The sequence below is a fragment of the Salmo salar genome, chromosome 17 (genome assembly GCF_965601325.2).
Source record: "Salmo salar chromosome 17, fSalSal1, whole genome shotgun sequence".
Taxonomy (NCBI): domain Eukaryota; kingdom Metazoa; phylum Chordata; class Actinopteri; order Salmoniformes; family Salmonidae; genus Salmo; species Salmo salar.
In genome coordinates this window covers 27,114,032-27,402,389 of record NC_138307.1, presented here as the reverse complement: position 1 = coordinate 27,402,389, position 288,358 = coordinate 27,114,032, and the positions used below count along the sequence as shown (strand labels likewise).

At 45.4% G+C, this 288,358-nt stretch overlaps 5 protein-coding genes, 1 long non-coding RNA gene and 1 pseudogene across 12 annotated transcripts in view; 4 read left to right on the top strand and 3 right to left on the bottom strand.

The window, feature by feature from the left end:
* LOC106575852 (actin remodeling regulator NHS) overlaps positions 1–17,218 on the bottom strand; it is a 147,140-nt gene extending 129,922 nt beyond the window's left edge. For both annotated transcript variants that reach the window (XM_045699501.2, XM_045699503.2), the window contains exon 1: positions 16,612–17,218. In XM_045699501.2, the coding sequence (XP_045555457.2) occupies positions 16,612–16,894 (283 nt within the window). In that variant the 5' untranslated portion in view covers positions 16,895–17,218. The remainder of the gene's footprint in view (positions 1–16,611) is intronic.
* A 13,944-nt stretch (positions 17,219–31,162) lies between these two features.
* LOC106609069 (angiotensin-converting enzyme 2) lies at positions 31,163–51,223 on the top strand. Of its 2 annotated transcripts, XM_045699497.2 has the most exons (18): positions 31,163–31,455; positions 31,763–31,921; positions 33,047–33,140; positions 34,426–34,572; positions 35,038–35,150; positions 41,621–41,726; positions 41,825–41,922; positions 42,108–42,280; positions 43,308–43,534; positions 45,849–45,993; positions 46,217–46,315; positions 47,642–47,764; positions 47,866–48,044; positions 48,294–48,352; positions 48,462–48,562; positions 48,730–48,846; positions 49,139–49,333; positions 50,238–51,223. In XM_045699497.2, exons 1-18 carry the CDS (start codon positions 31,264–31,266, stop codon positions 50,332–50,334), a joined length of 2,424 nt encoding a protein of 807 aa, XP_045555453.1. In that variant the 5' UTR covers positions 31,163–31,263; the 3' UTR covers positions 50,335–51,223. The 2 variants fall into 2 exon arrangements, with proteins under 2 accessions (XP_045555453.1, XP_082819841.1); XM_082963715.1 differs by lacking the exons at positions 31,163–31,455; positions 31,763–31,921; positions 33,047–33,140; ... (3 more) ...; positions 41,825–41,922; positions 42,108–42,280 and adding an exon at positions 42,619–42,638.
* On the bottom strand, positions 50,467–82,930 carry LOC106609070 (uncharacterized). Its single transcript, XR_006760071.2, has 8 exons — positions 82,713–82,930; positions 82,374–82,495; positions 78,282–78,378; positions 64,550–64,707; positions 63,633–63,850; positions 61,520–61,651; positions 61,141–61,280; positions 50,467–51,153 (listed from the first exon to the last, which is right to left on the bottom strand). It is a non-coding gene; the product is annotated as an uncharacterized LOC106609070 (long non-coding RNA).
* An 8,612-nt stretch (positions 82,931–91,542) lies between these two features.
* LOC106563837 (uncharacterized) lies at positions 91,543–105,095 on the top strand (annotated as a pseudogene). Its single transcript, XR_014381058.1, has 11 exons — positions 91,543–92,082; positions 93,042–93,229; positions 93,537–93,574; positions 93,778–93,942; positions 94,140–94,355; positions 96,502–96,838; positions 99,980–100,116; positions 100,699–100,938; positions 101,237–101,407; positions 104,180–104,269; positions 104,733–105,095. The product of XR_014381058.1 is annotated as an uncharacterized LOC106563837 (transcript).
* A 43-nt stretch (positions 105,096–105,138) lies between these two features.
* pir (pirin) lies at positions 105,139–205,552 on the top strand. 4 transcript variants are annotated; one of them, NM_001141576.1, is given in 10 exon segments: positions 105,198–105,386; positions 105,718–105,873; positions 107,572–107,664; positions 185,383–185,463; positions 187,213–187,419; positions 195,967–196,051; positions 202,967–203,011; positions 204,853–204,935; positions 205,018–205,084; positions 205,188–205,551. In NM_001141576.1, coding segments are annotated over 9 exon segments (873 nt in total). In that variant the 5' UTR covers positions 105,198–105,386; positions 105,718–105,780; the 3' UTR covers positions 205,307–205,551.
* A 1,357-nt stretch (positions 205,553–206,909) lies between these two features.
* On the top strand, positions 206,910–216,249 carry vegfd (Vascular endothelial growth factor D). Its single transcript, NM_001140636.2, is given in 7 exon segments — positions 206,910–207,114; positions 212,028–212,277; positions 213,269–213,459; positions 214,245–214,378; positions 214,539–214,657; positions 215,688–215,876; positions 216,112–216,249. Coding segments are annotated over 6 exon segments (933 nt in total). The 5' UTR covers positions 206,910–207,012; the 3' UTR covers positions 215,825–215,876; positions 216,112–216,249.
* A 59,681-nt stretch (positions 216,250–275,930) lies between these two features.
* Positions 275,931–288,358, bottom strand: part of LOC106608245 (gastrin-releasing peptide receptor-like) — a 14,114-nt gene continuing 1,686 nt past the window's right edge. Inside the window, exons 2-3 of the mRNA XM_045698614.2 lie at positions 281,655–282,006; positions 275,931–280,420 (exon numbers count right to left, since the gene is read on the bottom strand). Of these exons, the coding sequence (XP_045554570.1) occupies positions 280,022–280,420; positions 281,655–282,006 (751 nt within the window). The 3' untranslated portion in view covers positions 275,931–280,021. The remainder of the gene's footprint in view (positions 280,421–281,654; positions 282,007–288,358) is intronic.

The window sequence follows — 288,358 nt, the reverse complement described above, 5'->3', positions numbered from 1 at the left end:
ACTTCATTTTGTGGGCAGTGTGCACATGGCCTGTCTTCTCTTGAAAGCCAGGTCTGCCTACGGCGGCCTTTCTCAATAGCAAGGCTATGCTCACTGAGTCTGTACATAGTCAAAGCTTTCCTTAAGTTTGGGTCAATCACAGTGGTCAGGTATTCTGCCACTGTGTACTCTCTGTTTAGGGCCAAATAGCATTCTAGTTTGCCCTCTTTTTTTGTTAATTCTTTCCAATGTGTCAAGTAATGATATTTTTGTTTTCTCATGATTTGGTTGGATCTAACTGTGTCTCTTTCTCTGTCTCTCTCCGTCTAAATAACACAGTAGTCTACTAGACGTACTGCATTTCAATTAAGCCATTAGCCAGTGAAATATGAACAAAACACATTTTGAATGGTCTACGAATGGTTATGAATGGTCTATGAGCGGTTATGAAGGGCCTTTGATAACAGATTAATAAAGCCTAATATAACAGGCTTGTACATGTGTGAACCCAGAACTGTGACATCACCTCATCACTCACCAGGTGACTGGGGAGGAGAGGAGTATAACACGTTGGGAGGTGTGGTAATAGTCCCTCTGTGTGTGTGTGTGTGTGTGTGTCGAATCAGTTGCTGTGTGTGTGTGTGTGTGTGTGTGTGTGTGTGTGTGTGTGTGTGTGTGTGTGTGTGTGTGTGTGTGTGTGTGTGTGTGTGTGTGTGTGTGTATGTGTGTATGTGTGTGTGTGTGTGTGTGTGTGTGTGTGTGTGTGTGTGTGTCGAATCAGTTGCTGTGTGTGTGTGTCGAATCAGTTGCTGTGTGTGTGTCGAATCAGTTGCTGTGTGTGTGTGTGTGTGTGTGTGTGTGTGTCGAATCAGTTGCTGTGTGTGTGTGTCGAATCAGTTGCTGTGTGTGTGTGTGTCGAATCAGTTGCTGTGTGTGTGTGTGTGTGTGTGTGTGTGTGTGTGTGTGTGTGTGTGTGTGTGTGTGTGTGTGTGTGTGTGTGTGTGTGTGTGTGTGTGTGTGTGTGTGTGTGTGTGTGTGTCGAATCAGTTGCTGTGTGTATGTGTGTGTGGTGTGTGTGTGTGTGTGTGTGTGTGTGTGTGTGTGTGTGTGTGTGTGTGTGTGTGTGTGTGTGTGTGTGTGTGTGTCGAATCAGTTGCTGTGTGTGTGTGTCGAATCAGTTGCTGTGTGTGTGTCGAATCAGTTGCTGTGTGTGTGTGTGTGTGTGTGTGTGTGTGTGTGTGTGTGTGTGTGTGTGTGTGTGTGTGTGTGTGTGTGTGTGTGTGTGTGTGTGTGTGTGTGTGTGTGTGTCGAATCAGTTGCTGTGTGTGTGTGTCGAATCAGTTGCTGTGTGTGTGTGTGTCGAATCAGTTGCTGTGTGTGTGTGTGTGTGTGTGTGTGTGTGTGTGTGTGTGTGTGTGTGTGTGTGTGTGTGTGTGTGTGTGTGTGTGTGTGTGTGTGTGTGTGTGTGTGTGTGTGTGTCGAATCAGTTGCTGTGTGTGTGTGTGTGTGTGTGTGTGTGTGTGTGTGTGTGTGTGTGTGTGTGTGTGTCGAATCAGTTGCCGTGTGTGTGTGTGTGTGTGTGTGTGTGTGTGTGTGTGTGTGTGTGTGTGTGTGTGTGTGTGTGTGTCGAATCAGTTGCTGTGTGTGTGTGTGTCGAATCAGTTGCTGTGTGTGTGTGTGTCGAATCAGTTGCTGTGTGTGTGTGTGTGTGTGTGTGTGTGTGTGTGTGTGTGTGTGTGTGTGTGTGTGTGTGTGTGTGTGTGTGTCGAATCAGTTGCTGTGTGTGTGTGTGGGTGTGTGTGTCAAATCAGTTGCTGTGTGTGTGTGTGTGTGTGTGTGTGTGTGTGTGTGTGTGTGTGTGTGTGTGTGTGTGTGTGTGTGTGTGTGTGTGTGTGTGTGTGTGTGTGTGTAAATGCTTCACATTATCACAGTGCTGTGAAAGCCTCCATGTGATGCTGTGACAAGAGTTGTCTGATAATAGAGAAAGCCAGGAGAGCCATGGGGCAGGCTTTCACTACACCACCCCTCCCCACATCTGGCCACCCTAACTGGGGTTGTGGAACCGCAGGTATCCCCCCTGCCCACTTGATTAATGATGGGATTAGTGATGCGCAAGTTGACTCATAACCCGCGATTATATCTACGGGGTGGGTGGGTTTAGGGTCATGAAATATTGTGTGGTTGAATGGCGGGTGGCAGGCAGTTTGAATTAAGAGAAAACGATGCATAAAAAAAATCTGTAAGTGTATAATTCTTGTGCATTTCATACCTATAGGCTATATTTAGGTTTTACTTACATAATTTTTATCTGGCGTAAGTGCCTAAGATTTAGGGACTAATCTTTCCAGTTTAGTTTTTGTTGAGTTATTGCATTTTCTCTCCGGTCCCTAAACGTCTGCTGCACGAGAAAAGCAGAGATGAAAGAGAAAACTTGACGGATGTCATACACCACTATCCATATGAGTGGTATAGCCATCCCACTGACACAGACGTCAATTCAACATCTATTCCACGTTGGTGGAAACAAAGTTGATTCAACCAGTGTGTGCCTAGTGGGATACTGCTATACACTGCCCAGCCAACCAATCAGGACCTGAAGCTACTACTACTACTACTACATTACTATACTACTATTACTACTACTACTACACTACTACTACTACTATTACTACTACTACTACTTCTAATACTACAACTACTACCACTACTACTGCTCCTCCTCTTACTACTACTACTACCACTACTACTACTACTACTACCACTACTACTACCACTACTACTACTACTACTACTACTACTACTACTACTACTACTACTACTACTACTATGATGTTGTAAGTTAAGTTCCAGCCTCAACATAGTAACGTGACACTCCTCTGGGTCTCCCTCCTCTCCTCAGGCCAGACAACTGAGAAGAAACTAAACACAGACGTTCTCCAGACTGACTCCATCAATTACATCTTCCAGGCCCCTTGAAATACAGTATGATTAAAGAGTTGGACAAAATGAAAACAGGTATCAGTTGAAAGTGTAAACCTCCCTCTTATCCCCTCCTCCGTCCCATAGCCATCCAGCCATCCAAAGCAGGCCTAACTAACAGTGCCTTCAGAAAGTATTCATACCCCTTGACTTATTCAACATTTTGTTGTTACAGCCTGTATTCAAAATTTATTAAATAAATGTTTTTCTAACCCACCTACACACAATACCCCATAATGACGTCACAATACCCCATAACGAGAAAGTGAAAAGATGTTTTATAACATCTATTTAAAATTAAATACAGAAATATCGAATTGACATAAGTATTCACACCCCTGAGTCAATACATGTTAGAATCACCTTTGGCAGCGATTACAGCTGTGAGTCTTTGTGGGTAAGTCTCTAAGAGCTTTGCACACCTGGATTGTACAATATTTGCCCATTGTTCTTTTAAAAATCCTTTAAAATTGTTGATCATTGATAGACAGCCATGTTCAAGTCTTACTGTCTTGCCATCAAGCTGATTTAAGTCAAAACTGTAACTAGGCCACTCAGGAACATTTCATTTTCAATACTCCCTAGTCCTTGCCGATGACAAGCATACCAATAACATGATGCAGCCACAACCATGCTTGAAAATATGAAGAGTGGTACTCAGTGTTGTGCTGTGTTGGATTTGCCCCATACATAACACTTTGTATATAAAGTCAATTTCTTTGCCACCTTTATTTGCAGTTTTACTTTAGTGCCTTTATTGAAAACCCGGGTGCCTGTTTTAGAATATGTTTATTCTGTACAGGTTTCCTTCTTTTCACTCTGTCATTTAGGTTAATATTGTAGAGTAACTACAATGTTGTTGATCCATCCTCAGTTTTCTCCTATCACAGCCATTAAACTCTGTAACTGTGTTAAAGTCGCCATTGGCCTCATGGTGAAATCCCTTGAGCGGTAATTGAATAGGATCTATGTGAGCAGTTGTACAGTAGAGTTCTGAGGAAGGGAAGGCAGTCAGGGCATAAGTTCCTGGGTGTTAACATAACAGCGTTGTAATTCACCCTATTCACACAACAACACTGATGACATATTAACACAGCGTTGTAATTCACCCTATTCCCACAACAACACTGATGACATATTAACACTCAGCATTGTAATTCCCCCTATTCACACAACACTGATGACATATTAACACAGCGTTGTAATTCACCCTATTCCCACAACAACACTGATGACATATTAACGCTCAGCGCTGTATTCCACCCTATTCACACAACAACACTGATGACATATTAATACTCAGCATTGTAATTCCCCCTATTCACACAACACTGATGACATATTAACACAGCGTTGTAATTCACCCTATTCACACAACAACACTGATGACATATTAACACTCAGCATTGTAATTCACCCTATTCACACAACAACACTGATGACATATTAACACTCAGTGTTGTAATTCACCCTATTCACACAACAACACTGATGACATATTAACACTCAGTGTTGTAATTCACCCTATTCACACAACAACACTGATGACATATTAACACTCAGCGCTGTAATTCACCCTATTCACACAACAACAGAGATTACATATTAACACTCAGCATTGTAATACCCCCTATTCACACAACACTGATGACATATTAACACGGCGTTGTAATTCACCCTATTCACACAACAACACTGATGACATATTAACACAGCGTTGTAATTCACCCTATTCACACAACACTGATGACATTAACACAGCGTTGTAATTCACCCTATTCACATAACAACACTGATGACATATTAACACTCAGCGCTGTAATTCACCCTATTCACACAACAACACTGATGACATATTAACACTCAGCATTGTAATTCGCCCTATTCACACAACACTGATGACATATTAACACGGCGTTGTAATTCACCCTATTCACACAACAACACTGATGACATATTAACACAGCGTTGTAATTCACCCTATTCACACAACACTGATGACATTAACACAGCGTTGTAATTCACCCTATTCACACAACAACACTGATGACATATTAACACCCAGTGTTGTAATTCACCCTATTCACACAACAACACTGATGACATATTAGCACTCAGTGTTGTAATTCACCCTATTCACACAACAACACTGATGACATATTAACACAGCGTTGTAATTCACCCTATTCACACAACAACACTGATGACATATTAACACACAGCGTTGTAATTCACCCTATTCACACAACACTGATGACATTAACACAGCGTTGTAATTCACCCTATTCACACAACAACACTGATGACATATTAACACAGCGTTGTAATTCACCCTATTCACACAACAACACTGATGACATATTAACACAGCGTTGTAATTCACCCTATTCACACAACACTGATGACATTAACACAGCGTTGTAATTCACCCTATTCACACAACAACACTGATGACATATTAACAGTCGGCTTTATTATCAGACTCTAGGCGTTCTCTAGCCTTATACAGACAGACAGATAGGACAGATAAGAGAGAAAAGAGGGGGGATTCAGACAGTGAGAGAGAGAGAAAGAGAGAATGAAAGAAAGAAAAAAGAGAAACAGAGAAAAGACAACTAGCTACCTATTTAGCCAAGTGTAGAGTGTAAAGAGAAAGGGAGGGAACAAGGGAGAGAGATAGAGAGGAGAGATGCTGCAGTGCATGTCTATACTGTACTGTGCTGTGTGTCTGGTGAGGAGGGAGTGGTGTCATCTCTCTCAACTTGCTCCCTCTCTCCGCTGCTGCTTCCTGTGACCCACTTCCTCATCTCACCAACACCTAGGTAGCTGGCTGGCTTGTCAAGGCTACAACATGCTATTTAGGAGTTGAACAACGTGGCCACTCTGTAACAGACCTATCATCTTAAAGGCACAATCTGCAATTTAAACAGCCTGGCCCTGCTCCACATGATCGTTCTTTAAACCTTGTTTTGAAGCCATACAGATTTGGGGTTTTGTTCGGTTAAGGCAGTTGTAGTAAGTTCGTAATAAGGGATCTATGAGTTCTATTCTTCAAGAAGCAATTTGTTAGTACGTATGTGGCCTTTTTCAGGAAGCTAGGTGTATGACGATCGTCACTACTTCACAGGAGAGACATTTAAAAAAAATCTAAATGCATATTCTTTTTTCAGAAATGCCTTCTTCAACATGTGAACTTTAATGTGCCTTAATAATAAACGGGTATACCATCTGTAAATATGAATACAATTGTTCAATTACAAGCCTAGTTGGTTTAGCCACAGAAAAAGACAGGAACCTTCACGCTACCCATGATTGGTTGAGACAATTGATGGGCTGGACATGCCAAGAGATTAGTTCTGATTGGTCTGCCATGTCACAGGCTTCTGTCTATAACATGAGCTGCTCAGATAATCCTTGCTACCGGGTTTTAAAAACAAGATATAGCCATGGAGAACTGCAAGTGTTGCTACTGCTCTCAATGACATTGCTGCCCTGAATTTAGCAGGCGCAATTGACAAATATCAGTGGGAAAAAGTTGTGATGGACTACTTTCTGGAGAACGATCGTCCCATGTTGACTGTCTCTGACTCTGAAAATGAATCAGACGATGAGGAAATCCCTGACTTAGGTAAAATCATTTTTTTCTGTATTTTATCCCCTTTTCTCACCGATGTCATGATATCCAATTACGATCTTGTCTCATCACTGCAACTCCCCAATGGGCTCAGGAGAGGCGAAGGTCAAATCATGCGTCCTCAGAAACATGACCCGCCAAACCGTGCTTCTTAACCTGTTGGGTCTAGGGGGCAGCATTTGCACGTCTGGATAAAAAAAATGTACCCGATTTAATCTGGTTACTAATCCTACCCAGTAACTAGAATATGCATATACTTATTATATATGGATAGAAAACACTCTAAAGTTTCCAAAAATGTTTGAATGGTGTCTGTGAGTATAACAGAACTCATTTGGCAGGCAAAACCCTGAGACATTTTCTGACAGGAAGTGGATACCTGATGTGTTGTATTGACTTTAAACCTATCCCATTGAAAAACACAGGGGTTTAGGAATATTTTGGCACTTCCTATTGCTTCCACTAGATGTCACCAGCCTTTACAAAGTGTTTTGAGTCTTCTGGAGGGAGATCTGACCGAACAAGAGCCATGGAACGGTGATGTCCCATTAGACACCTGGCGCGCTACTTCATGTTGGGTACCCTCGTTCCAATACGTTATAAAAGAGTATGCATTCGTCCACCTTGAATATTATTCATGTTCTGGTTAAAAAAGGCCCTAATGATTTATGCTATACAACGTTTGACATGTTTGAACGAACGGAAATATATTTTTTCCCCTCGTTCATGACGAGAAGTCCGGCTGGCTTACATCATGTGCTAACGAGACGGAGATTTTTGGACATAAATGATGAGCTTTTTTGAACAAAACTACATTCGTTATGGACCTGTGATACCTGGAAGTGACATCTGATGAAGAGAATCAAAGGTAATGGATTATTTACATAGTATTTTCGATTTTAGATCTCCCCAACATGACGTCTAGTCTGTATCGCAACGCGTATTTTTCTGGGCGCAGTGCTCAGATTATTGCAAAGTGTGATTTCCCAGTAAGGTTATTTTTAAATCTGGCAAGTTGATTGCGTTCAAGAGATGTAAATCTATAATTCTTTAAATGACAATATAATATTTTACCAATGTTTTCTAATTTTAATTATTTAATTTCTGACGCTGACTTGACTGCCGGTTATTGGAGGGAAACGATTTCCTCAACATCAATGCCATAGTAAAACGCTGTTTTTGTATATAAATATGAACTTGATAGAACTAAAAATGCATGCATTGTCTAACATAATGTCCTAGGAGTGTCATCTGATGGAGATTGTAAAAGGTTAGTGCATCATTTTAGCTGGTTTTATGGTTTTGGTGACCCTGTCTTTGACTTGACAAAACATTACACACAACTCTTGTAAATGTACTGTCCTAACATACTCTAAATTTATGCTTTCGCCGTAAAACCTTTTTGAAATCGTAAAACGTGGTTAGATTAAGGAGATGTTTATCTTTCAAATGGTGTAACATAGTTGTATTTTTGAAAAATTTGAATTTTTACATTTATTTGGATTCAAATTTGCCGCTCTTGAAATGCACCTGCTGTTGATGGAGTGCACCACGGGTGGCACGCTAGCGTCCCACCTAGCCCCAAGAGGTTAACACCCGCCCGCTTAACCCGGAACCCGCCCGCTTAACCCGGAGGAAACACCGTCCAACTGACGAACGAAGTCAGCCTGCAGGCGCCCGGCCCGTCACAAGGAGTCACTAGAGTGCAATAAGCCAAGTAAAGCCCCGCCAGTCAAACCCTCCCTTAACCTGGACAACACTGGGCCAATTGTCCTATGGAACTCCCGGTCATGGCCGGTTGTGGCACAGCCTGGGATCAAACCCGGGTCTATAGTGATGCCTCAAGCAGTGCCCTGTAGTGCTTTAAACCGCTGCGCCACTTGGGAGGCCCCGGTAAAACTTTGTTTCTTCCTCATTGAACTAGACATTGTAGAGTCTTCCAATGACGGTGATGGGGAAGAAATGGAGATCAACAGTGTTGTTGTTACAGAAGAAATTGACAGAGTTTTGAAATCAGTGGAATGCCCTGTGGAAACCGAGTTTGATTGTTAATGTAGAAGGAGTCAAAAAGAGAACACAGAAGGCTGTTTTATAAAACACCTGTCTCTAGATTACATCTTCAAACTAAGGGCAACCATGGCCGTGAAGCGTTCATACATGTATACGGGTAAGAGTCTAGCTATATTTTCAGATATTATACATTTCTAAAGTCATTTTCATTGCAAGTTAAAGCGTACTGTTAGCTAGCTAGCTAATGTTAGCTGGCTGGCTCACTAGCTAGCTACGTGTATGATATGTGTAGTAATATTATTCAAATCTCAGAAAGCCGTTTCCATTGCTACACTGAACAAAAATATGAACGCAACATACAACAATTTCAAAGATTTTACTGAGTTACAGTTCATATAAGGAAATCAGTCAATTCGATCCAGTCGATCCTGAGCATCCCAAACAAGCTCAATGGGTGACATGGGTGTATGGGTGACATGGGTGATATGCGTGACATGGGTGACATGGGTGATATGGGTGACATGGGTGTATGCAGGTCATGGAGGTTTCCTTCTTTTCACTCTATCATTTAGGTTAGTATTGTGGAGTAACTACACATTTTGTTGATCCATCCTCAGTTTTCTCCTGTCACAGCCATTGAACTCTGCAAACTATTTTAATGTCACCATTGGCATCCTGAGCGGTTTCCTTCCTCTCCGGCAACTGAGTTAGGACGGACACCTGTATGTATTTAGTGACTGGGTGTATCGATACACCATGCAAACTGTTAAAACCTGTTAGGGCTAGGGGGCAGTATTGACACGGCTGGATAAAAAACATACCCGATTTAATCTGGTTACCACTCCTACCCAGTAACTAGAATATGCATATACTTATTACATATGGATAGAAAACACCCTACATTTTCTAAAACTGTTTGAATGGTGTCTGTGAGTATAACAGAACTCAAATGGCAGGTCAAAACCTGAGAGATTCCTTTACAGGAAGTGGCCTGTCTGACCATTTCTTGAACTTCTTTTCCATCTCTATCATTTACTAAGGATCTCTGCTCTAACGTGACACTTCCCACGTCGTCCATAGGCGCTCAGAGCCCGGGAAAAAACAGAATGTCGTCATTCCAGCCCCAGGCTGAAACACATTATCGCCTTTCTCAAGTGGCCGATCAAGGGACACTGGGCTTATGCGCGTGACCCGACCGCCCCCGCCTTCGGGATTTTTTCCTCTGTTTGCCGAAAAGGAGATTCCCTGTCGGAATATTATCGCTTTTCTACGAGAAAAATGGCGTAAAAATTGATTTTAAACAGCGGTTGACATGCTTCGAAGTACGGTAATGGAATATTTAGAATTTTATTGTCACGAATTGCGCCATGCGCGCGACACTTCTTTACTATTTCGGATAGTGTCTGGAACGCACGAACAAAACGCGCTATTCGGATATAACGATGGATTATTTTGGACCAAACCAACATTTGTTATTGAAGTAGCAGTCCTGGGTGTGCATTCTGACGAAGACAACAAAAGGTAATCAAACTTTTATAATAGTAAATATGATTATGGTGAGTGCTAAACTTGCCGGGTGTCTAAATAGCAAGCCCGTGATGCCTGGGCTATGTACTTAGAATATTGCAAAATGTGCTTTCACCAAAAAGCTATTTTAAAATCGGACATATCGAGTGCATAGAGGAGGTCTTTATCTATAATTCTTAAAATAATTGTTATGCTTTTTGTGAACGTTTATCGTGAGTAATTTAGTTAAATGTTAGCGAATTCCCCGGAAGTTTGCGGGGGGTATGCTAGTTCTGAACGTCACATGCTAATGTAAAAAGCTGGTTTTTGATATAAATATGAACTTGATTGAACAAAACATGCATGTATTGTATAACATAATGTCCTAGGGTTGTCATCTGATGAAGATCATCAAAGGTGAGTGCTGCATTTAGCTGTCTTCTGGGTTTTGGTGACATTATATGCTGGCTTGAAAAATGGGTGTCTGATTATTTCTGGCTTGGTACTCTGCTGACATAATCTAATGTTTTGCTTTCGTTGTAAAGCCTTTTTGAAATCGGACAGTGTGGTTAGATTAACGAGAGTCTTGTCTTTAAATAGCTGTAAAATAGTCATATGTTTGAGAAATTTAAGTAATAGGATTTTTAAGGTTTTGAAAATCGCGCCACAGGCTGCCAGTGGCTGTTACGTAGGTGGGACGCAAGCGTCCCACCTAGCCCATAGAGGTTAATAATATTTCACCATGCTCAAGGGGATATTCAACATCTGATTTGTTTTTTACCCATCTACCAATAGGTGCCCTTCTTTACAAGGCATTGGAAAACCTCCCTGGTCTTTCACTGCTCGACTGAGGGACCTTACAGATAATTGTGTGGGGTACAGTGATGAGGCAGTCATTCTAAAATCATGTTAAACACTGTTATTGCAAACAGAGTGAGTCCATGCAAGTTATTATGAGACCCGTTAAGCCCCCCAAAACTTATTTTGGCTTGCCATAACAAAGAGGTTGAATACTTATTGACTCAAGACATTTCATTTGAATTAATTTGTACAAATAAAAAATAAACATTATTCCACTTGGACATTATGGGTATTGTGTGTAAGCCAGTGACAACAAAACATCTACATTTAACCCACTTGTAAATTCAGGTGTAACACAACAACATGTGGAAAAAGTTAAGGGATGTGAATACTTTCTGAAGGCACTGTAAAGTATAAACAACACATATTTTGTGAACAAGGAAGTGTAAAAAACGGAGCCAAAACTTTTCAAGGGCCATTTCTCAAAAGTGGGGTTACAAGTTTATCAACTTTCAACGTAGCAGTACTTTCCCATTGTTCCTCCAAACTGCAGTGAAGCTCAGAGCCTGTACTTTAATCCAATAACAAAAACACCATTTCAAATTTTGGAACATAAGACTGAAAAGAGATGAGGGGTCACATATTGTTGAAATGACCACTGAACAGCAGGAACTCTTATAGACTGTGTCTTTGAGAAAGCCAATCAGATTCTCTACAGTGTATATCATTTACAGCAGGGCTCCTGAGCTGAGATCACAAGTGCTTGTTGATTATCGCTGTGAAAAACCTAGTCATGTGTCATTCTGATTCACACAGGGTAGCCAATGACATGACGGCCAGAGTAGAGAGGAGAACTCATGGCTCTCCATGCTACAGCATATTGACTCCTGTTGACCAGATCAAATCAGATCCTAATGAAGGTAATCACCACCTCTCCTCAACTGTAGTTCAAATGTTGTACAAAAATATAACACGAGAACAGTAATGTAGTTCAATGTAGCTTATTCATCAACACTCAAACATAGTACTGTAAATGTATACCTTGGTGATTATAAAATGTATGCCACTAACCCATCCTCTGGACTATGTATCAATCACTAGGGTACATATTGGATAGAAAAAACACATACTTTAGTGAATGAAAAAGTCCACACCTCCACCTCAGGGGCTGACTGACCCTTTTAATGCAATGTTGTCAAGAGCACAACGGATCCCTGAACAATCTGTCCTTTCTGTCAACAGCACAACGGATCCCTGAACAATCTGTCCTTTCTGTCAACAGCACAACGGTTCCCTGAACAATCTGTCCTTTCTGTCAACAGCACAACGGATCCCTGAACAATCTGTCCTTTCTGTCAACAGCACAACTGATCCCTGAACAAACTGTCATTTCTGTCAACAGCACAACGGATCCCTGAACAATCTGTCCTTTCTGTCAACAGCACAACTGATCTCTGAACAATCTGTCCTTTCTGTCAACAGCACAACTGATCCCTGAACAATCTGTCCTTTCTGTCAACAGCACAACTGATCCCTGAACAATCTGTCCTTTCTGTCAACAGCACAACGGATCCCTGAACAATCTGTCCTTTCTGTCAACAGTACAACTGATCCCTGAACAATCTGTCCTTTCTGTCAACAGCACAGCTGATTCCTGAACAAGCTCTACTTCCTGTTCTTTAAGATGTATCCCTCAGGCCTCAGGGTGTCTTATTCACCTGGCAAACCTCTCAAACAGCACCAGGAGTTTTTTTTGTGTGTGTGTGTGTGTGTATCCTTGTGTTAGTGTGTGTACCTAGCCCCCCCCTCAGGGTCAGTTGTCTTTAGTTTAGACAGGAGGAAATCATTAAGAAGCCTTTCATTTCAGAGAACTAAGACCTGAGGAACACCAGCCACAGCATGTCTGGTAGTGGATGGAACTAAGAACTGAGGAACACCAGCCACAGCATGTCTGGTAGTGGATGGAACTAAGAACTGAGGAACACCAGCCACAGCATGTCTGGTAGTGGATGGAACTAAGACCTGAGGAACACCAGCCACAGCATGTCTGGTAGTGGATGGAACTAAGAACTGAGGAACACCAGCCACAGCATGTCTGGTAGTGGATGGAACTAAGAACTGAGGAACACCAGCCACAGCATGTCTGGTAGTGGATGGAACTAAGACCTGAGGAACACCAGCCACAGCATGTCTGGTAGTGGATGGAACTAAGAACTGAGGAACACCAGCCACAGCATGTCTGGTAGTGGATGGAACTAAGAACTGAGGAACATCAGACACAGCATGTCTGGTAGTGGATGGAACTAAGAACTGAGGAACACCAGCCACAGCATGTCTGGTAGTGGATGGAACTAAGAACTGAGGAACACCAGCCACAGCATGTCTGGTAGTGGATGGAACTAAGAACTGAGGAACACCAGACACAGCATGTCTGGTAGTGGATGGAACTAAGACCTGAGGAACATCAGACACAGCATGTCTGGTAGTGGATGGAACTAAGACCTGAGGAACATCAGACACAGCATGCCTGGTAGAGGATGGAACTGAGACCTGAGGAACATCAGACACAGCATGCCTGGTAGAGGATGGAACTAAGAACTGAGGAACATCAGACACAGCATGTCTGGTAGAGGATGGAACTAAGAACTGAGGAACATCAGACACAGCATGTCTGGTAGTGGATGGAACTAAGACCTCAGGAACATCAGCAACAGCATGCCTGGTACTGAATGGAACACATGAATGAATGGCACACTGTAAACTACTGAAACAACTCTCTTCTGAGTTCTCCTTGAGTAGAGTTCATAGTGAAACTATTCCCTTCTCAGGGCTAAGAGGCCAGGGGGTCAGGGAGCCAGGGGGGGTCAGGTCAGGCTTTGATGCCTTCACATGGCCCGCCCCTCCCCTGTGGAGAAGCAGAGAGACGGTCTGCTCTGTCTGGGCTGCTTGTGGAGGGGGGTAGAGGATTTGGGGGTTCCCTGGCCATGTGTCTAACTAACCCCAGCCTCATCACTCTCACCAACATCACCATTCAGCCTCAGCCTCCACTCCAGGCTCTTTCACACTAAACTAAGATGACAAGCCAGGTTACCCACCACCTCTGTTGAGATGACATTATAGAAGGCCAGGCCATCACCAATGATAAGGGTAATCATTTTATGAAACTTCAACTGGCTATGACTAACTAAGAGTCAGTGTTAGCAAAGAGGGCCACTTCAGGCCAGAGTAGCTTCATTTGAAAGTTCCCTGTCAGTGTAAGCAAAGATGGACACTCCAGGCCAGAGTAGCTGCATTTGAAAGTTCCCTGTCAGTGTAAGCAAAGATGGACACTCCAGGCCAGAGTAGCTCCATTTGAAAGTTCCCTGTCAGTGTTATTAATGAGGGCCCCTTCAGGCCAGAGTCGCTACATTTGAAAGTAATTTATTTTCTACACATTCAAGTTATTTTTAGCAAAAAGTTTGAGCACCTGCTAATAACCAACAAATGATTCAATTCAAAACGTGGCAGATCAGATCAGTGGGCTGGAAATAGAAATAAATAGTCTCTAGTCTAGATTCCCAGCCCCATTCATTTGCATTGGTCAGTAAAGTCCCACCTACCTACAGTACATGTACAAATGACCTCAACTAACCTGTACCTCCGCACACTGACTCAGTACCGGTAACCCCTGTATATAGCCTCATTATTGTTATTCTATTGTTATTTATTTTAGTTTTTTACTTTAGTTTATTTGGTCAATATTTTCTTAAACTGCACTGTTGGTTAAGGGCTTGTAAGTAAGCATTTCACGGTAAGGTCTACCTACACCTGCTGTATTCGGGCGCATGTGACAAATAAAGTTTGATTTGATTTGATGCATGCTTAACAGCCATAAACATAGAATTAGGCTTACTGGAACAGGAATCCCCATTCAAGCCAATTGCAATGGCCTGAGGCTTTTTCCTGTTCTAGCTATTATATTTCTTTGAACACAGCATCCCAGAGAGCTAGGGATTAGTTTAACATCAACACTGGAGAGGAACGATCCTCATCCTCCTCGTCCCTCAAATCCAGCCATTGACAGTCCTCCCTTTCGCCGTTTCACTGGCTTAGTTTAGCCATGCTGCTGCCCAGTCTCGGCTAGCAGCATGCCTACCTACAGCCAAACCCAGACCACATCATCATCACTGCATCCATCCACACCATAGTTGGCCTCTATCCCCCCCCCCCCCCCTCTCTCTTACTCTCTGTCTCTCTCACACTCTCTCTCTTTCTCAGTACTCCATGATGATTCACAGCAACAGCAGTAGCACTACAATATCCAGGCTACAACATCACCACCACATCTCAGCTAGGTGACTGTTAGAAATAGTGGAATATGTGAATGTCTCTCTTTTCCTTACGTAACTAAACCATGGCTTGCATTACACTGACTGCTGTGGCTCGAGGAAGAGGGAGGGAGGGAGGGAGGGAGGGAGGGAGGGAGGGGAGGGAGGGAGGGAGGGAGGGAGGGGAGGGAGGGAGGGAGGGAGGGGAGGGAGGGAGGGAGGGAGGGAAGAGAGGGAAGAGAGAGGGGAAAAGCCAGGGTGGATGACTGAAATGAATTTTAAAGATGGAGTCTTGTTTTTTTTCCACCCTTCATTTCGCCTGAGGCTTTAGAATGCTGTTTAGTTCAGTGGAAATAGAAGGCTAGGCTACGGGAATGAATCCACATGATGTTGCTGATGCAGGAACCATTTTCAGACAGCCTATGAATGCATAAGGTCAGTGCAAGGTACCTACCATTCCCTATCTACTACACCATATGATGTAAAAAGGACATCAAACAACACATAGAACATCAATAGATCCAAAACAACATCTAGCCTATTCATATCTATGGGCTTGCAGTCCCTCCAATTGAGGCCACTGGGTTTCTTCTCAAATGCATCCATCCATTGAACAATTGTCTGTGTTTAATCATAATTTTATCTGACATAATTACCAGTCATATACTATCTATCCATGACTTCATATTCGGACTGTGTCCATTTCCATATAAAGTCATTATTAATGCTAGGACGAGCTGTGCTGTCAAGGGTGGGTTTGCTCTAGCGGCGGGTGATGAGTGTCAACAATATTACACTGCATTCTGAGAACGATATTCAACATTCCATATTTATTCCTTAACTTCCATGATAGAATGTTGCGTTTTACGCATTCCAGTCACAGTTATATTAGATGCAGGCTAGGCTACTATCAAGAGAGGATGAGGATGTGGAGAATACTGACACTGGTACCACTGCCCATTCCAATGCAGACTACACGCCCCTCTGTGGCATGACTTCTCCAAAGCTCAGAAATTCTACATCAAATGACTTTTAAAAAACTGCCAAGGGAAAAATACGCACGGATGTGAAACTCCAAACAGCGCATAATGGGTTTGTGTGGGCGTATATTCATATTTTCGATTCGTTATAACAAATTCACAATATCAGGGCCAGGTCAGTGCAATGCAGGTGTGCGCATGCATCCGTGTGACACATTTCAATGTGGAGGAGATTCTAGTGTGGGCTCGGGCGCCGCGAAAATCGAGGCGTGTGCGTCCTTACGACTTGAACGCACTGCGATGCCTCGGAATGAATGGAATATAAACAGAAATCCCACACATTGCAGAAGCAGACGCAACTATATAACATAGCGTACAGTTTAGACATTTTAGTCATGGGGGGTAGGCTACTTACGGACTGCCTCCTTTTTGGGATCGAGACCGCTGGCGTTCTGTTGGATCTTCCCTATTTTATTCTGCAGAACCCAGACCCTCTGGTTGGTGGACATGATCTCGTTCTCCAGCTCCTGAAATAGGGAGCAGGCGTGTTTGGCCAGGTCGGAGAGCTGCCGCAAGGTCCGCGAGAGCACCACATTATTGATGGAACACAGATCCTCAATGTTGAGCGAGCCTTCGTCATTTGGAATAGGTAACCTGCACAGTAACTGGGGTTCTACAATCCTTTTGGCAAATGGCATTTTGATCAACCGCAAAAATTATCCAAAATCCCCCCTAGAAAAAGCACACCAAAAATATCCAAGAAAAAAACTGTCGTTCATCGGGCGGTCTTCCGTCCCTCGTCCCCTCCTCTCCTCAATCGAAAGTTCCCCGTGTCTCCTTCAGACCCTCCATCCTTTTCGTTGCTGAGATCTTACTCCGTCCGTTCTCCCGAAGCGTGGCGCAGCCTGCCTGCATATAAGGATCCGCGCTGCCGGAATGATCTTGGGTTTCCTCCGTGGCCTCCCGGGTTCTAGTTTTTCATTGCTCCAGAGTAGCGCGTGAGGGCTTTAAAGGAAGAGAACACAAAATCCCGGAGTGTTGTCCTCATGATCCGGATCAGGATTCAGGAATAGGGGAAGCTATTCAAGCGGCAGTAGTGTTGAGCGCCAAATCAACGGCGAAGCGCGTGCTGCATACTGTCTCTACTATTACAGTCATAACGGGAAGAGCAGCGAATGAAAAATAGAGGGCTGGAATATAGTCAGATCTTTGTCTTTGAGAAAAGATTCAGCTTGATCTAATCTTTAGCTGCATTGCTGAGGTCAAGATCATATAAACTGTATAAACCAAAGAAAAGTCCAAAGGCATTGGGCCGATAACTACAAAAGTCTATTGTTTATAGAACTGACAGACAACACCAATTAATCATTGACATTTATGATAAAAACGCAGGTTCATTGTTCCTATGTAATAAAACAAGATACGCCACACCAGTTGCCAGTTCATAGGTCTTCTTCCAGAACCAGTGTTTAAAGCCATGCAAGGGCTGACCATCCATGATATCAAAATGATAGATTTAACCAGGGCTGTGTTTATTTAAATGAGCTTTGTTTAGAAACACTGGAGTAAAACAAGCTTATATTTTGGGTTCTCATGGAGTGTGACAGTTAAACTAAGCTCATGAGGCATTTATAAGTTATATTCTTCAAGAATCAATGGGTTCATATCATTCATTTCTGAGTCCAAAAGTGGATGTGGCATCTGCTGATTTCCCCTTTAACACAGCCCTGTTGACCCCTGTCAGGCCTGGTTCTGTATAGTGGTCATTTAACACAGCCCTGTTGACCCTGTCAGGCCTGGTTCTGTATAGTGGTCATTTAACACAGCCCTGTTGACCCCTGTCAGGCCTGGTTCTGTATAGTGGTCATTTAACACAGCCCTGTTGACCCCTGTCAGGCCTGGTTCTGTATAGTGGTAATTTAACACAGCCCTGTTGACCCTGTCAGGCCTGGTTCTGTATAGTGGTCATTTAACACAGCCCTGTTGACCCCTGTCAGGCCTGGTTCTGTATAGTGGTCATTTAACACAGCCCTGTTGACCCTGTCAGGCCTGGTTCTGTATAGTGGTCATTTAACACAGCCCTGTTGACCCTGTCAGGCCTGGTTCTGTATAGCGGTCATTTAACACAGCCCTGTTGACCCCTGTCAGGCCTGGTTCTGTATAGTGGTCATTTAACACAGCCCTGTTGACCCCTGTCAGGCCTGGTTCTGTATAGCGGTCATTTAACACAGCCCTGTTGACCCTGTCAGGCCTGGTTCTGTATAGCGGTCATTTAACACAGCCCTGTTGACCCTGTCAGGCCTGGTTCTGTATAGTGGTCATTTAACACAGCCCTGTTGACCCCTGTCAGGCCTGGTTCTGTATAGCGGTCATTTAACACAGCCCTGTTGACCCTGTCAGGCCTGGTTCTGTATAGCGGTCATTTAACACAGCCCTGTTGAGCCCTGTCAGGCCTGGTTCTGTACAGCGGTCATTTAACACAGCCCTGTTGACCCTGTCAGGCCTGGTTCTGTATAGCGGTCATTTAACACAGCCCTGTTGACCCTGTCAGGCCTGGTTCTGTACAGCGGTCATTTAACACAGCCCTGTTGACCCTGTCAGGCCTGGTTCTGTATAGCGGTCATTTAACACAGCCCTGTTGACCCTGTCAGGCCTGTTTCTGTATAGTGGTCATTTAACACAGCCCTGTTGACCCCTGTCAGGCCTGGTTCTGTATAGTGGTCATTTAACACAGCCCTGTTGACCCTGTCAGGCCTGGTTCTGTATAGCGGTCATTTAACACAGCCCTGTTGACCCTGTCAGGCCTGGTTCTGTATAGCGGTCATTTAACACAGCCCTGTTGACCCTGTCAGGCCTGTTTCTGTATAGTGGTCATTTAACACAGCCCTGTTGACCCCTGTCAGGCCTGGTTCTGTATAGCGGTCATTTAACACAGCCCTGTTGACCCTGTCAGGCCTGGTTCTGTATAGTGGTCATTTAACACAGCCCTGTTGACCCTGTCAGGCCTGGTTCTGTATAGTGGTCCTATCTGCAGACACATTCAAGTTGAATGAAAGGATGTTATTCAAGTTCACTCAATAGGAGTTTCCTGGGCGTTCATTCATATTTTTGCTGAACGAGTGTTTCACTTAATCCATACTGTTGTTGTCAGAATCATTCAGTCAAAACTGTTCGCTGCTCTGGCACCCCAATGGTGGAACAAGCTCCCTCGCGACACCAGGACAGCGGAGTCAATCACCACCTTCCGGAGACACCTGAAACCTATACCTCTTTAAGGAATACCTGGGATAGGATTAAGTAATCCTTCTAACCCCCCCCCCCCCCCCCCCCCCACACAAAAAAGATATAGATGTACTATTGTAAAGTGGTTGTTCCACTGGATATCATAAGGTGAATGCACCAATTTGTAAGTTGCTCTGGATAAGAGCGTCTGCTAAATGACGTAAATGTAATGTAAATGTAATTCAGAGGGCCTCAGTCTGAGCTCTGTCTATGGTGAGGGTCCCCACCTCTGTACTAGAACAGAACTGCTAAGTTAGCAAAGCTGAGGGACAGGCTCTAGAGGTGATCACAGTGGTTCAGTGTCCAGTCTCCTACAAAGCTGAGGCACAGGCTCTAGAGGTGATCACAGTGGTTCAGTGTCCAGTCTCTTACAAAGCTGAAGGACAGGCTCTAGAGGTGATCTGCAGTGGTTCAGTGTCCAGTCTCCTACCAAGCTGAGGGACAGGCTCTAGAGGTGATCTGCAGTGGTTCAGTGTCCAGTCTCCTACCAAGCTGAGGGACAGGCTCTAGAGGTGATCACAGTGGTTCAGTGTCCGGTCTCCTACAAAGCTGAAGGACAGGCTCTAGAGGTGATCACAGTTGTTCAGTGTCCAGTCTCCTACAAAGCTGAGGGACAGGCTCTAGAGGTGATCTGCAGTGGTTCAGTGTCCAGTCTCCTACAAAGCTGAGGGACAGGCTCTAGAGGTGATCTGCAGCGGTTCAGTGTCCGGTCTCCTACAAAGCTGGGGGACAGGCTCTAGAGGTGATCTGCAGTGGTTCAGTGTCCGGTCTCCTACAAAGCTGAGGGACAGGCTCTAGAGGTGATCACAGTGGTTCAGTGTCCAGTCTCCTACAAAGCTGAAGGACAGGCTCTAGAGGTGATCACAGTGGTTCAGTGTCCAGTCTCCTACAAAGCTGAAGGACAGGCTCTAGAGGTGATCACAGTGGTTCAGTGTCCAGTCTCCTACAAAGCTGAAGGACAGGCTCTAGAGGTGATCACAGTGGTTCAGTGTCCAGTCTCCTACAAAGCTGAGGGACAGGCTCTAGAGGTGATCTGCAGTGGTTCAGTGTCCAGTCTCCTACAAAGCTGAGGGACAGGCTCTAGAGGTGATCACAGTGGTTCAGTGTCCGGTCTCCTACAAAGCTGAAGGACAGGCTCTAGAGGTGATCACAGTGGTTCAGTGTCCGGTCTCCTACAAAGCTGAAGGACAGGCTCTAGAGGTGATCACAGTGGTTCAGTGTCCAGTCTCCTACAAAGCTGAAGGACAGGCTCTAGAGGTGATCACAGTGGTTCAGTGTCCGGTCTCCTACAAAGCTGAGGGACAGGCTCTAGAGGTGATCTGCAGTGGTTCAGTGTCCAGTCTCCTACAAAGCTGGGTTGAATTCTTTGGGAAACAGAAAGTTGCTTTCAGATATTACAGTCGTTGTTGTTCATGTTGAGATGTGGGATGTGAGCATCTTTCCACCGTCTTTATTAACCTTTTACTGCAGTGGGCTAAATCAGGGTCACACAGAGTGTTTCTTGGTAGTCTTAAACAAATCTACTTTGTAACAAAGTATAAACCTCACACACATGGTTATGGGTTTAACAAAAGAAGACACCTGTATCATGTCAGATATAAAGTTGAAATGTATTGCAAAGTAACAATGTTTATTGTAACCACAGGAGCAGGCAAACGACAGGTCAAGGCAGGCAGGGGTCGATAATCCAGAGCAGAGACCAAGGTACAGGACAACAGGCAGGCTCAGGGTCAGGTCAAGCAGAGGTCAGTAATCCAGAGGTGGAGCAAGGTACAGGACAACAGGCAGGCTCAGGGTCAGGGTCAGGTCAGGCAGTGTTCAGGCGGGCGAGAACAGGGTCAGGACAGGCAAAGGTCAAAAACCAGCAGGACGAGAAAAAGAGAGACTAGGGGCAAACAGGAGCTGAGACAAAACACTGGTAGGCTTGAACAAACAAGACGAACTGGCAACAGACAGACAGAAAACACAGGTATAAATACACAGGGGATAATGGGGAAGATGGGCGACACCTGGAGGGGGGTGGAGATAAGCACAAGGACAGGTGAAACAGATCAGGGTGTGTATATACATCACAGAAGACTGAAATATAACAAAAATGTTTGACATAGAAACCCTGGATTTCAAATCAAATCGTATTTGTCCCAACGCCCCGAATACAACAGGTGTAGACCTTACTGTGAAATGTTTACTTACAAGCCCTTAACCAACAATGCAGTTCAATAAATAGAGTTAAGAATATATTTACTAAATAAACTAAAGTAAAAAATCGAATAAAAAGTAACACAATACAATTAAATAACAATAACGAGGCAATATACAGGGGTTACCGGTACTGAGTCAATGTGCGAGGGTACAGGTTAGTCGAGGTAATTTGTACATGTAAGTAGGGGTGAAGTGAATATGCATAGATAATAAACAGCGAGTAGCTCAATGTAAATAGTTAATGGAAATAGTTAATGGAAATAGTCAATGGAAATAGTCAATGGAAATAATCAATGGAAATAGTCAATGGAAATAGTTAATGGAAATAGTCAATGTAAAAGGTTAATGGAAATAGTCAATGGAAATAGTCAATGGAAATAGTTCATGGAAATAGTCAATGTAAATAGTTAATGGAAATAGTCAATGGAAATAGTCAATGGAAATAGTTAATGGAAATAGTCAATGGAAATAGTCAATGGAAATAGTCAATGGAAATAGTCCGGGTGGCCATTTGATTAAATGTTCAGCGGTCTTATGGCTTGGGGGTAGAAGCTGTTAAGAAGCCTTTTGGACCTAACCTTGGTGCTCCGGTACCGCTTGCCGTGCAGTAGCAGAGGGAACACTCTATGACTTGAGTGACTATGACTTGAGTCTTTGACAATTTGTTGGGCCTTCCTCTGACACTGCCTAGTATATAGGTCCTGGATGGCAGGATTTTCAGCTGGTTTAAAATAATCTGTTTATTAACCCCCCCACCGGTGCGTCAATACAGGTTACATAACAAACACATCCACATCAAAACCAGTCAGTTAAAGCTGTAGAGATATGTGCTTTTGCATGGGCTGCATCTCAATCCACCGCATCCACCACTTCCGCATCTGTGGTGAAAGGTGGCAGAGCTAGAGCGGTGTTTGTCAGACCATGAGACATCTGCAGTGGAAGGTGGCAGAGCTAGAGCTGTGTTTGTCAGACCATGAGACATCTGCAGTGGAAGGTGGCAGAGCTAGAGCGGTGTTTGTCAGACCATGAGACATCTGTGGTGAAAGGTGGCAGAGCTAGAGCTGTGTTTGTCAGACCATGAGACATCTGCAGTGGAAGGTGGCAGAGCTAGAGCTGTGTTTGTCAGACCATGAGACATCTGCGGTGAAAGGTGGCAGAGCTAGAGCGGTGTTTGTTAGACCATGAGACATCTGTGGTGAAAGGTGGCAGAGCTAGAGCTGTGTTTGTCAGACCATGAGACATCTGCGGTGAAAGGTGGCAGAGCTAGAGCGGTGTTTGTCAGACCATGAGACATCTGTGGTGAAAGGTGGCAGAGCTAGAGCTGTGTTTGTCAGACCATGAGACATCTGTGGTGAAAGGTGGCAGAGCTAGAGCTGTGTTTGTTAGACCATGAGACATCTGTGGTGAAAGGTGGCAGAGCTAGAGCTGTGTTTGTCAGACCATGAGACATCTGCGGTGAAAGGTGGCAGAGCTAGAGCGGTGTTTGTTAGACCATGAGACATCTGTGGTGAAAGGTGGCAGAGCTAGAGCTGTGTTTGTCAGACCATGAGACATCTGTGGTGAAAGGTGGCAGAGCTAGAGCTGTGTTTGTCAGACCGTGAGACATCTGTGGTGAAAGGTGGCAGAGCTAGAGCTGTGTTTGTCAGACCATGAGACATCCCGAAAATCGGTCTTCTCACGAAAAACGTCTGGAGCATCCGAGCGGTTTGACCTAAAAAACGAATATGATTACTCTATCTCACAAACACGGTGGTGTTCTCCATTTTACTATACGAACCCAACAAGTGTCAGGACACTCGTCTGAAGTCAGTACCGTTGATGTGCCAGTAGCGTCAGAACCGTTTGGGCTACAAACTAATTTCCCCTAAGTGGAAAATGGATATTTGCACGAACACGATGATGTTCTTCGTTTTGATATATGACCCCCACAAGTGACACGGGATGTGTCTGAAGGTAACCGGTACCGGATTTAAAAAAGGAATGGAAGTCGAAGGTAGTTTTGTGCCTACCCAGGAGAAGGGGTTAAATACTGTATGTGATTTAGGACTGTGTCACGACTTCCACCGAAGTCGGTCCCTCTCCTTGTTCGGGTGGCGTTCGGCGGTCGACGTCACCGGCCTTCTAGCCATCTGTAACGGCTGTCGTAGCAAGGGGACCAAAGCGCAGCGTGTTGAGTGCTCATAATGAGTTTTTATTTTAACACAGAACACTAAAGAAAATAACAAAAGCGAAAACGATCAGCTCACAGTTCTGTCAGGAACATAGACTAAACAGAATACATCTACCCACAACACAGGTGGAAAAAACACCTACTTAAGTATGATCTCCAATTAGAGACAACGAGGACCAGCTGCCTCTAATTGGAGATCATCCCCAAAAAACCAACATAGAAATAGAAAACTAGAACTAAACATAGAAAACATAGAAAAACACAAAACACCCCCTGTCACGCCCTGACCTACTCTACCATAGAAAATAACATCTTACTACGGTCAGGACGTGACAGTACCCCCCCCCCCCCCCCAAAGGTGCAGACTCCGAATGCTCCTAAAAAACAAAAACAAAAAAGGGAGGATAGGGTGGGTAACACCTGTTTATGGCGGCTCTAGTGCAGTCCACATAACCCTAACCTCCAGCAGAGGAGGCGGCTCCGGTTCGGGGCGTAACCCCCGCTCCACCCGCTGATCTACCATACATTTTGCCATGTCTGAATGTGTTTTTCAATTAGTTTCTATAGGCTTTAGTACTAAAGACAAAAATCTATATTTTATCCAATAATTTTTGTATATATATCTTTTAATATGTAAAAGAAGTCCTAAAATTTCAAATCAAATAGCAATTCAAAATCTTAAAACAATTCCATAAGTCAGCTTAAACCCCCCCCCCCCCCCCCCCAACGTTTAGACTCTAAATAATTATTTAATTAATTAATAACCAAATGATGAATAACATTCCGAGGCCACCAGGTCATTTGACTGCAGGAAAGGGCTACAGTGCAGACCGTCGGCTTTCATTTGAGTGTATTTTCATCCATATCAGGTGAACTGTTTAGAAAATAAACTGAGACCATCATCCTTTATAACCAGTTAATATTAATCAAACGTTTGGAATTATTCCATTCTCTCCCCATTAAAGGCTAAGATATGTAGCATTGGACACTAAGTAGCCACACATAGGCTACACACTGTCTGATAAAGGTATTCCTGGAATACCTGTTAGTAATGGCAGAATGGCAGACAGAGAGAGAGGCTGATTCTTCTGTGACACGGCTGTAACTATAGAGCTATAGAGCCCCCTCTTGTGGCAGATCTCATAACTTCATCTTCCTTGAATCAATCACATGCAGCATCACTAACGGAGCTCTCTCTCTCTCTCTCTCTCTCTCTCTCTCTCTCTCTCAGGGTGTTGCCTGAGTTGCAATGATATCAAGCAGCTACATAATGATAACAACTCAAAAATAGTTCCTCATTTCCTGAAAGGACATTAAAAGGGATGGTTTACATTGTTATTGTTCGGCCTGTCAGTCATAAGCCTCTGTCCCAAATGGCTTCTTATTCTCTATAGAGTGCACAAACGTCGACCAGGGTTCGCAGACACTGTCACCTGATCCTGGGGCAGACATGGAGGGAGTGATACGGTTACGCGAGCGATGAACTGAAAGCCAGAACAGGTTGAACAGGTATCCTTCCACCACGGCCTAGGGGCCACACAGGAAGTCACTCTATAATGCTGGAGGTCAGTCAGGTAAACTTGCACACAGATAGAAGAAACACCCCGTGTGACATTTTGGTCACTAAGCAACACCTTTTAGCTGTTTCATCTCTCTGGATACTCATGCAATACATATTCAGTCCAAAATAAACACAACTGCATTCTGAGGTAAATATATATATATATATATATATATATATATATATATATATATATATATAGTGTACTGACACAATACAAAAAGTCCATTAGATGTTTGGTTTCAATGAAGCCCAAACCATATGATGATATAGTGATATACATCTAAAATGAATGAGTCCAACTAGAGGGAACAACCCCCAATCCCTTTCTAGCCGTTCTCCTGCTGATTCATTTACTGAGACATAAATACAATACTGGGGACTGCAGGTACCGGGATCAGATATCTGTTATCATATTGTTGTAATAACAACTTTAATAATCAACTTTGCCTTGATCTGATCGATACTTATCTCCCTTTAGGGCCCAAAGGTGCTTGTCTTGCAGTTTCCATCCTGCCTGTAATAGTCCCCGAGTCTGATAAGGTGTCAGCTACAACCAAGAGGCCAGTTAAGACCTGCCGTTTCTTTTTAAACCATGTTCCCCTGCTGAAGTACAGCTAAGGACACAGGAAACCAAACAGTTGGGAATTGATCTGTTAAAATGAGTTTCCTTCCCTGTGTTAATAAAGTAGTTCCTTATAAATGATCTACTAAAGGCTTATTGACAAACAATAAATATATTGTTATATAAATATCAAGTATTTTTGTTTAGTATTATAAACTATCCATGTTTTGGAAAAGTTTGATAAACATTCGCAGTTGTGCATTTGAGATGACTAACTGTTAAAAATCCAAACATTTGTGCAGTCATTTTACTACATTGAACAGAGCTAATACATTTTAAGTTTGGTTTGAGTTCCTTTTAGCCCTTGTCCCAAATGGCACCCTATTCCCTACATAGTGCACTTATGGGCCATAGGGCCCTGGTCAAAAGTAGTGCACTACATAAGGAATAGGGTAACATTTGGGACAAACCTTAATGGATGTTTTTATGGCCATACAGTATTGATGTACTTTAGTGCAGCTGGACCAGGAGATCAGGGTTATCAGACCTAGCTGCCATCAGCTGTCTCACTGCGGTGCTGGTCAGCGCTCTTCTTCTGCCGTCCACTCGCCTTAGTGAGTGCGTCTTGGACGGCTCTCCAAGTGTCCTTCGAGCGCTGCACCCACTCCTCCTCCGCAGGAGCCTCGGTCTGGCTCTGGTGCCATGGAGCCAGGACTGGCTGGTAGCCCAACACGCACTGAAACGGCGACATATTGGTTGATGAGTGACGGAGGGAGTTTTGGGCTACCTCTGCCCATGGGACGTATCTCGCCCACTCCCTGGGCCGGTCCCGGCAAACGTCCTTAGAAACCTACCCACTTCTTGGTTCACTCTCTCCACCTGCCCATTACTTTCGGGGTGGAAACCTGAGGTCAGGCTGACCGAGACCCCCAACCGTTCCATGAATGCCCTCCAAACTCTGGACGTGAACTGGGGACCCCGATCAGAAACGATGTCCTCGGGCACCTCGTAGTGCCGGAAGACATGGGTAAACAGGGCCTCCGCAGTCTGCAGAGTCGTAGGGAGACCGGGCAATGGAATGAGACGGCAGGACTTCGAGAACCGATCCACAACGACCAGGATTGTGGTGTTCCCCTGAGATAAGGGAAGGTCGGTGAGGAAGTCCATTGACAAGTGCGACCACGGCCGCTGTGGAACGGGGAGGGGCTGTAATTTCCCTCTAGGCAGGTTCCAACCGTAACGCCCGCTGGATCTCTGCGTCCACCTCCCATACCACCGGTGCTACCAAGCACGACGCTGGGAGGATGGGAGTTGGATTGATGGCCCTCTCCTCGGTGTCATATAGGCGGGACAGTGCGTCGGCCTTCGTGTTAAGTGAACCTGGCCGATAGGAGATTGTGAACCGGAAACAGGTAAAGAACATGGCCCACCTAGCCTGACGTGGATTCAGTCTCCTAGCTGGCCGGATGTACTCGAGATTACGGTGGTCAGTCCAGATGAGGAAAGGGTGTTTAGCCCCCTCAAGCCAATGTCTCCACACTTTCAGAGCCTTGACTACAGCTAACAACTCCCGGTCCCCCACGTCATAGTTCTGCTCCGCCGGACAGAGCTTCCTCGAAAAGAAAGCGCACGGGTGGAGTTTGAGTGGCGTGCCCGAGTGCTGTGATAGCACGGCCCCCACCCCAGTCTCGGACGCGTCCACCTCCACTATGAATGCCAAAGAGGGGTCCGGATGAGCCAGCACGGGAGCGTCGGTAAACAGCTCCTTCAGACGACTGAACGCTCTGTTCGCCTCTGCTGACCAGCGCAAGCACGCCGGACCCCCCTTCAGCAGTGAGGTAATGGGAGCAGCCACCTGACCAAAGCCCCGGATAAACCTCTGGTAGTAATTGGCAAACCCTAAGAACCGCTGCACCTCCTTTACCGTGGTCGGAGTCGGCCAATTACGCACAGCTTTAACGTGGTCACACTCCATCAACACCCCCGAGGTGGAAATGCGATACCCCAGGAAGGAAACGTCTCGTTTGGAAAACACACATTTTTCAGCCTTAACGTACAGGTCATGCTCCAGCAGTCGCCCAAGCACCTTGCGCACCAGGGAGACATGCGCGGCGCGTGTGGCGGAATAGATCAGGATGTCATCAATATACACCACCACACCCTGCCCGTGCAGGTCCCTGAGAATCTCGTCGACAAAGGATTGAAACACGGCTGGAGCATTCTTTAACCCATACGGCATGACGAGGTACTCATAGTGGCCCGATGTGGTACTAAACGCGGTTTTCCACTCGTCTCCTCCCCAGATACGCACCAGATTGTACGCGCTCCTGAGATCCAGTTTCGTGAAGAAACGCACTCCGTGAAATGATTCCACCGCCGTAGCGATGAGAGGTAGCGGGTAACTAAACCCTACTGTGATGGAATTTAGACCTCGATAATCAATGCACGGACGCAGACCTCCATCCTTTTTCTTCACGAAAAAGAAACTCGAGGAGACGGGTGACATGGAGGGCCGAATGTACCCCTGTCTCAGAGATTCCGTGACGTATGTCTCCATAGCCAGCATTTCCTCTTGTGACAATGGGTACACGTGACTCCTGGGAAGTGTAGCGTTTACCTGGAGGTTTATCACGCAATCCCCTCATCAATGAGGTGGTAATCGGGTCGCCCTCTTTTTACAGAAGGCGATAGCCAAATCGGCATATTCAGAGGGAATGCGCACAGTGGAAACCTGGTCTGGACTCTCCACCATCGTCGCACCGATGGAAACTCCTTTACACCTGCCTGAACACTCCTCTGACCACCCTCTGAGAGCCCCCTGTTTCCACTAAATATCAGGATTGTGATTGGCCAGCCAGGGAATCCCCAGCACCACCGGAAACGCAGGCGAATCAATGAGGAAGAGACTAATCCGTTCCCCATGATCCCCCTGCGTTACCATGTCCAGTGGCACCGTGGCCTCCCTGACCAGCCCTGACCCTAATGGTCGGCTATCTAAGGAGTGCACGGGGAAAGGTTGGTCCAACGACACCAGGGGAATCCCTAGCCTTAACGCGAGCCCACGATCCATAAAGTTTCCAGCTGCGCCTGAATCGACTAGCGCCTTATGCTGGAAAGAGGGAGAAAACTTAGGGAAAGTTACAAGTACAAACATATGGAGCTCCTTCAGCACCTTCAGCACCGGTCGGCAGTGTGTCCTCTCCGACCACACCGGGTACAGGAGGAGCCTCCTCCTCCGGTTCCCCTCGATGCGGCCCCCCCTAGCTCCATAGGGATGGGAGCTGGAGGGCCTGGAGGTGGAACCAACAGGGCCCGGTCTGGACGCCCGCGGGCAGCCAGCAGGTTGTCGAGACGAATGGACATGTTGATAAGTTCATCCAGGGAGAGGGTAGTGTCCCGACAGGCTAGCTCCCGGCGGACGTCCTCCCGGAGGCTACACCGATAGTGGTCCATCAGGGCCCTGTCGTTCCACCCCGCTCCAGCAGCCAAGGTCCGGAACTCCAGAGCAAAGTCCTGTGCGCTCCTCGTCTCCTGCCGCAGGTGGAACAGCAGTTCACCCGCTGCCCGGCCTTCTGGTGGGTGGTCGAACACGGCCCGGAAACGGCGGGTGAACTCGGGGTAGTGATCCCTTGCCGAGTCTGGGCCATACCACACTGCGTTGGCCCACTCCAGGGCACGACCCGTTAAGCAGGAGACGAGGACGCTCACGCTCTCCTCTCCCGAGGGAGTCGGACGAACGGTAGCCAGGTACAACTCCAGCTGCAGCAGGAACCCCTGGCACCCAGCTGCCGCTCCATCGTACTCCCTGGGGAGAGCCAGGCGTAGGGTCCCGGGTCCAGACGCCGGAGGAGGGGTAGCAGGTGGAGGGGGAAGAGGTGCTGGGGATGCGGTAGGGAGGCCACTCCTCTCCCATCGATCCATCCTCTCCATCATCTGATCCATCGCTGAACCGATCCGGTGGAGAATGCTGGTATGATGGAGGACCCTTTCCTCCATCGATGGGAGAGGAGGTGCGGCTGCTCCTGCTGACTCCATTGGTGGTGCGGGATTCTGTCACGATGCTTGGAGTGGTGGTAGGAGTCAGGCGCAGAGAGCAGAGGTAAAAAAAATTAGATTTATTTTTCTCTGGATTGACAACGGTCGACGCCAACACAACAGGCGTGAGAACTACGTGCCCAACCCATACACAACGGGTCCACAGTATGGAAAGAAAAATAACTCAAGCAGATCACCAGCACATCCAAAAACACACACTGACGAAAATAACCCCGCACAAACCTGGGCGGGCTAAACAGGCTTAAATAACCACAAATCAAGAACACAAATAAGGAACAGGTGCAAACAATAAGACATACCAACCAAAAAGGAAAAAGGGATCAGCGGCTTTAGTAGGCCGGCGACGACGACCGCCGAGCGCCGCCCGAGCAGGCAGGGGAGCCACCTTCGGTGGGATTCGTGACACTCTTTATTATACGTGGGAATAGATTTAAAATTAAAATCACTTGGAGCCGATTTGCTGGTGCTTTGACAGTATTTTATGTAAAATAAAATAAAATAAATAATAATTGGCTGAGAAAACTTGGGGGGACATATAAAATCCCTGTGGGCCAAATTCGGCTCACGGGCCACCAGTTGGGGAACCCTGCGGTATATATTGTTTTTGTATTTATTTATTGTCATGTGTTCAATGTGTTTTCACTATGTGCTGCAAAATGAATTGCCCCCTGTGGATAATAAAGACTCTACTCTACTCTGTTCTACTCTACTCTACTCTACTCTACTCTACTCTACTCTACTCTACTCTACTCTACTCTACTCTACTCTACTCTACTCTACTCTACTGTTCTACTGTATTCTGTTCTACTCTATTATGTTCTACTCTATTATGTTCTACTCTACTATGTTCTACTCTACTATGTTCTACTCTATTCTACTCTACTCTACTGTAGTGAGATGGGTTTGGCACACACACACACACACACACACACACACACACACACACACACACACACACACACACACACACACACACACACACACACACACACGTACATATTCACTGTACAGCAAGGCAGTGTTATGTTTGAGATAGTAGCCCATCTACCGTGCGATAGCTGGCCCACTGACCTACACTGTACCCTTCTATCCACCAATCTGTGTATAAAGGACAAGATACACCCTGGAGTTATGACTCTGACCAAAGGGCGAGGACAGCCCTTAGAGTTAGATATAAGTGAATAAGAAACTGAAGTGGTGTCAGTGTGGCCGTAGGGGATATTCATACAGGATGTCTATGACCAGGCGTCTTCTAGTGGGGCTGATTGCTGTGGCCTGTGTGGCAGCACAGTCAGACTTAGAGAGAAGGGCACAGGAGTTTCTGGACACGTTTGATGGGAACGCTACTCATCTCATGTATCAGTATTCCCTGGCATCATGGGCGTACAACACAGATATTTCCCAGGAGAATTTAGACAAACTGGTGAGTTTTCTGGTAGATTTAAAGTGGCACTAATGAAAGGCAGAGTTTCAGAGCCATCTTCAGAGACCCCTATGGCCTGTAGCTGGGGGTCCACAAGACTGAACTGAGAAACACGGTGGATCTATGTGTCTGGTTCTGAACAATGGCAATAATGGTATATTGCTGTCAATTTTGGATTGGTGGGCTACATCTCAACACATAACTCCAGACAGACAACTAGTTATTTGATATTGTCTATTGTATTGTATTGTATTGTTAATATTATGAATCAAATGTAATTTCTGTCAATGTTTTGTTATGGTTTCAGGGTGTACAGAGCGCAATCTGGGGAGAATACTACAGCAAAGTATCCAAGGAGTCGGAGAACTTTCCAATCGATCAGATCAGTGATCCATTGATCAAACTCCAGCTGACTTCCCTCCAGGACAAGGGCTCTGGGGCCCTGTCCGCAGACAAAGCAGCACATGTAAGACACATTCTTTCACTTCTGTCTCTGACCTTTTTTTTCTTGATTTTAATGATTTAACCTTTTAAAATCACAATTCACCAACATGTGGGTACAATGCATTTAAAATCATTGACTAGAGGACTTCTTTCCATTGTGCTCTTCTTTCAGTCCATATGTAAGATAACTTTTCTTTCTGTCCTCATCTTTTCTATCAGTCTGACTGTCCTCATCTCTTCTATTAGTCTGACTGTCCTCATCTCTTCTGTTAGTCTGACTGTCCTCATCTCTTCTATTAGTCTGACTGTCCTCATCTCTTCTATTAGTCTGACTGTCCTCATCTCTTCTATTAGTCTGACTGTCCTCATCTCTTCTATTAGTCTGACTGTCCTCATCTCTTCTGTTAGTCTGACTGTCCTCATCTCTTCTATTAGTCTGACTGTCCTCATCTCTTCTATTAGTCTGACTGTCCTCATCTCTTCTGTTAGTCTGACTGTCCTCATCTCTTCTATTAGTCTGACTGTCCTCATCTCTTCTATTAGTCTGACTGTCCTCATCTCTTCTATTAGTCTGACTGTCCTCATCTCTTCTGTTAGTCTGACTGTCCTCATCTCTTCTATTAGTCTGACTGTCCTCATCTCTTCTATTAGTCTGACTGTCCTCATCTCTTCTATTAGTCTGACTGTCCTCATCTCTTCTATTAGTCTGACTGTCCTCATCTCTTCTATTAGTCTGACTGTCCTCATCTCTTCTACTAGTCTGACGGTCCTCATCTCTTCTATTAGTCTGACTGTCCTCATCTCTTCTATTAGTCTGACTGTCCTCATCTCTTCTACTAGTCTGACTGTCATCTTCTCTTCTACTCACGGGAACAGGCTAGTCAAATACTCAAGGGAACAGGCTAGTCAAATCATTGTAATACCACAACGTAGCATAACTTGTTTGTGTTGTTGTTGTTAATGTTGTTGTTGTTGTTGTTAATGTTGTTGTTGTTGATGTTGTTGTTGTTGTTGATGTTGTTGATGTTGTTAATGTTGATGTTGTTGTTAATGTTGATGTTGTTGTTAATGTTGTTGTTGATGTTGTTGTTAATGTTGTTGATGTTGTTGTTGTTGTTGATGTTGTTGTTGTTGTATTTCATGTCAGCTGAACAAAGTGATGAATAAGATGAGCTCCATCTACAGTACAGGCACGGTGTGCAAGAGAGAAGACCCCTTCGACTGTCAAACTTTGGAACCAGGTAAAGGCCAGAGTCCCACATCACCCAGTTGCGGCCCACTTTATGGAAGCAAACCACTCAATTTCGTCTCTGCGTTATATTGGCATCGAACATGTCACCCTCCCGAGGAGAGGGGGTGACCTTGATAATTTATTGTTAAAACGAGAGGCTGCCTGGATCTTTAATTTAAAGACCCTTGCTCCCTTCGGTCTCAACATAGACTTTGATCTGAAGCCATTCTTGTGATTATTGTGACTTTGCCATTGTAATTGTTTGTTAGCTTGTGTAGTCTAAAATGAATCTATGATCGTATGCTATCCATTTGTTTTTTGTATACTGTTCTTTGTATTCCATTTTAATATTTGAGAATTAACCAATGATATTAGGCCACACTTGGCCATGATTACAGACACCTGTGTGTCTTTTGACACTATATAAACGAGTCATCCAGCAGTGTTTGTCATTATACCCTGATGAAGACAGCTTGCCTGTCGAAACGTTGGACGTAAAAATGTTGCATCTGAGCTCCTAGAATGTGCTGCTCTCCTTTGTTTTCAAGTTTTCTACTCCGCTGGCCAGCACCTCGCCTAAATAGGTGTGCGTTTCTTTTTCTTCTAGAAAGGCCAGAGTCCCACATGGCTCTGGATGAAAGTAGGACACTAAGTAATGAATTGGCTGCCATTTGGTATGGGTACAAAGTACCAACTGCCAGCTCAGCTGTGGCAACCTGACTTTACGACCGACTGCCCTTTTACGGATGTCCAAGGTCATTGACTGAGTCCCAAATGGCACTATATTCCCTATATAGGGCACTACTTTTGACCATGGCCCTAGTAGTGTCAAACGTAGAGCAAAATATAGGGTCAAAAGTAGTGCACTATTTAGGGTCAAAATTAGTGTACTAAATTGTGTACCAGTGGGATGCAGACCCTAGACTTCTATAAAAACTGTATATCTCAAGACTACTAGTCACCCTGTCAGATATTTCAACAACAAAAAGCCCTGCCGAAAAACTCCCCTAGTTTTGGAGGAATAGTATTTCTTGTAAAAGGTGTCTCCTCACTTCAGGTTTTGGTGCTTGGATGTCTTGGTAAGGGAGATGGCTTCAGAAATCTGAGGTCAGATAGTGGTTTAATGTTGTATAGGAAAAAAGGAACCCCAGCTCAATGATATTCCTGATGCGAGGATACATAAAAGAATAACAAAAATACTAGGGAATGGACAAGAATACTGGTATGCTGGAGTTTCTATTTCAAATATGAACTAGCCTTTTTTCAACTGGTTTACTGCTGTGTCTAATGTCTAGGGCTGGAGAGTGTAATGGCCAACATGGACAGTGACTACTATGAGCGTCTGCATGTATGGGAGGGCTGGAGAGTGGAGGTAGGGAAGAAGATGAGGCCTCTATATGAAGACTATGTGGACCTTAAGAACGAAGCTGCCAAACTCAATGGTAGACCTACTTCTACTACTACTACTGCTAATACTACTACTATACTGCTATTATTACTACGACTACTACTACTACTACACTACCATACTACTACTGCACATATACTATACTACTACTACCACTACTGGTACTATAGTGCTACTACTACTACTACTACTGCTATAAGTACTACTACTAATACTATTACTACTATATTACTGCTACTACTACTACTATATTACTATTACTACTACTACTACTACTAAAACTACTACTACTACTGTACTACTACTACTGCTAGTATATTACTATATTACTATACTACTACTACTACTACTACACTGCTACTATATTACTATACTACTACTATCTTACTATACTACAAATAATATATTACCAATATACTACTACTATACTACTACTATATTACTACTATACTACTACTACAAACCTGTCCAACTACTACTACTATATCTATCGCCACAGGTTATGAGGACTACGGAGATTATTGGCGGTCCAACTATGAAACTATCGATGACAGCCCGTACAACTACGCCAGGGGCCAACTGATGACCGATGTGAGGCACATTTACAAAGAGGTACGTTGTCGACTGTTGTGGTGCTTCAACTACGCTGAGCTTTTCTCACATACAAATGAAATGTATTGTATGTAGCAAAAACACTGTTAATAAAATATTATTGATACTATTTTGTATTATTGGATGTATTTGTTATTGTATATATTTCTGTATTGTACAGTTAGGGTTTTGTAGGTTACTTTCTAAATGTAATCCGTTACAGTTACTAGTTACCTGTCCAAAATTGTAATCAGTAATGCAACCTTTGGATTACCCAAACTCAGTAATGTAATCTACTTTCAGTTACTTTTAGACTTCCCCTTAAGAGGCACAGGTTAGCGTTTTTTCGTCATGAATCTTCTTATGGAGGCAGCGCTGCAAAGTGGTCACTAGCTGGCACAGCCACAAAGTCATCAAATCTGATTTTAAACCTAACCCTAACCTTAACCCTAACCTTAACCACACTGCTAACCCATAATGTCTAACCCTAACCTTAACCACACTGCTAACCCATAATGTCTAACCCTAACCTTAACCACACTGCTAACCCATAATGTCTAACCCTAACCTTAACCACACTGCTAACCCATAATGTCTAACCCTAACCTTAACCACACTGCTAACCCTAACCTTAACCCTAACCTTAACTACATTGCTAACCCATAATGTCTAACCCTAACCTTAACCACACTGCTAACCCATAATGTCTAACCCTAACCTTAACCACTCTGCTAACCCTAACCTTAACCCTAACCTTAACCACACTGCTAACCCATAATGTCTAACCCTAACCTTAACCACACTGCTAACCCATAATGTCTAACCCTAACCTTAACCACTCTGCTAACCCTAACCTTAACCCTAACCTTAACCACACTGCTAACCCATAATGTCTAACCCTAACCTTAACCACACTGCTAACCCATAATGTCTAACCCTAACCTTAACCACACTGCTAACCCTAACCTTAACCACACTGCCAACCCATAATGTCTAACCCTAACCTTAACCACACTGCTAACCCATAATGTCTAACCCTAACCTTAACCACACTGCTAACCCATAATGTCTAACCCTAACCTTAACCACTCTGCTAACCCTAACCTTAACCCTAACCTTAACCACACTGCTAACCCATAATGTCTAACTCTAACCTTAACCACACTGCTAACCCATAATGTCTAACCCTAACCTTAACCACTCTGCTAACCCTAACCTTAACCCTAACCTTAACCACACTGCTAACCCATAATGTCTAACCCTAACCTTAACCACACTGCTAACCCATAATGTCTAACCCTAACCTTAACCACACTGCTAACCCATAATGTCTAACCCTAACCTTAACCACACTGCTAACCCATAATGTCTAACCCTAACCTTAACCACACTGCTAACCCTAACCTTAACCCTAACCTTAACTACATTGCTAACCCATAATGTCTAACCCTAACCTTAACCCCACTGCTAACCCATAATGTCTAACCCTAACCTTAACCACTCTGCTAACCCTAACCTTAACCCTAACCTTAACAACACTGCTAACCCATAATGTCTAACCCTAACCTTAACCACACTGCTAACCCATAATGTCTAACCCTAACCTTAACCACACTGCTAACCCATAATGTCTAACCCTAACCTTAACCACACTGCTAACCCATAATGTCTAACCCTAACCTTAACCACTCTGCTAACCCTAACCTTAACCCTAACCTTAACCACACTGCTAACCCATAATGTCTAACCCTAACCTTAACCACACTGCTTAACCCATAATATCTAACCCTAACCTTAACCACACTGCTAACCCTAACCTTAACCCTAACCTTAACCACACTGCTAACCCATAATGTCTAACCCTAACCTTAACCACACTGCTAACCCCAATGTCTAACCCTAACCTTAACCACACTGCTAACCCATAACGTCTAACCCTAACCTTAACCACACTGCTAACCCATAATGTCTAACCCTAACCTTAACCACTCTGCTAACCCTAACCTTAACCCTAACCTTAACCATACTGCTAACCCTAATGTCTAACCCTAACCTTAACCACACTGCTAACCCATAATGTCTAACCCTAACCTTAACCACACTGCTAACCCTAACCTTAACCCTAACCTTAACCACACTGTTAACCCTAACCTTAACCCTAACCTTAACCACACTGCCAACCCATAATGTCTAACCCTAACCTTAACCACACTGCTAACCCATAATGTCTAACCCTAACCTTAACCACACTGCTAACCCATAATGTCTAACCCTAACCTTAACCACTCTGCTAACCCTAACCTTAACCCTAACCTTAACCACACTGCTAACCCATAATGTCTAACCCTAACCTTAACCACACTGCTAACCCATAAAGTCTAACCCTAACCTTAGACCACTCTGCTAACCCTAACCTTAACCCTAACCTTAACCACACTGCTAACCCATAATGTCTAACCCTAACCTTAACCACACTGCTAACCCATAATGTCTAACCCTAACCTTAACCACACTGCTAACCCATAATGTCTAACCCTAACCTTAAATTAAGAATATAGCCAATTTTGACTCTGCAGCTGGCCCATCTAGCTGAAATCGCTCAGTTCTGCCTCCAGGACAAGACTCATCCCAATAAACGTCAACCTTCTTATTAACGTCAACCTGCTTATTAAGAGGCATTAGAAGAAGACAAAAAATAATATTACCAATTGAACAACATCCATTGCAGGATAAGTTAATGTTAGAGTTTACATAGCTGGCCATATATGGGTGTTACATTTTACTTCATGGGTTGGTTATTTAGGCTTCTTTTAACCCATCGCTTTCTACTACTGTATAGATAATAATAGGATTAGGCTATATTTTTACATTAAACACCAGTGTCTGCCAGATTTCCTGTCATTCCAATTCATTTAATACCCCTTGATCTTAAAGAATAGGACTTGGAAATATGGAAATATAGATTAGTCAAATTGTTTTACCCGAGTATAACCCAATAACTAAGGATTAATTAGCCTACTCTGTTGTTTATGATTTTGTTGTCATCGACGACTGATTGGGCTTTCTCGTGGTCATCTTAAATTATAATTTTTTTTACAGTATGTATAAAAATACCACGGGGGCGTTGAGCAGGGAGAAACTGCCTCAACCTGTTATTCCATAGGCTGGGATCCGCACTATGAAGCGGCTGCAAGAACGCATTTTATACTGGCTGTATACTGGCATATTCATTACGCCGATTCTGTTGCAAAACCTTTCTTAAACGGAAGCAAACTGGACGAAACGGGGAGGGACCTACCTGAATTTGTCCAATAGAAACTATTATTTTGCTCTGTTTGCTTCCGTTTGGTTCTGTCACAAAAACCACGATTGATAGGCAGCTTAAACTTATTATATTCAACCATTATTGGGTTAAAATACACATATACATTTGTGAACAGCCACACACATTCATAACATCCACAATCCGTAAGGCGCAAATAGCTAAATGAGAGCGCAGCAGTGTGATTCACATCCATGCGCTATGCAGCCTAGATATCAGTAATAAGTGATATCCATATCGCCCGTTGGGCTACACCACTACTGTCGTCCTTACCCCCAAGCGTTTATTCAAGTTGGATAATCTTTGGATGCCGACAGCAGTCACTCCATCGGAAGACATAGTTTGGACTGTAGCCTACAAAAGCATATTCCTGTGATCCATCAAACGCATTTGTTGTGTCATCATGGTGGTCTCTAATTTGTGGTCAAACTCGCTCAGGCAGAACAAATAAAAATGACCGAGGTAAAGAGTTTTAGTTGGATATTCGAAGGATATTCGCGCTTTCAAACCTCAATAGCTTTCAAACCACTTCAGCCACAGACTCCAAATAAGTGTCATGATGTTGGAAAAATTGCGCACACCAGATTTGGACATTAATTCGCTTTCCAAAGCTAATAAACATGTGGAAATGTGAGCAGCATTTTGTATTCCTAGTTGAATTAGTTAGGGCGCATAAACAAAGTACAAACTTTTTTTTACATTTGAATTTCAATAGCTCCTTGGTCATGTGACCTACTGACTTCAAACAAGGTTCAGAATGTCCACTCAGTGGGCCTACACATTGGACACCCTTTAGTTTGTTCATTTTCATCTCACACGTTTTTACATTAATTTTTCAAAATTTTAAATGTCAATAGCTCCTTGGTCATGTGACCTAATGACTTCAAACAAGGTCCAGAATGTCCACTGACTACCCTTCTATATTGCACACCCTTTAGTTTGTCCATTTTCATCTCACAAGATTTTACATACATTTTTCTAAATAAAAAATGTATATCTTACAGGCCAACATCTTCTCTCACTTCGTTGGTGTGTCACCTCACCAAATCTGAATACCATGATGTTGACATAGTTGCTATATTTGCTAGGCAGGTGGCCGAGGCACAGAAGTAAGGTGAGGCTTTTTTCCGTCTGTGACTAGCTTTGATATGCTGGTATTTGAATGCCAAGTTGCAGCATGGATTGACCTTATTTAATTCAGAACAAAGCACATCTGTCCATGGCTGTTTGAGGTACCTGGTTTGAGGTACCTGATTTAAGGTACCTGGTTTGAGGTACCTGGTCTAGGTACCTGGTTTGAGGTACCTGGTTTGAGGTACCTGGTAAGGGCTTTATTTTCTACCACCTGTCCATCTTAATAGAAAAGGAAAATGACTTTGCCCCTGGTCTGGTCATTCTTTTAGCATCACTCACTTGTTCTGTCCTTCCGTCTCTGGAGTACTCTTCGTCACTTTGTGTTTGTATGTCATCTTTCCTGTCCTCTAGAGCCCCTGCCTCATCTTCTGTCCCTCTGTCTCTAATGATCTAGTTGGTGTTGACTGAATTTCTGGCCATCATCAATATTTCCCTTTCCGTTGTCATCTTTATTTGCCAGTTTCATGACACGCTCTGTTTGTAATGTGTTGTTAACGCGATCATTTTGTTGTTGTTGTATGTTTTCTGTAATGACATTAAAAGTTAATTAATCACTATGTCGATACCTTTATGTCACTCAGAAATACAAAAAGCTATCAGAATGTAAGTTGATCACTTCACAGGAAAACAACTGTAGTTTTAACGTGTAGTTGTGGTGTGAATGTTAAACATTTTGGTGTTACACAAAAGATGTAGGAATTTATTTTCCCAGTTAGAAATAGTAGGCCATGCATCAAATAATTATTTTCATCAGAAAAACAAACCCTCAAATGCACTATTGCATTTTGTAAGTTGTCTGCAGGTGGCTTGTTGTGAATGCACTCAAATATCAAGTCGTTATCAGGTTATGTAAACTCCGTGCTAATACTCAATGTAGAAGGATTTGTCTTAATGTACTGTATATGAAAGTGATGCTATGAAAAGGATTCTTTCAGGATTTTATCAAGCTCACTCTGACTGACAAATCACTGCCTATTACTGTGATTAAAAAGAGCATATGAAACATTGTTTTTCATGAGGCCTACCTGTGCACCTTCCTTTAAGCACCTCTGTTCGAACACCTCTCCTGTCCTTGATCCATACCACATACAGCCATTTGTGGATCTTTCAGTGTCCATGTGAAAGATAGTTATTGCGAGGCTGGAACATTTGTTTACTTCAATTTTTTTTGTTTTACACCCATGTAAAATGAAGGCCTGCAAAGCTTACAGATTTAAGTCTAATAACATGAGATGAAAGTAGACAAACATCAGAGTGTGCAATATGAAGGCATAGTCAGTGGACATTCTGAACCTTGTTTGAAGTCAGTAGGTCACATGACCAAGGAGCTATTGAAATGTTTAATTTTGAAAATTGAATGTAAAATCATGTGAGGGGAAAATGGACAAACTAAAGGGTGTGCAATATAGAAGTGTATTCAGTGGACATTCTGAACCTTGTTTGAGTCCAGTAGGTCATATGATCAATGAGGTATTGAAATTTAAAAATGTAAATAAATAATTTAAAATAGTGCGAGATGTAAATCGACAAAGAATGTGTGTGCAATGTGTGTCAATGCCATCGGGTTAGCTACAACCAGTTTTGAAAGTTTTAGGAGTAATGGTTAAAGAGCTATTGAAATGTGAAAAATTTGATTTGTCACTATGTTGACGGTCCCTAACTGCTGTTGGTGGACGTAAGGAAAACTATAGGTGAATATCCGTGGAATATCCAACCTGAAACTGTCCTCGGTATAAAAATGTGCCCCTTTTTTCAATGCTGATTTGAATGTCATTGAGAAACAGAAAGGTGTCAAATAATTTGTTTCCTTTCTGAATTTAAAAGTAATACTATAAGTAATCATATCGGTATCTGATCACAATATTTTTGCTGGTAACATAACGAATTACAGTTAGATTTTTGGAATCCGTTATATGTAATCCATTACTCCCAACCAGCATGCTTTTCTTGCATTATGTAAATCAGACTTGCCACATCAAAGATATGGTGTATTTATGTTTTATTGCACACCACCAATTCTATTGTGTCTTTCCAGATCCTCCCCCTGTACAAAGAGCTCCATGCCTATGTGAGGTCTAAGCTGCAGGCCAAACACCCTGAACACATCCACCCAGAGGGGGGCCTGCCTGCACATCTACTGGGTGAGGTCACTGGACAGGGCGCAGCTTTTGCTCCAACACTGCTGGAACATGACTGATTCAGCTTATGAATGTCTTCTCTCTCTAATTACCTTTTTCAGGTGACATGTGGGGAAGGTTTTGGACAGGTCTTTACCCCATCTCAACCCCTTTTCCAGAGAAAACCGATATTGATGTGACGGACGCTATGATCGCACAGGTTGAGTGAAAATAAATCATGATCTGCTATTGTATGTATCCAATATGGACCTTGAAAATTGTAGACTAGGAATTGTGGGTTGGATCTGAAGGAAACAAGTGTGACTTTAATAGTGACTTCTATTACTTTCAGTTCTTACCCCCTAAAATACACTGTGAGTTAAACACCTTTTCTGTAATTCCCAGAAATGGCCTAAGGACAGACTGTTCCAAGAAGCAGAGAAGTTCTTCATGTCGGTGGGTCTATACAAGATGTTCGATAACTTCTGGAAGGACTCTATGCTGGAGAAACCTACTGATGGCAGGAAGGTAGTGTGCCACCCTACAGCCTGGGACATGGGGAACAGAGAGGACTTCAGGTAACAGGAATCGTATTCATCCTGCATTAAACTAGCCTAGCGGTTAACAGCGTTGGGCCAGTAACCAAAAGGCCGCTGGTTCGACTCCCTGAGCAGGCAAGGTGGAAAACTCTGCTGTTCTGCCTTTGAGCAAGGCAGTTAACCCCCAACAACAACTGCTCCCCAGCTATTGATGACGTGGACGGCGATTAAGGAAGCCCCCCACACCTCTCTAATTCAGAGGGGTTGGGTTAAATGCGGAAGACACATTTTGGTTGAATGCATTCAGTTGTACAACAAACTAGGTACCCCCTTTCCCTTTACTTAGCCCAGGACATGCAGAGTGACAAGCCTTAGGGAGGGACAGAGAGGACTTCAGGTAACAGGAATTACATTTACATTTACATTTAAGTCATTTAGCAGACGCTCTTATCCAGAGCGACTTACAAATTGGTATCATGTTGGTACTGTATTTATCCCTGGACACGCAGTAAGTAGAGCCTTAGGGAGGGACAGAGAGATTGCATGCACTAACTACTAATATAGAATTCATATCCTGTTAGTCACAGCAGCATGTCATAAAGATATGAAGGAATTCTGTTGTGAAACATAAATCATCAAGGTAAAATCCACAGTACGTTGAACTTCTTTTCAAAATGCTGTACACACATGTAGAATAAAATCTGAGGGAGTTTATCTGATTTTGTAGGCTATACCTCCTTACACTCGGCATCAATTGTAATGATTAAATATTAATCATAAATATTAACTTATTATACGGTATTGTACTGTATTAAAATGTATTATACTGTATTATATACTGTATTACTGTATTATACTGTATTATGTATTATACTGTATTATATACTGTATTATATACTGTATTATACTGTATTATAAGGTATTATACTGTATTATATACTGTATTATACGTATTATAATGCATTATTCTGTATTATATTGTATTATTCTGTATTATAATGTATTGTACTGTATTATACTGTACTTCCCTGACTTTGTCTACTTCTTAAATTTCCCCCATTTCCAGGATCAAGATGTGTACGGAGGTGAACATGGACCACTTCCTGACAGCGCACCATGAGATGGGACACAACCAGTACCAGATGGCCTACAGGAACCTGTCCTACCTGCTGAGAGACGGGGCTAACGAGGGCTTCCACGAGGCCGTGGGGGAGATCATGTCCCTGTCCGCTGCCACCCCCAAACACCTGAAGGCCCTGGGACTCCTGCCAGACGACTTCGTCGAGGATAAAGGTGACACCTGAGTCAGGGGTAGGGGCAGGGACAGGGACAGGGTCAGGGTCAGGGGTAGGGGCAGCTAGTGGTAGAAGCAGATCTAGATCTGATGATAACAGTTAGACAACAGTTGTTGTTATAGCTGGTCTATGGAATACCTGAGTTACACCTGAACAGAGTCAGGGGTAGGGACAGGGTCAGGGACAGGGTCAGGGTCAGGGGTAGGGGCAGGTAGTGGTAGAAGCAGATCTAGATCTGATGATAACAGTTAGACAACAGTTGTTGTTATAGCTGGTCTATGGAATACCTGAGTTACACCTGAACAGAGTCAGGGACAGGGACAGGGTCAGGGACAGGGACAGGGACAGGGACAGGGTCAGGGTCAGGGACAGGGTCAGAGACAGGGTCAGGGACAGGGACAGGGACAGGGTCAGGGACAGGGACAGGGACAGGGTCAGGGTCAGGGACAGGGTCAGGGACAGGGACAGGGACAGGGACAGGGTCAGGGGTAGGGGCAGGTAGTGGTAGAAGCAGATCTAGATCTGATGATAACAGTTAGAAAACAGTTGTTGTTATAGCTGGTCTATGGAATACCTGAGTTACACCTGAACAGAGTCAGGGACAGGGTCAGGGACAGGGACAGGGACAGGGACAGGGTCAGGGACAGGGTCAGAGACAGGGTCAGGGTCAGGGACAGGGTCAGGGACAGGGACAGGGACAGGGTCAGGGTCAGGGACAGGGACAGGGACAGGGACAGGGACAGGGGTAGGGGCAGGTAGTGGTAGAAGCAGATCTAGATCTGATGATAACAGTTAGACAACAGTTGTTGTTATAGCTGGTCTATGGAATACCTGAGTTACACCTGAACAGAGTCAGGGACAGGGTCAGGGACAGGGTCAGGGTCAGAGACAGGGTCAGGGTCAGGGACAGGGTCAGGGACAGGGTCAGGGACAGGGACAGGGATAGGGATAGGGTCAGGGTCAGGGACAGGGACAGGGTCAGGGACAGGGACAGGGTCAGGGACAGGGACAGGGACAGGGTCAGGGTCAGGGACAGGGACAGGGACAGGGACAGGGTCAGGGACAGGGACAGGGACAGGGTCAGGGACAGGGACAGGGACAGGGTCAGGGTCAGGGTCAGGGACAGGGACAGGGACAGGGACAGGGACAGGGTCAGGGTCAGGGACAGGGACAGGGTCAGGGACAGGGACAGGGACAGGGTCAGGGACAGGGTCAGGGTCAGAGACAGGGTCAGGGACAGGGACAGGGTCAGGGTCAGGGTCAGGGACAGGGTCAGGGTCAGGGACAGGGACAGGGACAGGGTCAGGGACAGGGACAGGGACAGGGTCAGGGTCAGGGACAGGGACAGGGTCAGGGACAGGGACAGGGACAGGGTCAGGGACAGGGACAGGGACAGGGTCAGGGACAGGGTCAGGGACAGGGACAGGGACAGGGACAGGGACAGGGTCAGGGACAGGGTCAGGGTCAGGGGTAGGGGCATGTAGTGGTAGAAACAGATCTAGATCTGATGATAACAGTTAGACAACAGTTGTTGTTATAGCTGGTCTATGGAATACCTGAGTTACACCTGAACAGAGTCAGGGACAGGGACAGGAACAGGGTCAGGGACAGGGTCAGGGACAGGGTCAGGGACAGGGTCAGGGACAGGGACAGGGACAGGGTCAGGGACAGGGTCAGGGACAGGGTCAGGGTCAGGGTCAGGGACAGGGTCAGGGTCAGGGACAGGGTCAGGGTCAGGGTCAGGGACAGGGACAGGGACAGGGTCAGGGACAGGGTCAGGAACAGAGTCAGGGTCAGGGTCAGGGACAGGGACAGGGTCAGGGACAGGAACAGGGACAGGGTCAGGGTCAGGGTCAGGGACAGGGTCAGGGTCATGGTCAGGGTCAGGAACAGGAACAGGGACAGGGTCAGGGTCAGGGTCAGGGACAGGGTCAGGGTCAGGGACAGGGACAGGGTCAGGGACAGGAACAGGGACAGGGTCCGGGTCAGAGTCAGGGACAGGGTCAGGGTCATGGTCAGGGTCAGGAACAGATTCAGGGCCAAGGCCAGGGCAGGTACGAGCAAATCTACATGTATATCTGATGAGGATAATTGACACTGAGTCAGACTATGTTGTTGTAGGTTTTGTTTCACATTGTTTCATCAAAATGGCTCCTCTAGTGACTTCCTGTCTCGGATAACACTCTATTCACTATGAAGTGCCCTACTTTTTTACCAGAGACCATTACACTTTATTTTCTATATAGTGTCCCCATTTTAGATGTACCCTCTCTCAAACAGCACTTCTTTCTCTTCCTCCCGCCCCAATACAGAGACTGAGATCAACTTCCTGATGAAGCAGGCCCTGACCATCGTGGCCACCCTGCCTTTCACCTACATGCTGGAGGAGTGGAGGTGGCAGGTCTTTCTGGGGACCATCCCCAAGGACCAGTGGATGCAGCGCTGGTGGGAGATGAAGTAAGGAAGGACCTCTTCTGGAATTTCTTCAGCTTGTCATAGGTCATAGTTTATTTAGCTTTAGGTGATGGGAGATAAAGAATCATAAACAATATATCAGTGTTGTATATCAATGTAAAGAAGGAGCTCTAGTGGAGGCCTAGTGTTTTTACCTCATAGTTGGTTTAGCAATACACTGTAGGGACATTACAATGCTAACTATTGATGCTAACTCTGTTACCAGGAGGGATATGGTCGGTGTAGTGGAGCCCTTACCCAGAGATGAGACATACTGTGACCCGCCTGCTCTGTTCCACGTGTCCGGAGACTACTCCTTCATCAGGTCTCATCTCAATACCCCTCACACCCAGCCGTTCTCAATACCCCTCACACCCAGCCGTTCTCAATACCCCTCACACCCAGCCGTTCTCAATACCCCTCACACCCAGCCGTTCTCAATACCCCTCACACCCAGCCGTTCTCAATACCCCTCACACCCAGCCATTCTCTATACCCCTCACACCCAGCCGTTCTCAATACCCCTCACACCCAGCCATTCTCAATACCCCTCACATCCAGCCGTTCTCAATACCCCTCACACCCAACCATTCTCAATACCCCTCACACCCAGCCATTCTCAATACCCCTCACATCCAACCATTCTCAATACCCCTCACATCCAGCCATTCTCAATACCCCTCACACCCAACCATTCTCAATACCCCTCACATCCAGCCATTCTCAATACCCCTCACACCCAACCATTCTCAATACCCCTCACACCCAACCATTCTCAATACCCCTCACATCCAGCCATTCTTGTTGTAATGCCGTGTCTGTCTCTGTGTAGATCTGGGTCCAATAGCAATTGAGGTTTCGCTTGATTTAGTTTTTAGATTTTGTATTTTTGGGACAATTAAATTGGTTCCATTGTACCTGGTAAACTAAATCACACTTAGCTCAAGTATTAGAACTATGTACAGTCCATGTATGAGGACGGACCTATCCTGGAGCTTCTTCAGCTTGCCATAGGTCATTTAGCTTTAGGTGGTGGGAGATGATGAAGCATAGACATGTATTTAACCCAGGACTGTCTCTGTCTGTCATAGATACTTCACCAGGACATGTACTGTATTTGACCCAGGACTGTCTCTGTCTGTCATAGATACTTCACCAGGACATGTACTGTATTTGACCCAGGACTGTCTCTGTCTGTCATAGATACTTCACCAGGACATGTACTGTATTTGACCCAGGACTGTCTCTGTCTGTCATAGATACTTCACCAGGACATGTACTGTATTTGACCCAGGACTGTCTCTGTCTGTCATAGATACTTCACCAGGACATGTACTGTATTTGACCCAGGACTGTCTCTGTCTGTCATAGATACTTCACCAGGACATGTACTGTATTTGACCCAGGACTGTCTCTGTCTGTCATAGATACTTCACCAGGACATGTACTGTATTTGACCCAGGACTGTCTCTGTCTGTCATAGATACTTCACCAGGACATGTACTGTATTTGACCCAGAACTGTCTCTGTCTGTCATAGATACTTCACCAGGACATGTACTGTATTTGACCCAGAACTGTCTCTGTCTGTCATAGATACTTCACCAGGACATGTACTGTATTTGACCCAGGACTGTCTCTGTCTGTCATAGATACTTCACCAGGACTATCTATCAGTTCCAGTTCCAGAAGGCCCTCTGTGAGGCAGCTGGCCACTCTGGACCCTTATTCAAGTGTGACATCACCAACTCTACAGCAGCCGGGGACAAGCTCAGGTGCTCATACCAAATCTGTTCGTTGTTGCGTCTGTCATGTCTAAGAATGCTGAATGGCCAATGAACAAGTAAACAAACTAACATCAAATCTCATTTTACAGGACAATGCTGGAGTTTGGGAGGTCAAAGTCGTGGACCAGAGCCCTGGAGACGATTTCAGGACATGCCAAGATGGACTCCGCCCCTCTCCTGGACTACTTCAAGGACCTCCATGTTTGGCTAATAGAAGAAAACAGGAAGAACAACAGGAAGCCAGGATGGAGAGCAGCTGAGGACCCATGTAAGTACCTATAGAGTAGTGTCCCTATCCATACTAGGGCACTATCTAGTGTGCATAGCCAATATATCGCTTCACACGAAGTAGTACAAAAGTACAGAGGACCCATGTGAGACCAGATTCTGTATCTAGCTCACTATCTAGTATGCATAGTCAATACATCGCTCCATACTAAGTTGTATGCAATTTTAGATATAGTTAAAAGTGATATATTCTATATATAATAATGCATATTTTGTATCTGTTCATCAGTCTCAGAGAATGCCTACAAAGTGAGGTTGAGTCTGAAAGCAGCTATGGGTGACAAGGCAGTGAGTACACTAAGCTGAATTTACTGTGGTTGGAAAACAGCTTCACTACCTTCTCCTTTAGACAATCTCTTCATATAATCCAGTTGAACTGACTTTGTTTCTCTTCCAGTACATTTGGAACGCCAACGAGATGTACCTGTTCAAAGCCAACATGGCCTACGCCATGAGACAGTATTACCTTGAGGTCAACAAGACGGAAGCTCTTTTCACGTAAGTGTTTCACAATAAAAGTCCACCTAGACATCACTCTCAGCTTTGCTTCTCTTTATGTCATTCACTCCCATCACATTCCAGAATGAAAATGTATATTTATTGTATCAATATTATTTATTAGACTCTTGTGACATCACATAATTGTATTATTATCTTTGTTCCAGGACAGAGAACATCCACACCTACAAGGAGACAGCCAGAATCTCTTTCTACTTTGTGGTGACTGACCCTGCCAACCCTGCCGTGGTCATTCCCAAAGCTGAGGTAGAGGCTGCTATCAGGTAAAGGAGTCGACCCTTGAACGTGAGCTGATTAAACATGCTAAAACAAACTTTGCCCGATCATATCTGCCAAACTGAGTGAGTGACACCACAAGACTGTCTGAAACAGAGTAATAATACTTTGTGTAGCATTCTTGATGTGGTTTCTGAAACTACAGCCATAAACAAAGTTGCATTTTCCCGCCAGCATTCAGTAAATCCTCTTATGGGTGTTTTATTCCAGTATTTGTACTTGAAACACTCCTAACATTACCCATAACCCCATGACTCAGGCCATCGTCTATTTCACTAGGTTGTCCAGAGGTCGAATCAATGACGCATTCAAACTGGACGATAAAACTCTGGAGTTCGAGGGTCTCCTAGCAACGCTGGCCCCGCCCGTGGAGCAGCCGGTCACCGTCTGGCTGGTGGTGTTTGGGGTGGTCATGGGACTGGTGGTCTGCATGGGCTGTTACCTCATCATCTCTGGCTTCAGAGACAGGAAGAAGTAAGTCTGGGCCGTATTCATAACAGGGTTGATCATCTCTGGTTTCAGAGACAGGAAGAAGTAAGTCTGGGCCATATTCATAACAGGGTTGATCATCTCTGGTTTCAGAGACAGGAAGAAGTGAGTCTGGGCCGTATTCATAACAGGGTTGATCATCTCTGGTTTCAGAGACAGGAAGAAGTAAGTCTGGGCCGTATTCATAACAGGGTTGATCATCTCTGGTTTCAGAGACAGGAAGAAGTGAGTCTGGGCCGTATTCATAACAGGGTTGATCATCTCTGGTTTCAGAGACAGGAAGAAGTAAGTCTGGGCCGTATTCATAACAGGGTTGATCATCTCTGGTTTCAGAGACAGGAAGAAGTGAGTCTGGGCCGTATTCATAACAGGGTTGATCATCTCTGGTTTCAGAGACAGGAAGAAGTAAGTCTGGGCCGTATTCATTATAGGATTGCAAAATTCTTCCAACCAGGATCTCTGGAAAACCAGGGAATTTGGGCAAAATTACCAGGATTTTGCAACCCTATTCATAAAGCATACCAGAGTAAGAGTGCTGATCTAGGATCAGGTCCTCCCTGTCCATGTAATCATTATGATCTAAAAGGCAAACCTGATCCTAGGTCAGCACCAACTGTGAGATGCTATATGTTGTTTTAAGGAATGAAAAGAGTAAAAAGAGAGGTTCAAATAAAGATTGAACCAAACTTAATCCTGAACTTAAATCCTGCTATCTAGTCAACCTAAATCAACAACTTCAAGTATTTGACATGTATTCGACCCAGCTCTGGAAGAGACAAATTAATTGCTACATCACTGCAAATTGTGAGGTTGTTAATAAAATATGGAAAATGTGTCTTAAAATTGCTTAAATGAACATGACACAGTTTTTTCTCTTCTATATCTCCAGAAAATGTGCAGCGAAAGCTGAAGAGAATGCAGAGAACCCCTACGGCGTGACCAACAAAACATTTGAGAGGGAAGAGGATGAACAGACAGGATTCTGAGTCAGTGATTGTCAGTATGAAAGTTTGACAGACGACTTGACAGATCTGAAAACCCCCTACAGCAACAGCTCTTTCAAGACGACCGCATTAGAAGTTGGATCATTTGTTTAAATTATGTATAAATTCAAGACATTTGTAGCATTTTAGAATACATTTTATTCTAAATAAAAATACTTAAAAGTCACAGAAAAATAATATAAAAGCATTACTCATCTGACTAAACTATCAATAACTGAAAAATACAAACAAATGCTAATTATTTGTGTATGATACATAGCTACTTCTCTCTGCAATAGCAGAATAACAGGTCACTGCTGCATTGTTGCATTACACATACGTATTGTAATACCAGTACACCCCCATGCTTTTCCTGGGCTCTGTTTCTCTACATTCAATTCATCTACAGTACATTTATGGTAGCCAGTATAGTCCACTCAGCAATCATCATTGTTTTCCAGGGACTCATGGGATCAATACAAAAATACAAATTACATGGTATAAAATGATGGTATAAAACAGTGGTATAAAATGGTGGTATAAAAATACACTATAGAAACTACATAGAGTAACATAACATGCAGAAACAACAAACCCTCTTCATCATTTATGGATGACAAAGAGGAATGACTGGTCCCCTGTCATCCCCTGGGGTTTCCCCAAATCTACTTTGGTCTCATTAGAAGTGCGGATGAACCAGCCCTGGCAGTAGGCGGACTCAAACCGGCGCTGTTTGCTCATTTCAGCTTTCATGTAGAAGACAAACGCCTGGATCTCCTCATCATCCTTCCTGATGCTTTTCAGTCTGTGTTTGTCACAAGCCTGAAAGAATATGTACAGGTTAAAGCTATAATTATTATTATTCAACTACATTAAATAACAATTCCTTTAAGTCCTTGTGCATATCTACCTAAATCTGTTTTTAAAGCCTGAATGGACCTGTACAGGATAGGTAACACCATTCACTACCCAAATTCAACATGAACATGGAATAACATTAACAACATGGAATAACATTAACATCATGGAATAACAACAACCTGGAATAACATTAACAACAACCTGGAATAACATTAACAATAGTCCTTGGTCTCATTTCCTTTACTGACTACTATGAAGTTATTTGAAAAATATGCAATTAGTGGTGAACTAAAAATACATATAGTAGCAATTATATTGAACACATCTTAAATTCTTAAATCCTTAAGAGTCTATTGATGCACATCTGTGTGTCAATCTAGTGAACGTAATAAAAAAAATCCCCATCAAAATCCGTCAGTTTAAAACCTCTTTGGGCTAGGGGGCAGTATTTTGACGTCCGGATGAAAAGCGTGCCCAAAGTAAACTGCCTGTTACTCAGGCCCAGAAGCTAGGATATGCATAGAAAACTCTAAAGTTCCTAAAACTGTTAAAATAATGTATGTGAGTATAACAGAACTGAAATGGCAGGCGAAAGCCCGAGGACAAACCATCCCCCCAACAAAAGAAATTCTGCCTACCTCTGATTTCAATGGCTAGCACTTTTATTATAAGGCGAAACCCTCCCAAATTGCAGTTCCTAGGGCTTCCACTAGATGTCAAGTCTTTAGAAAGAGTTTCAGGCTGGTTTAAAGAAAAATTAGCCAGAAATTGTAGTTTTTCTAGGTGCTCCCATGTTGGCTGTAGTGTTTCCAAGCGCGTGAATGAGAGCGTGTTCTTTGGTATTTTCCTCCAGTAAAGACAATAACGATTCTCAATCTTAAATTTGATTGATTATTTATGTATTAGGGTACCTAAGGTTTGATTATAAACATTGTTTGACTTGTTTGGATAAGTTTATTAGTAATGTTTGGGATTCATTTTGTATGCATTTTGAGGGAGGGAAATCGGTGGATTATTGACTGAAGCGCACCAGCTAAACTGAGTTATGGATATAAAGAAGGACTTTATCGAACAAAAGGACCATTTGTAATGTAACAGGGACCTTTTGGAGTGCCAACAGAAGAAGATCTTCAAAGGTAAGGCATATATTATATCGCTATTTCTGAGTTTCGTGTCGCAACTGCCTGGTTGAAATATGGGTTTCATGTTTTTGTATGCGGGGCGCTGTCCTCAGGTAATCGCATGGTTTGCTTTTGCTGTAAAGCCTTTTTGAAATCTGACACCGCAGCTGGATTGACAAGAAGTTAAGCTTTATTTTGATGTATTACACTTGTATTTATATGAATGTTAAATATTTATATTTCTGTCGTTTGTATTTGGCGCTTTGCAATTTCACCGGATGTTGTCAAATCGATCCCGCTAAAGAGATTTGATGCATAAGAAGTTAAGCTAGAGATATTTGCATGGGCTGAGTCTCAATCCACACATCCTCCGGTGTCGCCCTTCCGCATCTGCGGTGGAAGGTGGCCGAGCTCCAGCTGTGTTTGTCAGACCATGAGACATCCTGAAAATCAGTTCTCACACGAAAAACGTCTGTAGCATCCGAACGGTTTGGCCTACTAACTCTATGGAAAGATGACTCTCACAAACACAATGGTGTTCTCCGTTTTGCTTTACGACCCACACAAGAGTCTTTGAGAATCGTCTGAAGGTAACCCATACAAATGAATGGAAGTATAGAAGTAGTTTTGTGCCAACAAAAATAAGGGGTTAAATATTTGTCCAAAAAAACAAAAATATTTCTTACATCTCGTAGATATAGAACAGATCACTTCAAAACAACGTTCATAAAATGATGGTATATAAAAAAAACTAGAGTAACATAACACGCAGAAACAACAAACCCTCTTCATCATTTATGGATGACAAAGAAGAATGACTGGTCCCCTGTCATCCCCTGGGGTTTCCCCAAAACTACTTTAGTCTCGTTAGAAGTGCGGATGAACCAGCCCTGGCAGTAGGAGGACTCAAACGGACGCTTTTTGTTCATTTCAGCCTTCATGTAGAAGACAAACGGCTGGATCTCATCATCATCATCCTTCCTGATGCTTTTCAGTCACAACACTGAAAGGACGTGTACACGTTAAAGCTTTCAAAAACGTTATTATGATGTCTTTTTTTTTTTTTTTTTACCATTTATGAATGTTATTCAATGTGTTTCTTTGGGCTATAATAGTAAAGGCCAAATTCAGTATTTTATCAAATATACCTAAAGAAGTCCTAAAATTCTAAATCAAATAGCTAAAATGATACATGGTATGACCATCTTAAAACAATTCCATATGTTAGTTTAGTAGCTCTTGGATTAAATGGTGTGTTAAGGTAAACCCAGGAATGATCCTGGATAAAGTAAGATACATCTGGGTGAGAACTCAAGGTAATAAATGTCAGAGTATGTATTTAAAAATTATTACTATGTATTTTGCGTGCTAGACCCATGGTAAATATCCCTTTATTATACTTTTTAGAAATTATTTTATGACCTGAACCTAAACACATGCAAATGATGTAAATACCAAATGCAAATATACCCGACGCACTCGCCAAAATATAGTGCCATCTGTATGTAGATGCACTATTGTAAAGTGGTTGTTCCACTGGATATCATAAGGTGAATGCACCAATTTGTAAGTCGCTCTGGATATGAGCGTCTGCTAAATGACTTAAATGTAAATGTATGTCTCATTGAACTGAAAAAGTGAAAATACACCTGAAGATCTCACCAAACTTGTAAAGTATATATTTTTTAAATCTGTTAAAAAAAACATGGGAGCCTCTAATTGTAAAGAGCAGGATGTTGAGACTGAAGACAAAATGGTCCCCGGACTACCAAGTAGCTCAGAGTTGTAAGAGTTCTCTCAAGATGAGTAAATGGAGGAGTACTTTCCTAAATCACAAGTTCACGGACACCATCTGGCCAAAGGGTGGTTCCCTGGACCGAGCAAGAATCAAAGCTGCCACAAAAAAGTCATTTGAAATGAAACACGGTCGGGACCGTGACCAATGCCTCCTGACATTAACATTATTTTCCAGTTTGGATCATTTGAAACACCAGACTTCGGTGGTTGAATCTCAAACACAACATGCAAAAACTAGATGAGGAACTGGAGTCACAAAGATCTCAAATTCAAGACATATGCCTACCCCGACAGTACAAACTAACCAGGTGACATCGACAAGGTTCACCGGTTGGGAAGCGAAACTGCTGTCAGGGGACATATAGTAAAATGTGCTAGGCTAAACCCCGCAACTCTCCCACCTATTCCGGACGACACCATCCATCACTGCTGTCTGGACGTGATGGTGACATCGTCACTGACAACCTTGAGTGACTTGCCAACCTTGAGTGACGTGCCTTTGTTAAATGCTGACTTAGTGTCATATACAGATGGGTCATCCTACCTGGACCAAATGGGAAATAGACGGGCGGGTCCTGCTGTAGTCACAGACCACACATGGCTAGAGTCTCTCCGTTACATCCAGGTACCTCAGCACAGTTGGCAGAGGTGACGGCGCTGACGCGTGCGTTGACGCTGACGAAGGGTAATGCCTCGATCACACCGACATTACACAGCATCATCTGGATATGTGTGCAACAAAAGTTCAACATTCACCTTCTGCTACCATTTCTGTCAAGCCATCTAAGCATACAGTTTTACACCAACATATGCACCACACAGAACGCACTGCAACTGTCTCTGTAACGCAATGCTGCAAGGCAAACGCAGCGTTCCATTGGAAATGAATGTAGTTCTGGTGTACTGAAACGTAATGAGGCTGTCGGTGTGATTGAGGCGTAAGGTGACAATCTATACTGATTCAAGGCACGCATGTGGTGTTTGCCACGACTTCAGAAGGTTGTGGAAACAGTGTGGGTTTATGACGTTGATAAATACGTCGCGGCGGTATCTGCATTGTTAGAAGCAGCTGCGTTACCCAACGCTGGTGCTATTATTAAATGTGCTGCCCACACTTCTGGGGCCAATTCTGTTATGAAAGGGGATGCCAGTGCTGACATGGTTCCTCCTCCCCTCACAGGACTCACCCATGGTGACTGTACATACTTATACTGATAATATGTAAAACAATGCTGATACCGTTGAAAAGTGGTGTTTGATGTCTTCAGGCTGAAAACCCGACGACGACGGCGTCTGGCGCCACCCAGACGGCTGTATGGGGGCGCCACTCATACTCCTTCTCTATCTTGCACACATATAGTATCATGGAACGACGCATGTGTCCAAGGAGAGATGTTAGGAATGTGTAGGAAAGAATGGCATTGTCCCAATTTGAAAAAACAATTGTTAAAAACGGTCAGAAACAATATGAAAGCAGCCCCTCCAGTTACTGGGATGAGAAGCAGATCACTACCATGGGAACCCTTTGGAAAGCTTCAAATCAATGTCATCTATTTACCACCAGGTAAAGGGTCAAAATATAGTTTGGTTGTATTAGATACCTTCTCCAAGTGGGTTGAAGTCGCCCCCACTAGGAAGAATGATGCTACCACCGAAGCTAAAACCCTGTTGAGACTATATTCCCAGATGGGGAGTGCCTGAGCACGTGGAAAGCGACCAGGGCCCGGAACTTATGATTGACAACTCCTGTGAGTTTGATGTGTGATTGATAACCAAACATCAGTGGTGGAAAAAGTACCCAACCTTAATAGAAAATGACTTAATAGTAAAAGTGAGTCACCCTGTAAAATACTACTTGAGTAAAAGTATTTGGTTTTAAATATATTTAAGTATGAGAAGGAAACAGAATTGCTAAAATATACTTAAGTATCAAAAGTATGAATAATAAAAAATTCCTTATAGTAAGCAAACCAGATGGCTTTCTCCTGTGAGTTTGATGTGTGATTGATAACCAAACAAAGGACTTGTCTTTTTCCTGTGAGTTTGATGTATGTGATAAAGGGTGGTGGCCAATATACCACGGCTAAAGGCTGTTCTTAGCACGACGATTCGCGGAGTGCCTGGATACAGTCATTAGCCGTGGTATATTACATTTACATTTTAGTCATTTAGCAGACGCTCTTATCCAGAGCGACTTACAGTAGTGAATGCATACATTTCATTACATTTCATAATTAAAAAAAAATATATATCATTCTGTGCTGGCCCCCCGTGGGAATCGAACCCACAACCCTGGCGTTGCAAACACCATGCTCTACCAACTGAGCTACAGGGAAGGCTGTAGCTGTAATAACTGTAGTAGTTGTAATAACTGTAATAACTGAAGTAGTTGTAGCCGTCTGACCTCCAGTTGTTTGAGGTTATCCAGGTCCAGAGAGCTCTCAGAACCAGCTCCCTCCATCATGTTGAGGTTATGAAGGCCCTGTTTACCACCTCTGTGCATCATGCGGTAACCGAAGAAGGCAGCGAAGATGATGACAGCCAGGACAGAGACAACAGCCAAGGAGATGACTACGGTCTCTTCACACTGCAACTGGTGGTATAGCGGCTGGGCTATATCCAACAAACCCTGAGGTGCCTTACTGCTATTATAAACTGGTTACTAAAGTAATTAGAACAGTAAAAATAAATGTTTTGTCAAACCCATGGTATACGGTCTGATATACCACAGCTGTCAGCCAATCAGCATTCCGCGATGCGTCGTGCCTAAGAACAGCCCTTAGCCATGGTATATTGGCCATATACAACACCGCCTTGTGCCTTACTGCTTAATTCTACCACCCCCTTTATCCAGACTCATCCTTGGCTAGTCTGGGACAGTAACTTCTCAGATGATTGTAGTCACTGGAGGACGGCCCATTTGAATGACATTTCTTCCTCAAATTGGAATCTCACTAACCATTTCACAGTCTAGCTAACAATGTGGTGGCGTGGTGTGTGAAATCAAACGCCGGCCCTCACTTCCCCTTCTCACTGCTGGTCGAGAGCAAGACAGGCTTTATTCACTCACTCTTACATAATAAGGATCCCACGAGTGCCAAAGGTCTCCAGGAAGACTACTTGTCCTGCGACACGTGCTCCACCTCCATTCAGTTAAATTCCCATGTCGTTACTGACACCACCCAAAGTTGACGGCTCCTGGCCCCATTTTAATCTAGCAACACAGGAGGTTGGTGGCACCTTAATTGGTGAGGATGGGCTTGTGGTAATGTATGGAGCGGAATTAGTGGAATGGTATGAAATACATCAAACATCCAGGCTATATCACATCCGGCCGTGATTGGGAGTCCCATAGGGCGGCGCACAATTGGCCCAGCGTCGTCTGGGTTTGGCTGTCATTGTAAATAAGAATTTGCTCTTAACTGACTTGCCTAGTTAAATAAAGGTTACATTTTTTTTTTAAGTTTTAAAAAACACATGGTTTCAGGTGTTTGATGCCATTCCATTCGCTCCATTCCAGCCATTGTTATGAGCCGTTCTCCCCTCAGCAGCCTCCACTGTCTTGCAAGTATGGTAGAAGTTCCTATTGGAGATAGACTCCCGGGGAAGACTCCCGGGGAAGCTGTCACCAGTGAGGGCAGCAAGTTGAGGGCTTGACTCTAATCACTCCTGTACCTTTCAGCAACGCTACTCATGACCAGATGCTATACCACACTGTCTAACATCCACTGTTCTATTTCAAACCACCAGCTGTTTCTCATGAAGGAACTCATCTGCATCCTGGACATGGGAGAGCCCCTCAGCTGGTAATGAACACAGTTCAGACATGTAAAGTCCCTATTGATTACTGTGTTGAAGTTCTCTTTTCCCAACGACGCCACATTTCTTTATTTTACCTTTATTTAACTAGGCAAGTCAGTTAAGAACAACTTCTTATTTTCAATGATGGCCTAGGAACAGTGGGTTAATTGCCTTGTTCAGGGGCACAACGACAGATTTTTACCATGGCAGCTCAGGGATTCGATCTAGCAACCTTTTGGTTACTGGCCTAACGCCCTAACCACTAGGCTACCTGCCGCTCCGTTGTTCCCTAGAACAACTTAACATACCCAGTCACTAACAGCAAACATACCTGTTCTGTATATTTCCACTATCCTTAAAATACTCACTGAGTTACACGAATTGACTGAGTCTGTCGTGCCCATATCACCCAGTTGAAGGCTATCTCCATTATACATTCCTCTGTAAATGTCAAGGTGAATGCTGCAATTGGTTCCTTTCGCAGTGAAAGGGTGATTGGTGAACAGATTGTGACCTCTCTGGTAAACAACAATACTGTATGTGAACACAATCTGGTCCTGGAATGACTCACTGTTGGTGAATGCCTGTAAACTGACTGTGGTTGTGCGCCGTACCTTTCATATGGGTTATGACCCTATGTCTGTGCTGCCTAGTGCCTGGCGGAACAGAGGGCAGGTATGATGTCACTACTAACTGTGAAAATGCTGGTAAAAGTGACCCCTTTGACAATGTAGGGAGTGACGTCTCGGTCCCTTATACCACTACAATAAGGAGCCAGAAGACTATAGCTCGCCTGAACCACCTAACCCCAATGTTTATTAGAAGGCCTTGAACCACCTAACCCCAATGTTTATTAGAGGGCCCTGAACCACCTAACCCCAATGTCTATTAGAGGGCCTTGAACCACCTAACCCCAATATTTATTAGAGGGCCCTGAACCACCTAACCCCAATGTCTATTAGAGGGCCTTGAACCACCTAACCCCAATGTTTATTAGAAGGCCTTGAACCACCTAACCCCAATGTTTATTAGAGGGCCCTGAACCACCTAACCCCAATGTCTATTAGAGGGCCCTGAACCACCTAACCCCAATGTTTATTAGAGGGCCCTGAACCACCTAACCCCAATGTCTATTAGAGGGCCTTGAACCACCTAACCCCAATGTTTATTAGAAGGCCTTGAACCACCTAACCCCAATGTTTATTAGAGGGCCCTGAACCACCTAACCCCAATGTCTATTAGAGGGCCTTGAACCACCTAACCCCAATGTTTATTAGAAGGCCTTGAACCACCTAACCCCAATGTTTATTAGAGGGCCCTGAACCACCTAACCCCAATGTCTATTAGAGGGCCTTGAACCACCTAACCCCAATGTCTATTAGAGGGCCTTGAACCACCTAACCCCAATGTTTATTAGAGGGCCCTGAACCACCTAACCCCAATGTCTATTAGAGGGCCTTGAACCACCTAACCCCAATATCTATTAGAAGGCCTTGAACCACCTAACCCCAATGTTTATTAGAGGGCCTTGAACCACCTAACCCCAATGTCTATTAGAGGGCCCTGAACCACCTAACCCCAATGTCTATTAGAGGGCCTTGAACCACCTAACCCCAATGTCTATTAGAGGGCCTTGAACCACCTAACCCCAATGTTTATTAGAGGGCCTTGAACCACCTAACCCCAATGTTTATTAGAAGGCCTTGAACCACCTAACCCCAATGTCTATTAGAGGGCCCTGAACCACCTAACCCCAATGTCTATTAGAGGGCCTTGAACCACCTAACCCCAATGTCTATTAGAGGGCCTTGAACCACCTAACCCCAATGTTTATTAGAAGGCCTTGAACCACCTAACCCCAATGTTTATTAGAAGGCCTTGAACCACCTAACCCCAATGTCTATTAGAGGGCCCTGAACCACCTAACCCCAATGTCTATTAGAGGGCCTTGAACCACCTAACCCCAATGTCTATTAGAAGGCCTTGAACCACCTAACCCCAATGTTTATTAGAGGGCCTTGAACCACCTAACCCCAATATCTATTAGAGGGCCTTGAACCACCTAACCCTAATATCTATTAGAGGGCCTTGAACCACCTAACCCCAATGTCTATTAGAGGGCCCTGAACCACCTAACCCCAATGTTTATTAGAGGGCCCTGAACCACCTAACCCCAATGTTTATTAGAGGGCCTTGAACCACCTAACCCCAATATCTATTAGAGGGCCTTGAACCACCTAACCCCAATGTCTATTAGAGGGCCTTGAACCACCTAACCCCAATGTTTATTAGAGGGCCCTGAACCACCTAACCCCAATGTCTATTAGAGGGCCTTGAACCACCTAACCCCAATGTCTATTAGAGGGCCCTGAACCACCTAACCCCAATGTCTATTAGAGGGCCTTGAACCACCTAACCCCAATGTTTATTAGAGGGCCCTGAACCACCTAACCCCAATGTTTATTAGAGGGCCTTGAACCACCTAACCCCAATGTCTATTAGAGGGCCTTGAACCACCTAACCCCAATGTTTATTAGAGGGCCCTGAACCACCTAACCCCAATGTTTATTAGAGGGCCTTGAACCACCTAACCCCAATGTCTATTAGAGGGCCTTGAACCACCTAACCCCAATGTCTATTAGAGGGCCTTGAACCACCTAACCCCAATGTTTATTAGAGGGCCCTGAACCACCTAACCCCAATGTCTATTAGAGGGCCTTGAACCACCTAACCCCAATGTTTATTAGAGGGCCTTGAACCACCTAACCCCAATGTTTATTAGAGGGCCTTGAACCACCTAACCCCAATGTCTATTAGAGGGCCTTGAACCACCTAACCCCAATGTCTATTAGAGGGCCTTGAACCACCTAACCCCAATGTTTATTAGAGGGCCTTGAACCACCTAACCCCAATGTTTATTAGAGGGCCTTGAACCACCTAACCCCAATGTCTATTAGAGGGCCTTGAACCACCTAACCCCAATGTTTATTAGAAGGCCCTGAACCTTGTGAGGAGTTATTTGTGTATCTGTAGAAATATCCTCTCTTTAGGGAAGTACTATTGAGAGACTATTGTACTGTTTTGGCGCACACGCTCTCTCCTTGCTGCGCTGCAATAAATATATATATCATTTGAGAACCCAACTTGATACTATAATTTTGTCGTTTCGTTTTTCAGGACCTTACTAACATTAGTCTTAGCAGCAGAAAGCAGAAGAGTATGTGCTCACCTCAACACAGAGAGAGACTCTCTCTCCGTCCTTAACACACTTGAGGAAACAGTTAGAGCTGGTGAAGTTGAGGACCACAGGGACCCCCCGAAACTCTCCGTCCACACAGTCAGACTTGTAGTGATAGATGGTGATCTTCTCTGGAATAAATCAATCAACAAATCAGTAATCAGTTATTACCATAGTAACAAAAAAACATTGGGATAAAGTTAGCATTCACAGTCTGTAGTCTATACAGTTTAGACTGTCCATCATCAAGTTAATATTTACACATAATTGCCATTGCAATGTTTAATAAACACAGTTCTATATTTTTTATCATGATAAAAGAATAAGAAATCGACGGCATAATACAAAAACACATTATTCTATAACAAACCTGGAGTTGGTGACAAACTAGGAATACTCCACATCCAACCTGTATGCCGAAGGTACGTGCGGTATAAATAGTTTTCAATAAAGATGTTGTCCAACTGTTGTACTTTTTCCAAGTTGCCCATTCCTCGAGACACTGAACACAAAGAGAGAAACAAACAGACAAAATGGCCATCAGAAAATACAATGAAGATGAGGAAACATACCTCAACAAGCTCGTCGTTTGGATGATGTCATTGTTTGGGACCCTCGGCAGAGCATTGGTGAAGCTACACAAGTGAAATAAACCCATGGTGCTAAGAGTGGAGGAGATGTGGAAAGTACCCAGTCTAGTTTATAACTATGTAGAGGAGATGTGGAAAGTACCCAGTCTAGTTTATAACTATGTAGAGGAGATGTGGAAAGGACCCAGTCTAGTTTATAACTATGTAGAGGAGATGTGGAAAGGATCCAGTCTAGTTTATAACTATGTAGAGGAGATGTGGAAAGGACCCAGTCTAGTTTATAACTATGTAGAGGAGATGTGGAAAGGACCCAGTCTAGTTTATAACTATGTAGAGGAGATGTGGAAAGGACCCAGTCTAGTTTATAACTATGTAGAGGAGATGTGGAAAGGACCCAGTCTAGTTTATAACTATGTAGAGGAGATGTGGAAAGGACCCAGTCTAGTTTATAACTATGTAGAGGAGATGTGGAAAGGATCCAGTCTAGTTTATAACTATGTAGAGGAGATGTGGAAAGGACCCAGTCTAGTTTATAACTATGTAGAGGAGATGTGGAAAGGACCCAGTCTAGTTTATAACTATGTAGAGGAGATGTGGAAAGGACCCAGTCTAGTTTATAACTATGTAGAGGAGATGTGGAAAGGACCCAGTCTAGTTTATAACTATGTAGAGGAGATGTGGAAAGGATCCAGTCTAGTTTATAACTATGTAGAGGAGAGGTGGAAAGGATCCAGTCTAGTTTATAACTATGTAGAGGAGAGGTGGAAAGGATGCAGTCTAGTTTATAACTATGTAGAGGAGATGTGGAAAGGACACAGTCTAGTTTATAACTATGTAGAGGAGATGTGGAAAGGATCCAGTCTAGTTTATAACTATGTAGAGGAGATGTGGAAAGGACCCAGTCTAGTTTATAACTATGTAGAGGAGATGTGGAAAGGATCCAGTCTAGTTTATAACTATGTAGAGGAGATGTGGAAAGGATCCAGTTTAGTTTATAACTATGTAGAGGAGATGTGGAAAGGACACAGTCTAGTTTATAACTATGTAGAGGAGATGTGGAAAGGATCCAGTCTAGTTTATAACTATGTAGAGGAGATGTGGAAAGGATCCAGTCTAGTTTATAAATACGTGGACATGGTGATTGTGATACAGTATTCATGACCAGGGTTTCACTTCTCTGTTGGAATGGTCATGGGAGATAGTGGGGGTAATGAAGGAAGTGTATTTTACATTACACAAACGAACCTGTATTTACTCAAATTATGTGATGAAATGGTTAATTCACAGTAATAAATATGAAAATATGATAGTTTCTATAAGCACCACTAGCCACGATTTGGAACCAGTTAGAGTTAAATAAATTGTAATTATACTGTAATAAAATATGATTGTTTCTACAAGCACCGCAATTGCCCACGATTTGGAAACAGGTAGAGCTGAGTAAGTAATAACAGAAAGTATCTGTTGTCACCATACAATGTCTTCTTAAATGCCAGGCAAAAACCAGTAGGAACAGTAGAATAAAATGCTACAGAAGCGCTGCTCGGGTGGCAGTACTGATACTATTAATAAAAGGAATAGCCAACTTACCAACCAGACGTGTTGAATCTGTTGAAGTAAGCACCAGAACATACCCAGGGTACACCCTGGTTAAATGAAAATAAAGGGTGGCCTGCTGTAGTCTAGCTTGTGGTTATATGCTGCCACTCCCCAGTGATCATGTATCGTGTCTGCCTAGGTACGAAACCATCCCACTATCTATTGAACACAATCTTCTCCTGTCTTTCCTGTCCCCTCTACTCACTGTCCTATCAATTAAAAGCAAGTCAAAAATACAAGTGGGCTAGGAACTTCCCCCACTGCTTAAAAATATAGAATAATAATCAGTCTTACCCAGTGTGATTTTGCTGGACTCTGCGACCATGACAACCTCGTTGAAGTTACAATCCGACTTGCCACAGTTGTGACAAGAGCTCCCGTCACCGCAGCCACGCCCCCTCACCACGGAGATTCTGGTGTTCGTCATGGCAACCACGAACAGACCGTCAACCTCACCATCGGCTTTGTTGACTTCCTCTTCCGTGAGGTCTTCCAAAGGGCGATAGGAGTCACTTTATTCAGGGACGATACATGACGTTATTATACATTGTTATGGAGATTTGTGTGAGGCCAGTGGTCCATTAAAACAGGGTTTCCCAAACTCGGTCCTGGGGGCCCCCCTGGGTGAACGTTTTGGCTTTTACCATATCACTACAAAGCTGATTCAAATAATCAAAGCTTGATGATGAGTTGGTTATTTGAATCAGCTGTGTAGTGCTGGGGTGGGGGGGCAGGACCGAGTTTGGGAAACATTAAAATACATTATACACAAAATATAATATGCGTGGAATATACAGTGAGCTCCAAAAATATTGGACTGTGACATATTTTTGGGCGGGTTTGACTCTGTTCTCAAGCACTTTGGATTTGAAATGATACAATGACTGAGGTTAAATTGCAGACTGTCAGATTTAATACAGCTAATGTATTATTTACTATTGGGCACAAAATTATCTAAAACAACCAAAACAAACAGCAAATGCATCCAACAAATTTGTAGAGTCACAAGCTTCATGTAATCATTACGTGCTAGGAAACCAAATACTTGAATATGTATTAAAGTAGTAAAAAGTTAAGTAAATTTGTCCCAATACCTTTGGTCCCCTAAAATGTGGGGACTATGTACAAAAACGGTTCATGGATGACTGACTGATTGGTTAACTGACTGAGTGATTGATTGACTAGTTGGTTGGTTGACTGATTCAGCCCACCTCTCCAGGTCATCCAGGTCATCGAGGTCGTCCTCTCGTCTCATCTCCAGGCTGAAGCTGAGCATGGTGCTCTCCTTGGAGACTGGGTGGAGAGCTCTGGCCTCAGCCCCCTCTGGGCATCTCTCTGGTGGAGGAGCCCTGCTGGCTTGGTGGACAGTCTAGAGAGATGGGAAGATAACAGACAAGACTATCTGAATAACAACACTGATGTCCTTCCTCTTTCTACCTGGGGAGGTGAAGAAAACTGTACCATAAACAATGACATCATCGCTGTCAATTTAAGGGGCTTCATTAGCATGGGAAACATATGTTAACATTGCCAAAGCAAGTGAAATAGATAAACAAAAAAAATGAACAGTAAACACTCACAAAAGTTCCAAAAGGATAAAGACATTTCAAAAGTCATATGTCTATATACAGTGTTATAATGACGTGCAAATAGTTAAAGTACAAAATGGAAAATAAATAAACATAAATATGGGTTGTATTTACAATGGTGTTTGTTCTTCACTGGTTGCCCTTTTCTTGTGGCAACAGGTCACAAATCTTGCTGATGTGATGTCACACTGTGGTATTTCACCCAGTAGATATGGGAGTTTATCAAAATCGGTTTGTTTTCTAATTCTTTGTAGATCTGTGTAATCTGAGGGAAATATGTGTCTCTAATATGGTCATACATTTGGCAGGAGGTTAGGAAGTGCAGCTCAGTTTCCACCTCATTTTGTGGGCAGTGTGCACATAGCCCGTCTTCTCTTGAGAGCCAGGTCTGCCTACGGCGACCTTTCTCAATAGCAAGGCTATGCTCACTGAGTCTGTACATAGTAAAAGCTTTCCTTAAGTTTGGGTCAGTCACAGTGGTCAGGTATTCTGCCACTATGTACTCTCTGTTTTGGGCCAAATAGCATTCTAGTTTACTCAGTTTTTTTGTAAATTCTTTCCAATGTATCAAGTAATTATCTTTTTGTTTTCTCATTATTTGGTTGGGTCTAATTGTGTTGCTGTCCTGGGGCTCTGTTTGTTTGTGAACAGAGCCCCAAGACCAGCTTACTTAGGGGACTCATCTCCAGGTTAATCTCTTTATAGTTGATTGATTTGTTTCCTTGTAACTGCTCTTTTCTGGATTTTGATCATCAGCGGGTATGGGACAAATTCTGCTCTGCATGCATTATATGGTGATAGGTTTGCAGGATTTTGTGTTTATCACATTTTGTGAATTCTTGGTTGGTGAGCGGACCTCACAACCATCAAGGGCAATGGGTTCTATAACTGATTCAAGTATTTTTAGCCAGATCCTAATTGGTATGCCAAATTTTATGTTCCTTTTGATGGCACATGTTCCTTGCCTGTCTCTCAGATTGTTCACAGCTTTGTGGAAGTTTCCTGTGGTCCTGATGTTTAGGCCAGGGTATGTATAGTTTCCTGTGGTCCTGATGTTTAGGCCAGGGTGTGTATAGTTTCCTGTGGTCCTGATGTTTAGGCCAGGGTATGTATAGTTTCCTGTGGTCCTGATGTTTAGGCCAGGGTATGTATAGTTTCCTGTGGTCCTGATGTTTAGGCCAGGGTATGTATAGTTTCCTGTGGTCCTGATGTTTAGGCCAGGGTATGTATAGTTTCCTGTGGTCCTGATGTTTAGGCCAGGGTATGTATAGTTTCCTGTGGTCCTGATGTTTAGGCCAGGGTATGTATAGTTTCCTGTGGTCCTGATGTTTAGGCCAGGGTGTGTATAGTTTCCTGTGGTCCTGATGTTTAGGCCAGGGTGTGTATAGTTTCCTGTGGTCCTGATGTTTAGGCCAGGGTATGTATAGTTTCCTGTGGTCCTGATGTTTAGGCCAGGGTATGTATAGTTTCCTGTGGTCCTGATGTTTAGGCCAGGGTATGTATAGTTTCCTGTGGTCCTGATGTTTAGGCCAGGGTATGTATAGTTTCCTGTGGTCCTGATGTTTAGGCCAGGGTGTGTATAGTTTCCTGTGGTCCTGATGTTTAGGCCAGGGTATGTATAGTTTCCTGTGGTCCTGATGTTTAGGCCAGGGTGTGTATAGTTTCCTGTGGTCCTGATGTTTAGGCCAGGGTGTGTATAGTTTCCTGTGGTCCTGATGTTTAGGCCAGGGTATGTATAGTTTCCTGTGGTCCTGATGTTTAGGCCAGGGTATGTATAGTTTCCTGTGTGCTCTAGGGAAACGGTGTCTAGATGGAATTTGTTTGTTGTCCTGGCAAATGAATTTTTTTTGGAACACCATTATTTTTGTCTTACTGAGATCTACTGTCAGGGCCCAGGTCTGACAAAATTCCCCTGTTTCTATCTCGCTCTCTCTCTGACTAATATTCAGATTAATGGGTTCAAACAGAAACACAAAACATCAAACAATGTTGGTCACTTCTGGTAAATATCTTATTCATACGTTGCACATCAGTCACATCAAGCCATTGTTCTGAAAATAATCAAGCCGCCCTCTACCAGCAGCATGGTTGCTACGTGGTTTTCCTTCTAAATTGGGCTGTAGAAAACGATGTCGCGGGTAAAATGTATTGGTCGCAGGTTGAGCTACTTTAACATTTCTTTAAAATATATTTCACTGTGACCTGCTGCTGCTGACTATCAGGCAGTGAGGCAGCCTGTTGCTGAGTGAACGAGAGAGACTATTTTAACATCACTGTATATAGACATGACATTTGCAATGTCTTTATTCTTTTGGAACTTCTGTGAGTGTAATGTTTACTGTTAATTTGTTATTGTTTATTATCTACTTCACTTGCTTTAGCAATGTTAGCAATATGTATCCTATACCAATAAAGCCCTTAACAATGAAATTGAGTGAGTGGTGGGGGAGTGAGTGGGGGAGTGAGTCATGTGAGTGAGAGGAGCCGGAGTAGTACACACGCACGTCGTGACACCTTTTTTCCAGTTAGGCTATTTAGTGTCATTATGGAGACACCTACAGTATTTCTAACACTTTTTCCATAAAACATATTAACACGCTAGAACTGATGCACATAAAGAAATATGGCGACAAAGCACAGGAAAACGACTTGGTCGTTTAAACTGCATTTTAATGTCGACTTTGCTTATGGAAAACCATACTGTATGAAGCGAAGGGTGGACATTTGAAATGGAAGTTATGGAACTCCCTCGCCTGCTTCTGTTATGGGGAAAAGTTAAATGAAAATGACATTAAAATGTGGAGAATGATACATTTGTATCTGTTGGCCAACAATTAGTATATTGATTTCTATGCCTATGTAGGCTACTGTAGCCTTGTCACGTTCGCTATCTTCAAACTCCCGATCATAAATAAACCAAGGCGCAGCGTGCATGGAATTCAACATCTTTTAATGAAGATGAAACTCTCCAAACAACAAAACAGGAGAAAAACTAAACATGACGTTCTGGGCTGCTCACAGGCAGCTACACAAAAACAAGATCCCACAATCACAGGTGGAAAAAGGGCTGCCTAAGTATGATTCCCAATCAGAGACAACGATAGACAGCTAGCTGCCTCTGATTAGGAACCATACTCGGCCAAAAACAAAGAAATAAACAACAGAATGCCCACCCCACATCACACCCTGACCTAACAAATAGAGGAATAAAACGGCTCTCTAAGGTCAGGGTGTGACAGTACCCCCCCCCCCCCCCAGATGTGCGGACTCCCGGCCGCAAACCTGAACCTATAGGGGAGGGTACGGGTGGGCATCTACCCTTGGTGGCGGCTCCGGTTCGGGGCGTAGCCCCCGCTCCGCCCGCTGATCCCTCCGCTTTTGTGTAACCGGACCATGGATCATCGCCGGAAGCACTGAACTGGGAACCCCCGCTGGAGGCTCCAAACTGCGGGCCGTCTCAGGAGGCCGCGGGCCGTCTCAGGAGGTACCGGGCCGCTGGCCGTCTCAGGAGGCTCCGGGCCATCATGGATCATCACTGGAGGCTCCGGGCCATCATGGATCATCACTGGAGGCTTCGTACATGGAGCCGGAACAGGTCTCACCGGACTGGGGAGACGCACTGGAGACCAGGTGCGTGGGGCTGGCACAGGATATACTGGGCCGTGGAGGCGCACTGGAGGTCTGGAGCGTAGGGCTGGCACAACCCGACCTGGCTGGATGCTCACTTTAGCCCGACAAGTGCGGGGCGCTGGCACAGGACGAACTGGGCTGTGAAGGCGCACTGGCGACACAGTGCGTAGAGCTAGCGCAGGATATACTGGGCCATGGAGGCGCATTGGAGGTCTGGAACGTAGGGCTGGCACAACCCGTCCTGGCTGGATGCTCACTTTAGCCCGGCAAATGCAGGGCGAAGGCAACGAGCGCACCGGGCTGTGAATGCGCACCGGAGATACGGTGCGCATCACCGCATAACACGGTGCCTGACTGGTCACACGCTCCCTACGGTAAGCACGGGGAGTTGGCTCAGGTCTCAACCCTGACTCCGCCTATCTCCCCGTGTGCCCCCCCAAACATTTTGGGGGGAGCTGCCTCTCGGGCTTCCATCGTTGCCGTGACTCCCGATCTTGTCGCTGTTCCTCCCTCGCTGCTTCCACTTGTTCCCATGGGAGGCGATCCTTTCTGGCCTGGATCTCCTCCCACGTCCAGGATCCTTTGCCGTCCAGGATGTCCAACTCGTCTTCCCAGTAGGCGCACGCTACTTGGTCTTTTTGTGGTGGGATCTTCTGTCACGTTCGCCATCTTCAAACTCCCGATCATAAATAAACCAAGGCGCAGCGTGCATGGAATTCCACATCTTTTAATGAAACTCACCAAAACAACAAAACAGAAGAAAAATGAAATGTGACGTTCTGGGCTGCTCACAGGCAGCTACACAAATACAAGATCCCACAATCACAGGTGGAAAAAGGGATGCTTAAGTATGATTCCCAATCAGAGACAACGATAGACAGCTGACTCTGATTAGGAACCATACTCGGCCAAAAACAAAGAAATAAACAACCCCACATCGCACCCTGACCTAACAAATAGAGGAATAAAACGGCTCTCTAAGGTCAGGGCGTATAAAATGGTAGGCTTGTCACAATAAATATGTTGAAATGACAATATCACTGGAGCCATTGCAAATCAATTCGTTTTTTATTTCTGGATAGCCAGGGGCTATCTCCAACACTCAGACATCATTCAGAAATTAAGCATGTGTGTTTAGTGAGTCTGACAGATCAGAGGCATTAGGGATGACCAGGGACGTTCTCTTAATACAGTTGAAGTCGGAAGTTTACATTCACCTTAGCCAAGTACATTTAAACTCCGTTTTTCACAATTGCTGACATTAAAATCCCAGTAAAAATCCCTGTCTTAGGTCAGTTAGGATCACCACTTTATTTTTAGAATGTGAAATGTCAGAATAGTAGAGAGAATGATTTATTTCAGCTTTTATTTCTTTCATCACATTCCCAGTGGGTCAGAAGTTTACATACACTCAATTAGTATTTGGTAGCATTGCCTTTAAATTGTTTAACTTGGGTCAAACGTTTCGGGCAGCCTTCCACAAACTTCCCACAATAAGTTGGGTTCATTTTGGCCCATTCCTCCTGACAGAGCTGGTGTAACTGAGTCAGGTTTGTAGGCATCCTTGCTCACACACGCTTTTTCAGTTCTGCCTACACATTTTCTATGGGATTGAGGTCAAAACTATAGTTTGTTAACTTGCCAAAACTATAGTTTGTTAACAAGAAATTTGCGGAGTGGTTGAAAAACAAGTTTTAATGACTCCAACCTAAGTGTATGTAAACTTCTGACTTCAACTGTAAGTGCTGAATTGGACAATTTTTCAAAATGTAACGAGTATTTTTGTCAGGGAAAATATGGTGTAAAAGTACCTACTTTTTTAAAGGAATGTAGTGAAGTAAAAGTTGTCAAAAATATAAATAGTAAAGTACAGATACCCTAAAAAACTACTTAATACTGTACATTATTTTTACACCACTGGATTTAATAAATAGGCTATATTATAACTTCAGTTAATTATTGTTATAGCCTTATGTTATTGTACAATTATGACTGGCCATGGTAAGTTAATGAAATTGGATGTTATCAATTGTGATCATGATCACAGTGCTAACGCAATTGCCAATCAGCTGTTTGTTGGAATTGATTAGATTGAAGGTAACAGTCAGTCAGACTACAGGTAAATAAATAAAAACACTGGCTGTTGTTGACAAGCATATTGTTCACATTTGGTTCAGTGATTGAAATTACGACCCCATCCTCAGTAGCCTATTCGGCAACGGAAGTACTTATTACCTTGAAATCGCCTCGATATTCATGTTGAATGAATTAGTCTGTAAATTTGAACTAAGCAAGCTGCTAAATCGTTTATGTTACATCTTGTCGAGGCTACTGTAGGCTATCTGAAATGAGATGTAGGCCTATCAGGGGCTATAGGCTACCTGCATCTAGCTAACCAAAACATGCCAAAGTTGAATTACAATCATAAACCTGGATTTTAGTCAGTAGGCCTAGCCTACGCTGATTGAAATGACAAGTCATTCTTGCAAATAAGCCATTTATAATGGTTTGTAGTCTTAACATCTGGCACATTTTCCAGAAGATAGCCTAACCTTCGTTTTTTAAAGTTTAATAAGGGCAAATGATCTTTTCTCTTGCAACATATAAGATGGCGCAGAAGAGGATGGCGAACGTTTCACATGCTCCTAACCAACTGTGCTATTTTGTTCGTTTTTTTGCGTTGTTTGTAACTTTTTTTATACTTATTTTGTACATAATGTTGCTGCTACCATCTCTTATGACCAAAAATAACTTCCAGACATCAGAACAGCGATTACTCACCACGAACTGGAAGAAGCTTTTTCTTTTAACGAGTCCGATGAGAAGGATATACTGCTTTCCCGGGAACAGGCCCAAATCCCCGTTATTTGCGTTTAGAAAAGACAGAGGAAAAGAGGGTGCAGATCGGCCTGCCTTCTGAGAATCCGTAGGCCGAGCGAGTAAACTCTCACTGTTATCCGTTCTACTTGCTAACATGTAATCATCAGAAAATAAAATTAATGACCTACGATTACGTTTATCCTTCCAACAGGACATTAAAAACTGTAATAGGTCCCGTGTGGCTCAGTTGGTAGAGCATGGTGTTTGCAATGCCAGGGCTGTGGGTTCGTTTCCCACAGGGGACCAGTACGGGAAAAAAAATAATGTATGAAATGTATGCATTCACTACTACTGTAAGTCGCTCTGGATAAGAGCGTCTGCTAAATGACTAAAATGTAAATGTAATATCTTATGTTTCACCGAGTCGTGGCTAAATGACGACACGGAAAATATAGAGCTGGCGGGATTTTCCATGTACCGGCAGAACAGAGAAGCTACGTCTGGTAAGACGAGGGGTGGGGGTGTGCGTCTTCTTGTCAATAACAGCTGGTGCGCGATATCTAATATTCAAGAAGTCTCGAGGTATTGCTCGCCTGGGGTAGAGTACCTTATGATAAGCTGTAGACCACACTATCTACCAAGAGAGTTCTCATCTATATTATTCGTAGCCATCTATTTCTCACCACAGACCGATGCTGGCACTAAGACCGCACTCAACCAAATCTATAAAGCCATAAGCAAACACGGAAATGCTCATCCAGGAGCGGCGCTCCTAGTGGCCGGGAACTTTAATGCAGGCAAACTTATCAGTTTTACCAAATTTTTACCAGCATGTCACATGTGCAACCAGAGGGAGAAAATATAAATAAAAATAAACTCTAGCCCAACTTTACTCCACACAGATGCATACATAGCTCTCCCCCACCCTCCATTTGGCAAATCTGACCATAATTCTATCCTCCTGATTCCTGCTTTACAAGCAAAAACTAAAGCAGGAAGTACCAGTGACTCGCTCAATACGGAAGTGGTCTGATGACACGGAAGTGGTCAGATGACGCGGATGCTACAGGACTGTTTTGCTAGCACAGACTGGAATATGTTCCGGGATTCATCCATTGGCGTTGAGGAGTATACCACCTCAGTCATCGGCTTCATCAATAAGTACATCGACGACGTCGTCCCCACAGTGACTGTACATACATACCCCAACCAGAAGCCATGGATTACAGGCAACATCCGCATCGAGCTAAAGACTAGAGCTGCCGCTTTCAAGGAGCGGGACACTAATAAGAAATTCCACTATGCCCTCAGACGAACCATCAAACAAGCAAAGCGTCAATACAGGATTAAGATTGAATCCTACTACACCGGCTCTGACGCTCGTCGGATGTGGCAGGGCTTGAAAACTATTACGGACTACAAAGGGAAACCCAGACACGGGCTGCCCAGTGACGGAGAGCCTACCAGACGAGCTAAATGCCTTTTATGCTCGCTTTGAGGTAAGCAACACTGAAGCATGCACGAGAGCACCAGCTGTTCTGGATAACTGTGTGATAACGCTCTCGGTAGCCGATGTGAGCTAGACCTTTAAACAGGTCAACATTCACAAAGCCGCAGGTCAGACGGATTACCAGGACGTGTACTCAAAGCATGCTGGCAAGTGTCTTCACTGATATTTTCAACCTCTCCCTGACCAGTCTGCCATACCTACATGTTTCAAGCAGACCACCATAGTCACTGTGCCCAAGGAAGCGAAGATAACCTGCCTAAATGATTACCGCCCCGTAGCAATGAAGTGCTTTGAAAGGCTGGTCATGGCTCACATCAACAGCATCCTCCCAGATACCCTAGACCCACTCCAATTCACATACCGCCCCAACAGATCCAGATGACGCAATCTCAATCAACACTGCCCTTTCCCACCTGGACAAAAGGAACACCAATGTGAGAATGCTGTTCATTGATTACAGCTCAGCATTCAAAAACATAGTGCCCACGAAGCTCATCACTAAGCTAAGGACTAAACACCTCCCTCTGTTACTGGATCCTGGACTTCCTGATGGGCTGCCCCCAGGTGGTAAGGGTAGGCAACAACATCTGCCACACTGATCCTCAACACTGGGCCCCTCAGGGGTGTGTACTTAGTCCCCTCCTGTACTCCATGTTCACCCACGACTGTGTGGCCAAACACAACTTCAACACCATCATTAAGTTTACTGAAGACAACAGTGGTAGGCCTGATCACCGACGACGATGAGGGAGCCTATAGGGAGGAGGTCAGAACTGGCAGTGTGGTGCCAGGACAACAACCTCTCCCTCAATGTGAGAAAGACAAAGGAGCTGATCGTGGAATACAGGAAAAGGAGGGTCGAACAGGCCCCCAATAACATTGAAGGGGCTGTAGTGGAGAAGGTCGAGAGTTCATGTTCCTTGGTGTCCATATCACCAATGAACTATCACGGTCCAAACACACCAAAACAGTCATGAAGAGGGCACGACAAAACCTTTTCCCACTCAGGAGACTGAAAAGATTTGGCATGGGTCCCGAGATCCTCAAAAAGTTCTACAGCCGCACCATCGAGAGCATCCTGACCGGTTGCATCACCGCCTGGTATGGCAACTGCTCGGCATCTGACCGTAAGGCGCTACAGGTTCACTAACTACTTCTCTAATAGAGTTTAGTGTGTCAAATCGGAGGGCCTGTTGTCTGGACCTCTGGCAGTCTATGGGGGTGCCACAGGGTTCAATTCTCGGGCTGACTCTTTTCTCTGTATGTATCAATGATGTCGCTCTTGGTGCGGGTGATTCTCTGATCCACCTCTACGCAGACGACACCATTCTGTATACATCTGACCCTTCTTTGGACACTGTGTTAAAACCTCTTGGGGCTAGGTGGGACGCTAGCGTGCCACCTGTGGTGCACTCCATCAACAGCAGGTGCATTTCAAGAGCGGCAAATTTGAATCCAAATAAATGTCAAAATTCAAATTTTTCAAAAATACAACTATGTTACACCATTTGAAAGATAAACATCTCCTTAATCTAACCACGTTTTACGATTTCAAAAAGGTTTTACGGCGAAAGCATAAATTTAGAGTATGTTAGGACAGTACATTTACAAGAGTTGTGTGTAATGTTTTGTCAAGTCAAAGACAGGGTCACCAAAACCATAAAACCAGCTAAAATGATACACTAACCTTTTACAATCTCCATCAGATGACACTCCTAGGACATTATGTTAGACAATGCATGCATTTTTAGTTCTATCAAGTTCATATTTATATACAAAAACAGCGTTTTACTATGGCATTGATGTTGAGGAAATCGTTTCCCTCCAATAACCGGCAGTCAAGTCAGCGTCACAAATTAAATAATTAAAATTAGAAAACATTGGTAAAATATTATATTGTCATTTAAAGAATTATAGATTTACATCTTTTGAACGCAATCAACTTGCCAGATTTAAAAATAACCTTACTGGGAAATCACACTTTGCAATAATCTGAGCACTGTGCCCAGAAAAATACGCGTTGCGATACAGACTAGACGTCATGTTGGGGAGATCTAAAATCGAAAATACTATGTAAATAATCCATTACCTTTGATTCTCTTCATCAGATGTCACTTCCAGGTATCACAGGTCCATAACGAATGTAGTTTTGTTCAAAAAAGCTCATCATTTATGTCCAAAAATCTCCGTCTCGTTAGCACATGATGTAAGCCAGCCGGACTTCTCGTCATGAACGAGGGGAAAAAATATATTTCCGTTCGTTCAAACATGTCAAACGTTGTATAGCATAAATCATTAGGGCCTTTTTTAACCAGAACATGAATAATATTCAAGGTGGACGAATGCATAGCCTTTTATAACGTATTGGAACGAGGGTACCCAACATGAAGTAGCGCGCCAGGTGTCTAATGGGACATCACCGTTCCATGGCTCTTGTTCGGTCAGATCTCCCTCCAGAAGACTCAAAACACTTTGTAAAGGCTGGTGACATCTAGTGGAAGCAATAGGAAGTGCCAAAATATTCCTAAACCCCTGTGTTTTTCAATGGGATAGGTTTAAAGTCAATACAACACATCAGGTATCCACTTCCTGTCAGAAAATGTCTCAGGGTTTTGCCTGCCAAATGAGTTCTGTTATACTCACAGACACCATTCAAACAGTTTTGGAAACTTTAGAGTGTTTTCTATCCATATATAATAAGTATATGCATATTCTAGTTACTGGGTAGGATTAGTAACCAGATTAAATCGGGTACATTTTTTTTATCCAGACGTGCAAATGCTGCCCCCTAGACCCAACAGGATAACTAACCTCGAGACGAGTTTCAATGCCATACAACTCTCCTTCCGTGGCCTCCAACTGCTCTTCAACCGATCGCGGCCCGCACCCCCGACTAGCATCACTCCTCTGGACGGTTCTGACTTAGAATATGTGGACAACTATAAATACCTAGGTGTCTGGCTAGACTGTAAACTCTCCTTCCAGACTCACATTAAGCATCTCCAATCCAAAGTTAAATCTAGAATCGGCTTCCTATTTCGCAACAAAGCCTCCTTCACTCACGCTGCCAAACATACCCTCGTAAAACTGACTATCCTACCGATCCTCGACTTCGTCGATGTCATTTACAAAATAGCCTCCAACACGCTACTCAGCAAATTGGATGCAGTCTATCACAGTGCCATCCGTTTTGTCACCAAAGCCCCATATACTACCCACCCCTGCGACCTGTATGCTCTCGTTGGCTGGTCCTAGCTACATATTCGTCGCCAAACCCACTGGCACCAGGTCATCTATAAATCTTTCTAGGTAAATGCCCGTCCTATCTCAGCTCACCATAGCAACACCCACCCGTCACACGTGCTCCAGCAGGTGTATTTCACTGGTCATCCCCAAAGCCAACACCTCCTTTGGCCACCTTCCCTTCCTATTCTCGGCTGCCAATGACTGGAACTAATTACAAAAATAAATATATATAGATTTTTTTAATCACTGAAGTTGGAGACATATCTTCCTCACTAACTTTAAGCGTCAGCTGTCAGAGCAGCTTACCGATCGCTGCAGGTGTACACAGCCCATCTGTAAATAGCCCATCCAACCAACTACCTACCTCATCCCCATATTTGTTTTTCTGCTCTTTTGCACACCAGTATTTCTACTTGCACATATCACTCCAGTGTAAGTTGCTAAATTGTAATTACTTCGCCACTATTGGCCTATTTATTGCCTTACCTCATTTGCACACAGTGTACACAGATTTTTCTTTTGTGTTATTGTCTGTACGTTTGTTTATCCCCTGTGCAACTGTGTTGTTTTTGTCGCACTGCTTTGCTTTATCTTGGCCAGGTCGCAGTTGTAAATGAGAACTTGTTCTCAACTGGCCTACCTGGTTAAATAAAGGTGAAATAAAAAAAATAAAAAAAATACAGAGTGTAGTGCGTACGGCCCAGTACATCATTGGGGCCAAGCTTGCTGCCATCCAGGACCTATAGACCAGGCAGTGTCAGATGAAAGCCCATACAATTGTAGGAGACTCCAGTCACCCAAGTTATAGACTTTTCTCTGCTACCGCACAGCAAGCGGTACCGGAGCACCAAGTCTAGGACCAAAAGGCTCCGGAACAGCTTCTACCCACCAAGCCATAAGACTGCTGAGATATTTTCTTCTTGAACTGCACTGTTGGTTAAGGGCATGTAAGTAAGCATTTCACGGTAAAGTCTACACTTGTTGTATTCGGGCGTTAGAGACAAATAAAATTAGATTTCATTTGATTTTGTACACTGCTGCTACTCGCTGTTTATTATCTATCTATCTATCTATCTATCTATCTATCTATCTATCTATCTATCTATCTATCTATCTATCTATCTATAGTCACTTCACCCCTACCTACATGTACAAATTACCTCAACTACCAGTACCCCCTGTATATAGCCTCGTTGATAAAATGTTATTGTTATGTTGTTATTGTGTTACTTTTTATTCTTTTTTTACTTTAGTGTATTTGGTAAATATTTTCTTAACTCTTCTTGAACTGCACTGTTGGTTAAGGGATTGTAAGTAACCATTTCACGGTAAGGTCTACACTTGTTGTACTCGGCGCATGTAACAAATAAAGTTTGATTTGATATTCAAATTCCTTAGCTAGTCATTAGTTCACAATAATTATTATTTTGATGGAAAACTGAATTTTGCTTCTTAAGTCTTTAGAAGTTAAGTCGATATTCACTCGATAACGTTATTGAAAAATGTTTTTTTGGCTAAATGTGCCAACTCCTTTCTTGCTGCGAAAAAACTAACAATTTGGCTAGTTTTTAGGCCTTGTGGGTTGGTTTTGAGTAATCCATTTGAACCAGACCTGGCAACCCTGACCGGCTGCGTAATAGTGGTGCCCTAAAGTCGTGATAAGCCCCGTCATTCTGGGTGAGGGTACGGCTGTTTAGTCTAAATTCTACAATAGTGCCTGGAAATAAGATGACATTGCTAAACGAGTCAAATATTTAGTAGGAAACAACTTTGTCAGCATTATCATGTCGTCAAATGTACTTTAGACAGATGGCAATGTCATCAAGCAAAGTTCGTCAAAAATAGTTAGCAATGCTAACGGCAGCTACCTCAATTTTAGCTAACGTTATACTGCATCTAAAGTCAATCTGGCGACATCAAAATGAGGACAAAAGGTTTTGCTACTAAATATTTGCATCCTTTTGAATGGCATTGTATTTCTAAGCCACTGTAACGCACTTTTGATGAAATCTTAATCAGTGCTCATTGACGATACATTTTAGTAGAATGCTCAGTTGGGCATTAGTTCAAAACAATATTGTGATGAAACATGCAACCCATTAAGAGAGTGAAGTAATATAAGAACTCTCCTCCAGCTATATCACTCACCAACATGGGGTTTCCTTCCGTCAGAATCTTGGCGAAGGCCTCTGGGGATAGATCCTGTAGGTCCACTCCATTGATCGTCAGGAGCTTGTCTCCTTCTCTGAGGAACAACAACACCACATACCTGTATATATTATATGTATATATTATATGTATATATACACTGCTCAAAAAAATAAAGGGAACACTAAAATAACACATCCTAGATCTGAATGAATGAAATAATCTTATTAAATACTTTTTTCTTTACATAGTTGAATGTGCTGACAACAAAATCACACAAAAATAATCAATGGAAATCCAATTTATCAACCCATGGAGGTCTGGATTTGGAGTCACACTCAAAATTAAAGTGGAAAACCACACTACAGGCTGATCCAACTTTGATGTAATGTCCTTAAAACAAGTCAAAATGAGGCTCAGTAGTGTGTGTGGCCTCCACGTGCCTGTATGACCTCCCTACAACGCCTGGGCATGCTCCTGATGAGGTGGCGGATGGTCTCCTGAGGGATCTCCTCCCAGACCTGGACTAAAGCATCTACCAACTCCTGGACAGTCTGTGGTGCAACGTGGCTTTGGTGGATGGAGCGAGACATGATGTCCCAGATGTGCTCAATTGGATTCAGGTCTGGGGAACGGGCGGGCCAGTCCACAGCATCAATGCCTTCCTCTTGCAGGAACTGCTGACACACTCCAGCCACATGAGGTCTAGCATTGTCTTTTGCATTAGGAGGAACCCAGAGCCAACCGCACCAACATATGGTCTCACAAGGGGTCTGAGGATCTCATCTCGGTACCTAATGGCAGTCAGGCTACCTCTGGCGAGCACATGGAGGGCTGTGCGGCCCCCCAAAGAAATGCCACCCCACACCATGACTGACCCACCGCCAAACCGGTCATGCTGGAGGATGTTGCAGGCGGCAGAACGTTCTCCACGGCGTCTCCAGACTCTGTCACGTCTGTCTCATGTGCTCAGTGTGAACCTGCTTTCATCTGTGAAGAGCACAGGGCGCCAGTGGCGAATTTGCCAATCTTGGTGTTCTCTGGCAATTGCCAAACGTCCTGCACGGTGTTGGGCTGTAAGCAAAACCCCCACCTGTGGACGTCGGGCCCTCATACCACCCTCATGGAGTCTGTTTCTGACCGTTTGAGCAGACACATGCACATTTGTGGCCTGCTTGAGGTCATTTTGCAGGGCTCTGGCAGTGCTCCTCCTGCTCCTCCTTGCACAAAGGTGGAGGTAGCGGTCCTGCTGCTGGTTTGTTGCCCTCCTATGGCCTCCTCCACGTCTCCTGATGTACTGGCCTGTCTCCTGGTAGCGCCTCCATGCTCTGGACACTACGCTGACAGACACAGCAAACCTTCTTGCCACAGCTCGCATTGATGTGCCATCCTGGATGAGCTGCACTACCTGAGCCACTTGTGTGGGTTGTAGACTCCGTCTCATGCTACCACTAGAGTGAAAGCACCGCCAGCATTCAAAAGTGACCAAAACATCAGACAGGAAGCATAGGAACTGAGAAGTGGTCTGTGGTCACCACCTGCAGAACCACTCCTTTATTGGGGGTGTCTTGCTAATTGCCTATAATTTCCACCTGTTGTCTATTCCATTTGCACAACAGCATGTTGTGCAAATGGACAGTTTGATTTCACAGAAGTGTGATTGACTTGGAGTTACATTGTGTTGTTTAAGTGTTCCCTTTATTTTTTTGAGCAGTGTATATTATGTTTTTTCATCGCAACCGCCAACCACAGGAGGAATCTCAATGAGTGTAGACTGCCTGCTGCCGCTCTGCTAATCATCAGATGGGGGGAAGGAGAGGAGGCAGCGGGCCCACGTGGGTAACTGTGGGTGCCCTGCCTTGATTGGGTAACTGATCAATGAAACAATTACAATAAACTGCATAATCAATAAATGTGACTGGTCAATATGTCGGTATGACATTTTTGTATTATTATCATTTTAAAAATATTTTTTTATCCAACCACCAGAGCCCGATCTCAATGTTCAAAATACACCAGAGATTTAGCGACCGAAAATCAAAAGTTTATAAAAACATAACTGTGAATTAAGTTTTATCACAAGCACATACAGGTGTCTGCCAAAATAAAGGAAACACCAACATAAAATGTCTTGAAGGGTGTTGTGTCACCACGAGCTGCCAGAACAGCTTCAATGCGCCTTGGCATAGATTCTACAAGTGGACCTAAACCATGTCAGGAAATTGCACCTGACACCATAACATGTAATTTGTAGCCAACTATAGGCTACAGATTGTTGCCATAGGCATACTATCCATAGAAGGATTTTGTAACCTCTTACCCTGGCAATTTGACTGTTAAACTCATGGGTACACTAGCAATGGATGCCAGTCCTGACTTGAATGGGAACTGCCATGTTTGGTTCCAGCTGTCGGTTTGCCTTTTGCAGATTTCAAAATATAATATTGCGGGAAAAACGTACAGTTTGGAAAGCAAATGAAAAGAGAAGTGCTGAAAAGAGAAGACTCATCTCTCTGTAGAACCAATAGAACAATATTTACTCAACAACACCCAATGTGTAGCTCATCTTGAGATAGGCTTTTGCTACGACAGGCGCATCGGTCATCACCGTGAGTAGCCTATGGCTTCATCTTCATCATTAGGAAAGTCAGTGTGCCACTGGAAATTGTATTTAGCAGCCTACAATATATATAAATATATATATATATATATATATATATACACACTGTACATTGCCTCCAAATATTGTACAATCTGTGTATGTAACAGGGTTGATTATGTTTCCTCTTGCCTCTAAAGAAAGGTGTATTTAATGTTCAAGCATTCTTATTGGTTGGTTCAACTCTGATGACAATAAGGCGTGTTGTGATTGGCCCCGCTTGCAGATAGGGGAGATCGCGAACGTCAGGTCTTCCCTGTATGAAAATGTGATGCAAGGGGTAGATCACATTCTGAATACTGTTTTCTATTTTCTATTTTTTACAATGTGTAAAAGTTTGCTGTACGTTACTGATTTATACATGTGTGGGTATATGGTACCTGTTAGGGATTGAGGGGCTTTCTGGGATGTGCTTTGGCATATGATTGCTGTAAATAAGTGTGTTAGCTAGCAAACACCGATGTAATGGTCACATAAGCCCACTGCTAACAGTTGTCTTCATGCTACAGATTTTGCCATCGACAGCCATCAATATCGTTAAGCCCTGCACAACTAACGTGATGTTTCCTATTTAATAACAGCAACAGAAATAAATTATGCTCAACTGGGACCACTGGCTGATGTGATTTATTTGGACAAAACACAACGCAAGGAGAGTACGATTTACATCTGTTACATGTGTTGCTTCATTGGCCGGGGCTATTGTTTGCTTGAATTCACGACCAGATTGATCTCAGTTTGTCAGAGCAGCCAGTCATTTCGGTCATTTGTGTGGTATTAAAAAAGATTCAGCTAATGTCTTCTGGCATGTAAATTATGTAGAATTGCATTAAATGCATTTTTAAAAGGCAGATTTTTTAAAAGGGGATCTCTAAAAAATAAAAAATAAAAAGCCCTGGGGCCTATGATTTCTTAATTTGGCCCTGCACAGACCCCGTGGTTCAATCTACACAGACCCCGTGGTTCAATCTACACAGACCCCGTGGTTCAATCTACACAGACCCCCGTGGTTCAATCTACACAGACCCCCGTGGTTCAATCTCCACAGACCCCCGTGGTTCAATCTCCACAGACCCCCGTGGTTCAATCTCCACAGACCCCCGTGGTTCAATCTCCACAGACCCCGTGGTTCAATCTCCACAGACCCTGTGGTTCAATCTCCACAGACCCCGTGGTTCAATCTACACGGACCTGGAGAAAAACAATACAGCTTTTTATGACATTCAGGGGTGGAATTACCAAATTAAATAACTCTGTGACCTCACCCCTGACATTAGATCAAAAACTATTTCTTTACATCATAAAGGAGTTTTACTATGGGAAGTCCCTATGGTTTCCCCCTAAAATGTCTCAACTCCTCTATCCTTAAAAGGTTTCAACCTACAGTATATTCAAATTCTTCACAGATAAACAGAGAGGTTATCAGAGGTTACCTGGCGAAGGCTCCTCCTCCTTGTCCTCCTTTCTTGAACTTGAGGACCTTCTCCACTTCATAGTGGTGTTTCCCATCCTCCTCTGTGTGAAGAATAGAGATACCTCCCTTCACAGGTGAATCCTATGGACCGGAATGGAAAACATAGCAACTCACATTACCATACATGGTTGAAAACAAAGCCTTAACCTCCACATGACGACTACTACTGTATACATTGTTGAAAAGACCAAAGATCATATCCCTGATCCCTCACATTTCTACTACCCTACATTGTTACAATTCAAAGAGAAAACTACAACATAAACTGGAAGGGAAGTGATGCAGTCATATCACTTACTTTGATATCCATATCCTTCTCTAGGTCTTCCTACTGGTAGTATGTAGGCAGTCTCCCCACTGGTAGTGAGTGTTAGCAGTCTTCCTACTGGTAGTATGTAGGCAGTCTCCCCACTGGTAGTGAGTGTTAGCAGTCTTCCTACTGGTAGTATGTAGGCAGTCTTCCCACTGGTAGTGTGTGGGCAGTGCCACAAGTCCTGACTTAAATAGCTTTGTATAGGAGGGTTGACCAGGCACTTCTGCATCATGTGACCCGAGCAGCCAGAGAGGAAGTAGGTACACTCACACAAGAGGGACTATTATTTTGCCAAAAGAGGATCTTCTGCAGAACGAGGAACTGGTCATGAGTTGTAAAATGTAAAAACAATAGATTACAAGAACACAGCTGTTTGAGTTTTAAATGGACCATTCACAGTCTGCTTGTGTACTAGCTATCCACTCATTAAACTCCTGCCTTGTCCTGTGTAGAAAATGTTGGCTTTCCAGGTATTACATTTACATTTAAGTCATTTAGCAGACGCTCTTAACCAGAGCGACTTACAAATTGGTGCATTCACCTTATGATATCCAGTGGAACAACCACTTTACAATAGGTATGACATGGCATCAACATCATCACCACACATAGATCTGTGGCTTCGGTAGTTCCTTGTTATCCTGGTCCCTGATCACTTTGTGCCGTCAGGCCAACTCATATGGTCATTGTTTGGCAAGACAGCACACACAGACCTGGAATCAGCTCTCTGTTGCAACAGGAAGAAATTACTCACTACATACAGCTGAAGTCGGAAGTTTACATACACTTAAGTTGGAGTCATTAAAACTCGTTTTTCAACCACTCCACAAATTTCTTGTTAACAAACTATAGTTTTGGCAAATCGGTTAGGACATCTACTTTGTGCATAACACAAGTCATTTTTCCAACAATTGTTAACAGACAGATGACGTCATGGCTTTAGAAGCTTCTGATAGGCTAATTGACATCATTTGAGTGAATTAGAGGTGTACGTGTGGATGTATTTCAAGGCCTACCTTCAAACTCAGTGCCTCTTTGCTTGACATCATGGGAAAATCAAAATAAATCAACCAAGACCTCAGAAAAAGAATTGTAGACCTCCACAAGTCTGGTTCATCCTTGGGAGCAATTTCCAAATGCCTGAAGGTACCACGTTCATCTGTACAAACAATAGTATGCAAGTATAAACACCACGGGACCACGTAGTCATCATACCACTCAGGAAGGAGATGCGTTCTGTCTCCTAGAGATGAACATACCTTGGTGTGAAAAGTACAAATCAATCCCAGAACAACAGCAAAGGACCTTGTGAAGATGCTGGAGGAAACAGGTACAAAAGTATCTATATCCACAGTAAAATGAGTCCTATATCGACATAACCTGAAAGGCCGCTCAGCAAGGAAGAAGCCACAGCTCCAAAACCACCATTAAAAAAAGCCAGACTACGGTTTACAACTGTACATGGGGACAAAGATCGTACTTTTTGGAGAAATGTCCTCTGGTCTGATGAAACAGAAATAGAACTGTTTGGCCATAATGACTATCGTTATGTTTGAAGGAAAAAGGGGGGAGGCTTGCAAGCCGAAGAACACCATCCCAAATGTGAAGCACGGGGGTGGCAGCATCATGTTGTGGGGGTGCTTTGCTGCAGGAGGGACTGGTGCACTTCACAAAATAGATGGCATCATGAGGGGAAATTATGTGGATATATTGAAGCAACATCAAGACATCAGTCAGGAAGTTAAAGCTTGGTCGCAAATGGGTCTTCCAAATGGACAATGACCCCAAGCATACTTCCAAAGTTGTGGCAAAATGGCTTAATGACAACAAAGTCAAGGTATTAGAGTGGCCATCACAAAGCCCTGAACTCAATCCCATAGAAAATTTGTGGGCAGAACTGAAAAAGCGTGTGTGAGCAAGGATGCCTACAAACCCGACTCAGTTACACCTGCTCTGTCAGGAGGAATGGGCCAAAATGAACCCAACTTATTGTGGGAAGCTCGTGGAAGACTACCCAAAACATTTGACCCAAGTTAAACAATTTAAAGGCAACGCTACCAAATACTAATTGAGTGTATGTAAACTTCTGACCCACTGGGAATGTGATGAAATAAATAATTCTCTCTATTATTCTGACATTTCACATTCTTAAAATAAAGTGGTGATCCTAACTGACCTAAGACAGGGAATTTTTACTAGATTTAATATCACGAATTGTGAAAAACTGAGTTTAAATGTATTTGGCTAAGGTGTATGTAAACTTCCGACTTCAACTGTACATCACAATAGAGATGGCTGTTGAAGTGAACCCATGAAAGACAACATGTTTTTGGTTGACCGAGCTTTCTCAAAACATCTATTGACATGATGCTCGATTAGAGTTGTTTACACATTGAAATGCATCCCTTTAGTAACTAGACGTTGGCTGTTTGAAAGTAGAGTGCATTGTTATTTCCAGAAGTGGGATGTTAAAATAGCAGAAGCATTTGAAGTTCTAGATCATTAAAGGTACAGGTGGTTGCTGAATTAATGTACAGATTTGAAGATTAGGGATGTTGATTTAAACAATAAAAGGTTTATGCATACAGGTGAGTGAACACACATGTGCACATACACTAACACATACAAACACAATAACACACTGCCTCACTAACACAATACAGAGACATGATCCTTCACCTCCATGGGAAAGCCTAGAAAGGGGAACAGAGAGGGGAACTGAGATGATGACCCTGTAGAGGAAATCACATCACAATCACAGCTTCCTCTGTGAAGTCAACTGAAAATATGAGGTTCTCCCAGATTAACTTGATCATGTTGACCATTCACGGTGTGTGTGTCTGTGTGTGTCTGTGTAAGATACTTACACTACTGTTCAACAGTTTGGGATCACTTAGAAATGTCCTTATTTTTTAAAGAAAAGCAAATGTTTTGTTCATTAAAATAACATCAAATTGATCCGAAATACAGTGTAGACATTGTTAACGTTGTAAATAACTATTGTAGCTGGAAATGGCAGATTTGTTATGGAATATCTACATAGGCGTACAGAGGCCCATTATCAGCAGCCATCATTCCTGTGTTCCAATGGCACGTTGTGTTAGCTAATCCAAGTTTATAATTTTAAAAGGCTAATTGATCATTAGAAAACCCGTTTGCAATTATGTTAGCACAGCTGGAAACTGTTGTGCTGATTTAAAGAAGGAATATCAAATCAAATCAAATGTATTTATATAGCCCTTCTTACATCAGCTGATATCTCAAAGTGCTGTAAAGAAACCCAGCCTAAAACCCCAAACAGCAAGCAATGCAGGTGTAGAAGCACGGTGGCTAGGAAAAACTCCCTAGAAAGGCCAAAACCTAGGAAGAAACCTAGAGAGGAACCAGGCTATGAGGGGTGGCCAGTCCTCTTCTGGCTGTGCCGGGTGGAGATTATAACAGAACATGGCCAAGATGTTCAAATGTTCATAAATGACCAGCATGGTCAAATAATAATAATCACAGTAGTTGTCGAGGGTGCAACAAGTCAGCACCTCAAGAGTAAATGTCAGTTGGCTTTTCATAGCCGATCATTGAGAGTATCTCTACCGCTCCTGCTGTCTCTAGAGAGTTGAAAACAGCAGGTCTGGGACAGGTAGCCCGTCCGGTGAACAGGTCAGGGTTCCATAGCCGCAGGCAGAACAGTTGAAACTGGAACAGCAGCACGGCCAGGTGGACTGGGGACAGCAAGGAGTCATCATGTCAGGTAGTCCTGAGGCATGGTCCTAGGGCTCAGGTCCTCCGAGAGAGAGAAAGAAAGAAAGAGAGAATTAGAGAGAGCATACTTAAATTCACACAGGACACCGGATAAGACAGGAGAAATACTCCAGATATAACAGACTGACCCTAGCCCCCCGACACATAAACTACTGCAGCATAAATACTGGAGGCTGAGACAGGAGGGGTCAGGAGACACTGTGGCCCCATCCGACGATACCCCCGGACAGGGCCAAACAGGAAGGATATAACCCCACCCACTTTGCCAAAGCACAGCCCCGACACCACTAGAGGGATATCTTCAACCACCAACTTACCATCCTGAGACAAGGCCGAGTATAGCCCACAAAGATCTCCGCCACGGCACAACCCAAGGGGGGGCGCCAACCCAGACAGGAAGACCATGTCAGTGACTCAACCCACTCAAGTGACGCACCCCTCCTAGGGATGGCATGGAAGAACACCAATAAGCCAGTGACTCAGCCCCTGTAATAGGGTTAGAGGCAGAGAATCCCAGTGGAGAGAGGGGAACCGGCCAGGCAGAGACAGCAAGGGCGGTTCGTTGCTCCAGAGCCTTTCCGTTCACCTTACATTTACATTTACATTTAAGGCATTTAGCAGACGCTCTTATCCAGAGCGACTTACAAATTGGTGCATTCACCTTATAATATCCAGTGGAACAACCACTTTACAATAGTGCATCTAAATCTTTTAAGGGGGGGGGGGGGGTTAGAAGGATTACTTTATCCTATCCCAGGTATTCCTTAAAGAGGTGGGGTTTCAGGTGTCTCCGGAAGGTGGTGATTGACTCCGCTGTCCTGGCGTCGTGAGGGAGCTTGTTCCACCATTGGGGTGCCAGAGCAGCGAACAGTTTTGACTGGGCTGAGCGGGAACTGTGCTTCCTCAGAGGTAGGGAGGCGAGCAGGCCAGAGGTGGATGAACGCAGTGCCCTTGTTTGGGTGTAGGGCCTGATCAGAGCCTGAAGGTACGGAGGTGCCGTTCCCCTCACAGCTCCGTAGGCAAGCACCATGGTCTTGTAGCGGATGCGAGCTTCAACTGGAAGCCAGTGGAGAGAGCGAAGGAGCGGAGTGACGTGAGAGGACTTGGGAAGGTTGAACACCAGACGGGCAGCGGCGTTCTGGATGAGTTGTAGGGGTTTAGTGGCACAGGCAGGGAGCCCAGCCAACAGCGAGTTGCAGTAATCCAGGCGGGAGATGACAAGTGCCTGGATTAGGACCTGCGCCGCTTCCTGTGTGAGGCAGGGTCGTACTCTGCGAATGTTGTAGAGCATGAACCTACAGGATCGGGTCACCGCCTTGATGTTAGTGGAGAACGACAGGGTGTTGTCCAGGGTCACGCCGAGGCTCTTAGCACTCTGGGAGGAGGACACAAGGGCCAGACTACACTCAATCATAGGACCCACTGAAGAGATGAGTCTTCAGTAAAGACTTAAAGGTTGAGACCGAGTCTGCATCTCTCACATGGGTAGGCAGACTATTCCATAAAAATGGAGCTCTATAGGAAAAAGCCCTGCCTCCAGCTGTTTACTTAGAAATTCAAGGGACAATTAGGAGGCCTGCGTCTTGTGACCGTAGCATACGTGTAGGTATGTACGGCAGGACCAAATCGGAAAGATAGGTAGGAGCAAGCCCATGTAATGCTTTGTAGGTTAGCAGTAAAACCTTGAAATCAGCCCTTGCCTTAACAGGAAGCCAGCGTAGGGAGGCTAACACTGGAGTAATATGATCAAATTTTTGGGTTCTAGTCAGGATTCTAGCAACCGTATTTAGCACTAACTGAAGTTTATTTAGTGCTTTATCCGGGTAGCCGGAAAGTAGAGCATTGCAGTAGTCCAACCTAGAAGTAACAAAAGCATGGATTAATTTTTCTGCATCATTTGTGGACAGAAAGTTTCAGATTTTTGCAATGTTACGTAGATGGAAAAAAGCTGCCCTTGAAACAGTCTTGATATGTTCTTCAAAAGAGAGATCAGGGTCCAGAGTAACGCCGATGTCCTTCACAGTTTTATTTGAGACGACTGTACAACCATCAAGATTAATTGTCAGATTTAACAGAAGATCTCTTTGTTTCTTGGGACCTAGAACAAGCATCTCTGTTTTGTCCGAGTTTAAAAGTAGAACGTTTGCAGCCATCCACTTCTTTATGTCTGAAACACAGGCTTCTAGCGAGGGCAATTTTGGGGCTTGTCACACCCTGACCTGAGAGAGCCTTTTTATGTCTCTATTTAGGTTTGATCAGGGTGTGATTTGGGTGGGCATTCTATGTCCTTTTTTCTATGTTTTTGTATTTCTTTGTTTTGGCCTGGTATGGCTCTCAATCAGGGACAGCTGTACATCGTTGTCGCTGATTGGGAGCCATACTTAGGCAGTCTGTTTTCCTTTGGGGTTTTGTGGGTAGTTGTTTTCTGTCTTGTGTTTTTCACCTGACAGAACTGTTGGCTTTCGTTTTTGTTTCGTCATTTATAATAAATTATGACTACTTACCACGCTGCATCTTGGTCCCCTCTTTCAGACGATCGTTACAAGGCTTCACCATGTTTCATTGAAATGTACAGCTGTGTGTCATCCGCATAGCAGTGAAATGAATCATTATGTTTTCGAATGACATCCCCAAGAGGTAAAATATATAGTGAAAACAATAGTGGTCCTAAAACGGAACCTTGCGGAACACCAAAATGTACAGTTGATTTGTCAGAGGACAAACCATTCACAGAGACAAACTGATATCTTTCCGACAGATAAGATGTAAACCAGGCCAGAACTTGTCCGTGTAGACCAATTTGGGTTTCCAATCTCTCCAAAAGAATGTGGTGATCGATGGTATCAAAAACAGCACTAAGATCTAGGAGCACGAGGACAGATGCAGAGCCTCGATCTGACATCATTAAAAGGTCATTTACCACCTTCACAAGTGCAGTCTCAGTGCTATGATGGGGTCTAAAACCAGACTGAAGCGTTTCGTATAGATTGTTTGTCTTCAGGAAGGCAGTGAGTTGCTACGCAACAGCTTTTTCAAAATTTTTGGAGAGGAATGGAAGATTCGATATAGGCCGATAGTTTTTTATATTTTCTGGGTCAAGGTTTGGCTTTTTCAAGAGGCTTTTTTAGTGAGTTTGGTACACATCCGGTGCATAGAGAGCCGTTTATTATGTTCAACATAGGAGGGCCAAGCACAGGAAGCAGCTCTTTCAGTAGTTTAGTTGGAATAGGGTCCAGTATGCAGCTGGCCTTTAGACTAGTTGAGTATCTGGAACATCAGCATTTGTGGGTTCGATTACAGGCTCAAAATGGCCAGTAACAAAGAACTTTCTTCTGAAATTGTCACGTCCTGACCAGCAGAGGGCGTTTTGCTTAGTCTTGGTCAGGATGTGGCAGGGGGTTTGTGTTTGTTAAATGTTGGGTTGATGATTGGGACTTCCAATTGAAAGCAGGTGTGTATAGTTGCCTTTGATTGGAAGTCCTATATAGGTGTGTGTGTTTGTCTTTGGGGTTATGGGGAATTGTTTTTGCACTGCGTTTCATACACTGCAGAGCTGTTGTAAATCGTGAGTACCGGTCATTGTTTTGTTTTCCCTGTGGATGCTTTTTTTCATTTACCAATTAAAAGAATGAGTGTCCACACTTCCGATGCGCCTTGGTCCTTCTCTCTCCTGTCTGACATTTTCGCCGAAGAGTACGACTTATTTTGTGACAGATTCGTCAGTCTATTCCTGTTCTTAGAAATGACGGCTATTCTATGCGATCAATTGCCAAGAAATTGAAGATCTCGTACATCATTGTGTACTACTCCCTTCACAAAACAGCTCAAACTGGCTCTAACCAGAATAGAAAGAGGATTGGGAGGTCCCGGTGCACAACTGAGCAAGAGGACAAGTACATTAGAGTGTCTAATTTGAGAAACAGACCCCTCACAAGTCCTCAACTGGCAGCTTCATTAAATAGGGGCCGCAAAACACCAGTCTCAACAGTGAAGAGGTGACTCTGGGATGCTGGCCTTCTAGGCAGAGTTCCTCTGTCCAGTGTCTGTGTTATTTTGCCCATCTTAATCTTTTATTTTTATTGGCCAGTCTGATATATGGCTTTTTCTTTTTCTAAATCTGAGACACTCAAATGAGTATGGTATGTTACGCTTAGTATAGTTATTTAAGACAGAAGGTTACTTAAGGCCAAAACAAAAGGAGGGTGGTTGGTCGGGGTGGATGGGCAGTTTTTTATAACGAGAATGTCGAGCAACCCAAGGGTTGCGTATTTGAATATAATTACGGACAACTTCAGCATTTTAGCTAAGGAATTTTTCAAGTACTTACGACTTTTTTGCTATTTTTCAACTGCTTAGCATTCTAGCTAACCCTTACCCTAACCATAATGCCTTTAGCTATCCTTTCCCCTAACCTTAACCCTAACCCCTAGCCTAGCTAACGTTAGCATTAGCCACCTAGCTAACATTAGTCACAACAAATTGGAATTTGTAACATATCGTACGCTTAGCAAATTCGTAACATATTATACTTTTAGCAAATTCATAACATGTCATACAAATTGTAATTCGTAACATATCATACAAAATGGGTGCTGGACATCCACAAAATAATACATACCATACGAAACGTAAAATATCATGCTAAATGGGATGTCTCGGACTTACGTAAAGAATAATGAAATGCTCTGAGACCAGGTTGTGTGTTTACACATTTATCATATTTATAGGACGTCTCTATAGTGCAATTGGTAGGTAGCCTATAGGTTAGAGTGAATGACTAATAGCCAGAAGGTTGCTGGTTCAAGTCTAGTGGTCTAAAAAACAACTAAAGTGCTGTTATATTTTTTTAATATCAATCCTATGATGTTATAGGTTCAGGGAGCACCATTGGTGGACAGTATCACGTCAGTTTAGATAACAGTGGTAATAAGCTGTGAGAGTGTGAGAGAGTTCAGAGCACCCCACCCTGCTTTACAAGGCTATTTTGAGAGCCCTCCCGGTAGCCAATGACACTCAACTGTGTCTATAGATTCCTGGGGTAGATAGGGTTACAGCCCTGACCAGCTGTGGGCTGGCTACCACCATTTTCATCTTTAGTTGTTTTCAGCCTTAGTTGTTTTCAGCCTTTAGTATATGTTGTTTTCAGCCGTAGTATATGTTTTCAGCCGTAGTATATGTTTTCAGCCATAGTATATGTTGTTTTCAGCCGTAGTATATGTTTTCAGCCGTAGTATATGTTTTCAGCCGTAGTATATGTTTTCAGCCGTAGTATATGTTGTTTTCAGCCGTAGTATATGTTGTTTTCAGCCGTAGTATATGTTGTTTTCAGCCGTAGTATATGTTGTTTTCAGCCGTAGTATATGTTGTTTTCAGCCGTAGTATATGTTGTTTTCAGCCGTAGTATATGTTGTTTTCAGCCGTAGTATACGTTGTTTTCAGCCGTAGTATATGTTGTTTTCAGCCGTAGTATACGTTGTTTTCAGGCATAGTTGTTTTTAGCCTTAGTATATGTTGACTGTTTTATGTTGACACACTGTGACTGTTGGAGGCTTTACGTATTTTGACAAACTGAGTTGACAGATACTGAAAGTTCAATGAGGTACTGTTATGTGTTTACTTTGTCTTGGTACTTTTTAGGTAGCTAAATGACTAACTAGCCTATGGTAAGTGAAAATATATCTGAAGCAGTAGGCTTGAAGTGTTGGCATGAAATCTTAAACTGCCACACATTCCTGTAGGGTAGAGATCCCTCTGGAAGGCTTAGTGGTTTCAAAATCACTCACTGTTTTGCTCGGTTGTACTTTGCGATGGAGAGTTAGAGATTGACAGTGTGTGTTTGTGTGTGAGTGTGATTGGGTGTGTGTGCATGCCTGCATATGTGTGTGGTTGTGTGTGTGTGTGTGTGTGTGTTATATGAACAGTTTCTACTCCCAAGCCATAAGACTGTTAAATAGTTAACCAAATAGCTACCTGACTATCTGCAATGACTATTTTTACACTGACTCTTTTCACTCATCACTGCTGTTACTGTTTACTATCTATCCTGTTGACTGGTCACTTTATCCCTACCTATATGTACATATCTACCTCAATTACCTCGTACCTGTGCACATGGACTCGTACTGGTACTCTGTGTATACAGCCAATTTATCATTGACTTGGTACTGGTACTCTGTGTATATAGCCAAGTTATCATTGCCCTGGTACTGGTACTCTGTGTATACAGCCAAGTTATCATTGACTCGATACTGGTACTCTGTGTATACAGCCAAGTTATCATTGACTCAGTACTGGTACTCTGTGTATACAGCCAAGTTATCATTGACTCTGTACTGGTACTCTGTGTATACAGCCAAGTTATTGTTACTCATTGTGGATTTATTCCTTGTGTTATTATCTTTCTATTATTTCTCTTTTTGTCTCTCTATATTGTTGGGAAGGACCGTCAGGAAGCATTTCACTGTTAGTCTACACCTGTTTACCAAGGAGTAGAATGTTTTTTTAATTTGATTTCGATTTTGTAACTTTTTTTCTGTGCGTGTGTGTGTCTCATGCCAGCCGTGTGATGTTGGACGTCCTAATAATAGGTGGAGGACCCCATGCCCTGACCCTGGCCACCCTGCTCTCCTGTCCAGACCAGGCCCTGTCCCCACCTCCCCCCAACACAGACATCCTCCAGGGGATCCAGCTCAGCCAGGGCAGGGCCAAGACCAGCCGCTCTAAGAACAAGAGAGGAGGAGCTACCAGTGAGGCTAACTACACTAGAGCTCAATGTTTTTACATGAGCTTTTCATAAAGGGCCCAGATGAAGCCTGTTCCCAGACTAAAGAGTGAATGTTTATTAAAGGGACGTTTTAGTCAGAGGTTAGACTCAGGCATGATCTGGGTCCAGGAAAACAGACCATCAAGTAGACCGATGTTTTTACTCACATTTTGGCCTTTCTTTATTTCAGTTAGGAGAGACATTCCTCTCTAATCTCTCTACACATATACTGTAAAGCCTGCTGTTAGTGCTCTCTGTTTGACAGGTCTCTAATGTCTCCCCATCCTCAGGACAACAGCCAGCTGAGGAGCAGGCCGCTCCAGGCCTGGCCCAGACCCAGTCTCTAGACTAAAAAGCAAATCTCCATTGAAAGTGCGTTTTAGTCGAGGTTGAAGGTGTAGGCTTAATTTGAAGTAGACACAGTATTGACTGTATTTTAGTCTCTCCAGTTCACACCATTCTGCTGGTGATGCTGTCTGGTTGACAGGTCTGTAATATCTCCTAGGACCGCAGACAGCCGAGCCCGAGTAGCAGGCCGCTCCAGACCCAGAGTCAGTTTCATCCTGCCCTCCGCTGGCCTTCAGAGTGGTGGACTCATACGGAGCATGGACCTCACTGTGGGAGAGCCAGTTCAGAGCACTCAACATCCCTCACCTTCGCTCACACACCCTGGTGCACACAGACCCACTCAATAAGGTACATCCATCACCTCTGCTCACACACCCTGGTGCACACAGACACACACACTCAACAAGGTGATGGTCCCAGCTGTAGGGTTGAATGAATGGTTCCTTCTGGACAATGCGAGTTGAGGTCTCTTCAGTTTTCAATCCAGTCAATTCAGGCAGTGTACTTGTTTTTGCCGATAATCCCTTTGTGTTGGTTCCCCCCAGAGGGCTTTGCAGGAGTTTGTTCTGGAGAAAGATCGGACAGCGGAGCTACACTGCCTCCCTGACCACACCTTCATTCTGGATGAGAACGCCTAATTCAATGACATGCGCCTGGGCAAGAAGGACAGGAGGAGACTGAGCAGCAGCAGAGGCCTGCAGAAGAGCCTGTACTTTAGCCTGCCAGGCACCAGGCTCAGTGTGGACTTCTTCAGGCAGCAGGTCGGAGATGCACGGTGACCGTGGCTTGAGTTGAGTTGAAGTGAAAAGGCATCATACCATGGTTGGGGTGAATTCCATTTCAATTCAGTCAATTCAGGAAGTTAACTGAACTTCCAATTGGAATTGAAATGGAATTGACCCTAACACTGCACCATACTAAACATACTATGTGAGTCCCTCCACTACACCAAATTGTGCAATAACAATGATGCTTCTCTGTGTGACACAAGTAGGACTTGGGCCTTAACTGGTAGTGACCAACTAACCCTCCTCCTGGAGAGATACTGGGGTTACAGGTTTTTGTTCCAGACCTGCACTAATACACTTGAAGACTACTAATGATAGTGAATGTGAGTTTAACAGTGAATGCTTGCTATATTGTAGGGTTCATGAACAGCAAGAAAAAGTCAGTGAACCCTTTGGAAATACCTGGATTTCTGCATAAATTGGTCATAAAATTTGATCTGATCTTCATCTAGGTCACAACAATAGACAAACACAGTCTGCTTAAACTAATAACACACAAACAATTATAAGATTTCATGTCTTTTTTTTTAACACACTCTGTAAACATTCACAGTGCAGGGTGGAACAAGTATGTAAACCCTTGGATTTATTAACTGGTTAACCCTCCTTTGGCAGCAATAACCTCAAACAAACGTTTTCTGTAGTTGCGGATCAGACCTGCACAATGAGACATTTTGGACCATTCCTCTTTACAAAACTGTTTCAGTTCAGCAATATTCTTGGGATGTCTGGTGTGAACCGCTCTCTCAAGGTCATGCCACAGCATCTCAATTGGGTTGAGATCAGGACTCTGACTGGGCCACTCCAGAAGGCGTATTTTCTTCTGTTGAAGCCATTCTGTTGTTGATTTACTTCTGTGTTTTGGGTCACTGTCCTGTTGCATCAACCACCTTCTTTTGAGCTTCACTTGTCAGACAGAGTCTTACATTCTCCTGCAAAATGTCTTGATAAACTTGGGAATTCATTTTTCCGTCGAAGATAGCAAGCTGTCCAGGCCCTGTGGCAGCAAAGCAGCCCCAAACCATGATGCTCCCTCCACCATACTTTACAGTTGGGTTGAGGTTTTGATGTTGGTGTGCTGTGTCTTTTTTTCTCCACATATAGTGTTGTGTGTTCCTTCCAAACAACTCAGTTTTAGTTTAATCTGTCCACAGAATATTTTTGCAAGAAGTGCAGTGGAACATCCAGGTACCACTTTTGCAAACTTCAGACTTGCAGCAATGTTTTTTTTTGGACAGCAGTGGCTTCTTCCGTGGTGTCCTTCCATGAACACCATTCTTGTTTAGTGTTTGACGTATAGTAGACTCGTCAACAGAGATGTTAGCATGTTCCAGAGATTTCTGTAAGTCTTTAGCTGACACTCTAGGATTCTTCTTAACCTCATTGAGCATTCTGCGCTGTGCTCTTGCAGTCATCTTTGCAGGACGGCCAGTCCTAGGGAGAGTAGCAACAGTGCTGAACTTTCTCCATTTATAGACAATTTGTCTTACCGTGGACTGATGAACATCAAGGCTTTTAGAGATACTTTTGTAACCCTTTCCAGCTTCATGCAGGTCAACAACTATTAATCTTAGGTCTTCTGAGATCTCTTTTGTTCGAGGCATGGTTCACATCAGGCAATGCCTCTTGTGAATAGCAAACTCAAATTTTGTGAGTGTTTTTTATAGGACAGGGAAGCTCTAACCAACATCTCCAATCTCGTCTCATTGATTGGACTCCAGGTTAGCTGACTCCAATTAGCTTTTGGAGAAGTCATTAGCCTAGGGGTTCACATACTTTTTACAACCTACACTGTGAATGTTTAAATTATGTATTCAATATAGACAAGAAAAATACAATAATTTGTGTTATTAGATGAAGATCAGATTAAATTGATGACCAGTTTATGTATAAATCCAGGTAATTCCAGAGGGTTCACTGACTTTTTCTTGCCACTGTAGTTGTTCATTAAAATCTAAGAACTTGTGATATATAATGTAATATGTGTATGCATGTAATCTATTATTAAAATCTATGAACTTGTGATATATAATGTAATATGTGTACGCATGTAATCTATTAGCCATCAACTCAAATCACCCTGAACAAAATAACTATACAACAACATTACTCTATCCAGGTGGACAAATATGGCCTGGACAGTGTCCTGACAAAGGGCACAGTGGACAGACTGACCCCTGTCATGTCAGAAGGAATTGTGACATCATTCAGGGTGTTCCTTCAGAATGGGGATGTCCTCGAGGCAAGGAGGGTCGTCATGGCGACCGGGCCGACCCGTGCCCAGATGGCCAACATTCCTTTCTGGGTGTCGTCCATAGCAGAGAGCTACCCTGAGGAACGCCTGCAGCACACCGTGCAGCTCATGCACCACCACCCCGCCTCACGGTCAGCACGGCAACAGGAACCAAGAAGCCAGAACCAGGAACAGGAAGAGAGTTCTTCTTCTTTCTCATCAGGTGTGTTGAGATGAGAATCCTCTGGTATTGAAAGCTATAGAAGTCACACATCTATATAGATGGACCATATGTCTCCACATGATACTGTACTATAATGCCCTCTCCTGGTGTAGAGGTGACATGCCACTGTACAATAATGGCCTCTCCTGGTTTAGAGGTGACATGACATGATACTGTACTATAATGCCCTCTCCTGGTTTAGAGGTGACATGACATGATACTGTACTATAATGCCCTCTCCTGGTTTAGAGGTGACATGACATGATACTGTACAATTATGCCCTCTCCTGGTTTAGAGGTGACATGACATGACACTGTACTATAATGCCCTCTCCTGGTTTAGAGGTGACATGACATGATACTGTACTATAATGCCCTCTCCTGGTTTAGAGGTGACATGACATGATACTGTACTATAATGCCATGACATGATACTGTACTATAATGGCCTCTCCTGGTGTAGAGGTGACATGACATGATACTGTGCTATAATGCCCTCTCCTGGTGTAGAGGTGACATGACATGATACTGTACTATAATGGCCTCTCCTGGTGTAGAGGTGACATGACATGATACTGTACAATAATGCCCTCTCTTGGTTTAGAGGTGACATGACATGATACTGTACTATAATGGCCTCTCCCGGTGTAGAGGTGACATGACATGATACTGTGCTATAATGCCCTCTCCTGGTTTAGAGGTGACATGACATGATACTGTACTATAATGGCCTCTCCTGGTTTAGAGGTGACATGACACTGTACAATAATGCCCTCTCCTGGTGTGGAGGTGACATGACATGACACTGTACAATTATGCCCTCTCCTGGTTTAGAGGTGACATGACATGACACTGTGCTATAATGCCCTCTCCTGGTTTTGAGATGACATGACACTGTGCTATAATGTCCTCTGCTGGTGTAGAGGTGACATGACATGACACTGTACAATAATGCCCGCTCCTGATGTTGAGGTGACATGACATGACACTGTGCCTTCAATGGCCTCTCCTGGTGTTGAGGTGACATGAAATGCTGTCAAGCCAAAGGCTGCAATACTGTAATATCACACTGACAGGGCATCTGTTTGAGTTATCATATGTAGAAATTCACTTATTTACTTAGTACTTAGTCCTCACCATCTTAAATAAACATGCCCCATTAAAAAAAAATTAGAACCAGGAACCGATATAGCCCTTGGTTCTCTCCAGACCTGACTGCCCTTGACGAGCACAAAAACATCCTGTGGCGTTCTGAATTAGCATCAAACAGCCCCCGTGATGTACAACTTTTCAGGGAAGTTAGGAACAAATATACACAGGCAGTTAGGAAAGCTAAGGCTAGCTTTTTCAAACAGAAATTTGCATCCTGTAGCACTAACTGAAAAAGGTTCTGGGACACTGTAAAGTCCTTGGAGAATAAGAGCACCTCCTCCCAGCTGCCCACTGCACTGAGGCTAGGAAACAGTGTTACCACTGATAAATCCACTATAATTGAGAATTTCAATAAGAATTTTTCTACGGCTGGCCATGCTTTCCACCTGGCCACGCTCAAGGTCCTAAACGATATCATAACCGCCATCGATAAGAGACATTACCTGGCTAAGGCTTTCGACTCTGTCAATCACAACATTCTTATTGGCAGACTCAACTGCCTTGGTTTCTCAAATGATTGCCTCGCCTGGATCACCAACTACTTCTCTAATAGAGGTCAGTATTTCAAATCGGAGGACCTGTTGTCCGGACCTCTGGTGGTCTCTATTGGGGTGCCACAGGGTTCAATTCTTGGGCCGACTCTCTTCTCTGTATACATCAATGATGTCGCTCTTGCTGCTGGTGATTCTTTGATCCACCTCTACGCAGACGACACCATTCTGTATACCTCTGGCCCTTCTTTGGACACTGTATTAACTAACCTCCAGATGAGCTTCAATGCCATACAACTCTCCTTCCGTGGCCTCCAACTGCTCTTAAATGCAAGTAAAACTAAATGCATTCTCTTCAACCGATCGCTGCCCGCATCTGCCCACCCGCCCAGCATCACTACTCTGGACAGTTCTGACTTAGAATATGTGGACAACTACAAATACCTAGGAGTCTGGTTAGACTGTAAACTCTCCTTCCAGACTCACAATAAACATCCAAAGTTAAATCTAGAATCGGCTTCCTATTTCGCAACAAAGCATCCTTCACTCATGCTGCCAAACATACCCTCGTAAAACTGACCATCATACCGATCCTCGACTTAGCCTCCTCGACTTAGCCTCCAACACTCTACTCAACCAATTGGATGCAGTCTATCACATTGTCATCCGTTTTGTCACCAAAGCCCCATATACTACCCACCACTGCGACCTGTACGCTCTTGTTGGCTGGCCCTCGCTTCATACTCGTCGCCAAACCCACTGGCTCCAGGTCATCTACAAGTCTCTGCTAGGTAAAACCCCGCCTTATCTCAGCTCACTGGTCACCATAGCAGCACCCACCCGTAGCACACGCTCCAGCAGGTATATCTCACTGGTCACCCCCAAAGCCAATTCTTCCTTTGGCTGCCTTTCCTTCCAGTTCTCTGCTGCCAATGACTGGAACGAACTGCAAAAATCACTTAAGCTGGAGACTCTAACCTCACAGATCACTGCACCTGTACATAGCTGATCTGTAAATAGCCCATCCAATCTACCTCATCCCCATACTGTATTTATGTATTTATCTTGCTCCTTGCACCCCAGTATCTCTACTTGCATATTCATCTTCTGCACATTCTACCATTCCAGTGTTTAATTGCTATATTGTAATTACTTCACCACCATGGCCTATTTATTGCCTTACCTCTCTTATCCTACCTCATTTGCACATGTTGTATATAGATTTTTCTACTGTATTATTGATTGTATGTTTGTTTTACTCCATGTGTAACTCTGTGTTGTATGTGTCGAACTGCTTTGTTTTATCTTGGCCAGGTTGCAGTTGCAAATGAGAACTTGTTCTCAACTAGTCTACCTGGTTAAATAAAGGTGAAATAAACAAATAAAAAAAATATTTGTGTTGGACAATCTGTTCCTGTTAAGAGTCAGTGTAGTGTCAATATCTCTGTCTCCATCCAGCAGGTCCCTGCATGGTGTCACTAACTCTGTCTCCATCCAGCAGGCCCCTATGTGGTGTGTGAGCCTGGCCAGAGGGTGGTGGTGGTTGGTGGAGGCCTGACCAGCGCTCACATCATCTCCATCGCTCTGCAGCAAGGAGCCAGTCATGTGACCTGGGTGATGCGTAAACACTTACAGGTCTGTTTCTGTTTAGATCTATGGCCATGTCCCAGTTATCTTTCCTTCCTCCTGAAGTGGAAACTTGTTAGTTCTGGGAATTATCACATAGAAACTTCATTTGGAAGATCAAGGAGGTTTTAATGTACTTTTAAATTTGTAGCACAAACCATTGTTTTGAAAATCATGGTGAAGGTGGCAATTTTAGACGTATACATGCCTCCTGTAAGACCCTATGATCTGTGAACCGTACATGATACAGACAACATCTTGGTGTCATTACACTCTTCATAGAGTACTCTAAAATATGGAGTATTTATATATGTATTTAATATAGTATGTCTATATTGTTTAATACAATTTTACACATGAATTTATTCAACATTAAAACTAATAATATGAATATCTCAAAAGTACCCTTTTTGATTTTGTTCACTTTTAGACATATTGTTTTAAACAATATACTCTAGAAGTTCATCGCATTTCCAGAGTGCCCCCCCCCCCCCCCCCCCCCGCTGAAGCAGTTTGATGTTAAGAGACTGTTATAGTCAGACCACCATGATCTCCAACCCCAAACCCCTCTGCCTCGGTCCTCTCCCCCAGCTGAAGCAGTTTGACGTGGGTGACGTGGAAAGCCTGGTGGGGCGGTACTCCCATGTGGAGCATGGCATCAAGATGGACGGCCTGGCCTACTTGCGCCAGTTCTACAACGAGAGCAGCGTCCATAAGAGACTGGCCATGATCAGACAGGCCAGGAAGGGAGGGGCAGTTACGCCTGAGGCCTACGCAGCTCTGCAGCCCTACATCCAGAATGGACAGCTGGCTGTCCGAGCATACTGCCAGGTACAGAAATAACAATAATATTGTAATACTACTAGTCAGAATAATACTGCTAGGTAAATAGATATCAATAATATTAATTCTACTGCGACCCCCAGGCACACACAACCTCTGTGCCTGGGGGTCGCAGTAGAGAGGGTGGACAGAGGTTGTGTGTGCCTGGGGGTCACAGTAGAGAACTAACATTTGGAACTAACATTTTGAAACATAAAACAATACAATCTGGTGAAAGAGAGAAAGTAGAGCCACGGTATTCATGGTGAACAGTGGTTATGGATTCATGACCTGTTGTGTTCTACAGGTGACTGAAGCTAAGTGGTGCTATGAAAGCCAGGTGTGGAGACTGTCACTGTGTGGACAGAATGGCTGTGAGACTTGGACTGGGGACAGGATATGGCTGCCTACAGGATGCAAACTGGACATCAACCAAGATCCTATGCTCTCTTCTGTCTTCAAGGAATTCCCTATTCAGGTGTGCTGCTATCATATCATATCTCAATTTTTTTTTACATTTTACATTTTAGTCATTTAGCAGACGCTCTTATCCAGAGTGACTTACAGTAGAGCGCATACGTTTTATTACACTTTAAATACTGGTCCCCCGTGGGAATCGAACCCACAACCCTGGCGTTGCAAGTGCCATGCTCTACCAACCGAGCTACCTCTGTACAAAATGACTATGCTACTATACTATACTACAGTGGTGTAAAGTACTTAAGTAAAAATACTTTAAAGTACTACTTAAGTCATTTTTTGGTGTATCGGTACTTTACTTTACTATTTATATTTTTTTACTACTTTTACCTTTACTTCACTACATTCCTTAAGAAAATATTGTACTTTTTACCCCATACATTTTCCTTGACACCCAAAAGTACTTGTTACATTTTTAATTCTTAGTAGGACAGGAAAATAGTCCAATTCACACACTTATCAACATAACATCCCTGGTCATCCCTACTGTCTCTGATCTGGTGGACTCACTAAACAGATAACATCCCTGGTCATCCCTACTGTCTCTGATCTGGAGGACTCACTAAACGGAGAACATCCATGGTCATCCCTTCTGCAGAGAACATCCCTTCTGCCTCTGATCTGGCAGACTCGCTAAACACATGCTTTGTTTGTAAATTATGACTGAATGTTGGACAAGAAAATGGTGCCATCTGGTTTGCTTAATATAAGGAATTTAAAATGGTTTATACTTTTACTCTTGATACTTTAGTACATTTTAAAACAAATATTTTTATACTTTTACTCAAGTTTATTTTACTGGGTGTCTTTTACTTTTACTTGAGTCATTTTCTATTAAGGTATCTTTACTTTTACTTAAGTATGATAGTTGGGTACTTTTTCCACCACTGCTATCTACTACTATACTACACCACAATACCACTATACTACTACACTACAGGCGTCTAGTATACTACTATACTATAGGATACTACTATACTACATGATAATACTATACCATGCTACTATACTATAGGATACTACTATACTATACGGTGCTACCATACTATACTACTATACTATCGGCTGCTAAGATGCTAGGTTAATACACTATAGGCTACTACTATACTATACTACTACGGCTAATACTACACTACTATACTATAGGCTACTACAATACTATACTACTATACTACAGGCAACTACTATACTGCTATATGCAACCGCTATACCATAGGCTACTACTCTACTCTACTACTATACTATAGGCTACTGCTATGCTATGATTCTCTACTATACTACTATAGGCCGCTACTATACTATAGGCTACTACTACATGACAATACTACCATACTACTATACTGCAGGCTAATACTATACTATAATTTAGGCAACTACTATACTATGCTACTATACTATACTACACTACTATAGGCTACTGCTATACTATAGGCTACTACTATACTACACTGCAATACTATTATACTACTATACTGTTGTTTACTACTATACTGCTATATGCTACTACTATACTATACTACAACGCTATAGGTTATTACTATACTACTACAGGCTACTACTATACTATACTACCATAGGCTACTACTATACTACTATACTACACTACTATACCTTAATAGGCTACACTACTATACCTTAATACTATACCTTAATAGTATACCTTAATAGGCTACTACTATACCATACCACTATAATATAGGCTACTACTATACTACACTACTATACTAATATCGGCTACTACTATAATATAGGCTACTACTGTACTATACTACTATACTATACTAATATAGGCTACTACTTTACTATACTGCTATACTATACTAATAAAGGCTACTACTATATTCTACCACTATAGGCTACTACTATACTATACCACAATACTATACTACTATAGGCTACTACTATACTATACTACTATGGGCTACTACTATACTATACTACTATGGGCTACTACTATACTATACTACTATAGGCTACTACTATACTATAATTTAGGCAACTACTATACTATGCTACTATACTATACTACTATAGCCCACTACTATACTATATCCTACTATACCATACTATACTACTATAGGCTACTACTATACTATGCTACTATACTATACCATACCATACTATTATACTATACTATAGGCTACAACTGTACTATACCATACTATACTACTGTACTATACAATTATACTAGTTGAATATACTACTATAGGATACTACTATACTACTATACTATGGGCTAAAACTATACTAGTATACTATACTACTATACTATTAACAGGCTACTACTATATTACTATAGGCTGCTAATTTAATATTAAACTATAGGCTACTACAATACTACTATACTATAGGCTGCCACTATACTATACTACTATGCTATACTACTATACTGCTATACACCTATACTATACTACTATACTGTAGGCTCCTACTATACTATAATACTATAGGCTACTACTATACTACTATACTATAGGCTCCTACTATACAATAGGCTCCTACTATACTATAATACTGTAGGCTACTACTATACTATACTACTATAGGCTACTACTATACTATACTACTATACTATAGGCTGCTACTATACTACTATGGACTACTGCTATACTACACTACTATAGGCTACTACTATACTACTACTATACTATAGGCTGCTACTATACTACTATAGACTACTACTATACTATACTACTATACTATGTTATACTACTATATTACAGTTACCTGCATTTGATCCAAGTCTAATTACAACGTGTCTCAACTTAAGGTCCTGGATGGCTGGCCTTGTATATCTGAAAGCTTGCAGTGGGCTCCAGGATGTCCTCTGTACCTGATGGGACAGTACACAGCACTTCAGGTATATTGATATTTTTTGCTAATCACACAATGAAAACATTTTGTAGAAAATAATAGAATGGAATGTCAGAGGGAAAATATTTCATTCATATTGCTGGGAATTTGTCAAAGCATTGACAGACACATGTAATGAAAAAATGCCCATATGGATTAAAATAAAAGTAGCTTTTCTGGGTTTTGTAGTGGTGGAATTATAACCCAATTGAGTGTTGGCAAAAACGCAGCAGAGGAGGGATAGCCTTTTGATATATTTATAAACTTGTATTTTCTTTAGTCTTTCAAGGCCGCAATATAGGCTCTGAAATATAGGCAGCAAAAACCTACTAAATATGGCTTGGAAAGTAGACCTATGTGAGAATCTCTTTTGTAGGGTACTTGTCGATAGAGAGTTAGAGAGAGAGTTGGTTATGTAACACTGTACAGTCAGTGTGACTCAGCTGGATTCCCTTTGTTGTCACAAACAGGTTGGTCCACACGCGCTGAATCTGGCAGGAGGACAGGCTTCAAGTGCGCGCATCGCGAAGGACATAATATTCCAGCACAGCCAGAGTGGTGACGAAGGGACAGGGACACAAACCACCGTGGAGAGAGCACACACCGAAGAATACATTCAACAGATGCACGGGCTGATGTGGTTATGATTAAAGACCTTAGCGCAAATAATGTTTTGATGTCAAAGGGAGATTTACGCAGCGATAGATCATGGATTCAGCTGCCTTCCTAGCTGAGAATTAACTACACCTCACCCCTTCCTAGCTCAGAATAAACGACCCCCCTTCCTAATAAACTACACCTCACCCCTTCCTATCTGAGAATAAACTAACCCCCCCCCCCCCCCCCCCCCTCTTTTTTAATTCAAACTAATCCCTTGCGGTTAAGCCACGCCCTTCATGTCCGTACATGCGCAACAGATGCAGTGTTGGCCACCGCGACAACAACATGACTGCGCTTGGAAGATGATAGGCTCCTAATGATAGGCTTCTAATGATGATAGGCTTCTAATTTTGTTGTTGCCAACACACTGGGAGGATTTGATAGCCTACATTACGTGCTTGCGTGATTGTAGTTGATATTCGGAGTAAATTAGTCTTGTTGAGTCCACATCCAACTTCTGCCAGGTTAGTGACATTGAGTTTCATGTATTAAAGTAAACTCCACTCCACGGAGAAGGAAGTTTTTCTTCACCATGGAGTGGAGTTTAGTCCGCTAAACTTAATTTATCCTAGCTAGAGACCGATGCTGTTATTGATCTGTCATGTTGTCTTTTTACTCCATATTATCCCAATAAAAGTCTTAGCAAAATAAGAAATATTGTAACATCTAATAACAAACACTCATTATGGTGTTTGGTATTGACGTGATGTTTTGTATTGACGTTGAACATCAACGGTGGGTATTTGAAGGCTTAGGCTATATATTCAATGCAGTTATTTTTCCTTTTCTCTTCAGTATTTTTGTTCAAGTGTACCATAATAAATAAGGTACTACTAGTAAATAACCCTATCCTCTACAATGAGGATAAGAAGAGTTGTGAAGACAGTTTTGAGTGTGGAGCAGGTAGAAGGTGTGGGAGCCCATGTCCGCAGAAGCATAGGAAGAAAGGAGGTGAGTTACTGTCATACTGTCTGTCTTACATCTGCCTAGTTTATCATGTTTAATAATATCCTTTTAAAACCTGTTGGGGCTCGGGGGCAGTATTGAGAAATTTTGAAAAAAATATGTGCCCATTTTTAACTGCCTCCTACACCAACTCAGAAGCTAGGATATGCATATTATTAACACATTCGGATAGAAAACACTCTGAATTTTCTAAAACAGTTTGAATGGTGTCTGTAAGTATAACAAAACTCATATTGCAGGCAAAAACCTGTGAAAAATAGATACAAAAAAAATGTGAATTTTGTGACTGTACTATTTAGTGTCATTGTTTTATAGATACCATAGTGAGAAAGGATTCATTTCGCAACACCTACGGCTTCCACTAGATGTCAACGATCTTTATAAAGTTGTTTGAAGCGTCTATGATAAACAGAGAGCAAATTAGAATGCAAGGAAGTTGACATGTCGTCACTTCATTTCTTTGCGCCTGCGCATAAATCTGAGAAGCGTGAGTTTGTCATTAATTGTTTATCAAGACATAGGATAGGTTGTGTGAAAATATTACTGATGTTTAACGTTAAAAATGGACCAAAAGATTAATGCTAAACAACGTTTGACATGTTTGAACGAACGTAAATAGATTATTTACTAGTTTTTTTTTAGCTTTTCGGCGTGATTTTACAACCCCCCCCACCACGTTTTGTGGGAGCATAATGAACGCTAACTACTTGGTGTTATTTGGACATAAATTATGAACTTTGTCAAAAGAAACCACATTTGTTCCGGACCTGGGATTCCTGGCAGTGCCTTCTGATGGAGATAATCAAAGGTAAGGGGATATTTACAATGTTATTATCGATATTAGATGATGCTAACTGTATAGCATAGCTTATTGTTCTTAGCATAGCACCCCGTTTATTGCTAAATGTGATTTCCCAGTAAAGTTATTTTGAGATCTGGCCATTCGGTAGCAATTACGAGATGATAATATATTATTCTTTGAATGACAATATTATAATTTACCAATGTTTTCGAATAGTAATTTTGTTATGTTCACCGGAAGCATTTCAGAGAAGAAAAAAATCTGAATTTCACGCTACTGTAAAATGCTGTTTTTGGATATAAATATGAACTTGATGGAACAAAAAATGCATGTATTGTATAACATAATGTCCTAGGAGTGTCATCTGATGGAGATTGACAAAGGTTAGTGCATAATTCTAGCTGGTTTCTGCTTTTGGTGACGCCTGACCTTGAATTGAAAATGGATGTTTGTACTTTTGTGGCTATGTACTGTCCTAACATAATCTAACTTTATGCTTTTGCTGTAAAGCCTCTTTGAAAATCGAACAATGTGGTTAGATTAAGGAGATGTTTATCTTTTAAATTGTGTAAAATAGTTGATTGTTTGAGAAATTGAAATTATTAGATTTTTGATGTTTTGAATTTCCAGCCTTGTTAGCAATCCCGACTCGGGGTTCATTGCTAACCTGTAGCCCCAACAGGTTATTAAAATACCAAACTGAAGCACATATTATGACATGGTAGGCTGATATCTTGTCCATCCATTTATTAAAATACCAAACTAAAGCACATATTATGACATGGTTTGCTGATATCTTGTCCATCCATTTATTAAAATACCAAACTAAAGCACATATTATGACATGGTAGGCTGATATCTTGTCCATCCATTTATTTCAGCTGATTAACCTGGATCCTTTCTTGATGTTGGATGAGTTCAAAGTCAAAAAGCCATCTGGCTTCCCTGATCACCCCCACAGAGGCTTTGAGACCGTGAGTAGGCTATCTATTCTCTCTCTCTCTCTCTCTATTCTGTCTCTCTGCCTCTGTCTGTCAAGCTACCGCGATGCAGCATCTATACTGTCTCAATCTGGAGTGATACAATGTTGTGTTCTGACTGAACCCCTGGCAGATCGGACCGTCATGTGGAATAACAGGTTCATATGAGGCCGTTGAGGGAGGGTGAGGCACGTACACCATTAATGATGAGGGAGGGTGAGGTACATACACCATTAATGAGGCACATACACCATTAACGATGAGGGAGGGTGAGGCACGTACACCATTAATGATAAGGGAGGAGGAGGCACGTACACCATTAATGATGAGAGAGGATGAGGCACACCATTAATGATGAGGGAGGATGAGGCACATACACCATTAATGATGAGGGAGGGTGAGGCACGTACACCATTAATGATGAGGGAGGGTGAGGCACGTACACCATTAATGATGAGGGAAGGAGGGTGTGGCACATACACCATTCATGAAGAGGGAGGGTGAGGCACATACACCATGATGAGGGAGGGTGAGGCACATACACCATTCATGATGTGGGAGGGTGAGGCACATACACCATTCATGATGTGGGAGGGTGAGGCACATACACCATTAATGATGCGGGAGGGTGAGGCACATACACCATTAATGTGGCACATACACCATTAACGATGAGGGAGGGTGAGGCACGTACACCATTAATGATAAGGGAGGAGGAGGCACGTACACCATTAATGATGAGAGAGGATGAGGCACGTACACCATTAATGATGAGGGAGAATGAGGCACATACACCATTAATGATGAGGGAGAATGAGGCACATACACCATTAATGATGAGGGAGGATGAGGCACGTACGCCATTAATGATGAGGGAGGGTGAGGCACGTACACCATTAATGATGAGGGAGGCTGAGGCACGTACACCATTAATGATGAGGGAGGGTGAGGCACGTACACCATTAATGATGGAGGGTGTGGCACATACACCATTAATGATGCGGGAGGATGAGGCACGTACACCGTTAATGATGAGGGAGGGAGGGTGAGGCACATACACCATTAATGATGAGGGAGGGTGAGGCACATACACCATTAATGATGAGGGAAGGAGGGTGTGGCACATACACCATTCATGATGAGGGAGGGTAAGGCACATACACCATTCATGATGAGGGAGGGTAAGGCACATACACCATTCATGATGAGGGAGAATGAGGCACATACACCATTAATGATGAGGGAGAATGAGGCACATACACCATTAATGATGAGGGAGGATGAGGCACGTACGCCATTAATGAAGAGGGAGGGTGAGGCACGTACACCATTAATGATGAGGGAGGCTGAGGCACGTACACCATTAATGATGAGGGAGGGTGAGGCACGTACACCATTAATGATGGAGGGTGTGGCACATACACCATTAATGATGCGGGAGGATGAGGCACGTACACCGTTAATGATGAGGGAGGGAGGGTGAGGCACATACACCATTAATGATGAGGGAGGGTGAGGCACATACACCATTAATGATGAGGGAAGGAGGGTGTGGCACATACACCATTCATGATGAGGGAGGGTAAGGCACATACACCATTCATGATGAGGGAGGGTAAGGCACATACACCATTCATGATGAGGGAGGGTAAGGCACATACACCATTCATGATGCGGGAGGGTGAGGCACATACACCATTAATGATGCGGGAGGGTGAGGCACGTACACCATTAATGATGCGGGAGGGTGAGGCACGTACACCATTAATGATGTGGGAGGGTGTTGCACACATACACCATTAATGATGAGGAAGGGTGAGGCACATACACCATTAATGATGAGGGATGGTGAGGCTCATACACCATTAATGATGGAGGGTGTGGCACATACACCATTAATGATGGAGGGTGTGGCACATACACCATTAATGATGGAGGGTGTGGCACATACACCATTAATGATGGAGGGTGTGGCACATACACCATTAATGATGGAGGGTGTGGCACATACACCATTAATGATGGAGGGTGTGGCACATACACCATTAATGATGGAGGGTGTGGCACATACACCATTAATGATGGAGGGTGTGGCACATACACCATTAATGATGGAGGGTGTGGCACATACACCATTAATGATGGAGGGTGTGGCACATACACCATTAATGATGGAGGGTGTGGCACATACACCATTAATGATGGAGGGTGTGGCACATACACCATTAATGATGGAGGGTGTGGCACATACACCATTAATGACGGAGGGTGTGGCACATACACCATTAATGACGAGGGAGGGAGAGTGTGGCACGTACACCATTAATGACGAGGGAGGGAGGGTGTGGCACGTACACCATTAATGATGAGGGAGGGAGGGACGGTGTGGCACATACACCATTAATGATAAGGGAGGGTGAGGCACATACACCATTCAAAAGGAGGGAGGGTGTGGCACATACACCATTAATGATGAAGGAGGGTGAGGCACATACACCATTAATGATCAAGGGTGTGGCACATACACCGTTAATGATCGAGGGAAGGAGGGTGAGGCACATACACCATTCATGATGAGGGAAGGAGGGTGTGGCACATACACCATTCATGATGAGGGAAGGAGGGTGTGGCACATACACCATTCATGATGAGGGAAGGAGGGTGTGGCACATACACCATTCATGATGAGGGAAGGAGGGTGTGGCACATACACCATTCATGATGAGGGAGGGTGAGGCACATACACCATTAACGATGCGGGAGGGTGAGGCACGTACACCATTAACGATGAGGGAGGGTGAGGCACGTACACCATTAACGATGAGGGAGGGTGAGGCACGTACACCATTAACGATGAGGGAGGGTGAGGCACGTACACCATTAATGATGAGGGAGGGTGAGGCACGTACACCATTAATGATGAGGGAGGGTGAGGCACGTACACCATTAATGATGAGGGAGAATGAGGCACGTACACCATTAATGATGAGGGAGAATGAGGCACGTACACCATTAATGATGAGGGAGGGTGAGGCACGTACACCATTAATGATGAGGGAGGGTGAGGCACGTACACCATTAATGATGAGGGAGGGTGAGGCACGTACACCATTAATGATGAGGGAGGGTGAGGCACGTACACCATTAATGATGAGGGAGGGTGAGGCACGTACACCATTAATGATGAGGGAGGGTGAGGCACGTACACCATTAATGATGAGGGAGGGTGAGGCACGTACACCATTAATGATGAGGGAGGGTGAGGCACGTACACCATTAATGATGCGGGAGTATGAGGCACGTACACCATTAATGATGAGGGAGGGAGGGTGAGGCACGTACACCATTCATGATGAGGGAGGGAGGGGTGGCACGTACACCATTCATGATGAGGGAGGGTGAGGCACATACACCATGAGGGAGGGTGAGGCACGTACACCATTAATGATGTGGGAGGGTGAGGCACGTACACCATTAATGATGAGGGAGGGTGTGGCACACATACACCATTAATGATGTGGAAGGGTGAGGCACATACACCATTAATGATGAGGGAGGGTGAGGCACATACACAATTCATGATGTGGGAGGGTGTGGCACATACAGCATTAATGATGGAGGGTGAGGCACATACACCATTAATGATGGAGGGAGGGAGGGTGTGGCACTTACACCATTAATGATGAGGGAGGGTGAGGCACATACACCATTAATGATGGAGGGTGAGGCACATACACCATTAATGATGAGGGAGGGTGAGGCACATACACCATTAATGATGAGGGAAGGAGGGTGTGGCACATACACCATTCATGATGAGGGAGGGTGAGGCACATACACCATTAATGATGCGGGAGTGTGAGGCACATACACCATTAATGATGCGGGAGGGTGAGGCACGTACACCATTAATGATGTGGGAGGGTGTGGCACACATACACCATTAATGATGAGGGAGGGTGTGGCACACATACAGCATTAATGATGAGGAAGGGTGAGGCACATACACCATTAATGATGAGGGATGGTGAGGCTCATACACCATTAATGATGGAGGGTGTGGCACATACACCATTAATGATGGAGGGTGTGGCACATACACCATTAATGACGAAGGAGGGTGTGGCACATACACCACTAATGACGAGGAAGGGTGTGGCACGTACACCATTAATGACGAGGGAGGGAGGGTGTGGCACATACACCATTAATGATAAGGGAGGGTGAGGCACATACACCGTTAATGATGAGGGAGGGAGGGAGGGAGGGTGTGGCACATACACCATTAATGATAAGGGAGGGTGAGGCACATACACCATTCAAAAGGAGGGAGGGTGTGGCACATACACCATTAATGATGGAGGGTGAGGCACATACACCATTCATGATGAGGGAAGGAGGGTGTGGCACATACACCATTCATGATGAGGGAGGGTGAGGCACGTACACCATTAATGATGAGGGAGAATGAGGCACATACACCATTAATGATGAGGGAGAATGAGGCACATACACCATTAATGATGAGGGAGGATGAGGCACGTACGCCATTAATGATAAGGGAGGGTGAGGCACGTACACCATTAATGATGAGGGAGGGTGAGGCACGTACACCATTAATGATGAGGGAGGGTGAGGCACGTACACCATTAATGATGAGGGAGTGTGAGGCACGTACACCATTAATGATGAGGGAGGGTGAGGCACGTACACCATTAATGATGCGGGAGGATGAGGCACGTACACCATTAATGATGAGGGAGGGAGGGTGAGGCACATACACCATTAATGATGAGGGAAGGAGGGGTGGCACATACACCATTCATGATGAGGGAGGGTGAGGCACATACACCATGAGGGAGGGTGAGGCACATACACCATTAATGATGAGGGAGGGTGAGGCACATACACCATTAATGATGCGGGAGGGTGAGGCACGTACACCATTAATGATGCGGGAGGGTGAGGCACGTACACCATTAATGATGTGGGAGGGTGAGGCACGTACACCATTAATGATGTGGGAGGGTGAGGCACGTACACCATTAATGATGAGGGAGGGTGTGGCACACATACATCATTAATGATGTGGAAGGGTGAGGCACATACACCATTAATGATGAGGGAGGGTGAGGCACATACACAATTCATGATGTGGGAGGGTGTGGCACATACAGCATTAATGATGGAGGGTGAGGCACATACACCATTAATGATGGAGGGAAGGAGGGTGTGGCACATACACCGTTAATGACGAGGGAGGGAGGGTGTGGCACTTACACCATTAATGATAAGGGAGGGTGAGGCACATACACCATTAATGATGAGGGAGGGTGAGGCACATACACCATTAATGATGGAGGGTGAGGCACATACACCATTAATGATGGAGGGTGAGGCACATACACCATTAATGATGGAGGGTGTAGCACATACACCGTTAATGATCGAGGGAAGGAGGATGTGGCACATACACCATTAATGATGAGGGAGGGTGAGGCACATACACCATTAATGATGCAGGAGGGTGAGGCACCTACACCATTAATGATGTGGGAGGGTGAGGCATGTACACCATTAATGATGTGGGAGGGTGAGGCACGTACACCATTAATGATGTGGGAGGGTGAGGCACGTACACCATTAATGATGTGGGAGGGTGTGGCACACATACACCACTAATTATGAGGAGGGTGTGGCACACATACACCACTAATGATGAGGAGGGTGTGGCACACATACACCATTAATGATGAGGGAGGGTGAGGCACATGCACCATTAATGATGGAGCGTGTGGCACATACACCATTAATGACGCGGGAGGATGAGGCACGTACACCATTAATGCTGAGGGAGGGAGGGAGGGTGAGGCACATACACCATTCATGATGAGGGAAGGAGGGTGTGGCACATACACCATTCATGATGAGGGAGTGTGAGGCACATACACCATGATGAGGAAGGGTGACGCACATACACCATTAATGATGAGGGAGGGTGAGGCACATACACCATTAATGATGAGGGAAGGAGGGTGTTGCACATACACCATTCATGATGAGGGAGGGTAAGGCACATACACCATTCATGATGCGGGAGGGTGAGGCACATACACCATTAATGATGAGGGAGGGTGAGGCACGTACACCATTAATGATGAGGGAGGGTGAGGCACGTACACCATTAATGATGATGGAGGGTGAGGCACGTAGACCATTAATGATGAGGGAGGGTGAGGCACGTACACCATTAATGATGCGGGAGGGTGAGGCACGTACACCATTAATGATGCGGGAGGGTGAGGCACGTACACCATTAATGATGCGGGAGGATGAGGCACGTACACCATTAATGATGAGGGAGGGAGGGTGAGGCACGTACACCATTCATGATGAGGGAGAGAGGGGTGGCACGTACACCATTCATGATGAGGGAGGGTGAGGCACATACACCATGAGGGAGGGTGAGGCACGTACACCATTAATGATGTGGGAGGGTGAGGCACGTACACCATTAATGATGAGGGAGGGTGTGGCACACATACACCATTAATGATGAGGGAGGGTGAGGCACATACACAATTCATGATGTGGGAGGGTGTGGCACATACAGCATTAATGATGGAGGGTGAGGCACATACACCATTAATGATGGAGGGAGGGAGGGTGTGGCACTTACACCATTAATGATAAGGGAGGGTGAGGCACATACACCATTAATGATGAGGGAGGGTGAGGCACATACACCATTAATGATGGAGGGTGAGGCACATACACCATTAATGATGAGGGAGGGTGAGGCACATACACCATTAATGATGAGGGAAGGAGGGTGTGGCACATACACCATTCATGATGAGGGAGGGTGAGGCACATACACCATTAATGATGCGGGAGTGTGAGGCACATACACCATTAATGATGCGGGAGGGTGAGGCACGTACACCATTAATGATGTGGGAGGGTGTGGCACACATACACCATTAATGATGAGGGAGGGTGTGGCACACATACAGCATTAATGATGAGGAAGGGTGAGGCACATACACCATTAATGATGAGGGATGGTGAGGCTCATACACCATTAATGATGGAGGGTGTGGCACATACACCATTAATGATGGAGGGTGTGGCACATACACCATTAATGACGAAGGAGGGTGTGGCACATACACCACTAATGACGAGGAAGGGTGTGGCACGTACACCATTAATGACGAGGGAGGGAGGGTGTGGCACATACACCATTAATGATAAGGGAGGGTGTGGCACATACACCATTAATGATAAGGGAGGGTGAGGCACATACACCATTCAAAAGGAGGGAGGGTGTGGCACATACACCATTAATGATGGAGGGTGAGGCACATACACCATTCATGATGAGGGAAGGAGGGTGTGGCACATACACCATTCATGATGAGGGAGGGTGAGGTACATACACCATTAATGATGCGGGAGGGTGAGGCACATACACCATTAACGATGAGGGAGGGTGAGGCACGTACACCATTAACGATGAGGGAGGGTGAGGCACGTACACCATTAATGATGAGAGAGGATGAGGCACGTACACCATTAATGATGAGGGAGAATGAGGCACGTACACCATTAATGATGAGGGAGAATGAGGCACATACACCATTAATGATGAGGGAGAATGAGGCACATACACCATTAATGATGAGGGAGGATGAGGCACGTACGCCATTAATGATAAGGGAGGGTGAGGCACGTACACCATTAATGATGAGGGAGGGTGAGGCACGTACACCATTAATGATGAGGGAGGGTGAGGCACGTACACCATTAATGATGAGGGAGGGTGAGGCACGTACACCATTAATGATGAGGGAGGGTGAGGCACGTACACCATTAATGATGAGGGAGGGTGAGGCACGTACACCATTAATGATGAGGGAGGGTGAGGCACGTACACCATTAATGATGCGGGAGGATGAGGCACGTACACCATTAATGATGAGGGAGGGAGGGTGAGGCACATACACCATTAATGATGAGGGAAGGAGGGGTGGCACATACACCATTCATGATGAGGGAGGGTGAGGCACATACACCATGAGGGAGGGTGAGGCACATACACCATTAATGATGAGGGAGGGTGAGGCACATACACCATTAATGATGCGGGAGGGTGAGGCACGTACACCATTAATGATGCGGGAGGGTGAGGCACGTACACCATTAATGATGTGGGAGGGTGAGGCACGTACACCATTAATGATGTGGGAGGGTGAGGCACGTACACCATTAATGATGAGGGAGGGTGTGGCACACATACATCATTAATGATGTGGAAGGGTGAGGCACATACACCATTAATGATGAGGGAGGGTGAGGCACATACACAATTCATGATGTGGGAGGGTGTGGCACATACAGCATTAATGATGGAGGGTGAGGCACATACACCATTAATGATGGAGGGAAGGAGGGTGTGGCACATACACCGTTAATGACGAGGGAGGGAGGGTGTGGCACTTACACCATTAATGATAAGGGAGGGTGAGGCACATACACCATTAATGATGAGGGAGGGTGAGGCACATACACCATTAATGATGGAGGGTGAGGCACATACACCATTAATGATGGAGGGTGAGGCACATACACCATTAATGATGGAGGGTGTAGCACATACACCGTTAATGATCGAGGGAAGGAGGATGTGGCACATACACCATTAATGATGAGGGAGGGTGAGGCACATACACCATTAATGATGCAGGAGGGTGAGGCACCTACACCATTAATGATGTGGGAGGGTGAGGCATGTACACCATTAATGATGTGGGAGGGTGAGGCACGTACACCATTAATGATGTGGGAGGGTGAGGCACGTACACCATTAATGATGTGGGAGGGTGTGGCACACATACACCACTAATTATGAGGAGGGTGTGGCACACATACACCACTAATGATGAGGAGGGTGTGGCACACATACACCATTAATGATGAGGGAGGGTGAGGCACATGCACCATTAATGATGGAGCGTGTGGCACATACACCATTAATGACGCGGGAGGATGAGGCACGTACACCATTAATGCTGAGGGAGGGAGGGAGGGTGAGGCACATACACCATTCATGATGAGGGAAGGAGGGTGTGGCACATACACCATTCATGATGAGGGAGTGTGAGGCACATACACCATGATGAGGAAGGGTGACGCACATACACCATTAATGATGAGGGAGGGTGAGGCACATACACCATTAATGATGAGGGAAGGAGGGTGTTGCACATACACCATTCATGATGAGGGAGGGTAAGGCACATACACCATTCATGATGCGGGAGGGTGAGGCACATACACCATTAATGATGAGGGAGGGTGAGGCACGTACACCATTAATGATGAGGGAGGGTGAGGCACGTACACCATTAATGATGAGGGAGGGTGAGGCACGTACACCATTAATGATGAGGGAGGGTGAGGCACGTACACCATTAATGATGCGGGAGGGTGAGGCACGTACACCATTAATGATGCGGGAGGGTGAGGCACGTACACCATTAATGATGGGGTAGGGTGTGGCACACATACACCATTAATGATGAGGGAGGGTGTGGCACACATACAGCATTAATGATTAGGAAGGGTGAGGCACATACACCATTAATGATGAGGGAGGGTGAGGCACATACACCATTAATGATGAGGGAAGGTGTGGCACATACACCATTAATGATGAGGGAGGGTGTGGCACACATACATCATTAATGATGTGGAAGGGTGAGGCACATACACCATTAATGATGAGGGATGGTGAGGCTCATACACCATTAATGATGGAGGGTGTGGCACATACACCATTAATGATGGAGGGTGTGGCACATACACCATTAATGACGAAGGAGGGTGTGGCACATACACCACTAATGACGAGGAAGGGTGTGGCACGTACACCATTAATGACGAGGGAGGGAGGGTGTGGCACATACACCATTAATGATAAGGGAGGGTGTGGCACATACACCATTAATGATAAGGGAGGGTGAGGCACATACACCATTCAAAAGGAGGGAGGGTGTGGCACATACACCATTAATGATGGAGGGTGAGGCACATACACCATTCATGATGAGGGAAGGAGGGTGTGGCACATACACCATTCATGATGAGGGAGGGTGAGGTACATACACCATTAATGATGCGGGAGGGTGAGGCACATACACCATTAACGATGAGGGAGGGTGAGGCACGTACACCATTAACGATGAGGGAGGGTGAGGCACGTACACCATTAATGATGAGAGAGGATGAGGCACGTACACCATTAATGATGAGGGAGAATGAGGCACGTACACCATTAATGATGAGGGAGAATGAGGCACATACACCATTAATGATGAGGGAGAATGAGGCACATACACCATTAATGATGAGGGAGGATGAGGCACGTACGCCATTAATGATAAGGGAGGGTGAGGCACGTACACCATTAATGATGAGGGAGGGTGAGGCACGTACACCATTAATGATGAGGGAGGGTGAGGCACGTACACCATTAATGATGAGGGAGGGTGAGGCACGTACACCATTAATGATGAGGGAGGGTGAGGCACGTACACCATTAATGATGAGGGAGGGTGAGGCACGTACACCATTAATGATGAGGGAGGGTGAGGCACGTACACCATTAATGATGCGGGAGGATGAGGCACGTACACCATTAATGATGAGGGAGGGAGGGTGAGGCACATACACCATTAATGATGAGGGAAGGAGGGGTGGCACATACACCATTCATGATGAGGGAGGGTGAGGCACATACACCATGAGGGAGGGTGAGGCACATACACCATTAATGATGAGGGAGGGTGAGGCACATACACCATTAATGATGCGGGAGGGTGAGGCACGTACACCATTAATGATGCGGGAGGGTGAGGCACGTACACCATTAATGATGTGGGAGGGTGAGGCACGTACACCATTAATGATGTGGGAGGGTGAGGCACGTACACCATTAATGATGAGGGAGGGTGTGGCACACATACATCATTAATGATGTGGAAGGGTGAGGCACATACACCATTAATGATGAGGGAGGGTGAGGCACATACACAATTCATGATGTGGGAGGGTGTGGCACATACAGCATTAATGATGGAGGGTGAGGCACATACACCATTAATGATGGAGGGAAGGAGGGTGTGGCACATACACCGTTAATGACGAGGGAGGGAGGGTGTGGCACTTACACCATTAATGATAAGGGAGGGTGAGGCACATACACCATTAATGATGAGGGAGGGTGAGGCACATACACCATTAATGATGGAGGGTGAGGCACATACACCATTAATGATGGAGGGTGAGGCACATACACCATTAATGATGGAGGGTGTAGCACATACACCGTTAATGATCGAGGGAAGGAGGATGTGGCACATACACCATTAATGATGAGGGAGGGTGAGGCACATACACCATTAATGATGCAGGAGGGTGAGGCACCTACACCATTAATGATGTGGGAGGGTGAGGCATGTACACCATTAATGATGTGGGAGGGTGAGGCACGTACACCATTAATGATGTGGGAGGGTGAGGCACGTACACCATTAATGATGTGGGAGGGTGTGGCACACATACACCACTAATTATGAGGAGGGTGTGGCACACATACACCACTAATGATGAGGAGGGTGTGGCACACATACACCATTAATGATGAGGGAGGGTGAGGCACATGCACCATTAATGATGGAGCGTGTGGCACATACACCATTAATGACGCGGGAGGATGAGGCACGTACACCATTAATGCTGAGGGAGGGAGGGAGGGTGAGGCACATACACCATTCATGATGAGGGAAGGAGGGTGTGGCACATACACCATTCATGATGAGGGAGTGTGAGGCACATACACCATGATGAGGAAGGGTGACGCACATACACCATTAATGATGAGGGAGGGTGAGGCACATACACCATTAATGATGAGGGAAGGAGGGTGTTGCACATACACCATTCATGATGAGGGAGGGTAAGGCACATACACCATTCATGATGCGGGAGGGTGAGGCACATACACCATTAATGATGAGGGAGGGTGAGGCACGTACACCATTAATGATGAGGGAGGGTGAGGCACGTACACCATTAATGATGAGGGAGGGTGAGGCACGTACACCATTAATGATGAGGGAGGGTGAGGCACGTACACCATTAATGATGCGGGAGGGTGAGGCACGTACACCATTAATGATGCGGGAGGGTGAGGCACGTACACCATTAATGATGGGGTAGGGTGTGGCACACATACACCATTAATGATGAGGGAGGGTGTGGCACACATACAGCATTAATGATTAGGAAGGGTGAGGCACATACACCATTAATGATGAGGGAGGGTGAGGCACATACACCATTAATGATGAGGGAAGGTGTGGCACATACACCATTAATGATGAGGGAGGGTGTGGCACACATACATCATTAATGATGTGGAAGGGTGAGGCACATACACCATTAATGATGAGGGAGGGTGAGGCACATACACAATTCATGATGTGGGAGGGTGTGGCACATACAGCATTAATGATGGAGGGTGAGGCACATACACCATTAATGATGGAGGGAAGGAGGGTGTGGCACATACACCGTTAATGACGAGGGAGGGAGGGTGTGGCACTTACACCATTAATGATAAGGGAGGGTGAGGCACATACACCATTAATGATGAGGGAGGGTGAGGCACATACACCATTAATGATGGAGGGTGAGGCACATACACCATTAATGATGGAGGGTGTAGCACATACACCGTTAATGATCGAGGGAAGGAGGATGTGGCACATACACCATTAATGATGAGGGAAGGTGAGGCACATACACCATTAATGATGCAGGAGGGTGAGGCACCTACACCATTAATGATGTGGGAGGGTGAGGCATGTACACCATTAATGATGTGGGAGGGTGAGGCACGTACACCATTAATGATGTGGGAGGGTGAGGCACGTACACCATTAATGATGTGGGAGGGTGAGGCACGTACACCATTAATGATGTGGGAGGGTGAGGCACGTACACCATTAATGATGTGGGAGAGTGTGGCACACATACACCACTAATGATGAGGAGGGTGTGGCACACATACACCACTAATGATGAGGAGGGTGTGGCACACATACACCATTAATGATGAGGGAGGGTGAGGCACATGCACCATTAATGATGGAGCGTGTGGCACATACACCATTAATGACGCTGGAGGATGAGGCACGTACACCATTAATGCTGAGGGAGGGAGGGAGGGTGAGGCACATACACCATTCATGATGAGGGAAGGAGGGTGTGGCACATACACCATTCATGATGAGGGAGGGTGAGGCACATACACCATGATGAGGAAGGGTGACGCACATACACCATTAATGATGAGGGAGGGTGAGGCACATACACCATTAATGATGAGGGAAGGAGGGTGTTGCACATACACCATTCATGATGAGGGAGGGTAAGGCACATACACCATTCATGATGCGGGAGGGTGAGGCACATACACCATTAATGATGAGGGAGGGTGAGGCACGTACACCATTAATGATGAGGGAGGGTGAGGCACGTACACCATTAATGATGCGGGAGGGTGAGGCACGTACACCATTAATGATGGGGTAGGGTGTGGCACACATACACCATTAATGATGAGGGAGGGTGTGGCACACATACAGCATTAATGATTAGGAAGGGTGAGGCACATACACCATTAATGATGAGGGAGGGTGAGGCACATACACCATTAATTATGAGGGAAGGTGTGGCACATACACCATTAATGACGAGGGAGGGTGTGGCACATACACCACTAATGACGAGGGAGGGTGTGGCACGTACACCATTAATGACGAGGGAGGGAGGGTGTGGCACATACACCATTAATGATAAGGGAGGGTGAGGCACATACACCGTTAATGATGAGGGAGGGAGGGAGGGAGGGTGTGGCACATACACCATTAATGATGAGGGAGGGTGAGGCACATACACCATTCATGATGACGGAGGGTGTGGCACATACACCATTAATGATGAAGGAGGGTGAGGCAAATACACCATTAATGATCAAGGCTGTGGCACATACACCGTTAATGACGAGTGAGGGAGGGTGTGGCACATACACCATTAATGATGGGGGAGGCTGAGACACATACACCATTAATGATGAGGGAGCGTGAGGCACATACTCCATTAATGATGAGGGAGGGTGTGGCACATACACCATTAATGATGAGGGAGGGTGTGGCACACATACACCATTAATGATGAGGGAGGGTGTGGCACACATACACCATTAATGATGAGGGAGGGTGTGGCACACATACACCATTAATGATGAGGAAGGATGAGGCACATACACCATTAATGATGAGGGAGGGTGAGGCACATACACCATGAATGATGTGGGAGGGTGAGGCACCTACACCATGAATGATGTGGGAGGGTGAGGCACCTACACCATTAATGATGTGGGAGGGTGAGGCACGTACACCATTAATGATGTGGGAGGGTGAGGCACGTACACCATTAATGATGAGGGAGGGTGAGGCACAGATACACAATTAATGATGAGGAAGGATGAGGCACATACACCATTAATGATGGAGGGTGAGGCACATGCACCATTAATGATGGAGGGTGTGGCACATACACCACTAATGACGAGGGAGGAAGGGTATGGCACATACACCATTAATGATAAGGGAGGGTGAGGCACATACACCGTTAATGACGAGGGAGGGAGGGAGGGAGGGAGGGAGGGTGTGGCACATACACCATTAATGATGAGGGAGGGAGTGTGTGGCACATACACCATTAATGATGAGGGAGGGAGTGTGTGGCACATACACCATTAATGATGAGGGAGGGTGAGGCACGTACACCATTAACGATGAGGGAGGGTGAGGCACGTACACCATTAATGATGAGAGAGGATGAGGCACGTACACCATTAATGATGAGGGAGAATGAGGCACGTACACCATTAATGATGAGGGAGAATGAGGCACATACACCATTAATGATGAGGGAGAATGAGGCACATACACCATTAATGATGAGGGAGGGTGAGGCACGTACACCATTAATGATGAGGGAGGGTGAGGCACGTACACCATTAATGATGAGGGAGGGTGAGGCACGTACACCATTAATGATGAGGGAGGGTGAGGCACGTACACCATTAATGATGAGGTAGGGTGAGGCACGTACACCATTAATGATGCGGGAGGATGAGGCACGTACACCATTAATGATGAGGGAGGGAGGGTGAGGCACATACACCATTAATGATGAGGGAAGGAGGGGTGGCACATACACCATTCATGATGAGGGAGGGTGAGGCACATACACCATGAGGGAGGGTGAGGCACATACACCATTAATGATGAGGGAGGGTGAGGCACATACACCATTAATGATGCGGGAGGGTGAGGCACGTACACCATTAATGATGCGGGAGGGTGAGGCACGTACACCATTAATGATGTGGGAGGGTGAGGCACGTACACCATTAATGATGTGGGAGGGTGAGGCACGTACACCATTAATGATGAGGGAGGGTGTGGCACACATACATCATTAATGATGTGGAAGGGTGAGGCACATACACCATTAATGATGAGGGAGGGTGAGGCACATACACAATTCATGATGTGGGAGGGTGTGGCACATACAGCATTAATGATGGAGGGTGAGGCACATACACCATTAATGATGGAGGGAAGGAGGGTGTGGCACATACACCGTTAATGACGAGGGAGGGAGGGTGTGGCACTTACACCATTAATGATAAGGGAGGGTGAGGCACATACACCATTAATGATGAGGGAGGGTGAGGCACATACACCATTAATGATGGAGGGTGAGGCACATACACCATTAATGATGGAGGGTGAGGCACATACACCATTAATGATGGAGGGTGTAGCACATACACCGTTAATGATCGAGGGAAGGAGGATGTGGCACATACACCATTAATGATGAGGGAGGGTGAGGCACATACACCATTAATGATGCAGGAGGGTGAGGCACCTACACCATTAATGATGTGGGAGGGTGAGGCATGTACACCATTAATGATGTGGGAGGGTGAGGCACGTACACCATTAATGATGTGGGAGGGTGAGGCACGTACACCATTAATGATGTGGGAGGGTGTGGCACACATACACCACTAATTATGAGGAGGGTGTGGCACACATACACCACTAATGATGAGGAGGGTGTGGCACACATACACCATTAATGATGAGGGAGGGTGAGGCACATGCACCATTAATGATGGAGCGTGTGGCACATACACCATTAATGACGCGGGAGGATGAGGCACGTACACCATTAATGCTGAGGGAGGGAGGGAGGGTGAGGCACATACACCATTCATGATGAGGGAAGGAGGGTGTGGCACATACACCATTCATGATGAGGGAGTGTGAGGCACATACACCATGATGAGGAAGGGTGACGCACATACACCATTAATGATGAGGGAGGGTGAGGCACATACACCATTAATGATGAGGGAAGGAGGGTGTTGCACATACACCATTCATGATGAGGGAGGGTAAGGCACATACACCATTCATGATGCGGGAGGGTGAGGCACATACACCATTAATGATGAGGGAGGGTGAGGCACGTACACCATTAATGATGAGGGAGGGTGAGGCACGTACACCATTAATGATGCGGGAGGGTGTGGCACGTACACCATTAATGATGCGGGAGGGTGAGGCACGTACACCATTAATGATGGGGTAGGGTGTGGCACACATACACCATTAATGATGAGGGAGGGTATGGCACACATACAGCATTAATGATTAGGAAGGGTGAGGCACATACACCATTAATGATGAGGGAGGGTGAGGCACATACACCATTAATGATGAGGGAAGGTGTGGCACATACACCATTAATGATGAGGGAGGGTGTGGCACACATACATCATTAATGATGTGGAAGGGTGAGGCACATACACCATTAATGATGAGGGAGGGTGAGGCACATACACAATTCATGATGTGGGAGGGTGTGGCACATACAGCATTAATGATGGAGGGTGAGGCACATACACCATTAATGATGGAGGGAAGGAGGGTGTGGCACACATACACCATTAATGATGAGGGAGGGTGAGGCACATGCACCATTAATGATGGAGCGTGTGGCACATACACCATTAATGACGCTGGAGGATGAGGCACGTACACCATTAATGCTGAGGGAGGGAGGGAGGGTGAGGCACATACACCATTCATGATGAGGGAAGGAGGGTGTGGCACATACACCATTCATGATGAGGGAGGGTGAGGCACATACACCATGATGAGGAAGGGTGACGCACATACACCATTAATGATGAGGGAGGGTGAGGCACATACACCATTAATGATGAGGGAAGGAGGGTGTTGCACATACACCATTCATGATGAGGGAGGGTAAGGCACATACACCATTCATGATGCGGGAGGGTGAGGCACATACACCATTAATGATGAGGGAGGGTGAGGCACGTACACCATTAATGATGAGGGAGGGTGAGGCACGTACACCATTAATGATGCGGGAGGGTGAGGCACGTACACCATTAATGATGGGGTAGGGTGTGGCACACATACACCATTAATGATGAGGGAGGGTGTGGCACACATACAGCATTAATGATTAGGAAGGGTGAGGCACATACACCATTAATGATGAGGGAGGGTGAGGCACATACACCATTAATTATGAGGGAAGGTGTGGCACATACACCATTAATGACGAGGGAGGGTGTGGCACATACACCACTAATGACGAGGGAGGGTATGGCACGTACACCATTAATGACGAGGGAGGGAGGGTGTGGCACATACACCATTAATGATAAGGGAGGGTGAGGCACATACACCGTTAATGATGAGGGAGGGAGGGAGGGAGGGTGTGGCACATACACCATTAATGATGAGGGAGGGTGAGGCACATACACCATTCATGATGACGGAGGGTGTGGCACATACACCATTAATGATGAAGGAGGGTGAGGCAAATACACCATTAATGATCAAGGCTGTGGCACATACACCGTTAATGACGAGTGAGGGAGGGTGTGGCACATACACCATTAATGATGGGGGAGGCTGAGACACATACACCATTAATGATGAGGGAGCGTGAGGCACATACTCCATTAATGATGAGGGAGGGTGTGGCACATACACCATTAATGATGAGGGAGGGTGTGGCACACATACACCATTAATGATGAGGGAGGGTGTGGCACACATACACCATTAATGATGAGGGAGGGTGTGGCACACATACACCATTAATGATGAGGAAGGATGAGGCACATACACCATTAATGATGAGGGAGGGTGAGGCACATACACCATGAATGATGTGGGAGGGTGAGGCACCTACACCATGAATGATGTGGGAGGGTGAGGCACCTACACCATTAATGATGTGGGAGGGTGAGGCACGTACACCATTAATGATGTGGGAGGGTGAGGCACGTACACCATTAATGATGAGGGAGGGTGAGGCACAGATACACAATTAATGATGAGGAAGGATGAGGCACATACACCATTAATGATGGAGGGTGAGGCACATGCACCATTAATGATGGAGGGTGTGGCACATACACCACTAATGACGAGGGAGGAAGGGTATGGCACATACACCATTAATGATAAGGGAGGGTGAGGCACATACACCGTTAATGACGAGGGAGGGAGGGAGGGAGGGAGGGTGTGGCACATACACCATTAATGATGAGGGAGGGAGTGTGTGGCACATACACCATTAATGATGAGGGAGGGTGAGGCACGTACACCATTAACGATGAGGGAGGGTGAGGCACGTACACCATTAATGATGAGAGAGGATGAGGCATGTACACCATTAATGATGAGGGAGAATGAGGCACGTACACCATTAATGATGAGGGAGAATGAGGCACATACACCATTAATGATGAGGGAGAATGAGGCACATACACCATTAATGATGAGGGAGGATGAGGCACGTACGCCATTAATGATAAGGGAGGGTGAGGCACGTACACCATTAATGATGAGGGAGGGTGAGGCACGTACACCATTAATGATGAGGGAGGGTGAGGCACGTACACCATTAATGATGAGGGAGGGTGAGGCACGTACACCATTAATGATGAGGTAGGGTGAGGCACGTACACCATTAATGATGCGGGAGGATGAGGCACGTACACCATTAATGATGAGGGAGGGAGGGTGAGGCACATACACCATTAATGATGAGGGAAGGAGGGGTGGCACATACACCATTCATGATGAGGGAGGGTGAGGCACATACACCATGAGGGAGGGTGAGGCACATACACCATTAATGATGAGGGAGGGTGAGGCACATACACCATTAATGATGCGGGAGGGTGAGGCACGTACACCATTAATGATGCGGGAGGGTGAGGCACGTACACCATTAATGATGTGGGAGGGTGAGGCACGTACACCATTAATGATGTGGGAGGGTGAGGCACGTACACCATTAATGATGAGGGAGGGTGTGGCACACATACATCATTAATGATGTGGAAGGGTGAGGCACATACACCATTAATGATGAGGGAGGGTGAGGCACATACACAATTCATGATGTGGGAGGGTGTGGCACATACAGCATTAATGATGGAGGGTGAGGCACATACACCATTAATGATGGAGGGAAGGAGGGTGTGGCACATACACCGTTAATGACGAGGGAGGGAGGGTGTGGCACTTACACCATTAATGATAAGGGAGGGTGAGGCACATACACCATTAATGATGAGGGAGGGTGAGGCACATACACCATTAATGATGGAGGGTGAGGCACATACACCATTAATGATGGAGGGTGAGGCACATACACCATTAATGATGGAGGGTGTAGCACATACACCGTTAATGATCGAGGGAAGGAGGATGTGGCACATACACCATTAATGATGAGGGAGGGTGAGGCACATACACCATTAATGATGCAGGAGGGTGAGGCACCTACACCATTAATGATGTGGGAGGGTGAGGCATGTACACCATTAATGATGTGGGAGGGTGAGGCACGTACACCATTAATGATGTGGGAGGGTGAGGCACGTACACCATTAATGATGTGGGAGGGTGTGGCACACATACACCACTAATTATGAGGAGGGTGTGGCACACATACACCACTAATGATGAGGAGGGTGTGGCACACATACACCATTAATGATGAGGGAGGGTGAGGCACATGCACCATTAATGATGGAGCGTGTGGCACATACACCATTAATGACGCGGGAGGATGAGGCACGTACACCATTAATGCTGAGGGAGGGAGGGAGGGTGAGGCACATACACCATTCATGATGAGGGAAGGAGGGTGTGGCACATACACCATTCATGATGAGGGAGTGTGAGGCACATACACCATGATGAGGAAGGGTGACGCACATACACCATTAATGATGAGGGAGGGTGAGGCACATACACCATTAATGATGAGGGAAGGAGGGTGTTGCACATACACCATTCATGATGAGGGAGGGTAAGGCACATACACCATTCATGATGCGGGAGGGTGAGGCACATACACCATTAATGATGAGGGAGGGTGAGGCACGTACACCATTAATGATGAGGGAGGGTGAGGCACGTACACCATTAATGATGAGGGAGGGTGAGGCACGTACACCATTAATGATGAGGGAGGGTGAGGCACGTACACCATTAATGATGCGGGAGGGTGTGGCACGTACACCATTAATGATGCGGGAGGGTGAGGCACGTACACCATTAATGATGGGGTAGGGTGTGGCACACATACACCATTAATGATGAGGGAGGGTGTGGCACACATACAGCATTAATGATTAGGAAGGGTGAGGCACATACACCATTAATGATGAGGGAGGGTGAGGCACATACACCATTAATGATGAGGGAAGGTGTGGCACATACACCATTAATGATGAGGGAGGGTGTGGCACACATACATCATTAATGATGTGGAAGGGTGAGGCACATACACCATTAATGATGAGGGAGGGTGAGGCACATACACAATTCATGATGTGGGAGGGTGTGGCACATACAGCATTAATGATGGAGGGTGAGGCACATACACCATTAATGATGGAGGGAAGGAGGGTGTGGCACATACACCGTTAATGACGAGGGAGGGAGGGTGTGGCACTTACACCATTAATGATAAGGGAGGGTGAGGCACATACACCATTAATGATGAGGGAGGGTGAGGCACATACACCATTAATGATGGAGGGTGAGGCACATACACCATTAATGATGGAGGGTGTAGCACATACACCGTTAATGATCGAGGGAAGGAGGATGTGGCACATACACCATTAATGATGAGGGAAGGTGAGGCACATACACCATTAATGATGCAGGAGGGTGAGGCACCTACACCATTAATGATGTGGGAGGGTGAGGCACGTACACCATTAATGATGTGGGAGGGTGAGGCACGTACACCATTAATGATGTGGGAGGGTGAGGCACGTACACCATTAATGATGTGGGAGGGTGAGGCACGTACACCATTAATGATGTGGGAGAGTGTGGCACACATACACCACTAATGATGAGGAGGGTGTGGCACACATACACCACTAATGATGAGGAGGGTGTGGCACACATACACCATTAATGATGAGGGAGGGTGAGGCACATGCACCATTAATGATGGAGCGTGTGGCACATACACCATTAATGACGCTGGAGGATGAGGCACGTACACCATTAATGCTGAGGGAGGGAGGGAGGGTGAGGCACATACACCATTCATGATGAGGGAAGGAGGGTGTGGCACATACACCATTCATGATGAGGGAGGGTGAGGCACATACACCATGATGAGGAAGGGTGACGCACATACACCATTAATGATGAGGGAGGGTGAGGCACATACACCATTAATGATGAGGGAAGGAGGGTGTTGCACATACACCATTCATGATGAGGGAGGGTAAGGCACATACACCATTGATGATGCGGGAGGGTGAGGCACATACACCATTAATGATGAGGGAGGGTGAGGCACGTACACCATTAATGATGAGGGAGGGTGAGGCACGTACACCATTAATGATGCGGGAGGGTGAGGCACGTACACCATTAATGATGGGGTAGGGTGTGGCACACATACACCATTAATGATGAGGGAGGGTGTGGCACACATACAGCATTAATGATTAGGAAGGGTGAGGCACATACACCATTAATGATGAGGGAGGGTGAGGCACATACACCATTAATTATGAGGGAAGGTGTGGCACATACACCATTAATGACGAGGGAGGGTGTGGCACATACACCACTAATGACGAGGGAGGGTGTGGCACGTACACCATTAATGACGAGGGAGGGAGGGTGTGGCACATACACCATTAATGATAAGGGAGGGTGAGGCACATACACCGTTAATGATGAGGGAGGGAGGGAGGGAGGGTGTGGCACATACACCATTAATGATGAGGGAGGGTGAGGCACATACACCATTCATGATGACGGAGGGTGTGGCACATACACCATTAATGATGAAGGAGGGTGAGGCAAATACACCATTAATGATCAAGGCTGTGGCACATACACCGTTAATGACGAGTGAGGGAGGGTGTGGCACATACACCATTAATGATGGGGGAGGCTGAGACACATACACCATTAATGATGAGGGAGCGTGAGGCACATACTCCATTAATGATGAGGGAGGGTGTGGCACATACACCATTAATGATGAGGGAGGGTGTGGCACACATACACCATTAATGATGAGGGAGGGTGTGGCACACATACACCATTAATGATGAGGGAGGGTGTGGCACACATACACCATTAATGATGAGGAAGGATGAGGCACATACACCATTAATGATGTGGGAGGGTGAGGCACGTACACCATTAATGATGTGGGAGGGTGAGGCACGTACACCATTAATGATGAGGGAGGGTGAGGCACAGATACACAATTAATGATGAGGAAGGATGAGGCACATACACCATTAATGATGGAGGGTGAGGCACATGCACCATTAATGATGGAGGGTGTGGCACATACACCACTAATGACGAGGGAGGAAGGGTATGGCACATACACCATTAATGATAAGGGAGGGTGAGGCACATACACCGTTAATGACGAGGGAGGGAGGGAGGGAGGGAGGGTGTGGCACATACACCATTAATGATGAGGGAGGGAGTGTGTGGCACATACACCATTAATGATAAGGGAGGGTGTGGCACATACACCATTAATGATGGAGGGTGAGGCACATACACCATTAATGATCAAGGGTGTGGCACATACACCGTTAAGGATCGAGGGAAGGAGGGTGTGGCACATACACCGTTAATGACGAGTGAGGGAGGGTGTGGCACATACACCATTAATGATAACGGAGGGTGAGACACATACACCATTAATGATGAGGGAGGGTGAGGCACATACACCATTAATGATGAGGGAGGGTGAGGCACATACTCCATTCATGATGAGGGAGGGTGTGGCACATACTCCATTAATGATGAGGGAGGGTGTGGCACATACTCCATTAATGATGAGGGAGGGTGTGGCACATACACCATTAATGATGAGGGAGGGTGAGGCACATACACCATGAATTATGTGGGAGGGTGAGGCACGTACACCATTAATGATGAGGGAGGGTGAGGCACATACACCATTAATGATGAGGGAAGGAGGGTGTTGCACATACACCATTCATGATGAGGGAGGGTAAGGCACATACACCATTCATGATGCGGGAGGGTGAGGCACATACACCATTAATGATGAGGGAGGGTGAGGCACGTACACCATTAATGATGAGGGAGGGTGAGGCACGTACACCATTAATGATGCGGGAGGGTGAGGCACGTACACCATTAATGATGGGGTAGGGTGTGGCACACATACACCATTAATGATGAGGGAGGGTGTGGCACACATACAGCATTAATGATTAGGAAGGGTGAGGCACATACACCATTAATGATGAGGGAGGGTGAGGCACATACACCATTAATTATGAGGGAAGGTGTGGCACATACACCATTAATGACGAGGGAGGGTGTGGCACATACACCACTAATGACGAGGGAGGGTGTGGCACGTACACCATTAATGACGAGGGAGGGAGGGTGTGGCACATACACCATTAATGATAAGGGAGGGTGAGGCACATACACCGTTAATGATGAGGGAGGGAGGGAGGGAGGGTGTGGCACATACACCATTAATGATGAGGGAGGGTGAGGCACATACACCATTCATGATGACGGAGGGTGTGGCACATACACCATTAATGATGAAGGAGGGTGAGGCAAATACACCATTAATGATCAAGGCTGTGGCACATACACCGTTAATGACGAGTGAGGGAGGGTGTGGCACATACACCATTAATGATGGGGGAGGCTGAGACACATACACCATTAATGATGAGGGAGCGTGAGGCACATACTCCATTAATGATGAGGGAGGGTGTGGCACATACACCATTAATGATGAGGGAGGGTGTGGCACACATACACCATTAATGATGAGGGAGGGTGTGGCACACATACACCATTAATGATGAGGGAGGGTGTGGCACACATACACCATTAATGATGAGGAAGGATGAGGCACATACACCATTAATGATGAGGGAGGGTGAGGCACATACACCATGAATGATGTGGGAGGGTGAGGCACCTACACCATGAATGATGTGGGAGGGTGAGGCACCTACACCATTAATGATGTGGGAGGGTGAGGCACGTACACCATTAATGATGTGGGAGGGTGAGGCACGTACACCATTAATGATGAGGGAGGGTGAGGCACAGATACACAATTAATGATGAGGAAGGATGAGGCACATACACCATTAATGATGGAGGGTGAGGCACATGCACCATTAATGATGGAGGGTGTGGCACATACACCACTAATGACGAGGGAGGAAGGGTATGGCACATACACCATTAATGATAAGGGAGGGTGAGGCACATACACCGTTAATGACGAGGGAGGGAGGGAGGGAGGGAGGGTGTGGCACATACACCATTAATGATGAGGGAGGGAGTGTGTGGCACATACACCATTAATGATGAGGGAGGGTGAGGCACGTACACCATTAACGATGAGGGAGGGTGAGGCACGTACACCATTAATGATGAGAGAGGATGAGGCATGTACACCATTAATGATGAGGGAGAATGAGGCACGTACACCATTAATGATGAGGGAGAATGAGGCACATACACCATTAATGATGAGGGAGAATGAGGCACATACACCATTAATGATGAGGGAGGATGAGGCACGTACGCCATTAATGATAAGGGAGGGTGAGGCACGTACACCATTAATGATGAGGGAGGGTGAGGCACGTACACCATTAATGATGAGGGAGGGTGAGGCACGTACACCATTAATGATGAGGGAGGGTGAGGCACGTACACCATTAATGATGAGGTAGGGTGAGGCACGTACACCATTAATGATGCGGGAGGATGAGGCACGTACACCATTAATGATGAGGGAGGGAGGGTGAGGCACATACACCATTAATGATGAGGGAAGGAGGGGTGGCACATACACCATTCATGATGAGGGAGGGTGAGGCACATACACCATGAGGGAGGGTGAGGCACATACACCATTAATGATGAGGGAGGGTGAGGCACATACACCATTAATGATGCGGGAGGGTGAGGCACGTACACCATTAATGATGCGGGAGGGTGAGGCACGTACACCATTAATGATGTGGGAGGGTGAGGCACGTACACCATTAATGATGTGGGAGGGTGAGGCACGTACACCATTAATGATGAGGGAGGGTGTGGCACACATACATCATTAATGATGTGGAAGGGTGAGGCACATACACCATTAATGATGAGGGAGGGTGAGGCACATACACAATTCATGATGTGGGAGGGTGTGGCACATACAGCATTAATGATGGAGGGTGAGGCACATACACCATTAATGATGGAGGGAAGGAGGGTGTGGCACATACACCGTTAATGACGAGGGAGGGAGGGTGTGGCACTTACACCATTAATGATAAGGGAGGGTGAGGCACATACACCATTAATGATGAGGGAGGGTGAGGCACATACACCATTAATGATGGAGGGTGAGGCACATACACCATTAATGATGGAGGGTGAGGCACATACACCATTAATGATGGAGGGTGTAGCACATACACCGTTAATGATCGAGGGAAGGAGGATGTGGCACATACACCATTAATGATGAGGGAGGGTGAGGCACATACACCATTAATGATGCAGGAGGGTGAGGCACCTACACCATTAATGATGTGGGAGGGTGAGGCATGTACACCATTAATGATGTGGGAGGGTGAGGCACGTACACCATTAATGATGTGGGAGGGTGAGGCACGTACACCATTAATTATGTGGGAGGGTGTGGCACACATACACCACTAATTATGAGGAGGGTGTGGCACACATACACCACTAATGATGAGGAGGGTGTGGCACACATACACCATTAATGATGAGGGAGGGTGAGGCACATGCACCATTAATGATGGAGCGTGTGGCACATACACCATTAATGACGCGGGAGGATGAGGCACGTACACCATTAATGCTGAGGGAGGGAGGGAGGGTGAGGCACATACACCATTCATGATGAGGGAAGGAGGGTGTGGCACATACACCATTCATGATGAGGGAGTGTGAGGCACATACACCATGATGAGGAAGGGTGACGCACATACACCATTAATGATGAGGGAGGGTGAGGCACATACACCATTAATGATGAGGGAAGGAGGGTGTTGCACATACACCATTCATGATGAGGGAGGGTAAGGCACATACACCATTCATGATGCGGGAGGGTGAGGCACATACACCATTAATGATGAGGGAGGGTGAGGCACGTACACCATTAATGATGAGGGAGGGTGAGGCACGTACACCATTAATGATGAGGGAGGGTGAGGCACGTACACCATTAATGATGAGGGAGGGTGAGGCACGTACACCATTAATGATGCGGGAGGGTGTGGCACTTACACCATTAATGATGCGGGAGGGTGAGGCACGTACACCATTAATGATGGGGTAGGGTGTGGCACACATACACCATTAATGATGAGGGAGGGTGTGGCACACATACAGCATTAATGATTAGGAAGGGTGAGGCACATACACCATTAATGATGAGGGAGGGTGAGGCACATACACCATTAATGATGAGGGAAGGTGTGGCACATACACCATTAATGATGAGGGAGGGTGTGGCACACATACATCATTAATGATGTGGAAGGGTGAGGCACATACACCATTAATGATGAGGGAGGGTGAGGCACATACACAATTCATGATGTGGGAGGGTGTGGCACATACAGCATTAATGATGGAGGGTGAGGCACATACACCATTAATGATGGAGGGAAGGAGGGTGTGGCACATACACCGTTAATGACGAGGGAGGGAGGGTGTGGCACTTACACCATTAATGATAAGGGAGGGTGAGGCACATACACCATTAATGATGAGGGAGGGTGAGGCACATACACCATTAATGATGGAGGGTGAGGCACATACACCATTAATGATGGAGGGTGTAGCACATACACCGTTAATGATCGAGGGAAGGAGGATGTGGCACATACACCATTAATGATGAGGGAAGGTGAGGCACATACACCATTAATGATGCAGGAGGGTGAGGCACCTACACCATTAATGATGTGGGAGGGTGAGGCACGTACACCATTAATGATGTGGGAGGGTGAGGCACGTACACCATTAATGATGTGGGAGGGTGAGGCACGTACACCATTAATGATGTGGGAGGGTGAGGCACGTACACCATTAATGATGTGGGAGAGTGTGGCACACATACACCACTAATGATGAGGAGGGTGTGGCACACATACACCACTAATGATGAGGAGGGTGTGGCACACATACACCATTAATGATGAGGGAGGGTGAGGCACATGCACCATTAATGATGGAGCGTGTGGCACATACACCATTAATGACGCTGGAGGATGAGGCACGTACACCATTAATGCTGAGGGAGGGAGGGAGGGTGAGGCACATACACCATTCATGATGAGGGAAGGAGGGTGTGGCACATACACCATTCATGATGAGGGAGGGTGAGGCACATACACCATGATGAGGAAGGGTGACACACATACACCATTAATGATGAGGGAGGGTGAGGCACATACACCATTAATGATGAGGGAAGGAGGGTGTTGCACATACACCATTCATGATGAGGGAGGGTAAGGCACATACACCATTGATGATGCGGGAGGGTGAGGCACATACACCATTAATGATGAGGGAGGGTGAGGCACGTACACTATTAATGATGAGGGAGGGTGAGGCACGTACACCATTAATGATGCGGGAGGGTGAGTCACGTACACCATTAATGATGGGGTAGGGTGTGGCACACATACACCATTAATGATGAGGGAGGGTGTGGCACACATACAGCATTAATGATTAGGAAGGGTGAGGCACATACACCATTAATGATGAGGGAGGGTGAGGCACATACACCATTAATTATGAGGGAAGGTGTGGCACATACACCATTAATGACGAGGGAGGGTGTGGCACATACACCACTAATGACGAGGGAGGGTGTGGCACGTACACCATTAATGACGAGGGAGGGAGGGTGTGGCACATACACCATTAATGATAAGGGAGGGTGAGGCACATACACCGTTAATGATGAGGGAGGGAGGGAGGGAGGGTGTGGCACATACACCATTAATGATGAGGGAGGGTGAGGCACATACACCATTCATGATGACGGAGGGTGTGGCACATACACCATTAATGATGAAGGAGGGTGAGGCAAATACACCATTAATGATCAAGGCTGTGGCACATACACCGTTAATGACGAGTGAGGGAGGGTGTGGCACATACACCATTAATGATGGGGGAGGCTGAGACACATACACCATTAATGATGAGGGAGCGTGAGGCACATACTCCATTAATGATGAGGGAGGGTGTGGCACATACACCATTAATGATGAGGGAGGGTGTGGCACACATACACCATTAATGATGAGGGAGGGTGTGGCACACATACACCATTAATGATGAGGGAGGGTGTGGCACACATACACCATTAATGATGAGGAAGGATGAGGCACATACACCATTAATGATGTGGGAGGGTGAGGCACGTACACCATTAATGATGTGGGAGGGTGAGGCACGTACACCATTAATGATGAGGGAGGGTGAGGCACAGATACACAATTAATGATGAGGAAGGATGAGGCACATACACCATTAATGATGGAGGGTGAGGCACATGCACCATTAATGATGGAGGGTGTGGCACATACACCACTAATGACGAGGGAGGAAGGGTATGGCACATACACCATTAATGATAAGGGAGGGTGAGGCACATACACCGTTAATGACGAGGGAGGGAGGGAGGGAGGGAGGGTGTGGCACATACACCATTAATGATGAGGGAGGGAGTGTGTGGCACATACACCATTAATGATAAGGGAGGGTGTGGCACATACACCATTAATGATGGAGGGTGAGGCACATACACCATTAATGATCAAGGGTGTGGCACATACACCGTTAAGGATCGAGGGAAGGAGGGTGTGGCACATACACCGTTAATGACGAGTGAGGGAGGGTGTGGCACATACACCATTAATGATAACGGAGGGTGAGACACATACACCATTAATGATGAGGGAGGGTGAGGCACATACACCATTAATGATGAGGGAGGGTGAGGCACATACTCCATTCATGATGAGGGAGGGTGTGGCACATACTCCATTAATGATGAGGGAGGGTGTGGCACATACTCCATTAATGATGAGGGAGGGTGTGGCACATACACCATTAATGATGAGGGAGGGTGAGGCACATACACCATGAATTATGTGGGAGGGTGAGGCACGTACACCATTAATGATGAGGGAGGGTGAGGCACATACACCATTAATGATGGAGGGTGTGGCACATACACCATTAATGATGAAGGAGGGTGTTGCACATACACCACTAATGACGAGGGAGGGAGGGTATGGCACATACACCATTAATGATAAGGGAGGGTGAGGCACATGCACCGTTAATGACGAGGGAGGGAGGGAGGGAGGGTGTGGCACATACACCATTAATGATGGAGGGAAGGAGGGTGTGGCACATACACCGTTAATGACGAGGGAGGGAGGGTGTGGCACATACACCATTAATGATAAGGGAGGGTGTGGCACACATACACCATTAATGATGAGGAAGGATGAGGCACATACACCATTAATGATGAGGGAGGGTGAGGCACATGCACCATTAATGATGGAAGGTGTGGCACATACACCATTAATGATGGAGGGTGTGGTACATACACCACTAATGACGAGGGAGGGAGGGTGTGGCACATACACCATTAATGATAAGGGAGGGTGAGGCACATACACCGTTAATGATGAGGGAGGGAGGGAGGGTGTGGCCCATACACCATTAATGATGAGGGAGGGAGGGAGGGAGTGTGTGGCCCATACACCATTAATGATAAGGGAGGGTGAGGCACATACACCATTCATGATGAGGGAGGGTGTGGCACATACACCATTAATGATGGAAGGTGAGGCACATACACCATTAATGATCAAGGGTGTGGCACATACACCGTTAATGATCGAGGGAAGGAGGGTGTGGCACATACACCGTTAATGACGAGTGAGGGAGGGTGTGGCACATACACCATTAATGATTAGGGAGGGTGAGACAAATACACCATTAATGATGAGGGAGGGTGAGGCACATACACCATTCATGATGGAGGGTGTGGCACATACACCATTAATGATGAAGGAGGGTGTGGCACATACACCACTAATGATGAGGTAGGGAGGGTATGGCACAAACACCATTAATGATAAGGGAGGGTGCGTCACATGCACTGTTAATGACGAGGGAGGGTGTGGCACATACACCATTAATGATGGAGGGAAGGAGGGTGTGGCACATACACCGTTAATGACGAGGGAGGGAGGGTGTGGCACATACACCATTAATGATAAGGGAGGGTGATGCACATACACCATTAATGATGAGGGAGGGTGAGGCACATACACCATTAATGATGAGGGAAGGAGGGTGAGGCACATACACCATTAATGATGAGGGAAGGAGTGTGTGGCACATACACCATTAATGATGCAGGAGGGTGAGGCACCTACACCATTAATGATGTGGGAGGGTGAGGCACGTACACCATTAATGATGTGGGAGGGTGAGGCACATGCACCATTAATGATGTGGGAGGGTGAGGCACATGCACCATTAATGATGAGGGAGGGTGTGGCACACATACACCATTAATGATGAGGGAGGGTGTGGCACACATACACCATTAATGATGAGGGAGGGTGAGGCACATACACCATTAATGATGAGGGAGGGTGAGGCACATACACCATGAGGGAGGGTGAGGCACATACACCATTAATGATGGAGGGTGAGGCACATACACCATTAATGATGGAGGGTGTGGCACATACACCATTAATGATGAAGGAGGGTGTGGCACATACACCACTAATGATGAGGTAGGGAGGGTATGGCACAAACACCATTAATGATAAGGGAGGGTGCGTCACATGCACTATTAATGACGAGGGAGGGTGTGGCACATACACCATTAATGATGGAGGGAAGGAGGGTGTGGCACATACACCGTTAATGACGAGGGAGGGAGGGTGTGGCACATACACCATTAATGATAAGGGAGGGTGAGGCACATACACCATTAATGATGAGGGAGGGTGAGGCACATACACCATTAATGATGAGGGAAGGAGGGTGAGGCACATACACCATTAATGATGAGGGAAGGAGTGTGTGGCACATACACCATTAATGATGCAGGAGGGTGAGGCACCTACACCATTAATGATGTGGGAGGGTGAGGCACGTACACCATTAATGATGTGGGAGGGTGAGGCACATGCACCATTAATGATGTGGGAGGGTGAGGCACATGCACCATTAATGATGAGGGAGGGTGTGGCACACATACACCATTAATGATGAGGGAGGGTGTGGCACACATACACCATTAATGATGAGGGAGGGTGTGGCACATACTCCATTAATGATGAGGGAGGGTGTGGCACATACTCCATTAATGATGAGGGAGGGTGTGGCACATACACCATTAATGATGAGGGAGGGTGTGGCAGACATACACCATTAATGATGAGGGAGGGTGTGGCACACATACACCATTAATGATGAGGAAGGATGAGGCACATACACCATTAATGATGAGGGAGGGTGAGGCACATACACCATGAATGATGTGGGAGGGTGAGGCACCTACACCATGAATGATGTGGGAGGGTGAGGCACCTACACCATTAATGATGTGGGAGGGTGAGGCACGTACACCATTAATGATGTGGGAGGGTGAGGCACGTACACCATTAATGATGAGGGAGGGTGAGGCACAGATACACAATTAATGATGAGGAAGGATGAGGCACATACACCATTAATGATGGAGGGTGAGGCACATGCACCATTAATGATGGAGGGTGTGGCACATACACCACTAATGACGAGGGAGGAAGGGTATGGCACATACACCATTAATGATAAGGGAGGGTGAGGCACATACACCGTTAATGACGAGGGAGGGAGGGAGGGAGGGTGTGGCACATACACCATTAATGATGAGGGAGGGAGTGTGTGGCACATACACCATTAATGATAAGGGAGGGTGTGGCACATACACCATTAATGATGGAGGGTGAGGCACATACACCATTAATGATCAAGGGTGTGGCACATACACCGTTAAGGATCGAGGGAAGGAGGGTGTGGCACATACACCGTTAATGACGAGTGAGGGAGGGTGTGGCACATACACCATTAATGATAACGGAGGGTGAGACACATACACCATTAATGATGAGGGAGGGTGAGGCACATACACCATTAATGATGAGGGAGGGTGAGGCACATACACCATTCATGATGAGGGAGGGTGTGGCACATACTCCATTCATGATGAGGGAGGGTGTGGCACATACTCCATTAATGATGAGGGAGGGTGTGGCACATACTCCATTAATGATGAGGGAGGGTGTGGCACATACACCATTAATGATGAGGGAGGGTGAGGCACATACACCATGAATTATGTGGGAGGGTGAGGCACGTACACCATTAATGATGAGGGAGGGTGAGGCACATACACCATTAATGATGGAGGGTGTGGCACATACACCATTAATGATGAAGGAGGGTGTTGCACATACACCACTAATGACGAGGGAGGGAGGGTATGGCACATACACCATTAATGATAAGGGAGGGTGAGGCACATGCACCGTTAATGACGAGGGAGGGAGGGAGGGAGGGTGTGGCACATACACCATTAATGATGGAGGGAAGGAGGGTGTGGCACATACACCGTTAATGACGAGGGAGGGAGGGTGTGGCACATACACCATTAATGATAAGGGAGGGTGTGGCACACATACACCATTAATGATGAGGAAGGATGAGGCACATACACCATTAATGATGAGGGAGGGTGAGGCACATGCACCATTAATGATGGAAGGTGTGGCACATACACCATTAATGATGGAGGGTGTGGTACATACACCACTAATGACGAGGGAGGGAGGGTGTGGCACATACACCATTAATGATAAGGGAGGGTGAGGCACATACACCGTTAATGATGAGGGAGGGAGGGAGGGTGTGGCCCATACACCATTAATGATGAGGGAGGGAGGGAGGGTGTGGCCCATACACCATTAATGATAAGGGAGGGTGAGGCACATACACCATTCATGATGAGGGAGGGTGTGGCACATACACCATTAATGATGGAAGGTGAGGCACATACACCATTAATGATCAAGGGTGTGGCACATACACCGTTAATGATCGAGGGAAGGAGGGTGTGGCACATACACCGTTAATGACGAGTGAGGGAGGGTGTGGCACATACACCATTAATGATTAGGGAGGGTGAGACACATACACCATTAATGATGAGGGAGGGTGAGGCACATACACCATTCATGATGAGGGAGGGTGTGGGACATACTCCATGAATTATGTGGGAGGGTGAGGCACGTACACCCTTATTGATGAGGGAGGGTGAGGCACATACACCATTAATGATGGAGGGTGAGGCACATACACCATTAATGATGGAGGGTGTGGCACATACACCATTAATGATGAAGGAGGGTGTGGCACATACACCACTAATGATGAGGTAGGGAGGGTATGGCACAAACACCATTAATGATAAGGGAGGGTGCGTCACATGCACTGTTAATGACGAGGGAGGGTGTGGCACATACACCATTAATGATGGAGGGAAGGAGGGTGTGGCACATACACCGTTAATGACGAGGGAGGGAGGGTGTGGCACATACACCATTAATGATAAGGGAGGGTGAGGCACATACACCATTAATGATGAGGGAGGGTGAGGCACATACACCATTAATGATGAGGGAGGGTGAGGCACATACACCATTAATGATGAGGGAAGGAGTGTGTGGCATATACACCATTAATGATGCAGGAGGGTGAGGCACCTACACCATTAATGATGTGGGAGGGTGAGGCACGTACACCATTAATGATGTGGGAGGGTGAGGCACATGCACCATTAATGATGTTGGAGGGTGAGGCACATGCACCATTAATGATGAGGGAGGGTGTGGCACACATACACCATTAATGATGAGGGAGGGTGTGGCACACATACACCATTAATGATGAGGGAGGGTGAGGCACATACACCATTAATGATGAGGGAGGGTGAGGCACATACACCATGAGGGAGGGTGAGGCACATACACCATTAATGATGAGGGAAGGAGGGTGTGGCACATACACCATTCATGATGAGGGAGGGTGAGGCACATACACCATTAATGATGGAGGGTGAGGCACATACACCATTAATGATGGAGGGTGTGGCACATACACCATTAATGATGAAGGAGGGTGTGGCACATACACCACTAATGATGAGGTAGGGAGGGTATGGCACAAACACCATTAATGATAAGGGAGGGTGCGTCACATGCACTGTTAATGACGAGGGAGGGTGTGGCACATACACCATTAATGATGGAGGGAAGGAGGGTGTGGCACATACACCGTTAATGACGAGGGAGGGAGGGTGTGGCACATACACCATTAATGATAAGGGAGGGTGAGGCACATACACCATTAATGATGAGGGAGGGTGAGGCACATACACCATTAATGATGAGGGAAGGAGGGTGAGGCACATACACCATTAATGATGAGGGAAGGAGTGTGTGGCACATACACCATTAATGATGCAGGAGGGTGAGGCACCTACACCATTAATGATGTGGGAGGGTGAGGCACGTACACCATTAATGATGTGGGAGGGTGAGGCACATGCACCATTAATGATGTGGGAGGGTGAGGCACATGCACCATTAATGATGAGGGAGGGTGTGGCACACATACACCATTAATGATGAGGGAGGGTGTGGCACACATACACCATTAATGATGAGGGAGGGTGAGGCACATACACCATTAATGATGAGGGAGGGTGAGGCACATACACCATGAGGGAGGGTGAGGCACATACACCATTAATGATGAGGGAAGGAGGGTGTGGCACATACACCATTCATGATGAGGGAGGGAGAGGCACATACACCATTCATGATGAGGGAGGGAGAGGCACATACACCATTAATGATGAGGGAAGGAGGGTGAGGCACATACACCATTAATGATGAGGGAAGGAGTGTGTGGCACATACACCATTAATGATGCAGGAGGGTGAGGCACCTACACCATTAATGATGTGGGAGGGTGAGGCACGTACACCATTAATGATGTGGGAGGGTGAGGCACATGCACCATTAATGATGTGGGAGGGTGAGGCACATGCACCATTAATGATGAGGGAGGGTGTGGCACACATACACCATTAATGATGAGGGAGGGTGTGGCACACATACACCATTAATGATGAGGGAGGGTGAGGCACATACACCATTAATGATGAGGGAGGGTGAGGCACATACACCATGAGGGAGGGTGAGGCACATACACCATTAATGATGAGGGAAGGAGGGTGTGGCACATACACCATTCATGATGAGGGAGGGAGAGGCACGTACACCATTCATGATGAGGGAGGGAGAGGCACATACACCATTCATGATGAGGGAGGGAGAGGCACATACACCATTCATGATGTGGGAGGGTGAGGCACATACACCATTAATGATGAGGGAGGGTGAGGCACATACACCATTAATGATGAGGGAGGGAGAGGCACATACACCATTCATGATGAGGGAGGGAGAGGCACATACACCATTCATGATGTGGGAGGGTGAGGCACATACACCATTAATGATGAGGGAGGGTGAGGCACATACACCATTAATGATGCCGGAGGGTGAGGCACGTACACCATTAATGATGCGGGAGGGTGAGGCACGTACACCATTAATGATGATGGAGGGTGAGGCACGTACACCATTAATGATGATGGAGGGTGAGGCACGTACACCATTAATGATGTGGGAGGGTGAGGCACGTACACCATTAATGATGTGGGAGGGTGAGGCACGTACACCATTAATGATGAGGGAGGGTGTGGCACACATACACCATTAATGATGTGGAAGGGTGAGGCACATACACCATTAATGATGAGGGAGGGTGAGGCACATACACAATTCATGATGTGGGAGGGTGTGGCACATACAGCATTAATGATGGAGGGTGAGGCACATACACCATTAATGATGGAGGGAAGGAGGGTGTGGCACATACACCGTTAATGACGAGGGAGGGAGGGTGTGGCACTTACACCATTAATGATAAGGGAGGGTGAGGCACATACACCATTAATGATGAGGGAGGGTGAGGCACATACACCATTAATGATGGAGGGTGAGGCACATACACCATTAATGATGGAGGGTGTAGCACATACACCGTTAATGTTCGAGGGAAGGAGGATGTGGCACATACACCATTAATGATGAGGGAGGGTGAGGCACATACACCATTAATGATGCAGGAGGGTGAGGCACCTACACCATTAATGATGTGGGAGGGTGAGGCATGTACACCATTAATGATGTGGGAGGGTGAGGCACCTACACCATTAATGATGTGGGAGGGTGAGGCATGTACACCATTAATGATGTGGGAGGGTGAGGCACGTACACCATTAATGATGTGGGAGGGTGAGGCACGTACACCATTAATGATGTGGGAGGGTGAGGCACGTACACCATTAATGATGTGGGAGAGTGTGGCACACATACACCACTAATGATGAGGAGGGTGTGGCACACATACACCACTAATGATGAGGAGGGTGTGGCACACATACACCATTAATGATGAGGGAGGGTGAGGCACATGCACCATTAATGATGGAGCGTGTGGCACATACACCATTAATGACGCGGGAGGATGAGGCACGTACACCATTAATGCTGAGGGAGGGAGGGAGGGTGAGGCACATACACCATTCATGATGAGGGAAGGAGGGTGTGGCACATACACCATTCATGATGAGGGAGGGTGAGGCACATACACCATGATGAGGAAGGGTGACGCACATACACCATTAATGATGAGGGAGGGTGAGGCACATACACCATTAATGATGAGGGAAGGAGGGTGTTGCACATACACCATTCATGATGAGGGAGGGTAAGGCACATAGAACCATTCATGATGCGGGAGGGTGAGGCACATACACCATTAATGATGAGGGAGGGTGAGGCACGTACACCATTAATGATGAGGGAGGGTGAGGCACGTACACCATTAATGATGAGGGAGGGTGAGGCACATACACCATTCATGATGAGGGAGGGTGTGGGACATACTCCATGAATTATGTGGGAGGGTGAGGCACGTACACCCTTATTGATGAGGGAGGGTGAGGCACATACACCATTAATGATGGAGGGTGAGGCACATACACCATTAATGATGGAGGGTGTGGCACATACACCATTAATGATGAAGGAGGGTGTGGCACATACACCACTAATGATGAGGTAGGGAGGGTATGGCACAAACACCATTAATGATAAGGGAGGGTGCGTCACATGCACTGTTAATGACGAGGGAGGGTGTGGCACATACACCATTAATGATGGAGGGAAGGAGGGTGTGGCACATACACCGTTAATGACGAGGGAGGGAGGGTGTGGCACATACACCATTAATGATAAGGGAGGGTGAGGCACATACACCATTAATGATGAGGGAGGGTGAGGCACATACACCATTAATGATGAGGGAAGGAGGGTGAGGCACATACACCATTAATGATGAGGGAAGGAGTGTGTGGCATATACACCATTAATGATGCAGGAGGGTGAGGGACCTACACCATTAATGATGTGGGAGGGTGAGGCACGTACACCATTAATGATGTGGGAGGGTGAGGCACATGCACCATTAATGATGTTGGAGGGTGAGGCACATGCACCATTAATGATGAGGGAGGGTGTGGCACACATACACCATTAATGATGAGGGAGGGTGTGGCACACATACACCATTAATGATGAGGGAGGGTGAGGCACATACACCATTAATGATGAGGGAGGGTGAGGCACATACACCATGAGGGAGGGTGAGGCACATACACCATTAATGATGAGGGAAGGAGGGTGTGGCACATACACCATTCATGATGAGGGAGGGTGAGGCACATACACCATTAATGATGGAGGGTGAGGCACATACACCATTAATGATGGAGGGTGTGGCACATACACCATTAATGATGAAGGAGGGTGTGGCACATACACCACTAATGATGAGGTAGGGAGGGTATGGCACAAACACCATTAATGATAAGGGAGGGTGCGTCACATGCACTGTTAATGACGAGGGAGGGTGTGGCACATACACCATTAATGATGGAGGGAAGGAGGGTGTGGCACATACACCGTTAATGACGAGGGAGGGAGGGTGTGGCACATACACCATTAATGATGAGGGAGGGTGAGGCACATACACCATTAATGATGAGGGAGGGTGAGGCACATACACCATTAATGATGAGGGAAGGAGGGTGAGGCACATACACCATTAATGATGAGGGAAGGAGTGTGTGGCACATACACCATTAATGATGCAGGAGGGTGAGGCACCTACACCATTAATGATGAGGGAGGGTGTGGGACATACTCCATGAATTATGTGGGAGGGTGAGGCACGTACACCCTTATTGATGAGGGAGGGTGAGGCACATACACCATTAATGATGGAGGGTGAGGCACATACACCATTAATGATGGAGGGTGTGGCACATACACCATTAATGATGGAGGGTGTGGCACATACACCACTAATGATGAGGTAGGGAGGGTATGGCACAAACACCATTAATGATAAGGGAGGGTGCGTCACATGCACTGTTAATGACGAGGGAGGGTGAGGCACATACACCATTAATGATGAGGGAGGGTGAGGCACATACACCATGAGGGAGGGTGAGGCACATACACCATTAATGATGAGGGAAGGAGGGTGTGGCACATACACCATTCATGATGAGGGAGGGAGAGGCACATACACCATTAATGATGAGGGAGGGTGAGGCACATACACCATTAATGATGAGGGAGGGAGAGGCACATACACCATGAGGGAGGGTGAGGCACATACACCATTAATGATGAGGGAAGGAGGGTGTGGCACATACACCATTCATGATGAGGGAGGGAGAGGCACATACACCATTAATGATGAGGGAGGGTGAGGCACATACACCATTAATGATGAGGGAGGGAGAGGCACATACACCATTCATGATGAGGGAGGGAGAGGCACATACACCATTCATGATGTGGGAGGGTGAGGCACATACACCATTAATGATGAGGGAGGGTGAGGCACATACACCATTAATGATGCCGGAGGGTGAGGCACGTACACCATTAATGATGCGGGAGGGTGAGGCACGTACACCATTAATGATGATGGAGGGTGAGGCACGTACACCATTAATGATGATGGAGGGTGAGGCACGTACACCATTAATGATGTGGGAGGGTGAGGCACGTACACCATTAATGATGTGGGAGGGTGAGGCACGTACACCATTAATGATGAGGGAGGGTGTGGCACACATACACCATTAATGATGTGGAAGGGTGAGGCACATACACCATTAATGATGAGGGAGGGTGAGGCACATACACAATTCATGATGTGGGAGGGTGTGGCACATACAGCATTAATGATGGAGGGTGAGGCACATACACCATTAATGATGGAGGGAAGGAGGGTGTGGCACATACACCGTTAATGACGAGGGAGGGAGGGTGTGGCACTTACACCATTAATGATAAGGGAGGGTGAGGCACATACACCATTAATGATGAGGGAGGGTGAGGCACATACACCATTAATGATGGAGGGTGAGGCACATACACCATTAATGATGGAGGGTGTAGCACATACACCGTTAATGTTCGAGGGAAGGAGGATGTGGCACATACACCATTAATGATGAGGGAGGGTGAGGCACATACACCATTAATGATGCAGGAGGGTGAGGCACCTACACCATTAATGATGTGGGAGGGTGAGGCATGTACACCATTAATGATGTGGGAGGGTGAGGCACATACACCATTAATGATGTGGGAGGGTGAGGCACGTACACCATTAATGATGTGGGAGGGTGAGGCACGTACACCATTAATGATGTGGGAGAGTGTGGCACACATACACCACTAATGATGAGGAGGGTGTGGCACACATACACCACTAATGATGAGGAGGGTGTGGCACACATACACCATTAATGATGAGGGAGGGTGAGGCACATGCACCATTAATGATGGAGCGTGTGGCACATACACCATTAATGACGCGGGAGGATGAGGCACGTACACCATTAATGCTGAGGGAGGGAGGGAGGGTGAGGCACATACACCATTCATGATGAGGGAAGGAGGGTGTGGCACATACACCATTCATGATGAGGGAGGGTGAGGCACATACACCATGATGAGGAAGGGTGACGCACATACACCATTAATGATGAGGGAGGGTGAGGCACATACACCATTAATGATGAGGGAAGGAGGGTGTTGCACATACACCATTCATGATGAGGGAGGGTAAGGCACATACACCATTCATGATGCGGGAGGGTGAGGCACATACACCATTAATGATGAGGGAGGGTGAGGCACGTACACCATTAATGATGAGGGAGGGTGAGGCACGTACACCATTAATGATGAGGGAGGGTGAGGCACGTACACCATTAATGATGCGGGAGGGTGAGGCACGTACACCATTAATGATGCGGGAGGGTGAGGCACGTACACCATTAATGATGGGGTAGGGTGTGGCACACATACACCATTAATGATGAGGGAGGGTGTGGCACACATACAGCATTAATGATTATGAAGGGTGAGGCACATACACCATTAATGATGAGGGAGGGTGAGGCACATACACCATTAATGATGAGGGAAGGTGTGGCACATACACCATTAATGATGAGGGATGGTGTGGCACATACACCATTCATGATGACGGAGGGTGTGGCACATACACCATTAATGATGAAGGAGGGTGAGGCAAATACACCATTAATGATCAAGGGTGTGGCACATACACCGTTAATGACGAGTGAGGGAGGGTGTGGCACATACACCATTAATGATGAGGGAGGGTGAGACACATACACCATTAATGATGAGGGAGCGTGAGGCACATACTCCATTAATGATGAGGGAGGGTGTGGCACATACTCCATTAATGATGAGGGAGGGTGTGGCACATACTCCATTAATGATGAGGGAGGGTGTGGCACATACACCATTAATGATGAGGGAGGGTGAGGCACATACACCATGAATTATGTGGGAGGGTGAGGCACATACACCATTAATGATGGAGGGAAGGACGGTGTGGCACATACACCATTAATGATGAGGGAAGGAGGGTGTGGCACATACACCATTAATGATGAGGGAGGGTGAGGCACATACACCTTTCATGATGAGGGAGGGTGTGGCACACATACACCATTAATGATGAGGGAGGGTGTGGCACACATACACCATTAATGATGAGGAAGGATGAGGCACATACACCATTAATGATGAGGGAGGGTGAGGCACATACACCATTAATGATGCAGGAGGGTGAGGCACCTACACCATTAATGATGTGGGAGGGTGAGGCATGTACACCATTAATGATGTGGGAGGGTGAGGCACCTACACCATTAATGATGTGGGAGGGTGAGGCATGTACACCATTAATGATGTGGGAGGGTGAGGCACGTACACCATTAATGATGTGGGAGGGTGAGGCACGTACACCATTAATGATGTGGGAGGGTGAGGCACGTACACCATTAATGATGTGGGAGAGTGTGGCACACATACACCACTAATGATGAGGAGGGTGTGGCACACATACACCACTAATGATGAGGAGGGTGTGGCACACATACACCATTAATGATGAGGGAGGGTGAGGCACATGCACCATTAATGATGGAGCGTGTGGCACATACACCATTAATGACGCGGGAGGATGAGGCACGTACACCATTAATGCTGAGGGAGGGAGGGAGGGTGAGGCACATACACCATTCATGATGAGGGAAGGAGGGTGTGGCACATACACCATTCATGATGAGGGAGGGTGAGGCACATACACCATGATGAGGAAGGGTGACGCACATACACCATTAATGATGAGGGAGGGTGAGGCACATACACCATTAATGATGAGGGAAGGAGGGTGTTGCACATACACCATTCATGATGAGGGAGGGTAAGGCACATAGAACCATTCATGATGCGGGAGGGTGAGGCACATACACCATTAATGATGAGGGAGGGTGAGGCACGTACACCATTAATGATGAGGGAGGGTGAGGCACGTACACCATTAATGATGAGGGAGGGTGAGGCACATACACCATTCATGATGAGGGAGGGTGTGGGACATACTCCATGAATTATGTGGGAGGGTGAGGCACGTACACCCTTATTGATGAGGGAGGGTGAGGCACATACACCATTAATGATGGAGGGTGAGGCACATACACCATTAATGATGGAGGGTGTGGCACATACACCATTAATGATGAAGGAGGGTGTGGCACATACACCACTAATGATGAGGTAGGGAGGGTATGGCACAAACACCATTAATGATAAGGGAGGGTGCGTCACATGCACTGTTAATGACGAGGGAGGGTGTGGCACATACACCATTAATGATGGAGGGAAGGAGGGTGTGGCACATACACCGTTAATGACGAGGGAGGGAGGGTGTGGCACATACACCATTAATGATAAGGGAGGGTGAGGCACATACACCATTAATGATGAGGGAGGGTGAGGCACATACACCATTAATGATGAGGGAAGGAGGGTGAGGCACATACACCATTAATGATGAGGGAAGGAGTGTGTGGCATATACACCATTAATGATGCAGGAGGGTGAGGGACCTACACCATTAATGATGTGGGAGGGTGAGGCACGTACACCATTAATGATGTGGGAGGGTGAGGCACATGCACCATTAATGATGTTGGAGGGTGAGGCACATGCACCATTAATGATGAGGGAGGGTGTGGCACACATACACCATTAATGATGAGGGAGGGTGTGGCACACATACACCATTAATGATGAGGGAGGGTGAGGCACATACACCATTAATGATGAGGGAGGGTGAGGCACATACACCATGAGGGAGGGTGAGGCACATACACCATTAATGATGAGGGAAGGAGGGTGTGGCACATACACCATTCATGATGAGGGAGGGTGAGGCACATACACCATTAATGATGGAGGGTGAGGCACATACACCATTAATGATGGAGGGTGTGGCACATACACCATTAATGATGAAGGAGGGTGTGGCACATACACCACTAATGATGAGGTAGGGAGGGTATGGCACAAACACCATTAATGATAAGGGAGGGTGCGTCACATGCACTGTTAATGACGAGGGAGGGTGTGGCACATACACCATTAATGATGGAGGGAAGGAGGGTGTGGCACATACACCGTTAATGACGAGGGAGGGAGGGTGTGGCACATACACCATTAATGATGAGGGAGGGTGAGGCACATACACCATTAATGATGAGGGAGGGTGAGGCACATACACCATTAATGATGAGGGAAGGAGGGTGAGGCACATACACCATTAATGATGAGGGAAGGAGTGTGTGGCACATACACCATTAATGATGCAGGAGGGTGAGGCACCTACACCATTAATGATGAGGGAGGGTGTGGGACATACTCCATGAATTATGTGGGAGGGTGAGGCACGTACACCCTTATTGATGAGGGAGGGTGAGGCACATACACCATTAATGATGGAGGGTGAGGCACATACACCATTAATGATGGAGGGTGTGGCACATACACCATTAATGATGGAGGGTGTGGCACATACACCACTAATGATGAGGTAGGGAGGGTATGGCACAAACACCATTAATGATAAGGGAGGGTGCGTCACATGCACTGTTAATGACGAGGGAGGGTGAGGCACATACACCATTAATGATGAGGGAGGGTGAGGCACATACACCATGAGGGAGGGTGAGGCACATACACCATTAATGATGAGGGAAGGAGGGTGTGGCACATACACCATTCATGATGAGGGAGGGAGAGGCACATACACCATTAATGATGAGGGAGGGTGAGGCACATACACCATTAATGATGAGGGAGGGAGAGGCACATACACCATGAGGGAGGGTGAGGCACATACACCATTAATGATGAGGGAAGGAGGGTGTGGCACATACACCATTCATGATGAGGGAGGGAGAGGCACATACACCATTAATGATGAGGGAGGGTGAGGCACATACACCATTAATGATGAGGGAGGGAGAGGCACATACACCATTCATGATGAGGGAGGGAGAGGCACATACACCATTCATGATGTGGGAGGGTGAGGCACATACACCATTAATGATGAGGGAGGGTGAGGCACATACACCATTAATGATGCCGGAGGGTGAGGCACGTACACCATTAATGATGCGGGAGGGTGAGGCACGTACACCATTAATGATGATGGAGGGTGAGGCACGTACACCATTAATGATGATGGAGGGTGAGGCACGTACACCATTAATGATGTGGGAGGGTGAGGCACGTACACCATTAATGATGTGGGAGGGTGAGGCACGTACACCATTAATGATGAGGGAGGGTGTGGCACACATACACCATTAATGATGTGGAAGGGTGAGGCACATACACCATTAATGATGAGGGAGGGTGAGGCACATACACAATTCATGATGTGGGAGGGTGTGGCACATACAGCATTAATGATGGAGGGTGAGGCACATACACCATTAATGATGGAGGGAAGGAGGGTGTGGCACATACACCGTTAATGACGAGGGAGGGAGGGTGTGGCACTTACACCATTAATGATAAGGGAGGGTGAGGCACATACACCATTAATGATGAGGGAGGGTGAGGCACATACACCATTAATGATGGAGGGTGAGGCACATACACCATTAATGATGGAGGGTGTAGCACATACACCGTTAATGTTCGAGGGAAGGAGGATGTGGCACACACACCATTAATGATGAGGGAGGGTGAGGCACATACACCATTAATGATGCAGGAGGGTGAGGCACCTACACCATTAATGATGTGGGAGGGTGAGGCATGTACACCATTAATGATGTGGGAGGGTGAGGCACATACACCATTAATGATGTGGGAGGGTGAGGCACGTACACCATTAATGATGTGGGAGGGTGAGGCACGTACACCATTAATGATGTGGGAGAGTGTGGCACACATACACCACTAATGATGAGGAGGGTGTGGCACACATACACCACTAATGATGAGGAGGGTGTGGCACACATACACCATTAATGATGAGGGAGGGTGAGGCACATGCACCATTAATGATGGAGCGTGTGGCACATACACCATTAATGACGCGGGAGGATGAGGCACGTACACCATTAATGCTGAGGGAGGGAGGGAGGGTGAGGCACATACACCATTCATGATGAGGGAAGGAGGGTGTGGCACATACACCATTCATGATGAGGGAGGGTGAGGCACATACACCATGATGAGGAAGGGTGACGCACATACACCATTAATGATGAGGGAGGGTGAGGCACATACACCATTAATGATGAGGGAAGGAGGGTGTTGCACATACACCATTCATGATGAGGGAGGGTAAGGCACATACACCATTCATGATGCGGGAGGGTGAGGCACATACACCATTAATGATGAGGGAGGGTGAGGCACGTACACCATTAATGATGAGGGAGGGTGAGGCACGTACACCATTAATGATGAGGGAGGGTGAGGCACGTACACCATTAATGATGCGGGAGGGTGAGGCACGTACACCATTAATGATGCGGGAGGGTGAGGCACGTACACCATTAATGATGGGGTAGGTGTGGCACACATACACCATTAATGATGAGGGAGGGTGTGGCACACATACAGCATTAATGATTATGAAGGGTGAGGCACATACACCATTAATGATGAGGGAGGGTGAGGCACATACACCATTAATGATGAGGGAAGGTGTGGCACATACACCATTAATGATGAGGGATGGTGTGGCACATACACCATTCATGATGACGGAGGGTGTGGCACATACACCATTAATGATGAAGGAGGGTGAGGCAAATACACCATTAATGATCAAGGGTGTGGCACATACACCGTTAATGACGAGTGAGGGAGGGTGTGGCACATACACCATTAATGATGAGGGAGGGTGAGACACATACACCATTAATGATGAGGGAGCGTGAGGCACATACTCCATTAATGATGAGGGAGGGTGTGGCACATACTCCATTAATGATGAGGGAGGGTGTGGCACATACTCCATTAATGATGAGGGAGGGTGTGGCACATACACCATTAATGATGAGGGAGGGTGAGGCACATACACCATGAATTATGTGGGAGGGTGAGGCACATACACCATTAATGATGGAGGGAAGGACGGTGTGGCACATACACCATTAATGATGAGGGAAGGAGGGTGTGGCACATACACCATTAATGATGAGGGAGGGTGAGGCACATACACCTTTCATGATGAGGGAGGGTGTGGCACACATACACCATTAATGATGAGGGAGGGTGTGGCACACATACACCATTAATGATGAGGAAGGATGAGGCACATACACCATTAATGATGAGGGAGGGTGAGGCACATACACCATTAATGATGAGGGAGGGTGAGGCACATACACCATGAATGATGTTGGAGGGTGATGCACCTACACCATTAATGATGTGGGAGGGTGAGGCATGTACACCATTAATGATGTGGGAGGGTGAGGCACGTACACCATTAATGATGAGGGAGGGTGTGGCACAGATACACAATTAATGATGAGGAAGGATGAGGCACATACACCATTAATGATGGAGGGTGAGGCACATGCACCATTAATGATGGAGGGTGTGGCACATACACCACTAATGACGAAGGAGGAAGGGTATGGCACATACACCATTAATGATAAGGGAGGGTGAGGCACATACACCGTTAATGACGAGGGAGGGAGGGAGGGAGGGTGTGGCACATACACCATTAATGATGAGGGAGGGAGTGTGTGGCACATACACCATTAATGATAAGGGAGGGTGTGGCACATACACCATTAATGATGGAGGGTGAGGCACATACACCATTAATGATCAAGGGTGTGGCACATACACCGTTAATGATCGAGGGACGGAGGGTGTGGCACATACACCGTTAATGACGAGTGAGGGAGGGTGTGGCACATACACCATTAATGATAACGGAGGGTGAGACACATACACCATTAATGATGAGGGAGGGTGAGGCACATACACCATTGATGATGAGGGAGGGTGAGGCACATACACCATTCATGATGAGGGAGGGTGAGGCACATACACCATTAATGATGAGGGAGGGTGAGGCACATACTCCATTCATGATGAGGGAGGGTGTGGCACATACTCCATTAATGATGAGGGAGGGTGTGGCACATACTCCATTAATGATGAGGGAGGGTGTGGCACATACACCATTAATGATGAGGGAGGGTGAGGCACATACACCATGAATTATGTGGGAGGTTGAGGCACGTACACCATTAATGATGAGGGAGGGTGAGGCACATACACCATTAATGATGGAGGGTGTGGCACATACACCATTAATGATGAAGGAGGGTGTTGCACATACACCACTAATGACGAGGGAGGGAGGGTATGGCACATACACCATTAATGATAAGGGAGGGTGAGGCACATGCACCGTTAATGACGAGGGAGGGAGGGAGGGAGGGTGTGGCACATACACCATTAATGATGGAGGGAAGGAGGGTGTGGCACATACACCGTTAATGACGAGGGAGGGAGGGTGTGGCACATACACCATTAATGATAAAGGAGGGTGTGGCACACATACACCATTAATGATGAGGAAGGATGAGGCACATACACCATTAATGATGAGGGAGAGTGAGGCACATGCACCATTAATGATGGAAGGTGTGGCACATACACCATTAATGATGGAGGGTGTGGTACATACACCACTAATGACGAGGGAGGGAGGGTGTGGCACATACACCATTAATGATAAGGGAGGGTGCGTCACATGCACTATTAATGACGAGGGAGGGTGTGGCACATACACCATTAATGATGGAGGGAAGGAGGGTGTGGCACATACACCGTTAATGACGAGGGAGGGAGGGTGTGGCACATACACCATTAATGATAAGGGAGGGTGAGGCACATACACCATTAATGATGAGGGAGGGTGAGGCACATACACCACTAATGATGAGGTACGGAGGGTATGGCACAAACACCATTAATGATAAGGGAGGGTGCGTCACATGCACTATTAATGACGAGGGAGGGTGTGGCACATACACCATTAATGATGGAGGGAAGGAGGGTGTGGCACATACACCGTTAATGACGAGGGAGGGAGGGTGTGGCACATACACCATTAATGATAAGGGAGGGTGAGGCACATACACCATTAATGATGAGGGAGGGTGAGGCACATACACCATTAATGATGAGGGAAGGAGGGTGAGGCACATACACCATTAATGATGAGGGAAGGAGTGTGTGGCACATACACCATTAATGATGCAGGAGGGTGAGGCACCTACACCATTAATGATGTGGGAGGGTGAGGCACGTACACCATTAATGATGTGGGAGGGTGAGGCACATGCACCATTAATGATGTGGGAGGGTGAGGCACATGCACCATTAATGATGAGGGAGGGTGTGGCACACATACACCATTAATGATGAGGGAGGGTGTGGCACACATACACCATTAATGATGAGGGAGGGTGTGGCACATACTCCATTAATGATGAGGGAGGGTGTGGCACATACTCCATTAATGATGAGGGAGGGTGTGGCACATACACCATTAATGATGAGGGAGGGTGTGGCAGACATACACCATTAATGATGAGGGAGGGTGTGGCACACATACACCATTAATGATGAGGAAGGATGAGGCACATACACCATTAATGATGAGGGAGGGTGAGGCACATACACCATGAATGATGTGGGAGGGTGAGGCACCTACACCATGAATGATGTGGGAGGGTGAGGCACCTACACCATTAATGATGTGGGAGGGTGAGGCACGTACACCATTAATGATGTGGGAGGGTGAGGCACGTACACCATTAATGATGAGGGAGGGTGAGGCACAGATACACAATTAATGATGAGGAAGGATGAGGCACATACACCATTAATGATGGAGGGTGAGGCACATGCACCATTAATGATGGAGGGTGTGGCACATACACCACTAATGACGAGGGAGGAAGGGTATGGCACATACACCATTAATGATAAGGGAGGGTGAGGCACATACACCGTTAATGACGAGGGAGGGAGGGAGGGAGGGTGTGGCACATACACCATTAATGATGAGGGAGGGAGTGTGTGGCACATACACCATTAATGATAAGGGAGGGTGTGGCACATACACCATTAATGATGGAGGGTGAGGCACATACACCATTAATGATCAAGGGTGTGGCACATACACCGTTAAGGATCGAGGGAAGGAGGGTGTGGCACATACACCGTTAATGACGAGTGAGGGAGGGTGTGGCACATACACCATTAATGATAACGGAGGGTGAGACACATACACCATTAATGATGAGGGAGGGTGAGGCACATACACCATTAATGATGAGGGAGGGTGAGGCACATACACCATTCATGATGAGGGAGGGTGTGGCACATACTCCATTCATGATGAGGGAGGGTGTGGCACATACTCCATTAATGATGAGGGAGGGTGTGGCACATACTCCATTAATGATGAGGGAGGGTGTGGCACATACACCATTAATGATGAGGGAGGGTGAGGCACATACACCATGAATTATGTGGGAGGGTGAGGCACGTACACCATTAATGATGAGGGAGGGTGAGGCACATACACCATTAATGATGGAGGGTGTGGCACATACACCATTAATGATGAAGGAGGGTGTTGCACATACACCACTAATGACGAGGGAGGGAGGGTATGGCACATACACCATTAATGATAAGGGAGGGTGAGGCACATGCACCGTTAATGACGAGGGAGGGAGGGAGGGAGGGTGTGGCACATACACCATTAATGATGGAGGGAAGGAGGGTGTGGCACATACACCGTTAATGACGAGGGAGGGAGGGTGTGGCACATACACCATTAATGATAAGGGAGGGTGTGGCACACATACACCATTAATGATGAGGAAGGATGAGGCACATACACCATTAATGATGAGGGAGGGTGAGGCACATGCACCATTAATGATGGAAGGTGTGGCACATACACCATTAATGATGGAGGGTGTGGTACATACACCACTAATGACGAGGGAGGGAGGGTGTGGCACATACACCATTAATGATAAGGGAGGGTGAGGCACATACACCGTTAATGATGAGGGAGGGAGGGAGGGTGTGGCCCATACACCATTAATGATGAGGGAGGGAGGGAGGGTGTGGCCCATACACCATTAATGATAAGGGAGGGTGAGGCACATACACCATTCATGATGAGGGAGGGTGTGGCACATACACCATTAATGATGGAAGGTGAGGCACATACACCATTAATGATCAAGGGTGTGGCACATACACCGTTAATGATCGAGGGAAGGAGGGTGTGGCACATACACCGTTAATGACGAGTGAGGGAGGGTGTGGCACATACACCATTAATGATTAGGGAGGGTGAGACACATACACCATTAATGATGAGGGAGGGTGAGGCACATACACCATTCATGATGAGGGAGGGTGTGGGACATACTCCATGAATTATGTGGGAGGGTGAGGCACGTACACCCTTATTGATGAGGGAGGGTGAGGCACATACACCATTAATGATGGAGGGTGAGGCACATACACCATTAATGATGGAGGGTGTGGCACATACACCATTAATGATGAAGGAGGGTGTGGCACATACACCACTAATGATGAGGTAGGGAGGGTATGGCACAAACACCATTAATGATAAGGGAGGGTGCGTCACATGCACTGTTAATGACGAGGGAGGGTGTGGCACATACACCATTAATGATGGAGGGAAGGAGGGTGTGGCACATACACCGTTAATGACGAGGGAGGGAGGGTGTGGCACATACACCATTAATGATAAGGGAGGGTGAGGCACATACACCATTAATGATGAGGGAGGGTGAGGCACATACACCATTAATGATGAGGGAGGGTGAGGCACATACACCATTAATGATGAGGGAAGGAGTGTGTGGCATATACACCATTAATGATGCAGGAGGGTGAGGCACCTACACCATTAATGATGTGGGAGGGTGAGGCACGTACACCATTAATGATGTGGGAGGGTGAGGCACATGCACCATTAATGATGTGGGAGGGTGAGGCACATGCACCATTAATGATGAGGGAGGGTGTGGCACACATACACCATTAATGATGAGGGAGGGTGTGGCACACATACACCATTAATGATGAGGGAGGGTGAGGCACATACACCATTAATGATGAGGGAGGGTGAGGCACATACACCATGAGGGAGGGTGAGGCACATACACCATTAATGATGAGGGAAGGAGGGTGTGGCACATACACCATTCATGATGAGGGAGGGTGAGGCACATACACCATTAATGATGGAGGGTGAGGCACATACACCATTAATGATGGAGGGTGTGGCACATACACCATTAATGATGAAGGAGGGTGTGGCACATACACCACTAATGATGAGGTAGGGAGGGTATGGCACAAACACCATTAATGATAAGGGAGGGTGCGTCACATGCACTGTTAATGACGAGGGAGGGTGTGGCACATACACCATTAATGATGGAGGGAAGGAGGGTGTGGCACATACACCGTTAATGACGAGGGAGGGAGGGTGTGGCACATACACCATTAATGATAAGGGAGGGTGAGGCACATACACCATTAATGATGAGGGAGGGTGAGGCACATACACCATTAATGATGAGGGAAGGAGGGTGAGGCACATACACCATTAATGATGAGGGAAGGAGTGTGTGGCACATACACCATTAATGATGCAGGAGGGTGAGGCACCTACACCATTAATGATGTGGGAGGGTGAGGCACGTACACCATTAATGATGTGGGAGGGTGAGGCACATGCACCATTAATGATGTGGGAGGGTGAGGCACATGCACCATTAATGATGAGGGAGGGTGTGGCACACATACACCATTAATGATGAGGGAGGGTGTGGCACACATACACCATTAATGATGAGGGAGGGTGAGGCACATACACCATTAATGATGAGGGAGGGTGAGGCACATACACCATGAGGGAGGGTGAGGCACATACACCATTAATGATGAGGGAAGGAGGGTGTGGCACATACACCATTCATGATGAGGGAGGGAGAGGCACATACACCATTCATGATGAGGGAGGGAGAGGCACATACACCATTAATGATGAGGGAAGGAGGGTGAGGCACATACACCATTAATGATGAGGGAAGGAGTGTGTGGCACATACACCATTAATGATGCAGGAGGGTGAGGCACCTACACCATTAATGATGTGGGAGGGTGAGGCACGTACACCATTAATGATGTGGGAGGGTGAGGCACATGCACCATTAATGATGTGGGAGGGTGAGGCACATGCACCATTAATGATGAGGGAGGGTGTGGCACACATACACCATTAATGATGAGGGAGGGTGTGGCACACATACACCATTAATGATGAGGGAGGGTGAGGCACATACACCATTAATGATGAGGGAGGGTGAGGCACATACACCATGAGGGAGGGTGAGGCACATACACCATTAATGATGAGGGAAGGAGGGTGTGGCACATACACCATTCATGATGAGGGAGGGAGAGGCACGTACACCATTCATGATGAGGGAGGGAGAGGCACATACACCATTCATGATGAGGGAGGGAGAGGCACATACACCATTCATGATGTGGGAGGGTGAGGCACATACACCATTAATGATGAGGGAGGGTGAGGCACATACACCATTAATGATGAGGGAGGGAGAGGCACATACACCATTCATGATGAGGGAGGGAGAGGCACATACACCATTCATGATGTGGGAGGGTGAGGCACATACACCATTAATGATGAGGGAGGGTGAGGCACATACACCATTAATGATGCCGGAGGGTGAGGCACGTACACCATTAATGATGCGGGAGGGTGAGGCACGTACACCATTAATGATGATGGAGGGTGAGGCACGTACACCATTAATGATGATGGAGGGTGAGGCACGTACACCATTAATGATGTGGGAGGGTGAGGCACGTACACCATTAATGATGTGGGAGGGTGAGGCACGTACACCATTAATGATGAGGGAGGGTGTGGCACACATACACCATTAATGATGTGGAAGGGTGAGGCACATACACCATTAATGATGAGGGAGGGTGAGGCACATACACAATTCATGATGTGGGAGGGTGTGGCACATACAGCATTAATGATGGAGGGTGAGGCACATACACCATTAATGATGGAGGGAAGGAGGGTGTGGCACATACACCGTTAATGACGAGGGAGGGAGGGTGTGGCACTTACACCATTAATGATAAGGGAGGGTGAGGCACATACACCATTAATGATGAGGGAGGGTGAGGCACATACACCATTAATGATGGAGGGTGAGGCACATACACCATTAATGATGGAGGGTGTAGCACATACACCGTTAATGTTCGAGGGAAGGAGGATGTGGCACATACACCATTAATGATGAGGGAGGGTGAGGCACATACACCATTAATGATGCAGGAGGGTGAGGCACCTACACCATTAATGATGTGGGAGGGTGAGGCATGTACACCATTAATGATGTGGGAGGGTGAGGCACCTACACCATTAATGATGTGGGAGGGTGAGGCATGTACACCATTAATGATGTGGGAGGGTGAGGCACGTACACCATTAATGATGTGGGAGGGTGAGGCACGTACACCATTAATGATGTGGGAGGGTGAGGCACGTACACCATTAATGATGTGGGAGAGTGTGGCACACATACACCACTAATGATGAGGAGGGTGTGGCACACATACACCACTAATGATGAGGAGGGTGTGGCACACATACACCATTAATGATGAGGGAGGGTGAGGCACATGCACCATTAATGATGGAGCGTGTGGCACATACACCATTAATGACGCGGGAGGATGAGGCACGTACACCATTAATGCTGAGGGAGGGAGGGAGGGTGAGGCACATACACCATTCATGATGAGGGAAGGAGGGTGTGGCACATACACCATTCATGATGAGGGAGGGTGAGGCACATACACCATGATGAGGAAGGGTGACGCACATACACCATTAATGATGAGGGAGGGTGAGGCACATACACCATTAATGATGAGGGAAGGAGGGTGTTGCACATACACCATTCATGATGAGGGAGGGTAAGGCACATAGAACCATTCATGATGCGGGAGGGTGAGGCACATACACCATTAATGATGAGGGAGGGTGAGGCACGTACACCATTAATGATGAGGGAGGGTGAGGCACGTACACCATTAATGATGAGGGAGGGTGAGGCACATACACCATTCATGATGAGGGAGGGTGTGGGACATACTCCATGAATTATGTGGGAGGGTGAGGCACGTACACCCTTATTGATGAGGGAGGGTGAGGCACATACACCATTAATGATGGAGGGTGAGGCACATACACCATTAATGATGGAGGGTGTGGCACATACACCATTAATGATGAAGGAGGGTGTGGCACATACACCACTAATGATGAGGTAGGGAGGGTATGGCACAAACACCATTAATGATAAGGGAGGGTGCGTCACATGCACTGTTAATGACGAGGGAGGGTGTGGCACATACACCATTAATGATGGAGGGAAGGAGGGTGTGGCACATACACCGTTAATGACGAGGGAGGGAGGGTGTGGCACATACACCATTAATGATAAGGGAGGGTGAGGCACATACACCATTAATGATGAGGGAGGGTGAGGCACATACACCATTAATGATGAGGGAAGGAGGGTGAGGCACATACACCATTAATGATGAGGGAAGGAGTGTGTGGCATATACACCATTAATGATGCAGGAGGGTGAGGGACCTACACCATTAATGATGTGGGAGGGTGAGGCACGTACACCATTAATGATGTGGGAGGGTGAGGCACATGCACCATTAATGATGTTGGAGGGTGAGGCACATGCACCATTAATGATGAGGGAGGGTGTGGCACACATACACCATTAATGATGAGGGAGGGTGTGGCACACATACACCATTAATGATGAGGGAGGGTGAGGCACATACACCATTAATGATGAGGGAGGGTGAGGCACATACACCATGAGGGAGGGTGAGGCACATACACCATTAATGATGAGGGAAGGAGGGTGTGGCACATACACCATTCATGATGAGGGAGGGTGAGGCACATACACCATTAATGATGGAGGGTGAGGCACATACACCATTAATGATGGAGGGTGTGGCACATACACCATTAATGATGAAGGAGGGTGTGGCACATACACCACTAATGATGAGGTAGGGAGGGTATGGCACAAACACCATTAATGATAAGGGAGGGTGCGTCACATGCACTGTTAATGACGAGGGAGGGTGTGGCACATACACCATTAATGATGGAGGGAAGGAGGGTGTGGCACATACACCGTTAATGACGAGGGAGGGAGGGTGTGGCACATACACCATTAATGATAAGGGAGGGTGAGGCACATACACCATTAATGATGAGGGAGGGTGAGGCACATACACCATTAATGATGAGGGAAGGAGGGTGAGGCACATACACCATTAATGATGAGGGAAGGAGTGTGTGGCACATACACCATTAATGATGCAGGAGGGTGAGGCACCTACACCATTAATGATGTGGGAGGGTGAGGCACGTACACCATTAATGATGTGGGAGGGTGAGGCACATGCACCATTAATGATGTGGGAGGGTGAGGCACATGCACCATTAATGATGAGGGAGGGTGTGGCACACATACACCATTAATGATGAGGGAGGGTGTGGCACACATACACCATTAATGATGAGGGAGGGTGAGGCACATACACCTTTAATGATGAGGGAGGGTGAGGCACATACACCATGAGGGAGGGTGAGGCACATACACCATTAATGATGAGGGAAGGAGGGTGTGGCACATACACCATTCATGATGAGGGAGGGAGAGGCACATACACCATTAATGATGAGGGAGGGTGAGGCACATACACCATTAATGATGAGGGAGGGAGAGGCACATACACCATTCATGATGAGGGAGGGAGAGGCACATACACCATTCATGATGTGGGAGGGTGAGGCACATACACCATTAATGATGAGGGAGGGTGAGGCACATACACCATTAATGATGCCGGAGGGTGAGGCACGTACACCATTAATGATGCGGGAGGGTGAGGCACGTACACCATTAATGATGATGGAGGGTGAGGCACGTACACCATTAATGATGATGGAGGGTGAGGCACGTACACCATTAATGATGTGGGAGGGTGAGGCACGTACACCATTAATGATGTGGGAGGGTGAGGCACGTACACCATTAATGATGAGGGAGGGTGTGGCACACATACACCATTAATGATGTGGAAGGGTGAGGCACATACACCATTAATGATGAGGGAGGGTGAGGCACATACACAATTCATGATGTGGGAGGGTGTGGCACATACAGCATTAATGATGGAGGGTGAGGCACATACACCATTAATGATGGAGGGAAGGAGGGTGTGGCACATACACCGTTAATGACGAGGGAGGGAGGGTGTGGCACTTACACCATTAATGATAAGGGAGGGTGAGGCACATACACCATTAATGATGAGGGAGGGTGAGGCACATACACCATTAATGATGGAGGGTGAGGCACATACACCATTAATGATGGAGGGTGTAGCACATACACCGTTAATGTTCGAGGGAAGGAGGATGTGGCACATACACCATTAATGATGAGGGAGGGTGAGGCACATACACCATTAATGATGCAGGAGGGTGAGGCACCTACACCATTAATGATGTGGGAGGGTGAGGCATGTACACCATTAATGATGTGGGAGGGTGAGGCACGTACACCATTAATGATGTGGGAGGGTGAGGCACGTACACCATTAATGATGTGGGAGGGTGAGGCACGTACACCATTAATGATGTGGGAGAGTGTGGCACACATACACCACTAATGATGAGGAGGGTGTGGCACACATACACCACTAATGATGAGGAGGGTGTGGCACACATACACCATTAATGATGAGGGAGGGTGAGGCACATGCACCATTAATGATGGAGCGTGTGGCACATACACCATTAATGACGCGGGAGGATGAGGCACGTACACCATTAATGCTGAGGGAGGGAGGGAGGGTGAGGCACATACACCATTCATGATGAGGGAAGGAGGGTGTGGCACATACACCATTCATGATGAGGGAGGGTGAGGCACATACACCATGATGAGGAAGGGTGACGCACATACACCATTAATGATGAGGGAGGGTGAGGCACATACACCATTAATGATGAGGGAAGGAGGGTGTTGCACATACACCATTCATGATGAGGGAGGGTAAGGCACATACACCATTCATGATGCGGGAGGGTGAGGCACATACACCATTAATGATGAGGGAGGGTGAGGCACGTACACCATTAATGATGAGGGAGGGTGAGGCACGTACACCATTAATGATGAGGGAGGGTGAGGCACGTACACCATTAATGATGCGGGAGGGTGAGGCACGTACACCATTAATGATGCGGGAGGGTGAGGCACGTACACCATTAATGATGGGGTAGGGTGTGGCACACATACACCATTAATGATGAGGGAGGGTGTGGCACACATACAGCATTAATGATTAGGAAGGGTGAGGCACATACACCATTAATGATGAGGGAGGGTGAGGCACATACACCATTAATGATGAGGGAAGGTGTGGCACATACACCATTAATGATGAGGGATGGTGTGGCACATACACCATTCATGATGACGGAGGGTGTGGCACATACACCATTAATGATGAAGGAGGGTGAGGCAAATACACCATTAATGATCAAGGGTGTGGCACATACACCGTTAATGACGAGTGAGGGAGGGTGTGGCACATACACCATTAATGATGAGGGAGGGTGAGACACATACACCATTAATGATGAGGGAGCGTGAGGCACATACTCCATTAATGATGAGGGAGGGTGTGGCACATACTCCATTAATGATGAGGGAGGGTGTGGCACATACTCCATTAATGATGAGGGAGGGTGTGGCACATACACCATTAATGATGAGGGAGGGTGAGGCACATACACCATGAATTATGTGGGAGGGTGAGGCACATACACCATTAATGATGGAGGGAAGGACGGTGTGGCACATACACCATTAATGATGAGGGAAGGAGGGTGTGGCACATACACCATTAATGATGAGGGAGGGTGAGGCACATACACCTTTCATGATGAGGGAGGGTGTGGCACACATACACCATTAATGATGAGGGAGGGTGTGGCACACATACACCATTAATGATGAGGAAGGATGAGGCACATACACCATTAATGATGAGGGAGGGTGAGGCACATACACCATTAATGATGAGGGAGGGTGAGGCACATACACCATGAATGATGTTGGAGGGTGATGCACCTACACCATTAATGATGTGGGAGGGTGAGGCATGTACACCATTAATGATGTGGGAGGGTGAGGCACGTACACCATTAATGATGAGGGAGGGTGTGGCACAGATACACAATTAATGATGAGGAAGGATGAGGCACATACACCATTAATGATGGAGGGTGAGGCACATGCACCATTAATGATGGAGGGTGTGGCACATACACCACTAATGACGAAGGAGGAAGGGTATGGCACATACACCATTAATGATAAGGGAGGGTGAGGCACATACACCGTTAATGACGAGGGAGGGAGGGAGGGAGGGTGTGGCACATACACCATTAATGATGAGGGAGGGAGTGTGTGGCACATACACCATTAATGATAAGGGAGGGTGTGGCACATACACCATTAATGATGGAGGGTGAGGCACATACACCATTAATGATCAAGGGTGTGGCACATACACCGTTAATGATCGAGGGACGGAGGGTGTGGCACATACACCGTTAATGACGAGTGAGGGAGGGTGTGGCACATACACCATTAATGATAACGGAGGGTGAGACACATACACCATTAATGATGAGGGAGGGTGAGGCACATACACCATTGATGATGAGGGAGGGTGAGGAACATACACCATTCATGATGAGGGAGGGTGAGGCACATACACCATTAATGATGAGGGAGGGTGAGGCACATACTCCATTCATGATGAGGGAGGGTGTGGCACATACTCCATTAATGATGAGGGAGGGTGTGGCACATACTCCATTAATGATGAGGGAGGGTGTGGCACATACACCATTAATGATGAGGGAGGGTGAGGCACATACACCATGAATTATGTGGGAGGTTGAGGCACGTACACCATTAATGATGAGGGAGGGTGAGGCACATACACCATTAATGATGGAGGGTGTGGCACATACACCATTAATGATGAAGGAGGGTGTTGCACATACACCACTAATGACGAGGGAGGGAGGGTATGGCACATACACCATTAATGATAAGGGAGGGTGAGGCACATGCACCGTTAATGACGAGGGAGGGAGGGAGGGAGGGTGTGGCACATACACCATTAATGATGGAGGGAAGGAGGGTGTGGCACATACACCGTTAATGACGAGGGAGGGAGGGTGTGGCACATACACCATTAATGATAAAGGAGGGTGTGGCACACATACACCATTAATGATGAGGAAGGATGAGGCACATACACCATTAATGATGAGGGAGAGTGAGGCACATGCACCATTAATGATGGAAGGTGTGGCACATACACCATTAATGATGGAGGGTGTGGTACATACACCACTAATGACGAGGGAGGGAGGGTGTGGCACATACACCATTAATGATAAGGGAGGGTGAGGCACATACACCGTTAATGATGAGGGAGGGAGGGAGGGTGTGGCCCATACACCATTAATGATGAGGGAGGGAGGGTGTGGCACATACACCATTAATGATAAGGGAGGGTGAGGCACATACACCATTCATGATGAGAGAGGGTGTGGCACATACACCATTAATGATGGAAGGTGAGGCACATACACCATTAATGATCAAGGGTGTGGCACATACACCGTTAATGATCGAGGGAAGGAGGGTGTGGCACATACACCGTTAATGACGATTGAGGGAGGGTGTGGCACATACACCATTAATGATTAGGGAGGGTGAGACACATACACCATTAATTATGAGGGAGGGTGAGGCACATACACCATTCATGATGAGGGAGGGTGTGGCACATACTCCATGAATTATGTGGGAGGGTGAGGCACGTACACCCTTATTGATGAGGGAGGGTGAGGCACATACACCATTAATGATGGAGGGTGAGGCACATACACCATTAATGATGGAGGGTGTGGCACATACACCATTAATGATGAAGGAGGGTGTGGCACATACACCACTAATGATGAGGTAGGGAGGGTATGGCACAAACACCATTAATGACGAGGGAGGGAGGGTGTGGCACATACACCATTAATGATAAGGGAGGGTGAGGCACATACACCATTAATGATGAGGGAAGGAGTGTGTGGCACATACACCATTAATGATGAGGGAGGGTGAGTCACATACACCATTAATGATGCAGGAGGGTGAGGCACCTACACCATTAATGATGTGGGAGGGTGAGGCACGTACACCATTAATGATGTGGGAGGGTGAGGCACATGCACCATTAATGATGTGGGAGGGTGAGGCACATGCACCATTAATGATGAAGGAGGGTGTGGCACACATACACCATTAATGATGACGGAGGGTGTGGCACACATACACCATTAATGATGAGGAAGGGTGAGGCACATACACCATTAATGATGTGGGAGGGTGTGGCACATACACCATTAATGATGAGGGAGGGTGAGGCACATACACCATGAATTATGTGGGAGGGTGAGGCACGTACACCATTAATGATGGAGGGAAGGACGGTGTGGCACATACACCATTAATGATGAGGGAAGGAGGGTGTGGCACATACACCATTAATGATGAGGGAGGGTGAGGCACATACACCTTTCATGATGAGGGAGGGTGTGGCACACATACACCATTAATGATGAGGGAGGGTGTGGCACACATACACCATTAATGATGAGGAAGGATGAGGCACATACACCATTAATGATGAGGGAGGGTGAGGCACATACACCATTAATGATGAGGGAGGGTGAGGCACATACACCATGAATGATGTGGGAGGGTGAGGCACCTACACCATTAATGATGTGGGAGGGTGAGGCATGTACACCATTAATGATGTGGGAGGGTGAGGCACGTACACCATTAATGATGAGGGAGGGTGTGGCACAGATACACAATTAATGATGAGGAAGGATGAGGCACATACACCATTAATGATGGAGGGTGAGGCACATGCACCATTAATGATGGAGGGTGAGGCACCTACACCATTAATGATGTGGGAGGGTGAGGCACGTACACCATTAATGATGTGGGAGGGTGAGGCACATGCACCATTAATGATGTGGGAGGGTGAGGCACATGCACCATTAATGATGAGGGAGGGTGTGGCACACATACACCATTAATGATGAGGGAGGGTGTGGCACACATACACCATTAATGATGAGGGAGGGTGAGGCACATACACCATTAATGATGAGGGAGGGTGAGGCACATACACCATGAGGGAGGGTGAGGCACATACACCATTAATGATGAGGGAAGGAGGGTGTGGCACATACACCATTCATGATGAGGGAGGGAGAGGCACATACACCATTAATGATGAGGGAGGGTGAGGCACATACACCATTAATGATGAGGGAGGGAGAGGCACATACACCATTCATGATGAGGGAGGGAGAGGCACATACACCATTCATGATGTGGGAGGGTGAGGCACATACACCATTAATGATGAGGGAGGGTGAGGCACATACACCATTAATGATGCCGGAGGGTGAGGCACGTACACCATTAATGATGCGGGAGGGTGAGGCACGTACACCATTAATGATGATGGAGGGTGAGGCACGTACACCATTAATGATGATGGAGGGTGAGGCACGTACACCATTAATGATGTGGGAGGGTGAGGCACGTACACCATTAATGATGTGGGAGGGTGAGGCACGTACACCATTAATGATGAGGGAGGGTGTGGCACACATACACCATTAATGATGTGGAAGGGTGAGGCACATACACCATTAATGATGAGGGAGGGTGAGGCACATACACAATTCATGATGTGGGAGGGTGTGGCACATACAGCATTAATGATGGAGGGTGAGGCACATACACCATTAATGATGGAGGGAAGGAGGGTGTGGCACATACACCGTTAATGACGAGGGAGGGAGGGTGTGGCACTTACACCATTAATGATAAGGGAGGGTGAGGCACATACACCATTAATGATGAGGGAGGGTGAGGCACATACACCATTAATGATGGAGGGTGAGGCACATACACCATTAATGATGGAGGGTGTAGCACATACACCGTTAATGTTCGAGGGAAGGAGGATGTGGCACATACACCATTAATGATGAGGGAGGGTGAGGCACATACACCATTAATGATGCAGGAGGGTGAGGCACCTACACCATTAATGATGTGGGAGGGTGAGGCATGTACACCATTAATGATGTGGGAGGGTGAGGCACGTACACCATTAATGATGTGGGAGGGTGAGGCACGTACACCATTAATGATGTGGGAGGGTGAGGCACGTACACCATTAATGATGTGGGAGAGTGTGGCACACATACACCACTAATGATGAGGAGGGTGTGGCACACATACACCACTAATGATGAGGAGGGTGTGGCACACATACACCATTAATGATGAGGGAGGGTGAGGCACATGCACCATTAATGATGGAGCGTGTGGCACATACACCATTAATGACGCGGGAGGATGAGGCACGTACACCATTAATGCTGAGGGAGGGAGGGAGGGTGAGGCACATACACCATTCATGATGAGGGAAGGAGGGTGTGGCACATACACCATTCATGATGAGGGAGGGTGAGGCACATACACCATGATGAGGAAGGGTGACGCACATACACCATTAATGATGAGGGAGGGTGAGGCACATACACCATTAATGATGAGGGAAGGAGGGTGTTGCACATACACCATTCATGATGAGGGAGGGTAAGGCACATACACCATTCATGATGCGGGAGGGTGAGGCACATACACCATTAATGATGAGGGAGGGTGAGGCACGTACACCATTAATGATGAGGGAGGGTGAGGCACGTACACCATTAATGATGAGGGAGGGTGAGGCACGTACACCATTAATGATGCGGGAGGGTGAGGCACGTACACCATTAATGATGCGGGAGGGTGAGGCACGTACACCATTAATGATGGGGTAGGGTGTGGCACACATACACCATTAATGATGAGGGAGGGTGTGGCACACATACAGCATTAATGATTAGGAAGGGTGAGGCACATACACCATTAATGATGAGGGAGGGTGAGGCACATACACCATTAATGATGAGGGAAGGTGTGGCACATACACCATTAATGATGAGGGATGGTGTGGCACATACACCATTCATGATGACGGAGGGTGTGGCACATACACCATTAATGATGAAGGAGGGTGAGGCAAATACACCATTAATGATCAAGGGTGTGGCACATACACCGTTAATGACGAGTGAGGGAGGGTGTGGCACATACACCATTAATGATGAGGGAGGGTGAGACACATACACCATTAATGATGAGGGAGCGTGAGGCACATACTCCATTAATGATGAGGGAGGGTGTGGCACATACTCCATTAATGATGAGGGAGGGTGTGGCACATACTCCATTAATGATGAGGGAGGGTGTGGCACATACACCATTAATGATGAGGGAGGGTGAGGCACATACACCATGAATTATGTGGGAGGGTGAGGCACATACACCATTAATGATGGAGGGAAGGACGGTGTGGCACATACACCATTAATGATGAGGGAAGGAGGGTGTGGCACATACACCATTAATGATGAGGGAGGGTGAGGCACATACACCTTTCATGATGAGGGAGGGTGTGGCACACATACACCATTAATGATGAGGGAGGGTGTGGCACACATACACCATTAATGATGAGGAAGGATGAGGCACATACACCATTAATGATGAGGGAGGGTGAGGCACATACACCATTAATGATGAGGGAGGGTGAGGCACATACACCATGAATGATGTTGGAGGGTGATGCACCTACACCATTAATGATGTGGGAGGGTGAGGCATGTACACCATTAATGATGTGGGAGGGTGAGGCACGTACACCATTAATGATGAGGGAGGGTGTGGCACAGATACACAATTAATGATGAGGAAGGATGAGGCACATACACCATTAATGATGGAGGGTGAGGCACATGCACCATTAATGATGGAGGGTGTGGCACATACACCACTAATGACGAAGGAGGAAGGGTATGGCACATACACCATTAATGATAAGGGAGGGTGAGGCACATACACCGTTAATGACGAGGGAGGGAGGGAGGGAGGGTGTGGCACATACACCATTAATGATGAGGGAGGGAGTGTGTGGCACATACACCATTAATGATAAGGGAGGGTGTGGCACATACACCATTAATGATGGAGGGTGAGGCACATACACCATTAATGATCAAGGGTGTGGCACATACACCGTTAATGATCGAGGGACGGAGGCTGTGGCACATACACCGTTAATGACGAGTGAGGGAGGGTGTGGCACATACACCATTAATGATAACGGAGGGTGAGACACATACACCATTAATGATGAGGGAGGGTGAGGCACATACACCATTGATGATGAGGGAGGGTGAGGCACATACACCATTCATGATGAGGGAGGGTGAGGCACATACACCATTAATGATGAGGGAGGGTGAGGCACATACTCCATTCATGATGAGGGAGGGTGTGGCACATACTCCATTAATGATGAGGGAGGGTGTGGCACATACTCCATTAATGATGAGGGAGGGTGTGGCACATACACCATTAATGATGAGGGAGGGTGAGGCACATACACCATGAATTATGTGGGAGGGTGAGGCACGTACACCATTAATGATGGAGGGAAGGACGGTGTGGCACATACACCATTAATGATGAGGGAAGGAGGGTGTGGCACATACACCATTAATGATGAGGGAGGGTGAGGCACATACACCTTTCATGATGAGGGAGGGTGTGGCACACATACACCATTAATGATGAGGGAGGGTGTGGCACACATACACCATTAATGATGAGGAAGGATGAGGCACATACACCATTAATGATGAGGGAGGGTGAGGCACATACACCATTAATGATGAGGGAGGGTGAGGCACATACACCATGAATGATGTGGGAGGGTGAGGCACCTACACCATTAATGATGTGGGAGGGTGAGGCATGTACACCATTAATGATGTGGGAGGGTGAGGCACGTACACCATTAATGATGAGGGAGGGTGTGGCACAGATACACAATTAATGATGAGGAAGGATGAGGCACATACACCATTAATGATGGAGGGTGAGGCACATGCACCATTAATGATGGAGGGTGTGGCACATACACCACTAATGACGAAGGAGGAAGGGTATGGCACATACACCATTAATGATAAGGGAGGGTGAGGCACATACACCGTTAATGACGAGGGAGGGAGGGAGGGAGGGTGTGGCACATACACCATTAATGATGAGGGAGGGAGTGTGTGGCACATACACCATTAATGATAAGGGAGGGTGTGGCACATACACCATTAATGATGGAGGGTGAGGCACATACACCATTAATGATCAAGGGTGTGGCACATACACCGTTAATGATCGAGGGACGGAGGGTGTGGCACATACACCGTTAATGACGAGTGAGGGAGGGTGTGGCACATACACCATTAATGATAACGGAGGGTGAGACACATACACCATTAATGATGAGGGAGGGTGAGGCACATACACCATTGATGATGAGGGAGGGTGAGGCACATACACCATTCATGATGAGGGAGGGTGAGGCACATACACCATTAATGATGAGGGAGGGTGAGGCACATACTCCATTCATGATGAGGGAGGGTGTGGCACATACTCCATTAATGATGAGGGAGGGTGTGGCACATACTCCATTAATGATGAGGGAGGGTGTGGCACATACACCATTAATGATGAGGGAGGGTGAGGCACATACACCATGAATTATGTGGGAGGGTGAGGCACGTACACCATTAATGATGGAGGGAAGGACGGTGTGGCACATACACCATTAATGATGAGGGAAGGAGGGTGTGGCACATACACCATTAATGATGAGGGAGGGTGAGGCACATACACCTTTCATGATGAGGGAGGGTGTGGCACACATACACCATTAATGATGAGGGAGGGTGTGGCACACATACACCATTAATGATGAGGAAGGATGAGGCACATACACCATTAATGATGAGGGAGGGTGAGGCACATACACCATTAATGATGAGGGAGGGTGAGGCACATACACCATGAATGATGTGGGAGGGTGAGGCACCTACACCATTAATGATGTGGGAGGGTGAGGCATGTACACCATTAATGATGTGGGAGGGTGAGGCACGTACACCATTAATGATGAGGGAGGGTGTGGCACAGATACACAATTAATGATGAGGAAGGATGAGGCACATACACCATTAATGATGGAGGGTGAGGCACATGCACCATTAATGATGGAGGGTGTGGCACATACACCACTAATGACGAAGGAGGAAGGGTATGGCACATACACCATTAATGATAAGGGAGGGTGAGGCACATACACCGTTAATGATGAGGGAGGGAGTGTGTGGCACATACACCATTAATGATAAGGGAGGGTGTGGCACATACACCATTAATGATGAGGGAGGGTGAGGCACATACACCATTCATGATGAGGGAGGGTGAGGCACATACACCATTAATGATGAGGGAGGGTGAGGCACATACTCCATTCATGATGAGGGAGGGTGTGGCACATACTCCATTAATGATGAGGGAGGGTGTGGCACATACTCCATTAATGATGAGGGAGGGTGTGGCACATACACCATTAATGATGAGGGAGGGTGAGGCACATACACCATGAATTATGTGGGAGGTTGAGGCACGTACACCATTAATGATGAGGGAGGGTGAGGCACATACACCATTAATGATGGAGGGTGTGGCATATACACCATTAATGATGAAGGAGGGTGTTGCACATACACCACTAATGACGAGGGAGGGAGGGTATGGCACATACACCATTAATGATAAGGGAGGGTGAGGCACATGCACCGTTAATGACGAGGGAGGGAGGGAGGGAGGGTGTGGCACATACACCATTAATGATGGAGGGAAGGAGGGTGTGGCACATACACCGTTAATGACGAGGGAGGGAGGGTGTGGCACATACACCATTAATGATAAAGGAGGGTGTGGCACACATACACCATTAATGATGAGGTAGGATGAGGCACATACACCATTAATGATGAGGGAGAGTGAGGCACATGCACCATTAATGATGGAAGGTGTGGCACATACACCATTAATGATGGAGGGTGTGGTACATACACCACTAATAACGAGGGAGGGAGGGTGTGGCACATACACCATTAATGATAAGGGAGGGTGAGGCACATACACCGTTAATGATGAGGGAGGGAGGGAGGGTGTGGCCCATACACCATTAATGATGAGGGAGGGAGGGTGTGGCACATACACCATTAATGATAAGGGAGGGTGAGGCACATACACCATTCATGATGAGAGAGGGTGTGGCACATACACCATTAATGATGGAAGGTGAGGCACATACACCATTAATGATCAAGGGTGTGGCACATACACCGTTAATGATCGAGGGAAGGAGGGTGTGGCACATACACCGTTAATGACGAGTGAGGGAGGGTGTGGCACATACACCATTAATGATTAGGGAGGGTGAGACACATACACCATTAATTATGAGGGAGGGTGAGGCACATACACCATTCATGATGAGGGAGGGTGTGGCACATACTCCATGAATTATGTGGGAGGGTGAGGCACGTACACCCTTATTGATGAGGGAGGGTGAGGCACATACACCATTAATGATGGAGGGTGAGGCACATACACCATTAATGATGGAGGGTGTGGCACATACACCATTAATGATGAAGGAGGGTGTGGCACATACACCACTAATGATGAGGTAGGGAGGGTATGGCACAAACACCATTAATGACGAGGGAGGGAGGGTGTGGCACATACACCATTAATGATAAGGGAGGGTGAGGCACATACACCATTAATGATGAGGGAAGGAGTGTGTGGCACATACACCATTAATGATGAGGGAGGGTGAGTCACATACACCATTAATGATGCAGGAGGGTGAGGCACCTACACCATTAATGATGTGGGAGGGTGAGGCACGTACACCATTAATGATGTGGGAGGGTGAGGCACATGCACCATTAATGATGTGGGAGGGTGAGGCACATGCACCATTAATGATGAGGGAGGGTGTGGCACACATACACCATTAATGATGAGGGAGGGTGTGGCACACATACACCATTAATGATGAGGGAGGGTGTGGCACACATACACCATTAATGATGAGGAAGGGTGAGGCACATACACCATTAATGATGTGGGAGGGTGTGGCACATACACCATTAATGATGAGGGAGGGTGAGGCACATACACCATGAATTATGTGGGAGGGTGAGGCACGTACACCATTAATGATGGAGGGAAGGACGGTGTGGCACATACACCATTAATGATGAGGGAAGGAGGGTGTGGCACATACACCATTAATGATGAGGGAGGGTGAGGCACATACACCTTTCATGATGAGGGAGGGTGTGGCACACATACACCATTAATGATGAGGGAGGGTGTGGCACACATACACCATTAATGATGAGGAAGGATGAGGCACATACACCATTAATGATGAGGGAGGGTGAGGCACATACACCATTAATGATGAGGGAGGGTGAGGCACATACACCATGAATGATGTGGGAGGGTGAGGCACCTACACCATTAATGATGTGGGAGGGTGAGGCATGTACACCATTAATGATGTGGGAGGGTGAGGCACGTACAACATTAATGATGAGGGAGGGTGTGGCACAGATACACAATTAATGATGAGGAAGGATGAGGCACATACACCATTAATGATGGAGGGTGAGGCACATGCACCATTAATGATGGAGGGTGTGGCACATACACCACTAATGACGAAGGAGGAAGGGTATGGCACATACACCATTAATGATAAGGGAGGGTGAGGCACATACACCGTTAATGATGAGGGAGGGAGTGTGTGGCACATACACCATTAATGATAAGGGAGGGTGTGGCACATACACCATTAATGATGGAGGGTGAGGCACATACACCATTAATGATCAAGGGTGTGGCACATACACCGTTAATGATCGAGGGAAGGAGGGTGTGGCACATACACCGTTAATGACGAGTGAGGGAGGGTGTGGCACATACACCATTAATGATAACGGAGGGTGAGACACATACACCATTAATGATGAGGGAGGGTGAGGCACATACACCATTAATGATGAGGGAGGGTGAGGCACATACACCATTCATGATGAGGGAGGGTGAGGCACATACACCATTAATGATGAGGGAGGGTGAGGCACATACACCATTCATGATGAGGGAGGGTGTGGCACATACTCCATTAATGATGAGGGAGGGTGTGGCACATACACCATTAATGATGAGGGAGGGTGAGGCACATACACCATGAATTATGTGGGAGGTTGAGGCACGTACACCATTAATGATGAGGGAGGGTGAGGCACATACACCATTAATGATGGAGGGTGTGGCACATACACCATTAATGATGAAGGAGGGTGTTGCACATACACCACTAATGACGAGGGAGGGAGGGTATGGCACATACACCATTAATGATAAGGGAGGGTGAGGCACATGCACCGTTAATGACGAGGGAGGGAGGGAGGGAGGGTGTGGCACATACACCATTAATGATGGAGGGAAGGAGGGTGTGGCACATACACCGTTAATGACAAGGGAGGGAGGGTGTGGCACATACACCATTAATGATAAAGGAGGGTGTGGCACACATACACCATTAATGATGAGGAAGGATGAGGCACATACACCATTAATGATGAGGGAGAGTGAGGCACATGCACCATTAATGATGGAAGGTGTGGCACATACACCATTAATGATGGAGGGTGTGGTACATACACCACTAATGACGAGGGAGGGAGGGTGTGGCACATACACCATTAATGATAAGGGAGGGTGAGGCACATACACCGTTAATGATGAGGGAGGGAGGGAGGGTGTGGCCCATACACCATTAATGATGAGGGAGGGAGGGAGGGTGTGGCCCATACACCATTAATGATAAGGGAGGGTGAGGCACATACACCATTCATGATGAGGGAGGGTGTGGCACATACACCATTAATGATGGAAGGTGAGGCACATACACCATTAATGATCAAGGGTGTGGCATATACACCGTTAATGATCGAGGGAAGAAGGGTGTGGCACATACACCGTTAATGACGAGTGAGGGAGGGTGTGGCACATACACCATTAATGATTAGGGAGGGTGAGACACATACACCATTAATGATGAGGGAGGGTGAGGCACATACACCATTCATGATGAGGGAGGGTGTGGCACATACTCCATGAATTATGTGGGAGGGTGAGGCACGTACACCCTTATTGATGAGGGAGGGTGAGGCACATACACCATTAATGATGGAGGGTGAGGCACATACACCATTAATGATGGAGGGTGTGGCACATACACCATTAATGATGGAGGGTGTGGCACATACACCACTAATGATGAGGTAGGGAGGGTATGGCACAAACACCATTAATGATAAGGGAGGGTGCGTCACATGCACTGTTAATGACGAGGGAGTGTGTGGCACATACACCATTAATGATGGAGGGAAGGAGGGTGTGGCACATACACCGTTAATGACGAGTGAGGGAGGGTGTGGCACATACACCATTAATGATTAGGGAGGGTGAGACACATACACCATTAATGATGAGGGAGGGTGAGGCACATACACCATTCATGATGAGGGAGGGTGTGGCACATACTCCATGAATTATGTGGGAGGGTGAGGCACGTACACCCTTATTGATGAGGGAGGGTGAGGCACATACACCATTAATGATGGAGGGTGAGGCACATACACCATTAATGATGGAGGGTGTGGCACATACACCATTAATGATGAAGGAGGGTGTGGCACATACACCACTAATGATGAGGTAGGGAGGGTATGGCACAAACACCATTAATGATAAGGGAGGGTGCGTCACATGCACTGTTAATGACGAGGGAGTGTGTGGCACATACACCATTAATGATGGAGGGAAGGAGGGTGTGGCACATACACCGTTAATGACGAGGGAGGGAGGGTGTGGCACATACACCATTAATGATAAGGGAGGGTGAGGCACATACACCATTAATGATGAGGGAGGGTGAGGCACATACACCATTAATGATGAGGGAAGGAGTGTGTGGCACATACACCATTAATGATGAGGGAGGGTGAGTCACATACACCATTAATGATGCAGGAGGGTGAGGCACGTACACCATTAATGATGCAGGAGGGTGAGGCACGTACACCATTAATGATGTGGGAGGGTGAGGCACATGCACCATTAATGATGTGGGAGGGTGAGGCACATGCACCATTAATGATGAGGGAGGGTGTGGCACACATACACCATTAATGATGAGGGAGGGTGTGGCACACATACACCATTAATGATGAGGTAGGGTGTGGCACACATACACCATTAATGATGAGGGAGGGTGTGGCACACATACACCATTAATGATGAGGGAGGGTGTGGCACACATACACCATTAATGATGAGGGAGGGTGAGGCACATACACCATTAATGATGTGGGAGGGTGAGGCACCTACACCATTAATGATGTGGGAGGGTGAGGCATGTACACCATTAATGATGCGGGAGGGTGAGGCATGTACACCATTAATGATGCAGGAGGGTGAGGCACGTACACCATTAATGATGAGGAAGGGTGAGGCACATACACCATTAATGATGAGGGAGGGTGAGGCACGTACACCATTAATGATGAAGGAGGGTGAGGCACGTACACCATTAATGATGAGGGAGGGTGTGGCACAGATACACAATTAATGATGAGGAAGGATGAGGCACATACACCATTAATGATGAGGGAGGGTGAGGCACGTACACCATTAATGATGGAGGGTGAGGCACATGCACCATTAATGATGGAGGGTGTGGCACATACACCACTAATGACGAGGGAGGAAGGGTATGGCACATACACCATTAATGATAAGGGAGGGTGAGGCACATACACCGTTAATGACGAGGGAGGGAGGGAGGGAGGGTGTGGCACATACACCATTAATGATGAGGGAGGGAGTGTGTGGCACATACACCATTAATGATAAGGGAGGGTGTGGCACATACACCATTAATGATGGAGGGTGAGGCACATACACCATTAATGATCAAGGGTGTGGCACATACACCGTTAATGATCGAGGGAAGGAGGGTGTGGCACATACACCGTTAATGACGAGTGAGGGAGGGTGTGGCGCATACACCATTAATGATAACGGAGGGTGAGACACATACACCATTAATGATGAGGGAGGGTGAGGCACATACACCATTAATGATGAGGGAGGGTGAGGCACATACACCATTCATGATGAGGGAGGGTGTGGCACATACTCCATTCATGATGAGGGAGGGTGTGGCACATACTCCATTAATGATGAGGGAGGGTGTGGCACATACACCATTAATGATGAGGGAGGGTGAGGCACATACACCATGAATTATGTGGGAGGGTGAGGCACGTACACCATTAATGATGAGGGAGGGTGAGGCACATACACCATTAATGATGGAGGGTGTGGCACATACACCATTAATGATGAAGGAGGGTGTTGCACATACACCACTAATGACGAGGGAGGGAGGGTATGGCACATACACCATTAATGATAAGGGAGGGTGAGGCACATGCACCGTTAATGATGAGGGAGGGAGGGAGGGAGGGAGGGTGTGGAACATACACCATTAATGATGGAGGGAAGGAGGGTGTGGCACATACACCGTTAATGACGAGGGAGGGAGGGTGTGGCACATACACCATTAATGATAAGGGAGGGTGTGGCACACATACACCATTAATGATGAGGAAGGATGAGGCACATACACCATTAATGATGAGGGAGGGTGAGGCACATGCACCATTAATGATGGAAGGTGTGGCACATACACCATTAATGATGGAGGGTGTGGTACATACACCACTAATGACGAGGGAGGGAGGGTGTGGCACATACACCATTAATGATAAGGGAGGGTGAGGCACATACACCGTTAATGATGAGGGAGGGAGGGAGGGTGTGGCCCATACACCATTAATGATGAGGGAGGGAGGGTGTGGCACATACACCATTAATGATAAGGGAGGGTGAGGCACATACACCATTCATGATGAGAGAGGGTGTGGCACATACACCATTAATGATGGAAGGTGAGGCACATACACCATTAATGATCAAGGGTGTGGCACATACACCGTTAATGATCGAGGGAAGGAGGGTGTGGCACATACACCGTTAATGACGAGTGAGGGAGGGTGTGGCACATACACCATTAATGATTAGGGAGGGTGAGACACATACACCATTAATTATGAGGGAGGGTGAGGCACATACACCATTCATGATGAGGGAGGGTGTGGCACATACTCCATGAATTATGTGGGAGGGTGAGGCACGTACACCCTTATTGATGAGGGAGGGTGAGGCACATACACCATTAATGATGGAGGGTGAGGCACATACACCATTAATGATGGAGGGTGTGGCACATACACCATTAATGATGAAGGAGGGTGTGGCACATACACCACTAATGATGAGGTAGGGAGGGTATGGCACAAACACCATTAATGACGAGGGAGGGAGGGTGTGGCACATACACCATTAATGATAAGGGAGGGTGAGGCACATACACCATTAATGATGAGGGAAGGAGTGTGTGGCACATACACCATTAATGATGAGGGAGGGTGAGTCACATACACCATTAATGATGCAGGAGGGTGAGGCACCTACACCATTAATGATGTGGGAGGGTGAGGCACGTACACCATTAATGATGTGGGAGGGTGAGGCACATGCACCATTAATGATGTGGGAGGGTGAGGCACATGCACCATTAATGATGAGGGAGGGTGTGGCACACATACACCATTAATGATGAGGGAGGGTGTGGCACACATACACCATTAATGATGAGGGAGGGTGTGGCACACATACACCATTAATGATGAGGAAGGGTGAGGCACATACACCATTAATGATGTGGGAGGGTGAGGCACCTACACCATTAATGATGTGGGAGGGTGAGGCATGTACACCATTAATGATGCGGGAGGGTGAGGCATGTACACCATTAATGATGCAGGAGGGTGAGGCACGTACACCATTAATGATGAGGAAGGGTGAGGCACATACACCATTAATGATGAGGGAGGGTGAGGCACATACACCATTAATGATGAAGGAGGGTGTGGCACATACACCATTAGTGATTGCGGGTGTGGCACATACACCACTAATGACGAGGGAGGGTATGGCACATACACCATTAATGATAAGGGAGGGTGAGGCACATACACCGTTAATAACGAGGGAGGGAGGGTGTGGCACCTACACCATTAATGATGAGGGAGGGAGGGTGTGGCACATTCACCATTAATGACGAGGGAGGGAGGGTGTGGCACACACCATTAATGATAAGGGAGGGTGAGGCACATACAACATTCATGATGAGGGAGGGTATGGCACATTCACCATTAATGATGGAGGGTGAGGCACATACATCATTAATGATGGAGGGTGTGGCACATACACTGTTAATGACGAGGGAGGGAGGGTGTGGCACATACACCATTAATGATGAGGGAGGGTCAGGCACATACACCATTAATTATGGAGAGTGTGGCACATACACCATTAATGATGCGGGAGGGTGAGGCACATACACCATTAATGAGGTACATACACCATTAACGATGAGGGAGGGTTAGGCACATACACCATTAATTATGGAGAGTGTGGCACATACACCATTAATGATGCGGGAGGGTGAGGCACATACACCATTCATGATGAGGGAGGGTGAGGCACATACACCATTAATGATGAGGGAGGGTGAGGCACATACACCATTAATGATGAGGGAGGGTGAGGCACATACACCATTAATGCTGAGGGAGGGTGAGGCACATACACCATTAATGATGAGGGAGGGTGAGGCATACACACCATTCATGATGAGGGAGGGTGAGGCACATACACCATTCATGATGAGGGAGGGTGAGGGACATACACCATTCATGATGAGGGAGGGTGAAGCACATACACCAATATTGAGGAGGTAGGGTGAGGCACATACCCCATTAATGATGAGGGAGGGTGAGGCTCATACACCCTTAGGGATGAGGGAGGGTAAGGCACATACACCATTAATGCACTTCCTGCTAACGCCAGCAGATGGCACTAACAGGCCTACTGTCATTTAAGCCTCGTCCAGAGAAAGCTTCTCAATAGGTTTGTTATACATAGCATTAGCTTGCTTTTGGATACTGGGGTTTGAATGAAAACCCACCAATATCACATATTTAGGCAGAGGGGAGGAGAGAAATTAAACTTCTGCTTTGGAAGTGGTGTTGGTGAATCACGGTTTCCTCAACCATAAAGGCGTTGGTCCACAGTGGGAATTTATAGAGTCAAAACAAGTGTTTTTAATAGAAAAGTCTTGGCCTGTGTTTGATACTGTAGATACATGTGTAACCTAACATAGCGTCTATCATGGCCCAGACCAGATGAGGCCATAGGCCCAGCTGATACTGTAGATACATGTGTAACCTAGCCTAGTGTCCACCATGGCCCAGACCAGATGAGGCCATAGGCCCAGCTGATACTGTATATGTGTAGCTTAGTGTCCAACTGGCTGCCGACTGGACCAGACCTGACGGGGGCGGGGCTGAAGCGCCCACGGCCCAGCATGCCATGCAGCAGGTGTGTTTGCTCACGGTTACATCTCAGAGCTCATAGCCACGTGCACTGCCAGATCAGAGAGAGGCTCTCGGCCCCCTGGCTGGAGGTTTGGAAGCCTCTCTGAGAGACAGATGTTTACCTCTAACCTCTATAGCTTTCTACTTCCTGTCCGTTTTGACCTCAGTCCATGTGGCAGTGGAATGGACACGGAGTGAACACGTGCTCTTGTCTGTCCTGGTCAACGGACACTGCATTACGCACACACACACTGTACATATTTAATCTGTTAGACTTGCGTGAGGAAAATATGAAGTAAATTATTTACCATACTATGTTTTCCAGTCGTACAAGCTTTATGATGAGATTTCCTTCCGAAACCATTCATGTTTACAACTGAGATTCATTCATCTCTTTCCTAACCTCAACCTCAATTGGCAAAGACTTAGAGAAAGTTGTTTTCCACTTCTCTAGACATGGTTGGTATTCGGGAGAGGGACAACTTCAGAGCACAGTTAATGTTTTGTTTTGCCTCTCAGCTGTTATATAAAATCAGCAATGGCTCATCTATGGGTTTGAGAATATATTTGGATCTATTTTGTCTTTGTTTAGGTGACCTACGTTTTGAAAGGCGTTTCAGCCCATGAGGATTTCTGTGGCCACTCTGGACTACTGAAACCAGGGGATTTACAGGTAGAGAAACATCTTGTGACAGTACTGTATGTAGGTTCCTACTCTTCACCATACTCCCACCAGAACCAATGAAGCATCGTGCCTTCAGGGCATTTCCTGTGTTTTTCCCATGCAGCAGTCGTAAAGCTGTTGTCCCTGGTCAGTCAGTCAGCATCAACCAGGGAGTGGTTTAAAAGGCACTAATGCCACTGGCATTTAACAAAGCATGTTTGTCCATGTATGCTAATGATTCAACCATATCCGCATCAGAAACCACAGCTAGTGAAGTCACTGAAACCCTTAAAGAGTTGCAGTCTGTTGTGGAATGGGTGGCCAGTAATAAACTGGTCCTGAACATCTCTAAAACTAAGAGCATTGTATTTGGTACAAATCATTCACTAAGTTCTAGACCTCAGCTGAATCTGGTAATGAATGGTGTGGCTGTTGAACAAGTTGAGGAGACTAAATTATGTCATGTTTTGTGTGGACCCAGGAAGAGTAGCTGCTTCTTTCGCAACAGCTAATGGGGATCCTAATAAAATACCAAAATACTACTACAAGAGAATTGGTGTGTGTGCGTGCGACAGCGAGAGAGAGCCAAACACTATTTGGGGGGGGGGCTGGAGCTACTAACCCAGGGCAGACGGGTTTCCTCACAGTGGAACAGGAGGGGAAAGCTGCTGACAAAACTTGAAGTGTTATTGCTCAATTAGCTTCCCACAGCAACGCTGCATCACCCTTAGGGCACTGAAAAGTTGCATCAGAAATGGCTCCCTATTCCCTATGTAGTGCACTACTTTTGGCTAAAACCCCTATTCCCTGAGCCCTTATTCTCTAGACCAGGGGTACTCAACTCTTACCCTACGAGGTCCGGAGCCTGCTGGTTTTCTGTTTTACCTGATAATGAATTGCACACTCCTGGTTTCCCAGGACTAAACCAGTCCCTGATTAGAGGGGACAATGAGAACATGCAGTGGAACTGGCTTCGAGGTCCAACGTTGAGTTGGAGGGCTCTAGACCCTATTTAGTGCACAGCTTAGCCCCTAGACCAAAAGTAGTAGCAGTCATTTTGAACACAACCTTCCAGTGTGTTATTTTGATGTTAGCGGAGCTTTGAGAAGAACAATGGACATCCACTAGGTACATATCACAGCAGTGGGGAAGATGGACATCCACTAGGTACATATCACAGCAGTGGGGAAGATGGACATCCACTAGGTACATATCACAGCAGTGGGGAAGATGGACATCCACTAGGTACATATCACAGCAGTGGGGAAGATGGACATCCACTAGGTACATATCACAGCAGTGGGGAAGATGGACATCCACTAGGTACATATCACAGCAGTGGGGAAGATGGACATCCACTAGGTACATATCACAGCAGTGGGGAAGATGGACATCCACTAGGTACATATCACAGCAGTGGGGAAGATGGACATCCACTAGGTACATATCACAGCAGTGGGGAAGATGGACATCCACTAGGTACATATCACAGCAGTGGGGAAGGAAAGGTGTAAATGTGAAGTTAATTTCCTCCTGGAAACCAGTTAGTTCCAGTATTAAGTCCACATGGGTGATTTATTATGGAAATCATATCAGACAACACTTATTTAATGTATATTATACTGTACAATTCTCCTTTATGTGGTTAGTAATTGTGTTTTGTGTGTGTGTGTCTATGCCTCTCTGTATCTGTGTGTGTGTGTGTGTGTGTGTTTCTGTGTCCGTCTCTGTGTGTCTATGTCCATGTCTCTTCATAAGTGGATGACGGCAGGCCGAGGGGTGGTCCATGCAGAGATGCCTGTGTCTGAGGAGCCGGTCCAGGGCCTGCAGCTGTGGGTCAACCTGAGGAGGGAGGACAAGATGGTGGAGCCCCAGTACCAGGAGCTGAAGGACAGCCAGGTCCCCAAGCCCAGCAGGGAGGGGGTCACTGTGGCCGTCATCTCTGGACAGGCCCTTGGGGTACAGGTGAGGAGCACCATACTAACCATAACCATAACCCTGGGTGTACAGGTCAGGAGCACCATACTAACCATAACCCTGGGTGTACAGGTCAGGGGTTTAATGGGGGGTTTAATGGCACAGGCAGGGAGCCCAGCGAGCACCATACTAACCATAACCCTGGGTGTACAGGTCAGGAGCACCATACTAACCATAACCCTGGGTGTACAGGTCAGGAGCACCATACTAACAATAACAATGGGTGTACAGGTCAGGAGCACCATACTAACCATAACCCTGGGTGTACAGGTCAGGAGCACCATATTAACCATAACCCTGGGTGTACAGGTCAGGAGCACCATACTAACCATAACAATGGGTGTACAGGTCAGGAGCACCATACTAACCATAACCATAACCCTGGGTGTACAGGTCAGGAGCACCATACTAACCATAACCCTGGGTGTACAGGTCAGGAGCACCATACTGACCATAACCATAACCCTGGGTGTACAGGTCAAGAACACCATACTAACCATAACCATAACCCTGGGTGTACAGGTCAGGAGCACCATACTAACCATAACCCTGGGTGTACAGGTCAGGAGCACCATACTAACCATAACCCTGGGTGTACAGGTCAGGAGCACCATACTAACCATAACCCTGGGTGTACAGGTCAGGAGCACCATACTAACCATAACCCTGGGTGTACAGGTCAGGAGCACCATACTAACCATAACCCTGGGTGTACAGGTCAGGAGCACCATACTAACCATAACAATGGGTGTACAGGTCAGGAGCACCATACTAACCATAACCCTGGGTGTACAGGTCAGGAGCACCATACTAACCATAACCCTGGGTGTACAGGTCAGGAGCACCATACTAACCATAACCCTGGGTGTACAGGTCAGGAGCACCATACTAACCATAACCCTGGGTGTACAGGTCAGGAGCACCATATTAACCATAACCCTGGGTGTACAGGTCAGGAGCACCATACTAACCATAACAATGGGTGTACAGGTCAGGAGCACCATACTAACCATAACCCCGGGTGTACAGGTCAGGAGCACCATACTAACCATAACCCTGGGTGTACAGGTCAGGAGCACCATACTAACCATAACCCTGGGTGTACAGGTCAGGAGCACCATACTAACCATAACCATAACCCTGGGTGTACAGGTCAGGAGCACCATACTAACCATAACCCTGGGTGTACAGGTCAGGAGCACCATACTGACCATAACCATAACCCTGGGTGTACAGGTCAAGAACACCATACTAACCATAACCATAACCCTGGGTGTACAGGTCAGGAGCACCATACTAACCATAACCCTGGGTGTACAGGTCAGGAGCACCATACTAACCATAACCCTGGGTGTACAGGTCAGGAGCACCATACTAACCATAACCCTGGGTGTACAGGTCAGGAGCACCATACTAACAATAACAATGGGTGTACAGGTCAGGAGCACCATACTAACCATAACCCTGGGTGTACAGGTCAGGAGCACCATACTAACCATAACCCTGGGTGTACAGGTCAGGAGCACCATACTAACCATAACAATGGGTGTACAGGTCAGGAGCACCATACTAACCATAACCCTGGGTGTACAGGTCAGGAGCACCATACTAACCATAACCCTGGGTGTACAGGTCAGGAGCACCATACTAACCATAACCCTGGGTGTACAGGTCAGGAGCACCATACTAACCATAACCCTGGGTGTACAGGTCAGGAGCACCATACTAACCATAACCCTGGGTGTACAGGTCAGGAGCACCATACTAACCATAACAATGGGTGTACAGGTCAGGAGCACCATACTAACCATAACCCTGGGTGTACAGGTCAGGAGCACCAATAACCCTGGGTGTACAGGTCAGGAGCACCATACTTACCATAACCCTGGGTGTACAGGTCAGGAGCACCATACTAACCATAACAATGGGTGTACAGGTCAGGAGCACCATACTAACCATAACCATAACCCTGGGTGTACAGGTCAGGAGCACCATACTAACCATAACCCTGGGTGTACAGGTCAGGAGCACCATACTGACCATAACCATAACCCTGGGTGTACAGGTCAAGAACACCATACTAACCATAACCATAACCCTGGGTGTACAGGTCAGGAGCACCATACTAACCATAACCCTGGGTGTACAGGTCAGGAGCACCATACTAACCATAACCCTGGGTGTACAGGTCAGGAGCACCATACTAACCATAACCCTGGGTGTACAGGTCAGGAGCACCATACTAACAATAACAATGGGTGTACAGGTCAGGAGCACCATACTAACCATAACCCTGGGTGTACAGGTCAGGAGCACCATATTAACCATAACCCTGGGTGTACAGGTCAGGAGCACCATACTAACCATAACAATGGGTGTACAGGTCAGGAGCACCATACTAACCATAACCCCGGGTGTACAGGTCAGGAGCACCATACTAACCATAACCCTGGGTGTACAGGTCAGGAGCACCATACTAACCATAACCCTGGGTGTACAGGTCAGGAGCACCATACTAACCATAACCCTGGGTGTACAGGTCAGGAGCACCATACTAACCATAACCCTGGGTGTACAGGTCAGGAGCACCATACTAACCATAACAATGGGTGTACAGGTCAGGAGCACCATACTAACCATAACCCTGGGTGTACAGGTCAGGAGCACCATACTAACCATAACCCTGGGTGTACAGGTCAGGAGCACCATACTAACCATAACCCTGGGTGTACAGGTCAGGAGCACCATATTAACCATAACCCTGGGTGTACAGGTCAGGAGCACCATACTAACCATAACCCTGGGTGTACAGGTCAGGAGCACCATACTAACCATAACCCTGGGTGTACAGGTCAGGAGCACCATACTAACCATAACCCTGGGTGTACAGGTCAGGAGCACCATACTAACCATAACCCTGGGGGGACAGGTCAGGAGCACCATACTAACCATAACCCAGGGGGGACAGGTCAGGAGCACCATACTAACCATAACCCTGGGTGTACAGGTCAGGAGCACCATACTAACCATAACCCTGGATGTACAGGTCAGGAGCACCATACTAACCATAACCCTGGGTGTACAGGTCAGGAGCACCATATTAACCATAACCCTGGGTGTACAGGTCAGGAGCACCATACTAACCATAACCCTGGGTGTACAGGTCAGGAGCACCATACTAACCATAACCCTGGGTGTACAGGTCAGGAGCACCATACTAACCATAACCCTGGGTGTACAGGTCAGGAGCACCATACTAACCATAACCCTGGGTGTACAGGTCAAGAGCACCATACTAACCATAACCATGGGTGGTGGTAGTGGGTGCCAGTTTGTCTCTGGCCGCAGAGACAAACTGCTGCTGTTTTAAAGCAAATTTCCTGCAATTTTATACATTTTGCTGTGGGGCAGAGAGAACATTGTACTGTTTTTTAAAGCTAATTTCATGCCATTCAAAAAAATGTGCCATAAGGCTGAGAGAAGATTTTAAAGCAAAATTCCTTAAATTCTACACATTTTGCCGTGGCTTATGCCTTGTTCTTATGCTATCTGAATGACTCAAACATTATAACAAAATCAATGTGGTGCCCCATGCCATGACATTTTTTTTATTTTAGATTCTCCCTGACGGTTTAATTTTTCTTTTGGGGATTGTTAGTTCTCAAAGGTAATCTTTAAAAAAATATATATTGCTCTATTATATTTTCTACATATTTTATCTGGGTTTTAATTATTTAAGTTTATACAAGTTCTGGATGTTTGTTCTGACTTCCACATGACATCAACCAGTGTTTCCCATATATGCGCTTAGCAGCGGTGCACCACGGGATGGTCAAATTATTTATTATTTTGATATATTTTTTTGGTGGCATCCACGAATTAGCAACCGCAGTGTGCCGCTGCTAAACGCATATAGGGGAAACACTGGTTGATGTCATGTGGAAGTCAGAACAAACAGCCATAAGAACATGTATAAACTTAAACGACTAAAAATAGATTTATATATTTCTCACCCTACAAAGTAACGCATTTGTAATCACAGGTCCAAAACCACAGTGGATGAAGAAGGGGGGGAGTTTATTATCGCCATCATTGTCATCATCATTGTTCTGTTGTCACTGTATTATACAGAATGAATACTTAGTGTCGGCTGTTGATATGACGTGCTGGGGTCTTGCCCATATCAAGCCAGAAAACTTTATACAAAGCAATGACTGAGATGTTGAAAGCCTCAGGCCTAGATATGCCTCGCCAGAAATCCCAACCAACCACAAGACATTCAGCTTCATCATGTGACGTTTGCAGGCAATTACATCCTCTTTCTCACCCCCCCCCCCCTCCCCCCTCCTTATTTTTTCTGTGTCTGTCTGCTGAGTTAGATGAGACAGGAAATGAGTAAGTGGGTTTGTCATGTTTCAGATGTAAATTTGACCGGGCCGGTTGGGTTTGGGGTTACTCTAGGGCAGGAGAGGAGACTGACAGACAGAGTTTCTAATGACGTCTATAAGGTTTGTCATTTTACAGACGAAAATGTGTTGAAGCTGGGAAATGGGCCCAACTTGGGATTGGGTTGCCTCTGGTTACTATAGGGCAGGGGGAGACACTACAGACAGGCAGAGAGGCTAACGATGTCCAACAGGGTAATAGACAAGTAACTGTCAAAATAAATGAAATACCAACATAAAGTGTTTTGTCATTGGGCCACCATGAGCTGCCAGAACAGCTTCAATGCACCTTGACGTAGATTCTACAAGTGGAGGGATGCGACACCATTTTTACTCTAGAAATTCCATCATTTTGTGTTTTGTTGATGGTGGTAGAAAACGCTGTCTCAGGCGTTGGTCCAGAGTCTCCCGTAAGTGTTCAACTGGGTTGAGATCTGGTGACTGAGACACACACACACATTATACATGAACCTAAGCATGATGGGATGTTCATTCCTTAATTAACTCAGGAAACACACCTGTGTGGAAGCACCTGCTTTCAATATACTTTGTATTCCTCATTTGTGTTTCCTTCATTTTGGCAGTTATCTGTATGTAAATGTATTGGGGCTGGCACTGGGCTGGGGGTGGGACTGAGCTGGGACTGGGTGGGATAGCTGCACAGCCAAATTTGATTGGTAAAACACACTGTGGTTGTTCAATTTCACACTTTGTAAGTGTTTATATGAGAACCAGCCAGAAAGTGTTGAATTAACGCATTTCGAAGTGTTGCCCTTTTAACACTGATACTTACCAACACCAGTGGCATTAAAATGTTACACTAACTCAGTGTTAAAGTTACACGGTTATGGTGTTCACTGATACCTTCACAGCATATTCTTCAATATTAAATAAACACTAAGAGTGTTAAATGTAACACTTGTCCAGTGTCTATACTGGTCCACACTTTCAGTGTTAAATGAACACACTGCTTTGTGTAAAGCCTATTTTCCAGAGTGCCTTGCCTTTTGAGTGAATTGTTGAGTTACGACCCATGACTGTATTTGTTAGTGACAGAGACATGAGCAGCCGAAGTTTGATGAGAACGGATAGAAATTCATTGCTTTAACTAATTATGACAAATGTTAAAGAAATGTTGAGCAATGTAATAAAGTAATGACTTTTCAAATAAGTTACGTTACACGTTATGCTGGCTTACAATTTGTTAGCTACGCTAGCCTTACGAACCGCATAGCATATCATTACAACAATTGCTTGTATGTACTGACTCGTATGTTAGCTAGCTACCTAATGTTAGTTGGCTACTAATACATTGAACTTTCCAGTATATTAACTATATGCTATCTAATTACCTACCCAACATTTATTAACTTGATTATTCACTTCATTCTTAGCTTAGCTAAGTGGTATAGTCTTGGTGCGTTCTCAATGGACATTGTTAATAAAGTCATAAGATGTCTAGCTATTAATTTGTTATCTATGCTAACAAACTAGCAAGAAGTTACATAGCAACAGCATCAACTTCCAGTAGACAGGCAAAGCGCTACTACACTCAACTGAAAGGATATCGTTTGTTTACAGTATATTAAAATGAACTAATATTATGTAGTATATATACTCATTAAGTATGTCATTTACAGTATGTTAGTATGGGTATTCAAACACAGCTATGGTTGTTGCATTCATCCATTTTCTGTCCTGTGGCCTTCACCAAGTGAGATCCTAAGAAATTATGTTATCATTACAATTGTATTATTTAACACAATACAACACATAATTCATAAGGCCTTATTTTTGAGGGCTTAGTTTTACCATAATACAGTGGCCTGAAACTCATGGTTTACAGGAAAAATGTAGGTCTGCAAATCACATTATGCTGGCTTGCAAAGTGATGTGTAATTCCTATTGGAAGCTAGCCAGAGTGGGGATATCCAACATTTAGAATTTTTATTCACCTGCAACCTGATTCAGAATGACTGCCGGGATGGAAAGATTAAGGTATGAGAATACCTTAAGCATCTAAACTGGATCAACCATTTCAGTAATGGGTGCAGTGAATTTAATACAGCTGGGTTTGGGCTGCCGCTGACTGACAGGGTTACAGAGTAATGACTTCCAACAGGGGTTAATACAGCTGGGTTTGGGCTGCCGCTGACTGACAGGGTTACAGAGTAATGACTTCCAACAGGGGTTAATACAGCTGGGTTTGGGCTGCCGCTGACTGACAGGGTAACAGAGTAATGACTTCCAACAGGGGTTAATACAGCTGGGTTTGGGCTGCCGCTGACTGACAGGGTAACAGAGTAATGACTTCCAACAGGGGTTAATACAGCTGGGTTTGGGCTGCCGCTGACTGACAGGGTAACAGAGTAATGACTTCCAACAGGGGTTAATACAGCTGGGTTTGAGCTGCCGCTGACTGACACGGTAACAGAGTAATGACTTCCAACAGGGGTTAATACAGCTGGGTTTGGCCTGCCGCTGACTGACAGGGTTACAGAGTAATGACTTCCAACAGGGGTTAATACAGCTGGGTTTGGGCTGCCGCTGACTGACAGGGTTACAGAGTAATGACTTCCAACAGGGGTTAATACAGCTGGGTTTGGGCTGCCGCTGACTGACAGGGTTACAGAGTAATGACTTCCATCAGGGGTTAATACAGCTGGGTTTGGGCTGCCGCTGACTGACAGGGTAACAGAGTAATGACTTCCAACAGGGGTTAATACAGGTCAGACAGATAGACTGCCCATTGAGTTTGACTGGAACCTGGACTAGTCTAGAGGATGAAACATTCACGTATGTACAGCTGATCTGGTCTTCCCTCACAGTAGGGCTGGTCTGGTCTTCCCTCACAGTAGGGCTGGTCTGGTCTTCCCTCACAGTATAGCTGGTGTGCCGTGGCCTCTTCACAGTCTATCCTTATGACTTCCTATGACTCTTCCTATTTTGCGGGTGATAAAGGGCAACTCCTCCACTTTCAACCTCATGTTTATTATCTCCAGCACCATACCAGTGTCTACATATGTGAAAACATCACGTGAATATGAGGTTGAAAAGTTGTGGAATTGCCCTTTAAAAGAGGAAGTGGGAAAGGTAACACCAACGGATCAGGGTGCTAGGTGTTAAAAGAGGAAGTGGGAAAGGTAACCAACAGATCAGGGTGCTAGGTGTTAAAAGAGGAAGTGGGAAAGGTAACACCAACAGATCAGGGTGCTAGGTGTTAAAAGAGGAAGTGGGAAAGGTAACCAACAGATCAGGGTGCTAGGTGTTAAAAGAGGAAGTGGGAAGGGTAACACCAACAGATCAGGGTGCTAGGTGTTAAAAGAGGAAGTGGGAAAGGTAACACCAACGGATCAGGGTGCTAGGTGTTAAAAGCGGAAGTGGGAAAAGTAACACCAACGGATCAGGGTGCTAGGTGTTAAGAGGAAGTGGGAAAGGTAACACTAACGGATCAGGGTGCTAGGTGTTAAAAGAGGAAGTGGGAAAGGTAACACCAACGGATCAGGGTGCTAGGTGTTAAAAGAGAAAGTGGGAAAGGTAACCAACAGATCAGGGTGCTAGGTGTTAAAAGAGAAAGTGGGAAAGGTAACCAACAGATCAGGGTGCTAGGTGTTAAAAGAGAAAGTGGGAAAGGTAACACCAACAGATCAGGGTGCTAGGTGTTAAAAGAAGAAGTGGGAAAGGTAACCAACAGATCAGGGTGCTAGGTGTTAAAAGAGAAAGTGGGAAAGGTAACACCAACAGATCAGGGTGCTAGGTGTTAAAAGAAGAAGTGGGAAAGGTAACACCAACAGATCAGGGTGCTAGGTGTTAAAAGAGGAAGTGGGAAAGGTAACACCAACAGATCAGGGTGCTAGGTGTTAAAAGAGGAAGTGGGAAAGGTAACACCAACAGATCAGGGTGCTAGGTGTCTGTCTCACAATTTGCAGACAGAGTATATAGACAAAGAATTTACACAAATAACATACAGCAATAACGCTATTCTTTGTAACACTCCATGTCCATGAGAGGACTCAGTGAGTGGGGTGCTGCCTGGGGGTCAATGAAACTCAGAAATACTATAAATGTCTTGTCCTTTTTTTCTGTCCAGTCAAAGATTTTCACCAGGACTCCAACACTGTATCTGGACTTCAAGCTGGATGGAGGATCCAAGCATGTACAACCAGTTCCTTCAGGTAAAAACCATCTTTACTCAGTAGATCTTTTGTGGCTCTGGTCCAGGGCGTTACGTGCTCCTTGAAGAAGGCTCAATCTGCATGTAACACCATTACATTTACATTTACATTTAAGTCATTTAGCAGACGCTCTTATCCAGAGCGACTAACAAATTGGTGCATTCACCTTATGATATCCAGTGGAACAACCACTTTACAATAGTGCATCTAAATCTTTTTAGGGGGGGTTAGAAGGATTACTTTATCCTATCCCAGGTATTCCTTAAAGAGGTGGGGTTTCAGGTGTCTCCGGAAGGTGGTGATTGACTCCGCTGTCCTGGCATCGTGAGGGAGCTTGTTCCACCATAGGGGTGCCAGAGCAGCGAACAGTTTTGACTGGGCTGAGCGGGAACTGTGCTTCCTCAGAGGTACGGGGGCCAGCAGGCCAGAGGTGGATGAGCGCAGTGCCCTTGTTTGGGTGTAGGGACTGATCAGAGCCTGAAGGTACGGAGGTGCCGTTCCCCTCACAGCTCCGTAGGCAAGCACCATGGTCTTGTAGCGGATGCGAGCTTCAACTGGAAGCCAGTGGAGAGAGCAGAGGAGCGGGGTGACGTGAGAGAACTTGGGAAGGTTGAACACCAGACGGGCTGCGGCGTTCTGGATGAGTTGTAGGGGTTTAATGGCACAGGCAGGGAGCCCAGCCAACAGCGAGTTGCAGTAATCCAGACGGGAGATGACAAGTGCCTGGATTAGGACCTGCGCCGCTTCCTGTGTGAGGCAGGGTCGTACTCTGCGAATGTTGTAGAGCATGAACCTACAGGATCGGGTCATCGCCTTGATGTTAGTGGAGAACGACAGGGTGTTGTCCAGGGTCACGCCAAGTTTTCTTAGCACTCTGGGAGGAGGACACAATGGAGTTGTCAACCGTGATGGCGAGATCATGGAACGGGCAGTCCTTCCCCGGGAGGAAAAGCAGCTCCGTCTTGCCGAGGTTCAGCTTGAGGTGGTGATCCGTCATCCACACTGATATGTCTGCCAGACATGCAGAGATGCGATTCGCCACCTGGTTATCAGAAGGGGGAAAGGAGAAGATTAATTGAGTGTCGTCTGCATAGCAATGATAGGAGAGACCATGTGAGGATAAGACAGAGCCAAGTGACTTGGTGTATAGCGAGAATAGGAGGGCCTAGAACAGAGCCCTGGGGGACACCAGTGGTGAGAGCACGTGGTGCGGAGACAGATTCTCGCCACGCCACCTGGTAGGAGCGACCTGTCAGGTAGGCCGCAATCCAAGCGTGGGCCGCGCCGGAGATGCCGAACTCGGAGAGGGTGGAGAGGAGGATCTGGTGGTTCACAGTATCAAAGGCAGCAGATAGGTCTAGAAGGATGAGAGCAGAGGAGAGAGAGTTAGCTTTAGCAGTGCGGAGATCCTCCGTGACACAGAGAAGAGCAGTCTCAGTTGAATGGCCAGTCTTGAAACCTGACAGATTTGGATCAAGAAGGTCATTCTGAGAGAGATGGCAAGAGAGCTGGCCAAGGACGGCACGTTCAAGAGTTTTGGAGAGAAAAGAAAGAAGGGATACTGGTCTGTAGTTGTTGACATCGGAGGGATCGAGTGTAGGTTTTTTCAGAAGGGGTGCAACTCTCGCTCTCTTGAAGACGGAAGGGAGGTAGCCAGCGGTCAAGGATGTGTTGATGAGCGAGGTGAGGTAAGGGAGAAGGTCTCCGGAAATGGTCTGGAGAAGAGAGGAGGGGATAGGGTCAAGCGGGCAGGTTGTTGGGCGGCCGGCCGTCACAAGACGCGAGATTTCATCTGGAGAGAGGGGGGAGAAAGAGGTCAAAGCACAGGGTAGGGCAGTGTGAGCAGGACCAGCGGTGTCGTTTGACTTAACAAACGAGGATCGGATGTCGACGACCTTCTTTTCAAAATGGTTGACGAAGTCATCCGCAGAGAGGGAGGAGGATTCAGGAGGGAGGAGAAGGTGGCAAAGAGCTTCCTAGGGTTAGAGGCAGATGCTTGTAATTTAGAGTGGTAGAAAGTGGCTTTAGCAGCAGAAACAGAAGAGGAAAATGTAGAGAGGAGGGAGTGAAAGGATGCCAGGTCCACAGGGAGGCGAGTTTTCCTCCATTTCCGCTCGGCTGCCCGGAGCCCTGTTCTGTGAGCTCGCAATGAGTCGTCGAGCCATGGAGCAGGAGGGGAGGACCGAGCCGGCCTGGAGGATAGGGGGCATAGAGAGTCAAAGGATGCAGAAAGGGAGGAGAGGAGGGTTGAGGAGGCAGAATCAGGAGATAGGTTGGAGAAGGTTTGAGCAGAGGGAAGAGATGATAGGATGGAAGAGGAGAGAGTAGCGGGAGAGAGAGAGCGAAGGTTGCGACGGCGCAATACCATCCGAGTAGGGGCAGAGTGAGAAGTGTTGGAGGAGAGCGAGAGGGAAAAGGATACAAGGTTGTGGTCGGAGACTTGGAGGGGAGTTGCAATGAGATTAGTGGAAGAACAGCATCTAGTAAAGATGAGGTCAAGCGTATTGCCTGCCTTGTGAGAAGGGGGGGAAGGTGAGAGGGTGAGGTCAAAAGAGGAGAGGAGTGGAAAGAAGGAGGAAGAGAGGAATGAGTCAAAGGTAGACGTGGGGAGGTTAAAGTCACCCAGAACTGTGAGAGGTGAGCCATCCTCAGGAAAGGAACTTATCAAGGCGTCAAGCTCATTGATGAACTCTCCAAGGGAACCTGGAGGGCGATATATGATAAGGATGTTAACCTCTATGGCGTCCCACCTACTCAACAGCCAGTTGAATCCTGTGGCGCGTTATTCAAATACCTTAGATATGATATTACTTCAATTTCTCAAACATATGACTATTTTACACCATTTTAAAGATAAGACTCTCGTTAATCTAACCACACTGTCCGATTTCAAAAAGGCTTTACAACGAAAGCAAAACATTCGATTATGTCAGCAGAGTACCGAGCCAGAAATAATCAGACACCCATTTTTCAAGCTAGCATATAATGTCACATAAACCCAAACCACAGCTAAATGTAGCACTAACCTTTGATGATCTTCATCAGATGACAACCCTAGGACATTGTTATACAATACATGCATGTTTTGTTCAATCAAGTTCATATTTATATCAAAAACCAGCTTTTTACATTAGCATGTGACTAGCATGTGACTAGCATGTGACTAGCATTCCCACCGAACACTGCCGGTGAATTTACTAAATTACTCACGATAAACGTTCACAAAAAGCATAACAATTATTTTAAGAATTATAGATACAGAACTCCTCTATGCACTCGATATGTCCGATTTTAAAATAGCTTTTCGGTGAAAGCACATTTTGCAATATTCTCAGTAGATAGCCCGGCATCACAGGGCTAGCTATTTAGACACCCAGCAGATTTAGCACTCATCAAAGTCAGATTTACTATAAGAAAAATGTTATTACCTTTGTTGTCTTCGTCAGAATGCACTCCCAGGACTTCTACTTCAATAACAAATGTTGGTTTGGTCCAAAATAATCCATCGTTATATCCAAACAGCGGCGTTTTGTTCGTGCGTTCTAGACACTATCCGAAAGGGTAAATAAGGGTGACGAGCATGGCGCAATTCGTGACAAGAGAATTCTAAATATTCCATTACCGTACTTCGAAGCATGTCAACCGCTGTTTAAAATAAATTTTTATGCCATTTTTCTCATAAAAAAGCGATAATATTCCGACCGGGAATCTGCGTTTAGATAAACAGACAAAGGAAAAGAAAGCATTCGGTCGAAGCGGGCACGGGCCTAAGCCCATAGTACTCTGAGTGGCCACTTGCCAAAAGCGATAAAGTGTTTCAGCCAGAGCCTGCCTCGATATCGTTCAATGTTTTCCCGGGCTCTGAGACCCTATGGAAGACGTAGGAAGTGTCACGTTATTGCACAGATCCTGAGTCTTCAATAAAAAGAGCCAAGATGAAACACTACTTCTCAGACAGGCCACTTCCTGCTTGAAATCTTCTCAGGTTTTGGCCTGCCATAGGAGTTCTGTTATACTCACAGACACCATTCAAACAGTTTTAGAAACTTTAGGGTGTTTTCTATCCAAAGCCAATAATTATATGCATATTCTAGTTACTGGGCAGGAGTAGTAACCAGATTAAATCGGGTACGTTTTTTATCCAGCCGTGTCAATACTGCCCCCTAGCCCTAACAGGTTAAGCTTGAAAGGGCTGGTAACTGTGACAGCATGGAATTCAAAGGAGGCGATAGACAGATGGGTCAGGGGAGAAAGAGAGAATGTCCACTTGGGAGAGATGAGGATTCCAGTGCCACCACCCCGCTGGCCAGATGCTCTCGGGGTATGCGAGAACACGTGGGCAGACCAGGACAGAGCAGTAGGAGTAGCAGTGTTATCTGTGGTAATCCATGTTTCCGTCAGCGCCAAGAAGTCGAGGGACTGGAGGGTAGCATAGGCTGAGATGAACTCTGCCTTGTTGGCCGCAGACCGGCAGTTCCAGAGGCTGCCGGAGACCTGGAACTCCACGTGGGTCGTGCGCGCTGGGACCACCAGGTTAGAGTGGCAGCGGCCACGCGGTGTGAAGCGTTTGTATGGCCTGTGCAGAGGGGAGAGAACAGGGATAGACAGACACATAGTTGACAGGCTACAGAAGAGGCTACGCTAATGCAAAGGAGATTGGAATGACAAGTGGACTACACGTCTCGAATGTTCAGAAAGTTAAGCTTACATTGCAAAAATCTTATTGACTAAAATGACTAAAATGATACAGTACTGCTGGCTGGTGAAGTAGGCTAGCTAGCAGGGGCTGCGTTGTTGACTTTGTTTGAAAGTATAGCTGGCTCAGTAACCTCGATAGTTTCAGTACTACACCTTATCATGATACAAAGGCAACTATGTAGCTAGCTAACATAGCACTCATCAAGACGTTCCTTTGTAAAGTATTTAGTTTCTACAATGCTGCTCGTCGGTAATAGTTGGCTAGGTTTGGAAAAATGGCGTCGCGGGGGACAAAAATAGCTGGCTAGCTAACCTCGATAATTACTCTAAACTACACAATTATCAAACTGTGACAAAGACAACTATGTAGCTAGCTAACACTGCACCAGTCAAATTGTTCCGTTGTAATGTATTAGTTTCTACAGTGCTGCTAGTCGGTAAAGGTTGGCTAGCTAGCAGTGGGTTTGATGATGACTAGGTGTGTTGACTAAGTCTGGAGTCTGGAGAACGGCGTCACGGCGCGGCTGGCTAGCTAACCTCGATAATTACTCTAAACTACACAATTATCTTTGATACAAAGACAGCAAAGACAACTATGTAGCTAGCTAACACTACACTAATCAAGTCGTTCCATTGTAATGTAATAGTTTCTACAGTGCTGCTAGTCGGTAGAAGTTGGCTAGCTAGCAGTGTTGAATAAGTTAGGAGAACGCGTCGCGGAGGACGAAAATAGCTGGCTAGCTAACCTCGATAATTACTCTAAACTACACAATTATCTTTGATACAAAGACGGCTATGTAGCTAGCTAAATTGCTCAGATCAAACAAATCAAACCGTTTTAATGTAATGAAATGTAATATTACCTGCGGAGCGAAGTGCAACTACTCGCTCCAAACAGAGCTTGGCCTTCTGTAGCTATAGTGTTCTGTGTGCTCCATTCATCCACAATCTGGCACTAAATCTGTTAACCTTTTCAGTAAAGTTAGCAGAACCTTTCAACTCAAACCCTAGCTAAGTGCTGTGTGGTTTGTATGACACAAGCTTTCTAATTCTGGGAACTGTACTGTACCTGACGTTGGTTTGTAGTGGGAGAGAGTTGCTATCTACTGTCTGTGACAAACAGAAGTCCTCCAGGGGTTGGGAGTCTTCTAAAGTTTATACAACTGGCTTGGTTTCCATTGTCACCCTGCCTGTTCTCTATGGAGTCTGGTTCTGTGTGGTTGCTATGGAGTCAGTGTGGTTGCTATGGAGTCAGTGGTGCTGTGTGGTTGCTATGGAATCAGAGGTGCTGTGTGGTTGCTATGGAATCAGAGGTGCTGTGTGGTTGCTATGGAGTCAGTGGTGCTGTGTGGTTGCTATGGAGCCAGTGGTGCTGTGTGGTTGCTATGGAATCAGTGGTGCTGTGTGGTTGCTATGGAGTCAGTGGTGCTGTGTGGTTGCTATGGAGCCAGTGGTGCTGTGTTGAATGGTTACCATACCTGTTGTCTATGGAGCCAGTGGTGCTGTGTTGAATGGTTACCATACCTGTTGTCTATGGAGCCAGTGGTGCTGTGTTGAATGGTTACCATACCTGTTGTCTATGGAGTCAGTGGTGCTGTGTTGAATGGTTACCATACCTGTTGTCTATGGAGCCAGTGGTGCTGTGTTGAATGGTTACCATACCTGTTGTCTATGGAGCCAGTGGTGCTGTGTTGAATGGTTACCATACCTGTTGTCTATGGAGCCAGTGGTGCTGTGTTGAATGGTTACCATACCTGTTGTCTATGGAGTCAGTGGTGCTGTGTTGAATGGTTACCATACCTGTTGTCTATGGAGTCAGTGGTGCTGTGTTGAATGATCACATATAGTACGTAAGACGTTAAGTAGTCCATTACTCTACTCTGTGTGTGTGTGTGTGTGTGTGTGTGTGTGTGTGTGTGTGTGTGGACACGCAGTCAGTGTTGGTGTGTTGAATGGATGGCTCCCACGTCATCATACTACAGGGCCCTATGGTGGATTAGATGTTAGACCATCTCAGTGTTATGGCCCACAGCTCACATGGCAAGACGTTGGTATACCAAGTGGTCAGACTCCCCCACCAAGTCACATCATTTAGATATGACACTTTATAAATGTCATGATTGTTGTGTATACTGTGGCAGTTAACTTGTTAATGAGGTGACAAAATGCATTATCAATGCCAGCCCAAAACAACAGTTTTTCTATCGTCTCTGCTAGGATGGACTTCGTTTATCTACACACTGGCAGGATCTGTTTGTGTTGGTGAGTTTCCTCTATTTAGTTTCTCTTGAACAGTTTTCCATTAGGTCCTAACTGCCCTGCAGCCTGTTGATGGTCATCCAGAACAGTGTTATGTTTGGTGGTGGTTCAGAAACACTCTGCATCTTGTTGCTGTCCCTCGTCCAGAGAGAGGGACAATCAAACAGAGCAGGTGCATTTATTTATTTATTTATTTTCCCTTCCTCGTCTCCTCCGTCCTCTCTGGGATGTTCCCTTCCTCTTCTCCTCTCCTCCGTCCTCTCTGGGATGTTCCCTTCCTCTTCTCCTCTCCTCCGTCCTCTCTGGGATGTTCCCTTCCTCTCCTCTGTCCTCTCTGGGATGTTCCCATCCTCTTCTCTCCTCCGTCCTCTCTGGGATGTTCCCTTCCTCTTCTCCGTCCTCTCTGGGATGTTCCCTTCCTCTTCTCCTCTCCTCCGTCCTCTCTGGGATGTTCCCTTCCTCTCTACCGTCCTCTCTGGGATGTTCCCTTCCTCTCCTCCGTCCTCTCTGGGATGTTCCCTTCCTCCTCTCCACCATCCTCTCTGGGATGTTCCCTTCCTCCTCTCCTCTGTCCTCTCTGGGATGTTCCCTTCCTCCTCTCCTCCGTCCTCTCTGGGATGTTCCCTTCCTCTCCTCCGTCCTCTCTGGGATGTTCCCTTCCTCTCCACCGTCCTCTCTGTGATGTCATGTCAACATTGGGATGTAGCCTTGTGATCTGAAGCCAATAGCAACTCTAGGAATGGTTTAGGAATGGTTTAGGAATGGTTTAGGAATGAGACACAATCACACTGGAACCCTTCATGTTGTGGTTCATGTTCTAGGGCAACCTTTTCCCTATATAGTGCCCTATGTGGCCTGGCCAAAAGTAGTGCACTATGTAGGGAATAGGGTGCCATATGGGACGCAAGCCATAGATGTATGTCTTATGGTACTATACCTGTAACAAATGGTTTCACCTGCAGTCCTGTGACACCCTGCTATACAGAGTTGAACTGTTGCCTACAGTCCTGTGACGTCCTGCTATACAGAGTTGAACTGTTCCCTACAGTCCTGCGACGTCCTGCTATACAGAGTTGAACTGTTCCCTACAGTCCTGTGACGTCCTGCTATACAGAGTTGAACTGTTCCCTACAGTGTTTGTCTATACAGGACACATTAGGCCTGTCCTTTTTCACGTGTAAAAATGTCATGCTGAAGTTTTTTGACGTTTCTTTTGTTTGTCTATGGGAAGCACATATTTGAGTAGGAGGAATTGTATTTTCATTATGATAGATGTTAGCTAGCGTGAGAAGGAGTTATTTAACGCTCTTCACTCATTTAGAAAGGGGTTTTGTTACATTTCATACATAGTTGATATTTGTTTCTACAGGAAGTTGCATTATGATCTGATTAAATGGAATCGTTGTTTGGTAGGATCTCACGGAAAGCTCCTTTTTAATTGTAGACAGATGTTTTGAAACCAGAATAAAGTTAAGCCGTTCGCTGTAACTAAGATGAAGGTGGGTTTGAACGGAGATGCCACTGAATCGACAGAGTGTAGTCTGTAAGGCAAATCCAGCACAGCTGTGTCTGATAAATATATCCACCACAACTTGAAGCGTTTGGCGTTTCAGCATTTCTTTTGACCGTAGTATTCAGACGACGGAAGCAGACTTAACCATGTCAGATGAAGAGGAAATGCACATTTTCTTTGGTTCTTGATTCCAGTGTTTGTCTCGGGTTCAAATCTGACAGAAATCCTCAAATGAAAGCTGTTTTGTTGCCATTTGTTTTGAGGTAATAATCTTGTTTTCATCCCAGGGACCATCTGTAGACTTCTATTCTGTTTTCCATTGCTCTTTCAGGCCCAGAGGCAGAGCAGCAGAAAGTGGAGCCACATCACACCATAGTGTTTGATGATGGAGACTGCATAGCAGTAGAAAATAAGGTAGGCTGTCTGAGCTTCTTACAGACTCTAACACAGTTTTCAGGAATTGTAAATTCACTACAACTCAAATTCCTTACTCCAGACATCAGAGGTCTCCCATTTTGTCTTGGTTGCTGGACAGCCGATCAATGAACCGGTGGTCCAACATGGTAAGACCTTCATTTCTTTACATTACTGAACTCCAGTCAGTTACCACAATATTGCATTGTTCTTGTGTAATGCGACACACTACACTTTCCTCTTTCTCTCCAGGTCCATTTGTGATGAACACGGAAGAGGAGATCAACCAGGCAGTCAGAGACTACAGGACAGGGACCAATGGGTTCGAGAGGGCTAAGGCTTGGAGGTCTAAGATCAGGGATTCCTTCTAAGAATCAGCAGACATCTTCTAATCATGTTATAGGTCTTGTTATGATCATGTGACCAAAGTGTATTTTAATAATGAACCAGCTTGATGTGTGTTTGTCTCTTTTTAAATCATTAAGATCTCATTTTATACTGATTTCTTTTTTTCTCAAATAGATGTTTTGTCACTGTGCCTCCAAGCCATTAAACTGAAATGTAAATGATGAAAAAGGCACTTTTAATTCAACCTCAATAAAACTATCCTGCCGTGATGTCTCCAGAAGCTATCTAATGGAACCACTGATTAGTTCCAGTCATTATGTCTTTAGACAGACCTCAGAGGAGATGCAAGTATCCATTACGGGAAGGAGGGAAACCAACCACGTCTCACATTTCAAGGCCATTTGCATCTGGCAGAATGATGTCTCATGCTGCGAAACAGCGGGTCTTCCCTCCCTCCTCTCTATCTCATCTCCTGTTTCTCCCTCCCTCCCTCCCTCCCTATCACATCTCCTCTTTCTCCTCTCCCTCCATCCCTCCCCCCGCAGACAATCAAACCCCTGGGCACACACTGGTTGAATCAATGTTGTTTCCTCGTAATTAGATGTTGAAATGAAGTCTCTGCCCAGTGGGAAGTGAGTTTTGGCTGGGCTGGGATAGGGGTGGGGTGGAGGGTGGGAGCGTCCCTCTCTGGCCCATGTATCCATGCTGCGTAGCTGAGGTCTGGATCACATTTAAAACACATGTTCATGCTGCTCCAGATAAGCTGAACTCTGTGGAAATACAGTGGCATTGGATTTAACAGCCAAGGCAGGGGCAGACAGAACAGACTTACAGAGACAGAGCAAGGCAACATCAGACAGACAAACAGAACCAGGCAGCAAGCTAGGGACAGAGAGACAGACAGAGCCAGGCAGCAAGGCAGGGATAGAGAGACAGACAGAGCCAGGGAGACAAGGTAGGGACAGAGAGACAGACAGAGCCAGGGAGACAGACAGCCCTCTCAACCCTGAAGAAGGGGAACTAAGTGTGGGGCCGTGCTCGCTCGCTGTGACAAGCAGGCCCTTTAACGCAGAGGCTGAGACACAGTAGATAATGAGTTCTGAAGAGGTCTGGACTAACTGGGGAGAAGAGAAGAGAGGGGATAGTCAAGACAGGCAAAAGATAGAGAGACAGTCTTAAGAGTCCTTGCTTGTAGTTGGACCAATAGAGAGACAGTCTTAAGAGTCCTTGAGGCTGTCTCAAGTGACTAAGTGAAACTTTAAGTGTCCTTGCTGTGTGTAGTTTGGGGGGAGTGAGAATGACAGAGGTAGAGGTGTTTTAAATCCTCTTTAGCTGCTCCATTTGCTCTGGGGTGTCTGTGACCAGACGGAGAAAGAGAGAGGGATAGGTGTCTGTGACCAGGGAGAGAGAGAGAGGTGTCTGTGACCAGGGAGAGAGAGAGAGGTGTCTGTAACCACGGGAAACGTGACAGGAGCTTGTGTGTGGTCTGAGGAGTCAGCGCCGGTCTGAGAGGGGCTGGTCTGTAGTGAGGAGACTCCTTCCTCTGGCTCTGCTCTCTATTATAGAGGATTACCCAATACAGAAACGTCTCTCTGTTATAGAGGATTACCCATTAGAGAAACGTCTCTCTGTTATAGAACTTCTGTCCAGAGACTGAAAATTGACCGTACAGAGACAGAAGGAGAACTTTGAACACAGAAGAGATTGAGATACAGCATCGAACCAGAGGATGCAGAGTATGCTTGCTGCAAGTGTTGGAATGATGCTGGTGTTGGTGAAGTTGAACTTGGGAATGCCAAAAAAGGTTCAAGATGATCCCAGCTCTCTCAGGGTAAGTGTCCAGTGTCTATGCACTTCATTCCTGTATGGTTTCAATGTCCAGACCAGGCACTGTTTCATCTGCAACTCATGTTCTGCTCAGGCTCTTATTCTGTGGATTCAATGCACGATCAGCATCATCATCAAGAGGCTATTTATTAATGACCAGTATGTCATGAAATGCGGACATGTGTCTCCCACTGGAGACACCAGGTTTGAGTCCATCTTTGTGTTCTTATGAACTGAATCAACTCTCCTTACAACTCACCATGTGAGCTAATAAAGTTAGCGCTGACCAGTTGGCAGGGGGCGTAGAGAAACCACACACACGCACCACCTGTGAGCTGTCCATGAAGATCAGAGCTGACATGGTCTAATGAGCAGTGTGTGTGTGCCTCTTATGTAAATGGTGCAAATGTATTGGAAGTGCAAATGCAGCGTCACCGGTAACAAGATCTCACTGACCTGGAGAGGAGCGTTTGAACTTCCTAAATTATCAATCACTTCTCTCTCTTTCTCTTGCTCTTCTTCGCTCTCTCCTCTCACTTGTTCGCTGTCTGTCTCCCCCCCCTTTCTCAATCTCCGATATCTCCCCTTGGGCCATGCTTTCCCCTGGGTCTAAATTGCAGAAGAGGGAAAAGAAAACTCCTTGTCTGTCTGGTTTAAGAGCAAGCAGCCAGCTACACCCTAACATCACAATACTCACATAGAGGAAGCAGCCAGCTACACCCTAACATCACAATCCTCACATAGAGGAAGCAGCCAGCTACACCCTAACATCACAATCCTCACATAGAGCAAGCAGCCAGCTACACCCTAACATCACAATCCTCACATAGAGGAAGCAGCCAGCTACACCCTAACATCACAATCCTCACATAGAGGAAGCAGCCAGCTACACCCTAACATCACAATCCTCACATAGAGGAAGCAGCCAGCTACACCCTAACATCACAATCCTCACATAGAGGAAGCAGCCAGCTACACCCTAACATCACAATCCTCACATAGAGGAAGCAGCCAGCTACACCCTAACATCACAATCCTCACATAGAGGAAGCAGCCAGCTACACCCTAACATCACAATCCTCACATAGAGGAAGCAGCCAGCTACACCCTAACATCACAATCCTCACATAGAGGAAGCAGCCAGCTACACCCTAACATCACAATCCTCACATAGAGGAAGCAGCCAGCTACACCCTAACATCACAATCCTCACATAGAGGAAGCAGCCAGCTACACCCTAACATCACAATCCTCACATAGAGGAAGCAGCCAGCTACACCCTAACATCACAATCCTCACATAGAGGAAGCAGCCAGCTACACCCTAACATCACAATCCTCACATAGAGGAAGCAGCCAGCTACACCCTAACATCACAATCCTCACATAGAGGAAGCAGCCAGCTACACCCTAACATCACAATCCTCACATAGAGGAAGCAGCCAGCTACACCCTAACGCCACAATCCTCACATAGAGGAAGCAGCCAGCTACACCCTAACGCCACAATCCTCACATAGAGGAAGCAGCCAGCTACACCCTAACATCACAATCCTCACATAGAGGAAGCAGCCAGCTACACCCTAACATCACAATCCTCACATAGAGGAAGCAGCCAGCTACACCCTAACATCACAATCCTCACATAGAGGAAGCAGCCAGCTACACCCTAACATCACAATCCTCACATAGAGGAAGCAGCCAGCTACACCCTAACGCCACAATCCTCACATAGAGGAAGCAGCCAGCTACACCCTAACATCACAATCCTCACATAGAGGAAGCAGCCAGCTACACCCTAACATCACAATCCTCACATAGAGGAAGCAGCCAGCTACACCCTAACATCACAATCCTCACATAGAGGAAGCAGCCAGCTACACCCTAACATCACAATCCTCACATAGAGGAAGCAGCCAGCTACACCCTAACATCACAATCCTCACATAGAGGAAGCAGCCAGCTACACCCTAACATCACAATCCTCACATAGAGGAAGCAGCCAGCTACACCCTAACATCACAATCCTCACATAGAGGAAGCAGCCAGCTACACCCTAACGCCACAATCCTCACATAGAGGAAGCAGCCAGCTACACCCTAACATCACAATCCTCACATAGAGGAAGCAGCCAGCTACACCCTAACGCCACAATCCTCACATAGAGGAAGCAGCCAGCTACACCCTAACGCCACAATCCTCACATAGAGGAAGCAGCCAGCTACACCCTAACATCACAATCCTCACATAGAGGAAGCAGCCAGCTACACCCTAACATCACAATCCTCACATAGAGGAAGCAGCCACCTACACCCTAACGTCACAATCCTCACATATTGAACAGATCAGTGGCAGCTCATGTCGTTACAACGACTGGAAGAAATGAAAGCAAACCGTTTCTGTTTGACAAGTTTTATATTGCATGACAGTCCTTTTCTCTGCCTCGCCTCTGACCCGGCCTCTCTCCTCTCCTCTCCGTCGTTTATTAAACTTTCCATCTGTTCTGTGGGTTTCCCTTTCCGTCTCATAAATGAATGGAAGTCCCTTATTCCCTCGCTATTTGTCTTTCTCAACAAATCTGACCGCACCCTTTTTATATTGTAAATGTTTAAAAGGTTATTATGATTTTTACAACTTTTACAATTGGCAACAATAGACAATTTAAATTGCAACATTTCGTTGTTATATTTACATTACACCAACACAGTCATAATGTAATGTCTTAGTTTTTTGGGTAATAGTGTGCAGAGTGAATTTAGTGTAAATATTATTTGAACACTATAAGTGGAGGCAGGGAAGAAGCCACAGCTCCATAGGACTGGTCAGCTGTAATACCAGACTCAGAGGGGTTTCCTCCAATGTGTTTGGAGTTGTACACGTGACTGTTCCCATTCTCCATGTTGGCCTGTAGGGCACTGAGAGAGATCACACAACACAAGTTTCTGAATTATTGTGGTCTGATTTTCCTACCTGCTTGTTATCTGCAGTAACACAGTATATTAGTTAGTGATCTACCTGCTTGTTATCTGCAGTAGCATGTGCAGCAGCAGTTGTAAGCTTGTCTCTGTGGGAAACAGTAGCTAGGTCTCCTAATATTCTGTGTCTCTCCTCCATCCTCTGCTCCATGGGAAGGAGGAAGCTTGTCTTCTCAGAGCTCCTAGAGCTCCTCAACAGGTGGACCCTGGGAACTCCTGCCCCCCACTACCCCTTAATGCCACCCCAGCCAACTCCACATTTCCAGCTGTTATGTTGTCTATGGGCTGATGCCAGGGGATCTACTGTGCATTTGGGGTACAATGAGTCTCCTCTCATCCCAGTTATAAACAGTCATGGGAATGAGAAGAAGTAATGATTACAAACATAGTACTATAATACTGTAGAACTACAATACTACAATACTGTAGTACTATAATACTACAATACTGCAGTACTATAATACTGTAGTACTATAATACTATTATATTGTAGTACTATAATACTGGGGTACTATAATACTGTAGTAATACAATATTGTAGTACTATAATACTACAATGCTGTAGTACTATAATACTGTAGTGCTATAATACTGTAGTGCTATATTACTATAATACTGTAGTACTATAATACTACAATACTGTGGTACTATAATACTGTAGTACTATAATACTGTAGTACTATAATACTGTAGTACTATGATACTACAATACTGTAGTTCTATAATAATATAATACTGTAGTACTATAATACTACAATACTGTAGTTCTATAATAATATAATACTGTAGTACTATAATACTGTAGTACTATAATACTGGGGTACTATAATACTGTAGTACTACAATATTGTAGTACTATACTACTACAATGCTGTAGTACTATAATACTGTAGTGCTATAATACTGTAGTGCTATATTACTATAATACTGTAGTACTATAATACTACAATACTGTGGTACTATAATACTGTAGTGCTATAATACTACATTACCGTAGTACTATAATACTGTAGTACAATAATACTACAATACAATACTGTAGTGCTATAATACTACATTACCGCAGTACTATAACACTGTAGTACTATGATACTACAATACTGTAGTACTACAATACTGTAGTGCTATAATACTACAATACCGTAGTACTATAATATTGTGGTACTATACTACTATTGTGCTATAATACTACAATACTGTAGTACTATAAAACTGTAGTACTATTCTACTGTAGTGCTATACTACTATAGTACTATAATACTACAATACTGTAGTACTATAATACTACAATACCATAGTACTATAATACTGTAGTACTATAATAATACAATGTTGTAGTTCTATAATACTTTTGTACTATAATACTACAATACTTTTGTACTATAATGCTGTAGTACTATAATACTACAATACTGTGGTACTATAATACTGTAGTACTATACTACTGTAGTGCTATAATACTATAATACTACAATACTGTAGTACTATAATACTGTAGTGCTATAATACTGTGGTACTATAATACTACAATACTGTAGTACTATAATACTGTAGTACTATAATACACAGAAGCATCTGTGTATCTGTTGTAATCTAAATGATGATAGTCTTAAATCTTAAATCCCAGGACAGCTGTTAATGGTCTGTGGGACCTGGCTTTGGGCAATAATTGCACAGTCAGAGGTGGATATGTGTGTGAGGAATCAGACTGACTTGCATGTATCATCAGCTCAGTCCTTATAAGCCAGCCTCAATGGCATCTAAAGTTTATCCTGACTTGGATGTTAGAGTGCTGCCCTCTTGTGGTGAGACGGTTGACTCTCACAAACCAACTGACAATGTTAACCAACACTTTACCAGCGTGTTGGAGCTTATTTTCTATCCTGTCTTTAAAACAACATATATCATTAAATGATTTGTGTCCTCCTCCTCTCCTCCCTGCAGGTGATCAACCAGGAGAAGTGGGAGAGGGATGTGCGTTCGGCCTCCAGTCTGGATGAGCTGCTCATGCTGACAGACTTCCCTGACTGGAAGCTGTGGAAGTGTCGTCTAAAATTCAAACACCTGGAAACGTCTCCCTCATCCTCTTCCTCTCAGCAGCCCAACCACCGTTCCTCCTCCTCCTCTGCTGGATCTGGGTCACACCGCTCCACGCGCTACGCTGTGGCATCCTACAGCCTGGAGATACTCAAAGGTATGTGGGTTCGAAACCTGGGTCTTCTCAAAACTGTGTTGGCTCTCTAAGCTAAAGCTTTGGTATTGTTTGTTGAGATATGCTACTGGCTCCTACAGCCTCGGGATACTCAAAGGTATGTGGGTTCAATATCTGTGTCTACTGTGTACTTGTCAGGAGAATTTTCAATCCCAATGACAATAACTAACAATCAATAAGCTTTGACCAATCCCCGAGGTTTGTAAGACCCTGGGTTTAATAATAATTAGGCAAGGACTCATCTTATGCAAAAGGTTCGTACAGTTTTTTCACGAAAGCGCTCTGAAGTCCATAATACAAAGACATCCATTTTATAACTCATATGCACATACACACACACAAACAGTAGATGAGTTTCCCCATAGTTCTCACCACTGTTTATCACAACCAAGCCGACAGTTCCATTTCCCCGAGATTAGAGGAACCTTGAAAGGTCTCCCTGTCCTATCGTAAGTTTCTCAGAGTTATAGCCAGGTCAAGTCATACACAGTTGAATTGTTCTCGGTATCTCCTTAGTCACACACACACACATTTCTCTCCCTCACATGTCTCTACCGAACCTTATTGGACTTACGTTTAGTACTTTAATTATTCATTATACATGCTACATAAACTAGTAATCACTAATAGTTACGTTTCAGGGTGGAATCCTTTAATCATTACCTTTAAGCATATAAATACCCTTATCAGCACTGCAAGAATGTGTTAGACCTCTGAGCTAAAGGCTGGGCATTATTCAATGTTCTCCCTGGAGTTATTCATAAAGTATGTGACAGACTGGTTTGAACCCTGGCTCTTCTCGAGACTGTGTTAACCCTCCAAGCAAAAGCCAAGACATTCATTCCAGGTTGCTAATGCATGTTTTGATGTTAGAATGTGAGTGTACCTAGACGGTACCCAAAGCAAGTCTCTATAGTGGCTATTAGTTTTGTTCTGTGTGTAACTGTTGGTGTTGTGTGTATGTGATCATCAGCTATAGACGATGAGTGGCAGAAGACCCAGTGCATGCCCAGAGAGACGTGTGTAGACGTGGCAAAGGAACTGGGCACCACGACCTCCATGTTCTTCAAGCCCCCCTGCGTGTCAGTCTTCAGGTGTAACGGATGCTGCAACAAAGAGGGTGTCTCGTGCAGAAACACAAGTACTGCCTATGTTAATAAAACAGTGAGCATTTCCTCTTTAAATATCTGTTAGAAAGTGTATTACAAATAAAACGCATTATTAATATTATTCTTAATAAATGGCAATGATTTCTGGCAGGGGTCGGCAACGGGCAACAGGCAGCCCGTGGGCCTAAAGTTTTTAGTAAATAAATCTCATTTTTTTAAATATGATTTTAGTTTTTGGTCTAAAAAATACCTTTTAAATTCACCAGGAATTCAGCTAAAAATGTGTTTAATTTAGGAAAACTGTTCCCAAGTATTGCTACTAATAAAATAGATATTTAATCGTGTCTCAATGTAATCAAGGTATGAAATAATGTTTATTTTCAAATACAACCTCTTTTGGGATGTTTGCGGTGTACAAATGATTGTAATTATGTTCCGGCCCCCTGACCATCCGCTCTAAATCATCCCGGGGCTGTAGTTGTGGACCCCTGTCCATCCGCTCTAAATCATCCCGGGGCTATAGTTGTGGACCCCTGACCATCCGCTCTAAATCATCCCGGGGCTATAGTTGTGGACCCCTGACCATCCGCTCTAAATCATCCCGGGGCTATAGTTGTGGACCCCTGATTTAGATTTTAACACAATTGTGATCATGATAAGTGCTCCTAAATTACAAGGATTTTGGAGAATGTGAATATATACAGTACGTATAGACTACGTAATGTACACTCTGCACATCATTGGGCCATCAATGAGTCAAATAAAATACAGCTCTCTCTACAAAATGGATCGCTGACTCCAGAAACGGACTAATGTGTTCTGACACTTTTCGTCCTGCAGCTGCTGAGTGTGATACCATTCAAATACGGACCTGAGCCGGTGTTGATAAAGGTAGCCAATCACACAGAGTGTAAGTGTATGGAACCACCCCTGATCCGACGGCAAGCCCATATACGCTCTCACAGGAGGAACGGGTGAGTCCAGATGTACAGATACACACACACACACACACACACACACACACACACACACACACACACACACACACACACACACACACACACACACACACACACACACCCTCTCTCTCTAGTCGTACCCTTAGCACTAACCAGGCTGTGTGTTTGGTTGCAGGTGCTCTCCGATGCGTCAGCTCTCTAAATCGGAGGACTCCAGGCGCCTGTGTGCCAGTGGGTTGATCTGGGACTGCATGGCCGACCGTTGTGTGTCCTACCCCTCCACTGAACAACCAGGTTAGTCTACCACTGTATCCTACCCCTCCACTGAACAACCAGGTTAGTCTACCACTGTATCCTACCCCTCCACTGAACAACCAGGTTAGTCTACCACTGTATCCTACCCCTCCACTGAACAACCAGGTTAGTCTACCACTCCATCCTACCCCTCCACTGAACAACCAGGTTAGTCTACCACTGTATCCTACCCCTCCACTGAACAACCAGGTTAGTCTACCACTGTATCCTACCCCTCCACTGAACAACCAGGTTAGTCTACCACTGTATCCTACCCCTCCACTGAACAACCAGGTTAGTCTACCACTCTGTCCTACCCCTCCACTGAACAACCAGGTTAGTCTACCACTGTATCCTACCCCTCCACTGAAGAACCAGGTTAGTCTACCACTGTATCCTACCCCTCCACTGAACAACCAGGTTAGTCTACCACTCTGTCCTACCCCTCCACTGAACAACCAGGTTAGTCTACCACTGTATCCTACCCCTCCACTGAACAACCAGGTTAGTCTACCACTGTATCCTACCCCTCCACTGAACAACCAGGTTAGTCTACCACTCCATCCTACCCCTCCACTGAACAACCAGGTTAGTCTACCACTGTGTCCTACCCCTCCACTGAACAACCAGGTTATTCTACCACTGTATCCTACCCCTCCACTGAACAACCAGGTTAGTCTACCACTGTATCCTACCCCTCCACTGAACAACCAGGTTAGTCTACCACTGTATCCTACCCCTCCACTAAACAACCAGGTTAGTACCACTGGTAGATATATCAACTATTAGCCCAGTTGATGCACTAGATTTAGCTGGTATGCAGCACCGGGTTTGGGCAGTGTTTGCACTTTGGGGACCATTCCATTGTAATGTGCTGGGGATGCTAAATCAGGGTGTATTCAGGATATTATTTAGCCTCTGTAGGAAGTCGTTATTCTGATGTTTTGTTTTGTTCTCGCTCCATTTTCCCTGGTCTGGTCTCTGTACTAATATTAAGTCATTCCTATGTTTTTCTCTCTGTTTGTTCCAGACTTCTCTCCCAATATGAGAACGGTGGACTGTGACATAGATGTTGACAGGTGTGACTGTGTCCCAGACCGCACTACCCTGTCCCCACAGCCCACCCTAACCCAGGACCCAGACCATCCTACCCTGCATGTCACCTGAACCATACTGCCTGTGCTAACAACAAACAACACTTCAACCATGCCTCTTGCAGGTAGAGTGCAACTTGAGACACACCCCTTTTGACTAGTTAGTTTGATCGTTTTCATTGTAGTTAAATTGATAAATGTATGCCATTACTTTGCCAGAGAGTCCACTCAGCTGATGTTCAAGGTCTGAATGAATCAGTACCTGATGTACATCAGAAATGTTTGGGTCCTCAGAGACCGTGGTTGAACAGCCATATCACAACACATGTAATATCACCTTTCCATTCCTTTGATCCACAGATGCCAGTGATACTAAGAAGAATATAACCTTTGACATCTGCTTGGCTTTGAAGTTTGGATGCAGAGAAAAAGTTCATAATTTATTTATGTCGCTATTTATATATCTAACTTCAAATAAAATAGTTTCTCTTTCTAACCTACATACATGACCCTGTTAATTTTTTTTTTAAAGCTTTACATGTTTTCTTTACATATGTAAATTATTTGTATTTCTATGCACTGAACATGTATTTTACGCTAAAGAACGATATTTTTGTAATAATTGCTTCCAACATTTTGTAAATATAATCGCAGTTTGTCCTTTTGGTGTCTATCCTTCATATTTACAATTACAGTTTTAACAGTTATGTTCAAAGTTCTCTCACCTTGTTTAGTATGGGTCGCGACCGGACCTGTTAATGGTGGGTCGCGACGTGTTAGAGAAAATGTATAATTATTTCATTAATTACTGGAATTGATTTGGCCAAGTACAAATGGTCTGTGTTCACTGCGCTCTCTGCTCAGCAGCGGTGTCAGTTCGGCAGCTGCGCGAGGGAGAGGGAGAAGCCGTTGTGTTCGCGGTTTACCGGATCTTGTTTCTGCGGTTTTCTTGAAGATCACTCCGCGACCCACACGACGCAGCGCTGTGGTTCAGCAGCAGATGATGCGCTGTCAGCCAGTGACTTGTTGTTCCCACTCACCGCTGTCATTAAATGGAGTCAAGCTAGCCATACATTTTGACAGCTCAATCGTCATTAAACGCAAATACAGCGATGAGTTTCTCTCTCTTGGTTTCATACAAACTTTGAGAAATAACGAGGAGCGCCCACAATGTGTTTTGTGCGGGGAAGTGTTTAGTAATGAGTCTCTCAAAACGAACACGTTAAAACAACACATCCTGACCAAACATCCACAGCATGATGGTAAACCCAGGGAGTTCTTTCAGAACAGGGCAGAATGCTTCAGGAAACAGCGCTTCGACAGTGGAAAAGTAAGTCAACTAGAAAATCATTGTTGTCATTTTATAACAGGTAAGCAGAAATAAGGGAGTAATATCTCTCAAAGTAGGAACTTAGATGTGAGTTTCCCAGTCAAACAATTCCATTGTACACAGCTATTAACGTTAGTTAGATTGCTAATATTAGCCAAAGCAAGCAAGCTAGCTAGCTACTGTGCAACCCTAAGTTACAGTACTGTACATTTTCAAGATAAAATGATCGGGCCTACTGTACAACTTACTGTAGAAAGGATTGGTGAAAACAACAAGTCTAGGCTGGAACTGTTGCTGTTAAAATACAAGTAATCATTTTTATTCTGAACTGGAATAAACTGATTGAAGCAAGATGCTTTTTTAGGCAAAAACACAGTTCTGGGTTGCTCATCTACAGCAGGAGGCGGTCTCCTGCCTGACTGAGAAAGCAGTAGATGTTCTGGTCCAGTTTGGCACCACATACCGATGCGAGTCATGGTTCCCAACTCTGGCATACTTAAAAAAACAAGTACAGAAACAGACTCCATGCTGAGCATGACCTCAGGGTTGCACTGTTAAAAACTGATCCCAGAATAGAAATGCTTGTTGAAAGCTTCAACCAGCCACACACCTCTCATTAGGACTGTGTGTGTTTTCTAGTCTACATCTGTGTGATGTGTTCAGTCAGTGTATTCCAATTCATAATGCAAATAATTTATTGTATTTTAACAACAACAGTTCCAACCTAGATTTTCTTTCAACAATACTTTCTACAGTGAGATGTACAGTAGGCCTGATCATGTTTCTTCTGTACTGTTACTTCGGGTTGCACTATCAAAAACTCAGCCTGTGTGTGTTCTGGTCTACATCTGTGTGATGTGATCAATCAGCTTATTCCAGTTCAGAATGAAAATGATTTCTTATATTATAACAGCAACAGTTCCAACCTAGACAGATGAGTACAGTGCATTCGGAAAGTATTCAGACCCCTTCCCTTTTCCCACATTTTGTTAAGTTACAGCCTTATTCTAAAATGGATTAAATAACAAAAAATCCTCATCAATCTACACCCAATACCCCATAATGACAAAGCGAAAACCGTTTTTTAGAAATGTTTGCAAATGTATTTAAAAAACGGAAATACCTTATTTGCATAAGTATTCAGACCATTTGCTATGAGACTCGAAATTGAGCTCAGGTGCATCCTGTTTCCATTGATCATCCTTGAGATGTTTCTACAACTTGATTGGGGTCCACCTGTGGTAAATTCAATTAATTGGACAATTGTCTATATAAGTACCCACAGTTCATGTCAGAGCAAAAACCAAACCATGAGGTCAAAGGAATTGTCCGTAGAACTCCAAGATAGGATTGTGTCGCAGCACAGATCTGAGGAAGGGTACCAAAAAATGTCTGCAGCATTGAAGGTCCCCAAGAACACATTGGCCTCCATCATTCTTAAATGTAGGAAGTTTGGAACCACCGAGACTCATCCTAGAGCTGGCCACCTGGCCAAACTGAGAAATCGGGAAAGGGGGATACCTAGTCAGTTGTATAATTGAATGCATTCAACTGAAATGTGTCTTTTGCATTTAACCCAATCCCTCTGAATCAGAGAGGTGTGGGGGGCTGCCTTAATCGACATCCACATCATCGGTGCCTGGGGAATATCATCAGCTCGGGGATTCAATCCAGCAACCTTTCGATTACTGGCCCAAACGCTCCTACCCGCCATGCTACCTGCCGCCCCAGGGGAGAAGGGTTTTGACCAAGAACCCGATGGTCACTCTGACAGAGCTTCAGAGTTGCTCTGTGGAGATGGGAGAACCTTCCAGAAGGGTAACCATATCTGCAGCACTCTACCAATCAGGCCTTTATGGTAGAGTGGCCAGACGAAAGCCACTCCTCAGTAAAATGCACATGACAGCTCGCTTGAAGTTTGCCAAAAAGCACCTAAAGGATTCTCAGACCATGAGAAACAAGATTCTCTGTTCTGATGAAACCAAGATTGAACTCTTTGGCCTGAATGACAAGCGTCACGTCTGGAGTAAACCTGGCACCATCCCTACGTTGAAGCATGGTGGTGGAAGCATCATGCTGTGGGGATGTTTTTCAGCAGCAGAGACTGGGAGACTAGTCAGGATCGAGTCAAAGATAAAGATAGCAAAGTGCAGAGAGATCCTTGATGAAAACCTGCTCCACATCGCTCAGGACCTCAGACTGAGGCGAAGGTTCACCTTCCAACAAGACAACAACCCTAACCACACAGCCAAGACAATGCAGGAGTGGCTTCGCGACAAGTCTCTTCGGGACAATGTCCTTGAGTGGCCCAGCCAGAGCTCTGACTTAAACCTGATTGAACATCTCTGGAGAGACCTGGAAATACAGTTGAAGTCGGATGTTTACATACACCTTAGCCAAAAACATTTAAACTCAGTTTTTCACAATTCCTGACATTTAATCCTAGTAAATATTCCCCGTCTTAGGTCAGTTAGGATCACCACTTTATTTTAAGAATGTGTGATGTCAGAATAATAGCTGATAGAATTATTTATTTCAGCTTTTTTTTCTTTCATCACATTCCCAGTGGGTCAGAAGGCTACATACACTCAATTAGTATTTGGTAGCATTGCCTTTAAATTGCTTAACTTGGGTCAAACGTTTCGAGTAGCCTTCCACAAGCTTCCCACAATAAGTTGGGTGAATTTTGTCCCATTCCTCCTGACAGAGCTAGTGTAACTGAGTCAGGTTTGTAAGCCTCCTTGCTCGCACACGCTTTTTCAGTTCTGGCCACACATTTTCTATAGGATTGAGGTCAGGGCTTTGTGATGGACACTCCAATACCTTGACTTTGTTGTCCTTAAGCCATTTTGCCACAACTTTGGAAGTATGCTTGGGGTCATTGTCCATTTGGAAGACCCATTTGCGACCAAGCTGTAACTTCCTGACTGATGTCTTGAGATGTTGCTTCAATATATCCACATACATTTCCTGCCTCATGATGCCATCTATTTTGTGAAGTGCACCAGTCCCTCCTGCAGCAAAGCACCCCCACAACATGATGCTGCCACCCCCGTGCTTCACGGTTGGGATGGTATTCTTCGGCTTGCAAGGCTCCCCCTTCTTCCCTCAAACATAACGATGGCCAAACAGTTCTATTTTTGTTTCATCAGATGAGAGGACATTTCTCAAAAAAGTACGATCTTTGTCCCCATGTGCAGTTGCAAAGCGTAGTCTGGCTTTTTTATGGCGGTTTTGGAGCAGTGGCTTCTTCCTTGCTGAGCGGCCTTTCAGGTTATATTGATATAGGATTCATTTTACTGTGGATATAGATACAATTGTACCTGTTTCCTCCAGCATCTTCACAAGGTCCTTTGCTGTTATTCTGGGATTGATTTACACTTTTCGCACCGAAGTGCGTTCATCTCTAGGAGACAGAATGCGTCTTCTTCCTGAGTGGAATGGCAGCTGCGTGGTCCCATGGTGTTTATACTTGTATACTATTGTTTGTACAGATGAAGTGTGGCATTTGGAAATTTCTCCCAAGGATGAATCAGACTTGTGGAGGTCTAATAAAAATTCTGAGGTCTTGGTTGATTTCTTTTGATTTTCCCATGATGTCAAGCAAAGAGGCACTGAGTTTGAAGGTAGGCCTTGAAATACATCCACAGGAACACCTCCAATTGACTGAAATGATGTCAATTAGCCTAGCAGAAGCTTCTAACGCCATGACATAATTTTCTGGAATTTTCCAAGCTGTTTAAAGGCACAGTCAACTTAGTGTATGTAAATGTCTGACCCACTGGAATTGTGATACAGTGAATTAATTATAAGTGAAATAATCTGTCTGTAAACAATTTTTGGAAAAATTACTTGTCATGCACATGCACTAACCGACTTGCCAAAACTATAGTTTGTTAACAAGAAATTTGTGGAGTGGTTAAACTTCCGACTTCAACTGTAGCTGTGCAGCGACGCTCCCCATCCAACCTGACAGAGCTTGAGAGGATCTGCAGAGAAGAATGGGAGAAACTCCCCAAATACAGGTGTGCCAAGCTTGTAGCGTCATACCCAAGAAGACTTGAGGCTGTAATCGCTGCCAAAGGTGCTTCAACAAAGTACTGAGAAAGGGTCTGAATGCTTATGTAATTTTTTAAAACATTTGCTAACATTTCTAAAAACCTTTTTTTGCTTTGTCATTATGGGGTATTGTGTGTAGAATGATGAGGGGAAAAAACTATTTAATCAATTTTGGAATAAGGCTGTAACTTAACAAATGTGGAAAAAGTCAAGGGGTCTGAATTCTTTCCAAATGCACTGTAAGAGTGTTTTTAATGGGGAAAAATAAACATGAATAGCTATTTATATTATTACATTTCGTTGTTATTTGCTATTTGTCTATCCGTCTGGATGACGGATCACCAGCTCAAGCTGAACCTCGGCAAGACGGAGCTGCTCTTCCTCCCGGGGAAGGACTGCCCGTTCCATGATCTCGCCATCACGGTTGACAACTCCCTTGTGTCCTCCTCCCAGAGTGCTAAGAACCTTGGCGTGATCCTGGACAACACCCTGTCGTTCTCCACTAACATCAAGGCGGTGACCCGATCCTGTAGGTTCATGCTCTACAACATTCGCAGAGTACGACCCTGCCTCACACAGGAAGCGGCGCAGGTCCTAATCCAGGCACTTGTCATCTCCCGTCTGGATTACTGCAACTCGCTGTTGGCTGGGCTCCCTGCCTGTGCCATTAAACCCCTACAACTCATCCAGAACGCCGCAGCCCGTCTGGTGTTCAACCTTCCCAAGTTCTCTCACGTCACCCCGCTCCTCCGCTCTCTCCACTGGCTTCCAGTTGAAGCTCGCATCCGCTACAAGACCATGGTGATTGCCTACGGAGCTGTGAAGGGAACGGCACCTCCATACCTTCAGGCTCTGATCAGGCCCTACACCCAAACAAGGGCACTGCGTTCATCCACCACTGGCCTGCTGGCCCCCCTACCTCTGAGGAAGCACAGTTCCCGCTCAGCCCAGTCAAAACTGTTCGCTGCTCTGGCACCCCAATGGTGGAACAAGCTCCCTCACGACGCCAGGACAGCGGAGTCAATCACCACCTTCCGGAGACACCTGAAACCCCACCTCTTTAAGGAATACCTAGGCTAGGATAAAGTAATCCTTCTAACCCCCCCCCTTAAAATATTTAGATGCACTATTGTAAAGTGGTTGTTCCACTGGATATCATAAGGTGAATGCACCATTTTGTAAGTCGCTCTGGATAAGAGCGTCTGCTAAATGACTTAAATGTAAATGTGTTGTTCATGCCTCCGTGATACAGCGGTTTTGTTTTTTTTAAATAGAAGAAACATTTTGATGTTGCTACGGCAACCAATTATTTAACAGAGAGGATTTCAGAGCACTCTCGTCTGTGTGCCACTCTGGCACTCCATATTGAATTTACCAACACACCTCTTCTCTGAACAAATTTGTGGAATGTTGCTCCAGGTATCTAGAAACTAGCCTGGGTACCAGTCTGTTTGTGCTAACATTCCACTCGTTGTCCTCTATATCCTATGCCAAACATGACTAGCTAGAAACCGAGGATGGAGACACTTTGTTCTGCTCCTAGTCATCTCATCTGTTCAAATATAGTTAGAATGTCCTAGTCTGGGTACCAGTCTCTTTAGCTAATTCACTCCTCCTACTCCATGTCATTGTGCCAAAGTGAATGGCTTTACTGCCATCTTGAAATATGAGCATTTTATCATTAATGAGCTTGAGGAGAACAGAGGATTTTATCCTGATTTGATCACCCTCACAGTTATCCTCCAACCACAACTCAATCCTTTTTTTTCTCCCCAGAACACCTTGGTATCCGGTTGCTCAGCAAAAAACCCAAATTTTCCAGAGGAAACCAGTGCATCAAAAGTTACTAGCTCATATCTAAAATTCTCTAACAAAATACATACTGCTATTCCAAACACAAAACACATTTTTAAGCCTCAAAATACAACAACTTGCCTAGCTAAAAGCTAAATGTTTGTTTTTTTGAATTTGTTATAAATTCTAATTCTATTTTCGAGGCTCCACATGTTGTCCTGAAAATATGAATGTTATTGCAAACAACCAATGAGCAACTCCGAGGTAAATCCAGCGCATATTGAACGTTGAGATTGCCGAAAGGCCAGTCTCATTGGCAATGGCAAGGAGTGAAATGTTAGCTAAAGAGACTGGTACAGACTTCTAATGTCCCCCCCGTTGAAATATATAGGTATAAAGACCCCCTCTGTTCAGATATAGCTAGATCAAATCAAATTGTATGTGTCACATGCTTCGTAAACAACAGGTGTAGACTAACAGTGAAATGCTTACTTACGGCTCCAGTCTGTGCTAGCGAAACAGTCCTGTAGCTTAGCATCCGCTTCACCGGACCACTTCTGTATTGAGCGTGTCACTGTTCTTCCTATTAGAATCTTTTTCTTGTAAGCTGGAGTTATGGTCTAATTTGCCAAAGGGAGGGTGAGGAAGTGCCTTGTATACATTTCTGTCTGTGGAGTAAAGGTGATCTAGAGTTTGTGTTTCTGTGTGTGGAGTAAAGTGATCTAGAGTTTTTGTGTTTCTGTCTGTGGAGTAAAGTGATCTAGAGTTTTTGTGTTTCTGTCTGTGGAGTAAAGTGATCTAGAGTTTTTCGCCTCTAGTTGCACAGGTGACATGCTGGTCAAAATGAGGTAAAACGGATTTCAGTTTCCCTGCATTAAAATCACTGGCCACGTGTGTTTTCTGAATGTGTCTGTGATAGCTTAGAGAAACTACTGACCTTCCAGCATCCATAGCTGGTTATGGTGTTTGAGGTTACAACAGGGGGGTAGTAGACATACATGTATGTACTGTATAGATTGTAGATATGTTCCTCTATATTACTGATATGTTCAGCTGTCTATACCAGATAACACATGGATTTCTACTGTATAGATTGTAGATATGTTCCTCTATATTACTGATATGTTCAGCTGTCTACACCAGATAACACATGGATTTCTACTGTATAGATTGTAGATATGTTCCTATATATTACTGATATGTCCAGCTGTCTACACCAGATAACACATGGATTTCTACTGTATAGATTGTAGATATGTTCCTATATATTACTGATATGTTCAGCTGTCTACACCAGATAACACATGGATTTCTACTGTATAGATTGTAGATATGTTCCTATATATTACTGATATGTTCAGCTGTCTACACCAGATAACACATGGATTTCTACTGTATAGATTGTAGATATGTTCCTATATATTACTGATATGTTCAGCTGTCTACACCAGATAACACATGGATTTCTACTGTATAGATTGTAGATATGTTCCTATATATTACTGATGTGTTTTAGTTGTCTACACCAGATAACACATGGATTTCTACTGTATAGATTGTAGATATGTTCCTATATATTACTGATGTGTTTTAGTTGTCTGAACCAGATGAGACTTTGATGTTTATGGTAGCCTGGACATTCTCTCTTTTCCTTAGATTCCTGGTGAGGAGATTCTTGTGTAAGTCATAATCATGTCTTAATTACAGTATGTCATAAATTAACATCATTTGAGAAGCTAATTTCTTGGTTTTCAGTGTGCATTGTTTTCACCAGTCTTGGAAAATTAAAGCTTTGTCCAGACTAGTCATTCTTATAAGTCAAGCCTTTAACCCCCTGGTATCGTGTAAACACACAAGACATGGAAGAATGTGTAGAATTGCAGGAAATGTGCTTTAAAACAAAACAAAAAAATAATTGCCCCATGCAAAAATGTGTAGAATTGTGGGAACTTAGCTTTAAAACTGCAACAAGTTCTCTCCGCCAACAAGAGGTGTGTGAACAGTTTGGGGTCGCATGGAACATGCCTTAGCATCCAGAACATCCTCTCAAACACTCACTGTGTGAACTTATGTGACTTTATAAGCTCCTCACAGATAGATTGAGCAATATTAACAGCTGCTCTGTTCTGCTTTAAGACCAGCCACGCACTGCGGTTTAGTGATATCAGAGCTGTTGTTCTGTCGTCTCGTCCTCCAGCCATTTCTCCCTCCCTCTCCATCTCCCTCCTTTCCCCCTGGTTATTGTTCTGTTCTGAGACCAGCTGTCATCCAATGAGCAGTGAGTCAGTGACCTTCTAACAAGCCCCTGCATCTCTGCCCGGAGACCCCTGCTGGCCATGGGAGGGTGCTTTGAGGTCCAATCAGACTGAAGGACAGACAGCAATAATGTGCTGGGCGCTGAGGGCAGTGGAGATGGTGTGAGGGAGGTGAGCCTTCACACCACTACCACCAACACTGTCAAATCCTTCACGTCAAACCCTCCCTCCATGCATCTGAGTCACCCCAAAAGCAATCGGCTAGGTTTGAGGTGTGGGCCATGTTACATTCAGCTAGGTGTGGGCTATGTTACATTCGGCTAGGTGTGGGCTGTGTTACATTCGGCTAGGTGTGGGCCGTGTTACATTCGGCTAGGTGTGGGCCGTGTTACATTCGGCTAGGTGTGGGCCGTGTTACATTCGGCTAGGTGTGGGCCGTGTTACATTCGGCTAGGTGTGGGCCGTGTTACATTCGGCTAGGTGTGGGCCGTGTTACATTCGGCTAGGTGTGGGCCGTGTTACATTCGGCTAGGTGTGGGCCGTGTTACATTCGGCTAGGTGTATTTGGACTGCAGGGGGCCAGTGTCGGGAGGGAAGGAAGGAAGGAAGGAAGGAAGGAAGGAAGGAAGGAAGGAAGGAAGGAAGGAAGGAAGGAAGGAAGGAAGGAAGGAAGGAAGGAAGGGAGGGAGGAAGGAAGGAAGGAAGGAAGGAAGGGAGGAAAGGAAAGAAAGATTTGGCTGCTGTTGCTAAAGGAGTGTGAGGTATGATGAGATGCATGCCACCTTCCTCTGTTGGTTCCTGACCAGAGATGATACGATGTGGGCTGTAGCAGAGGTCACTTTGGATGGATGGATGGAGGGAGGGAGGGAGGGCTCTGACAAGGGACTGTGTGATCTTTATTCTCTGTCACGCTGTGACAAGAGACTGGGTCTTTAGCCCCCACTCCTCCAGTTGTCAAAGAGAAAGTGAAAAGGTTGTGGTCTAGTCCAGTCTCTCTACATTCTGGTGCTGAGGTAGCTGAGCACCATGGACAACATATGGAATACTGTTGAAATTGTCCTTTTTATTTGCTCTTCCAGTGCATTTAATCAGCTAATAATAGAATTCAAGTTAAAATTCAAAGGACAAGAATAGTAATTTGTTTGCTGAGATGATTCTGTACTCTAGGTTGGTTAAATGTAGTCCGTCTGCTGAGGTGTTTCTATACTCTAGGTTGGTTAAATGTAGTCCATCTGCTGAGGTGATTCTGTACTCTAGGTTGGTTAAATGTAGTCCATCTGCTGAGATGATTCTGTACTCTAGGTTGGTTAAATGTAGTCCATCTGCTGAGATGATTCTGTACTCTAGGTTGGTTAAATGTAGTCCATCTGCTGAGATGATTCTGTACTCTAGGTTGGTTAAATGTAGTCCATCTGCTGAGATGTTTCTATACTCTAGGTTGGTTAAATGTAGTCCATCTGCTGAGGTGATTCTGTACTCTAGGTTGGTTAAATGTAGTCCATCTGCTGAGATGATTCTGTACTCTAGGTTGGTTAAATGTAGTCCATCTGCTGAGATGATTCTGTACTCTAGGTTGGTTAAATGTAGTCCATCTGCTGAGGTGTTTCTGTACTCTAGGTTGGTTAAATGTAGTCCATCTGCTGAGATGATTCTGTACTCTAGGTTGGTTAAATGTAGTCCATCTGCTGAGATGATTCTGTACTCTAGGTTGGTTAAATGTAGTCCATCTGCTGAGATGATTCTGTACTCTAGGTTGGTTAAATGTAGTCCATCTGCTGAGGTGTTTCTGTACTCTAGGTTGGTTAAATGTAGTCCATCTGCTGAGGTGATTCTGTACTCTAGGTTGGTTAAATGTAGTCCATCTGCTGAGGTGTTTCTATACTCTAGGTTGGTTAAATGTAGTCCATCTGCTGAGGTGATTCTGTACTCTAGGTTGGTTAAATGTAGTCCATCTGCTGAGATGATTCTGTACTCTAGGTTGGTTAAATGTAGTCCATCTGCTGAGATGATTCTGTACTCTAGGTTGGTTAAATGTAGTCCATCTGCTGAGATGATTCTGTACTCTAGGTTGGTTAAATGTAGTCCCGCGAGGTGCTGCTCGGGGAGAGTCCCGCGAGTGTTCTGTACTCTAGGTTGGTTAAATGTAGTCCATCTGCTGAGATGATTCTGTACTCTAGGTTGGTTAAATGTAGTCCATCTGCTGAGATGATTCTGTACTCTAGGTTGGTTAAATGTAGTCCATCTGCTGAGGTGATTCTGTACTCTAGGTTGGTTAAATGTAGTCCATCTGCTGAGGTGTTTCTATACTCTAGGTTGGTTAAATGTAGTCCGTCTGCTGAGGTGTTTCTGTACTCTAGGTTGGTTAAATGTAGTCCATCTGCTGGTTAAAGGATGTTCAGACATGAAAATGATTCATCCTTGTGAAATAAAATGGCATTCAATTCATATTTAGTTTCCATTTCTTTTTGTAGGTTTTTCTGTGCTTGAAAACCACTAGACCCTGACCTATTCCCATTAAAAGCCCAGCAGTGCGTTCCATTTGAAGTTATTATTGACTGCATAGGTTCATTCATGGGAGACCTGTAGCTATAGCAACAGACCATTCTTTTTACAAATGGTACTGAATCAAAGAGAAGACATTCCATTAGTCATTCTCTTTGAGGGAAACTGGGTGGCCAAAGGTCTACCATGACGACAAATCCTCAATGGATGTAATCCCCATAGGTGTAGGTTCTGTGAAATGTTCTACTCTGTCAAATTACCCACAGCAAGGTTTATTTTAACAGCAATGAGAACAATAACCCTAATTAAAACACTGGTGGTTAGTCTGAGCAGATACAGGATGGTTTTTAATGTGACAAATGTGTTACCTCTTCAATATGTGTTACATAATGAACACTGTATATTAATGTGTTACCTCTTCAATATGTGTTACATTAATATACAGTGTTCATTATGTAACACATATTGAAGAGGTAACACATTAATATACAGTGTTCATTATGTGTTACCTCTTCAATATGTGTTACATAATGAACACTGTATATTAATGTGTTACCTCTTTAATGTCTTACATAATGAACACTGTATATTGTTACCTCTTCAATATGTGTTACATAATGAACACTGTATATTGTTACCTCTTCAATATGTGTTACATAATGAACACTGTATATTGTTACCTCTTCAATATGTGTTACATAATGAACACTGTATATTAATGTGTTACCTCTTCAATATGTGTTACATAATGAACACTATCACAGAATGGTTTTAATAATGGTTAAATAAGGTGTAAGATGTTTTATTTGTATAATATTGAACAGGGAGAGAAGACGGGCACCATAATCACATCAATGTATTGAAGCTCCTAGACACAGGTGGAGCAGGACAATAGTCGGTTGTTATGGTTACTGAATATCATTCATGATATTACATTCAGCTCAGCATCAAATTGTATTTGTCACATGCGCCAAATACAACAACCGTGAAATGCTTACTTACAGTACCAACAACGTAGTTTTAAGAAAATATTTAATGAATTAACTAAAGTAAAAAAAATAAAAATAAGAATACCGAGGCTATATACAGGCGGTAGCAGTACCGAGTCAATGTGCGGGGGTACAGGTTAGTCCGGGTAATTGTGGTAATATTTACATGTAGGTAGTGGTAAAGTGACTGCATGGATAATAAACAGCTACTTGCTGCAGCGTAAAAAAGGGTGTCAATGCAAACAGTCCGGGTGGCCATTTGATTAGCTGTTCAGCAGTTTTATGGCTTGGGGGTAGAAGCTGGACCTAGAATTGGCACTCCGGTACCGCTTGCCGTGCTGTAGCAGAGAGAACAGTCTATTTTTTTTATTTTATAATTTTTTTATTTCACCTTTATTTAACCAGGTAGGCAAGTTGAGAACAAGTTGTCATTTACAATTGCGACCTGGCCAAGATAAAGCAAAGCAGTTTGACAACATACAACAACACAAGAGTTACACATGGAGTAAAACAAACATACAGTCAATAATACAGTAGCAAAATAAGTCTATATACAATTTGAGCAAATGAGGTGAGATAAGGGAGGTAAAGGCAAAAAGGCCATGGTGGCAAAGTAAATACAATATAGCAAGTAAAACACTGGAATGGTAGATTTGTAGTAGAAGAAAGTGCAAAGTAGAAATAGAAATAATGGGGTGCAAAGGAGCAAAATAAATAAATACAGCAGGGGAAGAGGGTAGTTGTTTGGGCTAAATTATAGATGGGCTATGTACAGGTGCAGTGATCTGTGAGCTGTTCTGACAGCTGGTGCTTAAAGCTAGTCAGGGAGATGAGTGTTTCGAGTTTCAGAGATTTTTGTAGTTCGTTCCAGTCATTGGCAGCAGAGAACTGGAAGGAGAGATGGCCAAAGGAGGAATTGGCTTTGGGGGTGACCAGAGAGATATACCTGCTGGAGCGCGTGCTACAGGTGTGTGCTGCTATCCAGTGAGCGGAGATAAGAAGGGACTTTACCTAGCAGGGTCTTGTAGATGACCTGGAGCCAGTGGGTTTGGCGATGAGTATGAAGCGAGGGCCAGTCAACGAGAGCTTACAGGTCGCAGTGGTGGGTAGTATATGGGGCTTTGGTGACAAAACGGATGGCACTGTGATAGACCAGGGTGGCTGGAGTCTTTGGCAATTTTTAGGGCCTTCCTCTGACACCGCCTGGTATAGAGGTCCTGGATGGCAGGAAGCTTGGCCCCCAGTGATATATGGGCCGTATGCGCTACCCTCTGTAGCGCCTTGCGGTCTGATGCCGAGCAGTTGCCATACCAGGCGTTGATGCAACCAGTCAAGATGCTCTCGATGGTGCAGCTGTAGAACATTTTGAGGACCCATGCCAAATCTTTTCAGTTTCCTGAGGGGGAATAAGCGTTGTTGTGCCCTCTTCATGGCTGTGTTGGTGTGTTTGGTCCACATCGCCAACAAACTATCATGGTCAAGTTTCAAACAGCGACCCACCCACAGAGAGAGAACTGAGGCAAACCTTCATGATTTCAGTTAGATACAGTGAGCTCCAAAAGTATTGGGACTGTGACAATATTTTGTTGTTGTTTTGGCTCTGTACTACTTTTAAATTATACACTTACAGACTGTTAGCTTTAATTTGAGGGTATTTTCATCCATATCGGGTGAACCGTTTAGAAATTACAGCATTTTTTGTACATAGTCCCTCCATTTTAGGGGACCAAAAGAATTGGGACAAATTCACTTATGTGTAGTAAAAAGTGAAGTATTTGGTCCCTGATTCCTAGCACATAATGACTACATCAAGCTTGTGACTCTACACATTTGTTGGATGCACTTGCTGTTAGTTTTGGTTGTGTTTCAGATTATTTTGTGCCCAATAGAAATTAATGGTAAATAATGTATTGTGTCATTTTGGAGTCAATTGTATTGTAAATAGGAATAGAAAATGTTTCTAAAGACTTCTACATTAACGAGGATGCTACCATGATTACGGATAATCCTGAATGAATCGTGAAAAATGATGAGTGAGAAAGATACAGATGCACAAATATCATACCCCCCACAAAAAATGCTAACCTCCCCTGTTATTGTGGTGCGAGGTTAGCATGTCTTTGGGTATGATATTTGTGCGTCTGTAACTTTCTCACTAATCATTATTCACGGTTCATTCAGGACTATCCGCAGTGCACAAAAACCAGTGTGGTCAGATGAAGGATTTTAGCTTTTCAGGCTACGACCGTCTGAAAGAAAACCGAGGTAAACCTCTGTATTTCATTGAGATATTACTGGACCCAAATTGTCTAGCTATCAGCTCGTGTCTGTGTTTTAAAGAGAGGTTTTTGTGTTTGACATAGGAATGCTGTGATATCTGTGTGGTTTCCTGTTTAGCATATTTCACATAAAATACCACCTTCCTCTCCGACTGCTTTTCTCTGAAGTCTATCCATGTTTTTCTCACTTTCTCTTTTTTTGACTGGGAACACAGTAACAATTTGGTTCATTTTCTGGCAAAAAGATCGTCAGGACATTGCTCTGTAACTTTTACGTTGTTCATGCAGGCTCCATTCTTTCGGAACACACAGGGTATGGAGAGTTTAAGAAGACAGAGAAGGGGGGAGAGGGGGGGAAGGTGAAGAGCGAGGGGTAGAGTGGGGCGATGAGAGCGAAGAGAGAGGGGGGGCGATGAGAAGAGACAAAAAAGATGACATAAGAGGAAAGGAAAGGACGGTTCCCCTGTACCTACATTAAAATATTCCAGATTAGATATGTACAGCAGTAGATATATAGCAGGCCTGGAGTGCCAGATTAAAAATCAACAAAATACAAGATTTGGAAGAAATGTCTTCTCCTGAGAATAATTCTTCAGAATTCTTAAAACGTAATAAATTATTGAAGATTAAAGCGGTGTCTCTTTAAATCCAACAGTAAATGACGGTCTGATTACCTACACCTAACAGCCCTGGTATAGTCTATTTTGGGTAGTGAAATAAAAAAAATAAAAAGTATTATTCCTGTGCCTGTCTCCAATCATTATACAACGTGACTCAGGCATTAATGGGATTTGTATCAGATCATGTGACTCAGGCATTAATGGGGTCAGTATCAGATCCTGTGACTCAGGTATTAATGGGGTTTGTATTAATGGGGTCTGTATCAGATCCTGTGACTCAGGTATTAATGGGGTCTGTATCAGATCCTGTGACTCAGGTATTAATGGGGTCTGTATCAGATCATGTGACTCAGGTATTAATGGGGTCAGTATCAGATCATGTGACTCAGGTATTAATGGGGTCAGTATCAGATCCTGTGACTCAGGTATTAATGGGGTTTGTATTAATGGGGTCTGTATCAGATCCTGTGACTCAGGTATTAATGGGGTCTGTATCAGATCCTGTGACTCAGGTATTAATGGGGTCTGTATCAGATCATATGACTCAGGTATTAATGGGGTCAGTATCAGATCATGTGACTCAGGTATTAATGGGGTCAGTATCAGATCCTGTGACTCAGGAATTAATGGGGTCAGTATCAGATCCTGTGACTCAGGAATTAATGGGGTCAGTATCAGATCCTGTGACTCAGGAATTAATGGGGTCAGTATCAGATCCTGTGACTCAGGTATTAATGGGGTCAGTATCAGATCATGTGACTCAGGTATTAATGGGGTCAGTATCAGATCCTGTGACTCAGGTATTAATGGGGTCTGTATCAGATCCTGTGACTCAGGTATTAATGGGGTCAGTATCAGATCATGTGACTCAGGTATTAATGGGGTCTGTATCAGATCATATGACTCGGGTATTAATGGGGTCTGTATATAAAAGGGAAATGGAGATACCTGGTCATTTGTACAACAATGTATTCAACTGAAATGTGTCTTCAGCATTTAACCCAACCCCTCTGAATCAGAGAGGTGTGGGGGGCTGCTTTAATTGACGTCAACGGCGCCCAGAGAGCAGTTATTTGGGGTTGCCTTGCTCAAGGGCAGAATGGCAGATTTCTACAGCAGTAGATATATTCCAGATTAGATGGTACGTACAGCAATAGATATATTCCAGATTAGATGATACGTACAGCAGTAGATATATTCCAGATTAGATGTCCACAATGTGTTAATGCTTGATGTAGCTATATTTTTATTCCTGTTTATGACAGCTATGTATAAATAAGACTCATCACCTCTAATCTGCCACTACCATATGCTAAAAGGAGTGTCATATTAAGGTGCATTAGAGTAAAAGTAGGCCTGGAGTGTCACGCTCTGACCAATGAGAGCTGCTTTTTCTCTGTGTAGTTAGGTCAGAGTGTGATATAGGTGGGTAGTCTGTTTGTTTCTATGTTTAGTTCTTGTTTTTCTATGTCTATGTTGAATTTTGGGATGATCTCCAATTAGAGGCAGCTGGTTCGTGTTGTCTCTAATTGAAGATCATATTTAAATTGGGGGTTTTCTATGGTGTTTTGTGGGTAGTTGTTTTCCGTTTTGTGGTTGTTGCCTGACGGAACTGTTTGCTGTCGTTTTTGTTCCTTTGTAAAGTGTTTAATTTTTTTCATTAAATAATAATCCTGAGCACTCAACACGCCGCGCCTTGGTCCCCTCTATACGACTGCCGTTACAGAACTACCCACCACAATTGGATCAAGCGGCGTGCCCAGGCAGAGATGGATACCTGGTCTAATGAGGATTGGATTGAAACGAGAAACTGGATTTGGGGCCAGGTAATAGACAGGTATCGTAGCCTACCGGGGAGTAACGAGAGGCAGCCCCCACATTTTTTTTTGGGGGGGGGCACACGGGTAGTTTGGCGGGGCCAGGGGTGAGACCTGAGCCAACTCCCCGTGCTTATTGTGGTGAGCATGTGCCTGCCTCTCGCACTCTCTCTCCAGTGCGCCTCCATAGCCCAGTACGTCCTGTGCATGCTTCTCGCACTCTCCCTCCAGTGCGCCTCCATAGCCCAGTACGTCCAGTGCCTGCTCCTCGCACTCTCCGTCCAGTGCGCCTCCATAGCCCAGTACGTCCGGTGCCTGCTCTGCGCACCCGGTCCTCAGTGCGTCTCTCCAGTCCGGTGAGACCTGTTCCAGCTCCACGAGAAAAGCCTCCAGTGATAATCTATGGTCCGAAGCCTGTAGAGATGATCCATGGCACGCAGCCTGTAGAGATGATCCATGGCACGCAGCCTGTAGAGATGATCCATGGCACGCAGCCTGTAGAGATGATCCATGGCACGCAGCCTGTAGAGATGATCCATGGCACGAAGCCTGTAGAGATGATCCATGGCACGAAGCCTGTAGAGATGATCCATGGCACGAAGCCTGTAGTGACGATCCATGGCCCGGAGCCTGTAGGGATAATCCATGGCAAGAAGCCTGTAGGGATTATCCATGGTCCGGAGCCTGTAGGGATAATCCATGGCAAGAAGCCTGTAGGAATGATCCATGGAACGAAGCCTCCAGTGATGATCCATGGCACAAAGCCTGTAGAGATGATCCATGGCACGCAGCCTGTAGAGATGATCCATGGCACGCAGCCTGTAGAGATGATCCATGGCACGCAGCCTGTAGAGATGATCCATGGCACGCAGCCTGTAGAGATGATCCATGGCACGAAGCCTGTAGTGACGATCCATGGCCCGGAGCCTGTAGGGATGATCCATGGCAAGAAGCCTGTAGGGATTATCCATGGTCCGGAGCCTGTAGGGATAATCCATGGCAAGAAGCCTGTAGGAATGATCCATGGTACGAAGCCTCCAGTGATGATCCATGGCGCAGAACCTGTAGAGACTATCCATGGCATGGAGCCTCTGGCGACGCTCACCAGTCCGGAGCCTCCGGCGACGCTCACCAGTCCGGAGCCTCCGGCGACGCTCCGCAGCGACTCCGTAGCCCGGAGTCTTTGGCGGCGGTTCGCAGCCCGGAGTCTTTGGCGGCGGTTCGCAGCCCGGAGTCTTTGGCGGCGGTTCGCAGCACAAAGCTTCCTGCGATGATCCACGGTCTGGTTCCTCCTGACATACAGAAGCGGGGGGATCAGCGGGCGGTGGGGGTGCTACGCCCCGAACCAGAGCCGCCGCCAAGTACAGATGCCCACCCAGACCCTCCCCTATAGGTTCAGGTTTGCGGCCGGAAGTCCGCACCTTTGGGGGGGGTACTGTCACGCTCTGACCTATGAGAGCTGTCTTTTCTCTGTGTAGTTAGGTCAGGGTGTGATATGGGTGGGCAGTCTGTTTGTTGTTTCTATGTTTAGTTCTTGTTTTTCTATGTCTGTTGAGTTTTGGGATGATCTCCAATTAGAGGCAGCTGGTTCGTGTTGTCTCTAACTGGAGACCACATTTAAGTTGGGGTTTTTCTATGGTGTTTTGTGGGTAGTTGTTTTCCGTTTTGTGGTTGTTGCCTGACGGAACGGTTTGCTGTCATTTTTGTTCCTTTGTAAAGTGTTTCATTTTTTCATTAAATAATAATCATGAGCACTCAACACGCCATGCCTTGGTCCCCTCTATACGACTGCCGTTACATGGAGTGGCAGATTACAAATCAATGTCCAATGCTGCCGTTTTTATCTCAATATCAAATCATTTCTGGATTACAATTAATTATCTTACTGTGTTTTCAATTAAAATGGTTAAAAATGAGCAAAGAGCAATTTCTCAAGGAAAAATGTTGCTTGGACTGCCTGGCAGTGGTCTGAGTTGGAAGGGGAAAACTGAAAATTAGCTGATATTGGCAGAGAGGTTTGGAACTCTCTTTCCTATTGATCTATTAACTAATTTTCTGCCAGGTGATGTCATCAGGCAGGCCAATGCTCGATCCCACCAGAACAGGCTGAAATTTCAGGCTGTCTTTTTAAACAGCTCTTACACTAAAAGGGCATTATCATAATTTTCACAATTTAAGAGTATTATTCCGACCACATAGTGTGGATATATATATATATATATATATATATATATATATATATATATATATATATATATATATATATATATATAGCAGGAAAATCAAGTTTGACTGCACTGGGCTTTTAAGAAGTAATTGAAGATTAAAGTGGTTTCTCTGCGTGTGGTTTGAAGGACGTTGCTAACTAGCGCAATAGCAGATACCCATAGACTTCCAGTCAATGCGCTAACGCTAGTTAGCATTGGCTTGTGAAACTACCTCTAACTTTCATCATATTGGACACAGAGACATACAAATGGTATCCACAAGTTCATCTGACTCTGGGTAAGTAGATAAAGGGCCTTGTTGCCAAAATCCTGATGTATCCCTTTAAGTCCAACAGTAAACGATGGTCTGATTACCTACACCTATCAGCTAACAACACAGCCCTGTTATAGTCTGATTACCTATCAGCCCTGTTATAGTCTGATTACCTACAGTGGGGGGGGGAAAGTATTTGATCCTCTGCTGATTTTGTACGTTTGCCCACTGACAAAGAAAGGATCAGTCTATAATTTTAATGGTAGGTTTATTTGAACAGTGAGAGACAGAATAACAACAAAAATATCCAGAAAAAAACATGTCAAAAATGTTATAAATTGATTTGCATTTTAATGAGGGAAATAAGTATTTGACCCCTCTGCAAAACATGACTTAGTACTTGGTGGCAAAACCCTTGTTGGCAATCACAGAGGTCAGACGTTTCTTGTAGTTGGCCACCATGTTTGCACACATCTCAGGAGGGATTTTGTCCCACTCCTCTTTGCAGATCTTCTCCAAGTCATTAAGGTTTCGAGGCTGACGTTTGGCAACTCGAACCTTCAGCTCCCTCCACAGATGTTCTATGGGATTAAGGTCTGGAGACTGGCCTACTACTAACCTGACCTACTATTAAAATTATAGACTGATCATTTCTTTGTAAGTAGGCAAACGTACAAAATCAGCAGAGGATCAAATACTTTTCCCCCCCACTGTATCAGCTAACAGCCCTGTTATAGTCTGATTACCTACACCTATCAGCCCTGTTATAGTCTTACCTACACCTATCAGCTAACACAGCCCTGTTATAATCTGATTACCTATCAGCTAAAACAGCCCTGTTATAGTCTGATTACCTACACCTAGCTGCTACCCGAGTGACTATTGGCTAACGTCGGTCCCGGAGCTAACAGCAATTATTCTGGAGCTAGCCAGCTGAAGAGTTCCATCAGCCACTCCTGGGCTACAGTCACCTATCCGGACCCGTTTTACTGCCGATGCGGAGCCCCATCTGGCCTTCACGACTGGACTACCGATGTTATCTGCCCGAGGGAGTTATCCAACTGGCCCCTCCGTCGCGACGTAACCTTAACGCCCATCAGCGGCCCGCTAATCATTAGCTGTCTTATTGGCTGCTATCTGAATAGGTCTATCGGACAATTTTCTTGGGCCACTATAACTATTTTGGCAATTGGACTGGTCCCCCCTTCCACACGGAACCCCACTAATCTACTGACGGAAACGCACGAGGTGGCTAAAAACAGACTTCCCTCCATCTTCTGTGGATGGCCCGGCTAGCTGTCTGAATCTCACGGGACCCTTATGACCACTCGGCTAAACATGCCTCTCCTTAATGTCAATATGCCTTGTCCATTGCTGTTCTGGTTAGTGTTTATTGGCTTATTTCACTGTAGAGCCTCTAGCCCTGCGCATTATACCTTATCCAACCTTTCAGTTCCACCACCCACACATGCTATGACATCTTCTGGTTTCAATTATGTTTCTAGAGACAATATCTCTCTCATCATCACTAAATGCCTAGGTTTACCTCCACTGTATTCACATCCTACCATACCTTTGTCTGTACATTATACCTTGAAGCTATTTTATCGCCCCCAGAAACCTGCTCCTTTTACTCTCTATTCTGGACGTCATAGACGACCAATTCTCATAGCTTTTAGCCGTACCCTTATCCTACTCCTCCTCTATTCTTCTGGTGATGTAGAGGTGAATCCAGGCCCTGCGGTACCTAGCTCCACTCCTATTCCCCAGGCGCTCTCTTTTGATGACTTCTGTAACCGTAATAGCCTTGGTTTTATGCATGTTAATATTAGAAGCCTTCTCCCTAAGTTTGTTTTATTCACTGCTTTAGCACACTCTGCCAACCCGGATGTCCTAGCCGTGTCTGAATCCTGGCATAGGAAGTCTACCAAAAACTCTGAAATCTTCATCCCTAACTACAACATTTTCAGACAAGATAGAACGTCCAAAGGGGGCGGTGTTGCAATCTACTGCAGAGATAGCCTGCAGAGTTCTGTCCAACTATCAAGGTCTGTACCCAAACAATTTGAACTTCTACTTTTAAAAATCCATTTCTCTAAAAACAAGTCTCTCACCGTTGCCGCCTGCTATAGACCACCCTCTGCCCCCAGCTGTGCTCTGGACACCATATGTGAACTGATTGCCCCCAATCTATCTTCAGAGCTCATGCTGCTAGGTGACCTAAACTGGGACATGCTTAACACCCCAGCCATCCTACAATCTAAGCTTGATGCCCTCAATCTCACACAAATTATCAATGAACCTACCAGGTACCACCCCAAAGCCGTAAACACGGGCACCCTCATAGATATCATCCTAACCAACTTGCTCTCTAAATACACCTCTGCTGTTTTCAACCAAGATCTCAGCGATCACTGCCTCATTGCCTGCATCCGTAATGGGTCAGCGGTCAAACGACCTCCACTCATCACTGTCAAACGCTCCCTGAAACATTTCAGCGAGCAAGCCTTTCTAATCGACCTGGCCCGGGTATCCTGGAAGGATATTGACCTCATCCCATCAGTAGAGGATGCCTGGTTATTTATTTAAAATGCCTTCCTCACCATCTTAAATAAGCATGCCCCATTCAAGATATTTAGAACCAGGAACAGATATAGCCCTTGGTTCTCACCAGACCTGACTGGCTTTAACCAACACAAAAACATCCTGTGGTGTTCTGCATTAGCATCGAACAGCCCCCGTGATATGCAACTTTTCAGGGAAGTTAGAAACCAATATACACAGGCAGTTAGAAAAGCCAAGTCCTAGCTTTTTCAAGCAGACATTTGCTTCCTGCAACACAAACTCAAAAAAGTTCTGGGACACTGTAAAGTCTATGGAGAATAAGAACACCTCCTCCCAGCTGCCCACTGCACTGAGGATAGGAAACTCTGTCACCGCCGATAAATCCACTGTAATTGAGAATTTCAATAAGCATTTTTCTACGGCTGGCCATGCTTTCCACCTGGCTACCCCTACCGCGGTCAACAGCACTGCACCCCCCACAGCTACTTGCCCAAGCCTTCCCCATTTCTCCTTCTCCCAAATCCAGTCAGCTGATGTTCTGAAAGAGCTGCAAGATCTGGACCCCTACAAATCAGCTGAGCTAGACAATCTGGACCCTTTCTTTCTAAAATTATCTGCCGAAATTGTTGCAACCCCTATTACTAGCCTGTTCAACCTCTCTTTCGTGTCGTCTGAGATTCCAAAAGATTGGAAAGCAGCTGCTGTCATCCCCCTCTTCAAAGGAGGGGACACTCTTGACGCAAACTGCTACAGATCTATATCTATCCTACCCTGCCTTTCTAAGGTCTTCGAAAGCCAAGTCAACAAACATATTACCGACCATTTTGAATCCCACCGCACCTTCTCCGCTATGCAATCTGGTTTCAGAGCTGGTCATGGGAGCACCTCAGCCACGCTCAAGGTGCTAAACGATATCGTAACCGCCATCGATAAGAAACAATACTGTGCTGCCGTATTCATTGACCTGGCCAAGGCTTTCGACTCTGTCAATCACCACATCCTCATCAGCAGACTCAATAGCCTTGGTTTCTCAAATGATTGCCTCCCCTGGTTCACCAACTACTTCTCTGATAGAGTTCAATGTGTCAAATCGGATGGCCTGTTGTCCGGGCCTCTGGTGGTCTCTATGGGGGTGCCACAGGGTTCAATTCTTGGGCCAACTCTTTTCTCTGTATACATCAATGATGTCGCTCTTGCTGCTGGTGAGTCTCTGATCCACCTCTATGCAGACGACACCATTCTGTATACTTCTGGCCCTTCTTTTGGACACTGTGTTAACAACCCTCCAGACGAGCTTCAATGCCATACAACTCTCCTTACGTGGCCTCCAACTGCTCTTAAATACAAGTAAAACTAAATGCATGCTCTTCAACCGATCGCTGCCCACACCTGCCCGCCCGTCCAGCATCACTACTCTGGACGGTTCTGACGTAGAATATGTGGACAACTACAAATACCTAGGTGTCTGGTTAGACTGTAAGCTCTCCTTCCAGACTCACATTGAACATCTCCAATCCAAAGTTAAATCTAGAATTGGCTTCCTATTTCGTAACAAAGCATCCTTCACTCATGCTGCCAAACATACCCTCGTAAAACTGACCATCCTACCGATCCTCGACTTCAGCGATGTCATTTACAAAATAGCCTCCAAAACCCTATTCAATAAACTGGATGCAGTCTATCACAGTGCCATCCGTTTTGTCACCAAAGCCCAATATACTACCCACCACTGCGACCTGTACGCTCTCGTTGGCTGGCCCTTGCTTCACACTTGTTGCCAAACCCACTGGCTCCAGGTCATCTACAAGACCCTGCTAGGTAAACTCCCCCCTTATCTCAGCTCACTGGTCACCATAGCAGCACCCACCTGTAGCACGCGCTCCAGCAGGTATATCTCTCTGGTCACCCCCAAAGCCAATTCCTCCTTTGGCCGTCTCTCCTTCCATTTCTCTGCTGCCAATGACTGGAACGAACTACAAAAATCTCTGAAACTCGAAACACTTATCTCCCTCACTAGCTTTAAGCACCAGCTGTCAGAGCAGCTCACAGATCACTGCACCTGTACATAGCCCATCTATAATTTAGCCCAAACAACTACCCCTTCCCCTACTGTATTTATTTATTTTGCTCCCTTGCACCCCATTTATTTCTACTTTGCACTTTCTTCCACTACAAATCTACCATTCCAGTGTTTTACTTGCTATATTGTATTTACTTTGCCACCATGGCCTTTTTTGCCTTTACCTCCCTTATCGCACCTCATTTGCTCACATTGTATATAGACTTATTTTTCTACTGTATTATTGACTAAGTTTGTTTTACTCCATGTGTAACTCTGTGTTGTTGTATGTGTCGAACTGCTTTGCTTTATCTTGGCCAGGTCGCAATTGTAAATGAGAACTTGTTCTCAACTTGCCCACCTGGTTAAATAAAGTTGAAATACAAATAAAAACCTAACAGCCCTGTTATAGTCTGATTACCTACACCTATCAGCTAAAAGCCCTGTTATAGTCTGATTACCTACACCTATCAGCTAACAGCCCTGTTGTAGGTACCCTATTCCCTATGTAGTGCATAACCTTTGATTGAGGCCCATAGTGCTCTGGTCAAAAGTAGTGCACTATAAAGGGAAAAGGGTGCCATTTGGGGAAACAGCTATAATTTTAAGCTGTGGATATGGTCTCTTTACGTTGTTCTATGGGCTTCAGTTTGAAACATCAGTGATGTTATTTTCTGGATGTGATGTGAGCATCCCCGTTAGTTACTGTAAAGTAGAACAGTGACTGATGATCATTTAAAACATTCTCCTTTATTTCTCCACATTATCAAAACGATGAATGGCTCTTTTCATTTGGAACGCAATTAAAACTTTCTTGATTAAACTTGTCTGACAGTGACCCTCAGTTGAATGTACTTGCTGCTACTTCACTATTTCTATGGCCTATTATTAAAATGTCATTATTGTTAATCAGCCAACTTCTAGGTTTTACAGGTTTTGTTCGGGCTCCATGCTTTCAGAACAGACAGGGTATGGAGAGTTTAAGAGGAGATAAGAAGAAAAAAGTGGAGAGGGGAGCAGAGGAAAGGAAAATAGAGGAGACAAGACGAGAGGAAAATAGAGGAGCCAGGAGGAGAGGAGAGGAAAATAGAGGAGCAGAGGAGAGAGATAGGAAAATAGAGGAGCAGAGGAGAGAGAGAGAGAAAGGAGAGGAGAGGAAAATAGAGGAGAGGAGAGGAAAATAGAGGAGAGGAGCAGATGAGAGGAGGAGAGGAGACGAGGGAAGGAGAGCTTTATATTTCCTACTTGTGTCTGAGCTTGAAATGCTGTGCTATCTGTTTCCTATTGTCTCATATTCCATATAACACACCTTCCTCTCCCAACTGCTTTCCCTGTAGCCTCTTTCCTGATTGGGAACACATTTACAACTTGGTTCCTTTTCTGGCACTAACATCCTGAGGTACCTCTACTGCTTCACGGAGAGAGACAGACCATTTATAGAACCTTGTCAGGTGACAACCTCTTATCTCCACTTTTCAGGGAATGGGAAAAAATCTGCCATATTTTCCCATTAACGAACATACAATTACGCAACTTCAGAAACCATTTTGAATACATTTTCTTGGTCCTAGAGTCATGACATCAGTATATTGAGGGGAGTTACTTTATATAACCCCCGTTTTCTCCTAACTCTACCTCTGTGTTTACATGAAGGCATTCCAGATATGATGTACACAATGTGCTAATGCTTGATGTAGCCACATGTGTATTTATCTTTATGACAAGCTATACATATACAACATGAATACTATTTAATCTGAGCTAACAAAACAGCCCTGATATAATTAAGCAATAAGGCTTGAGGAGGTGTGGTATATGGCCAAAATACCATGGCTACGGTCTGTATCCAGGCACTCCGCGTTGCGTCGTACAAAGAACAGACCATGGCATTGGTATTTTGGCTATTTTGCACATGTGCAGTATTGCCATCTGTATAGCTGATTGTGTTTTCTGCATGTTATTGTCCAAGTATAAGAGAGTCCCTGCTGATGAGAAACACTTTCCTCATTGCATCAGGTTCTTATTTTTGATTGGGAACACAATTATAATTTGGTTCATTTTCTGGCACAAACAAAGACTTCTGCTGCTGCTCCTTCACTGACTTAATTTATTCTATATTTTCCTTCTTCGAAAGCGTTACCTGAATTACTCCCTGTATAGTTATAGTACATTTGGCCCTTAAGTATGAGGGGTTCGTTCAGGCTTCTTGCTTTCAGAACAGACAGGGTATGAAGAGTTTAAGAGGAGAGAGGGTAGAGGAGAAGAGAATAGAGGAGAGGAGGGTTCCCCTGTACTTATATTAAGGCATTCTAGATAACATGATATGTACAGCAGTAGATATATTATAGATTATATTATATGTACAGCCGTAGATATATTCCAGATTAGATGATATGTACAGCAGTAGATATATTCCAGATTAGATATGTACAGCAGTAGCTATATTCCAGATTAGATGTCCACAATGTGTTAATGCTTGATGTAGCTATATGTTTATTCCTATTTATGACAGCTATGTATAAATAAGACGCATCACCTCTAATCTGCCACTACCATATGCTAAAAGGAGTGTCATATCAAGGTGCGTTAGATTCATAGCAGGCCTGGAGTGCCAGATGAAAAATCAACAAAATACAAGATTTGGAAAAAATGTCTTCTCCTGAGAATAATTCTTCAGAATTCTTAAAACGTAATAAATTATTGAAGATTAAAGCGGTGTCTCTTTAAATCCAACAGTAAATGACGGTCTGATTACCTACACTTAACATCTAACAGCCCTGTTATAGTCCGTTTACCTACACCTATCATCTAACAGCCCTGTTATAGTCTGATTACCTACACCTAACATCTAACAGCCCTGTTATAGTCTGATTACCTACACCTATCATCTAACAGCCCTGTTATAGTCTGATTACCTATCATCTAACAGCCCTGTTATAGTCTGATTACCTACACCTATCATCTAACAGCCCTGTTATAGTCTGATTACCTACACCTATCATCTAACAGCCCTGTTATAGTCTGATTACCTATCATCTAACAGCCCTGTTATAGTCTGATTACCTACACCTATCAGCTAACAGCCCTGTTATAGTCTGATTACCTACACCTATCATCTAACAGCCCTGTTATAGTCTGATTACCTACACCTATCATCTAACAGCCCTGTTATAGTCTGATTACCTATCATCTAACAGCCCTGTTATAGTCTGATTACCTACACCTATCAGCTAACAGCCCTGTTATAGTCTGATTACCTACACCTATCATCTAACAGCCCTGTTATAGTCTGATTACCTACACCTATCATCTAACAGCCCTGTTATAGTCTGATTACCTACACCTATCAGCTAACAGCCCTGTTATAGTCTGATTACCTACACCTATCAGCTAACAGCCCTGTTATAGTCTGATTACCTATCATCTAACAGCCCTGTTATAGTCTGATTACCTACACCTATCAGCTAACAGCCCTGTTATAGTCTGATTACCTACACCTATCATCTAACAGCCCTGTTATAGTCTGATTACCTACACCTATCATCTAACAGCCCTGTTATAGTCTGATTACCTATCATCTAACAGCCCTGTTATAGTCTGATTACCTATCATCTAACAGCCCTGTTATAGTCTGATTACCTACACCTATCATCTAACAGCCCTGTTATAGTCTGATTACCTACACCTATCATCTAACAGCCCTGTTATAGTCTGATTACCTACACCTATCAGCTAACAGCCCTGTTATAGTCTGATTACCTACACCTATCATCTAACAGCCCTGTTATAGTCTGATTACCTACACCTATCATCTAACAGCCCTGTTATAGTCTGATTACCTACACCTATCAGCTAACAGCCCTGTTATAGTCTGATTACCTACACCTATCAGCTAACAGCCCTGTTATAGTCTGATTACCTATCATCTAACAGCCCTGTTATAGTCTGATTACCTACACCTATCAGCTAACAGCCCTGTTATAGTCTGATTACCTACACCTATCATCTAACAGCCCTGTTATAGTCTGATTACCTACACCTATCATCTAACAGCCCTGTTATAGTCTGATTACCTATCATCTAACAGCCCTGTTATAGTCTGATTACCTACACCTATCATCTAACAGCCCTGTTATAGTCTGATTACCTACACCTATCATCTAACAGCCCTGTTATAGTCTGATTACCTACACCTATCAGCTAACAGCCCTGTTATAGTCTGATTACCTACACCTATCAGCTAACAGCCCTGTTATAGTCTGATTACCTACACCTAACAGCCCTGTTATAGTCTATTTTGGGTAGTGAAATAAATAAATATATTATTCCTGTGCCTGTCTCCAATCATTATACAACGTGACTCGGGCATTAATGGGGTTTGTATCAGATCATGTGACTCAGGCATTAATGGGGTCAGTATCAGATCCTGTGACTCAGGTATTAATGGGGTCAGTATCAGATCCTGTGACTCAGGTATTAATGGGGTCTGTATCAGATCATGTGACTCAGGTATTAATGGGGTCTGTATCAGATCATGTGACTCAGGTATTAATGGGGTCTGTATCAGATCATGTGACTCAGGTATTAATGGGGTCTGTATCAGATCATATGACTCGGGTAATAATGGGGTCTGTATATAAAAGGGAAATGGAGATACCTGGTCATTTGTACAACAATGTATTCAACTGAAATGTGTCTTCAGCATTTAACCCAACCCCTCTGAATCAGAGAGGTGTGGGGGGCTGCTTTAATTGACGTCAACGGCGCCCAGGGAGCAGTTATTTGGGGTTGCCTTGCTCAAGAGCAGAATGGCAGATTTTTCCACCTTACCAGCTCGGGGATTCAAACAAGCGACCTTTTGGCTACTGGCTCATTGCTCTTAACTGTTAGGCTACCTGCTACCTGAGGTACCCAGAGGGCTCCAGGACCCTCTAATGGAGCCCTAAGTGCCCAGAGAAGAGGTGCCGAGAGCAGGCAGCCCTCACAGAGATACAGCCAAGAGGTCAACAGCAGGCCACAGTGATTCAGAAATCTCAATTTATTCTGCATAGGGAGAAAAACCCACCAGTTCATATACATATGTACTACTCTGTGGATGTTCTGTGCCCAGTCACGTGTTTGATCCCTGTTCCTGTGTTTGTTTTGGTTTGTTTACTTGTGGATTGTGACAAAAATGGGATTTACAGTGTATAGTTTTAGCCTAGCGTGTTTACAGTGTAGTGTGACGTTTTTATCAGTGTTTACAGTGTCGTTTTAGCCTAAAGTGTTAACAGTGTAGTGTGTAGTTTTAGCCTGTAGTGTTTACAGTTTAGTGTGTAGTTTTTAGCCTAGAGTGTTTATAGTGTACATATTGCATGTGGATCGGTGTAAATTCCTGGTTTCTATATTCTGTCTGTATATTGTGCTTCTTGTCTGGCTGTATACTCTGTTTGTTGTGGCAGCACCATTTCACCAAGTCAAATTCCTCCTGTACAGTAAGTAAATCCACTGGTGGAATAAAGGTGATTGTGATTCTATGTGCCTCACTCTGAGAACACTGAATTCATATGTATACGTGACAGATTAACCAAAATCCACCACCCTCCCATACCTTGTAAACATGTAATGGTTATTCTGATGTACTTTCTGTATAGCAATAACTGCTAACACACCATGTAACACCCTATAATATGAAACCTCCAGGCATTGAGCCTCTTTCTATGCATTTAAAACAGACCTGCCACCCGCAGCAAGTACCAGCCAGCAGCAGTAGAACTGCACGAAAATAAGAACTCATCCAACACAGTACCAAATGGCCCCTATTCCCTATATAGTGCACTACCTTTAACCACAGCCCAGTGGACCCTGGTCAAAAGTAGGGCACTACATAGGGAATAGGGTGCCATTTGGGACTCCAAACCATGGTCGTAAAAAACACTACCGTCTTCATCGTCTTCACCGGATCTCAGAAGCACTTAGCAGGAACAGAACCGGCTGACACACAGACAGCATATTGCTGCTGACTCCTCAGTAGCATCCTGCTCTGACAAGGACAAGCTGTGCTGATGTACGTCCCAAATGGCACCCTATTCTCTATATGCCGTAGTGCGCTACTTTTGACCAGAGCCCTATGGGGCAGTGTACTACATAGGGAATAGGGTGCCAGTTAGGTCGCATCAAATAGAGTTCACACTGCAACCCCCGCATGGCTCCAAGGTCTTTGGTTCCAAATGTGTGATCGCACCTTTTTAACGTCGTCATCGCTGTGTAAGGTGAAAGTACGATGAAATGCCTCTAAAAAAGGGATTTTGTGACATTTTATGTCCTGCTAACAACTCTGCCTTGGCCCGTTCTGACAAGAACAAGCTGGCTACCTGTCCCAAAAGGCACCCTATTCTCTATTTTCTGCCCATAGGGCCCATAGGTAGCGCACAATAAAACATAAACTATATGACCATCATGTGAAATGCATCTGAAAGGGATTTAGAGGTTAGCATAACTGTATACTTGTATGTCACGTAATTCTAGTGCTCATTTTTCAAAGAGCCATTGGTCTCAGCATGACTCCCTGTCAAAAGAAAAGGCCAACCTCCTAATAACAGAAACGGGGCCAATTGAGAGGTGATTTTACTGTGACACATCCAGGCACATCCTATAGGCAATCATTACACTGTTCTATCCCAATGCCATTAGATTGAGTTGGGCCCACCTTGGCCCAATCATTACACTGTTCTATCCCAATGCCATTAGGTTGAGTTGGGCCCACCGTGGCCCAATCATTACACTGTTCTATCCCAATGCCATTAGGTTGAGTTGGGCCCACCTTGGCCCAATCATTACACTGTTCTATCCCAATGCCATTAGGTTGAGTTGGGCCCACCGTGGCCCAATCATTACACTGTTCTATCCCAATGCCATTAGGTTGAGTTGGGCCCACCGTGGCCCAATCATTACACTGTTCTATCCCAATGCCATTAGGTTGAGTTGGGCCCACCGTGGCCCAATCATTACGCTGTTCTATCCCAATGCCATTAGGTTGAGTTGGGCCCACCGTGGCCCAATCATTACACTGTTCTATCCCAATGCCATTAGGTTGAGTTGGGCCCACCGTGGCCCAATCATTACACTGTTCTATCCCAATGCCATTAGGTTGAGTTGGGCCCACCGTGGCCCAATCATTACACTGTTCTATCCCAATGCCATTAGGTTGAGTTGGGCCCACCGTGGCCCAATCATGACGCTGTTCTATCCCAATGCCATTAGGTTGAGTTGGGCCCACCGTGGCCCAATCATTACACTGTTCTATCCCAATGCCATTAGGTTGAGTTGGGCCCACCGTGGCCCAATCATTACACTGTTCTATCCCAATGCCATTAGGTTGAGTTGGGCCCACCGTGGCCCAATCATGACGCTGTTCTATCCCAATGCCATTAGATTGAGTTGGGCCCACCGTGGCCCAATCATTACACTGTTCTATCCCAATGCCATTAGGTTGAGTTGGGCCCACCGTGGCCCAATCATGACGCTGTTCTATCCCAATGCCATTAGATTGAGTTGGGCCCATCGTGGCCCAATCATGACGCTGTTCTAACCATAGAATTTGTAAAGGATATGGGTTTAATGGAAAATATTAAACGACGCGCTAGAGGAGTGGAACTGACCTTCCACAGAGTTGCATTATTTTCCATAGAACGCATATCCTTTACTAATTGTGTGGTTAGAACAGCGTAATGATTGGGCCACGATGGGCCCAACTCAATCTAATGGCATTGGGATAGAACAGTGTAATGATTGGGCCACGGTGGGCCCAACTCAACCTAATGGCATTGGGATAGAACAGTGTAATGATTGGGCCACGGTGGGCCCAACTCAATCTAATGGTATTGGGTTTGACGACAACTGATCTTTTCTTATCACACTGTCCAGCAGGGATCAAGTAACCGTGGGGGATTAGTAACCAGGCCAGCTCAGTACAGGTACAACCATGGAGGATTAGTAACCAGGCCAGATCAGTACAGGTACAACCATGAAGGATTAGTAACCAGGCCAGCTCAGTACAGGTACAACCATGGAGGATTAGTAACCAGGCCAGATCAGTACAGGTACAACCATGGAGGATTAGTAACCAGGCCAGATCAGTACAGGTACAACCATGGAGGATTAGTAACCAGGCCAGCTCAGTACAGATACAACCATGGAGGATTAGTAACCAGGCCAGATCAGTACAGATACAACCGTGGAGGATTAGTAACCAGGCCAGCCCAGTACAGGTACAACCGTGGGGGATTAGTAACCAGGCCAGCTCAGTACAGGCACAACCATGGAGGATTAGTAACCAGGCCAGATCAGTACAGGTACAACCATGGAGGATTAGTAACCAGGCCAGATCAGTACAGGTACAACCATGGAGGATTAGTAACCAGGCCAGCTCAGTACAGGTACAACCGTGGAGGATTAGTAACCAGGCCAGCTCAGTACAACCATGGAGGATTAGTAACCAGGCCAGATCAGTACAACCATGGAGGATTAGTAACCAGGCCAGATCAGTACAACCATGGAGGATTAGTAACCAGGCCACATCAGTACAACCATGGAGGATTAGTAACCAGGCCACATCAGTACAACCATGGAGGATTAGTAACCAGGCCACATCAGTACAACCATGGAGGATTAGTAACCAGGCCAGATCAGTACAACCATGGAGGATTAGTAACCAGGCCAGATCAGTACAACCATGGAGGATTAGTAACCAGGCCAGATCAGTACAACCATGGAGGATTAGTAACCAGGCCAGATCAGTACAACCATGGAGGATTAGTAACCAGGCCAGATCAGTACAACCATGGAGGATTAGTAACCAGGCCAGATCAGTACAACCATGGAGGATTAGTAACCAGGCCAGATCAGTACAACCATGGAGGATTAGTAACCAGGCCAGATCAGTACAACCATGGAGGATTAGTAACCAGGCCAGATCAGTACAACCATGGAGGATTAGTAACCAGGCCACATCAGTACAACCATGGAGGATTAGTAACCAGGCCACATCAGTACAATCATGGAGGATTAGTAACCAGGCCAGATCAGTACAATCATGGAGGATTAGTAACCAGGCCAGATCAGTACAACCATGGAGGATTAGTAACCAGGCCAGATCAGTACAACCATGGAGGATTAGTAACCAGGCCAGATCAGTACAAGCATGGAGGATTAGTAACCAGGCCAGATCAGTACAACCATGGAGGATTAGTAACCAGGCCAGCTCAGTACAGGTACAACCATGGAGGATTAGTAACCAGGCCAGATCAGTACAGGTACAACCATGGAGGATTAGTAACCAGGCCAGATCAGTACAGATACAACCATGGAGGATTAGTAACCAGGCCAGATCAGTACAGATACAACCATGGAGGATTAGTAACCAGGCCAGATCATTACAGGTACAACCATGGAGGATTAGTAACCAGGCCAGATCAGTACAGATACAGCTTGGCATGGCTCAGTTTCTCTGGCTCAGTAGTGTGAAATGGGTTCAGTTGTTGGCACAGAGGCTTTTATTTTCATTGTGTTCATTGCTTATTAGTAATAGAGCCTAATAAATAACTTTGTTAGTGTGTTGTGGACAGACATAGGGACCATCTGGATCTTGTCATTCAGATCACTGCTGGCAGAGGGGATAGATGGCTAACTAATTATCTGTCAACCTGTGGAAAGAACTTGAAAGGATGATGAACAAGGAAGTGTGAAGAGATCAATATAGAAGTCTTTTAAATTGAAGATTCAAGCCATTAAAATCAGGAGTACTTACAGAGTGCTACTGGACCGTTGTTATAGTTCCATCCATCACATTATCTCTGCGAGACATTGATCTTGTTTGTATCCCAAATGGCAATTCATTCGCTACACAGTGCACTACTTTAGACCAGGGCACATAGGGCTCTGGTCAACAGTATTGGATAGGGTGTCATTTGGAACGCACGCCTTTGTGTGTCACATTAGAATCATCTGCTGAGGTGAAGCGCTGTCGGTGTCCAGACGATGTTTACGCTTTCTGTCAAGCAGAGATAAAACAGATGATCTTGTTGATGCACTCTCTCGCTCTCTCTCCTTCTGTGGTTCGATGCCTGGTGTGCTCTTTGACTGCCATGTTTTTGCAAAGCAACTTCTGCTGTGTATTCAGCATAAATGCACCAACTCATTGGACCCAGCGTGCATTACATCTCTCAAGGGAATGGAAAAGTGAACGCTCATTTAAATGCTTGACCAACTTTAATTATAACACAAAGACATCGACAGAGACTTTTGCTCAGGGATAACATGGCATTTTAGTGGATTCACTTACCCACTTAACAAAATGACCTTTGACTGTTTGAGTGGGTGGAGTTGGGAAAAAAGTCACCTTGGGAACTGTCAATATGTGCCAAAAAAAATACATTTTTGGAACTTTGTTCTTGCGTCCCCTAATTCTACCCCTGTGTTTAAACGCATGCCTTGGAAACTCTAGTCTGGAGGAGGTAGTCAGAGAGCTAGCTTCTGTAGACACAGATCAATACAATGCTGAGGCAGCATTTAACAGTTTGACACTAAAACGTTTTCATTTAGAACAACTTTGGTGACCTTCCCATCCTTCAGCGGACCTGAAAATGAGTTTCAGAAGTGTGGAAGCAAATGTTATGTTTCTGGTTGTCTGCATCCCAAATGACACCCTATTCCCTATGTAGTGTACTATTTAGGCAATAGGACTCTGGTCAAAAGTAGTGCATTGTGGAGGGAATAGGGTGGAGTTTGGGACTGATCTGTAGTGACAACTCCCCCTGATCCTAAATATCGACGTGTTTAAGAGACAGCTGAGTCAAGCCAAGCCAGGGTCTGGCAAAAGTTAAACAAATATTGTTCCGACATAATTATACCAACATGTCACCCATCGGAGGTAGTGCCTTCTATGAGATACCAAATTTGGCGTCATAAGTTTGGTACGTGATGACGGTAAATCCCGTGAATGGCGTTGGCAGAGTGTCATTGTCCAATAAATTAAGTAGAACATAAACAGTTTGCCATAATATATAAATATGGACGTGTGTACATTTTATTTAACCTGGCAAGTCAGTTAAGAACAAATTCTTCTTTACAATAACGGCCTACCCCAGACGACACTGGGCCAATTGTGCACCGCCCTATGGGACTCCCAATCACAGCCAGATGTGATTCAGCCTGGATTCGAACCAGGAACTGTAGTGATGCCTCTTTCACAGAGATTCAGTGCCTTAGACAGCTGCGCCACTTGGGAGCCCCCGTGTGTGTTGTTTAATGTGAAAAACCAAAGTTCTTTCAATCCCAATACCACAGACACAGGCAGGAGGTAGATAGTCAGTGTTTACGGTTGTCTAATATCTAAGTATTAAAAGAGGGTTACAGGATAAATGCAACACATAACACAAAAACAGGCCCGGGCACACACCACAACACACTCTAGAGTCTGTTGTTGCTTGGCATGGAGCGTTCGTCGCCTCTGTGTTGGCATCAATGGGTTCCGATGCGGTAGTCATGGCCTCTGTGTTGGCATCAATGGGTTTCGATGCGGTAGTCACGGCCTCTGTGTTGGCATCATGGGGTTTCGATGCAGTAGTCACGGCCTCTGTGTTGGCATCATGGGGTTTCGATGCGGTAGTCATGGCCTCTGTGTTGGCATCAATGGGTTCCGATGCGGTAGTCACGGCCTCTGTTGGCATCAATGGGTTCCGATGCGGTAGTCACGGCCTCTGTGTTGGCATCAATGGGTTCCGATGCGGTAGTCATGGCCTCTGTGTTGGCATCAATGGGTTCCGATGCGGTAGTCACGGCCTCTGTGTTGGCATCATGGGGTTTCGATGCGGTAGTCACGGCCTCTGTGTTGGCATCAATGGGTTCCGATGCGGTAGTCACGGCCTCTGTGTTGGCATCATGGGGTTCCGATGCGGTAGTCACGGCCTCTGTGTTGGCATCATGGGGTTCCGATGCGGTAGTCACGGCCTCTGTGTTGGCATCATGGGGTTCCGATGCGGTAGTCACGGCCTCTGTGTTGGCATCATGGGGTTCCGATGCGGTAGTCACGGCCTCTGCGTTGACATCATGGGGTTTCGATGCGGTAGTCACGGCCTCTGTTGGCATCATGGGGTTCCGATGCGGTAGTCACGGCCTCTGTGTTGGCATCATGGGGTTCCGATGCGGTAGTCACGGCCTCTGTGTTGGCATCATGGGGTTCCGATGCGGTAGTCACGGCCTCTGTGTTGGCATCATGGGGTTCCGATGCGGTAGTCACGGCCTCTGTGTTGGCATCATGGGGTTCCGATGCGGTAGTCACGGCCTCTGCGTTGACATCATGGGGTTTCGATGCGGTAGTCACGGCCTCTGTTGGCATCATGGGGTTCCGATGCGGTAGTCACGGCCTCTGCGAAGCAGGCCACGTCTGGCGAAGGTGGAGAAAGCTTCATCAGTAACGTCATCATACTGGAAACCATTGGTACACACTCTCACCTCGTTCGGCTCTTCGACCCGAGCAGGGTTGTTACGGTCAGCTCTTTCCGAGCAGGGTCACACTCATCCAGTCCCCTCTCCCCGGACGTGGCGGTAGTGGTGTGGCTGAACACAGCCTGTTGCACCTGTCCTCTCCAGTGCTTGCTTGACATCTGATGAACATTGTCTGAGAGCTGTCTTTGTACAGGGGCAGCTCATTAACCCCAAAACTCCTTATGGTGTGGGTGGCGTGGCTCAGGTCCCTGGTTAACACACTCATTCCCACAACGAGACAAACACTCAAAAAGAGGTAAGCCAATTCACAGGAAAGGAAGTCACTAAATTTAGTAAATAAGAATTAAATCACAACACATGCTAGGAATACATCCATATTAAACCACTAAGTAAATCCTGAAGGAGAAGGTACTGCTCTGTTTCAGCTGTTATGGTCAGCCTAGTTGTGTGGAGGAGAAGGTACTGCTCTGTTTCAGTTGTTATGGTCAGCCTAGTTGTGTGAAGGAGAAGGTACTGCTCTGTTTCAGCTGTTATGGTCAGCCTAGTTGTGTGGAGGAGAAGGTACTGCTCTGTTTCAGTTGTTATGGTCAGCCTAGTTGTGTGAAGGAGAAGGTACTGCTCTGTTTCAGCTGTTATGGTCAGCCTAGTTGTGTGGAGGAGAAGGTACTGCTCTGTTTCAGCTGTTATGGTCAGCCTAGTTGTGTGGAGGAGAAGGTACTACTCTGTTTCAGCTGTTATGGTCAGCCTAGTTGTGTGGAGAAGGTACTGCTCTGTTTCAGCTGTTATGGTCAGCCTAGTTGTGTGAAGGAGAAGGTACTGCTCTGTTTCAGCTGTTATGGTCAGCCTAGTTGTGTGAAGGAGAAGGTACTGCTCTGTTTCAGCTGTTATGGTCAGCCTAGTTGTGTGGTGGAGAAGGTACTACTCTGTTTCAGCTGTTATGGTCAGCCTAGTTGTGTGAAGGAGAAGGTACTGCTCTGTTTCAGCTGTTATGGTCAGCCTAGTTGTGTGGTGGAGAAGGTACTGCTCTGTTTCAGCTGTTATGGTCAGCCTAGTTGTGTGAAGGAGAAGGTACTGCTCTGTTTCAGCTGTTATGGTCAGCCTAGTTGTGTGAAGGAGAAGGTACTGCTCTGTTTCAGCTGTTATGGTCAGCCTAGTTGTGTGGATGAGAAGATACTGCTCTGTTTCAGCTGTTATGGTCAGCCTAGTTGTGTGGAGGAGAAGGTACTGCTCTGTTTCAGCTGTTATGGTCAGCCTAGTTGTGTGGAGAAGGTACTGCTCTGTTTCAGCTGTTATGGTCAGCCTAGTTGTGTGGTGGAGAAGGTACTACTCTGTTTCAGCTGTTATGGTCAGCCTAGTTGTGTGAAGGAGAAGGTACTGCTCTGTTTCAGCTGTTATGGTCAGCCTAGTTGTGTGGTGGAGAAGGTACTGCTCTGTTTCAGCTGTTATGGTCAGCCTAGTTGTGTGGTGGAGAAGGTACTGCTCTGTTTCAGCTGTTATGGTCAGCCTAGTTGTGTGGATGAGAAGGTACTGCTCTGTTTCAGCTGTTATGGTCAGCCTAGTTGTGTGGATGAGAAGGTACTGCTCTGTTTCAGCTGTTATGGTCAGCCTAGTTGTGTGGATGAGAAGGTACTGCTCTGTTTCAGCTGTTATGGTAAACCTAGTTGTGTGAAGGAGAAGGTACTGCTCTGTTTCAGCTGTTATGGTCAGCCTAGTTGTGTGGAGGAGAAGGTACTACTCTGTTTCAGCTGTTATGGTAAGCCTAGCTGTATGAAGGAGAAGGTACTTTGAAATGTTTGAATCCTCTATGATGTAATGAGATTTGTGGATTCAAGTAAAGTCTTTAAAATGTGTGTGTGTGTGTGTGTGTGTGTGTGTGTGTGTGTGTGTGTGTGTGTGTGTGTGTGTGTGTGTGTGTGTGTGTGTGTGTGTGTCATACAGAGCCAACCGTCTACCGACTCAGGCTGAATAATGAAGAGGTGTGCAACCGTCTACAATCTACCCACTTACACCTTACAAAACAGCCCAAAAGTCAGTGCCTCTTAAATAATGGGAGAATCACACTAGGGCTTCCAACAGATTTCAGTTGTATAACAGCACTCATTTCAACTTAACTTCACAGACATCTTAGGAAACAGCACAAAACACCAATGCCTCATAATAGAGTGGGGGAATTGCTTTCGAATTTAAGTGCTACCAGCAAATAATAGTCTACCAACACCAAACAGCCCTCCTTTTAACAGAACTGTGTCTGGTAATTCCTGAAGCTAGTAAGAGTTCTGCTTTGGTTACATGATGACTGTCTTTGAGTTTAGTGTTTTTCTACAGTTAGATTTATTTTCCTGAACACAAGACACTACTTGTGAAACAGAAAACATATTTTAGAAAACACATTCTTCTCTCAGGCTCAACAGCATTCTTTACATACTGCAATCATTCCATCAAGGTTGCAAATGGCATCCTATTCCCTATATAGTGCACTACTTTTACACCATGTAGTGCATTATGTAGGGAATAGCGTACCATTTGGAATGCAAAGTCTTTATTAGCTCTCTGGGAGCTGAGTTGGATATTTTCTTTCCCCAGGGATGGCTAGAACCATGATGGCGTCGGAGGGGAGGGCTGCCGTCTTATCGGCTCTTAACCAACCATGCTATTGTGTTCGTTTTTTTTGCCTTGTTCGTAACTTGTTTAGTACACAATGTTGCTGCTACCGTCTCTTATGACTGAAAAGAGCTTCTGGAGATTAGAACTGTGATTACTCACCTCAAATCGGACGAAGAGTTTTTCTTCAGTGAGTCAGACGGGAGAGATAGACACCCGACCAGGCCCAGATCCCCGTCATTCGCTGGAGAAGAAAACTGAGATTTTGTGGGAAAAGATCAGGGTGCCTTGTGAGGATCAGACGACGAGTGGCTAATCTGCCTTTGCCTTCCGTCCTGCTAGCTAACGTTTGATCGCTGGAAAATAAATGGGACGAACTGAAAGCACGTATATCCTACCAACAGGACATTAAAAACTGTAATATCTTATGTTTCACCGAGTCGTGGCTGAACGACGACATGAAGAACATACAGCTGGCGGGTTATACACTATCGGCAGGATAGAACAGCAGCCTCTGGTAAGACACGGGGCGGGGGCCTATGCATATATCTAAACAACAGCTGATGCACCATATCTAAGGAAGTCTCGAGGTTTTGCTCGCCTGATGTAGAGTATCTCATGATAAGCTGTAGACCACACTATCTACCTAGAGAGTTTATCTGTGTGTTTCGCAGCTGTCTACATACCACCACAGACTGATGCTGGCACTAAAACCGCACTCAATGAGCTGTATACCGCCATAAGCAAATGCTCATCCATAGGTGTCGCTCATAGTGGCCGGGGAATTTAATGCAGGGAAACTGAAATCAGTTTTACCTCATTTCTATAAGCATGTTAAATGTGCAACCAGAGGGGGAAAAAATTCGAGACCATCTTTACTCCACACACAGAGACACGTACAAAGCTCTCCCTCGCCCTCCATTTGGCAAATCTGACCACAACTCTATCCTCCTGATTCCTGCTTACAAGCAAAAATTAAAGCAGGAAACACCAGTGACTCGGTCTGTAAAAAAGTGGTCAGATGAAACAGATGCTAAACTACAGGACTGTTTTTCTAGCACAAACTGGAATATGTTCCTGGATTCTTCCGATGGCATTGAGGAGTACACTACATCAGTCACTGGCTTTATCAATAAGTGCATCAAGGACATTGTCCCCACAGTGACTGTACGTACATAGCCCAACCAGAAGCCATGGATTACAGGCAACATTCACACTGAGCTAAAGGGTGGAGCTGCCGCTTTCAAGGAGCAGGACTCTAACCCGGAAGCTTATAATAAATCCCGCTATGTCCTCTGACGAACCGTCAAACAGGCAAAGCGTCAATACAGGAACTAAGGTCGAATTGTACTACACCGGCTCCGACGCTCGTTGGATGTGGCAGGGCTTGCCAACTATTACAGACTACAAAGGGAAGCACAGCCGAGAGCTGCCCAGTGACACGAGCCTACCAGATGAGCTAAATAACTTCTATGCTCGCTTCGAGGCAAGTTACACTGAAACATGCATGAGAGCATCAGCTGTTCGGAACGACTGTGTGATCACGCTCTCCGCAGCTGATGTGAGTAAGACCTTTAAACGTGTCAACATTCACAGGGCCGCAGAGCCAGACTGATTACCAGGACATGTACTCCGAGCATGCGCTGACCAACTGGCAAGTGTCTTCACTGACATTTTCAACCTCTCTTTGTCCGAGTCTGTAATACCAACATGCTTCAAGCAGACCACCATAGACCCTGTGCCCAAGAACACTAAGGTAACCTGCCTACATGACTACCGACCCGCAGCACTCCCGCCTTTAGCCATGAAATGCTTTGAAAGGCTGGTCATGGCTCACATCAACACTATTATCCCACAGAGATGCAATCTCTATTGCACTCCACACTGGCCTTTCACACCTGGACAAAAGGAACACCTATGTGAGAATTCTATTAATTGACTACAGCTCAGCGTTCAACACCATAGTGCCCTCAAAGCTCATCACTAAGCTAAGGACCCTGGGACTAAACACCTCCCTCTGCAACTGGATCCTGGACTTCCTGACGGACCATGCTCAGGTTGTAAGGGTAGGTAACAACACATCCGCCATGCTGATCCTCAACACGGGGGCCCCTCAGGGGTGCGTGCTCAGTCCCCTCCTGTACTCCCTGTTCACTCGTGACTGCACGGCCAGGCACGACTCCAACACCATCATTAAGTTTGCTGATGACACAACAGTGGTAGGCCTGATCACCGACAACGATGAGACAGCCTATCATTTTTTTTTTTTTTTACTTTTATTTAACCAGGAAGGGCTCATTGAGATTTGAAATCTCTTTTTCAAGAGCGTCCTGGCCAAGATAGGCAGCACCAAGTCATTACACAATTACAGACAGACAACATGAAAAACTACAAGTAATCTAGTAAAAACCATAGTATTCACAAGAGTATAACAAAATCAAAACAGCAAATTAAAAACATTGACAGGTCAGGGAATGTTACGTCCTGACCAGTAATAGGGGTTATTTGTTATTGTAGTTTGGTCAGGATGTGGCAGGGGGTATTTGTTTTATGTGGTTCGGGATGGTTGTGTGTTTAGTGGGGTGTTTGATTTATTATTCTGGGTTTTGGTCAATGTTCATGTATTTCTGTTTAATCTAGTCATTTGTATTTCTATGTTTAGGTAATTGGGGGTTGGACTCTCAATTGGAGGCAGGTGTTTTCTTGTTGCCTCTGATTGAGGGTCCTATAAATAGGTACGTGTTTGTGTTGGTATTTTGTGGGAGATTGTGCTGGGTATAGCTTTGTTGCCTTACCGGCCTGTTATTAGTCATTGTGTTTTTTTTGTGTACGTGTTGTTTTGGTTCACCTTCTTGTCCATTTAATAAAGAAGATGAGTGCACATATTCCTGCTGCGTTTTGGTCCACTTTACCCTACGACAACCATGACGGGATCAGTCTCAAAATCCTTCATCAGTGATTTAAAAACATCAATCGGGACAAGTTCTTCCAATTTACAAGTATTTTGTAAGGCGTTTCATGCCGATGGTGAAGAGTACATAAAAGCCCTTTTACCAAATTCAGTTCAGACATTTGGAACAGTTAGCAGGATAAAGTCCTGCGAACTAAGAGTACCCACCACATTCCTGAACAATAAAAATGCCCTAATAAAATGGTAGTGAACCCAAAATGGCTTTGTAAATAAAAGTATAGCAGTGACTGAGCCTACGAGTGACTAGAGAAGGCCAGCCAACCCTGGTATATAAAGTGCAGTGGTGCGTACGGGTTTTGCAGTTCAAAATAAATCTCAATAAGGAGGTCAGAGACCTCACCGTGTGGTGCAAGGACAACAACCTCTCCCTCAACGTGATCAAGACCAAGGAGCTGATTGTGGACTATAGGAGAAAGTGGGGCGAACACGCCCCCATTCACATCGACAGGGCTGTAGTGGAGCGGGTGGAGAACTACAGGTTCCTTGGGATCACTAACGACTTAACATGGTCCACACACATGCACCTCTTCCCCCTCAGGAGGCTAAAAAGACTTATATCAAATGCACGTGAAATTGTGCACGAAGATGAAAAAGTAGCTCTAGTAATATGAGTCATATTTTTTAAACCATTAAACTTTGCTGTAATGGATGAAATTATATAAAATAAATCAACTTTGCTTGTTCTGCGTGTGCTACAATGTATCAACTGTTGTAACGTGACTATCATTAAATGTGAAGACTGTTATATTATCAAATCAATTCTCTATGTGTAATTATTCCTTAGGTGATTAAACTAAACTTTGATTAACCTCTCTGGGCTAGGCGGGACGAAATCGTCCCACCTACGCAACAGCCAGTGTAATCCCGTGGCGCGATTTTCAAATACCTTAGAAATGCTATTACGTCAATTTCTCAAACATATGACTATTTTACACCATTTTAAAGACAAGACTCTCGTTAATCTAACCACACTGTCCGATTTCAAAAAGGCTTTACAACGAAAGCAAAACATTAGATTATGTCAGCAGAGTACCCAGCCAGAAATAATCAGACACCCATTTTTCAAGCGAGCATATAATGTCACAAAAACACAGAAGACAGCTAAATGCAGCACTAACCTTTGATGATCTTCATCAGATGACACACCTAGGACATTATGTTATACAATACATGCATGTTTTGTTCAACCAAGTTCATATTTATATCAAAAACCAGCTTTTTACATTAGCATGTGACGTTCAGAACTAGCATACCTCCGGTGAATTTACTACATTACTCACGATAAACGTTCACAAAAAACATAACAATTATTTTAAGAATTATAGATACAGAACTCCTCTATGCACTCGATATGTCCGATTTTAAAATAGCTTTTCGGTGAAAGCACATTTTGCAATATTCTGAGTAGATAGCCCAGCCATCACGGCTAGCCATTTAGACACCCACCAAGTTTAGCCCTGACCAAACTCCGATTTACTATTACAAAAGTTTGATTACCTTTGATGTTCTTCGTCAGAATGCACTCCCAGGACTGCTACTTCAATAACAAATGTTGGTTTGGTCCTAAATAATCCATCGTTATATCCAAATAGCGTCGTTTTGTTCGTGCGTTCAAGACACTATCCCAAGGGTAAATAAGGGTCACGAGCATGGCGCAATTCGTGACAAAAAATTCTAAATATTCCATTACCGTACTTCGAAGCATGTCAACCGCTGTTTAAAATCCATTTTTATGCAATTTTTCTCGTAAAAAAGCGATAATATTCCGACCGGGAATCTGCGTTTAGGTAAACAGAGGAAAGAAAACAAAGCATTCGGTCGACGCAGGCACGCGCCTGAGTCTCACAGTACTGTAACCAGCCACTATCCAAACGCGCTACTTTTTTTCAACCAGAGCCTGCAAAGCCACGATTCAGCTTTTTCCCGGGCTCTGAGAGCCTATGGGAGCCGTAGGAAGTGTCACGTTACAGCTAAGATCCTCACTCTTCAATAAACAGAGACAAGAAGAACGACACCTTGTCAGACAGGCCACTTCCTGCATGAAATCTTCTCAGGTTTTTGCCTGCCATATGAGTTCTGCTATACTCACAGACACCATTCAAACAGTTTTAGAAACTTTAGGGTGTTTTCTATCCAAAGCCAATAATTATATGCATATTCTAGTTACTGGGCAGGAGTGGTAACCAGATTAAATCAGGTACGTTTTTTATCCAGCCGTGTCAATACTGCCCCCTAGCCCTAACAGGTTAACTAGGAAGTCGGGGCACCACGGGAAAATGTTTAAAGTCTATTTCCCAAATTAACTCTTCAGATATTTTCATATCTTATCGATTGGTCTTCTATTAATGTATTATTACCCCATCAGTCTCATTACTGAACGTCGCAAACTCTTGGATATCTGCACAAACCCTAACATAAATCATGAATCAGCTATATACAAATTGGCTTAATTATTTATTAACTAACTAATCAATCACAGAATTACAAACACACACACACAGTAGGTCATACATTGGTTACTAACATGACACAAAGAAAAGTCTCTAGTGGACAAAACCGATATGACGGCTTGGTAGACAAAGGAAAGTGGTGGGGACAGCTCAAGAGCGGGAAACTCAGAGTGGACCCACGGACATACAGTTGACTACTCTCATGGAAATGCTAATACTTTGAACATGCACAGCCACTCATTCGAAAAGAAATTGCAATTTACATATTTACGAGTGTATGCCTTTGTCTCTCTCTCTCTGTGGTCGCCGGTCCATCTTCTGGATAGATTGGTCGATAGAAATTCTCTGGTTTGTCCACCAAAGATCAAAGTCTTTCGTAGTTATAGCTTGTTATAGTGGATACGTCAGATCGATCGTTCAATAGTGAATGGATCTTTCAGAGTACCATTGTTCTTAGATCGGATGCGTTTACCAGACTAAAGTATTTAAACAGCTGCAGACTGAATAATTGGTCTTTAGTTTGTAGATTTGTTAACCATTGGGGATGGTCTCCACGTTCTCTGGTCTTGTCCTTTGGTAGTGTTTTAGTTTAAACCATTTTGCAACATCCGGCTCACGCCTTAGTCTGCTTGGTCTATAGAGTGGTAGCCATTCCAACGTGGGGACCTCATCCCTGTGTTCTCTTGACTAAATGTACATTTTGTCAAGAGTCCTTCTATTATCTCTATGGAAAGGGGCGTTCCATGACGTTTGGGTATAATGTCTGTGCTCACGGGGGCGTGGCCACTGACTGAGCATAAATTACTATAAAAAACAATTCTCATTTAGAAGACTAACATCCCATTGTCTTTCTTATACTTAATCATTTATTTTATACAACATTCTGATGCAAACCCTATAATTGAGAAGTGTATACAAACAAAGAAACAGTAATGTGTGTGTCCTGTCCTTCATGAGGTCACCAAATGAAGCAAACTCGACATGACTGTTCCTTAAGTGTCCACGGACCACTCCAACTGTTTGGAAAACAGAAATACTGTTCATTTATTCAACCTTTTGATGTCAAGGTTTGGCCAAGTGTCTCTCTGTGTTCCACAGTCACATTCCAATCTCCATACTACAGAGCCCAGAAACAGAGTATTTTACGACCGCCATAAAGCGGCCTGCTCCACCTCACCCCCTCTGGTGGGAGAGAGAGGACGCTGTAGAGCGGACCCACTGTAACCTGATCCTTCACATCTTCACAGGACAGTTATGACACAACTTTGCTTGTTCTGCAGCGCTGCTCCAAAGTATCAACTTTGTTCTGCCCGCTGCTACAATGTATCAACTCTGCTGGCTCTGCCCGCTGCTACAATGTATCAACTCTGCTGGCTCTTCCCGCTGCTACAATGTATCAATTATGCTGGCTCTGCGCCCTGCTACAATGTATCAACTCTGCTGGCTCTTCCCGCTGCTACAATGTATCAATTCTGCTGGCTCTGCCGCTGCTACAATGTATCAATTATGCTGGCTCTGCCCGCTGCTACAATGTATCAATTATGCTGGCTCTGCCCGCTGCTACAATGTATCAATTATGCTGGCTCTGCCCGCTGCCACAATGTATCAATTCTGCTGGCTCTGCCCGCTGCCACAATGTATCAATTCTGCTGGCTCTGCCCGCTGCTACAATATATAAACCTTGATCACTCTGCCCGCTGCCACAATGTATCAATTCTGCTGGCTCTGCCCGCTGCTACAATATATAAACCTTGATCACTCTGCCCGCTGCCACAATGTATCAATTCTGCTGGCTCTGCCGCTGCTACAATATATAAATCTTGATCACTCTGCCCGCTGCCACAATGTATCAATTCTGCTGGCTCTGCCCGCTGCTACAATATATAAACCTTGATCACTCTGCCCGCTGCCACAATGTATCAATTCTGCTGGCTCTGCCCGCTGCTACAATATATAAACCTTGATCACTCTGCCCGCTGCCACAATGTATCAATTCTGCTGGCTCTGCCGCTGCTACAATATATAAACCTTGATCACTCTGCACACTGCTACAATGTATCAGTTTTGCTTTCTGTGCACCCTTCTGCAATGTATCAATTTTGCTGGCTCTGCGCCCTGCTACAATATATAAACATTGATCACTCTGCCCGCTGCCACAATGCATCAATTTTGCTGGCTCTGCGCCCTGCTACAATGTATCAAATATATAAAAATAACAACAGAGAGAAAGAGCAGACAGAGAGAAAGTGAGTGATGGCCTGGAAGGGGATTACGGCTGCCACACTTGATCTCTCTCTCTCTCTCTCTCTCTCTCTCTCTCACACACACACACACACACACACACACACACACACACAGCTACCAACTTTAAAAATGTTAGGCCCCAAACAGAATGGAGGACCAGAAAGAGATTGGTTTTTGATAGTTCAGGCTTACATTAGGCCTTACGTATGAATCCTACCTTTTGAAGCACATCTCATGAGTAGCAGAGCATTTTCCTTTCTTCTTGTACCAATCAAATGTGCCTACACCTACTGTCAAGTTGCCATGTTGTTAGCTAGCTAGGTAACATGACTGAACAACGTTGTTTGTTATCGAAACAATCATAGTGGCCCGGGATTTGTTTTAAAACGGCCGCGACAATATTTGTGAAATTATATCAAATGCATTATTGGCCAGCCGCACACAATTCACGCACTTAGAGAAAATCCCTGGTCATCCCTACTGCTTCTGATCTGGCGGACTGACTAAACACAAATGCTTTGTTTGTAAATTATGTCTGAGTAATGGAGTGTGCCCCTGACATTCCACCACTGACATTATTGGCCCGGCGCATACAATAGACTAGTCTAGTTCCTGTTTCTTAAAAAATGTAATAGAATTTATAAATAAAACTGACTTTATAAACATTTTATAACAGGCGTCAGCTGGTTCTTTAGATCAGTAGGGCTTACAAATGTGGTAGTATCTTATGAAATGGTACTATGGTATTATAAAATATTGATATCATAAGTATCATGCCGTTTTGTTACCGTGATATTACCATGATACTGGTATACCGTGCAACACTAATCTAAACCAAAGTAGATAATTTTAAGATTGTTCTATACATCAGTTGGGGTCTCTATAAGCTTCCATACCAGGTCCTAAACCTAGCACTAAAGTCCATCCTTGTAGGTGTGTGGGCTAATATAGTCAAAATGCTTGCCTTGGGGTAAGTTTAGCCAATGGGAAGTTGAACAAATGTTTACGTTTTCTTCAAGGCATTATCGCTTGGATATGAGGTAAAAACAGGGCCTGGCCTATGTTAAAAGTGATTCAAAAAGCACTAAGTGTTTGTTAAGTGTTAAGCCTGTGTTAAAATATGCTTAAAATGATCAATGGTGTAAAGTACCCAAGTAAAAATACTTTCAAATACTACTTGAGTAGTTATTGGGGGTATCTGTACATTACTTTACTAATTATATTTTTGACAACTTTTACTTCACTACATTCCTAAAGAAAATAATGTACTTTTTACGTCCATACATTTTCCCTGACACCCAAAAGTACTCGTTACATTTTGAATGCTTTGCAGGACAGGAAAATTGTCCAATTCACACACTTATCAAGAGAACATCCCTGGTGTTCTCTTCTCCAGTTCTCCTACTGCCTCTGATCTGGTGGACTCACTATACACAAATGCTTCGTTTGTAAATTATGTCTGAGTATTGGAGTATGCCCCTGGCTATCTGTAAATAAGAAAATGGTGCCGTCTGGTTTGCTTAATATAAGGAATATGAAATTATTTATACTTGTACTTTTACTTTTGATATTTAAGTATATTTTAGCAAATACAATTACTTTTGATACGTAAAAGTGTTTTTAAAACCAAATACTTTTTTACTTTTACTCAAGTAGGATTTTACTGGGTGACTTTCACTTTTACTTGAGTCATTTTCTATTAAGGTGTCTTTACTTTTACTCAAGTATGACTGTTGGGTACTTTTTCCACCACTGAAAATGATTAAAAGACAATAAAGCGATTGCGATTGTGTTGAATTGTGTTTAGAAAAATATAGATTAGACATAGTTTTTAAAAGTGTAGCTGAACATCAGTTATATCTCAGCTGATGCCCTGTGATGAAGAGCAGGACCAACAGTTGGTCTGTGTCTGGAATGGCACTATATATATGCACTATTTTGGTAGCACTTTATAAACTATGTACTAATCCATTATAAATGCTTTATTGTGTGGAGTTATTATAAAGTGAAACCCGCTATTTATTAACAGGGCGCATAGGGCTCTGGTCAAAAGTAGTGCACTATTTAGGTTATACAGATGTCGGATCTTAACTTGATCAATCTTTTGTCGTGGAGAATTTTACTGCTGAATCAAAATGAGCAGTTCTCTTTCTCTCCATGCGGTGGCAGTTGAGTCATTGGGATCAGGGGTTGCTATCAAAATCATCCTCTCTCTTCCTCGCTCAAATGCCAGGCCTAGGTCCTAAAATGTATCTGAAATGCAGCTGTACACATCAACAACTGTCATTTTATATACCTTAATAACACAAAATATATATATTGGTCTCCACTAGGCTATGACATCCAAGTCTCAAATGTGTCCAAATTGCAGGTGTCGAGTAGACTAAACCTAAACTATATCCTACTGTAGCCTATCATAACTCATTACACAGGCCTATAATATCACATGGAAAGACCAGATGAAATTGAGTGTATGAGGCAGCTTACAGAATTGAAGTCACTGGTGCATGAAAGCCTGGGATTTGTTTGATCTACAGTGTACACAGTGTACAAAACATTAGGAACACCTACCTAATATGGAGTTGCACCCCCCCAGGCCCTCAGAAAAGCCTCAGTTTGTCGGGACATGGACTACAAGGTGTTGAAAGTGGTCCACAGGGATGCTGGCCCATGTTGACTCCAATGCCTCCCACGGTTGTGTCAAGTCTGCTACAAGACCATGGTGCTTGCCTACGGAGCTGTGAGAGGAACGGCACCTCTGTACCTTCAGGCTCTGATCAGTCCCTACACCCAAAGAAGGGCACTGCGTTCATCCACCTCTGGCCTGCTCGCCTCCCTACCTCTGCGGAAGCACAGTTCCCGCTCAGCCCAGTCAAAACTGTTCGCTGCTCTGGCACCCCAATGGTGGAACAAGCTCCCTCACAACGCCAGGACAGCGGAGTCAATCACCACCTTCCGGAGACACCTGAAACCCCACCTCTTTAAGGAATACCTGGGATAGGATAAGTAATCCTTCTAACCCCCCCCCCCCCCCCCCCCCCAAAAAAAAAGATATAGATGTACTATTGTAAAGTGGTTGTTCCACTGGATATCATAAGGTGAATGCACCAATTTGTAAGTCGCTCTGGATAAGAGCGTCTGCTAAATGACGTAAATGTAAAGTCCTGTGTGGCTCAGTTGGTAGAGCATGGTGCTTGTGACTCAGTTGGTAGAGCATGGTGCTTGTGACACAGTTGGTAGAGCATGGTGCTTGTGGCTCAGTTGATAGAGCATGGTGCTTGTGGCTCAGTTGGTAGAGCATGGTGCTTGTGGCTCAGTTGGTAGAGCATGGTGCTTGTGGCTCAGTTGGTAGAGCATGGTGCTTGTGGCTCAGTTGGTAGAGCATGGTGCTTGTGGCTCAGTTGGTAGAGCATGGTGCTTGTGGCTCAGTTGGTAGAGCATGGTGCTTGTGGCTCAGTTGGTAGAGCATGGTGCTTGTGGCTCAGTTGGTAGAGCATGGTGCTTGTGGCTCAGTTGGTAGAGCATGGTGCTTGTGGCTCAGTTGGTAGAGCATGGTGCTTGTGGCTCAGTTGGTAGAGCATGGTGCTTGTTGCTCAGTTGGTAGAGCATGGTGCTTGTGGCTCAGTTGGTAGAGCATGGTGCTTGTGGCTCAGTTGGTAGAGCATGGTGCTTGTGGCTCAGTTGGTAGAGCATGGTGCTTGTGGCTCAGTTGGTAGAGCATGGTGCTTGTGGCTCAGTTGGTAGAGCATGGTGCTTGTGGCTCAGTTGGTAGAGCATGGTGCTTGTGGCTCAGTTGGTAGAGCATGGTGCTTGTGGCTCAGTTGGTAGAGCATGGTGCTTGTGGCTCAGTTGGTAGAGCATGGTGCTTGCAACGCTGAGGTTGTGGGTTTGATTTCCACTGGGGGACCAGTATGAAAAAAATAAAATCTGAAAATGTACAGTATGCACTTACAAAGTAAGTTGGCTGAATGGCCTTTGGGTGGTGGACTGTTCTTGATACACACAGGAAACTGTTGAGTAATGAAAAAGTAGCATTGCAGTTCTTGACACACTCAAACCAGTGCGACTGGCATCTACTACTATACCCTGTTTAAAAGCACTTAAATTGTTTGCCTAGCCCATTCACCCTCTGAATGGCACACAATCCATGTCTCAAGACTTAACAATCCTTTTTTAACCTGTCTCCTCCCCTTCATCTACACTGATTTAAGTGGATTTAACAAGTGACATCAATAAGGGATCATAGCTTTCACCTGGATTCACCTGGTCAGTCTGTCATGGAAAGAGCAGGTGTTCCTAATGTTTTTCTATACTCAGGACATCTTAAGCTTTCCAGAGAACCTAAGATTATGAATCAACTGCCAAAACTGAGTTCAGTCAGGGATCTGGGATGGTCTAGTGGTTAGGGCAGCTGCCTTTACAAATAGGCCTACCTTGTCAGTGTGGATTTGATTCCAGCCCATGCCCTTCTGGCACAAATCACTCAATTTCCCTCTTTGACTTGATTTAGTTACACATTTAAAATATGGACAGATACCTTGACTGTCGTAGGGATTGGACCAAAACGCAGCGGGAACGTGTTTACTCATCTTCTTTTTTTATTGAAGAAGGAAAACAAAAATAAACACGTATACAGAAACAATGACGAAACAGTCCTGTTAGGCTACTAGGCTATACAAAGAACAACTACCCACAAAAACCCATGAAAAAACACCCCTACTAAATAGGACCTTCAATTAGAGGCAACGAGGAACAGCTGCCTCCAATTGAAGGTCAAAACATTAAACTAGACATAGAAATAGAAAAACTACATAATAGAACATAGAACATAGAAATACAAAACATTGACCACAACCCAAAAACCCCGACAACACAAAACAAACACACCCCTGCCACGTCCTGACCAAACTACAATAACAAATAACCCCTTTACTGGTCAGGACGTGACATTGACAAGAAATGACTGCACCAGACACTTTTAAAGACAGTTGTCTTTAATGGATAACATCAACAGGAAACTAATTAAATAATAACAGTAGGTTACACCAACATTAGTTTCCATTCATACAAAGTGGCGTGTAAATGCCACAGTAGATTTGCCGTGGTAAACGAGGAAATTCTTTATTTCAATTATACGGAATGCTTGTCAAATAAATAAATCACCCCCAGTCGGTCAAAAAGGACCAAGTTGTTCCGATGACAATACCAACCGAGGTCGAACATCTCTTGAAAGCCTTTGGTTGCAAGCAGGACACCGACATGGTCTTTTAGGGAGAGGTGGTGACTGTATTGATGGTTTAACTAGTGTCATGGAGGGTTGCAATAGGCTGCAATACATTCTGTAGGCTACCCGTTAGCATATCCATTTCCACATTCTGGCTGCGTTTACACAGGCAGCCCAATTCTGACCTTTTTTTTCACTCATTGGTCATTTGACCAATCAGAAGAGCTCTGAAAAAAGATAATGATATTAAAGGTGTGATGTGATTGGTCAAAATACCGATTAGTGGAAAAAATATCAGAATTGGGCTGCCTGTGAAAACCTATAGTATGCTACTGTTTGTGTTTCCCTGGCAGAGTGGATGAGCTGAGTTGGGCCATCAGTTGATTGCTAGCAAATGCCAAACGTCCTGCACGGTGTTTGGCTGTAAGCACAACCCCCACCTGTGGATGTCGGGCCCTCATACCACCCTCATGGAGTCTGTTTCTGACCGTTTGAGCAGACACATGCACATTTGTGGCCTGCTGGAGGTCATTTTGCAGGGCTCTGGCAGTGTTCCTCCTGCTCCTCCTTGCACAAAGGCGGAGGTAGCGGTCCTGCTGCTGGGTTGTTGCCCTCCTACGGCCTCCTCCACGTCTCCTGATGTACTGGCCTGTCTCCTGGTAGCGCCTCCATGCTCTGGACACTAATCTGACGGACAGAGCAAACCTTCTTGCCACAGCTCGCATTGATGTGTCATCCTGGATGAGCTGCACTACCTGAGCCACTTGTGTGGGTTGTAGACTCCATCTCATGCTACCACTAGAGTGAAAGCACCGCCAGCATTCAAAAGTGACCAAAACAACAGCCAGGAAGCATAGGAACTGAGAAGTGGTCTGTGGTCACCACCTGCAGAACCACTCCTTTATTGGGGGTGTCTTGCTAATTGCCTATAATTTCCACCTGTTGTCTATTCCATTTGCACAACAGCATGTGAAATTTATTGTCAATCAGTGTTGCTTCCTAAGTGGACAGTTTGATTTCACAGAAGTGTGATTGACTTGGAGTGACATTGTGTTGTTTAAGTGTTACCTTTATTTTTTTGAGCAGTGTATTATAAACCTATTATTATTCGTAAAGGTATTTTTTAAGAAGTGGGGCAGTCCCAGTCCTTTCATAACTTGTTGTTTTTATGTAACCACTGGACAACACAGACACTGAAGCCAGCAATACTGTGTCCTGCCTATTGCTTACCTTCAACATATAATAAAACAATTGATACAAAAAAAAAAGATTTAGCCCTTACAAATATGTCCATTTGTTATAATCCACATAAGAATTCACGCAAGACACACTGTAGCCTGAACATAGCCTACAAAGGCTACTTGAACTGACTAAACATAGCCTGCATAGCCTATAAACACAAAGAGACTGATGGAACAGATCGGAAAGTTTAGCTTAAAATGTTGATAAACTATTACTTCTTCACATTATAATCATAGCAATGAACACGTGGTAATATGAACACGCGGTAATATGAACACGAGGTAATATGAACACGAGGTAATATGAACACGTGGTAATATGAACACGCGGTAATATGAACACGAGGTAATATGAACACGAGGTAATATGAACACGTGGTAATATGAACACGTGGTAATATGAACACGCGGTAATATGAACACGCGGTAATATGAACACGAGGTAATATAAACACGCGGTAATATGAACACGAGGTAATATGAACACGAGGTAATATGAACACGAGGTAATATGAACACGCGGTAATATGAACACGAGGTAATATAAACACGCGGTAATATGAACACGCGGTAATATAAACACGATGTAATATGAACACGTGGTAATATGAACACGCGGTAATATGAACACGATGTAATATGAACACGATGTAATATGAACACGTGGTAATATAAACACGTGGTAATATGAACACGAGGTAATATGAACACGCGGTAATATGAACACGAGGTAATATAAACACGCGGTAATATGAACACGCGGTAATATGAACACGATGTAATATGAACACGTGGTAATATAAACACGTGGTAATATGAACACGAGGTAATATGAACACGCGGTAATATGAACACGAGGTAATATAAACACGCGGTAATATGAACACGCGGTAATATAAACACGATGTAATATGAACACGTGGTAATATGAACACGCGGTAATATGAACACGAGGTAATATGAACACGCGGTAATATGAACACGCGGTAATATGAACACGCGGTAATATGAACACATGTTCCAAAATGCAAGTAGTGGGAAAACACTGGTCTAATGCCACCACATATTCCAGCAGTTTCGTGACAGAGATGGAAATAAATATCTGTTAAAAACTCAAAAAGAGGAGATGTAAAATATTTGAATGTGAATGTCTGGCTCAGTTGACAGCCCCATTCATCTATTAAATCACTGTCCTGCACACATCAATGAACCATCACCCTGGCCTGTTCTCTCCCAGCTTCCCTGCACACATCAATTAACCATCACCCTGGCCTGTTCTCACCCAGCTTCCCTGCACACATCAATGAACCATCACCCTGGCCTGTTCTCTCCCAGCTTCCCTGCACACATCAATGAACCATCACCCTGGCCTGTTCTCTCCCAGCTTCCCTGCACACATCAATGAACCATCACCATGGCCTGTTCTCACCCAGCTTCCCTGCACACATCAATGAACCATCACCCTGGCCTGTTCTCTCCCAGCTTCCCTGCACACATCAATGAACCATCACCATGGCCTGTTCTCACCCAGCTTCCCTGCACACATCAATGAACCATCACCCTGGCCTGTTCTCTCCCAGCTTCCCTGCACACATCAATGAACCATCACCCTGGCCTGTTCTCTCCCAGCTTCCCTGCACACATCAATGAACCATCACCCTGGCCTGTTCTCTTCCAGCTTCCCTGCACACATCAATGAACCATCACCATGGCCTGTTCTCACCCAGCTTCCCTGCACACATCAATGAACCATCACCCTGGCCTGTTCTCTCCCAGCTTCCCTGCACACATCAATGAACCATCACCATGGCCTGTTCTCACCCAGCTTCCCTGCACACATCAATGAACCATCACCCTGGCCTGTTCTCTCCCAGCTTCCCTGCACACATCAATGAACCATCACCCTGGCCTGTTCTCTCCCAGCTTCCCTGCACACATCAATGAACCATCACCATGGCCTGTTCTCACCCAGCTTCCCTGCACACATCAATGAACCATCACCCTGGCCTGTTCTCACCCAGCTTCCCTGCACACATCAATGAACCATCACCCTGGCCTGTTCTCTCCCAGCTTCCCTGCACACATCAATGAACCATCACCCTGGCCTGTTCTCTCCCAGCTTCCCTGCACACATCAATGAACCATCACCCTGGCCTGTTCTCTCCCAGCTTCCCTGCACACATCAATGAACCATCACCCTGGCCTGTTCTCACCCAGCTTCCCTGCACACATCAATGAACCATCACCCTGGCCTGTTCTCACCCAGCTTCCCTGCACACATCAATGAACCATCACCATGGCCTGTTCTCACCCAGCTTCCCTGCACACATCAATGAACCATCACCCTGGCCTGTTCTCTCCCAGCTTCCCTGCACACATCAATGAACCATCACCCTGGCCTGTTCTCTCCCAGCTTCCCTGCACACATCAATGAACCATCACCCTGGCCTGTTCTCTCCCAGCTTCCCTGCACACATCAATGAACCATCACCCTGGCCTGTTCTCTCCCAGCTTCCCTGCACACATCAATGAACCATCACCCTGGCCTGTTCTCTCCCAGCTTCCCTGCACACATCAATGAACCATCACCCTGGCCTGTTCTCTCCCAGCTTCCCTGCTCACATCAATGAACCATCACCCTGGCCTGTTCTCTCCCAGCTTCCCTGCTCACATCAATGAACCATCACCCTGGCCTGTTCTCTCCCAGCTTCATAGTCGGAAGGAGGTGTGTAATTCCAGTCCATATAACAGGACTACAATATGATGCATAGCCAATCACAGATGCCATCCTTTATTTAAGAGTCATGTTGGACTATAAATTGTACATATTGCTAGTTGGGCCATGGGGTGTGGGCATTCCAATGAGTTGGGTCCGGGGCTGTTGGAACGGAATCTGTTGTATTTATGAACAGTTTAAGGTACAATGTAGGTACGGTACTGCGTTGAAAAGTCTACAAACACCGCTTCCAGCTGTCCCCTGGTGGTGATTCTAAATATTCAATATTCATTCAAATTTTCCTGCTGCAAGATCATTTTCCTCCTGCGACAAAAATGGGTCAAATTAAGATCCGACATCTGTAGGGTGTCTTGGCCATGTGAAACATTGGTAAACAATGATAGCATCCAAAATGACACCCTATTCCCTATGTAGTGCACTACTTTTGACCAGGTCTCATAGGGAATAGTGCACTACTTTTGACCAGAGCCCATAGGGAATAGTGCACTACTTTTGACCAGGACCCATAGGGAATAGTGCTCTACTTTTTGACCAGGGCCCATAGGGAATAGTGCACTACTTTTGACCAGGGCCCATAGGGAATAGTGCTCTACTTTTTTACCAGGGCCCATAGGGAATAGTGCACTACTTTTGACCAGAGCCCCATAGGGAATAGTGCACTACTTTTGACCAGGACCCATAGGGAATAGTGCTCTACTTTTTGACCAGGGCCCATAGGGAATAGTGCACTACTTTTGACCAGAGCCCATAGGGAATAGTGCACTACTTTTGACCAGGGCCCATAGGGAATAGTGCTCTACTTTTGACCAGGAACAATCAGTGCACTATATAGGGAGTAGGGTGCCATTTCAGACACAGCCAATGACTTATTCCCAAAACCTCTAGGGTCTTACATTACAGACATTTAGCCAGTCAAGACACAGAAGCAACATACTACAATAACATAGACATTTTCAATACCCACATGAGGTGAGGAATTGTTGGCACAACACACTGACTTACCAATATAAAGGCACATCAACTGCATATTAACTGCACATATTGACCACATACATTACTGTACCACATTACTGAACCACAGAGCTGTACCACATTACTGAACCACAGAGCTGTACCACATTACTGAACCACAGAGCTGTACCACCGAGCTGTACCACGTTACTGAACCACAGAGCTGTACCACAGAGCTGTACCACATTACTGAACCACAGAGCTGTACCACATTACTGAACCACAGAGCTGTATCACAGAGCTGTACCACATTACTGTACCACAGAGCTGAACCACAGAGCTGTACCACATTACTGAATCACAGAGCTGAACCACAGAGCTGAACCACAGAGCTGAACCACAGAGCTGTACCACATTACTGAACTACAGAGCTGTACCACATTACTGTACCACATTACTGACCACCGACCACGAGCTGTACCACATTACTGAACCACAGAGCTGTACCACATTACTGTACCACATAGCTGTACCACATTACTGTACCACATTACTGAACCACAGAGCTGTGCCACAGAGCTGTACCACATTACTGTACCACATAGCTGTACCACATTACTGTACCACATTACTGAACCACAGAGCTGTACCACATTACTGAACCACAGAGCTGTACCACAGAGCTGTACCACATTACTGTACCACAGAGCTGTACCACATTACTGTACCACAGAGCTGTACCACATTACTGAACCACAGAGCTGTATCACAGAGCTGTACCCCATTACTGTACCACAGAGCTGAACCACAGAGCTGTATCACAGAGCTGTACCACATTACTGTACCACAGAGCTGAACCACAGAGCTGTACCACATTACTGAATCACAGAGCTGAACCACAGAGCTGAACCACAGAGCTGTGCCACAGAGCTGTACCACATTACTGTACCACATAGCTGTACCACATTACTGTACCACATTACTGAACCACAGAGCTGTACCACATTACTGAACCACAGAGCTGTACCACAGAGCTGTACCACATTACTGTACCACAGAGCTGTACCACATTACTGTACCACAGAGCTGTACCACATTACTGAACCACAGAGCTGTATCACAGAGCTGTACCCCATTACTGTACCACAGAGCTGAACCACAGAGCTGTATCACAGAGCTGTACCACATTACTGTACCACAGAGCTGAACCACAGAGCTGTACCACATTACTGAATCACAGAGCTGAACCACAGAGCTGAACCACAGAGCTGAACCACAAAGCTGTACCACATTACTGAACTACAGAGCTGTACCACATTACTGAACCACAGAATTGTATCACAGAGCTGTACCACAGAGCTATACCACATTACTGAACTACAGAGCTGTACCACATTACTGAACCACAGAGCTGTACCACATTACTGTACCACATTACTGAACCACAGAGCTGTACCACATTACTGTACCACAGAGCTGTACCACAGAGCTGTACCACATTACTGAACCACAGAGCTGTACCACATTACTGTACCACAGAGCTGTACCACAGAGCTGAACCACAGAGCTGAACCACAGAACTGTATCACAGAGCTGAACCACAGAGCTGTACCACAGAGCTGAACCACATTACTGAACTACAGAGCTGTACCACAGAGCTGTACCACATTACTGGACTATAGAGCTGTACCACATTACTGAACCACATTACTGTACCACATTACTGAACCACAGAGCTGTACCACATTACTGTACCACAGAGCTGTACCACAGAGCTGTACCACATTACTGAACCACAGAGCTGTACCACATTACTGTACCACAGAGCTGTACCACATTACTGAACCACAGAGCTGAACCACAGAGCTGTACCACTACTGTACCACAGAGCTGTACCACATTACTGTACCACAGAGCTGTACCACAGAGCTGAACCACATTTCTGTACCACAGAGCTGTACCACAGAGCTGAACCACAGAGCTGAACCACAGAGCTGAACCACAGAGCTGTACCACATTACTGTACCACAGAGCTGAACCACATTACTGTACCACAGAGCTGAACCACAGAGCTGTACCACAGAGCTGAACCACATTACTGTACCACAGAGCTGTACCACAGAGCTGAACCACAGAGCTGAACCACAGAGCTGTACCATAGAGCTGAACCACATTACTGTACCACAGAGCTGTACCACAGAGCTGAACCACAGAGCTGAACCACAGAGCTGAACCACATTACTGTACCACATTACTGTACCACAGAGCTGTACCACATTACTGAACCACAGAGCTGTACCACATTACTGAACCACAGAGCTGTACCACATTACTGTACCACATTACTGAACCACAGAGCTGTACCACATTACTGAACCACAGAGCTGTACCACAGAGCTGTACCACATTACTGTACCACATAGCTGTACCACATTACTGTACCACATTACTGAACCACAGAGCTGTACCACATTACTGTACCACATTACTGAACCAGGCGACCCGAGCTGTACCACAGAGCTGTACCACATTACTGAACCACAGAGCTGTATCACAGAGCTGTACCCCATTACTGTACCACAGAGCTGAACCACAGAGCTGTATCACAGAGCTGTACCACATTACTGTACCACAGAGCTGAACCACAGAGCTGTACCACATTACTGAATCACAGAGCTGAACCACAGAGCTGAACCACAGAGCTGTACCACATTACTGAACTACAGAGCTGTACCACATTACTGAACCACAGAATTGTATCACAGAGCTGTACCACAGAGCTGTACCACATTACTGGACTACAGAGCTGTACCACATTACTGAACCACAGAGCTGTACCACATTACTGTACCACATTACTGAACCACAGAGCTGTACCACATTACTGTACCACATTACTGAACCACAGAGCTGTACCACATTACTGTACCACAGAGCTGTACCACAGAGCTGTACCACATTACTGAACCACAGAGCTGTACCACATTACTGTACCACAGAGCTGTACCACAGAGCTGAACCACAGAGCTGAACCACAGAACTGTATCACAGAGCTGAACCACAGAGCTGTACCACAGAGCTGAACCACATTACTGAACTACAGAGCTGTACCACAGAGCTGTACCACATTACTGGACTATAGAGCTGTACCACATTACTGAACCACATTACTGTACCACATTACTGAACCACAGAGCTGTACCACATTACTGTACCACAGAGCTGTACCACAGAGCTGTAGCACATTACTGAACCACAGAGCTGTACCACATTACTGTACCACAGAGCTGTACCACATTACTGAACCACAGAGCTGAACCACAGAGCTGTACCACTACTGTACCACAGAGCTGTACCACATTACTGTACCACAGAGCTGTACCACAGAGCTGAACCACATTTCTGTACCACAGAGCTGTATCACAGAGCTGAACCACAGAGCTGAACCACAGAGCTGAACCACAGAGCTGTACCACATTACTGTACCACAGAGCTGAACCACATTACTGTACCACAGAGCTGTACCACAGAGCTGAACCACAGAGCTGAACCACAGAGCTGTACCACAGAGCTGAACCACATTACTGTACCACAGAGCTGTACCACAGAGCTGAACCACAGAGCTGAACCACAGAGCTGTACCATAGAGCTGAACCACATTACTGTACCACAGAGCTGTACCACAGAGCTGAACCACAGAGCTGAACCACATTACTGTACCACATTACTGTACCACAGAGCTGTACCACAGAGCTGTACCACAGAGCTGAACCACAGAGCTGAACCACAGAGCTGTACCATAGCTCTGTGGTACAGCTCTGTGTAACATTCTGTACATGGCACCAATTGTCATCCACCAATGGTGCCCAGCCCACATGGGCTTATAGGACACCATATCAAGTATCAAAAAACTACATTAAACAAATGTAATGCCTTTAAAAATTAAATGTGTAATTAGCAAACATGTTCAAATGCACAAAGGTACACATACTGTTCAAATGCACAAAGGTACACATACTGTTCAAATGCACAAAGGTACACATACTGTTCAAATGCACAAAGGTACACATACTGTTCAAATGCACAAAGGTACACATACTGTTCAAATGCACAAAGGTACACATACTGTTCAAATACATAAAGGTACACCTACTGTTCAAATACACAAAGGTACACATACTGTTCAAATACACAAAGGTACACATACTGTTCAAATACACAAAGGTACATATACTGTTCAAATACATAAAGGTACACATACTGTTCTATGTCGGTCATCTATATAGCTGCTGTGGGATCTTGATTAAGGGCTCAATACAATGAAACAGGTCAGGAAACAGTCTCAAGTGATTCCAGATTAGCGGCCATTTCAAAGGGTGAGCAATTTCCCCACTCCCACCCGACCCATCTGCATTGCGCACTCAAACCTTTGATATCCCTTGGATCTTCTATTCCCTTGGTCCTACCATCCGACTACCAACTGTACCATCCACCTGTCTGTCTCACATTCTCTCCTCTTGGTAGAGCTGTCTGTCTATCTGTCTGTCTGTCTCACACACTCTCCTCTTGGTAGACCTGTCTGTCTGTCTGTCTGTCTGTCTGTCTGTCTGTCTGTCTGTCTGTCTGTCTGTCTGTCTCACACACTCTCCTCTTGGTAGACCTGTCTGTCTGTCTGTCTCACATGCTCTCCTCTTGGTAGACCTGTCTGTCTGTCTCACATTCTCTCCTCTTAGTAGACCTGTCTGTCTATCTGTCTCACATTCTCTCCTCTTGGTAGACCTGTCTGTCTATCTGTCTCACATTCTCTCCTCCTGGTAGACCTGTCTGTCTGTCTGTCTGTCTGTCTGTCTGTCTGTCTGTCTGTCTGTCTGTCTGTCTGTCTGTCTGTCTGTCTGTCTGTCTCACACACTCTCCTCTTGGTAGACCTGTCTGTCTGTCTGTCTCACATGCTCTCCTCTTGGTAGACCTGTCTGTCTGTCTCACATTCTCTCCTCTTAGTAGACCTGTCTGTCTATCTGTCTCACATTCTCTCCTCTTGGTAGACCTGTCTGTCTGTCTGTCTGTCTGTCTGTCTGTCTGTCTGTCTGTCTGTCTGTCTGTCTGTCTGTCTGTCTGTCTGTCTGTCTGTCTGTCTGTCTCACATTCTCTCCTCTTGGTAGACCTGCCTGTCTGTCTGTCTCACATTCTCTCCTCTTGGTAGACTTGTCTGTCTGTCTCTCTCGTACTGTCCACCTCTGTCTCTCTCCTACCGTCCACCTCTCTGTCTGTCTCTCTCCTACCGTCCACCTCTCTGTCTGTCTCTCTCTTACCGTCCACCCGTCTGTCTCTCTCCTACCGTCCACCTCTCTGTCTGTCTTTCTCTTACCGTCCACCTCTGTCTCTCTCCTACCGTCCACCTCTCTGTCTGTCTCTCTCTTACCGTCCACCTCTCTGTCTGTCTCTCTCTTACCGTCCACCCATCTGTCTCTCTCCTACCGTCCACCTCTCTGTCTGTCTCTCTCCTACCGTCCACCTCTCTGTCTGTCTCTCTCTTACCGTCCACCCATCTGTCTCTCTCCTACCGTCCACCTCTCTGTCTGTCTCTCTCCTACCGTCCACCTCTCTGTCTGTCTCTCTCTTACCGTCCACCCATCTGTCTCTCTCCTACCGTCCACCTCTCTGTCTGTCTCTCTCCTACCGTCCACCTCTCTGTCTGTCTCTCTCTTACCGTCCACCCATCTGTCTCTCTCCTACCGTCCACCTCTCTGTCTGTCTCTCTCTTACCGTCCACCTCTGTCTCTCTCCTACCGTCCACCTCTCTGTCTGTCTCTCTCTTACCGTCCACCTCTCTGTCTGTCTCTCTCCTACCGTCCACCTCTCTGTCTGTCTCTCTCCTACCGTCCACCTCTCTGTCTCTCTCTCTTACCGTCCACCTCTGTCTCTCTCCTACCGTCCACCTCTCTGTCTGTCTCTCTCTTACCGTCCACCCATCTGTCTCTCTCCTACCGTCCACCTCTCTGTCTGTCTCTCTCTTACCGTCCACCTCTCTGTCTGTCTCTCTCTTACCGTCCACCCATCTGTCTCTCTCCTACCGTCCACCTCTCTGTCTGTCTCTCTCTTACCGTCCACCCATCTCTCTCTCTCCTACCGTCCACCTCTCTGTCTGTCTCTCTCTTACCGTCCACCCATCTGTCTCTCTCCTACCGTCCACCTCTCTGTCTCTCTCCTACCGTCCACCTCTCTGTCTGTCTCTCTCTTACCGTCCACCTCTGTCTCTCTCCTACCGTCCACCTCTCTGTCTGTCTCTCTCTTACCGTCCACCCATCTCTCTCTCTCCTACCGTCCACCTCTCTGTCTGTCTCTCTCTTACCGTCCACCCATCTGTCTCTCTCCTACCGTCCACCTCTCTGTCTCTCTCCTACCGTCCACCTCTCTGTCTGTCTCTCTCTTACCGTCCACCTCTGTCTCTCTCCTACCGTCCACCTCTCTGTCTGTCTCTCTCTTACCGTCCACCCATCTCTCTCTCTCCTACCGTCCACCTCTCTGTCTGTCTCTCTCTTACCGTCCACCCATCTGTCTCTCTCCTACCGTCCACCTCTCTGTCTGTCTCTCTCTTACCGTCCACCCATCTCTCTCTCACACACTGTCCTCCTGACAGACGTGTTTTCCATGAATAAAGCTCAGACTGGCCACTGAGTGGTTGGTGGTCCTGAGGGAGGTCATGTGAATGTTGTTCCTGTTCCTCCCCTGGCTCTGGGACCTCTTCGCCAGGGCTCCACAGCAACAACACAGCTGCTTGTTGAACTGCTTCTGGAAACTCTTGCTGAGCAGGTAGAGGGCGAAGGGGTTGACACAGGAGTTAGTGAAGGCCAGGATGCGGGCTCCCACGGTGAAGATGAAGTGAGCCATGGAGGTGTCCACTTCGGAGTAGTGGTAGGAGCGGTTGAGGTAGATCACGTGACAGGGGAGCCAGCACACGGCAAACAGGCCCACGAACACCAGGACGGTCTTGGCAAGGCGCTTCCTGGACTCTATCTGTGATGTTGTGGAGAGAGAGGTGAAGATTAAGAAAATAAAAGAGATGATGAAGAAGAAGAAGAAAATAGAAGAGATGATGAAGAAGAAAATAGAAGAGATGAAGAAGAAAATAGAAGAGATGAGCTCAGTTGGTAGAGCATGGTGTTTGCAACACCAGGGTTGTGGGTTCGATTCCCACGGGGGGCCAGCACAGAAAAAAAAAAAAATGTATGAAATGTATACATTCACTACTGTAAGTTGCTCTGGATAAGAGCGTCTGCTAAAGGACTAAAATGTAAATGTAATAGTAGCAGTTGTAGTAATAGTAGTAGCTGTAGTAGTAGTGTAGTATTAAAAAAAAAATACAAAAAAAAAAATACAAAAAAAAAAATAGAAGAGATGATGAAGAAGAAGAAAATAGAAGAGATGATGGAGAAGAAGAAGAAGAAAATAGAAGAGATGATGAAGAAGAAGAAAATAGAAGAGATGATGAAGAAGAAGAAAATAGAAGAGATGATGGAGAAGAAGAAGAAAATAGAAGAGATGATGAAGAAGAAGAAAATAGAAGAGATGATGAAGAAGAAGAAAATAGAAGAGATGATGGAGAAGAAGAAGAAGAAAATAGAAGAGATGATGGAGAAGAAGAAGAAAATAGAAGAGATGATGAAGAAGAAGAAAATAGAAGAGATGATGGAGAAGAAGAAAATAGAAGAGATGATGGAGAAGAAGAAGAAGAAAATAGAAGAGATGATGAAGAAGAAGAAAATAGAAGAGATGATGAAGAAGAAGAAAATAGAAGAGATGATGGAGAAGAAGAAGAAAATAGAAGAGATGATGAAGAAGAAGAAAATAGAAGAGATGATGGAGAAGAAGAAGAAAATAGAAGAGATGATGGAGAAGAAGAAAATAGAAGAGATGATGGAGAAGAAGAAGAAGAAAATAGAAGAGATGATGAAGAAGAAGAAAATAGAAGAGATGATGAAGAAGAAGAAAATAGAAGAGATGATGGAGAAGAAGAAGAAGAAAATAGAAGAGATGATGAAGAAGAAGAAAATAGAAGAGATGATGAAGAAGAAGAAAATAGAAGAGATGATGAAGAAGAAGAAAATAGAAGAGATGATGAAGAAGAAGAAAATAGAAGAGATGATGGAGAAGAAGAAGAAGAAAATAGAAGAGATGATGGAGAAGAAGAAAATAGAAGAGATGATGAAGAAGAAGAAAATAGAAGAGATGATGGAGAAGAGAGACTCACCTGTCTTCTGACGTGCACGTTGCCCTCCACCGGCATATTATAGGCACTCCTGATCAGGCTCCTGGCGATGAACAGGTAATAGACTGATATAACCGACAGAGGAATGACATAGAAGATGAGGAAGGAGGCCATGGAGTGGATCTTGGGGTGCAGTTCACCATCGTGGGGATAGGGGGCACAGGTGATGAAGGTCTCATTGGTGCTGCGGATGCTGAACGAGCGGAGGTCTGAGAAGACAGCCTCGGGGACAGCCAGGGTCATGGAGAAGAGCCAGATCACTGCAGCCCGCAGGACGATCCTCGCTGGGTCGTTGGATGCCTGGATGTCCATGGGCTTCACGATTGCCTTGTACCTGGAGGATGAGGAGGAGGAAGAAAACACATTCTCCTCAACTTAGGCCACCTGTTCAGAAATATGTGTGATGTATTATTCTTGATCTCTGCTTGCCTTATACAGATGTCTTGCTAGCATTTGGGCTGTGTCCCAAATGGCACCCTATTCCCTATGTGGAACAATGCAATATAAAGGCACCCTATTCCCTATGTGGAACAGTGCAATATAAAGGCACCCTATTCCCTATGTGGAACAATGCAATATAAAGGCACCCTATTCCCTATGTGGAACAGTGCAATATAAAGGCACCCTATTCCCTATGTGGAACAGTGCAATATAAAGGCACCCTATTCCCTATGTGGAACAGTGCAATATAAAGGCACCCTATTCCCTATGTGGAACAGTGCAATATAAAGGCACCCTATTCCCTATGTGGAACAGTGCAATATAAAGGGAAGAAGGTGCCTGTTGGGACCTCCACATGCTTCAAGTTTTCCTCTAACCATGTGCTATCCTTCAAACCCAATTGTTCTCCAATCAACTGTACATTCTTCTGTTTCTCCATTTTCCTTTATATTTCAATCCCCTCGGTTCCTTTAACTGTTTGGTAAAGAGCGCCATGTCTGCTACCTGAATGAATATTTTGTATTGACGTCAGACGGGACCAAAACCTGCGGGCTCTCCTTCACTGTAGCCAACGTGAGTAAAACATTTAAACGTGTTAACCCTCGCAAGGCTGCAGGCCCAGACGGCATCCCCGGGCCGCGTCCTCAGAGCATGCGCAGACCAGCTGGCTGGTGTGTTTACAGATATATTCAATCAATCCTTATCCCAGTCTGCTGTCCCCACATGCTTCAAGACGGCCACCATTGTTCCTGTTCCCAAGAAAGCTAAGGTAACTGAGCTAAATGACTACCGCCCTGTAGCACTCACTTCTGTCATCATGAAGTGCTTTGAGAGACTGGTCAAGGACCATATCACCTCCACCCTACCTGACACCCTAGACCCACTCCAATTTGCTTACCGACCCAATAGGTCCATAGACGACACAATCGCCATCACACTGCACACTGCCCTATCCCATCTGGAAAAGAGGAATACCTATGTAAGAATGCTGTTCATCGATTACAGCTCAGCATTTAACACCATAGTACCCTCCAAACTCGTCATTAAGCTCGAGACCCTGGGACTCGACCCCGCCCTGTGCAACTGGGTCCTGGACTTCCTGACGGGCCGCCCCCAGGTGGTGAAGGTAGGAAACAACATCTCCACCCCGCTGATCCCCAACACTGGGTCCCCACAATGGTGCATTCTCAGCCCTCTCCTGTACTCCCTGTTCACCCACGACTGCGTGGCCATGCACGCCTCCAACTCAATCATCAAGTTTGCAGACGACACTACAGTGGTAGGCTTGATTACCAACAACGACGAGATGGCCTACAGGGAGGAGGTGAGGGACCTCGGAGTATGGTGTCAGGAAAATAACCTCACACTCAATGTCAACAAAACAAAGGAGATGATGGTGGACTTCAGGAAACAGCAGAGGGAGCCCCCCCATCCACATCGAGGGAACAGTAGTGGAGAGGGTGGAGAGTTTTAAGTTCCTCGGCATACACATCACGGACAAACTGAAATGGTCCACCCACACAGACAGCGTGGTGAAGAAGGCGCAACAGCGCCTCTTCAACCTCAGGAGGCTGAAGAAATTTGGCTTGTCACCAAAAACACTCTCGAACTTTTACTGACGCACAATCGAGAGCATCCTGTCGGGCTGTATCACCGCCTGGTAGGCAGCTGCTCCGCCCATAACCGGAAAGCTCTCCAGAGGATAGTGAGGTCTGCACAACGCATCACCGAGTGCAAACTCAGGGGCGGAAATCCCGGGGAGGACGGGGGGGACACGACCCCCCCATCCTGGGAAAAATATGATTTGTCCCCCCCAATATATCACTGAAACATAACTATGTAATTTAAATGATATTAATAATACGCAATGAAAGCAATTGTGCTGATTATAGACACTTAATAGTGCGTTTTTAAGTTTCAAAAGATTGCGACCCCCCCACCCTTTGCCTCACAATGGTTTGATCCACTGCCAGTTCCTTAGTTGGCAAGGTAACAGAGGGGTCGTGTCTACTGTCTGAAAGGCACTCAATGAACGTAACTGACGTGAGGTTAATCCAGTCAATCGCGCACACACACTAGCTGAATATGCAGAGCTAGCGCGCAAATATTAACTATTAAGCTAGCTAGTACCTATTCCATTTATGTGGCCTCGTCAAAGATGGAATCTTTGCTATCGTCAATTTATTCCAAGATCAGCATGCAGATGATGTAAATTAGTGCTTCAAAGTCCCTGTGATAAGGTTAGCGATAAACTGAAGTCCAAACTGAACAGAACTACACTCTCTTCTACCATTGTCTTAAATATATTTAATGGTCTCGGTACAAAAGCTAAATTGTCGCAAGGGAACTTTTATTTATTTATTTTATTTCACCTTTATTTAACCCGGGTAGCAAAGATTATAGCAAACACCACTGAAACGGAATTGGTGCTCGCTAGCTTTGCAAATTCAGCTATTGTTGGAAGCCAGCCAATATGAAACAAACTATTAAAATTACAAAAGGTTGCAGCATATGTTGTGTAAATGGTGAACTCATACAGCTGTCAACTCTTGTCATTTTAATCCGTTTCACATTTGCTAGCTACCTTTTAGATCGAAGCCCAAATAGAATGATAAAAGATAAGATGATAGAAGCCCATCTCCTACTGTAAATAACCTACACACTGTGTGTGTGTGTGTAGCCAGCCAGCCAGGTAGAAAAATGGCAGAAAAATAAAAGACGGACATCAGAGTATTTTTCAGTACACCAAAACGCAAAGTAAGAACCCTAGTAGCCTAATATCTCAAAGACTAGTTGATAAAATGTTCATAAGAAAGAAATGAAATTCTAATGGAAATGTTTCACAATGATGTCATTAGGCAGAGCAGGCAACAGATGGCACACAGACAGCAGAGTTGGGGACAGATATGCAGGGACAGACTGGCAGAGACAGGGAGTCTCAGGTAAGTTTGTTGAGTCTTTGTTTGGCAACATTATGAAAGGTTCTCAATTTTTTTTACTTGTAAAATAGGAACATAATTGGAAAATGCCATGGATACCCCCACTCTCAACTTAAACTGGTGACTGAACTAAGATTTGTTAAAGGCAATGGTATTGCTGTTGTGATTAGTTGTGTAGTTCTGGGTACCGGTAGTTAGGAGTACGGCAAACACCTTATTTCTTTGGTTCCTCAATATACATTTACCATATTACAATGTAGGCTATGTGTTACAGCACTACTTTTGGTGTCCCCCTCAGGAATTGCTCTTGAGAAAATTTCATGTAATTGTCCCCTCCAAAGTTGATATCAGATTTTCGCCTCTGTGCAAACTACCTGCCCTCCAGGACACCTACACCACCCGATGTCACAGGAAGGCCAAAAAGATCATCAAGGACAACAACCACCCGAGCCACTGCCTGTTCACCCCGCTAACATCCAGAAGGCGAGGTCAGTAAAGGTGCATCAAAGCGGGGACCTGAAAAACAGCTTCTATCTCAAGGCCATCAGACTGTTAAACAGCCATCACTAACATTGAGTGGCTGCTGCCAACATACTGACTCAACTCCACCCACTTTAATATAATGTTTACTTACCCTACATTACTCATCTCTTATGTATATACTGTACGCTATACCACCTACTGCATCTTGCCATCTTGATGTAATGTATCACTAGCCACTTTAAACAATGTCACTTCATATAATGTTTTCATACCCTGCATTGCTCATCTCATATGTATATACTGTACTCTATACCATCTACTGCATCTTGCCTATGCCGTTCGGCCATCACTCATTTATATATTTTTATGTACATATTCGTATTCATTCCTTTACACTTGTGTGTATAAGGTAGTTGTTGTGAAATTGTTAGGTTATATTACTTGTTAGATATTACTGCATGGTCGGAACTAGAAGCACAAGCATTTCGCTACACTCGCATTAACACCTGCTAACCATGTCTATGTGACAAATAAATTCAATTTGATTTGACTTTGATTTAAGATGTTGATTGGGCATCAACATTCCTTCTATTCTATTCCTTCCATTCTATTCATTATATTCTATTCCTTCCATTCTATTCATTATATTCTATTCCTTCCATTCTATTCCTTCCATTCTATTCCTTCCATTCTATTCATTATATTGTATTCCTTCCATTCTATTCCTTCCATTCTATTCATTCTATTATATTCATTCTATTCCTTCCATTCTATTCATTCAATTCTATTCTATTCATTATATTCTATTCCTTCCATTCTATTCATTATATTCTATTCCTTCCATTCTATTCCTTCCATTCTATTCATTCTATTCTATTCCTTCCATTCTATTCATTCTATTCTATTCCTTCCATTCTATTCCTTCCATTCTATTCATTCTATTCTATTCCTTCCATTCTATTCATTCTATTCTATTCCTTCCATTCTATTCCTTCCATTCTAATCATTCTATTCTATTCTCTTCATTATATTCTATTTCTTCTATTCTATTCCTTCCATGCTATTCATTCTATTCTATCCCTTCCATTCTATTCCTTCCATTCTATTCATTCCATTCTATTCTATTCATTCCATTCTATTTATTCCATTCCATTCTATTCCTTATTTTCTATTCATTCTATTCTATTCCTTCCATTCCATTCTATTCCTTCTATTCTATTCATTCCATTCTATTCATTCTATTCTATTCCTTCCATTCTATTATATTCCTTCTATTCTATTCATTCTATTTTACTCATTCCATTCTATTCCTTTCATCCTATTCATTCTATTCCTTCTATTCTATTCATTATTTTCTATTCTATTCCTTCCATTCCTTCTATTCATTATTTTCTATTCTATTCGTTCCATTCTATTCCTTCTATTCATTATTTTCTATTCTATTCCTTCCATTCTATTCCTTCTATTCCTTCTATTCATTATTTTCTATTCTATTCCTTCCATTCTATTCCTTCTATTCCTTCTATTCATTATTTTCTATTATATTCCTTCCATTCTATTCATTATAGTATATTCATTCTATTCCTTTTATATATCCACACAGCAGATTATACAGAAGACACATTCTACTTTCAATAGGAGGTATCAGACCTACTATTTGAAATCTTTTAAATACACTGCATGAATAAAAAGTATGAGGACACCTGCTCGTCGAACATCTCATTCCAAAATCATGGGCATTAATATGGAGTTGGTCCCCCCTTTGCTGCTAGAACAGCCTCCACTCTTCTGGGAAGGCTTTCCACTAGATGTTGGAACATTGCTGCGGGGACTTGCTTCCATTAGTGAGGTCGGACACTGATGTTGGGCGATTAGGCCTGGCTCGCAGTCGGCATTCCAATTCATCCCAAAGGTGTTCGATGGGGTTGAGGTCAGGGCTCTGTGCAGACCAGTCAAGTTCCTCCACACTAATCTCGACAAACCATTTCTGTATAGACCTCGCTTTGTGTACAGGGGCATTGTCATGCTGAAACTGGAAAGGGCCTTCCCCAAATTGTTGCCACAAAGTTGGAAGTACAGAATCATCTAGAATGTTGTTGTATGCTGTAGGGTTAAGATTCCCCTTCACTGGAACTAAGGGGCCTAGCCCGAACCATGAAAAACAGACCCAGACCATTATTCCATCTCCACCAATCTTTACAGTTGGCACTATGCATTGGGGCAGGTAGTGTTCTCCTGGCATCCGCCAAACCCAGATTCGTCTGTCGGACTGCCAGATGGTGAAGCATGATTCATCACTGCAGAGAATGCGTTTCCACTGCTCCAGAGTCCAATGGCGGCGAGCTTTACACGACGCGTGGCATTGAGCATGATCTTATGCTTGTGTGCGACTGCTCGGCCATGGAAACCCATTTCAACCCGACGAACAGTTCTTGTGCTGACAGATGATTTTTACTTGCTACGCGCTTCAGCACTCTGCAGTCTCCTTCTGTGAGCTTATGTGGCTTACGCTGAGCCATTGTTGCTCCTAGATGTTTCCACTTCACAATAACAGCACATACAGTTGACCGGGGAAGCTCTAAGTGGGTAGAAATTTGACGAACTGACTTGTTGTAAAGGTAGCATCCTATGACGGTGCCACGTTGAAAGTCACTGAGCTCTTCATTAAGGCCATTCTACTGCCAATGTTTGTCTATGATGATTGCATGGCTGTGTGCTCAATTTTATACACCTGTCAGCAACGGGTGTGGCAGAAATAACCAAATCCACTCATTTGGAAAGGGTGTCCACATACTTTAGTATATATAGTCCAGCTGTAGTGTT

Coding starts and splice junctions, on each gene's coding strand:
- LOC106609069 (XM_045699497.2), top strand. CDS start 31,264: ATGTCTATGACCAGGCGTCTTCTAGTGGGGCTGATTGCTGTGGCCTGT. Junction 34,573..35,037: donor CGAAGCTGCCAAACTCAATG/GTAGACCTACTT, acceptor CTATCGCCACAG/GTTATGAGGACTACGGAGAT. Junction 48,847..49,138: donor GAGGTAGAGGCTGCTATCAG/GTAAAGGAGTCG, acceptor CTATTTCACTAG/GTTGTCCAGAGGTCGAATCA.
- pir (XM_045698482.2), top strand. CDS start 105,781: ATGAGGATAAGAAGAGTTGTGAAGACAGTTTTGAGTGTGGAGCAGGTA. Junction 185,464..187,212: donor TGAAACCAGGGGATTTACAG/GTAGAGAAACAT, acceptor TCTCTTCATAAG/TGGATGACGGCAGGCCGAGG. Junction 205,085..205,187: donor TGAACCGGTGGTCCAACATG/GTAAGACCTTCA, acceptor CTTTCTCTCCAG/GTCCATTTGTGATGAACACG.